Source organism: Phyllobates terribilis, unplaced genomic scaffold (genome assembly GCF_046119375.1).
Source record: "Phyllobates terribilis strain yellow unplaced genomic scaffold, ASM4611937v1 Scaffold_11__3_contigs__length_659146591, whole genome shotgun sequence".
Lineage (NCBI taxonomy): Eukaryota > Metazoa > Chordata > Amphibia > Anura > Dendrobatidae > Phyllobates > Phyllobates terribilis.
Window position 1 is genome coordinate 488,520,276 of NW_027362771.1, and position 288,098 is coordinate 488,808,373.

The window sequence follows — 288,098 nt, forward strand, 5'->3', positions numbered from 1 at the left end:
CCCAATGGGGCAGTGGCACCATAGACTGTCATACACATGTAAGTACTTAGGGCATATTTATCCTGCTTGAGTTTGGTTTTGGATGTCTCTATATAATGAACTGATATTAGCACTGTGCACTTTAGCATCTACTTATAGTATAAATATGTGAGCTCTTGGTAGCTCTTATGAGTGATTGTAGTTTACACTCTTTTCAATTGTCCAAACTTTTATATACATGCTCATTTTGATTAAGTGGATGTCTATCTGTGGTGCCTAATATGGCCTTACCACTGATTTATTTGTTGCCATTTGAGACTAAATGTGTTCTCTGGTTTTATATTTATTAACATCAATAAAGTGTATTTTTTTTATCTATTGTTCTATATACGTCTTTTTCCAATTCTGATTTATCCTTTGTTTGGCGTTGAACAGTTTACATGGTCCTGATCCACAGACATATATATGGCTATGATCTTGGGATCGCTCCCATTGGTCAATCTTTGCTTGACTTATGAATCCCCGCAGCGCAAGCACTCGGTGCTGCGAGGATTCGCCGGTTTCAGACCTGGTAACGGAGGGTATGTATAAGTTATACGTACCCCCGACCAGTCGGCGCCCCCTCGCTCCATGCACTTGTATGGAGCAAGGCCACGCCCCGTCTAGTGACGCGGACTGCCAGTGGACGCGTCTGACTAGAAGGCGTGACTTCGCTCAATACAAGTGTATAGAAAGCGAGGCCATGCCCACTGGCTGGGGTTATGTATAACTCATACATACCCTCTGGTCCCGGGTCTCACTTGTATGGAGGTAAGCCGAGCCCTCTAGTCGGCCATGCCCACTGGTCAGCCGCGTCTCTAGATGGGGCACGACCTTGCTCATTACAAGTGTGTGTAGCGAAGCCACGCCCACTAGACGGGCCCTTGATAGTATGTGTCGTGCCCCCGGAGCAGTGGGGTTCTCGGCACCGGGCCTTCAGAAGCTTGGGGGGTATCATCTGTGGCTCAGGGCAAACAACTGAAAAGAGGGGAATGTATATTGGGATAATAGGTTTGTAAATGTTCGTGATGCCACCTGTGGTGTCTGGTGAGGATCACCAGTGCTGCAGCAGTCCACTGAGGCCGGTGTTGTGGAGCAGGGCCTCAGGGCAGCGTAGGAGGGGGGATGCAGGACAGAGGGGACCCAGCCGGGTCAGAGCAAGAATAGGAGCACACACGAAAGTCACTTCAGTACCTTTTACTGATGGAAATTCAGGCACATCCCGAAGCACTGTAGGGTGAGGGGTGCACGTCCGGATTCTCCCCAGTGAGCGGGTGTAGGGCCTCGTGGTTCGTGCCTCTCTGTAGTAAGTTTCTGACCTGCCTGGAGCTAGGCCTAACTTGGTTTCTGTTCTGCACCTGCTGACTTGGTGATAGGGCCTTCTGTTGGAGATCACTCTCCCTATTCTCAGGGGTCTCTGTGATTCATGACCCTGGTACGTATCAGCTTTTGGTGATCCTGGGACATGTAGTTCGCCAGGGGTTCCGGTTGTTTTCTACTGGTCATGAAGATCCACATAGACTCGGACCTGGTGTCTGGTATATGCTTCTGGGGTGAGCTTGTAAAGCTCCTCTGCCCCCTATGTTACTCTCTTCCACTTGCCTTTGGCCCTGCTCGGGCCCTCACTAGGCTACACACACTGCAGCCGGGACGCTGCTCTTCTTCGCCGCTCTCAGACTGTCGGCACACTCCTAGCTCTCTATCCTGAGCTCTGTGAGTTATAGTCTGGACTCACTCTACAGACTATACTGAACTCTTTCTGCAGGAACTGCTAGGCTCTGGCTCAACTGCACTGACTCCTTCTGTGCCTGAGCAGGAACTGCTGAATCACTCAGCTGCCTAGCTCCACCTTCCCTATTTATATCCCTATCGGGCTCCCTCTGGTGGTCTGAGGTGGAGGGTGGTGGTGTGTGTATGCTGTTGGGGCCTCTTGTGGAGAAACCCGGTAATGCACCCCTCTAGGATCTGTGGTACCAAGCGCAGCTGGGCGCCACATATGTATAACTCATACATACCCTCCGGTCCCAGGTCTGAAACCAGTGAATCCCCGCAGTGCGTGTGCAGCAGGGATTCATAAGTCTGTTGTCACCTAGAGTGACTGCAGACTTATCACTTTTGACTGAACAACCCCTTTAAATAGCTAGGTACTCACTAAGAACTGGGAACACCTGAAGTAAGCTCAGCACCTTCTAGTCTCAGATTGGACGACTGAGCTGTCTATCAAAATACTGACAGCTCAGCACGCCCCTGCACAAGTTTGGACGACTGAGCAATCACTCACTGCGTCCAAGACACACTGAGCAGAGGAATGATTAAGGAGCAATAGAAAAGATCTGTTTCTTTAGCGATGTAATATGGATTTACTTTCTGTACTATGTAAGGTTATTATTTATTTATTTTTCTATATAGGTTATGGTGGTATTCCTTTGGGGTTTGTGAATTCAGAATGTAAAAAATAATCATAATTCCTTGAATTTAGTCTGATGCTCTCTTCCAATGATCATATATCTCAATATACCTCAAGAAGAAGGTATAAGTATTGTACTATTGTTCCCTATTTTGTTCTAAATCTTAGGTGTCTATTTAATTAAAGGGTAGAAATGAGTTCACCCTTCAAGCTCTCGCTGGCTGGATCCTGTTGTTAATCCTATTACGAACTTCTATAAACAGAGTGAGAAATACTGAAAGGCGAATGTATGGATGGATTTGCAGGTCTTTCTTAAGTGCTTCAACAGAACGGAATATTCTTAAATGATGGCAGTGCTTATAAGAATGGCAGAAAATAATGTCATTGGTAGCTGTGCCATTCCATCTTGGAATAAAATCAGGTCAAGTGCTGTCAAGGTTTCAGTACAATGGATTGCTATGACAACTGTTACCTCAAATTCTGAAGTTTTAGCAAAAGTGTAAAATAGTGAATAATGTGGCATGATGGTACTGGATTAGTATTATGCTAGTAATCTGCAGGGAGAAGTGAGTCACTTGTATTCATCATGTCTCAAACTTGCATGAAACATGGGCTATATGCCAAACTCAAAAAATGCCCGAAAGCAAAGAAAAACCCCAGATAAAAAAAATTAACATTTTTTAGAGTTTTCCATTGTAAATATTAGACTATTCTAAATATTCACAGCAGATTTGGGGATTATTTAGAATGGTTCCGCCTAACTTGTGCCCCAGACATATGCAACGGAAATTGACTGTTACATATATACATCAGCAGATTTTTCTGGTAACTATGACAAAAGTTGAATCTGAATATGGGGTGAACCTTACCTTAAAGGGAATCTGTCAGTATGATCAACCCTCTTAAGCCGTCTATATGGGTATGTGGATCATAGCAAGCTGAAGAAAATTACACCTTGATAGCTGCGATCCAGCGTCTTTTTCCATTAAAATCAACGTTTTTCTTAATATGTAATTGAGCTGTTAAGAACTATGGGAGAGACATAGATCTCCTCGAAAATCTGCCTTCAGAGCTTATTTTAAATAAAAGGCAATCTTACCAGTGTGAGACCTGTAGATCAGGAGAGCAGGCTGTCAGTCATTACATGTCTCACACTGACAATGCCTCCTTTCTTTTAAAATAAACTTCTTCCTAGAGCCAAGAGAGCTTTGTATTCAGTGGGATCAAGGCATGCAAACCTAGAATGCCAAGTCTTTAGGAACTTTTCATGATGATCATGAATCTGAGAAGTTAATTCTTCTATTCCTCTCAATTAATCTGAGATCTTCAAGTTTTGGCAATCAGAGTTTCACTGATTGGGATTCAGGATTTTTTCACAGCTCTAGGATACAAGCTCTAGCTGCTTTGACAAAGAGCCTCAGAATATACTGCGTGCACAATTTTTAGGCAAGTGAGTATTTTGACCATATCATTTTTATACAGATTTTCATACTCCAAGCTGTATAAACTTGAATGCTTATTGGATGAAGCAGATCAGATGATGTGTATTGGTCTAATGAGGGAGGTGTTGCCTAGTGATATCAAAGCCCTTTATCAAAGTGTGCAGATTTATTAGGCAGCTTATTTTCCTTAGGCTAAATGGACCAAAAGATTTCAGGAGAACCTGTCATCAGGATTATCCATGTTAAACTAAAGGTATGGGCATAATGGCGCTGTCATACTGATTTAATAGATACCTTCAATGTAGAAATCTGCAGCCTGGTTTTTGTTAAATCCTCATTGGAGGTTTTAGATTCCTAAACTCTTCATGCATCAGGGCGAGACTGTGGGTTGAGGCTTCTGCTCTGCCATGGCTGCCTCTGGTGTCTTTATCTTCTCCCTCATCTAAATTTCATTTCATTTCAATCCGTGGGCAGTGTGTATCAGGCACTGGCTGCATTATCGTCTTCTCAGCTAGGTCCAGTTAGATTAAAAAATATTTTAACAGTGAGGGAATCTTCATCATTTGGGCTCTACTTGCCACTATTTTTTATTTAAAATAAAACAGCTGAGATGCAATTGAAGTGTAGATTTTCATGTTTAATTAAAGGGGTTGAACAAAAATATCCTATGAGACGTTTAGAAATTGCAACCATTTTTCTACAAAGCCTCCTCATTTTAGGGACTCAAAAGTAATTGCACAAATCAACTTTACCAGAAATAAAATGTTCATTTTTAATACTTTGTAGAGAGTCCCTTGCTGGCAATGACTGCCTGAAGTCTGGAAACCATGAACGTCACCAAACGCTAGGTTTCCGCCTTTGTGATGCTTTGCCGGCCTCTACTGCAGCTGACTACAGTTGTTTGTTTATGGATCTTTCTGCTTTACGTGTTCTCTTAAGCATGTGAAATGCTGCTCGAAGGGGTTGAGATCTGGTGATTGACTTGGCAATTGCAGAATATTACACTTCTTTGCCTTAAAAAACTCCTGTGTTGCTTTCGCAGTATGTTTTGAACCATTGTCCATCTGTACTGTGAAGCGCCGTCCAATCAACCTTGCTGCATTTGGTTGAATCTGAGCAGAAAGTATCGTCCCGTACACTTCAGAATTTATCCAGCTGCTTCTGTCTTCAGTTACATCATCAATAAAAACTAGTGACACAGTGCCATTGAAAGCCATGCATGTCCATGCCATCACACTGCCTCCACCATGTTTTACAGAGGATGTGGTGTGCTCTGGATCATTAGCTGTTTCAAGCTTTCTCCATACTTTCTTCTTCTCATCATTCTGGTACAGGTAGATCTTAGTTTCGTCTGTCCAAAGAATGCTTTTCCAAAACTGAGCTGGCTTCTTTAGATTTTTTTTGACAATGTATAATCTGGGCTTTCTATTTTTAAAGATGTGGTGAACCCTCTGTATTTGTTTTCATGAGTTCTTCTCTTTATGGTAGACTTACAGTGGTGGCCAAAAGTATTGGCACCCCTGCAATTCTGTCAGATAATACTCAGTTTTTTCCTGAAAATGATTGCAATCACAAATTCTTTGGTATTATTATCTTCATTTAATTTGTCTTCAATGAAAAAACACAAAAAGAATTGTCCTAAAGCCAAATTGGATACAATTCCACACCAAACCTAAAAAAGGGGGTGGACAAAAGTATTGGCACTGTTTGAAAAATCATGTGATGCTTCTCTAATTCGTGTAATTAACAGCACCTGTAACTTACCTGTGGCACCTAACAGGTGTTGGCAATAACTAAATCACACTTTCAGCCAGTTAACATGGATTAAAGTTGACTCAACCTCTGTCCTGTGTCCTTGTGTGTACCACATTGAGCATGGAGAAAAGAAAGAAGACCAAAGAACTGTCTGAGGACTTGAGAAACCAAATTGTGAGGAAGCATGAGCAATCTCAAGGCTACAAGTCCATCTCCAAAGACCTGAATGTTCCTGTGTCTTCCGTGCACAGTGTCATCAAGAAGTTTAAAGCCCATGGCACTGTGGCTAACCTCCCTAGATGTGGATGGAAAAGAAAAATTGACGAGAGATTTCAACGCAAGATTGTGCGGATGGTGGATGAAGAACCTAGACTAACATCCAAACAAGTTCAAGCTGCCCTGCAGTCCGAGGGTACAACAGTGTCAACCCGTACTATCCGTCGGCGTCTGAATGAAAAGGGACTGTATGGTAGGATACCCAGGAAGACCCCACTTCTTACCCCGAGACATAAAAAAGCCAGGCTGGAGTTTGCCAAAACTTACCTGAGAAAGCCTAAAACGTTTTGGAAGAATGTTCTCTGGTCAGATGAGACAAAAGTAGAGCTTTTTGGCAAAAAGCATCAACATAGAGTGTACAGGAAAAAAAAGAGGCATTCAAAGAAAAGAACACGGTCCCTACAGTCAAACATGGTGGAGGTTCCCTGATGTTTTGGGGTTGCTTTGCTGCCTCTGGCACTGGACTGCTTGACCGTGTGCATGGCATTATGAAGTCTGGAGACTACCAACAAATTTTGCAGCATAATGTAGGGCCCAGTGTGAGAAAGCTGGGTCTCCCTCAGAGGTCATGGGTCTTCCAGCAGGACAATGACCCAAAACACACTTCCAAAAGCACTATAAAAAGGTTTGAGAGAAAGCACTGGAGACTTCTAAGGTGGCCAGCAATGAGTCCAGACCTGAATCCCATAGAACACCTGTGGAGAGATCTCAAAATGGCAGTTTGGAGAAGGCACCCTTCAAATATCAGGGACCTGGAACAGTTTGCCAAAGAAGAATGGTCTACAATTCCAGCAGAGCATTGTAAGAAACTCATTGATGGTTACCGGAAGCGGTTGTTCGCAGTTATTTTGGCTAAAGGTTGTGCAACCAAGTATTAGGCTGAGGGTGCCAATACTTTTGTCCGGCCCATTTTTGGAGTTTTGTGTGAAATGATCAATGATTTGATTTTTGCTTCATTCTCTTTTGTGTTTTTTCCTTGCAAGCAAATTAAATGAAGATAATAATACCAAAGAATTTGTGATTGCAATCATTTTCAGGAAGAAACTGAGTATTATCTGACAGAATTGCAGGGGTGCCAATAGTTTTGGCCACCACTGTAAATACTGAAACACCTACTTCCTGGAGAATGTTCTTCACTTGGATAGATGTTGTGAAGGGGTTTTTCTTCACCATGGAAAGGATTCTGCAATTTTCCACTACAGCGGTCTTCCGTGGACATCCAAGTCTTTTAGAGTTCCCAAGCTCACTATTGCGCTCTTTTTTTACAGAATGTACCAAACTGTTGATTTGGCCACTTCTAACATTTCTGCAATATCTCTGATGGATTTCTTCATTTTTTTTAAGCCAAAAATGTATTTTCTATTTCTTCCATTGAGTGCTCCTTTGACCGCATGTTGTGCTTTCATAGCAACAGCTCCCAAATGCAAATTTCACACCTGGAATCAGCTCCAGACCTTTTACCTGCTAAATTGATGATTAATTAATGAGGGAATAGCCCATACCTCTCATTAAAGAGCTTTTCAGATAATTGTACAAATACTTTTGGTCCCTTTAAAAAGAGGCAGCAACATATTTAAGAGCTGTAATTCCTAAACATTGACTCCAATTAGCATGTGAATACCCTCAAATTAAAGCAGAGAGTCTAGTCTGCACTTTAAGCCCATATTGATTATATGACTGTGTGGCACCCCAGGGGTCTGGTTTCCACAGTAACGGCAATGTTATGTCTGAGAGCAGGTGGGAGGTCTCTTGGTCAGGAATCCTATGCATGCCACACCTCCTGCCCAGTCCTGGGAGGGGAAGAACTTCCCCTATATAAACCTGGGGCTGAGGCAGGGTTAGAGAGTTGAGAGGGAGAGTTCAGCCAGGAGGGCTGACAGGGAGCTGTGGCTCCGGCTGGGCCCAGCTCCTGGGCCATGCCAGAAGTAGAGAAGAGAAGCAGCATAGGAAGAAACAACAGGAGCTCTGTGGGAGCAGTGTTACAAAGAGTCAGGGGCTGGCAGCTGCAGAGCTCGCCCTGACTGAGAAGATTTCTTACCGGACCCGGAGTCCGAGGCTGTGGGGACTAACTCCTACCCAGCAGCAGAATCCGTCAGGCAGGGGATTTCAGGTCCTCTGGCCAAGAAACCCGAAGGCACGGTCACACGCATGGGACCAGCACCGCCGTCGTGGAGCGGAAGCTACTAGAAGGCCCCGAGTCACCGGCCATACGGGTGAGCACCACACGGTACACTCAGGGACGTGGGCTACTTATACTCGCTTCTAGCAAGGTAGCCAGAAGAGTATCGTTAGTTTGGGAGGCCTACAACTCCGCCTGGCCAGGGGAGATCCCATCTGCTCAAGGACTGACCAGGCCCCAACCGCTAGCCAGTACTCCGGGAGGGTCTATCTTTGTCACCAGTAAAGACCCTGAACTACACCGCATCGTCTCTGAGTGGTTCCTGCTACCCCCATCATCCACGTCGGCTGCCCTGAGGCCATACCCCTCCCGTTGGGGGTTATACCATCCACGCTGCACCATCCTTCCACCGGCCTCAGCGGTCTGCCCTGCAGCGGCAGCTCCATAGCTGCATTCAACGGGTGGCGTAGTCGTCCATCATCTACCGCTGATACAGCGCCACTTAGTCTGACTCCCTGGGCACGGACCGGATCACCGCCACGAGACTACAACCCTCAAGAGATCCGGCTCCGGGTAAGCTCCCGCGTGCGCAACGCAGCGCGACACAGGCCCAGGGGCGCGTCAACTGTATCTTGAATATGGTCTGGTAAACAGCTAAATTGTCAAAACTTCTGTCACTGTCCAAATATTTTGGGACCTGAACTGTATGTTTGATTCTGAAACACTGCAGTGTTTCAGAGAAAAACATGCTTTAAAGAGGTTGTCCAAATCGATAAGTCTGCAGTCACGCTGTGTGACTGTAGACCTATTAATTCCCCCAGTGCACGCGCTGTGCGCTGCGGGGATTCACCAGTTTCTGTCCCAGGACCGGAGGGTATGTATGAGGTATACATACTATCTACCAGGGCCCATCTAGTGGACGTGACCTCGCTCCACATACTTGTACTGAGCGAGGCCGCACCACATCTAGAGACGCAGTCGACCAGTGGGTATGGCCGACTAGTCTACAGCGTGATCTCAATCCCCAGCAGCTATTAAAGTATGTTTTACTCTGAAATGCTAATCAAAGTCAAACAAATCTGACTGAGATAATACAGCCAGTGACTGATACATAGAGCACAATCCGTTTGCAGAATGTATCAACTGACAGGTTCCCTGTAAGTCTTTTTACATTGTAAAAAAATAAAAGGATATTTCAAAAATAATACTGCCATAAAGTAGCCATGTGGGAAATTTTATTCATTTAATTTGCGTGATATGGATGATTTAATGTCATGAACATTTCAAATGATAAATACTGATCATTTTTTAACCTTTCATCAAAAATCAGATATTTTCATAAAAAAAAAACACAAATCAGATCGACTGAAATATAACACTAACATAAAGTACAATGTGTCATGTGACAATCATGTCAGAAACACAATCTCAGGGCTCGCCCACACAAGCGTACACCACGGCCGAGTGCTATGCCATGTTTTATCAGATCGCACTCGGACCAGTGTTATTCTATGGGGCAGCCCAGATCTGCAATTATTTTCTCATGTCGATTTGGTAAGAGAGAACAATCACAGCATGCTGTGGGTGCATTCGAAAATCAGATAGCATGCAACTGACGCGCCCCCTGGGCAGTGTGTGTGTGTAAATACCCGGAGCCGGGCCTCTGTGTAACGCTGGGGGTTGTAGTCCCCGTGGCGGCGACCCGGTCCCGTGGCTCAGGGCGGTCAAACCAGTGGCGGATCTGTCTCTTTGGTTCTGTAATGCTTAAATGTCCGACTACGCCACCGTTGGATTGCGGTCACTGAGAACCGCCGCTGCACGGCAGACCGCTGAGGCTGATGTTGTATGTGCAGCAGGGGGTAGTATAACTCCCCACGGGAAGAGTATAGCCTCAGGGCAGTGAGTGTAGATGGTGGGGGTGATGGTGCGCGGGAGCAGCAGTAATGACTCAGAGTCCAGTGATGCAGTCCAGGGTCTTTACTCACAGTTTTACACTCCAAGCCACTTCTGCAGGTAATGGCTGCCCACGTCGTGCTGTGCTCACCAGGTGAAGGGCTCGGCCAACACCCAGGCACCTTTGGAATGCTTTTCAGGACCCCCATCGTGTGTCCTTTCTCTAGCCTGTCGTACCCCACAATTGACCACGTTTCTGTCCAGCTGCCTCGGTCCTTGGCGGGCAAACATATGTTCCGTTTCCCTGGGTCCTATGTGGTGCCTTCCTAACGGGTGTAGTGAGGGGCCGTGCATGTACAATGCCACAGCCTCCGGTTACTAGCTGAGGGTAGTTGCTCTCCTCCACTAGATGAGGGATCCGGTTCCCTTTTCTTGGCCTGACCCCCCTACTCTGGTAGCGGCGGGCGTGCGGTGGCGACTGGCCGGTCCGCACCCCTGGGGTCCCTTTAGTCTTCTCCTAGAGCTTCCTCCGTTCTTCTGCCTTCCTTCGTTCTCCTCCATGCCCAGGCCTTAAGACTTGGCCTGCCTGCGGAGCAGAGCCCATGCTGAGCCTCTGCTCCCCGCCTCCTTCTCTCTCTCTGCTCTGAGCCTCTTTCTACCCTAACTCTAAGATGGTGCCCACCTTATATACTCTCCTATACAGTGCAACCGGGATCTACTCTCCCCACCCACACACTACCGGGTTCCCCCTTTCTAGGTGTTCCCTCCCCCCACTCCAGCCAGGGACAGGGGCGGTTGTGCTCACTCTCGGGAGCATGGTTGCCTTGTCCCCCGGAAAGGTGGTGTAGTGCATTTGGGTGTTAGGGTCCTGAGCCACACTCCATCCTTACCTGGAAGTGAGATATCACACCTCTGGGTGAGATGCAACACCTCTATAGCGACCGAACCCTCGGGGCGCTACACAACCATACAAGTCTATGGGTGCCTGTGAAACATCGGACTCTGCTCGGATATCATTTGGTTGTAGTCCGATTACCGTGGACACCGGCATTGGAGAAGATGGAGAAATTACTTTCTCTGTCTCTTCCGCACATGTGCTGCAATTCTTTCATGTGAGAGAATCAGAGCTCATTGCACTGACACTCAGCTCAAACTCTGACATACTAATAGCCGAGTGTCTTTCATAATCGGCCCCGATTCTCTCGTACGAAAGAACATTCGCTCGTGTGACCCCGGCCTCAGACGTTTAGAAGCGTTCAAAGTTATGACCAACATAAAATGACACATGTCTGATTTAAAAATCTGGGCTGGTCAAGAATGTAAAAATTAGCCATGGCACTGAAGGGGTTAAAAAAATATATAATCCTGTCTTTTTTTGCTCAGTGTCCATTACTTGATTTTCCCATTCCAAAAATACAAAGTTTAATGGAAGTGATGCTCCTCTGATTTGGCCGTGTTGTCTAAATTACACTGTGTAGGGTCGCTCTATATTACAATGGAAAACGGTGCTGGCAGTTTGTAAACATTTGCGGAGAAAATAATTTATCTCAATACACCATCCAAAATACATTTGCTGAGAGGCTGTTTAAAAGGTCATGGGTAATTTCCTCAATGCAACATTAATCTCAGTAGCACAACAGTAACAAATCTATTAACTGGTACAACTGGTGCTCTCGTACTGCTAAATCAGGGCATCCAATTGTTATAAAACAACCAGATTGGATGAACTATTGCCATAGAAAACTTTCCATAGAGATAACCAGGGGTTATAGGTGCAAGGGCTGCTAGAGCAGTGGTCACCAACATGTGACCCTTGAGGTTACAGCTACACGGCATCTTTGGCTGCAACAGCTGTCATGTGACCAAAGTTTGCTCAGTGCCGCTGCTACATCGTGGCGCTATTTAAGTGAATGGGGCTGCACCGCAACACTTACACTACCGCAACAGCAACAAGCAAGTCGCACAACATTGAGTGTGGTTTTTTGCGACTTGTTTGTCACAGTAGTGTGGGTATCGCAATGTGACACCATTCACTACTATCACGATGTAGCAGCGGCACAGAACAAATTTTGGATGCGCAATGGTGTCTCAGTCAGTGTCGCAGTGAAGCCCTAGTCGAAGTTGTTATGAAACTACAGTTCCCCATTTTCTTTATGAAATGCAATTAATCAGGAAACGCTGGGAACGGTAATTGTCCAACATGTGGACAGCCACATGTTGATATGCGGGAAACAATAAAAATAAATTAACTGCAAAATACACGTCTCACGCTATACACTTTTTTTCTGGGCCAACCTTCGCATTTCTGCTGCATATTTGAAATTTTAATTGCGATGGTCCGCAAGTGGATTAACCCCAATAATGGGGTTATTTGGCTTCTGCCTACATAATGGAAAGGAAGAAACTGTCAACACACCCCTACTGAAGATCTTATAATAATGTAATGCATTGACCTGTGTTGTATTTTGTTTTATTGGTGACCTGCAGCAATTAGTTAGCCTACAGACAGAGTTAATTGTTAGGTCTGCCCATGTTGGGAGGCGTTAAGTGGGTATAGGAACTCAGTTCCTGTTTGTAGTTGAATCGTTGGAGAGGAGAAGGAACGTTTTGCAAACCAGCATTGATCAAGAGTTTTGTGTGTGGAGAAGAGAGAAGACCATATTCAGGTAGCAAGCTCTAAAGTAACCCAATATCAAGTGACAGGAGTAGTTTTTCACAGCAGGCAAGTGAAATGTCTACAGCAAGCGTTATCTATAATAGATAACGTTCAAGTGTAGCTACACCTGATCTCCTAAGGAGTTGCAGTAATGGTGTCCCGCCATGGCAGCAGACCATGGGGCCCCCACCTCATCCGGAATCGCACTTTCAACTGTATCGGTATCTTGGATGCCGATACAGTTGAATGCAATGGAAGTGGGAGCGTCAGCTGACACATCCTCCTTTATTATTCTTCCTCTGCATCTGATGTCTCTGCGCATCGGGCACCATGACATCACTACAACATACCCGATGTGCAGAGTTGCAGTAGACACGCTGAGGAGACCGAAGCAGTTGGACCGGGGAGAGGTGAGTATTTTACTTTTTTTTATTTTTTTCGTCAATGAGTACTTAGGGGGGCCAATGTATTTTACGGAAAGCTATATGAGGCCATTATATTACACACGTGGTCAAAATTGTTGGTACCCCTCATTTAATGAAAGAAAAACCCACAATTGTCACAGAAATAACTTGAATCTGACAAAAGTAATAATAAATTAAAAATCTATGAAAATGAACAAATGAAAGTCAGACATTGCTTTTCAACCCTGCTTCCACAGAATTTTCAAAAAAATTAAACTCATAAAATAGGCCTGGACAGAAATGATGGTTCTTCTTAACTTAATATTTTGTTGAACAACCTTTTGAGGCAATCACTGCAATCAAATGATTCCTGTAACTGTCAATGAGTCTCCTGCACCTCTCGACAGGTATTTTGGCCCACTCCTCATGAGCAAACTGCTCCAGTTGTCTTGTGTTTGACGGTTGCCTTTTCCAGACGGCAGGTTTCAGCTCTTACGAAAGATGCTCAATAAGATTTAGGTCAGGGCTCATAGAAGGCCATTTGTTTTCGTCTTAGCCATTCTTGGTTGTTTTTAGCTATGTGTTTTGGGTCATTATCCTGTTGCAAGACCCATGACCTGCGACTGAGATCAAGCTTTCTGACACTGGGCAGCACATTTCTCAATAGAATCCCTTGATGGTCTTGAGATTTCATTGTACCTTGCACAGATTCAAAACACCCTGTGCCAGATGCAGCAAAGCAGCCCCAGAACATAACAGAGCCTCCTCCATATTTCACAGTAGGGACAGTGTTCTTTTCTTGATATGCTTCATTATTCCATCTGTGAACATAGAGCTGATGTGCCTTGCCAAAGACTTCCATTTTTGTCTCATCTGTCCATAGGACATTCTCCCAGAAGCTTTGTGGCTTGTCAACATGAAGTTTGGTAAATTCCAGTCTGGCGTTTTTATGATTTTTTTTCAACAATGGTGTTCTCCTTGGTCGTCTCCCATGAAGTCCACGGATGGTGGACGGATGGTGCGATCTGACACTGATGTTCCTTGAGCTTGAAGTTCACCTTTAATCTCTTTTAGTGATGAGCAAGCACTAAAATGCTCGGGTACTCGTTGCTGGGGTCGAGCAAATTGGAATACTCAGGTGCTCGACCCCAGCAACGAGCCCAATGTAGGCCTATGGGAAACTCGAGCATTTTTCAGGCGGCTCCCCCCGGCAGTCTGCAGAGGGCCTAAAAATTGCCCAAATCGACAAGAACAGTGCTCAAATGACATGGGAACAGCATGAAGAAGACCCCTGGAAGCATTTCTGACTCCCAGGTCACTGCTGTCAACAACGTTGTCAGAGTATTACGCCACTTTTACGGACTCACAATAAAACATGCAAAAACGAAACCAAAATGGATTTTCCTGGGAAATATGTTAAGGAACATCCTTTCCAGGGTAATGACTTGTATATAAGGCAAAATAAATAACCAAAAACAAAAATACTCCTCCACACCTTGGGCTATGTTTACACGTAGCGTTTTTTATGCGTTTTTGCACTTTTGCATTGCTTTCAACCAAGACAAATGCATTCACTGGTAAATGTCATTTTAACATTTTACAACCTTATCTGGCCATGTGGTGTGTGACACATCATCAGACACATGCATACAGTGGTGAAAACATGGGAACAGCATGGGGAAGACCTCTGTAAGCATCTCTGACTCCCAGGTCACTGCCTAAAAGTGTGCCCATCATAAGTGATCCTTGGTGCATGCAAAGATGCCTCCCGCCATGCACCTGTTGTTGCAGACTTGCAACAATCACTGTCCACGTCCTTGACCCAGTGCAGCATTCAGTTGTCCCTACCCCATTCCTTGGAATGCAAGCGCAAGTGTGGAACCCCAGGGGTCTGGTTACCACAGTAATAGCAATATTACGTCTGAGAGCAGGTGGGAGGTCTCCTGGTCAGGTGCCCTAAGCATGCCACACCTCCTGCCCAGTCCTGGGAGGGGAAGAACTTCCCCTATATAAACTGGGGGCTGAGGCAGGGTTAGTGAGAAAGAGAAGAAGAGGAGTCCCAGACAGAGACACAGTCTGGTCTGGAGTGGAGCAGAAACAGGGAAAGCAAGATCAGGAGCTCTGTGGGAGCAGTGATAAAAGAGGTCAGAGACTGGAAGCTGTAGAGCTCATCCTGACTGAAGAGTTCTCACCGGACACGGAGTCCGAGGCTGTGGGGACTGATCCATACCCAGCAGCAGAAACCGACCGGCAGGGGATTTCAGGTCCTCTGGCCAAGAAACCCGAAGGCACGGTCACACGCAAGGGACCAGCACCGCCGGCGTGGAGCGGAGGCTACCAGAAGGCCCCGAGTCACCGGCCATACGGGTGAGCACCACACGGTACACTCAGGGACGTGGACTACTTCTACCCGCTTCTAGCAAGGTAGCCAGGAAGAGTACAATAGTTGGGGAGGCCTACAACTCCGCCTGGCCAGGGGAGATCCTATCTGATCACGGACTGACCAGGCCCCGATCGCTAGCCAGTACTCCCGGGAGGGTCTGCCTTTGCCACCAGTAAAGACCCTAAACTACACCGCACCGTCTCTGAGTGGTTCCTGGTGCCTGCGTGCAATTCTACTATCCCCATCATCCACGTCTGCTGCCCTGAGGCCATACCCCTCCCGTTGGGGGTTATACCATCCACGCTGCACAACCGTACCACCGGCCTCAGCGGTCTGCCCTGCAGCGGCGGTCTCATAACCGCATCCAACGGGTGGCGTAGTCGAACTCTATACATCCTACTCAAAGTTCTGCCACTTGGTTTGACACCCTGGGCACGGACCGGGTCACCGCCACAAGGACTACTACCCCTATCAGATCCGGCTCCGGGTTCCCCTCCCAGCACAGGCCCAGGGGGCGCGTCACAAGTATGCAGCCAGCCACCCACCCACCCACAGGCTGCAATACTATACTGCCAAATTTTTGACAGCTGCTTGGACTTGAAATGTGGTCTTTTAGGCTCGTGGAGGCGAAAGCTATCCACAATCTTATGGCGGCGGCGACTGGGTATCCATACTCGGTCCCCAGCCGCCACTATTTGTCCCGGTGTCATCTCCGCCTTCCACAAGCATTGGTCCCACAACATTACCCGTGCCCTCCACAGTGCACTTACTGGGAAGGACCGCCTAACCACAAACACGTGGACAGGTGAATATGGCCAGGGACGGTGCGGAGCCAGTCCACAGCTTTTTTTGCTGAGATGTATTTCACCACAGCCATATTCTTTAGCTTGGTGAAAGGACTTGGGAAACCATATCTACCCAGCTTTCATTTCTCCCAGGAAGTCCTCTACAGCTGCTTTCACTTGAAATGTGGCCTTTTAAGCTCGTGGAGGAGGAAGCTTTTCATAACCTCATGCTGGCGGCGGCCGGGTGTCCATACTAGGTCCCCAGCCGCCACTATTTCTCCCGGTATCGTCTTCGCCTTCCACAAGCATGGGTCCCACAACATTACCCGTGCCCTCCCCAGTGAACTTACTGGGAAGGACCGCCTAACCACAAACACGTGGACATGTGAATGTGGTCAGGGACGGTACAGAGCCAGTCCACAGCTTTTTTTGCTGAGAGTACTATTTCACCACAGCCATATTCTTTAGCTCGATGAAAGAACTGGCATAGAGGGAAACCGTATCTACTCTGGGTGTCATTTCTCCCAGGAATTCCTCAAATGCAGCTTGTTGCAGAAGCAATGGCAGCCCGTCCAACATCAACTCGTGCTTGTCGGTGGTGCTTTGACACACAAACATCTTTCTTTGCGCATTTAATTTCATGACTACAGAGTTGGGCAATGGCCTGATCAGTAATGCGGTTTGAGAAGTAACATGCATAAGCACGTCCGATCCACAATAAAAAAGCAGCCATAGAGTGTCCGGGAACCTTCCCACACACTTTTCTTAGCCAGGGCTGCTTCTCAGCAGGGATGGACGGACCCACCAGAAAACCGGTGGGCCTTGGCTTCTCCTTCAGGAGAGTTCATAGTGTCGAGGTGAGGCCATGATGATAGAGACCAGCATCTGCTTAGTTTTCTGTTACTTGGAATGCAAGCGCAAGTGTGTCACCCAGGCCTGGATGCCACAAGTGTAATTAAAGCTGTGTCTGAGAGCAAGGGGGAGGTTCTCTGGTTAGGGGAACATTAGCATGCAATGCCTCCTGTCTGAGGCCAGTAGGGGGAGCAGGCTGCCCCTATAAAAGCTGGTACTGGGGACAGGGTTAGAGAGAACTGGATTGCCTGTCTCAGCTCTGAGACGTGTCCCAGAGTGGAGCAGGGACAGAAAGTTGATTGCACCTAAGAGGAAGTGTGGCAGTAGGAGAGAGCCACCAGCCAGAGACAAGAGGCGAAGAGAGCCTGTCTTGGCAGAGAAAAGACTTAACTTTACCAGACTTTGGTGTCTGAGGCTGGAAGGATTCCACATCCCCCAGCAGAGAACCAGCCCGCAAGGGACTGTACATTCCTTGGCCTAAGAAGCCTGGAGGCCCTGCCACAACCGAAGGGACCAGTAAAGCCGTACAAGGCTGGGAGCAGAAAGGAACCCACGTCGCAGGCCATACAGGCGAGAAAGCACGAAAGCTCGGAAACGTGGGCTGTTATCCTATCAGGAGGAGATAGTCAGAAGGAGCACAGAAAGCACGGTAGGCCTACACCCTCACCCTGACCAGGGCCAATTTCCCCGTTGCTCTCAGACATCCAGGTCCCCTCCTAGCTGGGACTGTTTGTGGGTCAGTTTACCTGTTTAGTAAAGACCCTGGACTGCAACCTGTTGTCTGTGTGCTCCTTGCTCCTCCAGCACTACCATCACTCCCACCATCCACTATACTGCCCTGGGGCCGCACTCTTCCCGTGGGGAGTCACACTACCATAGCTGCACACCTCATCAGCCCCAGCGGTCTGTATGCAGCGGCGGTTCCTAATAACCGCAATCCACGGGTGGCGTAGTCGGACATAATCAATATAACGGACTGCCACTGGCCTGACCACCCTGAGCCACGGAACCGGGTCGCCACTACTACTCCCATCGTTCCCTATTGCCCGGATCCGAGTGCCCCACGGCCCAGGGGGCGAGTCACAAGTATGCAGCCAGCCAGCCACCCACCCACCCATAGGCCGCAATACTAAACTGCCAGATTTCTGGGCAGCTGCTTGCCCTTGAAATGTGGACTTTTAGGCTCGTAGAGGCGGAAGCTTTTCACAACCTCATGCCTCATGTCCATACTCGGACCCCAGCCGTCACTATTTCTCCTGGTGTTGTCTCTGCCTTCTACAAGCGTGAGTCCCTAAACATTACTGCTGGTACTTTTCTGTGGGAATTTGCTTGCTTCCTACCAGCCTGGAATATTTCCAGTAAACTATGGTACGACGCCATGGTATTAGCACTGCCCCCAGTACCAGTAGCGAAGCCATCCCCAATTTCCTTCTCAGGAATTTTATTTGGTAGATTGAGTGGCTGCCCAAATACATTAGTTTCTCACAAAGGAGCTGAAGATAGAGTGGCAGTAGGTGCAAGTTTCTCCAGCCTGTTAGATATTAGAGGGTGAACGGCAGCACATTGGATCAGTGGTTAGCACTGAAGCCTTGCAGCACTGGGATCCTGGGTTCAAATCCCAGCAAGGACAACATCTGCAAGGACTTTGTATGTTCTCCCCGTGTTTGTGTGTGTTTCCTCCTCAGTAAAAAAGCAGCCATAGAGTGTCCGGGAACCTTCCCACACACTTTTCTTAGCCAGGACTGCTTCTCGGCAGGGTTGGACGGTCCCACCAGAAAATCCTCTGTTGTGCCCTGGCTTCTACCTCAGGAGAATTCATGATAGAGCTAACTTTGCAGCTGCTATGGGGCTCTTGAGCGGGGGAGAAAGGTGAGCCCTCAGAATCAAATCCTCTGGTGGGCACAATGTTTTTCAATCTGAAACAGTTTCTCAGTGGGAGTTGTATTTCACCACAGCCATATTCTTTAGCTCGGTGAAAGGACTGGCATAGAGGGAAACCGTATCTACTTCGGCTGTCATTTCTCCGTCACCAGGTTCCTCCCATTGTCACACACGACCATGCGTGGCTGTATGTTCAGCAGTGAGAGCCGCAGATCAGGCTGCTGTGTTACAGCTTTCAACAACTCTGCAGTGCTGGGTGGTTTGTCACCTAATCATTAAGCATGTTATCTTCAGCACAGCCTGTTGCCGCTTGGCCAAGGCAGTGCTGCAGGGCTGTCAGCTTGTGACTGATGTGGTCATTTCAGAGATGGAGGAGGAGGTGCAGGAGCTGAACAATGTGATTACATTGAGGTTGGCGACGCTGTTTTTTATACTAAAGAAAAATCCTATTTTTTTTATTTACGTTATTTTTTAAGACAAATGCATTCACTGGGAAATGTAATTTTAACATTTTACAACCTTGTCTGGTAATGTGGTGTGTGACACATCATCAGTCACATCCTGTTTCATTTATGATGGAGGGACTCTGAAAGTCATAAAACCTATTTTTATAGGGCCATCAGGCAGCCCTTACTATTCTTAAAAGGCCAGCAGTCGGCCCTCGCTATTGTTAGAGAGTCATCAGCCGGCTATGCTTTGTTGTTCCCATTATTAACAAGTGGGTCTCCTATACTGTTATTGCGTATGCAGTGACTGCAAGGACTGCCAAAAATTCGGACGCAACCCAATACCCCTGTGAAGAGACATAGAGGAGGGTCTCAGTAAAAAAAATGTTCCCATTATAAAGGAGCAGGTCTCCTATAGTGGTAGTGCCCATGCTGTGACTGCAAGGGTTGCCAAAATTTGGGAAAAACCCCACTAACAATTTAAAGACACATAGAGCAGGGCCACAGTAACGAGTACGACATGTTCCTATTAGCAAGGAGAGGGTCTGCTTTACAGTTATAGGGTATGCAGTGAGTCCAACGGCTGACCAATTTTAGGAAAAACACCACTAGAATTTAAAGACACAGAGCAGGGCCAAAGTAACAAGTATGACATGTTCCCATTAGAAAGGAGAGGGTCTGCTATACAGTTATAGGGTATGCAGTGAGTCCAACGGCTGACCAATTTTAGGAAAAACCCCACTAAGAATTTAAAGACACATAGAGCAGGGCCACAGTAACAAGTACGACATGTTCCCATTAGAAAGGTGAGAGTCTGCTATACAGTTATAGAGTATGCAGTGAGTCCTACGGCTGACCAAATTTAGGAAAAACCCCACTAAGAATTTAAAGACACATAGACAAGGGCCACAGTAATGACAAATTCCCATTAGAAAGGAGAGAGTCTGCTATACAGTTATAGGGTATGCAGTGAGTCCAACGGCTGACCAAATTTAGGAAAAACCCCACTAAGAATTTAAAGACACATAGAGCAGGGCCACAGTAACAAGTACGACATGTTCTCATTAGAAAGGAGAGAGTCTGCTATGCAGTTATAGGGTATGCAGTGAGTCCAACGGCTGACCAAATTTAGGAAAACCCCCACTAACAATTTAAAGACATATAGAGCAGGGCCATAGTAACAAGTGCAACATGTTCCCATTAGAAAGGAGAGGGTCTGCTATACAGTTATAGGGTATGCAGTGAGACGAACGGCTGACCAAATTTAGGAAAAACCCACTAACAATTTAAAGACACATAGAGCAGGGCCACAGTAATGACAAATTCCCATTAGAAAGGAGAGGGTCTCCCATAGTGTTGGCCTATGCAGTGAATGCAAGGGCAGCCAAAAATTAGGAGGCACTCCAATGCGCCTTGGAAGAGATTTAGAGGGTCTCGTAAAAAAATGTTCCCATTAGAAAGGAGTGGGTCTCCTATACTTGGAATGCCCATGCACTAAGTGTATGGCCTGACAAACATTTACCCCTGGGGGGTATACATGAACATACTGTATACATTTATTTTACGGGCATCATAAACACCCTTTAAAAAAATTATGTGGGTGTTGCATCACGGACCACAGTCACCCTGGTGATATGGCGGTGGAGGATGAGGATGAGGAGAAGGAGGAGGACAAGAGCAAATAGCCAAAATCAGGAAGCGTATACCCATGTGTGGGTGTGAAGAGGTGCATGGGAATACACCTCCCAAAAAAAGACACTGGATTTGAGTTTATGTTACGCTGCTATCATTCGGTGGTGTTGAGAAGTCTGGCCCAAGCCAGCCCTTGTTCATTTTTATAGGAGTCAGCCTGTCAGCATTTTCAGTTGACAGGTGGATGCACTTATCATTTATAATTCCACCAGCGGCACTAAAAACCTGCTCTGATAAAACGCTGGCGGCAGGGCAGTCGAGGACCTCCAAGGCGTAGAGAGCCAGTTCATTCCACATATCCAGCTTGGATAGCGAATAATTATAAGGCACAGAGGAATCACGGAGGACATTGGTACGGTCAGCAAGGTACTCTCTCAGCATCTTCCCAAACTTTGCAATCCTATTGGGAGTACCCCGCACCTCAGGGCCTGTGCGATAGGAGGGTCTGAGAAAACTGTCCCAGAACTTTGACAGTGTTCCCCTGCCTCTGCTGGATTGAAGTTGTGTCTCTCTCGCCTGTACTCCTTGGTTGTCCAACGAGCTGTGACCTCTGCCGCCAGCGTTTTCAAATGGGAATTTTTTTAATAGTTCCGCAACAAGGGCCTTCTCGTACTGTCCCATTTTGGTAGACCTGTCCGCCTCAGGAATAAGAGATATAAAGTTCTCCTTGTAGCGTGGGTCTAGAAGTGCCACCAACCAGTAATGACTGTCACCCAAAATTTTGAGAACACGAGGGTCATGGGAAAGGCAGCGTAACATAAACTCAGACATGGGTGCCAGACATCAAACAGGCAAGACTTCCGTGTCCTCACCAAGAGGATGACTGACCATGCTCTCCTCCTCCTCTCTGTCCTCTGGCCATCCACTCTGAACAGACAGTATGACAGTTGTGCAGGTAGTACCGTCTACAGCGCATGAAACTAGCTCCTGTTCTTCCTCCTCCTCCTCTTCCTCATTGTCACCCAATCCACGTTGGGATGAGATGAAGCTGGGCTGTGTGTAATCACCCTGTATGGTTCCTTGCTCCATCTCATCGTGCTCTGCCTGCAATGCATCCTCTTTGATTGTGAGCAGAGAGCGTTTAAGAAGACAGAGAAGCAGGATGGTGACGCTAATTATGGCGTCATCGCCGCTCACCATCTTGGTGGAGTCCTCAAAGTTTTGGAGGATGGTACATATGTCTGACATCCATGTCCACTCCTGAGGTCTTATGTGTGGTGTTATGTTCTGCTACCAGAGCTAAGGAAAGAGAGGAGATCTGTCCCTACGATAGAACTCAGCTTGATCCCTACGATGTAACAGGGAACCTGATCCTGCGATCAGACCTGCTAAAGTCCTCAGCTAGTCTGTACGGAGACCTATAGATGTGGGGAAGGAATCCCTACAAGTACTAGGGACTGGGAGCAAAATGGACACCTCCTAACAGAAATAGTAGCAGACAGACGAACAAACAAAATATATAGAACACAGAGGTCCGAAGACCAAGCAAACTAACAGAGTTAGATACTGAGCACAGGCTAGCTAAAGAGTAGTAATACAATGAAGTCCAGCAAATCCAGAAGGGCGGAGCAGGACTAAATAGGCCAACAAGGTCATGTGACCAGCAATAGAAAAAACCTAAGAGCAAGGTTCTAACAGTACCCCCCCTTCTAAGAGGATCCTCCGGATCCCCTAGGACCAGGCTTATCAGGAAATCTCCTGTGAAACGCTCTGATAAGTCTGGACGCGGAAACATCATCCGACCTCACCCATGAGTTATCCTCGGGTCCGAAACCTTTCCAGGCCACGAGATACTGCAAACTACCTCTATACCGTCTAGAATTAAGGATGCGAGAAATTTCATATTCCCCGTCCTCCACCACCGGAGGAACAGAGGCAGAGACGTCACAATCCGACATAACAGCTTTTCTCAACAGAGAGACATGAAACACTGGATTAATTCTCCAGGAGGTAGGAACCTCCAACCTAACAGCAGATTGGTTGACAACCTGAAGCACCTTAAAGGGCCCTACAAACTTGGGACCCAATTTCTTAGAAGGAATCCTCAACCGCAGATTCCTAGAGGACAACCAAACCATGTCACCAACAGCGAACAAAACCTCCTGTCGTTTCCTATCAAAGTAGTCTTTAGATTTTCTGTTAGCCTCCTGAAGATTACCACGCACATCCGTCCAAACTCTCTCCAAATCGCCGGAAAAATTCTCCTCCTCAGGCACGGCAGATACCAACTTGGAGAACGACCCAAACGACGGATGTCTCCCAGAACAACAAAAAAAAGGCGAACAACCAGCAGAAGAAGATGTATGATTGTTCAGAGCAAATTCAGCAAGTGGCAGAAACTCAGACCACCCCTCTTGATTGTCTGCCACAAAACAACGCAAGAACTGCTCAACATCCTGGTTTTTCCTTTCTGTCTGGCCATTAGATTCAGGATGATATCCGGATGAGAACGACAAATGAACTCCCAACCTGTCACAAAAGGCGCGCCAAAAACGAGCCACGAACTGAGGTCCCCTATCAGAAACAATGTCAGTAGGAATGCCATGAAGTCTGACAATTTCCTTGACAAAGGCCTTAGCGAGAGTCTTAGCGCAGGGCAGTTTGACGAAGGGAACCAAGTGACACATCTTGCTAAAACGGTCCACGACCACCCAGATGACAGTAAAACCCTCAGAGGGGGGAAGGTCCGTTATAAAGTCCATAGCCAAATGTGTCCAAGGAGCACTGGGAACCTCCAGAGGGCAAAGTAACCCCGCAGCAGGAGTATGTGAGGACTTAGATCTAGCACATATAGTACATTGACGCACCCACTTAATGACTTCCTTCTGCCATCCAGGCCACCAAAAACTGCGACCCACCAGTCTCTTGGTCTCAGAGATTCCGGGATGACCTGCCAACCGAGATTTGTGACACTCAACAAACAAATCTCTCCTAAAGGTCCCAGGCACAAACAACCTCCCATGGGGAGTGTTAGATGGGGCATTCTCCTGTGCTTTAAGAATCTCATCTTCCAAAACGGAGTCCAAAGCAGCTATCACAACACCTTCTTGTAAAATGTTCTCCTCTTTCTCAGCACCGACTATGGGAGAAAAACTGCGAGACAAGGCATCCGCCTTAACATTCTTAGTACCTGGGATGTAAGTAACGGAAAAATTAAACCGCGAGAAAAACAGTGCCCACCTAGCCTGACGGGCATTCAGGCGCTTGGCAGCATCAAGATATATCAGATTTTTATGATCCGTAAAAACCTGAACGGGAAATTCAGCACCTTCCAAGAGGTGGCGCCAGTGTTCAAATGCGAGTTTAATAGCCAATAATTCCCGATTACCAATATCGTAATTCAGTTCAGTCTCCGAAAAATTTTTTGAAAAAAAGGCACAGGGATGTACTCCATCCCCGTTATCCTGAGACAATACTGCGCCAACCCCCACAGAGGAAGCATCAACCTCAACCAAAAACGGCTTAGTCACATCAGGCTGCATAAGGATGGGAGCAGAGGTGAACCTCTCCTTGAGATACACAAAAGCTTCAATGGCCTCAGCAGTCCACTGAACCGCATCAGCACCTTTCCTGGTGAGATCGGTCAGAGGTTTGACAATAATAGAAAATTTTTTAATGAATTTTCTATAATAATTGGCGAAACCCAAAAACCTCTGTATCGATTTCAAACCAATAGGCCTAGGCCATTCCTGCACAGCTTGAACTTTCACCGGGTCCATCTCAAAACCTTCGCTGGAGATAATGTAGCCCAAAAAACTAATTCTCTGTACAGCGAACTCACATTTCTCCAGCTTAGCAAAAAGCGAATTGTCAATTAATAACTGTAATACTTCACGTACGCTCCGCCAATGAGATTCCAGATCCGGCGAATAAATCAAAATGTCATCCAAATACACCACCACATTTTTGCCGATCAAAGGTCTAAGGATGTCATTAATAAGATTCTGAAAAAATGCAGGAGCATTAGTAAGACCAAAAGGCATAACCAGATTCTCAAAATGACCCACAGGAGTGTTAAAAGCAGTCTTCCATTCGTCACCCTCCTTCATGCGCAACAGATTGTATGCCCCCCGAAGGTCAATTTTAGAGAACCACTTGGCCCCCACTAACTGGTTAAACAGATCAGGAATCAATGGCAGTGGGTAAGGATTGCGTACAGTAATTTTGTTAATCTCACGAAAATCCAGACAAGGACGTAAACCGCCGTCCTTTTTTTTTACAAAAAAAATCCAACCGCCACAGGAGACTTAGAGGGCCTAATGTGACCGGCGGCCAAACTTGTCTGTATGTATTCCTCCAAAGCCTTTCTCTCAGGAATAGTAAGGTTAAATAAACGACTTTTAGGAAGAGTCGCTCCAGGGACAAATTCAATAGTACAATCATAGTCTCTATGGGGAGGCAAAACCTGCGATTCCTTCTCAGAAAAAACTCTCCAAAAATCCTGAATAGGAACAGGCAATTCCCCCCTATCCACAGCTGCAATACGCCCGTTACAACACTTGTCATAACATTTATGGCTCCAGGATTTAATTTCATTGGTAGACCAATCCAGTACAGGATTGTGCAATTTTAACCAGGGCAATCCCAACACCACCGGAGAAGGCAAGTTATTCAAAACTACCAAATCCAATTTCTCATGGTGAACACCATTAATAGTGAGAGGAAATTCACAGACCTTGAGAGTAACATTCTTCAAAGGGGAGCCATCCACAGAAATCACAGCAATGGGGGATGACAAAGGTTCGGGTTTTAAATTGAGTTTTTCCAAGAATCCCCCATCAATTACATTCAGAGTAGACCCACAATCGACAAACACCCGAAATTCCATTAATTTATCCTGAGCAATAGTGGAAGCAGCTAAAAATACACCCTTGGAATTTAAACAGGCAATACGGGCATGACTGACCATTTTTTTTTTCTTTCTTCATACGAAGCACACAGCTTTTAATGAAATGACCAGAATTTCCGCAATAGAAACACAAACCTTCAGAAAATCTGCGGTCCTTTTCTTGAGAGCGAGGTGCCATCGCTCCAATCTCCATCGGCTCTCCACTGTCAGTACACACATTCTCATGACCAGAAACTGACATAACAGAGGATTTGCTCTCATTAACCCTTGCACGCAGTCTCCTATCCACCCGTATAGCTAATTGCATAGCCTGTTGCAAATCTTCAGGTGTGGGATAAGCAATTAGCAGGTCTTTAACCCTTTCACTAAGCCCAGCAAGAAACAGACTCTTCAGAGCAGAATCGTTCCACCCTATTTGAGTAGACCACCGACGGAAATGAGTACAATATTTTTCCACATTACCTTATCCCTGTCTCAAACGTCTCAACTCAGTCTCAGCAGATGAGACACGGTCAGGATCATCATATAATAGCCCCAAAGCAGAAAAAAAACTATCCACTGATCTAAAGCATGTATCACTAGGTTGCAAAGAAAAGGCCCACTCCTGAGGCTCTTTGCGCAAAAGTGACATTATGAACCCTATGCCCTGGGATTCATCCCCAGAGGACCTGGGTCTCAAACGAAAATACAATAAGCAAGCATTTTTAAATGAAAAAAATTCTTGGTGTTCACCAAAAAATAAATCAGGCAAACGTACCTTAGGCTCCAAGAAATGTGCTCCAGGACAGTTACTCACGTGCTGATGGAGCTCGGCCACCTCCAGAGAGAGTTCCTGCAGGCGTTTAGCCAAATCCAGAACCGACACCATGATGGAACAGAAAAATCTTTCCTTAGAGAATTTGCAGGCTGGACTTACTGTTATGTTCTGCTACCAGAGCTAAGGAAAGAGAGGAGATCTGTCCCTACGATAGAATTCAGCTTGATCCCTACGATGTAACAGGGAACCTGATCCTGCGATCAGACCTGCTAAAGTCCTCAGCTAGTCTGTACGGAGACCTATAGATGTGGGGAAGGAATCCCTACAAGTACTAGGGACTGGGAGCAAAATGGACACCTCCTAACAGAAATAGTAGCAGACAGACGAACAAACAAAATATATAGAACACAGAGGTCCGAAGACCAAGCAAACTAACAGAGTTAGATACAGAGCACAGGCTAGCTAAAGAGTAGTAATACAATGAAGTCCAGCAAATCCAGAAGGGCGGAGCAGGACTAAATAGGCCAACAAGGTCATGTGACCAGCAATAGAAAAAACCTAAGAGCAAGGTTCTAACATGTGGAGTCTGAACTGAATACCGACGGCTTTGTTGATGCAGGTAGTCAACAACTGCCCTCTTCTGCACACAAATCCTTGCCAACATCTGCAATGCAGAGTTCCAACGCGTGGAGACATCACATACCAGTCTGTGAGCCGGAAGCTGCAAACGCTGCTCAAACACGGCAAGGGCAGCGGAAGCTGTAGGTGACTTTCTAAAATGGGCACACAAGAGGCGCACTTTAACAAGCTGATCCGGCAGCTCCGGGAAGGATTGGAGAAACCGCTGAACCACGAGATTAAGCACATGGGCCAGGCATGGAACTTTTAGTTTCTGCAGTCTGATCACAGTTATAAGGTATAGCAGTGCAGGATCACTGCTATACCTTATAGCTGTCAGCCCTGAAGACACAAGATAGTTTGATCATGCACTACACATGATCAAACTACCTTGCTAGTGCCTGGTGACCTGGATGTCGTCATGACGACATCGGGTCACCATGGCAATGATCAGGACCCCGTGATGATGTTTCGGGGTCTCCGATCCAAGAGCAGAGGGGCTTTTGTCCCTCTGCTCGCTCGTTAAATGCTGTGATCGCAGCATTTAGGGGGATAAAGTGCAGGGAGCGGTGCGGGCACCGCTCCTGGCACTGAGTGTCGGATGTCAGTGTGACGCCCAGCTGCGCTTGGTATCACAGATCCTGGAAGAGTGCATTGATGGATTCCTCCACAAGAGGCCCCCATAACCATTCACACATCTCCACCTTCCACCTCAGACCAGCAGAGGGAGCCTGTTAGGGAGATAAATAGGGAAGGTGGAGCTAGGTAGCTCAGTCAGTCAGTTAGTCTAGACTGGAGTCGACAGAGAGCAGAACCTGTTGAGAGAGTTCCTGCAGTAGAGAAGCCTGAGAGAGGTTAGTCTGCAGTGGAGCACAGTCCAGACTCAGTTGTAGCTCAGAGGAGCGAGCTTTAGGTGTGCCGGCGCCATCAGATCGGTGAAGCGCGGCAAGCTGCCGTTAGTGTGAGTAGCCTAGTGAGGGCCTGAGCATGGCCGAAGGTGAGTGGAGAGGTAGTACATAGGGGGCAGAGGAACTTAACTTGCTCACCCCGAAAAATTTACTGGACACCGGGTCCGAAGCTTACCAGTATCTCTATGACCCAGTAAGGCATAACCGGAATCCCTGGAGAACTACAAGTCCCAGGATCGCTAAAGTGCTGATACGTAACAGAGCCAGGAGACACATAGGCCCCGCAAGCTGAGGAGCGTGTACTCCAAGGAAAGGCCCTACCACAAGGTCAGCCAGCGCAGGACAGAGACAAAGTTAGGCCTAGCTCCACGCAGGTCAGAAACTTACTATGCAGAGGCAAGAAACAGGAGGCCCTAAACCCGCTCATTGGGGAGGATCCTGATATGCACCCTTCACCCTACAGTGCTCCGGGATGTGCCTGAATTTCCACCAGTAAAGGTATTGAAGTGACTATCGTGTCCGTCCCCGTTCTTGCTCTGACCCGGAAGGGTCCCCTCTGTCCTGCATCCCCTTTCCGTACGCTGCCCTGAGGCCTAGCTCCACCTGTGGGGAGCTATACCATCCAGCTGCCTTATCATCGGTCTCAGTGGACTGCGCAGCGCTGGTGATTCTCACCAGAAGCCACAGGTGGCATCACAAACTTTTATAAACTTAACAAATATCCACTCTTTTAAAGAGTGACCCCAGGGTACGGGCCCGGGAGCCGACCACCGCGACATCCCTAAGGCCAGGCTAAAGGCCCGGGTACTGAGTAATCCCCATCCCCTGGGCTAGTCATCTCTTCCGGTGTCACGAACAGGATAGCGTGCCCGCTGCAACGACGCCGTGTTTTGCCCGTTGCCACCGGGTACTGTGCGCCTTTATTCTGAACTGTGAACGTAAAGTTGTGGTGAAGGTTGCCGCCATTGTTGGGCCACTGAGCAAGAAGAAGGGCGTAACCGCGGGAAAATTAGGGGCGTACCTGCAAAAGAGCGCGAAGCTACGGACACGCCCCACGGCTTGACGTCAAAGTTTGAAGCGCCAGGTCCTGTAAGGAGCGTCGCTGAACACTCTGACGTAGGACGCCAGCGACGCAAGGTCCTGAAGACAACTGTCACCTGCGGAGCTGCGGCCTACCGGAAGAAAAGCTAGAAGGTAGGCCATGGTTAACTAGGGGGGCGCCAAGATGTCCGACAAGCAGCAGAACGCCGACATGCCGGCCAACGTCCCTGAGGTTCAACCCGCGCCCGATGATGAGCAGGCCGAAGCCGCCGCTCCACCAGCAGCGCCTGTAACACCTGTCATTCCTATGACTTTACTGTACATTCCTGGAGCAAAGTGGCTCCCCCAGTACAACGGCAAACCAGATACCCTGTCTGGATTTAAACGGAAGATATGTGGTATCTTAGACATGTATTCTATGACCGGCAAACAAAGATCAGCCGTTGTATTAGGACAACTGACCGGTGCTGCGGAACGGGAAGTGGAAACATGGTCGGCCGCAGACCAGGAGTCAGTGTCCGCAATATACCAAAAACTACAGACTGTCTTTGAGGATCTTACTGAGGCGGACCTCCGGATGAGGTTCTACAGCTGTTCCCAACAGCCGGAGGACAATGTTCGGGACTACGCCTGGCGTCTTCAAGGGGCCCTGCGGGCTCTGAACCAGGTTAGTCCAACCAGCGTTGAGAATGAGAACAAAATGCTGAAGGAACAGTTTGTCCGGGGACTGAGGTCTCCAGAGGAGAGCAGGACTGTGCGTTGGTGGTCCCTGGATCATCCAGATGCCACCTTTGACAACTTAAGGACATGGCTATAAAAGGACTGCAGCCCCTGGAAACAAATGCCATCCAACGTTACCAGGGTGGGGCTACCCCAGTGCCTGCTACACCTACCTTGTCCCCAGTGGCTGCTGAAGCTAAGGTTCCAGCAACGGCTCCTAAAGAACTGGACAGTCTGCGCTCTGAGGTGCGTCAGTTGAGCAAAACCCTGACCTATGTGCTGAGTGCTCTGCAGCTGCGGATGGAGCCCGAGGAAGGAGGGAAAATCCTGCTAGCCGATAGCCCTGAGGATGTCCCCTGGATGCGCAGGAGGAGGAGGCAAACACCACCCTCCACGAGGACCAGTGACCAGCGTCGTCCACCGAAGGACCCTACCTACTACCGCTGCCGCAAGACCGGACACATCGCCCAGAATTGTCCTTTAAACGAGAAAACCCTGGGTCCGAGGGCCGACACCCAGGAGTAAACTCACCAGGCCCATCAGGCTGGTACAACAGGTTCGTCGAAGAAAGACCTTTCCTGTCCATTGTATTGGACGGGATCCCGACGCATGCCCTGCTGGACACAGGATCTCAGGTAACTATCATGCCTGACGTCCTCTACAAGAGGTTCTGGTCCATGGATGACCTACGTGCGCCTGCTCCAAATTTGACTGTATATGCCTCAAATGGACTCCCCCTTAACCTACTCGGGGTTAAGAATGTGACTGTAAAGGTGGGGAGAGTGGAGCTGAAGGACCAGGGACTAATTGTAGTAGAGACTAATCCTGATGACACCAATCCGTATATGGTACTTGGCACTAACATTGTTGGTAACTGTTTGGGAGAGGTTGTGTTCTTGCTCCAACAGATAGCTGACACTGCCAGACCAGGACAGAGGAGGGTGCTGCAGAAGGAAATCCGAGTCCTGATGTATCAACAGCAAGTAAGGTTAACAGATGGTGAAATCGGTAACGTGCGGGTAACAGACCCAATACCCATTGTCATCCCCCCAATGAGTGAAATGCTCATCTGGTGTAGAGCTGCCATAGGTCTTAGAGGACAGAGCTACCAGGCGGTAGTAGAACCCCTTTGCTCCGAGCATAGACCCACGCTCTTAACCGCCAGGGGAGTGGTAGATGTACGTAATGGGAGGGTGCCCGTCCGTCTTCTCAACATAGGGGAAGATGAGGTCAAACTGCCACGTTATGCCACTGTTGCCAAATTACATGCTGTAAATAACAACTGCATTCACGAGGCGGAGTCCTTAACTTCACCAGACGAAGTGGAGGATAATGACCCTGCAACCCAGGTGGAGGATTGGTGTCAACAGCTCCATGTTGGGACAGACACTACTCCTACCCATCAAAAACAGGGTGTACACCGGGTGGTTCAAGAAAACTCGCAGGTGTTCAGTAAACATCCACTTGACTTCGGGAGGGTTAAGGGGGTTCAACATCTTATGCCCACAGGCAACCATTCCCCAATCAAGGAACATTATAGGCCTATACCCCCAGCTCCCTACCAGAAGACAAAAGAAATGCTGCATGACATGAGGAAGGTAGGAGTAATAAGGGATAGTTGTAGTCCCTGGGCAGCTCCTCTAGTGCTAGTTAGGAAAAAGGACGGGAGCATGAGAATGTGTGTAGATTACCGTCAAGTAAACAGCATTACACATAAACATGCATACCCTTTACCATGCATAGAGGAGTCCCTAGCTGCCTTAAAGTCTGCAAATTACTTTTCCACCCTTGACCTTACTAGTGGGTACTGGCAAGTAGCTGTGGCCGAGGAGGATCGGGAGAAGACGGCCTTCACCACCCCGATGGGACTCTGCGAGTTCAACAGTATGCCGTTTGGACTCTGCAATGCCCCCGGAACGTTCCAGAGATTGATGGAGTGCTGCCTGGGACACCGCAACTTCTAGACTGTGTTACTTTACCTGGACAATGTAATAGTGTTCTCCAGGGATGAAGTTGAAACCCTCAAAGTGCCACCTGCTCAAGAAGAAGGTACAGTACCTGGGGCACATTGTCTGTCCGGAAGGGGTAGCACCAGACCCGGAGAAGGTCACAGCCATCCAGAAGTGGCCAGAGCCGAAGAACCTCAAGGAGGTGCATCAGTTCTTGGCACTAGTAGGATACTACCGGAGGTTTGTAAAAGACTACACTAAGAAAGCAGCTCCTCTGCAAGACCTCCTGGTAGGGCAGTCCCCCAAAGGCAGAAATCCCCCATTCCACTGGGGTAAGGAGCAAGCCGAGTCACTTCAGGAGATGAAGGAGATCCTCACCGGCGATGAGATCCTAGCCTACCCTGACTACAGCCAACCGTTCCTGCAGTATACAGATGCCAGCAACGAAGGACTGGGTGCTGTTCTAAGTCAGAAGCAGAATGGCCAAGAGAAGGTAATCGCATACGCAAGCAGGTAGCTCCGCCCGACTGAGAGGAACCCAGAGAACTATAGCAGCTTTAAGTTGGAGTTCCTGGCCTTGGTCTGGGCCATCACTGAAAGGTTCAAGCACTATCTAGCCTCCAGCAAGTTCACTGCCTTCACTGATAACAACCCCTTGACCCATCTTGAAACAGCTAAGTTGGGGGCACTGGAACAACGATGGGTGGCTCGGCTGTCAAACTACCAATTTACAATTAAATACCGGGCGGGTCGCAAGAACGCCAACGCTGATGCTCTGTCTAGGATGCCTCACCAGTCAGACACAGAAGAAGAAGTGGATGACCTGGAAGAGATAGAGCTACCTGCCTTTCATCGGAGTGGGATGATCCACGAGCAACGAACCTCCAGGAAGCCGCGTGGAAAGACATTAAACCCCCTGCCTCACCACAGCTGGAAAGAGACCCAGGACAGCGACCCGGTTGTCAGCCGCATCAAGGAGCTGATAACCCAAGAAGGTGCCTCCCTGGAGAAGGAAGCGTCTCTGCAAGCAAAGCAGCTGTGGAATGAGAGAAGCCGGCTGTTTATCTACCGTGAGAAGCTGTGCAGGAGGTACAGTACAGACCAAAAGTTTGGACACATCTTTTCATTTAAAGATTTTTCTGCATTTTCATGACTTTGAAAATTGTACATTCACACTGAAGGCATCAAAACTATGAATTAACACATGTGGAATTATATACTTAACAAAAAAGTGTGAAACAACTGAAAATATGTCTTATATTCTAGGTTCTTCAAAGTAGCCACCTTTTGCTTTGATGACTGCTTTGCACACTCTTGGCATTCTCTTGATGAGCTTCAAGGGGTAGTCACCGGAAATGGTTTTCACTTCACAGGTGTGCCCTGTCATGTTTAATAAGTGGGATTTCTTGCCTTATAAATGGTGTTGGGACCATCAGTTGTGTTGTGCAGAAGTCAGGTGGATACACAGCTGATAGTCCTACTGAATAGACTGTTAGAATTTGTATTATGGCAAGAGAAAAGCAGCTAAGTAAAGAAAAACGAGACGCCATCATTACTTTAAGAAATGAAGGTCAGTCAGTGCGAAAAATTGGGCAAACTTTGAAAGTGTTCCCAAGTGCAGTTGCAAAAACCATCAAGCGCTACAAAGAAACTGGCTCACATGAGGACCGCACCAGGAAAGGAAGACCAAGAGTCACCTCTGCTTCTGAGGATAAGTTTATCCGAGTCACCAGCCTCAGAAATCGCAGGTTAACAGCAGCTCAGATTAGAGACCAGGTCAATGCCACACAGAGTTCTAGCAGCAGAAACATCTCTACAACAACTGTTAAGAGGAGACTTTATGCAGCATGCCTTCATGGTAAAATAGCTGCTAGGAAACCACTGCTAAGGACAGGCAACAAGCAGAAGAGACTTGTTTGGGCTAAAGAACCCAAGGAATGGACATTAGAGCAGTGGAAATCTGTGCTTTGGTCTGATGAGTCCAAATTTGAGATCTTTGGTTCCAACCACCGTGTCTTTGTGCGACGCAGAAAAGGTGAATGGATGGACTCTACATGCCTGGTTCCCACTGAGAAGCATGGAGGAGGAGGTGTGATGGTGTGGGGGTGCTTTGCTCGTGACACTGTTGGGGATTTATTCAAAATTGAAGGCATACTGAACCAGCATGGCTACCACAGCATCTTGCAGCGGCATGCTATTCCATCCGGTTTGCGTTTAGTTGGACCATCATTTATTTTTCAACAGGACAATGACCCCAAACACACCTCCAGGCTGTGTAAGGGCTATTTGACCAAGAAGGAGAGTGATGGGGTGCTACGCCAGATGACCTGGTCTCCACAGTCACCAGACCTGAACCCAATCGAGAAGGTTTGGGGTGAGCTGGACCGCAGAGTGAAGGCAAAATGGCCAACAAGTGCTAAGCATCTCTGGGAACGCCTTCAAGATTGTTGGAAGACCATTTCCGGTGACTACCTCTTGAAGCTCATCAAGAGAATGCCAAAAGTGTGCAAAGCAGTCATCAAAGCAAAAGGTTGCTACTTTGAAGAACCTAGAATATAAGACATATTTTCAGTTGTTTCACACTTTTTTGTTAAGTATATAATTCCACATGTGTTAATTCATAGTTTTGATGCCTTCAGTGTGAATGTACAATTTTCAAAGTCATGAAAATACAGAAAAATCTTTAAATGAGAAGGTGTGTCCAAACTTTTGGTCTGTACTGTACGTCAATCCAAAAACCCATGAGATGGTATGGCAGATAGTGGTCCCGAAGACAGACATCTAGATGGTATTAGAAGCTTACCACCATCAGGCGGAGCACTTTGGCTGGAAAAAGCTAGAGACCCTGCTGAAGTGTCGATTCTACTGGGTAGGAATGCGCAGCTCCATTGAGAGGTGGTGCCGAGACTGTGGACCCTGTGGCCTAAGAAGAAAAGACTTCAGCAGCCAGAAGGCACCCCTGCAACCCATCAAGACGACTCGGCCCCTGGAGATCGTGGCCCTGGACCATGTCAAGTTGTCCCCCAGCAGGTCAGGGTACTCCTATGCTCTGACCATGGTGGATCACTACTCACGTTTCCTGGTGGTCGCCCCCGTCAAAGACCTGACGGCAGAAACAGCAGCAAAGACGTTCCAAGCGTATTTCTGTAGACCCCATGGTTATCCTGAGCAGGTGCTGACGGATCAAGGCCCGGCCTTTGAGGCTGAGTTGTTTAAGGAGTTCTGCCATCTCTGTGACGCCCAGCTGCGCTTGGTATCACAGATCCTGGAAGAGTGCATTGATGGATTCCTCCACAAGAGGCCCCCATAACCATTCACACATCTCCACCTTCCACCTCAGACCAGCAGAGGGAGCCCGTTAGGGAGATAAATAGGGAAGGTGGAACTAGGTAGCTCAGTCAGTCAGTTAGTCTAGACTGGAGTCGACAGAGAGCAGAACCTGTTGAGAGAATTCCTGCAGTAGAGGAGCCTGAGAGAGGTCAGTCTGCAGTGGAGCACAGTTCAGACTCAGTTGTAGCTCAGAGGAGTGAGCTTTAGGTGTGCCGGCGCCATAAGATCGGTGAAACGCGGCAAGCTGCCGTTAGTGTGAGTAGCCTAGTGAGGGCCCGAGCGTGGTCGAAGTTGAGTGGAGAGTTAGTACATAGGGGGCAGAGGAGCTCAACTTGCTCACCCCGAAAAATTTACCGGACACCGGGTCCGAAGCTTACCGGGATCTCTATGACCCAGTAAGGCATAACCGGAATCCCTGGAGAACTACAAGTCCCAGAATCGCTAAAGTGCTGATACGTAACAGAGCCAGGAGACACATAGGCCCCGCAAGCTGAGGAGCGTGTACTCCAAGGAAAGGCCCTACCACAAGGTCAGCCAGTGCAGGACAGAGACAAAGTTAGGCCTAGCTCCAGGCAGGTCAGAAACTTACTATGCAGAAGCAAGAAACAGGAGGCCCAAAACCCGCTCATTGGGGAGGATCCTGATATGCACCCTTCACCCTACAGTGCTCCGGGATGTGCCTGAATTTCCACCAGTAAAGGTATTGAAGTGACTATCATGTCCGTCCCCGTTCTTGCTCTGACCCGGCAGGGTCCCCTCTGTCCTGCATCCCCTTTCCGTACGCTGCCCTGAGGCCTAGCTCCACCTGTGGGGAGCTATACCATCCAGCTGCCTTATCATCGGCCTAAGTGGACTGCGCAGCGCTGGTGATTCTCACCAGAAGCCACAGGTGGCGTCACGAACTTTTATAAACTTAACAAATATCCACCCTTTTAAAGAGTGACCCCAGGGTACGGGCCCGGGAGCCGACCACCGCGACATCCCTAAGGCCAGGCTAAAGGCCCGGGTACCGAGTAATCCCCATCCCCTGGGCTAGTCATCTCCTGTCAGAATCAGCTGACACCTGGCGGCAATCGTGCCCCCACAGCCTCTGTGCGGCCGTGATCACTGAAACCTAATAATACGTACCTGGTCATTAAGACCCAGGGCACAGGGGCTTATTATTATGCCTCATGTCAGAAAGGGGTTAATAGGAGGAAAATTACTCAGTAAGGGCTGCAAAGTTGTGAGATATGTTCTTCTGTGTCCCACTGAATGTTATTTTTTTTCTTTTTTTGTTGGTTTGGGCCCACTTATTTGAGTGGTTTTCAAATCCACAGCAGAAAAATCCATGGTTGTATGAAAGGCAATGTGGATCTACTATTAAAAATAATGGGAGGCAGTTTGTGTGCGATTGTTATTCAATGTGGAATATGCAGCGCATAAGATTCATGGGCACCGACATGATAACCCCTTCCACACAAAAATCTATGTATACTGAAAGAGAAAATCAGGAAATGTTAGAGTTCCCTACAACAAAGGTTTCAGCTAAATGGCGCTAGGGTCTTATTCCATAGGATAAATATACTGCAGCCGAGTCTATAATGAAGGTCAGATCTATCAACAATATAGAAATGACATTAAAAGTGTTTTTAAATATTTATAAAGGTTAAAATATTCACATAAAAACGGAAATAATTCCAAAAGAAAAATGACAAATGGTTATAATTAAACACAATGCTAATTGGAGTAGATTCTCCTCTGCTCCATTCACACCAGTCAACATTACGATAGCTCACTGTTTGTTTTTCCCATCTAACCGCGACTGTCAGCTTGATGGATTATTACCCTCTGCACCCAGGCATACTTACTACACAGTCCTAGGCCTCAGGCGGCAACATAATTCTTTTTCCTTGCTACCTTAGTCCTGAAGCACTGACTTTTGGGGCTGAAGGGTGCTGACTAACAACCTAAGAGCTCAATTCATTAACCAAGTCAAACCTAGAACAAAGCGCCCCCACATGCTGCATAATGGTCTCTTGCCTGTCATTTAATATACACCGTTCGTGCATTTCAATACTGTCCCTCTGTGCATCAGTCTCTGTCTCTCTATTGGTCACAACATCTTTGATGGTTACCTACCCCTGACACACTGTTGTAGCCTTCACTTCACAGTGGCTACATCACAGTCGTCACATACAGCCGTTAGTCTTCTAGTTGTCCCTGATGTAGCTTGCCCCCACATTATACTCCGGCATTGGACTGCAGATTTCTCTAATATGGTTACGTTTTGTCCTTAAAGGGGCTGTCCATGCTTGTGGCCCAAGTGTACAGTTACTCTATGTGACTGCAGACTTGTGAATCCTCACAACGTGCACAGTGCGCACTGTCAGAATTCTCCTGTGCCATCACTGGGATTGAGCGGTCATGTGACCAGAAGTATGCGATTTGCATACTTCTGGCCATATTCCGACTAGAAGTGTCCAGGGTTGCTCAATTCACTTGTAGTGAGCATGCATATGCATGTTTAGTCGGCACATCAATGCATGTAAGCAAATCGCATATGGAGGTCATAAGCCCGCCCGCTCCTGGCACAGGAGAATCCTGACAGTGCCCGCTATGAGGATTCATAAGTCTATAGTCACATAGAGCAATTGGAGACTTTAACACCAAGCCTGGACAACCTATTTAACTTCTTCCTGACGGACAATTTTCATTGTTTTTTTCATAATTTTTTTTTCCACCACCACAGCCATATGAAGTCTTATTTTTTGTAATACAAGCTGTGGTTTTGAAAGACACCATTCATTTTAACATGATTCCTATATTGTTTTTGGAGAACTGTTTTCACGGTGTTCATTGTATGCTAAAAATGACCTTGTATTATATGATTCACCACTTGTACAAATTTGTCAAGTTTTTATTATTATTTTGGTGTTGGAAAGAAAATTGGAAATTTGTCCCCCCAATTTTTATTTTGTTTGTATCGCCATTTTTCAAGACATGTATTTTTTTAAAATTTTTCAGTCAATTGAGTTTTTTAAGACTTGATTCTTGTGGGACAAGCTATAGTTTTTATTGATACAATTTTGGAGAGATAATGTAATTTTAATTGCTTCTTATTGAATTATTTTCCTGAGTTGTGGCGACTGAAAAACTACAATTCTAGCAAATTTTGTTTTCTATTTACAGCGTTTACCGATCGGGTTAATGAATTTTATATTTAAATTACTATTTAATTTATTTTAATTAAATATTATAACAATTTTATTTTTTATATTTATTTTTAAATGGAGGAACATGTGGATAATTCAAATTTGCATGTTTTTTAAAAAATTTTTTTTACTTTTTTTTAGTCTGGGACTTTGAACCTGCTATTGTTTGCACTATTTACTTCTATCCAAGAGTATTGCAGTATATTTTAGAAATCACAGTCTCCTATGAATCACAGTGACAGGGTTTTCAAAGGAGCACCATCGTGGAAGACATAGGGTTCTTCAGCAGACTCTCGGCTGTCGTGTCAACCCATTGGCAACCCACCATGATGGGCAGTGGCATTTAAGAGGTCAATAGCAGTGAGTGTAGCACAGCTCTACTCGCTGCTGTTAGAGGAAGATGATGGCTACATAACACAGCCTCCATCTGCTGGGAATGGGGTGGGCTCACCCTCTGAGTTCATTCCATACATGTGCTCTCAACTTGAAATGTAAATGTATGGCAAATCCTGAAAAGGGGTTAAAGGTAGTTCAAAAATGCATTTTTAGTCCAGCCACATGGATAAAGCATAAAATCTTCTTTATTGAATGTTGAGTAAAAACATAACAGAGTAACATGCGTTTCGAGTGGTTATCCCGCTCTTCAGCATGTTAAAGGTGGTTACCTTCTTTTCCTTTACAGGTGGATGCATTCTTCACAATAGAAATAGCCCAGCCTCATTTCTTGATCCAGTTTATTTACTTGCTAACTCCCGTCATGATGCCATCACTAAATACCAACTTTCATGGGGCACAATGTCACACATCTGTAGCAAATACATAGTGACGCACACATATAATTACACATACATAGTGTAGTGATAGCTTGATATTGGTCTGGAGACCACATGGCAAACAGCATAAGGAGGTCTGCTAGAGGGAACCTGAAAGTGTCCAAGGAGTTGATTTTCAACACGATAACACCACGATGTTGTGCTACTGTGAGTGGCCTGCAAGGGCTAAATTTGCTATCATATGGAATTCAGTGTCTCCGCACTTGTCTCCCATCGAGCAAATCTGTGAAGTTGGTTGTGATTGATTGGCAATTTGGCAATTGCAAAGGCAGCTGCCAGCAGCAGATCTTTTTTTTTTTTTAAATCAAATGTTTTTTTATTAATTTGTATAAAGATTTTCACAAAGGTAAAAATAAAAAAAACAACAACAACAACAACAACCAGACAAACATTGGAGAAACACAGTTCTCTACCCCCAACCTTAAGAAGCATTAAACATGAGTTATTTATACATCTTGGCTCTGCCAAACCAGCATAATTAGATGAACAAATATTTGAACATAGTAACAATAGTCAATCCAATTACATATAACTTGTGAAAGTACTAATAACATTTTAATTAATTTTCAAAAAAGTTTAGTTTGAGGCATCATATAAACGTAACTCAAAGCAAGCCGAGGAGAAATCTCCTCAGTTCCCTAGATGTCAAACCAGAGCCATCAATCCATAGACCCCATATTTTGTCAAATTTAGAGATAGCATCTCTTTTTAGGTATATATCTTTTTCCAAATTTACTAGCCAGTTAACTTTATCAATAAATTCTGATATCATAGGCTTCAGATCTGCGATACATTTTTGGGCTATCAATTTTCTTGCCATATATAACATACGTGCCGCCGCAATTTTGTCATACTCATCAATAGTCAGATCTTCAACATATCCCAGTATACATACTAATGGGGAAAGCTCTACGTCAATTGAATAAACCCTGTTAATCATTGCTACAACACTCTTCCAAAAGGACACCAAGTTAGGACAGTTCCACATCATATGAAGCATATCTGCTTTGCTAGTTTTGAATCTAGGACAGTGGTTACTTGAACGAAATCCTATGTTAAATAAGAATTGAGGTGTCCTGTATACCTGGTGTATCACATATATATGGGACAGTCTATGGAATTCACTTAAAGACAGCTGTGGAACTCTATCCAGTATATCTGACCAGTGATTTTCCTTTGTGGGTTTGTCAATATAATGTCTAAGAGAATGTTAAAAAGTAATGAGATCAGTCCACGAGAACTGTGTAGATTAGCTATTCTCTGTATTATTGAGTTTCGGGGTACCCCTCCTTCCAGAGCAATGCCTTCCGCCCGATATGCGTGCCTAAATTGTAAGTATTCATAGAATTCAGAGGGAGGTAACCCGTATTCGTTTTGCAGCTGTGAGAATTCCTTAATCACATCACCTATCAGCAATCCAGGAGCCAAATGCCACCAGTTGGTATAGATTTGGAAGCCATGGAATGTTCCATAATGAAGTAAATTGCAATACACCTTCTATTCCTTGTAATTTTTTCACCGTCCCCCAAAGTTTGTGACATAACAGCATAGTCGATATTTTGCCTCCAAGTGTCCCAAACGTATGTGCCTCCAAAACATCATAGAGTTTATCTGATTGGAAATAATGATGTAGCAACATACGCTGAGCTCCCCCTACCCCAGGGTCATCCCATCCCCGAATATGTTGAAGCTGAGATGCCACATAATATACCCATGGGTTAGGAACCGCAAGTCCTCCCATTGTTTTGTTTCTTTGCAATGTTTCCAGTTTAATTCTCGGGGGCCAGTTTGCCCCATATTAATTTTCTAAACTCCTGACTGACTTTAAAGAAAAACCTCCGATATATCCATATTGGGGAGTTGTGTAAAACATACAGCAATTGTGGCATCCAGATCCTTTTGACCAAGTTAGCACGGCCCACAACCGACAACGGTAACTTAGACCAGGTGCCTAGTTTACCTCTAAATTTAATTAAGACTGGATCAAGATTCAACTTCTCATAATCATTTATTTTTGCCGATATATTGATGCCTAAATATTTAAACTCCGATACCACTTGTAAACCCAAATTAATGTAGTGGGAAGCAGTCTCATCTGTATTATCCATTGGAAGTATTACTAATTTGCTCCAGTTTATCTTCAAACCAGAGTATTTTCCAAATGTTTCTATCGTTTCCATTGCTATAGGAAGAGACTCAGAAGTTTTAGCCAGAAATAATAAAGTGTCATCAGCGTATAACGCGACCTTCTCTTCATTATTCCCTCTACGAAACCCAACTATTCCTGGATGCTCCCTGATAACAGATGCGAGGGGTTCAATGGCCAGTGCAAAGAGCAGGGGGGACAACGGGCACCTCTGCCGCATACCTCTACTCAGTCCATTTACCCGTATTCTAGCCATCGGCCTACCATACAGCAATTTAACCCATGAAATAAAACTAGGTCCTATACCAAACTTTTCCAACACCGCCCATAAATATTCCCACTCAATAGAATCTAATGCCTTAGCGGCGTCCAGAGAACATACAGCTCTATCCCCATCACCATCCACTGGCAATTGAAGATTAAGAAACAATCTCTGGATATTAACAGCTGTGGATCTAGCAGCCATGAAGCCTGACTGGTTAGTATGGATAACTGTAGAAATGACTGTATTCAATCTAGACGCCAGAACCTTCGCAATAATTTTAACATCAGTTGACAATAAAGATATGGGCCTATATGAGTCAGGGATTAAAGGGTCTTTACCTGGCTTAGGTATGACTACTATCACCGCCTCTTGCATTGAATGGGGTAGGCCCCCTCACCGCCTCCTCCAAGGTAGCCAGTAAGTGGGGAAGTAAAATATTTACAATTTTTTTATATATTTCTGTGGGAAGCCCGTCTAGTCCTGGCGATTTGTTATTAGCCATAGAGGCCATTTGTAACTCCTCCAGCTGTAGTGGTCTATTTAATAATTCTTGATCTTTACCACTGAATGTCAGTAGTTTGATTTCCCTCAAGTAGGATGAGATCTGTTCTCTATTAAATTTCAGTTTGGATGTACAGTATATAAATCTTTATAAAATTCGAGCAGAGTGTTTTGAGATCTGGTCAGTCTGGTTTACTACAGCTCCTTCCCTGTCCTTCAAAGCATCAATAAAAGAACTCCCCATCTGGGCTCTTACTATTACGGCCAGAAAGTGTCCTGCCTTCTCGCCCTCCTCAAAGAAGTGTGTCTGGGCAAACATGCATTTGTTTTTAGCTTTTTCCTTGATTTGTGTGGTGTTTGCTTCTTGTGCCTCTCCCCACTCCATCAGGTCCTGTTTTACACCGGTTAGTACAAATTTCTCTTCTGTAGATCTAACTCTATCCTGTAAAAACTCCCTGAACTGTTTTGTCTTACTATTGGATCTGTTAATGGCCTTTATTAAGACTTCTTGTAAGCAAGCTTTCATGGCATCCCATAATGTGTTTTGCGACACTCGTTTGTCATTTTCCTTAAAATAATATTCTAAGGTAGATGTGATCAGCGGAATATCTATAACTTGAAGCCAGAAGGGATTCATGGCCCACATAGTCAGAGAATCCAGCGGCCTGGGTAAAAAACAGAGTAGTCAGCAGGGGGGAATGATCTGATAGCGCTCTGGGCAAATATGCCACTGTTCTTACCAAGGGGGAAATATGTTCTGTGCCCAATACCATATCAATACGCGATACTGTTTTATGTGTCTTAGAATAGCAAGAAAATTGTCTAGTGTTAGGATATTTGAAACGCCATATGTTCACTAATGATAGTTCTGATAGTATTTCTCCAAACTTAGTTATGGAGGCAGTTTTTGTAGCAGTGTCTGATTTATATCTATCCCAATATGGCCAGCAGCAGATCTTGACGATCTGGGTGCCAAAGTGCATTTAGCGTGGCAGAACATTCCTCAGACAACCATTAATAACCTAGCAAAGCATGTAAGTGCAAGGATTTCTGCAGGTGGCACTCATTCTCAATACTGAATAAACCAATCCATTTTCGTCATATGCTTATCATAAACATGTCTGTCATTCCTGTGATTTTCATAATTCTATGACTTTTATTTCTTGGTGTTGTAATTTCAATGTTGAGGACATACCATGCATACTTTCAAGTCTCCTGAAATATCATGGAGGCTCCTGTGAATAGAGAAAGCATGACTTTAAAGGGATTTTCCACTTTCAGGAAAGTGAGCTTCAAATGATGTAAAGTACATTAAATAAAAAACTCAACAGGTTGTCACCCTTCCTGGTTCCAGCGCAAACTCCTCGCTGATGCTCTGGTGCTTTGACTGGAGAGGTGACTCAACAGCGTGCATCACCTCTCTAGCCAGTCATTGAGCTCAGCGTTTCATGCTGTCAACCTCAGTGTACAAGCACTGAGGTCAATGGCTGGCTAGCGCTGTTGACATAGCGTCACTGCTGTAGTCAAAAGGACTAACACTGTCTCCGGGGAGGTTAATTACCTGCTGAGTTTATTCTATGAACTTTGCACAGTTTGGGGTCCACCTTCCTGGAATAATATCTGTGTATTATTTTCTAGCAATTCACTGAAAATAGTTACATAGTTACATAGTTAATAAGGCCGAAAAAAGACAAGCGTCCATCCAGTTCAGCCTATTTCTTGTGCACTGCAGCTATTCCGCAGCGTTGATCCAGGGGAAGGCAAAAAAAAAAAACCATGCGGTATAGGCCAATTTACATCATTGAGGAAAAATTCACTTCCCGACACCAATCTGGCAGTCACATTAAATCCCTGGATTAATTAACTATCGCTAAGCATAAGATGTAATTTTATTGTTCTCAAGAAAGGCGTCCAGGCCTCTCTTGAACTCATTAAGTGAGTTGGACATCACCACTTCCTCTCCCAGAGAGTTCCAGAGTCTCACGGCTCTGACCGTAAAGAATACCCTTCTATGCTGGTGCAGGAACCTCCTTTCCTCCAGACGCATAGTGTGCCCCCTCGTCTTTGTCACCATCCTTGGTATAAACAGGTCATGGGAGAGATCTCTGTACTGCCCCCTGATGTATTTATACATGTTTATGAGGTCTCCCCTAAGCCTTCTCTTTTCCAACGTAAATAGGCCTAATTTTGACAACCTCTCTGGGTATTCTAGTCCCTCCATTCCCTTTATTACCTTAGTCGCCCTCCTTTGTACCCTCTCTAGCTCCAATATGTCTTTCCTGAGCACCGGAGCCCAGAACTGTGCACAATATTCTAAGTGCGGCCTTACCAGCGCTTTATACAGAGGAAGAACAATGTTCTCATCATATGCCCCTATTCCTCTTCTGATGCATGCCATGACTCTATTTGCCTTCGCAGCTGCTGCCTGACACTGGGCACTCCAATTTAATTTGCTATTAACCAAGACGCCCAGGTCCTTCTCCATGTCAGATTTCCCCAACGGTTTCCCATTTAATATGTATGGGTGACTGCTGTTTTTCTTTCCCATGTGCATGACCTTACATTTATCGGCATTGAACCCCATTTGCCATTTTTTGGCCCAACTCCCCAATTTATCTAAATCCTCCTGTAGCTGTGCCCTATCCTCATCTGTATTAACTACTTTACAAAGTTTAGTATCATCTGCAAATATTGCTATTTTACTATGCAACCCTTCCACTAGATCATTAATAAATATATTAAATAATATAGGGCCCAAGACAGACCCTTGAGGCACCCCGCTAGTTACCCTGACACCCCCTGAGCTTACTCCATTGATAACCACCCTCTGTTTTCTATCACTCAGCCAGCTATTTACCCACTTGCACACATTATCCCCCAGACCAAGCATTCTCATTTTATATACCAACCTTTTGTGTGGCACAGTATCAAACGCTTTGGAGAAGTCAAGGTATACAACATCCACTGACTCTCCCCGGTCCAGCTGTGAGCTCACCTCCTCGTAGAAGGCCATCAGGTTTGTTTGGCAGGAGCGATCCCTCATGAATCCATGTTGATATGGAGTTAGACAGTTATTATCATTAAGATATTCTACAATAGCATCTCTAAGAAATCCTTCAAACAATTTACCCACAACAGACGTTAAGCTGACTGGTCTATAGTTCCCAGGGTCACTTTTAGACCCCTTTTTGAATATTGGTATCACATTTGCTTGGCACCAGTCTAGTGGGACAGTCCCTGTCCATAAAGAGTGCTTGAATATAAGATACAGCGGTCTGTCTATCACATTACTTAATTCTTTTAGTACCCGGGGGTGTATGTCATCTGGGCCTGGTGACTTGTCTATTTTGATATTATTTAGGCGTTTCTGAACTTCCTCCTGGGTTAGGTGGGTGATATTTAGCGGAGGGTTTACTTTATCACTCTGCATTTCCTCCGATAAATTGTTTTCTTTTGTGAAAACAGTGGAGAAGAAGCTATTGAGTAGGTTTGCTTTACCCTCATCGCCCTCTATGATTTTACCCAGGTTATTTTTCAATGGGCCAACTCCATCAGTTTTAATCCTTTTACTGTTTATATAGTTAAAGAACAGTTTGGGGTTAGTTTTACTTTCCTTGGCAATTAGTCTCTCTGTCTCCTCTTTTGCTATTCTTATTTGTTTCTTACAGATTTTGTTTTTTTCCCTATAAGTTATTAGCGCTTCCTCGCTGCCTTCTTGTTTAAGTTTACCGAAAGCCCTTTTTTTGTTTTTCATTGCCCTCTTGACTTCCTTATTTAGCCACATTGGCTTCCTCCTATTTCTAGCCCTTTTATTCCCATAAGGTATGTACCTTCTACAGTGACTATGTAGGACTGTTTTGAAAATTTCCCATTTTCTATCCGTGCTCCTATTACTAAAGATACTATCCCAGTCTATAAGGTGAAGGGCATCTCTTAGCTGATCAAACTTTGCCCTCCTGAAGTTCAGTGTTTTTGTGACTCCCATGCTGGGCACCCTACTGAAGCACATGTGGAATTGTATAATGTTGTGGTCACTATTTCCCAGGTGCCCCCCGACCTGCACCTCAGTTATTCTGTCTGGCCTGTTAGTTAATATTAAGTCTAAAAGGGCCGTCCCTCTAGTTGGTTCCTGCACAAGTTGTGACAAATAATTGTCTTTGATAATTGACAGAAACCTGTTTCCTTTCTGAGATCTACAGCTTTCGGTTTCCCAGTCTATATCGGGGTAGTTGAAGTCCCCCATAATAATCACCTCGTTATTTTTTGCTACTTCGTCTATTTGTCTCATTAATAGACTTTCCGTGGCTTCTGCTATATTTGGTGGTTTATAACAGACTCCTATGATAATTTTATTATTGTTTTTTGCCCCATGTATCTCCACCCATAAGGACTCGACCTCCTCATTTCCCTCCCATACATCCTCCCGTATTGTAGGCTTTAGACACGTCTTTACATATAGACAGACTCCACCCCCTTTCCGATTTCTTCGATCCCTTCTAAACAGACTGTAACCCTGTAAGTTAACTGCCCAGTCATAGCTTTCATCTAACCATGTCTCGGTTATTCCCACTATGTCATAGTTACCTGTAGATATTTCTGCTTCCAAGTCCCCTCCCAATAATTACAGAAAACAAAGGCCGTACTTACCAATACTAGGTCACAACACTAATGAACTGCAGCATTCAGCAAGCCCCCATGATAAAAGATGAAGTTAACACAGGTCTAAAAAACTGATGATGAACAACCACCACACACCTACCATTCATCGGGGGTGGTTGTGTGACGCCCAGCCGCGCTTGGTATCACAGATCCTAGAAGAGTGCATTGATGGATTCCTCCACAAGAGGCCCCACAACCATTCACACATCTTCACCTTCCACCTCAGACCACCAGAGGGAGCCCGTTAGGGATAGATAAATAGGGAAAGTGGAGCCAGGCAGCAGTTAGTTGTGGGTCTAGACTGGAGTCGACAGAGATCAGAACCTGTTGAGAGAGTTCCTGCAGTAGAGAAGCCTGAGAGAGGTTAGTCTGCAGTGGAGCACAGTCCAGACTCAGTTGTGGCTCAGAGAAGTGAGCTTTAGGTGTACCGGCACCATAAGATCGGTGAAGCGCGGCAAGCTGCGGTTAGTGTGAGTAGCCTAGTGAGGGCCCGAGTAGGCCGAAGGCGAGGGGAGAGTTAGCACATAGGGGGCAGAGGAGCTTAACTAGCTCACCCCGAAGCATTTACCGGACATCGGGTCCGAAGTTTACCGGGATCTCTATGACCCAGTAAGGCATAACCGGAATCCCTGGAGAACTACAAGTCCCAGGATCGCTAAAGTGCTGATACGTAACAGAGCCAGGAGACACATAGGCCCCGCAAGCTGAGGAGTGTGTACTCCAAGAAAAGGCCCTACCACAAGGTCAGCCAGCGTAGGACAGAGACAAAGTTAGGCCTAGCTCCAGGCAGGTCATAAACTTACTATGCAGAGGCAAGTAACAGGAGGCCCTAAACCTGCTCATTGGGGAGGATCCTGACATGCACCCTTCACCCTACAGTGCTCCGGGACGTGCCTGAATTTCCATCAGTAAAAGGTACTGAAGTGACTATCGTGTCTGTCCCTGTTCTTGCTCTGACCCGGCTGGGTCTCACCTGTCCTGCATCCCCCTTCATACGCTGCCCTGAGGCCTAGCTCCACCTGTGGGGAGCTATACCACCGAACGCCTTATCATCGGCCTCAGTGGACTGCGCAGCGCTGGTGATCCTCACCAGAAGCCACAGGTGGCGTCACGAACTTTTATAAACCTAACAAATTATCCACCCTTTTTAAAGAGAGACCCCAGGGTACGGGCCCGGGAGCCGACCATTGCGACATCCCCAAGGCAAAGGCCCGGGTACCGAGTCATCCCCATCCCCTGGGCTGGTCATCTTCTTCTGGCGTCACGAACAGGATAGCGTACCCGCTGCAATGACGCCGTGTTTTGCCCGTTGCTACCGGGTACTGTGCGTCTTTTATTCTGAACTGTGTACGTAAAGTTGTGGTGAAGATTGCCGCCATTGTTTGGTCGCCGAGCAAGAAGAAGGGCGTAACCGCGGGAAAATTAGGGGCGTGCCTGCAAAAGAGCGGGAAGCCCCAGACACGCCCCACACCTCAACGTCAAGCCAGGAAGTGCCAGGTCCTGAAAGGAGCGTCGTTGAACGCTCTGACGTAAGATGCAAGCGACGTAAGGTCCTGAAGACGACCGTCACCTGCGGAGCTGCGGCCTACCGGAAGAAAAACTAGAAGGTAGGCCACGGTTAACTAGGAGGGCACCAAGATGTCCGACATACAGCAGAACGCCGACTTGCCAGTAAACGTCCCTGAAGTTCAGCCCGCGCCCGATGATGAGTAGGCCGAAGCCGCCGCTCCACCAGCAGCGCCTGTAACACTTGTCATTCCTATGACTTTACCGTACATTCCTGGAGCAAAGTGGCTCCCCCAGTACAATCGCAAACCAGATACCCTGTCTGGATTCAAACGGAAGATATGTGGTATCTTAGACATGTACTCTATGACAGGTAAACAAAGAGCCGCCGTTGTATTAGGACAACTGACCGGTGCTGCGGAACGGGAAGTGGAAATATGGTCAGCCTCAGACCAGGAGTCAGTTTCCGCAATATTTCAAAAACTACAGACTGTCTTTGAGGATCTTACTGAGGCGGACCTCCGGATGAGGTTCTACAGCTGTTCCCAACAACCGGAGGACAATGTTCGGGACTACGCCTGGCGTCTACAGGGGGCCCTGCGGGCTCTGAACCAGGTTAGTCAAACCAGCATCGAAAATGAGAACAAAATGCTGAAGGAACAGTTTGTCCGGGGACTGAGGTCTCCAGAGGAGAGCAGGACTGTGCGTTGGTGGTCCCTGGATCATCCAGATGCCACTTTTGACAACCTTAAGGACATGGCTATAAAAGGACTGCAGCCCCTGGAAACAAATGACATCCAACGTTACCAGGGTGGGGCTACCCCAGTACCTGCTACACCTACCTTGTCCCCAGTGGCTGCTGAAGCTAAGGTTCCAGCAACGTCCCCTAGAGAGCTGGACAGTCTGCGCTCTGAAGTGCGTCAGTTGAGCAAAACCCTGACAACTGTGCTGAGTGCTCTGCCGCTGCGGACGGAGCCCGAGGAAGGAGGGAAGATCCTGTTAGCCGATAGCCCTGAGGATGTCCCCTGGATACGGAGGAGGAGGAGGCCAACACCACCCTCACCGAGGACCAGTGACCAGCGCCGTCCACAGAAGGACCCTGCCTGCTACCGGTGCCGCAAGACCGGACACATCGCCCAGAATTGTCCTTTAAACGAGAAAACCCTGGGTCCGAGGGCCGACACCCAGGAGTAAACTTACAGGCCCATCAGACTGGTACAACAGGTTCGTCGGTGGAAGACCTTTCCTGTCCATTGTGTTGGACGGGATCCCGACGCATGCTCTGCTGGACGCAGGATCTCAGGTAACCATCATGCCTGACGTCCTCTACAAGAGGTTCTGGTCCATGAACGACCTACGTCCTCCAGCTCCAAACCTTTCTGTATATGCCTCAAATGGACTCCCCCTTAACCTACTCGGGGTTAAGAATGTGACTGTGAAGGTGGGGAGAGTGGAGCTGAAGGACCAGGGGCTAATTGTAGTAGAGACTAACCCTGATGACACCAATCCGTATATGGTACTAGGCACTAACATTGTTGGTAATTGTTTGGGAGAAGTTGTGTTCTTGCTCCAACAGATAGCCGAAACTGCCAGACCAAGACAGAGGAGGGCACTGCAGAGGGAGATCCGAGTCCTGATGTATCAACAGCAAGTAAGGTTAACAGACGGTGAAAACGGTAACGTGTGGGTAACAGACCCAATACCCATTGTCATCCCTCCAATGAGTGAAATGCTCATCTGGTGTAGAGCTGCTATAGGTCTTAGAGGACAGAGCTACCAGGCAGTAGTAGAACCCCTTTGCTCCGAGCATAGACCCACGCTCTTAACCGCCAGGGGAGTGGTAGATGTACGTAATGGGAGGGTGCCCGTCCGTCTCCTCAACTTAGGAGAAGATGGGGTCAGACTGCCACGTTATGCCACTGTTGCCAAGTTACATGCTGTCAATAACAACTGAATTCACGAGGCGGAGTCCTTAACTTCACCAGACGAAGTGGAGGATAATGACCCTGCAACCCAGGTGGAGGATTGGTGTCAACAGCTCCATGTTGGGACAGACACCACTCCTGCCCATCAAAAACAGGGTGTACACTGGGTGGTTCAAGAATACTCGCAGGTGTTCAGTAAACATCCACTTGACTTCGGGAGGGTTAAGGGGGTTCAACATCATATCCCCACAGGCAACCATTCCCCAATCAAAGAACGTTACAGGCCTATACCACCAGCTCCCTACCAGAAGGCTAAGGAAATGCTGCATGACATGAGGAAGGCGGGAGTGATAAGAGATAGTTGTAGTCCCTGGGCAGCTCCCCTAGTGCTAGTTAGGAAGAAGGACGGGAGCATGAGAATGTGTGTAGATTACCGTCAAGTAAATCGCATTACACATAAAGATGCATACCCTTTACCACGCATAGAGGAGTCCCTAGCTGCCTTAAAGTCTGCAAATTACTTTTCCACCCTTGACCTCACTAGTGGGTACTGGCAAGTAGCTGTGGCTGAGGAGGATCGGGAGAAAACGGCCTTTACCACCCCGATGGGACTCTGCGAGTTCAACAGTATGCCGTTTGGACTCTGCAATGCCCCCGGAACGTTTCAGAGATTGATGGAGTGCTGCCTGGGACACCGCAACTTCGAGACTGTGTTGCTCTACCTGGACGATGTAATAGTGTACTCCAGAACGTACGAGGACCACTTGAAACACCTGGCAGAGGTATTTGAGTCACTGTCCCGGTACGGGATGAAGTTGAAGCCCTCAAAGTGCCACCTGCTCAAGAGAAAGGTACAGTACCTGGGGCACATTGTCAGTCCGGAAGGGGTAGCACCAGACCCGGAGAAGGTCACAGCCATCCAGAAGTGGCCAGAGCCGAAGAACCTCAAGGAGGTGCGTCAGTTCCTGGGACTAGTAGGATACTACCGGAGGTTCGTAAAGGACTACACTAAGAAAGCAGCTCCTTTGCAAGACCTCCTGGTAGGGCAGTCCCCCAAAGGCAGAAACCCCCTATTCCACTGGGGTAAGGAGCAAGCCGAGTCATTTCAGGAGATGAAGGAGATCCTGACGGGCGATGAGATCCTAGCCTACCCTGACTACAGCCAACCGTTCCTGCTGTATACTGATGCCAACAATGAAGGGCTGGGCGCTGTCCTAAGTCAGAAGCAGAATGGCCAGGAGAAAGTGATCGCATACGCAAGCAGGAAGCTCCGCCCGACTGAGAGGAACCCAGAGAACTATAGCAGCTTTAAGTTGGAGTTCCTGGCCTTGGTCTGGGCCATCACTAAAAGGTTTAAGCACTATCTGGCCTCCAGTAAGTTCACCGCCTTCACTGATAACAACCCCTTGACCCATCTTGAAACAGCTAAGCTCGGGGCACTGGAACAACGATGGATGGCTCGGCTGTCAAACTACCAATTTACAATTAAATACCGGGCGGGCCGTAAGAACGCCAACGCTGATGCTCTGTCCAGGATGCCTCACCAGTCAGATACAGAAGAAGAAGTGGATGACTTGGAAGAGATACAGCTACCTGCCTTTCACCGGAGTGGGATGATCCACGAGCAACGAGCCTCCAGGAAGCAGCGTGGAAAGACGTTAAACCCCCTGCCTCACCACAGCTGGAAAGAGACCCAGGACAGTGACCCAGTTGTCAGCCGCATTAAGGAGCTGATAACCCAAGAAGGTGCCTCCCTGGAGAAGGAAGCGTCTCTGCAGGCAAAGCAGCTGTGGAATGAGAGAAGCCAGCTGTTTATCTACCGTGAGAAGCTGTGCCGGAGGTACGTCAATGCAAAAACTCATGAGATGGTATGGCAGATAGTGGTCCCGAAGACTGACATCCAAATGGTATTAGAAGCTTACCACGATCAGGCGGGACACTTTGGCTAGAAAAAGCTAGAGACCCTGCTGAAGTGTCGATTCTACTGGGTAGGAATGCGCAGCTCCATTGAGAGGTGGTGCCGGGACTCTGGACCCTGTGGCCTAAGAAGAAAAGACTTCAGCAGCCCGAAGGCACCCCTGCAACCCATCAAGACGACTCGACCCCTGGAGATCGTGGCCCTGGACCATGTCAAGCTGTCCCCCAGCAGGTCAGGGTACTCTTATGCTCTGACCATGGTGGATCACTACTCACGTTTCCTGGTGGTCGCCCCCGTCAAAGACCTGACGGCAGAGACAGCAGCAAAAACGTTCCAAGCGTATTTCTGTAGACCCCATGGTTATCCTGAGCAGGTGCTGATGGACCAAGGCCCGGCCTTTGAGGCTGAGTTGTTCAAGGAGTTCTGCCATTTGTACGGGTGTAAAAAGATAAGAACTACACCGTACCACCCACAAACCAACGGTCTCTGCGAAAAGATGAACAACATCATCATCGACCTGCTAAAGACCATACCACTTGAGGAGAGAAATCAGTGGCCAGACCTACTACCTGACTTAGTCGATCTGTATAATCATATACCAGTAAGTTCCACCAATTGCACTCCGGCATATCTCATGCGGGCAAGGCCAGGAAAGCTGCCCATGGATCTGGAGCTTGGTGTTGTTGAGCCTGGAGCTGATGTGACCACTGAGGACTGGGACAAGACCAGACAAGAGCAGTACAGAAGAGTACAAGCTTGTGTCGAGGACAGTCTCACTCGGATGAGAGAAAAGCAGGGGGCGCACTACAACAAAAACGCACCCGCAGAACCCTTCACACCAGGTGAAACAGTCTTGAAAAGGAAAAGACGCAATCACAAACTTGATGACCAATGGGAAAAAGACCCCTACACTGTGTTACCGTCAAGGCTTGACAATAAGAAGACCTGCATAATCAGTCGAGACGGAGGAAAAACGTTTACAACCGTGTCCAGGGACCACCCAAAGTTGTGTCCAGAATTACTGAAACCCCAAGAAGAAGTGCCTCTCACCAAACCAGAAGAATCTAAAGAAGCAGTGATCCACACTGACGTAGGAGACTTCCCAACAGATTGGCCTCAAATAGGAGGTGCAGTAATCATCCCAGTACTCCAATTCTACGAACAGCCAGAAAACCCTCCACAGCAAGTTGAACCTCTAAGTGCTGCCGAAGAGTCAGCTCGGAAGTGTCCCGGGATGAAGGATCCCCGGTAGGAGCAGAGCAAGAAGGCCCAGCCAATGGTATGCTTGCTAGCCCAGCAGAGAGGTCAATGCAGTTACGTAGCCCCTCCACACCTAGTGCTGACACATTGGGAAGTAGTGCACCTACTAGTACTTCACGCATACCGGTACTACGCAGATCAGCACGCAGCACGAGAGGTAAAACCCCTGTTAGGTACACTCAGTAAATGGTCAAATTTCTGAAAATGTAGATAGTTACCCCTGGGGTATTGTGTATTAAATTGTGATGTACTGAACTATTGTGTATTTTCATGCATAAGAATATTACTTTGTGTTTTGCCTATTTACTTCTTTAATTACCAAAAGAACTTCGTGGCTGAGGACTGTGTGCAGCCCAAAAAACTGCTATTGTATATAATTGCGCTCCCTGGAGTGCCCCTTTTAGGTGACCTCAGAAGGAAAACCTGTCGGGAGTGGCTCTATTGGAGGTCCAACTCGGGATCTTCATGCCCTGCAGCCACCCCAGGGCCTACGTTGAGGGTTAGGGACAGGTCCCTCAAACCACCAAGTACTCTACCCTGTGAGATGGACATCCTTCCTGGGAACCTCACCACAAGAGACTTGAATTCTGAGGACACTTCGTATTTGTTATTGTTATGCAACATTTAAGATTGGTGCCTCCCATAAAGGGAAGATTGTTCTTGCATTGTTCATGTTTCCTATTGTTATTGTTTTATAAAAATGTACTTCAGCCCGGGAGTGCTGAGCTTAACTAGGGGGGAATGTGACGCCCAGCTGCGCTTGGTATCACAGATCCTAGAAGAGTGCATTGATGGATTTCTCCACAAGAGGCCCCCACAACCATTCACACATCTTCACCTTCCACCTCAGACCACCAGAGGGAGCCCGTTAGGGATAGATAAATAGGGAAGGTGGAGCCAGGCAGCAGTTAGTTGTGGGTCTAGACTGGAGTCGACAGAGAGAAGATCCTGTTGAGAGAGTTCCTGCAGTAGAGAAGCCTGAGAGAGGTTAGTCTGCAGTGGGGTACAGTCCAGACTCAGTTGTAGCTCAGAGAAGTGAGCTTTAGGTGTGCAGGCGCCATAAGATCGGTGAAGCGCGGCAAGCTGCCGTTAGTGTGAGTAGCCTAGTGAGGGCCCGAGTAGGCCGAAGGCAAGTGGAAAGTTAGTACATAAGGGGCAGAGGAGCTTAACTAGCTCACCCCGAAGCATTTACCGGACACCGGGTCCGAAGTTTACCGGGATCTCTATGACCCAGTAAGGCATAACCGGAATCCCTGGAGAACTATAAGTCCCAGGATCGCTAAAGTGCTGATACGTAACAGAGCCAGGAGACACATAGGCCCCGCAAGCTGAGGAGCGTGTACTCCAAGAAAAGGCCCTACCACAAGGTCAGCCTGCGCAGACAGAGAAAAAGTTAGGCCTAGCTCCAGGCAGGTCAGAAACTTACTATGCAGAGGCAAGTAACAGGAGGCCCTAAACCCGCTCATTGGGGAGGATCCTGACATGCACCCTTCACCCTACAGTGCTCCGGGACGTGCCTGAATTTCCATCAGTAAAAGGTACTGAAGTGACTATCGTGTCTGTCCCTGTGCTTGCTCTGACCCGGCTGGGTCTCACCTGTCCTGCATCCCCCTTCATACGCTGCCCTGAGGCCTAGCTCCACCTGTGGGGAGCTATACTACCGAGCTGCCTTATCATCGGCCTCAGTGGACTGCGCAGCGCTGGTGATCCTCACCAGAAGCCACAGGTGGCGTCACGAACTTTTATAAACCTAACAAATTATCCACCCTTTTTAAAGAGAGACCCCAGGGTACGGGCCCGGGAGCCGACCACCGCGACATCCCCAAGGCAAAGGCCCGGGTACGGAGTCATCCCCATTCCCTGGACTGGTCAGTTGCTTAGTATTACAAAGGAATACTGATAAGGCTTGTAAAATCTTTTCATTAAAATAAATATTTTAACGTTATTGTTGATGTCAATGTACCTGACTGACACTTGAGATGTGACAGCACTTTACTTAATGGACACATATTTTCTGTACAAACTTGTGATGTCACATCATCCTATCTACAGAAACACGTTGTGATGTCACAGCAGAGTACCTTACAGATAAACACAATAGTTCACTTGACAGAACAGCATTTGACACAGATGTGATGTTACAGCTGCTCACACTGACTGACCTTCACTTGATGAAACATATTTTTCATATCACAGTGAGTTACTTGACAGATTTTTATAATATCACAGCTGCCTTCTACACTGTTTCACAGTACCCTACCCAGGGCAGGCACCAATATCTACTGATTTCCTGCCTCCACAAATAATCCCTCAGTACTTTGCTGATTCCCATTAATTATGAGACATGGATAAGGAGGTGTGAACCACCTTTATTTTTTTCAAATATAGATATAGCAGTCACCAACTTGACTACTGCACAACATTAATAGCGTAACATTCCTCGGTGCTCTATGTGATTAGTATAGGACAGCCATTCCCATTATTATAGAATCATAGTGTCATGCCCCTGGATTCGATCACTTGAGTTTATGTTCTGTGATCGGCTTCTCTTTCTGCCGAGCCACATGAGACACACCTTTTCTTTGAGTGTTTTGGTTCTGCTTTTCTGGCTGCAGTCTGTTTAGTTTAACACAGGTGTTTTCATTTCTCATCCTATCACCTTTTGGGTGCAACCTTATACTCTGTCCACCTGCTGGCGTTTTTTGCGTTTTTCATTTGGATGTTCTGACATTTTGTTGATGTTTTGAGCAAGTCTGTGAGAATCCAGCTAAGGATTTTTGCTTTTCTGTTTCTTTGCAATACTTTGCACCGATCTTCTTTAGATCATTAGGAAGTAGGCAGTATATCTGTTAACAGTACTTGCTTTATTCTTTGTTTGGTATTTCGTTATTTACTTTACTCACTCTGGATCTTTCCTTTGTTCAGCACACTTCTCTTCTTGTAGGTAATTCACACTCTGCTCTGCCCTCTGGTTCTTTAAAAAGAATGTGAAACAACTTGTGGGCCTTGTTGACCTTTTAGGCAGTTTAGGCCAGAGTTACCATCTCCTAGTCTGTGGTTAAGTTTATCTCTGCACCCACAGGCTCCACTAGGGACTGCGGAGTTAGGATATCTAGTCTGTACAGGAACCGGCAGGGTCAGTTGCAGTTTTTAGTGTATAATCCATTTTCCCTATTAAGTTGCTACAAGGGCATAGCTATTCTAGGAGCTGTTAGGGGCATTCAGGTTGAGCTGCCGTCGAGAGGGGGCAACACTGCGTTACCTTAGGGTGCCAATCTCCGTGGTCAGGTAGAGACAGACCAGGGACAGAGTAGGGCATTTAACAGTCTGAACAGGGATCTGTCAGGTGCAAGTTTTTGTTCCCTCTGGTTTGTTCGCCACCCATGTGCTTGTGCAGTCATAACACATAGAATGTTAGAGTTGGAAGGGACCTACAGGGTCACCGTGTCCAACCCCCTGGTCAATGCTGGATTCACTAAACTATCTCAGCCTCTGTTTGAAGACTTCCATTGAAGGAGAACTTACCACCTCTCGTGGCAGCCTCTTCCACTCATGGATCATCCTCACTGTCATTTTTTTTTTATAATATCTAATCTGTATCTTCTCCCTTTTAGTTTCATTCCATTGCTTCTTGTGTTTCCATGTGTTACACGCACGCCGCTAGGTTTAGATAGGGGAGAGACACGTTTCATGAATTCTTTGGAATCCTGGGGGAACCATTACTCAGGGCAACCATATACTGCAGCTCTCTCAGGAACAAAGGGGGGGGGGGGGTATTAACTCCAAGACACACATTGAATTTACTTGCTGACCAGACACACTTGTAGAGTCCTCATAACAGTTGAACGGTAGAGTTTAAAGCAACAATATAGACAGTCTGAAACATTAATCTCTTAAAGCAGCAGGCTTCAATAACAGCAACAGCTTCTTCTTGCAAGGGCACATTATTTCACAGTCTCTTTACAGCACAACTACTCTCTCAGTCTCTTAGTCCCACTACAACAGTGCTTCCACCAGCAGTCCCAGTCCACAGTGCCACACGCTTTACCTTGGAATGCAGTGAGGTACGGGTGTGGGGGGTTAGAACGGAAAGATGAGTCCAGTCCTCCTCAGACATGGTGTTCAATCCTTTTCTCTGCTGAACAACAGTTAACTCCTGCTTCTGCTTTTTTCTCCTGTAGGTACCACTAGCAACTAAACGGAAGTCACAGTGAGAGAGTCCCAGAAACCTCATCAGCCTGGTGAAGAGGGCTGCATCCTTCAAGCTCAATCTCCAACCCAGAACTGACACTATTCAGTGTCTCTGAGGCAGGTCTGACTACTCCCCCTAGCTGCACCCTGTTAACCCCTCTAGTTGCTGGATGCTTAACAACATCATGTGTAGTATCTACCCGTCACACATGTGCAGATGAGAATAAGGATGATCCTTTTATGTTGTGACATCCCTTAAGGTATTTGTAGCCTTCTTTTTTACAAGCTAAACATTCCCAGATCCTTTAACCGTTCGTCGTATGACATAGTTTTCTGTCCACTCACCATCCTGGTAGCCCTTCTCTGAACTTGCTCCAGTTTATCAATGTCTTTTTTTAAATGTGGTGGCCAGAACTGCACACAGTATTCCAGATGAGTTCTGACCAAGGAGAAGTAGAGGGGGATAATTACTTCATGTGATCTAGACACCATGGTTCTCTTAATACATGCCAGAACTGTGTTTGCCTTTTTTGCTGCTGCATCACACTGTTGACTAACGTGCAGTCTGTGTTCTATTAGTATATCCAAGTCTTTTTCACATGTGCTGTTGCTTAGTTTCATTCTTCCCATTCTGTAGATGTAATTTTTGTTTTTCTTGCCCAGATGTAGAATCTTGCATTTCTTCCTGTTAAATACCATTCTAATAGTGACAGCCCATTGTTCAAGCTTATCTACGTAGATCCTTCTTAATCCTTCCCCTGGCACCGTGCTTAGCGCGCGCGTGCGCTCCCTCCCTCTTAAAGGGGCCGCGCGCGCCATCCTAAAGAGTCCCAAGCCAATGACCGGAGGACTTCCCTTATATAAGGCACCTCCTCCAAAATGGAGGTGCCTGTGCAAGATTGTTGTTTGTCTGCTAAAATGCTCCTCAGTCCTCGGGATCCAGTGCCCGCCAGCCTGTCTTTCAGCCGTGCCCGCCAGCCTGTCTATTAGCCGTGCCCGCCAGCCTGTCTATCAGCCGTACCCGCCAGCCTGAATTATCAGCACTGCCCGCCAGCCTGTCTGTTGTGCCCGCCTGCCTGCCTATCGGCCGTGCCTGTCTACCCGCATCACCTGCCTGTCTATCAGCTGTGCTTATCTGCTGTGCCTGTCGGCCTCGGCCATCAGTCCCGTGGGAGTCGCCTGCTCTCACACAAGTTCGGTCCCAGATTAGCACATGGTTCACCTCCCCGGTCTCTCCTTAGTTCACGGAGTTGACTAAGCCACCGTGTGGCCAGGGTTGGTCCGGGTAGGCACTAAGTTACGCCCCTCTGGTCCCTCCTTGTATCACAGCACTGAGGTTCCACCACACGGATATGTAACAGTTTGCACAGGCCATGGAATCCGGTAGCTCCCAGGCTCCTTCGCTCTCAGACCTGTACCAAGAGGTCTCTCGCCAGAGATCCCAACAGGATACTATCCTGTCCTATCTGTGGACAGTTAACTCCTGCCTGGACGTGCTGTCCACCCCGACTGTATCCACCACTAACTGAGCGGCACCCGCTCCGGCAGCACTTCAACCCAGTGGTGCTGTGGCATCCGGCTTTGGACCCCGGCTTTCTGCGCCTCCACGTTTTGGTGGTGACCCTGCCCTATGTCGGGGCTTCATAGATCAGTGCACGCTGCACTTTGAGCTCCTGGCACACCAGTTCACGTCCGACCGGGCCAAGGTGGCATTCATCATGTCTCACCTCACCGGAGAGGCATTGGCGTGGCTTAACCCTCTGTGGGAGAAAGGGGATCCTCTGGTGTCCGATCTCCAGGCCTTCCTCGCGGCTTTCTGGAATGTATTCGATGAGCCTGGGCGAAAATCTTCGACTGCCTCCTCTCTTCTCCGACTGCGCCAAGGGAGTCTCTATGTGGGACAGTATGCCGTGCGTTTCCGCACCCTTGCATCTGAACTTGCCTGGAACAATGAGGCTCTGGTGTCCACCTTTTGGGAGGGCCTTTCTGGACGGATCAAGGATGAGCTAGCCGGTCGTGACATACCTCCCTCTCTGGACGACCTGGTGTCATTAGCTACATGGATTGACATCCATTTTCAGGAGCGTTCTAAGGAGGAGAGAAGACCCCTGCGCCTCGAACCAACCTTCCAAAGGCCAGTCTCGCAACCAGCATCCTCCCCGGTATCTTCCCCAGAGTCTATGCAAATAGGCCAAGTTAAGATAGTCAAGTCTCGCCAGGAGATCTGCCGCGCCGAGGGGAGTTGCTTCTACTGTGACAGTACAGAGCAACTTATTCGCTCCTGTTCGGTGAGACCGGGAAACTCCAGTGTCTAGGAACGCTTGGAGAGGTCGTCCTAGGCAAAAGTTCTTCCTCCCCGCCCTTGACTCTGTCCGTTTCAGTTACCTGTGGTGAGATCCGCTTTTTCGAGACTGCCTATCTGGATTCCGGAGCTGCTGGGAACCTCATTAAACAGGTCGTTGTGGAGCGATATCAGATTCCTACTATATGTCTGGCTGATCCTTTAGCGGTTTCCTCTGTGGATGGAAAGCTTCTCTCTGAGACCATCTTGTTTGTCACTAAGCCTGTAACTCTTCAGGTGGGAATACTACATTCGGAGAGGTTCTCCTTTTACGTACTGTCCGGTATCTCTCATCCCCTTTTGCTTGGCCTGCCTTGGTTACAGAGACATGAGCCCATCCTGAATTGGAGCTCAGGTGAGGTGCTCCTTTGGGGTCAGAAATGTCATAAGTCCTGTCTGGGTCCAGTTCGTCCTGCTCGACCTCCGTCTACTCCAGCTAACCTACCTGGCCTGCCGGCACCCTACTGGTCATATGTGGATGTCTTTGATAAAAAGGAGGCAGAGACACTACCACCTCATAGGCCGTATGATTGCCCCATTGACCTAATACCTGGTGCTTCACCTCCTCGAGGGCGAATCTACCCCTTGTCGCTGGCCGGGACCCGTGCTATGTCTGAGTACATAGAAGAGAATCTTGCTAGGGGATTTATCCAGAAATCCACCTCTCCGGGTGGAGCAGGATTCTTCTTCGTCAAAAAGAAAGACGGCTCTCTTCGTCCATGTATCGACTATAGGGGCCTAAACCAGATTACCATAAAAAATAAGTACCCCCTGCCTCTCATCTTGGAGTTGTTTGACCGCCTAAAAGATGCGAAGATCTTCACTAAGCTCGATCTTCGTGGGGCATACAATCTGGTCTGGATTCGCCAGGGAGACGAGTGGAAGATGGCCCTCAACACTCGGGATGGTCACTACGAGTACCGTGTGATGCCCTTCGGTCTCTATAATGCTCCAGCCATATTCCAGGAGTTAGTGAACAAAATCCTTCAAGATCTCCTGTATTCCTGCGTGGTGGTGTACCTGGACGATATCTTGGTGTTCTCCCCTGATCTGCCCTCTCACCGGAGGGATGTTCGTACTGCTGAGGCTCCGGAAGAATCGCCTGTATGCCAAGTACGAGAAATGCCTCTTTGAGGAGACCTCCCTGCCATTTTTGGTATTATATCATCTCTGAGACCAGATTGCGGATGGATCCCGAGAAGGTGTCTGCCGTCTTAAAGTGGCCCTGACTTGAGGGGTTGAAGGCTATTCAGCGGTTTCTGAGATTCGCCAACTATTACCGCCTCTTCATTCCTCATTTCTCCTCCGGGACTGCTCCCATCTCTGCTCTCACCCTTAAAGGAGCAAATCCCAGGGAATAGACTTCCAAGGCGGAAAGTGCCTTTGTCTATCTTAAACAAGCCTTCTTCTCTGCTCCAGTGCTACATCGTCCAGATTGCAATAAACAGTTCTTTCTGGAGGTTGATGCCTCTTCCTCCGGGGCCGGAGCAGTGCTCACCCAGAAATCCTCGTGCGGGCGAATGGTGACCTGCGGCTTCTTCTCCAAACTCTTTTCTCCCTCTGAGCGCAATTACTCCATAGGAGACCGAGAATTGCTGGCCATCAAATTAGCGCTGGAGGAGTGACGCTACTTGCTTGAGGGGGCTCTGCACTCAGTGGTCATCTACACTGACCATAAAAACCTTGCTTACTTGCAGACCGCCCAAAGACTAAATCCGCGTCAGGCCAGATGGTCTTTGTTCTTTGCTTGTTTCAGTTTCACTCTCCATTACTGCCCGGCAGGCAAGAATATTAAAGCTGACGCCCTATCCCGCTCTTTCCTGTCTACTGACCAAGAGGAGGAGCATCTACACATCATTGACCCCTCCAGAATAATGACTGTTGCTCTGTTTGACCTGCCTCATCTACCTCCTGGTAAGACCTTTGTAGCGGCTCAGGATCGGAATAGGGTCTTACTCTGGGGTCATTCATCCAAACTGGCTGGTCTTGCAGGCCAGAGGAAGACGCTTCTGCTCATTTCCCGACATTATTGGTGGCCCACTCTGTACAAGGATGTTGCAGATTTTGTCGCGGCTTGTTCCTCCTGTGCCCGTAATAAGACACCTAGGCACCTTCCAGCTGGTCATCTTCTTCCTCTCCCCGTGCCTTCTGCTCCGTGGCAACACATTGCTATGGACTTCATCACTGATCTTCCGGTATCTGTCGGTTCTACCGTCATATGGGTGGTCGCTGACCACTTCTCCAAGATGGCTCACTTCATTCCTTTGCCTGGTCTTCCGTCCGCACCTGTGCTGGCTAGGGACTTCATCCGTCACATCTCTCATCTCCACGGCTTACCCCTCCACATTGTCTTGGACAGAGGAGTTCAATTCACTTCTCGCTTCTGTAGAGCCACGTGCAAGCTGCTGGATGTCACTTCGGATTTTTCTTCGGCCTATCATCCTTAGTCCAATGGTCAGGAGGAACGTATTAATCAGATCCTTACCAGTTTTCTTCGGCACTTTGTCAACGCTCATCATAGCGATTGGGTAGAACTTCTGCCTTGGGCCGAGTTTTCTTATAACAACCATGTGAGTGAGTCCTCTGCTAAGTCTCCCTTCTTTGTGGTTTACGATCGACACCCTCAAATTCCATTTCTCGTCTCTTCTTCAGTGGACAATCCTGCCGCGGAGTCTCTCGTCAGTGACTTTTCGGTGATTTGGGAAGACATTAGATCTGCGCTTCTTCAGTCCTCCAAGCGGATGAAGAAGCATGCTGATAAGAGACTACTGGATCCGCCTCTGTTTCGTCCGGGAGACAAGGTCTGGCTTTCCTCCAAATATGTCCGTCTCAAGATACTATCTTACAAGTTGGGCCCGCGGTTCATCGGTCCTTTCGAGATTTTTTACCAAATAAATTCAGTGGCGTACAAGCTGAAACTCCCTGCCTCTTTACGGATTCCCAATTCCTTTCATGTGTCTCTCCTCAAGCCTGTTGTCCTTAATCCTTTCTCTGACGATCCAGGTACCACTCCAGCTTCAGTCTCCGCTGAGGACGTCTTTGAGGTAGAGAATATTTTGGCCATCAAGAGGGTAAGAGGAAAGACTTTCTTTCTTGTGGATTGGAAGGAGTTTTGTCCTTAGGAGAGGTCTTGGGAGCCCAGGGAGAACATTCATGCTCCTCGTCTTCTAGAAAAATTTCTTGCGGGCCTAAAGAAGAGGGGGCTTAAAGTGGGGGTACTGTAGCGTCGGCATCTCTGCCTCCTGCAGGGCAGAGACGCCAATCCCCTCACTGTTGCGGTCCGGGTCCGGCGTCCTCCGTCTCCCCTCCTGCGCCTCCCTGGGGTGTGCGAGCCACGCGCAGGTTCCCTGGGCACTGTGCTTAGGGTGCGCATGCGTGCGCTCCCTCCCTCTTAAAGGGGCCGCGCGCGCCGTCCTAAAGAGTCCCCGGCCAATGGCCGGAAGACTTCCCTTATAGAAGTCACCTCTTCCAAAATGGAGGTGCCTGTGCAAGATTGTTGTTTGTGTGTGCTAACACGCTCCTCAGTCCTCAGGTTCCAGTGCCCGCCAGCCTGTCTATCAGCCGTGCCCGCCAGCCTGTCTTATCAACCGTGCCCGCCAGCCTGTCTATCCGCCATGCCCGCCTGCCTGTCTATCGGCCGTGCCTGTCTACCCGCATCACCTACCTGTCTATCAGTACCCATTGATGTAATTCATCTGGACAAAGAGATTTAAATTAATTTCAATTAGCTAAGTGTTCACTCACCATTTCTCTGTTTATAGATAGTGTGAATTATTTTATTCCTTCGATAGCACAGTGAAGATCAGTTGATATTACTTTCGCTTTCTTAGAGAACACAGATGCAAAATAGGAATTTAAAAGTTCGGCCTTCTCAACATCATTTTTGACCACTTCACCCTTTTCATCCTCTAAAAATCCTAAAGCATATTTGACTTTTCTTTTGCTTTTGACATACAGTGGGTATGGAAAGTATTCAGACCCCTTTAAATTTTTCACTCTTTGTTTCATTGCAGCCATTTGGTAAATTATAAAAAGTTCTTTTTTTTATCATTAAAGTGCACTCTGCACCCCATCTTGACTGAAAAAAAACAGAAATGTAGAAATTTTTGCAAGTTTATTAAAAAAGAAAAACTGAAATATCACGTGGTCATAAGTATTCAGACCCTTTGCTCAGTATTGAGTACAAGCACACTTTTGAGCTAGTACAGCTCACATGGGAATGATGCAACAAGTTTTTCACACCTGGATTTGGGGATCCTCTCCAGTTCCGTCAGGTTGGATGGTGAACGTTGGTGGACAGCCATTTTCAGGTCTCTCCAGAGATGCTCAATTGGGTTTAGGTCAGGGCTCTGGCTGGGCCAGTCAAGAATGGTCACAAAGCTGTTCTGAAGCCACTCCTTTGTTATTTTAGCTGTGTGATTAAGGTCATTGTCTTGTTGGAAGGTGGACCTTCGGCCAAGTCTGAGGTTCAGAGCACTCTGGAAGAGGTTTTCATCCAGGATATCTATGAACTTAGCTGTATTCATGTTTCCTTCAGTTGTCAAAAGTCGTCCTGTCCCTGCAGCTGAAAAACACCCCCATAGCATGATGTTGCCACCACCATGTTTCACTGTTGGGATTGTATTGAGCAGGTGATGAGCAGTGTCTGGTTTTCTTCACACATATCACTTAGAATTATCACCAAAAAGTTCTATCTTCGTCTCATCAGACCAGAGAATCTTATTCCTCATAGTCTGGGAGTACTTTATGTGTTTTTGAGCAAACTCTATGCCGGCTTTCATATGTCTTGCACTGAGGAGAGGCTTCCGTCGGGCCTCTCTGCCATAAAGGCCCGACTGGTAGAGGGCTGCAGTGATAGTTGACTTTGTGGAGCTTTCTCCCATCTCCCAACTGCATCTCTGGAGCTCAGCCACAGTGATCTTGGGGTTCTTGTTTACCTCTCTCACCAAGGCTCTTCTCCCACGACTGCTCAGTTTGGCTGAACGACCAGGTCTATGAAGACTTCTGGTGGTCCCAAACTTCTTCCATTTAAGGATTATGGTGGCCACTGTGCTCTTAGGAACCTTGAGTAATGCAGAACTTCTTTTGTAACCTTGGCCAGATCTGTGCCTTGCCACAATTCTGTCTCTGAGCCCTTTGAGCAGTTCCTTTAAGCTCCTGATTCTCATTTGGTCTGACATGCACTGTGACCTGTGAGGTCTTATATAGACAGGTGTGTGCCTTTCCAAATCCAGTCCTATCAGTTTAATTAAACACAGCTGGACTCCAATAAAGGAGTAGAACCATCTCAAGGAGGATCACAAGGAATTGGACAGCATGTTACTTAAATATGAGTGTTTGAGCAAAGGGTCTGAATACTTATGACCATGTGATATTTCAGTTTTTCTTTTTTAATAAGTTTGCAAAAATTTCTACATTTCTGTTTTTTTTTCAGTCAAGATGTGGTGGAGAGTGTACTTTACTGAGAAAAAAAATTAACTTTTTAGAATTTAGAAATTTGTAAAGTGCTGCGGAATATGTTGGCGCTATAAAAATATAAACTATTATTATTAACTATTATTATAATTCACTAAATGGCTGCAATGGAACAAAGAGTGAAAAATTTAAAGGTGTCTGTACCCCCCCAAATCCTTTTTTATTACTTTTGGTCTCCCTTGCAATGCTCACTTCATTTCAGGCTTTAGCTTCTAATGCGTGCTCTGCTTTCCTGCAGACAGCATTATATTCTTCGTTATATATGCCTCCTTTTTTCCATTTGATATACCGTATTTTGCCGATTATAAGATGCACCGGATTTTTGGAGTAGAAAATAGGAGAAAAAGTTTTTTTTAAATAAAATGGTGTGCCTCATAATCCATTTTACCTGGGGGGCATCGGCGGTGGAGGGGGTTCACAGAAGTCAGAGTCACTGCTTCAAGAGATCAACAGCGGCTGAGGCAGGAGTGGGGCAATGCTGTGGGCCCCATTCTCAAAAGAAGTCAGCGGTGAATGGAGGTTCCCTCTTCCATACATATCCCTGCAGTGGGCTTTGGGAAAATTGCCACCAGAGGCGGCGCATGCGCAGATCGAGATCTCGAGAGACAAGATCTCGTCTCCCTAAATCTCGATCTGCACATGCGCAGCCTCCGGCAGCCATTTTCCTGAAGCTCACAGAAGGGCTATGTACGGGAGAGGGGACCTCCGCTTACCGCCGACTTCTTCTGAGAGGACTGTGACCGCAGCATCGCCCCACTCCACCCCAACTCCACCGACACTGCCCCCCAGGTAAAATACCATATCTTCGCATTATAAGACGCACCCCCCTTTTCCTTCCAAATTTTTGGGGAAAAACTGCATTTTATAATCCGAAAAATACAGTACATTTCTTTTTTCCTTTTTAGCAAGTGTTGAAGTTCTATGTTCATCCATCCTGGTCTCTTTAAATACTTCTAATTCTTCCTTCTTTTCGGAATTGTTACTGATTGTGCAGTGAGAATTTCATTTAGCAAAATCTTCTATCCTTCTATGACATTTCTGTCCTTTAGAACATACAGCCATTGGACCTTTCCGACTCTCTTTCTAAGTCCATTAAAATCATCTGCTTTTCTGAAGTCCAACCTTAGGTCTGAGTCTGAGTCCCCTTAGGTCTTCTTCTTCTTGTAATCCAAAATTCGAGGATAGCATTATCGCTGCCTCCTAAATTTCCAGCCACCTTTACTTCCTCAACTATTTCCTCCCTGTTGGTAAGAATTAGGTGAAAGATGGCAGAACATCTTATTCTCTCTTCTACCTTTTGAAAGATAAAGTTGTCAGCGAGAAAAGATAAGAATTTTATGCACCCATTACTTTTGCCTGAGAGAGATTGCCAACAAATATCTGGATAGTCAAAATCTCCCATGATCACTATGTCGTACTGTGACGGTCGCAGCCCTGCCCTGGGAAGATGGGGTACTCGGAACCGGGTCAGATGTTGAAGGGGGGAATGCAGCCGTGGCCTGGACCCGTTCCGTGCCCAGGGCCGTCACATTAAAAAGAATGTAAGGGCTTTCAGGGTTGAGTGGTATTTGTCGACTACGCCACCTGTGGTGTCTGGTGATGAGCCACCAGCGCCACTAGCAGTCCGCTGAGGCCCGGTGTCATGGCGGCTAGAGTTCTCACTGCTCCCCACAGGCGGAGCGTGGCCTCAGGGCAGGCAAGGCAGGATGAAGGGGGGTAGCAGTAGCGCGGGAGAGTACGGGCACCGCGTAATGAACTGTCCGGAGGCCATAGGGGTGAACTTCCAAGGCTTTACTCACTCAGATGTATTAGCGGGAAGGCGACTCCCTGCTCCTTGCGGAGTCCTGCGGCCACCAGGGACGGGGGTCCGACTACCTCCGTGGAAGTCCAGTGTTCGGTAGCGACCCTACACCAGAGTGTTCCTGCACTACAGACTTCACCCTTTCCCGTCTGTGCGTGTGTAGATAGGCCGGGTCTCCATCTGAGCTCCTCTCAGGTGTAGGGCTCGGGTGGCAATTCCTCTCCATCCAAAGCCCGGCGGGATCCTCAGGGCCTAACCGGGCTTTCCCGTCCTGGACGTAGAGTACAAGGTCGGGTGTCAGGGGCCGGTACCCCTCTCGCAGCCGGAATCCCTCTGAATAGATCAGGTAGGCGAGGACAGGTGGCGTGCTCCGCTCCGTCTGCATCCTCCTCGGGACCCATTTGCTAGGGAGCCACACTCTAAAGCTCCCGGGCCTTCTTGATCCTGGTCCTCGGCCGGGTTGAGACATTCCTTGTCTGCAACCTACCTCTCGTCCCAAAGATCGGGGTACGAGAGCTGTGTCCCAGGCCCACACAGGATCTGCGCTCCCGGAGGGAAGTCACATTACACACAGTATTTTGACAGCACAGTGACAGCCGACAGACTAGCAAAGACTAGACTGATAGACCAGAAATAACCAGCAGAAGAACAGAAGGACCAAGATCAAAGATGGCATTCTATTAAATATGAAACTTGAAGTGTAACTAACTAGTGTTCCTCCACCCACACCCACTAACTGGTTCCTACCACTTTGTGTTCCCCAGTCTCCCTGTAACCAGGGGAGCAGCACCTAGTGCAAACTAGCTCCCTCTGGTGGAAATGTGGTGTTGGATGCAAAAGGCTAGGTCACTACCATCACACCGGCCTTACCTCAGAGGAGGAACACCACACTCCATTGGAGAAGTGCAGCATTCCTGTGGCGGTCGAACCTTCAGTGGCGCCACAGTACTTTTTTGAGTACAAAGGCATCTGATATAAAAAGAGTTATTATTATTATTTATTATTATACCGCCATTTATTCCATGGCGCTTTTCATGTGAAAAAGGGGTATACATACAAGAACAATTAAACAATCTTGAACAAAACATGACAGCGACTGCTACAGGAGGAGCGAAAACCCTGCCCACGAGGGCTCACAGTCTACAAGGAATGGGTGAGGATACAGTAGGTGAGGGCAGAGCTGGTAATGCAGCGGAATGGTAGAGCAAGGGTTACTGCAGGTTGTACGCTTGTTGGAAAAGGTGGGTCTTCAGGTTTCTTTTGAAGATTTCCACGGTAGGCGAAAGTCTGATATGTTGGGATAGAGAATTCCAGACTAGGGGGAATGCACGGGAGAAATCTTGTATGCGATTGTGGGAAGAGGAGATAAGAGGGGAGTAGAGAAGGCAATCTTGTGAGGATCGGAGGTTGCGTGCAGGTGAGCATTGGGAGACTAGGTCACAGATATATGGAGGAGACAGGTTGTGGATGGCTTTGTATGCCATAGCTAGGGTTTTGAACTGGAGTCTCTGAGTAATGTGGAGCCAGTGAAGGGATTAACAGAGAGGAGAGGCCAGGGAATAGCGGGGGGAAAGGTGGATTAGTCGGGCAGCAGAGTTTAGGATAGATTGGAGGGGTGCAAGAGTGTTGGAAGGTTGGCCACAGAGCAGGAGGTTGCAGTAGTCGAGGCGGGAGATGATGAGGGCGTGCACTAGTGTTTTTGCAGATTCGTGGTTGAGGAATGTGCAGATCCAGGAGATATTTTTGAGTTGGAGTCCGCAGGACGTGGAAACGGCTTGGATATCTGGTTTGAAGGAGAGATCAGAGTCCAGGGTTACCCCAAGGCAGCGAGCTTGCGGGATTGGGGAGAGTGAACAGCCATTGACGTTGATAGATAGGTCGGGTGGGGGGGATGAATGAGATGGTGGAAAGATGATGAATTCTGTTTTGTCCATGTTAAGTTTTAGAAATCTAGCAGAGAAGAAGGATGAAATAGCGGACAGATGTTGTGGGATTTTGGTTAGTAGGGAGCAGATGTCGGGTCCGTAGAGGTAGATCTGTGTGTCATCAGCATAGAGGTGATTCTGAAAGCCGTGAGACTGTATGAGCTGTCCCAAGCCAAAGGCGTAGATGGAGAAAAGGAGGGGTTCTAGGACTGAACTTTGGGGGACACTAACACATAGGGGGCGAGATGAGGAGGGGGTGTGTGAGTGGGAGACACTGAATGTCCTGTCTGTTAGGTATGAAGTCATCCAAGATAAGGCCAAGTCTGTGATGCCGAGAGATGAGCGAGTCTGTAGTAAGAGGGAATGGTCCACTGTGTCGAAGGCAGATGACAGGTCTAGGAGGAGGAGGACAGAGTAGTGTCACTTGGATTTGGCGGTTAGTAGGTCGTTGGTGACTTTAGTCAGGGCAGTTTCAGTAGAATGGTGCAGTCGGAAGCCAGATTGGAGGCAGTCAAAGAGAGAACAGGAGGAGAGGTGGGAGGACAGTTCAAAGTGGACATGTTGTTCCAGTAGTTTTGAGGCATAGGGGAGAAGTGATATGGGGTGATAGCTAGTGAGAGAGGATGGGTCAAGGGAGGGCTTTTTGAGGATGGGTGTGATCGAGGCATGTTTGAAGCATGAGGGGGAAACACCAGTTGTTAGTGACAGGTTGAAAAGGTGGGGTAGGGTTGGGATGAAGATAGTGGTAAGGTTGGGGATGAGGTGGGACAGGATTGGGTCAAGTTCACAGATGGTGAGGTGTGATTTGGAGAGTAAAGAGGAAAGTTGATCTTACGTAATGGTGGAGAAGCTGGTTTTTGAGGAGGATTGAGTAGGTGTGAGGAGGGCCTGGGGGGACTTTAGGCAAAAACTTTGTCTTATGGTGTCAATGTTCTGCTTGAAGAATGAGGCAAAGTCTTCGGCTGAGATGAGAGGAGAGGAAGGAGGCGCTAGGGGACGGAGGAGAGATTTGAAAGTGTTAAATAGTTGTTTAGGGTTGTGAGACAAGGAGGATATGAGAGATGAGAAGTATGTTTGTTTTGCTGTAGTGAGTGTGGACTTGAAGGTAGTGAGGGACTGTTTGAATGAGATGAAGTGCTCATTGGAGTGGGACCTTTTTCATCTACTCTCAGCAACCCTGGAGGCCCGTCGCAGTTCCTTGGTTAGGCTGGTGTGCAAGGGTTGCCTGTTGATTGTGCGAGCTTTGGTATGTGTGAGGGGGGCGACCAAATTGAGAGCTGCAGTTGTTGTGGTGTTATATAATGCGGCAGCAACATCTGCATCATGTAAGGAACTGATGTCTGGAACAGGGAGGAGGGATTTAGAGAGTGAGTGTAGGTCAAGGTGTTTGAGGTTTCTGCGAGGGTATGCTAGTTTGTGGAGTGGGGATTGTTGCCCCGGAGTGGGTGGAGAATGTAAGTGGGCTGTTGTCAGAAAGAGGGAGGGGTGAGTTAGAGAGGTTAGACAGGGAACAGAGGCGGGTGAAGATGAGGTCCAGAGTGTGGCCATCTTTGTGAGTGGCTGTGGAAGACCATTGAGTAAGGCCGAAGGAGGAAGTGAGGGATAGAAGCTTAGAGGCAGCTGAGAGAGAAGTGTCAATGGGGATGTTGAAGTCGCACATGATGATAGTGGTTCATCCATATCTTCAGTCTGTCCTGGTGGCATATTGTAAACACCTACAATAGTGTAATTTCTGTTCTTCTCTACTTGTATTCTTACCCAAACAGTTTCTACAGAGCTGTCATTCTCTGAAGCATGGATCTCTGTGGAGATATACGCTTTCCTAACATACAATGCAACACCTCCTCCCCTCTTATTAAGCCTGTTTCTTATAAATAAGTTGTAGCCTTCAAGGTGTGTATTCCAATCGGTTATAGGAAGTTTCGCCCCCAGCAGTTTGCCCCTAGCAATTTGCCCCCAGTAGTTCGCCCCCAGGTACATTTAGCCCCCGCACATTTCGTCCCTATCATTTCGCCCCCAGGAAGATTCGCCCCCGCACGTTTCGCCCCCGGACCGGGGCGAACTGAGGGCGATATGTGCGGGGGTGAAATTTGCGGAGGTAAAACATCCTGGGGGCCAAATGCTGAGGACGAAATGTACCCGGGGGCGAAATGTACGCGGGGGCGAACTGCTGGGGGCGAAACGTCCAATTCCCATTCCAATCATGTGTATCATCCCACCAAGTTTTAATGATACCTAGTGTAAGATGCCTGGTCTGTTCATGTTATCTTTCATCTGTAAGGCCTTGTTTTATCTGAAATTTTGGCTGTGTACCCACTATGTGTTTTTTAAGCGTTTCTGCAGCGGCAATTCTGCTGCAGAAACGCTTAAAAAACGCTTGGTAGAAGGTCTGCCATGTTCCCCAATGATAATCCGCATGTGCTGTGTACATGCTGCGGAAATTTCCGCTGTGGATTATCACTGCGGAAAAAAATGCATCACTACCAATTATTTTGCGGAATCGCGGCATTTTCGCCGCCATTGACTTGCATTGGACCGTATGGAATCCGCATCACTGCATCTGCAGATGTGGATTCCATCGGTTTCAATGTGCGGATGGTGCCCGGGTTTGGAGAAGAGGAGACACTCCTCCGGACCCGGGTACCATAGTACCTGTAAAAAAATATATATATATATATATATATACTTACCTTCTGATGGCCCCCGGTGTCCTTGTCTCGGCTTTACCGGCAGTTCGCGGTAGACTGAAGGACCTGCGGTGACGTCATTTAGTCATGTGATGGGTCACGCGACCGATGATGTCGGCAGGTCCTTTAGTCTACCGCGAGCTGCAGGCAAGCCGAGACAAATGCACCGGGGGCCATCAGAAGGTAAGTATAGATTTATTTTTTACCATTCTTTCGGTCACACTATATAAATCCATGCCGGTTGCATGGATTTATATAGTGTGACCAAGTTGTCAAGCACTTTCCAAGTGATGCTAAAATCGCTTGAAAAGCACTTGACAACCCGCATGCGGAAATGCATGCGAAGAACGCTTCACTTCCGCATGTCCCTGGCAGGAAAAACGCATGTACAATCCGCATGTACAATCCGCATGTACAATCCGCATGTACAATCCGCATGCGTTTTTTCTGCCAGGGAGATGCAGAAACGCTCAGGAAAAATCCGGAGCATTTCTGCATCGTGGGCACATAGCCTTTCAGGGCTTCAGAACCAATTACTATTGTTTTATGAAATTACGGTTTTGAGTTATAATATTTTCAACTAAAAATGGTCGTTCTAGAGCAAAATAATACTGCAAGTTAAGCAAGAACCATATCGGCACCCTTGCTAATAGAACTGCTGTACTACATCTGGTACTAATATGTACTCACTACATCTCATGCTGTTATATTAGCGCTATGATGTGCTAATATCTATGAAGTTGAGTTAATTCTATGATTTGTAAATTATTTACAACAGGGGCTTTTATATCTGTACTGTTGATGGTATACAGCGTGTATATACACTGATGATCCATTGCATTACAACCACTGACAGGTGAAGTTAATAACACTGATTATCTCATGATGATGGCACCTGTCAAGGGATGTATTAGACTGCAAGTGAACAATCAGTCCTTGAAGTTGATGTGTTGGAAGCAGGAAAATATAGATGAAAGTAAGGATCTGAGTGACCCTGACAAAAGTGTGTTCCTGTTATACAATGGTTATTATTTACCAAAAGACAACTGGTGAACAGGTAATAGGGTCATGGGCACTCAAGGTTCATTGATGCATGTAGAAAGTGTATGCAAGTTTGATCCGATGGTCTTTTGATGCACATTCACAAACCGTTCATGGTATCCACGCTGAGCCCTGTCTACTACATCGCTAACAATGGGTATAAGAGCATTATAACTGGACCCATAAATGGGCAATGGAAGAAGTTGGCTTCATCTGGTGAATCATGTGGATAGCTGGGTCTGTGGGTCACTTACCTGGAGAAGAAACAGCATAATGCACCATAAGAAGAAGGCAAGTTGCTGGGGGCAGGAGATTCTCTGGGCAATGTTCTGTGATGTATACAGCAATCTCAGTGTCTCCTATGTAATGTATACAGCTGTCTCGGTGTATCCTATGTGATGTATACAGCAGTCTTCATATCTTTTATTTGATGTATATACACCAGTCTCAGTGTATTCTTTGTGATGTATATAAAGCACTCTTAATGTCTTCTATGTGATGTATACAGCAGTTGCAGTGAATCCTATGTGATATAGACAGCAGTCTCACTGTCTCTTATATGATGTACATGTAGCAATTTCAGTGTCTCCTATGTGATGTACATAGAGCAGTCTAAGCAGGGGCGGAACTACCGCCCGTGCAGACGGTTCATTGAACGGGGGCCCCGAGGGAGAGGGGGCCCCTCCAGCCTCCAGCAGGGCCGCCATCAGGGCATGACTGCCCTGACTCCAGTATGGGGCCCAGCCGGTAGGGGCCCCCTTGGGGGCCCCCCTCTTGTGCGTCTCTCTCCTCATGGGGCCCCCGGCCCCATGCTAAGCGCCGGGTCCGGGACATATCAGCGCTGCGCTGCGCTCCTGCGGCAGCGCTTTCATGATTCCCCTGACTTCTGGTCATGTGACGGCGCCGTCACATGACCGGAAGTCAGGAGAACCTGGTGTCAGCGATTTGGACGAGCGCCAGGATTCTGCAGGGATCACATGGGGGTAAGTATAACAAGTTTTTTTTTTTTTAAATACAATTTACTAGGAGTGGGGGGAATGGGAGATGCACATGTGGGGGGGGATGAGAGATGCACATGTGGTGGAGGGGGATGAGAGAGGTGCACATGTGGGGGAGGGGGATGAGAGAGATGCACATGTGGGCGAGGCGGATGAGAGAGGTGCACATGTGGGGGAGGCGGATGAGAGAGGTGCACATGTGGGGGAGGGGGATGAGAGATGTGCACATGGGGGGGATGAGAGAGGGGCACATGTGGGGGAGGGGGATGAGAGATGTGCACATGGTGGGGTGGTGAGAGCTGCACATGGGGGAGATGAGAGCTGCACATGGGGGAATTGGGAGAAAATGAGCTGCACATGGGGGAATTGAGAGTAGGGGGATAATGAGCTGCACATAATGAATGTGGGGTGGGGGACAGTAAATGATAAATGATGATGGGGTGGGGAGAGCAGGACATGATATAATGAATTGGGGCAGGGGGTGCATGTAAATAATGAATGCGGGGAGCAGGAAGTATAGAGTAGAGAGCGTTGCGGATGCAGGAGTGTAACTGGTAACAAATTGGCGGAAAGAGTAGAGGTTCTAATTAAATTATATATTAAGTGCCTATTTACAGTTAATGGGGGCACCGTGGTGGATTACAATTTATATTTGGAATGGTAGGTTGCATAATAACTAACCATATATTGATGGTGGATGCACGTCTGTATTCAGCTGCGTAATGTAGAAGTTGGGGAATGTGCTCTAGATAACTGTGCTATTTTATGCAGAGACGAGTCCTGGCTGGAAGACGTGATGGCGGTCTGTGCTGGATGAAGGAGAAAAGCGTAGCTGAAGGACTTCACCTAGAGACGTCACCAGTGAGTCAGTGCATTACATGTACACTTACACTATATACTATGTACCGGGCTCCTGTGTATAATGTCACTGGTGATCACTGTATTACCTGTACACTGACACTATATACAGAGCTCCTGTGTATAATGTCACTGGTGATCACTGTATTACCTGTACACTGACACTATATACAGAGCTCCTGTGTATAATGTCACTGGTGATCACTAGATTACCTGGACACTTACATTATACATACCATGTATAGAGCTCCCGTGTATAATGACACTTATGGTAATATTAGTAATGTGGTGGTAATATTAGTAATGTGGTGGTAATATGTGGTCTGGTCATGGTGTGACAGTTTTTCTCCCTTCTGTGTGGTATTATTCGGTCACTATGTTGTGGTAATATGTGGTCTGGTCATGGTGTGGCGGTATTCCCTGTATGTGGTATTATTGGTCATTTAAAAAAAAAAATGTATATGACACATTCCCTTAAAGAAAACTAAATAAAAATATATCTAAAAAGAGTATTGGATATTTTAAGAAAATTTTAATAGGTTAGAGTAGGGCCCGGCCAGAAGAGTCTACCTTATCGTGGTGGCGGCTTTAAAAATCTTTTGGCCAAAACAAAAGCTGATGGCTATGCATGTGGCACCGTCACATGGCCGAACGTCAGGAGAGCCTGGTGGCAGCGACGTGGACGAGCGCCAGGATTCTGCAGGGATCGCATGGGGGTAAGTATAACAAGTTTTATTTGTTTTAAATACAATTAATTAACTAGGAGTGGGGGGGATGAGAGATGCACATGGGGGGGATGAGAGATGCACATGGGGGGGATGAGAGATGCACATGGGGGGGGGATGAGAGATGCACGGGGGGGTGGGAGATGCACGGGGGGGGGTGAGAGATGCACCGGGGGAGTGAGCTGCACATGGGGGGGATGAGCGCTGCACATGGGAGGGCGAGAGATGCACATGGGGGGGTTATGTTTACATAACTTTGTTGTCTTATGAAGCGCAGGGGGGGGCCCCCAAAAATTTCTTGCACAGGGGCCCACTACAGTCTGTGTCCGCCCCTGAGTCTAAGTATATCCTATGTGATGTATACAGCAGCCTTGATGTCTTCTATGTGATTTATACAGCAGAGTCTTAGTGTAGTCTATGTGATGTATATACAGCAGTCTCAGTTTATCTCATGTTGTGTATACAGCAGTCTCAGTGTATTCTATGTGATGTATATATACTTCAGTATCTTCTATGTGATATGTATACTAGTCCCAGTGTCTCCTATGTGATTTATATATAGCAAAGTCTCAGTGTATCCTATTTGATGTATATATAGCAGTCTCAGTGTATCATATGTGATGTGTACAGCAGAGTCTCAATGTCTCCTATGTGATGTATACAGCAGTCAGTGTATCCTCTGTGATGTATACAGCAGTCTCAGTGTCTCTTATGTGATATATACAGTACACCAGTCGCAGTGTCTACTATGTGATGTATATACACCACTCCCAGTGTCTCCACATCACAGTGTATCCTTTGTGATGTATATACACCAGTCTCAGTGATACATATGTGAGGTATAATGCAGTTTCAGTATTTCCTATGTAATGCATACAGCAGTTTCCTATGCGATGTATATTTAGCGGAGTCTCAGTGTCTCTTATGTGATGTGCACAGCAAAGTCTCAATGGCCCCTATGTAATGTATACAGCAGCCTCAGTGTATCCTGTGTGATGTATACAGCAGCCTCAGTGTATTCTAGGTGATGTATAGAGCAATATCAGCAGCCCCAGTGTATCTTATGTGATGGATATACAGCAGTCTCAGCGTCTCCTATGTAGTGTATATACAGCAGAGTCTCAGTGTCTCTTATATGACGTATACAGCAGACTTAGTGTATTTATGTGATGCATACAGCAGCCTCAGTGTATCTTATGTGATGTATATAGCAATGTGATGTATATAGTGAATTTTATGTGATGGATATATAGCAGTCTCAGTTTATCCTATGTGATGTATATAGCAAAGTCTCAGTGTATTCTATGTGATATATATACAGCAGTCCCAGTGTCTCTTATTTGATTTATATACAGCAGAGTATTATTGTACTGTATTTGATGTATATTCAGCTGTCTCAATGTATCCTATGTGATGAAAATACACCAGTCCCAGTGTATCCTCTGTGATATATACACCAGTCCCAGTGTCTCCTATTTCATATATATACACCAGTCCCAGTGTCTCCACATCACAGTGTATCCTTTGTGATGTATATACACCAATCTCAGTGAAGCATAGATGATGTATACAGCAGTTTCGGTGTTTCCTATGTAATGCAGACAGCAGTCTCAGTATCTCCTATATAGTGTATATACAGCGGAGTCTCAGTGTATCATGTGTGATGTATACAGCAGAGTCTCAGTGGCCCCTATGTGATGAATACAGCAGCCTTAATGTATTTTATGTGATGTATGCAGCAGTCTCAGTGTATCTTATGTGATGTAAATGTAGCGCCCCGAGGGTTCGGCCGCTACAGGGGTATTGCACCTCAGTCCAGAGGTGTGATATTCCACTCCCGGGTAAGGATGGAGTATGGACCAGGGCTCAGTTAGCTGCATACAGCACACACACCCCATTTCCAAGGGACAGCTCAAAGGTGCTCCCACTAGACATAAGTGCAGGCACGACCGACCATGTCCCTGCTGGAGTGGGGAGGGAGGGGTGGAACACCCAGTGCTGTAGGGGCAGATAGGGGGCGGTTCCTGAGCGTAGGTAGGAGCCCATTGGTTGCTGGTCACCTGGGCTCATGGTCAGAGGGAGGTATAAAAGGTGGGCACCATCTTAGATCTAGGTTCGTTCAGCCAGAGGAGAAGACAGGGAGTAGAGGCTCTGTAGGAGCTCTACTCCAGGAGGGCCTAGTGAGAGGCCAAGGAGGAGGTGAAGGGGAGCTGAGATTCTGGCTCATCTCAGCTCCAAGAGAAAGGAACAGAAAGGAACAGAACAGGAAAGAAAGAGAAGAAGAGACAGAGAAACAGAAGGGCTCAGGAACAAGAAGGTGGAAGGGACCCTAAGAACCCACGAGAATCCAGGGTGCAGGGTCAGGCAGATTAAGGGTACCGGATCCCAAGTTGGTGGAGGAGAAACAACCCTCAGCCAAAGACCGGTCGTCGTGATCATCTATTGGTGCGACACCTCATCAAACCTGCTAGGAAGGCACAATATAGGACAGCGGAGGACGGGGCCCACGTTTAACCGCAAGAGTCCGCGGCAGCTGGACAAAAGTGGGTCACTGGTGAGGCAGGCCAGAGAAAGGATTAAAGGGGGTCCTGTGCCATGCTCCTGAACTGCCTGGGAGTTGACCGAGCCCCTCACCTGGTGGACGCAGCACGGCTCGGGCGGTCACTGCCGACGGAAGTGACCCGGTGCAAACGAACTGTGAGTAAAGACCCTGGACTGTAACTTGTTGTCCGTGTGCTCCTTCGCTCCTCCGGCACTACCGGTACTGGGACTCTCACCACCATCACTTCCACCAGCCACTACACTGCCCTGGGGCCGCACTCTTCCCGTGGGGAGTCACACTACCCTAGCTGCACACTTCATCAGCCCCAGCGGTCTGCATGCAGCGGCGGTTCCTAATATCCGCAATCCACGGGTGGCGTAGTCGGACATTATCTGAAGTACGTAGCAGACTACCAATGGTCTGACCACCCTGAGCTGCGGGACCGGGCCGCCACTACTACTACCCCATCGTTCCCCTATCGCCCGGATCTGCGTGCCCCACGGCCCAGGGGGCGAGTCAGCTTTGGCGTAGTTGGCAGGATTTCGTGCCCGCTAACAACGGGTACTGCGCGCCTGAAAAGAGACTGTTTCATTGTACCAAAGATGGCGCCCGCCCCAGAAGAACGAGCGCCATAATGTGCACGCCAAAAGACCACAGGAGGCCGCCTCCCATCGTGGGCCGGGTCCCAGAATGGCGCCAAAGAGGAAGCCCGCCCCCAACAACCATGAGCACGGCTGTGGAAATGTCCGTCAACGTGGGGGGGCTGCCCCTGAGAGTGATTGTCAGCAGAATGCCCCAGGACCACCCCCCATGGGGGCGGAAAGAGAAGAAAACTGCGGGGCAGGGGGTGGTCTGGATCAGTCCAGACAGACCGCACCCGGGAATGGACGCCCTGAGCCGCACCAGTCTCCTGGCCCGAAGCCTGCTGCAGGCCGAACCGCTCTGCAGCCTAGCAGAAGTCCTGGCGCAGCTCCCCAGAGATCCGGAGCGTGCGCAAGCTGCACTGGAGGACCTGGAGTGGAGGATGGTCTGGGCGCAGCAAGATGCACTCACAGAGTGGAGAAAGGAACTGGCCCGGCAGGCCGAGACCCATCAGCGACAGACTTCAGCCGCACCCCACGGTTTGCCTGCCTCGGAGGACGGCGCAAAAGGAGAGAGGACCGGAGGCGACGCCGCGGAGGGAGCCGCGAGGACTGAGGCAAGTGAAGGGGACGTCACCACCCCAAGCCCAGCAACCGCAAGCCTGCCCCAGCCCCCAGCCGCGGCACCCGAAGCCCCACTCACCGCGCCTGTTGCCGCGCCGCCACTACTTCCAGCTAGGCCTCAAGCGGTGAGCGCCGCGGCCACGCCCCGCCCGTCGCCACGCCCCCTGACCCCGGGCGCCATAAAACGAGAAGCGTCATCGGCCTGGTCGCAAGGCCTGGATGACCCGGGCGCCATCGTTGAGCCTGCGCCCCTGTCCCGGACGGGACCACCACCTAGCGCGACCGAGAGACCCCTGGCCTGGTCGCAAGGCCGAGTGCCCCCGGGCGCTGCCCCCAGATCAAATCCCTCTACCATACCATGACTGGGTGTGGACTTGATTGCCCATCATACCGGTCCGGATGGACTGCCCCTGGAGTGGCTGGCCGAAGTCATCAGCAATCAGCCATGGAAGACCCAGCCCCCGCGCGAGCCTCTGTTACCGGCTCCAGAACCCATGGAGGTCACCCTACCTCCACTGGAGGACATCCAATTTGCGTGGGACCCCACCGGCGAGAACTTGATGGGGTTCTCCCAAGAGACTCGGGCAGACGCGGTCCGTCGTCTGGAGGCCTGTCATCAGCAACTGGCGACCTTTGAGCGGGAGCGACGAGAGAGGCGCGTCAGGGAGGAACGGCTCCAAGCCCAGAGTGCTGAACAAAAACGTAAGGCCCGCCAAGACCCCAAAGCAGCCCGTGGTCCCCGAATCACCGGGACCATAGTCAAGTTCCACATGGAGAACTGCTGGGGCTTCATCAGGGGCCCAAAAACCGCAGGCGACGTCTTTGTGACCCGCAGGGACGTCGAAAGTCATCTACCTGAGGGGCATCGTGGCCGTGACTTGTACCCTGGTGATGTGGTCACCTTTACCCGCCACGTAGGTGCGAAAGGACCATACGCCCTACATGTCCATCGGCTCACCGAGGAGGAGCTACAATACCGCGGCTATGAGGAGAGCCAAGAGGACCCGGACGGGTCTGAAGAGCCATATGAGGAGGAAGAAGGAGCCTATGGAGGACACCGCTACTAGTAAGTAGCAAAGTACCTGTGTACATAGTTACCCGTCAGGACATCCGAATCGTTTTTGGGACTGTTCCCGTCTTGAAAGTGTGGTCCCCGTTGGGACAAGTATCGAACTGTTACTTGTGTGCCCCTATCCCCTAAGTAATCTGGCTGAGGACTGAGAGCAGCCGTCCCTCTTCCCCTAACAGGCTGAGGACTGTGAGCAGCCATTCCCCTATCCCCACCGGCCGCGGACTGGAAACGGCCAATTCCATGTATATAGTTGCGCTTCTTAAAGCGCCCCCTACTGGTTTTATACAAGAACCGCAACGCCTACCTCAAAGTTAAAATGGACTGTTGCACCTTTAAAAAGGAAGAGCATCTGGTTGCAAATTGCACCGCAGCCAAGAACCCAAGAATATGCTTTAATTAAAAAAAAAAATGTTTTATATATGAAAAGTTTTTATATGCTGCTAGATATTGATGTGAATGTTTTCTATAGTGTGAAATGTCAAAAGAGTTCCGGAAGTATTGAAAAAGTTTTTCTATAATGCCTAGTGAAAAGAAAAGTGTGTCCCATAAAGGGAGTTGAACCGTAATGTCTGTTTCTAAATGTAAAAAGTTATTGAAAAAGTTTTGCATGTCCTGTAATCAACTGTTTTTGCTCTTTTCCAGCCCGAGGGCGTGCTGTGCTTTACCAGGGGGGAATGTAGCGCCCCGAGGGTTCGGCCGCTACAGGGGTATTGCACCTCAGTTCAGAGGTGTGATATTCCATTCCCGGGTAAGGATGGAGTATGGACCAGGGCTCAGTTAGCTGCATACAGCACACACACTCCATTTCCGAGGGACAGCTCAACGGTGCTCCCACTAGACATAAGTGCAGGCACGACCGACCATGTCCCTGCTGGAGTGGGGAGGGAGGGGTGGAACACCCAGTGCTGTAGGGGCAGATAGGGGGCGGTTACTGAGCGTAGGTAGGAGCCCATTGGTTGCTGGTCACCTGGGCTCATGGTCAGAGGGAGGTATAAAAGGTGGGCACCATCTTAGATCTAGGTTCGTTCAGCCAGAGGAGAAGACAGGGAGTAGAGGCTCTGTAGGAGCTCTACTCCAGGAGGGCCTAGTGAGAGGCCGAGGAGGAGGTGAAGGGGAGCTGAGATTCTGGCTCATCTCAGCTCCAAGAGAAAGGAACAGAAAGGAACAGAACAGGAAAGAAAGAGAAGAAGAGACAGAGAAACAGAAGGGCTCAGGAACAAGAAGGTGGAAGGGACCCTAAGAACCCACGAGAATCCAGGGTGCAGGGTCAGGCAGATTAAGGGTACCGGATCCCAAGTTGGTGGAGGAGAAACAACCCTCAGCCAAAGACCGGTCGTCGTGATCATCTATTGGTGCGACACCTCATCAAACCTGCTAGGAAGGCACCATATAGGACAGCGGAGGACGGGGCCCACGTTTAACCGCACGAGTCCGCGGCAGCTGGACAAAAGTGGGTCACTGGTGAGGCAGGCCAGAGAAAGGATTAAAGGGGGTCCTGTGCCATGCTCCTGAACTGCCTGGGAGTTGACCGAGCCCCTCACCTGGTGGACGCAGCACGGCTCGGGCGGTCACTGCCGACGGAAGTGACCCGGTGCAAACGAACTGTGAGTAAAGACCCTGGACTGTAACTTGTTGTCCGTGTGCTCCTTCGCTCCTCCGGCACTACCGGTACTGGGACTCTCACCACCATCACTTCCACCAGCCACTACACTGCCCTGGGGCCGCACTCTTCCCGTGGGGAGTCACACTACCCTAGCTGCACACTTCATCAGCCCCAGCGGTCTGCATGCAGCGGCGGTTCCTAATATCCGCAATCCACGGGTGGCGTAGTCGGACATTATCTGAAGTACATAGCAGACTACCAATGGTCTGACCACCCTGAGCCGCGGGACCGGGCCGCCACTACTACTACCCCATCGTTCCCCTATCGCCCGGATCCGCGTGCCCCACGGCCCAGGGGGCGAGTCATATACAGCAATCTTAGCAGCCCCAGTGTATCTTATGTGATGGATATACAGCAATCACATTGTATTCTATGTGATGTACACAGCAGACCACTTACTGCTTGAGTTCTATAAACGTTTGAGGAGACTTGCATTGAAATATAGACATGCATTGAAATATACATCCGAGTTTAGAACAACTTACTGCTGCAAGCAGTTCTTTAAAAAAGACTTATCAAGGCAAAGAGTTGACTGTGCTCTAGACCGATTCAAACCTTGAAAAGCAGTTGCAAGTAGCATTATCATCCATACCACCTAATATCACATGCCTCATCAAAGAGAAGCAGTTGTGGGTTAGTTAATTAAATGTTTGACCAAATAATTTTTAAGTTGATCATTTGTATGGCTCGCGACTGATGGTATAAATATCCAAATGACCCTTAGCAGAAAAAAGGTTCCCACTCCTGCCTTACATGATAAGGAGTTCAATGTTGTCCTCCAAAGTTTCAAAACCTCAAACTTATCGAGCATCTTTGGATGTTGGTTGAAAAATAAATCAGATTCATAGATTGGTAGAGCCATCACTCAAGAACAGAGGTAAGGTGTTTGGAAGTGTTTCACTGTTAGGCCACATTCACACGATTAGTATTTGCTTAGTATTTTACATGAGTATTTAGAAGCCAAAATTAAGAGTGGAACAATCAGAGGAAAGTATAGAATAGAAACACTTGCAAAACTTCTGATTTTTTCACCCACTGTAAGGAGGGACCCTGTGGGCTTATTCTTCCAGTATAAAATAGAAAAAAGCACATGGGCAAACAATCCTTATATGAGCTTCAAATAAGCAAAACATGACGCCATTAAAGTGCAAAAGTAGTCTGGTACATTAACTATATGACAAAAAAAGAGGTCCAATTGCAGCAAATAGTTCATTTGAATTAGGAGCACATCGATAGCGATCATGATTAGGTGGTCAACATAGCCACGTTTCATGGAATTGGCCCTTGCTCAAGCACATTTTGCTTTTTCCAGCACATCCCATGAATGCTCGATTTGGATTGAGACCTGGGAAATTTGAAGAAATCAAATTTGAGGAACCCATCACTCTGAACTCGTTGTCATGTTCATGAACAATTTTTGCAGTCAAGCAGGGCACAATATTCTACTGCAAGAGGCTACAACCGTTAAGGAATATACAGTAGTGGCCATGGGGGGGGGGTGGAGAGGGGGGCTTGGTTTGTACAAGGTTTAGGTAGGTTGTACATGTCAAAGTAACATCCACTTTTATGCTATAACTTGCAGTTTCCCTGTTGAACATTGCCCAGAGTAGCACACTGCCCACCCCATGCTGGTCTTATCCACCAGTTCATCCTGTTGCCATCCTAAAGTAAGTGACAAATCCGGTCACCCACATCATGTAAAAAATAACATCATATATCAGACAAAACAACTTTCTTCCATTGCTTTCTAGTCCACTTCTAAGCTTACATGCTCGTTGTAGAAACTTTTAATGGTGGTCAACATTGGTACTCTGACTAGTTATTCACTTCACTCTTTAGTGGCATTAAAGCGCACCTGTCAACAGGATTGTGCTCAGTAAACTACATACACTGTCAGGAGGGCGACATTACACTGATTAATATGATACCTTGGTTGATGAAATCTGTCCTGTGGTTCTTGTGTAATCTTTACTTTCATAATGCATTTAGTAGTGCGGGGCTAGGTAAAATAAGAGGCAGGTCAGTGAAGGCACAGTGAGCTGTCATAAGAGCATACAGATGAATATGTAAGCAGAGCACCAGATAGAGCGCCCCCCACAGGCCGCCCCGGAGCATGGGCATATCATCATCTCCAAACTGAAAGTAAAAATTACACAATAACCACAGGATTGATTTCATCAACCAAGGTATCATTTTAATCAGTGTAATGTCACCCACCTGACAGTGTATGTAGTTTATTGAGCACAATCCTGTTGACACGTGCGCTTTAATATTATGGATGATCAGTATATGTACACCGGCCATAAGGTGGCATAAGGCTTTGAAAAGTGCTTAACATGTTTACTGAGTTGCGCCAAACTTACCATGCTTCATATGACCCTAAAGATAAATCTCTCCTATTGTTTTTAACAGTTCTCTAATTCTCGCATGCTCTTGTCTTAAATTAAATCAAGGACAGGGACTTTAAAGCTAAAATGTAAAAAATAAAACTCTAAAATGTTTTTATTGCTTCTTTGGAAAACAGGCAGCGTTGAGCTAACGGAAACCATCACCAGAAGATATAGACAGCATTTATAAACCAATCACACTAGGCAACTGGGTTCTCGTGAAGTTCAAGGCTTGCCGGTGTTCATAAGCACACAGCGGCCTCATTTGTTTTATGGTCGCGGATCTGAATTTCATTTAATTGATTCTATCCATTTGATAAGGTTGAGAACATAACCGATGGAGGGGGTATTCTTACCAAACCTCTCTTCCTATATCCAAGTCAAGAATCATCAAGGGTATGGATGTTCTCTCTCTACAAACCTGACCAGCAAGCCAACTACAGCCAGGAAGCTCCTAATTAATGCTAATTGAATGCTGTGCCATGTTTGAGATGCACACAGAGCATCATGCACAGGAGACCCTATGGTGCCCTCATTACAGGCTGTGGGTTGCACTTACCCTCTTCGTTCTGTATACTATTTAATGCATCTCACACTGCAGTAAGCTGCGATAGATGACACCCTGCCCGCTCGTGTCAGATATAAGGCTATAAGGCACAGGTACATGGCATAGGCAATCTATCTCCTAAGCCATAAGGGATACACTTTTCCTCCTCCCTTTCGGGGAATAAAGGAGGGACCTCAACAATACCTTCATTCAGAGTCTTAAGATATTATATGGGTATCCCTTGAAAATCAGCCTGAGATGATAAATAAGAGGAGGGGTACGAGATTGTGGGAGGTGGAAGGTTAGAAGGAGAAGGAAGGGAAGATAGAGAAGAGCAACAAATCAGGCGGCAGGATAGACCCAGAGACACTAATGTAAAAATGGAATGGGAGAAAGGGGGATGGTGTGACAGGAAAGCAGTGCAGCCGGGTGCTGCTGGATGCCTGGGAGAATGAGCAGCAAGGACTTCTGCAGCAGTCAATTGTGCAGCATTGGTCTGCAAAGCTCAGCTTTGTGTCTGCCGGACACCTTCCTTCATTCATTCGTGCAGATGAGGATGTCAGGAAAAGGCATTAATGCTCCTTGGATTGAGGATGTCTGAACCTGAAAGCTGGACCACATAGAAGAGACGAGACATGACAGCAGCACCAGTGCCAGCTTCCACACACATCCTACCAGACACAACACTCCTCTAGGAAGACATCCACCAATAAATCCGACACGATCGCAAATACACAACAGTCTGCGTTACTCAAGAGGCACATCCTAAGCACGATATGGTCATTTATCCACATCCGCAAGAACATCCACACCGCCATCAGTTCACGACACCCGTTATAGGTCTGCACTGTGATATCAATTAGACGTATACCACCGGATTCTTATTTTTTTTTTTTAGACACATTTACGGTTAATTTAAAAAAAAAAATTTAAGAGCCAGCTGTTGTCGCTGACAGGCAAAAATGACTGTTTGCCTATAGCACCACACATAGGCATCTCGCTGCAGGAAAGATCACATTAACGCACACGTTGCAAATATTATGACACAGCCAAACTGAGCAGAGTTATAATAACACCCCAGTGAGCTGTGCATTTCCCATACCGAGCAAGAGCCCATCCAGACAACACATGCACAGAACACCTAACAATATGATATTAGCACTATAGTACTGTTATTCTGCACCGTGCACATATCTATAGTCATACTGCACACCTACACAACATTCACACACCAACAAAAACAATTCTACCAATTCTTGCCTAATCTACAGTCCAGTACTGAGCTACAGGTAAGTGGAGGGAGACCAGGGAAAAGGCCAAGGGAGGGGAGACTGACAGTCCCTGGAGGAGGAGAGCGCAAGGCTCAGCGGTGGGGGGGGGACACTTGGGGGTCCATAAATTAAGAATAATCCTTTTTTCTTCCCACCTTGTGGCATTCACATTAAGCATGGGGAAGGTCATTAGGGGCTCATGGAGTTTGTATTTGCACATTCAGGGATATTGTGATTTTTTCGTATGTCTTGTGAGCACAAACCCAAGAGAAAAGTAAAAATAAAAATAGTAGTTGCAGTCCGGCACCAAAAACGCACTATTTGTTTTAGCATGGGCTATGATTAAGAAATAGTGGGGATTCGAAATGCATAAGTGGCCATGTGTCTCCGATTCCTTGTTTTTATGATTCATTGTTTTTAAGGAGATGTAAATGAAATAACATTTTTATTTTTTCAATTGGTGCCAGGACTTTAACTATTATTTCTATTTTTCCGTTGCCGCTGTTTACTCAAGTACGTAGATTGGCCTGGAGTTGTGTAAGCATTGGATGGATTTTTTATGCGTTTCTCCACTTAGCGGTGAGCTGAATTTTTCTGCTATTTTTGTGCTAACAATAGAAAAGTGTGTGTGATCCCTACCCCAGAAGAGTAATGTTAATATCATGTTATACTGAACCTAAAGTCATTCAAGTTTGTACACAGATCACAAAATCAACATGACAAATCTATACTTCCTGAACATCAGTTATATTATATTGTAACATGGAGCTTTAAGGTATTGGCTTATAGTTAATATTTAAAGGGGTTGTCCATTTTCTCATCCAGTTGTTCCATAGACTGGTACCGGAATTACTTACCCATTGAAACCCTTGCTGCTCCTGTGCCGCCTCTCTCCGCAGCGTTGTCTACAACTCCTGACTGCTGCAGCCAATCACTACCCTCATTGGTGATAGTGAGATAGACCACAGAAGACCACAACAAAGAGGTGGCGCTGCAGCGACAGGGGCTTACACAGGTAAGCAATGCTTATTTTAGTACTTTAGAGCCCCAACAGTCTGTGGGCCAAATTGGCCTTAAAATTAGCAGCTACTTTTATAAGTATGGGACTAAGTTTTCACTTGTATTGCCAAAAGGAACAATAAAATGTCCGGGGTTGGCTTCACACATTGTATTTGTGTCGCAACTCCCACTTCTGTTTTTTTTACGGAAAACTGGGAAAATCCCAAAATGATAAAGTCCAAAGAGAGTATTAAAGATCTCCTACATTTTTCTATTTAGGGTTCATTCCTGGTGGCCCATAAAAATATATATGAAAAACACAATACAAATACATTGTGTTGACCTGGTCTTAAAATCGGCTTCCAACCTCGAGCACATAGGTATATTCCTGCTCCATATAATATCTAAGACTTTTACAAGGTCCTACTGTTCTGGTATGCATTATATTTGTAACACATTCTTCTGTATGTTCTGTTGGATTCTGTATCTGATTATTGACCAATTTGCAGCTTTGTACTCTATGCCGATTGAAGGAGCTTTTATGCCATAATACTGTGGAATATTGCTCCATATGAAGCACCTGAGCTCAGTACGAGTCTCTGTGTGCTGATGTACAGCCTCCTATACACAGCTCTGTGCTATGCCTTTGTCCTATTTCATCCTTCTAGAGACTTGCTACTGATAATCCAGATTCTTTTTTATATGTATCTACTTTACTTTATTATGTCTTTACATAGCATTATATTATTTGTGTCCTTGTGATGGCGGGTTATATATTTTTCCAGCATTTAATTGTGAGTAATATTAAAGGAAGAGTAAAATATGGTAATTATACTGCATAGTTGAATATTATTGTACTTGGATCCAGTGGTGTAGTGTGGCTTGCCTCCTGAGTGCCGCATTAAAACAAATAATGCCCGAATGCCCACTTTAGCATGTATGAATTCCCCCTTAAAAAGTATTGATTGTACCTCCAAAAGTAATAAGGCCACTTTTGTGCCTCCCCGACAAAAAAGTTTAGACTCACCTAATCCAAGCGACTGAATCCTCTTCTCCCCTGTACACAGAGGAAGTCGGCACATATGGCACAACGCAGTGACATCCTTGTACCTCCTGAGCTGGGACAATAAAGTCTTGTCTACATTGGGCTACAGCAGCCTGCAGCCTACCGGACATAGAAGAGCGGTGGGGCGTGAAGTCCAAGGTTCCCTGCTCTATAGATGCAACTGAATCGGTCCAGAGAACTGGGGAATCCAGTCAGAGGTCATGGCATGTGTTCTGCCTGGATCTTCACGGCTAGAAAGTCATTATTTAAGGGTACATAATTTCAAATTAAAGGGAATCTGCCACCCCATGGCACTTATCTGACCTCACATATGGGCATACAGGTGATAGAAATGTAAATCTATTCATACCTGTATGCCTCATATTAGAGGTCTTGTTTCTGTGAAATGTCTTTTTATTCAATCAAGTTTCTGAAGCTTGCAGGTCCGGGGCCCTGAAGAAATCCCTGCCTCCTGTGGTGATTATAATGTTTCCCCCCTACCCTGCATTTCACAGTGCCCCGCGATGTGTAGTTTCCACGGCCAAATCTGGGCACTGTGACATGCAGTGGAGGGGGGAAACATTATAATCACCACAGGAGGCGGGGATTTCTTCAGGGCCCTGGGCCTGCAAGCATCAGAAACTTGTAGGAATAAAAAGACATTTCACAGCAACTAGACCTCTAATTTGAGGCATACAGGTAGGAATAGATTTACATTTCTATCACCTGTATGCCCATATTAGAGGTCAGATGAGTGCCAGGCGGTGACAGATTTCCTTTAAGTAGTGTCCGTGTGCATCTGAATTCATTGGTGTACAATTCATTACATTTTTTTTTTTAAAAGTGACAAATAATAATTTGATGATCTCTATTACACAAAAGTGATGGGAGAACTCTGACAGGGCTAAAAACGAATTTTACAGTAAGTATTAGTCTGGTTCAAAAAGCCCCATCTCAAATAAAAAGTCTCTCTGACCAGGCAAAGCAAGTTTTTATTGATTCGGTCATCTCCATTGCAAAGCTATGGTACTCCAAAGCCACACATGACCTCTACCATTAGCCTAATAGGGCCATGTAACAAAGGGTTCAAAGCAGAGAACCCTTGTAACTAAAATCCATTACTGATGAAGTGTAACAAGTGCACTAGCTTGTATCGCTTCTATTGAAAAAGGACTGGAGAGGATAGGGCTGGGGTCACGCTTCCCTTTCTCTCACACTTGCTCAGACTTTGGTTTTGGTAACTGTGTTTGCATTACAATGACATGTCTCTATAAAGATCAATGATCCTAATGAGATTATACATCACATCTCTGTATAGCGGTCAAACAGAACAGCTGAAACTTAGAAAACCTGCGCCACAACCATGCATCCTCAAAAAACGCAAACCGTCTAGTTTCTATATCCAATATATATTACTACAAAAAGTATTTATTTATTTTACTCACTTATATAGCGCCATTAATTCTACAGCGCTTCACAGGCATTATCAGCACTGTCCCCATTGGAGCTCACAATCTACATTCCCTATCAGTATGTCTTTGGAATGTGGGAGAAAACTGGAGAACCCGGATGAAACCCACACAAACATGGGGAGAAGATACAAACTCCTTGCAGATGTTGTCCTTGGTGGGATTTGAACCCAGGACCCCAGTGCTGCAAGGCTGCAGTGCTAACCACTGCACCACCGTGCTGCCCTATTTAATCCATGTTTAGCAATACTGTGTTATTCTGTATGTGGCATCGTATGGTTAAGGCTACCTTCACACTGACAGTTTTCTATTCTATAGTTGTATGGAATAAAATTTACGGTAACCGTTGATTCTACTGGGATTTCTGTGCCTTTGGGCGGCTTTAGGCTTCATTCAGTTTGGTCTTTGGGCAGAATAGTTGTCTACTGCTAAAACAAGTGCAAACTTGAACAATAGCATTAAAGTCATTCAGCCGCAAGCACAAACCTGAGCAATATCATTAAAGTCATTTGTTAGCGTGCCCAAAGGTACACGAACACATAAATGATTGTGCACTAGGGGCATGGGCACCCTAAGCCCTTGTGTTAAAGGGAATCTATCACCAGCATGATATAGGGGCAAAGACCCTGATTCCAGTGTTGTGCCCTTTACTGGGCTGCTTGCTCCAGTTTTGATAAAATCCCTGTTTTATCTGCTGTAGATCTACCAGTTGTCTGAATGCTGAGCCCTGTATAACTCCGCCTACACCACTTTTTGGCAGATTTGTGCATATGCAATCAGTGGTGGTGCGGGGTTATACAGAGCTCATGAATATAGAGGACTACATGGCAGCAGCTTTACTAGTCTTCTAGTAATAATTTCTCGCTGATAAAACTGTGATTTTATCAAAACTACAGCAAGCAGCCCAATAAGTGACACATTGCTGGAATCAGGGTCTCTGTCCCTACACTATGCGACTCTCAGAATGGGTGAAAAGCGCCTAGTAACAGATTCCCTTTAATATGATAAAAAAAACATTACAAATAAAACTCTTGATTCTCCCAATTCCCTAGTGAATATTAGAGTCTCATATACCTCCAATAACGGTCAGATAAATGTTGGTACCTAGCTATTCCTCTATACTACCACAGATACAAGCATACGAAGACCCTTACTGAACTTCTTACTACAGTTTTGATAAAACACTGTTTTATCTGCTGAAGCTCTGCTAGTCCTCTCAGTGATGAGCACCTGTTATTTAGTCCTCAATATTCTTGAGCTGTGGCTATACACCAACAGTGAATGGCAGCTTTATGCCTATGCACAGTGTATGCAGAAATCTTTAAATCACTGATGTATGTGGTGTGCATTGAGAGGACTAGCAGATCTGCAGCAGATAAAACAGTGATTTTATTAAAACTAGAGCAAGGAGCCCAGTAAGTGACTGCTGAAATCGGAGTCTTTGCTCCTATGTTATGCTGCTATCAGACTGTGAAGCATAAACCTGATCACAGATTCCTTTTAAAGGGATTATACACTTTCAACACTCATTTTCATGGTCCGGTGACAATAAGCTGATCACATGGTTTGCCACCACTGAGACTCCCAGTTCTCAGATGGCAGAAATTGTTCAATTTCTTCATGGGGAAAATTAAGCATTGCACAATTCCTACAGAAATGAATGAACTGTTTATGTAATCTTTCGGAGATGTCAGGTTCTTCACAATGAGAGAGGTTTGCAGTGACTGACTATTCTGGATACTAAATAAGGAAGCCCTACAGCTATGGACTTAAATTAATTTCTAAACCAGTCAAATCTATTAACACTTAATGCCCCATGACAAATATATATCTATGATAGAGGAGGTTGGGGTGTGTAAAGCGAGCTCAGGAGCTGAGCCTGCTCCACACAGGGCTGATGCCGTTTGTGTTACACAGCCGGCATCTGCCTCTAACAGTAGCGACTGGAACTGTTGTTACTCTAAATGTCACTGACAATCACTGGCAGTGGCATTAAATCTGTGTGATTCTGCCCAGAGGTCCATTCCAGGTAACCCCCTACTGATCGCTGGGTGCCTATGGTTTGCCATGGCAGCTGGGGGCTTGCTCAAGGCCTCATCACTGCTATTTTGGTTCTCCTGTAAAGTCTTGTCTGTGGCTGAACTTCAAAGGAGACTGTAATTAAAGAAGCACTGCAATGAAGATTTTTCAATAAATCTGTGTATATGTGTATGCAATGTAGTGTGTGTTTGTTAAACTCGCTTACCACCACTTTCTCCGGGATCGAGCGTCATTCCTCTCCTCTTCTCAGTGATGTCACCGCACTTCAGACTATCCCTCTTGCTCTATACATGACCCGGAAGTGACTTTTACAATGTAAGTCTATAGATCCTCATTCTGATGCTGATTAGTATTACATTGTAAAACCCAATTCCAGGTCACGCAGAGAGCAGCTTGACCCCTAGAGTCTGGAGAGGGGTGACATCACTGAGAAGAGGAGCAGAATGGAGCTGGATCTCAAAAAAAGCGTCGGTAGACGAGTATAATAATACCCTCACACTACAATACATACACGTATATACAGATTTATTTTAAAAAAAACTTCATTGGAGTTCTTCTTTAAGACTATATAATGCAATATTAAAGGAAGTGTATTTTTTCACAATTTCACACCACTTGGATTTTCTTCTTGTTTTTCAGTATATTAGATGGTAAAATAAATGGAGTCAAAGAAGCAAACTCTCATATGGCTATGTCAGCAGAATAATAAAAAAAATATGGCTCTTGGAGATACAGAGATAGATAGAAGGAGATAGAAGATGGGATACAAAATAGAAAAACACAAAAATAATAAATCACCCAGTTGTTATGGAATTAACTGTATTTGCTGCACAATTTATCATCTGCAGAGGCAGACTAATGCTTAGAATGACCTACAGGTACTCCAGAAATCTGTTTGTCCCAATGTTCTCTACCTTATCTCATATAGCTTTGGTTCTGAGAATATTCAAAAACATAGAAACACATAAACTAGCCACAAACACAGGGCTAGTGTCAGAACCAAGCAGATCTGAGAGCATGCCGGGGCCCACTGGACAGCCATGATGATCATAGAGGGTAGAGCATGCTCTTCGCTCATCAGGCCTGGGGTTAGTGGACACAGCTCCCACTGTGACGATGTCACCTAGTGTCAGACTTGTATGTACATAAAAAAATTCCCCTGATTTGAGAAATTCTAATTTCTTATGATTTCCCCAAATTAAGAAAAGGGGCATACTGGAATAAATAGGAATAATCTCATATTCACTTTCATTGCATTGATTTGTAGCCAGGGATAGGTACAGACAGATGAGGACCCCTGTGCAAGAACAGTATAGGGGCCCTTTGCAGTCCAATAATTCATCATATTGCACCCTTTATGTGTTTGTGACAGAAGATGCTTGCTGCTCTGGAGGTAGGAGTGGACCCCTTCCCTCTTGCGCTCCTGTCCAGCCGCACATGTTGCAGCAATGGTATGTCCCCCCATAGATATAGAATTGGCATTCTGTGATTTTTGGCCATGTGTCTTGCCTAAGTTGTCCTTAGTCCCTTGCCTTTATCTTTATGCATAAGCAGGAATGCATGGCAACCAAATTTGGCTTCCCGTAAGGGTTTTATAGGATCTAGCTTGTCTTCATCAGTGATCTCTTTGGTCCTATAGCTGTGGCTGGTAGATGTGCTTATCGACTAGCTTATCTTCTATAAATATTACAGTCACCAATATCTGCAATCGTTTCTTTTGATTTATGATGGTATGATAAACTAATTTTCATACTTCACATTTATATAGCAGATTTAGTTGGAGTATTTATCTTTTAAAGGGGATCTGTCAACAGGGTTTGCTACCCCATCTGAAAGCAGCATGATGGAGATAAATAGATATTGTCTGACAGGCAATCTCTGCATGTGTCACTGACTCGCCCCCTGGGCCGTGGGGCACTCGGATCCGGGCAATAGGGGGAACGATGGGAGTAGTAGTGGCAACCCGGTTCCGTGGCTCAGGGTGGTCAGGCCAGTGGTAGTCCGTTATGTGTTGTTGATTATGTCCGACTACGCCACCCGTGGATTGCGGTTATTAGGAACCGCCGCTGCATGCGGACCGCTGGGGCTGATGAGGTGTGCAGCTAGGGTAGTGTGACTCCCCACGGGAAGAGTGCGGCCCCAGGGCAGTATAATGGATGGTGGGAGTGATGGTGGTGAGAGTCCCAGTACCGGTAGTGCTGGAGGCGCGAAGGAGCACACAGACAATAGGTTGCAGTCCAGGGTCTTTACTGAAACAGGTAAACTGACCCATAAACAGTCCCAGCTAGGAGGGGACCTGGATGTCTGAGAGCAACGGGGAAATTGGCCCTGGTCAGGGTGAGGGTGTAGGCCTACCGTGCTTTCTGCGCTCCTTCTGGCTATCTCCTCGTTATAGGGTAACAGCCCACGTTTCCAAGCTTTCCGTGTATTCTCGCCTGTATGGCCTGCGACGTGGGTTCCTTTCTGCTCCAAGCCTTGTACGGCTTTGCTGGTCCCTTCTGTTGTGGCAGGGCCTCCAGGCTTCTTAGGCCAAGGAATATACAGTCCCTTGCGGACTGGTTCTCTGCTGGAGGATGTGGAATCCTCCCAGCCTCAGACACCAAAGTCTGGTAAAGTAAGTCTTTTATCTGCCAAGACAGGCTCTCTTCGCCTCTAGTCTCTGGCTTGTGGCTCTCCTCCTGCCACACTTCCTCTTAGGTGCAATACAAAACTGTCTGTCCCTGCTCTGCTCCGGGACACGTCTCAGTGCTGAGACAGGCCATCAAGTTCTCCCTAACCCTGCCACCAGCACCAGCTTTTATAGGGGCAGCCAGCTCCCCCTACTGGCCTGAGACAGGAGGCATTGCATGCTAATGTTCCCCTGACAAGAGAACCTCCCCCTTGCTCTCAGACACAGCTTTATTTACACTTGTGGCATCCAGGCCAGGGTGACACATTCCCCCCTAGTGAAATTTAGTACTCCGGGACTAAATAATAAACAAAGACAATGTGCATAACCATAAAACATTAATAGACAAACGACGCACAGATTGAGTTCTTAAGGTCACAGTGTGGCCTGTGACCGGGTGTCCATATCACCAGCACAACGGGGAGCCTTAACCAGGTGGGGGTTTGTCCTACCCCAAGTCCTTCAAAGTCTTAGTTCATTCCTTGGTTAGGCTCCGAACGCAGTCCATACAAGGTCCCGGTTATAAAAAGTCCATAACCTTTGAGTCCTTACGGTAGCTGCAAGAAACTGAAACACGCTATTAATAATCACGCAGGTAACTTGGCAAACAATTCAACATTTGGTAACAGGGTTATTTACAATTTTTGCGCGCTCTATATTCTCCAGCGAGTGGGTATCTGCCCCTTTGTGCTCCTGGTTGACCTACGTAGCCCACTGTCTGGTGGTGGACCAACCTGGCTTTCCCTACTAGCATTAGGGGTACAGCTACCAGCTGGGTGTACAGGTAGGGCAGGCAGCTGTCTGCGGGTTCTTTGGCTTACCGCAGGCATGGCAGGCTCACTGTCAGCAGAGGGTTGACTCTCCTGGGCTGCTGGTACAGGCTCTTCTGCCTCTGGAACCGCTTGCTCCTCTTCACCTTCCAGCTCTGGTGTTGGTTGTTGCTGTGCTGGTTGCAGGAAATGCAGGACGGGTACCACTATGGCATCATTTATGCGAGTCCAGGACTGAGGGAACTCTCCGAGAACGGTGCTGATCATTTCTTCCTTGTCCTCTGCGGGTTCAAGGTCACTCTGATCCCCTTCTGCACTACGGAGTTGCTCGGGGCACCTTTTGAGGTGGTCTCTGGAGACGGTACTAGTGGTTTCTCCTCCGTCCTTGGTGATCACGCACACCTTTGGGTTGTCGTGGTCAGACTGCAGTACGGTGTAGGGTTCCCTTTCCCACTGGTCGTCCAACTTATGTAGCCTTCTCTTCCGCTTCAGGACTTGCTCACCAGGTTCTAGGGGACCAGCAGGGACGTGTTGATTGAAGAGTTTTTCTTGCCTCTCTCTCACCTGGGCCAGGCTCTTCTCCACACTCTCCTGTACCTTCTTGTACTGCAGTTGCCTTTCCGTATCCCAGTCCGCATCCGGGGAGGTGTCCTCAGGTATTAGGACTCCCATCTCCAGGTCTACGGGCAGCTTACCTGGTCTAGCTCGCATCAGGTAAGCCGGGGTGCAGTTTGTAGCATTCACCGGGAAATTGTTGTATAGGTCTATCAGGTCCGGCAGTTTTTCTGGCCACAGGCTGCGTTCCTCCAGGGGCAACGTCTTCAGGAGATCAATGACTATATTGTTCATCTTCTCACACATCCCGTTGGTTTGGGGGTGGTAAGGCGTTGTCTGAATCTTCTTACAGCCATAGAGGTTGCAGAACTCTTGGAAGATTTCAGTCTCAAACGCTGGACCCTGGTCTGTCAGGACCTGTTCCGGATACCCGTGTGGACGGCAGAAGTATTGCTGGAAGGCTCTAGCCGCTGTTTGGGCTGTCAAGTCCTTTACCGGGACCACCACTAGAAAACGGGAATAGTGGTCCACGATTGTCAGGGCATAGATGTATCCTGACCGGCTGGGAGCCAATTTGACATGGTCCAGAGCTACCAGCTCAAGAGGCTGCGTGGTGACGATGGGCCTCAAGGGTGTCTTCTGGCTGCTGCGGTCCTTCCTCCTCAGGTGACAAGGGCCACAGTCTCTGCACCACTTTTCTACAGCTCCTCTCATGCCGACCCAAAAGAACCTTCCTCTTAGCAGGAACTCCAGTTTCTTCCAACCGAAGTGTCCCGCTCTGTCATGGTAAGCCCCCAGGACCATGGCTGCATCCCGTCTTGGGACCACGACTTGCCAGGTCAGCTCGTGTGTCCGGTGGTTGACAATCCTTCTGCACAACTTGCCTTCGTAGAGGAACAGCTTGCTCTTCTCTTTCCATAGCTGCTTGGCTTCCTCTGGACCATCCGGATCTATGCGGGCATCTTCCTGGGTCAGCAGATCTTTCACCAGGCGGATGGCAGGGTCACTATCTTGGGTCTCGGCCCAGCTGTGGTGAGGTAGGGGATTGATCATCACGGTTGTTAGATCCTCCTCCTTCACACGGTGGGAGTATTGAGCGGCTCCATACCGGTGAAACGCGAGGAGTTCTACCTCCTCAAGCTCTTCTGGGTCTTCGTCACCTTCAGGTAAGTGAGGCATCCTCGATAGGGCGTCAGCGTTGGCATTGGTTTTGCCGGCCCGGTACTTGATTACGAAGTTATAGTTCGAGAGACGGGCCATCCACCGCTGTTCTAGGGCACCCAGTCTTGCATTGTTCAGGTGTGTCAACGGGTTGTTGTCCGTGTACACGGTGAACTTTGCGGAGGCCAGGCAATGCTTGAAGCGTTCCGTCACGGCCCACACCACCGCCAAGAATTCTAGCTTGAAGGAGCTGTAATTCTCCGGGTTCCTCTCGGTGGGTCTCAGCTTCCGGCTGGCGTACGCGATCACCCTTTCTCTGCCTTGTTGGTTTTGGGACAGTACGGCTCCCAGTCCCACATTACTGGCATCTGTGTGGAGAATGAAAGGCTGGCCATAATCAGGGTAGGCCAGGATCTCGTCCCCTGTGAGGGCCATCTTTAGCTGGAGGAAGGACTCCTCTTCCGGTTTATCCCACTTGAAGGGCGGCTTTTGGCTCCTGGACTTAGACTGTCCGATCAGGAGGTCCTGCATAGGAGCTGCCATCTTAGTGAACCCGGGGATGAACCTTCGGTAGTAGCCTACCAACCCGAGAAACTGTCTCACCTCTTTGATGTTCGAGGGGCTTGGCCAGCTCTTGATTGCCGTGACCTTGTCAGGGTCGGGGGCCAGTCCTTCCGCGCTTACCACGTGCCCTAGGTACTGGACCTTTGGTTTCAGCAGGTGACACTTCGATGGTTTCACCTTCAGGCCGTAGCCTGCCAGGGCTTCGAACACCTCGGCCAGGTGCTTTAGATGGTCCTCGTAGGTCTTCGAATAGACGATCACGTCGTCCAGGTAAAGGAGAACCGTCTCGAAGTTTCGGTGCCCTAGACAGCATTCCATCAGCCGCTGGAAGGTCCCTGGTGCGTTGCAGAGCCCGAAGGGCATACAGTTGAACTCACTCAGTCCCATCGGGGTGGTGAAGGCGGTCTTCTCCTTGTCAGCCTCTGCCACAGGAACCTGCCAGTACCCGCTAGTAAGGTCCAAAGTAGAAAAGAAGTTAGCAGATTTTAGTGCGGCTAAAGACTCCTCTATTCTAGGCAGCGGGTATGCGTCTCTGTGGGTGATACGGTTGATTTGTCTATAGTCCACGCACATTCTCATGGTGCCGTCTTTCTTTTTGACCAGAACCAAGGGGGCTGCCCAGGGGCTACAGCTGTCTCTAATGACCCCAGCTTCTTTCATCTCTCTTAGCATGCCCTTGGCGTTCTGATAATGTGCAGGGGGTACAGGCCTGTGTCTCTCTTTTATTGGTGGGTGGCTCCCTGTGGGGATGTGGTGTTCTATCCCCTTTACTCTTCCGAAGTCTAGCGGGTGCTTACTAAAGACTCTCTCGTACTCCTGTACCACCCGGTAGACTCCTTGTTTTTGGTGCAGGGGAGTGGAGTCAGCACCCACGTGGAGTTTCTGGCACCAGTCCTCCTTTTGTTTCTGGGAGCCATTACCCTCCGCCTGTGGAGATGGAGGCAAGGGTTCCACGGCCCTGATAGCTTTGTGTTCGACGACAAACAGTTTGGCGAGTGTAGCGTACCTGGGTAAGTGTACTTCCCTCTCCCCAATGTTGAGGATGCGGACGGGCACCCTCCCATGACGGACATCAACCACCCCCCGGGCTGTCAAAATGGTGGGCCTGCTGTCTGAGTACACGGGTTCTACCATGGCTTGGTAGTCTCTACCTCTCAACCCGATTGCAGTCCGACACCAGATCATCATTTCACTTTTGGGAGGCATGGAAATGGGGAATGGGTCACTCAGTCTTACGCTACCGATCTCACCACCAGACAGTTCTACCTGCTGCCGTCTCATCAGGGCTTTTATCTCCTTGTTGAGGACTCTCTGTTGGCTGGAACTAGCATTCACCGCCACCTGTTGTAGAATTACAATTACCTCTGAAAGACAATTTTCAATTACGTTAGTACCCACAGTTATTTTAGGGTGACTTTCACGACGGTCAATGTCCACAATAATCACTCCCTGTGCCGGCAGTTCAACTTTACCAATTTTAATGGTCATCTCCTTGAACCCCATCTGCAGCACGGGTAAGCCATTACTGGCGATGATGCTCAAGTTACTGTCTGGATACCGTATGATATCAGCATCAGTCCAATACTGCTTAAAAAGTACATAAGGGATAGTGGTTACTTGTGACCCAGTATCCAGCAAGGCGCTCATGGGGATACCGCCCAGCACCACGGGTAAAACCGGGCGCCCCCCCAACGTACTTATCACGCCAATTATAAGGGCCTGGTGATCTTATGCCTGGGGGTTGGCCCTCTGCCCCAGGTTGGACCCGTTTAAATTACAGTACCTGGAAATGTGTCCGGGCTGGTTGCATCGACAGCAAATGGGCTGTCCATCCTCTGCGTAGCGGTCTGTGGGCCTCCCTCGGAACGACGGGATCCTCCTCTGTCGACGCCACGGGACATCCTCCGGACTTGAAGCCAGCTCGATGGGTCTTGACGGGTCCACTTGCAACGCCTGAACGGTCCTGGTCAACGCCGCGACGCTCCTGGTCAGCTCCTGGACTTGGTGGTGCAGGCCTTTCGACGGGGCTTGGTTCAGGGCCTGTGCATCAGCCCCCACGGGGTCCATAGAGGAGGGCGCCGCCTCCTGGTGGTAGGTGAGAGCAGGGCGCCGGGGGTTTATAGCGCCACTGGTTGCAGATTCACAGAGCACCCTTATGGCCCTGTCCTTAAATTGGGCAAAGGTCAGGTCGGGGTTCTGAAAGAACATGAGGCGCAGCTGGGCCCTGTGGGCGCTGGACAGCAGACCTTCTATGAATTGTTCTGTTAGCAGTTTATCCGTTTCCTGCACACTGCCAGGGTCAGTTTGTTGGATAGCCCTCAAGGCTTCCTGCAAATTTAGGGCATAGTCTCTGATGCTGTCCTGTGCCCGCTGCTTACATCCATAGAACCTCATTTTAATCTCAGCAGAGGTACGTGTGTCAAAGGTACCCCGCAGCCGGGCCAGAATACCCTTCACAGTCCTTTTCTCCTCAGTGGGCCATGACTTTACCTCCCTTTGGGCTGCGCCAGTTAACTGCCCTGTTAGTATGCTGACCTTCTGTCCCTCTGTCAGGGAGTAAACTTGGAACAAACTGTACAGCTTTTCCTTAAAGTCAGTTAGGGCATGGGGCTCCCCTGAGTACTTGGGCAGCCAGGCCGCTCCAGGGATGTAGGGCAGGGAAAAGGGCATCACCGCTGCTGCAGCCGCGTTGGTGGTAGTGGGCGCCTCTGTGTCCGACATCTTCCTCCCCCCTAGTTAAGCGTGGCCTACCTTCCGACGATCCTCTTCTGTAGGCCGCGGCTCCGCTGCTGCTGCTATGGACGAGGACCTGGCGTCGCGTCCTGATGACGTCATCGTCGCTCTCTCTCCCTTCCAGGACCTTGCGCAGCGTCGGTGCGTGGGGCGGAGTTTCGGATCTCGCGCGGTTTTGACGTCCACGCCCCTCTTCTTCCCGCTCGGCGTCCTGAAGATGGTGTCCGATGGCGGAAAACAGCTGCGGATGGCGGGAAGACGGCAGAAGACGGCGGGAAACGGTCCAAGATGGCGTCTGATGGCGGGAATCGGCTCCGAATGGCGGGAAACTACTTCAGACAGCAGGAAACTTCGCCACAGGTAAGTTACAAAAGTCTTTTTCAGTACCCGGTGGTTGCGGGCACGAAATCCTGCCGACTACGCCAAAGCTGACTCGCCCCCTGGGCCGTGGGGCACTCGGATCCGGGCAATAGGGGGAACGATGGTAGTAGTGGCAACCCGGTTCCGTGGCTCAGGGTGGTCAGGCCAGTGGTAGTCCGTTATGTGTTGTTGATTATGTCCGACTACGCCACCCGTGGATTGCGGTTATTAGGAACCGCCGCTGCATGCGGACCGCTGGGGCTGATGAGGTGTGCAGCTAGGGTAGTGTGACTCTCCACGGGAAGAGTGCGGCCCCAGGGCAGTATAATGGATGGTGGGAGTGATGGTGGTGAGAGTCCCAATACCGGTAGTGCTGGAGGCGCGAAGGAGCACACAGACAATAGGTTGCAGTCCAGGGTCTTTACTGAAACAGGTAAACTGACCCATAAACAGTCCCAGCTAGGAGGGGACCTGGATGTCTGAGAGCAACGGGGAAATTGGCCCTGGTCAGGGTGAGGGTGTAGGCCTACCGTGCTTTCTGCGCTCCTTCTGGCTATCTCCTCGTTATAGGGTAACAGCCCATGTTTCCAAGCTTTCCGTGTATTCTCGCCTGTATGGCCTGTGACGTGGGTTCCTTTCTGCTCCAAGCCTTGTACGGCTTTGCTGGTCCCTTCTGTTGTGGCAGGGCCTCCAGGCTTCTTAGGCCAAGGAATATACAGTCCCTTGCGGACTGGTTCTCTGCTGGAGGATGTGGAATCCTCCCAGCCTCAGACACCAAAGTCTGGTAAAGTAAGTCTTTTATCTGCCAAGACAGGCTCTCTTCGCCTCTAGTCTCTGGCTTGTGGCTCTCCTCCTGCCACACTTCCTCTTAGGTGCAATACAAAACTGTCTGTCCCTGCTCTGCTCCGGGACACGTCTCAGTGCTGAGACAGGCCATCAAGTTCTCCCTAACCCTGCCCCCAGCACCAGCTTTTATAGGGGCAGCCAGCTCCCCCTACTGGCCTGAGACAGGAGGCATTGCATGCTAATGTTCCCCTGACAAGAGAACCTCCCCCTTGCTCTCAGACACAGCTTTATTTACACTTGTGGCATCCAGGCCAGGGTGACACATCACAACTGTCTAAAAGCCGGGACACTTGCAGGCGCGGCAACAGTGAATGAAACGCCGAGCACGCCAAAATACTCGGCGAGCACCTGAGCGTGCTCCCCGGAAAGGGTTAATGATACATACTCGATCAACACTAGTTGTGACCTGTATTAATCTTATTTAGTCAGTTTTATAGATGATAACAATAATGGTAAAAGAAGAAAAGGAATGTGACTGGACAATGACCAAGAGAAAGACTAGAGTAGAGAAGAGACTTCATGTTTTGAGGACTAAATACAATCTATGTTCAGGATCTGGCTGTGTTTCCTTATGTAGCAAAATGCATAATTTCATGAGAATTCTACTTTATGCTAATACTTGCAGATTCTCCCGCTGTAATGTGGCTTATTCTTGCGTTACGTTGTTACTTTCTGCTGCAAGATTACACTGCAAAGACAAACTGATGCCTTTGGAGTTCTTCCAGGAATTTTATCAAGAATTTCACAATGTATAGAAAAATTGCCGGCGGATTTTAAGAAAATCAGGCTTTCAGTAATGGCTCTCATTTGTGATAAAACACAATTGGTCCTTATTCACACAAACAATTTTAAAATTGTTCAACGTTCATCCTGGAAAATCATGTATTTTCACAATTTTTTCTATCTATATGCATGACCGTTTTAGACTCATATGTCATTTTTAGTTCTGTTTTAGATTCTTGTTACATGCGTATCATATTCAAATTCTTTGTTTTGTAGAAAAGAATGTGTGCCAACCCATTGATTCTTTAAAAATCAGATTTGTTAAACTGCACACAATAGTGTGATTTTTAGTTATTTTTTTTAATGAATCTGAATTTTTTGTCTCAATTGGCAACTTTCATCCAGAAATCATAGTCCAGTATGGACCGAAACTGGATGGGTAAATCTTTTGTTTGAATAAGCCTTTAAAATAAACCTTGTCATCTTCCCAAATACTACTAACCTGAAGATATAGGGTTTATCTGCAGGTTAAAGAAGCACTTCCATGTATATTTTTTTATTAAATGTGTGTATGTGTGTATGTAATGTAGTGTGAGTGTATTAATATACTCACCTACCATCGCTTTCTCCGGTGTCTAGCGCTGTTCTTCTCAATGTTGTCACCGCAATTGTGACTATCTGGAACACTGTATTTTCTATGCGTGAGCCGGAAGTCTCTTTTACAAAGTAAGCCTATGGATCCTCATTCTTATGCTCCATAGAATTACATTGTAAAAGCCACTTCTGGGTCACGCAGAGTGCAGTGTGACCCAGAGAGTCTGTAGAGCGGTGACGCCACTGAAAAGCAGAGAAGAACTGTGCTGGACACCGGAGAGAGTGGTGGTAGGTGAGTATATTAATACTGTCAAAAATATCACATCCCACCGGCTGTGATCTTTGTGTCGAACAGCTCTCTGCTGCCCCCTATCGTCCAGACAATTACGCGATTGGCTGACGAATAACGGAGGAGGCCGCAGGCTATCACCCTTACTAGGTGTAAGGCGGCTGTGTTCACACCGTGCAGTAACTGAGGCAGTGACCCAGGCAAGTCCAACATAAGCAGCTTTTATTCAGCAAATTCAGCAAACTCACAGGTAAAATATATAGTCCTCCGGTTTGCAGCCGGGTTAACACAAGTCCATAAAAAACGGTTGCCGGGGGCAATGGCCGCGCAGGGCTGCTCAGAGCCTGACGTGTGCAGAGCCTTCCCAGGCGTGGGTTCAGCTACACATAAGCCCACCGAGCTTTCCTGCTATGCTCCTAGCAGGTCCCAACACTGAACAACACTAATCCTTAATGCAGGGTTTTTTAAAGGACCTGTGGCAAGAGCCACTGGAAAACCCGGGTTGAAGGGTGGAGGCCGCCCCACTGCCTTCCTGTAGCCTCCTCCAAAAAATTAAGGCCCTGCCGGGTTTTACTTAATCTGCCTCAGCCAGATAGCCTGACCAGGTCAATGTTCACCTTCATTCCTGCATTGCAGCCGCAGCTGTGTCTGTGACTGCAATGCACTCCAACGGGTTTAATAGGTCTCTGTACACATTCTGGAGGATATATAACGTCCCTCGTATATGATCCCAGTCACTGCCTCACATAGGCTAGTTATCGGAAAACTAACAGTGAGCGTAAGGTACATACACCTCTGATTCCAATGCATGGAATATATGTATATACTTCTGATACTGTCACTGCGAATTCCACGACAACTCAAGAAAGATTATTAGCTGCCACCACCAGTCGTTTTAATTTTTTACAGGCTGACTGGAGGCCTGGTAGGTAGCGTATGGCTTCAAGGTGGGGTTTACAGAACGAAAGGAACAGAACTATTAAATTTTATATTTAATCCAAAAGGAGGCAGTGTTTATAAAAAATATACAAAACAATACAGGGGACAAAAAGGGGACAAAACAATACAGCATAAATAGTTACATAAAATAAAAGGGATTAACAAAAGAACTTACTCAGACGCTTGAAGAGATGAGTCAACTTAGCCGAAGGAGAGCACTTCACTTGGGGCCTTTCAGTGAACGGTATTCTTGCATACACAATGTGTATCTCTGTACAGGAACGCAGATCATAATTTGGCTTGATCTTTTATCAGCCCTGAGTTCCACCCACACTCCCCCCCCCCCACTGTGATGACCTTATGTGGGTCGGGTTGTGGGCTGTCCTCAGCCCTTCAGGATTTTATGAAATACCCAACTCATGCGATAACTTCACTCCTGATAGTCGCAGAAGTTCGAGATCGCCGCCATATTTTTTATTTGGATTTTAGCGTTACCTAGAGACCAAACATGACATGGCTTTTGTCAGTTATCTGGTTACTATTGATCTGTGGCTTATAGGCAGGGATTACAGTAATGAGAGAATATGCATCTTCTTCCCTGGTTCGCCCTGGCGCTGAAAATGTATGTCTCATCAATATCGGATTTATACAAACTTAGATATTCAATATTTTCTTTCGGAGAAGTCAAGTCTAGCAGAAGCTATTCTGATTAAAAAAATGTGTATCCTGGGTGACAATAGCTATCTCTAAAATGTGTTAGCTATTCGCTTCAATCCTCTCAAAACTTAAAGAGGCTTTTCCTGTCTTTTCTGTAATCTCAGTCTTTCACTCAAAAGGCATTTCCTGGGGACAAAGACCCCTCCACTTTTCTGTTTATGTGTAAATACAGGTACTCTATTGTTATTTGAAAGGACCTTTTGTCTAATTATCTCTCCATTAGAAATCTCAGTCTTTATCACAAAAGGCATCTTCTTACAGTCACTTGGTCTTCAAAAGGACTTCATGTATTTTAATTAGGACGATTCACTTCCCTATGTACCCTGCCATGTTACATAAAGGCAGCTTAGATTGCTAGCTCTTGTCTACTTATTGGAAATTGGTGTGAGAAGAAAAAAGAGGGAGGGGGATGAGTGACTGTGGCCTGGCATCAGTCTGACTCTGACTGTGAGCCATTTTTGACCCTGTAAACTCGCATGGTGTACAGATTTTAATATTTTCTATGACAATACACAATTAAACAAATATTCATGGGAGTGATTCTTTAATAGCATTACAACGCTGTCTGGACTCCTTACTGAAAGCGTGGCTACAGGGACAAATTTAACTTTATTCCTCCTGGGAGAGGCCAGCTTACAGTCATACAGGCATGCCCGATGCGGCTATAATGCTCATTATAGAGTGAGTGGTGTCTGTAACCGCGCCCTAGCACTTTGATTGACAGCTTGTTCTACAGCGCATCTATGCAGAGGGAGCTGCCAATAAAAGTGCAGAAAATACAAAGTAAATGTATCATCTTTAACTTTTGTCCAAAATAAAAAATAAAAAAGAATGACGATCCAATGGCGTTGTCACTCCCATAAATTATTACAATTCTGTGTTTTTATTATTAAAAGCGAACAAATACCTGATGAAGGGAGCGGTTTGTTCTAGAAACGCATTGTTTTAATAATAAAAACACAGAATTTTAATAATTTATGGGAGTGATAGCGCCATTGGGTCGTCATTCTTTTTTATTTTTTATTTTAGACTAAAGTTAAAGATGACACATTTACTTTGTATTTTAGGCAAATAAAAAAATATATATTGTCATTTTTTAGATTTTAAAAATTACAAAAAGGAAAATAGTCCGATGCAAAAGTTTGGGCACACTGCATGGTTAGTACATAGTAGCACCCCAATGATTTTTGTAGCCAGCCAAGAGAGTCTTTCAATTTTTGTTTGAGGGATTTTCATCCATTCTTCCTTGGAAAATTCTTCCAGTTCTGTGAGATTCCTGGGTCGTTTTACAAGCACGGCTATTTTGAGTACTAGCCACAAATTTTCTATGATGTTCAGATCAGGGGACTGTGAGGGTCATTGTAAAACCTTCAGTTTGTGAGCTTTTCTTCACACATACCTTTGATCATTGTGGCCAAAGAGTTTTATTTTAACCTCGTTGGTCCACAAGACTTGCTTCTAAAATGCATCAGGCTTGTTTAGATGTTCTTTTGCATACTTCTACCCTGAATTTTATGGTGATGACACAGGAGAGGTTTTCATTGATGAATCTTCCATGAAGGACATATTTGTGTAGGTGTCTGTGAACAGTTGAACAATGTACCACAACTCCAGAGTCTGCTAGATCTTTCTGAAGGTCTTGTGCAGTCAAGTGGGGATTCTGATTTGCCTCTCTATCAATCCTATGTGCAGCTCTCACTGAAATGTTGCTTGGTCTTCCAGACATTGTCTCGATCTCCACTGTTCCGGTTAACTGCCATTTTTTAATTACATTTCTAACTGAGGAAAGGGCAACTTGAAAATGCTTTGCTATCTTCTCCTGCTTTGTGTGCCTCCACTATTTTCATTTTCAGAGTGCTGGGTAGCCGCTTAGAAGAACCCATGGCAGCTGTTTTTTGGCACAAGGTTAGAGGAGGCTGGGTTTTTATAAAGCTGGGAAATTTGCATCACATGGCCTTTCCTAACAATAATAGTGAACAAGCCATAACCCTAGCAGGTTATTTAAGATCTGAAACCTTGGTTAAAGTTATCTGAGCACACAAATTTCCAAGGGTGCCTAAACTTTTGCATCAGCCCATTTTCCTTTTTGTCATTTTTAAAATGTAAAAAAAATGAGAATATACATATTGTATTATTTTGCCTAAAATACAAAGTAAATGTGTCATCTTTAGCTTTAGCTCTTTTAGAGATTATTTAATCTTCAACTTGCTTAACTGTTCACAATCACAGTAATTTTGACAAGGGGCGCCCAAACTTTTACATGCCACTGTATTTCCAGATTTGTGATTGGTCTTAAATTAGTAAAACAGATCTTTTTGGGACCACTTGAATGGGCCAGAGCTGCAATCACAGATGGAGTCCAATGATCACACAAGATCTCAGACAATAAATAGTGATCAAATGCTATTTAGTTATCAATGAGATAAAAGGCCATCTATGGCTTTTCAAAATTTTTATGATTTTCTAGCTTAAAAAAAAAACAAGATCATTAGGGACTTTGTAAACTGCAGTGAATCTTTTAGTTCTTAGTTAAACAAGTCCTTTGAAACCAGTTGAACTTTTGATCTTAAGAACCCCAGAGTGATGACCTTTCGAAGGCTAGAAACTGGCATTATATTAGCATAAAAATCCATGTAAGCTCATAACTGCTACTTTTATGACACATAGTGCCACAAGATGTCTTTGAGGATAGATATTGACATTTAAAGAGTGATTTTGAAATTCTAGAGATAGGGAAATACCGTTTATATTTACTTTGGCTGTAACAAAATAAATTAATTTCTGCTCTTATGAATGATATATTGTACATATGCCTCAAAGGGATATTTATCCCTGAGCCCACCTAACATATTCTGATCCCAAAGTTGCAAAAATGATGTAAAATATAACAAACAAACTACATCGGGACAAATTTCCTATTGTGAGTCCGCTTTTGAATTCGACAGAAAATGTGTCAATTTTGGTATATTTTGACACACTGTTTCCAGGTCATTTTAAAAAGGGATGTGGCTTTGTGGAAAGTGGCATGGTTTAAGTGGAAATGGGTGAGGTTTAAATTGAGTCTACATGCACCAGTAAGCCAACCATCTTAAAGTTAAAGGGTTGTCCGTCCTTAGGCTACAAGTCTGCAGTAGTGATGAGCGAACGTACTCACCACTACTCGGTACTCGCCCGAGCATCACGGTGCTCGACAAGCTCGGCGAGGGAGCTCGGGTCCCCGCCCTGCATGTTTGTCGCTTTTTAGAGAGCCAATGAACATGTAGTGATTGCTTGCCACGCACTGTAATGCCATAGCCATGTTGGTTGTGGCATTACAGTGACTGGCTGGCCGCACAGCGTCATCAGGTCTGTATAAGACCTGGCGCCGCTATGCTCGTCACAGTCTACCCCGGAAACAGGCAGAGTAGGGAGAGCTGCTGCTGAGTCAGGGAGAGATTTGCTTGTTTATAGTTAGTAAAGGTATTCCACAACATGTATATATACCCATCTGTACCAACAGTCCTTCTGAGGACTAATCCAACTGCATATTTTCAGTGGTGAAGGTGATAGCAGAAGTTAGGCAGGCAGGTAGGGTATGTGATAGACTGCAGTGCATGATACAGCACAAGAGAGTCCATTGCACGTTCAACTTCTGACTGATCCTGCTGTGACAAATATTTGTAGACATAGCCCTAGATATCAGGGGCCAGGGCTATTTTTTTTTATCCTAATTCTGATTATTTGCTTAAAAAGCAATACAGAGTACACCATTTTAGGGCTCCATTTGCTTGTTAGCACTGCAGAATACAGCCAGATCTTTTCCATATTACAGCGATAAAAATCCAGAAATTTAAATTGAACGTGGAAAATATTGGCCTCCATTTCCATTTTGTTGCAGTGTGTCAGTCAAGCTATTCACATAAGGTCGCTGTGAAGAATAGTATTAGTAAACTACAGGGCTGCTATTTAAAACTGTGGTTCTTTGTCAGACGTATCACATATAACTGCATTCCAAAATCAACCATTTCTGGCTTCCATTTCAATTTTGTTGCAGTGTGTCAGTCAAGCTATTCAGAAGAGGCCTCTGTGAAGAATAGTATTAGTAAACTACAGGCCTGCTATTTAAAACCGTGGTTCTCTGTCAGACATATCACATATAACTGCGTTCCAAAATCTGCCATTTCTAGTGAACATGGAATATATTGTCCTCCATTTAAAATGGGCAAGGTGTGTGGCAAGGGACGGGGAATTGGATGTGATGGTGATGGGGAACGCAGAACACCACTATTGAACACAGAGAAGTGTCAAAAGCTTGTTGGTTGGATAGCAGATAATGCTTCCAGTCACTTTGCCACCATCACCACCCTGTCTTCCACACGGTCAAGTCTCAGTAGCCATAAGTCTGGATCACATATTCCTCACCCTAATCCCCCTTCCTTCCACCATGCCGAGTGCCTGGAGACAACTGATCCCACACTTGGACACTCAGAAGAGCTGTTCACTTATCCATTTGTAGATTCAGGTCTCTCGCCCAGCCAGCTTCAAACGAGTCAAAAGGAGAACGTGTGTAGTGATGCCCAAATATTTGAGCAGCCATGGTCACACAAAGTCAATGGTGGGAAAGTGCAATTACTGTTGCAAAAGGTGGATGATGATGATGATGAGACACAATTGCCAGAAAGTCAGGAGGAGGATCTGGGTGCGGAAGTAGAAGGTGAGGTGGTGGATGATATACTCCCAACCTGGCAGGGGAACATGCAGAGTGAGGACAGCAGCACACAGGGGGGGGGGGAGGTGTAGCACCACAACAGGCAGAAAGAAGCAGTGTGGTGGTCGCAGACACAAGGCGGGAAAACATTCCCGAAAAGCCAACATGACGGAAGTTGCCAGTACAACTGTTAGGTCTTCCCGAGTCTGGTTGTTTTTTAGACTCTGCAGGTAACCCCAAAAAGGCCATTTGCACCACCTGCCAGGCCAGCATTAGCAGGGGTTGCAAAACTAGCAGCCTGACAACCACCAGCATGATCAGGTACATGGCAGCAAAGCACCCGACTAACTGGGCCAAACCCCAGGGTCCAGAAATAGTGTCTACTGGTGACACCACTGCTTCTTCCGTTGTTGTGCGTGCACGCCAATTCTCTGTCCATGGCGCATGCGAAGATGCCTCCTGCCCTGCACCTGTAGTTGCACACTCTCAACAAGCACCATCAGCTAGCACATCCACATCCTTGTCCCAGCGTAGTGTTCAGTTGTCCCTACACCAGTCCTTGAAAGGCAAGCGCAAATATGCAGCCAACGCCCCACAAGCCACACTAGTAAATTCACACATTTCGCAAATGTTTGCGCTCAAAATGTTGCCTTTTAGGCTCGTGGAGATGGAAGCTTTCCGCAACCTGATGGCGGCCATCCCTCTGTACTCGGTCCCCAGCTGCCACTATTTCTCCCGGTGTGCCATTTCCACATTAAATGAGCACGTGTCCCACAACATTAGCCGTGCCCTCAACAACGCAGTTACTGGGAAAGTCCACCTAACCACGGACACGTGGACAAGTGCTTGTGGGCAGGGATGGTACATCTCGCTGGTGGCTGCCAGGACCCAGACGGACCTTGGGACGGAACACGTCCTCCCGATACCGATGATTGTCAATCAGGGTTGCCCCCACATTCTACAGCTCCTGCACCTCCTACTCCTCCTCCTCTTCAGCCTCCATCTCCGAAGTGACATCAGTCACAAGCTGGAAGCACTGCAGCACTGCCTCGGCCAAGCGGCAACAGGCTGTGCTGAAGCTAATATGCTTAGGTGACAAACCGCACAATGCTGAAGAGTTGTGGACAGCTCTGAAAGAGCAGGCAGATCTGTATCTGACACCATTGACCCTACAGCCAGGCATAATCATGTGTGACTAAGGTCGGAACCTGGTGGTGGCTCTGAGGCGAAGCAAGCTCACACATGTACCATGCCTGGCCCATGTGCTTAACCTCATGGTTCAGCGGTTTCTCAAAACCTAACCGGATCTGCTTGTCAAAGTACGCCGCGTGTGTGCCCATTTTAGAGAGTCAGCTACAGCTTCCGCCGCCCTTGCTGTGCTTCAGCAGCATTTGCTGCTTCCAGCTCATCGACTGGTGTGCGATGTCCCCACGCATTGGAACTCTACATTGCAGATGTTGGGAAGGATTTGTGAGCAGAAGAGGGCAGTTGTTGACTACCAGCATCAACAAGGCCACTGGTATTCAGGTCTGACTCCACACATAAGACTTCAAGAGTGGACATGGATGTCAGACATCCGTACCATCCTCCAAAACTTTGAGGACTCCACCAAGATGGTGAGTGGCGATGATGCCATAATTAGTGTCACCATCCCACTCCTATGTCTTCTGAAATGCTCTCTGCTCACAATTAAAGAGGATGCATTGCAGGCGGAGCATTATGATATGTAGCAAGGAACCATACAGGGTGATTCCACACAGCCCAGCCTCATCTCATCCCAACGTAGTTGGGTGACAACAAGGAAGAGGAGGAAGAACAGGAGCTAGTTTCCTGCGCTGTAGACGGTACTACCTTCACAACTGTTATACCGTCTGTTCAGCGTGAATGACCTGAGGACAGGGAGGAGGAGGATGAGAAGGAGAGCATGGTCAGTTGTCCTCTTGGTGAGGACACGGAAGTCTTGCCTGTTAGCAGTCTGGCACACAAGGCTGAGTTTATGTTACGCTGACTTTCCCGTGACTCTCGCGTCGTTCAAATTTTGGGTGACAGTCATTACTGGTTGGTGACACTTCTAGACCCAAGCTACTAGGAGAACTTTCTGTCTCTTATTCCTGTGCCGGACAGGCCTAATAAAATGGGGCAGTACCAGAATGCCGTTGTTGCAGAATTATTAAAAAAATTCCCATCTGAATTATTGGGTATCCATGCTGGACACGTGGCACGAACTGGCTCTCTACGCCTTCAAGGTCCTGGCTTGCCCTGCCACTAGTGTTTTGTCAGAGCGGGTTTTTACTGCCGCTGGTGGAATTATAAGTGATAGGCACATCCGCCTGTGAACTGAAAATGCTGACAGGCTGACTCTTATAAAAATGAACAAGGGCTGGATAAGGCCAGACTTCTCAACACCACCGAATGATAGCAGCGTAACATAAACTCGAATACGGTGTCTTTTTTTTGGGAGGTTTAACTCTATTCCCATTCACCTCTGTCTTCACACCCAGACATGGGTATACACTTCCTGATTTTGTTTATTTGCTCTTGTCCTCTTCCTTCTCCTCATCCTCCACCACCATATCACCATCATATCTACCATATCACCATATATACGTCTCTTGCAAGGTGCATTGGAGCTCCACCAAATTTTTTGCAGTTGTTGCATTCACTGCATAGGCAAACAGTATGGGAGACTCACTTCCTAATAATGGGAACATTGTTTTCAGGAGGCCCTCCGACCTCGACGTCTCTTGCAAGGGGCATTGGAGTTCCTCCAAATTTTTGGCAGCCGTTGCATTCACTGCATAAGCAAACAGTATGGGAGACCCACTTCCTAATAATGGGAAAAAAAATTTCAGGAGGCCCTCCGACCTCTACGTCTCTTGCAAGGGGCATTAGAGTTCCTCCAAATTTTTGGCAGCCATTGCAGTCACTGCATACGCAAGAACAGTATGGGAGACCCACTCTTTTCTAATGGGAACATGTTGTTACTGTGGCCCAGCTCTATGTATCTTTAAATTGTTATTGGGGTTTTTCCCAAAATTTGGCAGCAGCTGGACTCAGTGCATACCCTATAACTGTATAGCAAACCCTCTCCTTTCTAATGGGAACATGTCGTTACTGTGGCCCAGCTCTATATGTCTTTAAATTGTTATTGGGGTTTTACCCAAATTTTGGCAGCCCTTTGAGTCACTGCATGGGCATTACCACTATAGGAGACCCACTTCTTTATAATGAGAACATTTTTTTTACTGAGGCCCTCCTCTATGTTTCTTCAAAGGGGTATTGGGGTGCGTCCAAATTTTTGGCAGCCCTTGAAGTCACTGCATATGCAATAACAGTATAGGAGACCCTCTCTTTAATAATGGGAACAGCAAAGCATAACCGACTGCTGGCCCTTTAAGAATAGTAAGGGACGCCTGATGGCCCTATACAAATAGTGTTTGTGACTTTCAGAGTCCCTCCTTCATAAATGAAACATGATGTGTCTGATGATGTCTCACACACCACATGTCAAGATAAGGTAGTAAAATGTTAAAATGACCTTTACCAGTGAATGTATTTTTCACCGTTGAAAGCAATGCAAAAGTGCAAAAATGCATCAAAAATGCTAAGTGTGAACATATATACAAGTCATTACCCTGGAAAGGATGTTCCTTAACATTTTTCACAGGAAAATCCATTTTGGTTTCGTTTTTGTATGTTTAATTGTGAGTCCGTAAAAGTGGCGTAATACTCTGACAACAGCAGTGACCTGGGAGTCAGCGATGCTTCCAGGGGTCTTCCCCATGCTGTTCCCATGTCATTTGAGCACTGTTCCCATCGATTTGAGCAATTTTTAGGCCCCCTGCAGACCACCGGGGAGGGTGGTCTGCTCGAGCTTCCCATAGACTTACATTTGGCTCGTTGCTTGGACCGAGCACTTGAACATTCTTATTTGCTTGACTCAAGCAACGAGTACCCGAGCAATTTAGTGCTCGCTCATCACTAGTCTGCAGTCATTGTATCCGACTGGAGACTTGTGAATCCTCATTGCACGTGCACAGCACACTGTGAGGATTCTTAAGTGCCAGCGCCGGGAGCGGGAGGTCATGTTGTGACAACAAGTATGTGATTTGCATACTTCCGTCCACATTCCGACTAGACTGTGTTCGGCCTCGCCCAATACAGTTGAGCAAGGCTGTGCACGTCTAGTCGGCACGTGACCCAATGTATGCAAATCACATACTTGCGGTCACACGTCTGCTGTTCCAGGCGCCGATGAATCCACATGCAATGTGGGGATTCACAAGTCTGCAGTCACATAGAGTAACTGTACACATGGAGCCTAAAGTGGGACAACCACTTTAAGTAACCCATACACATTAGACTAATGTTGACCGACCCGGTTGTTATCGTCAGGTTCAACCGACAAGCTAATATTTATGGGGGTGGTGGCCTACTGATTTTCGGGAGATGTCGATTGGACATGTTTAACTTCGGACTAACAATCTCATTGTTCTCCCAGAAATAAGCCGCCACCAGAGATGTCTGGCAGTGTCTCTCTCATAGAGAACACAGGAGTGCTTGGCGAAATAAGTGCTCCTCTTATGGCGGAGACGATGATGTAGGATGAACAGCCAAAGCATCATTAGTAAGAAAGTCATCTAACAGTGGCAGGGTCACTCTGAAAAGGGGCCTGGTTTTGAGGCGAAAGGGTGGTGATCAGATGTGTGACATTGTGACATCATGCACTAAAAAAGGTGCCAATATTTTGGAGTCCATTTCTGGCACAAAGTAAGCCAGCTAAAAAGTATTGCACACTAATGGTGCATTTACACTGAAAGATTATTGCGAATGAGCTGTTATAAGAACGCTGGTTTCACAATAAGCTTTGTAGTGATATAGAATTGTAGTTCTAATGATGACTCAGGCAGGGAAAAGAGACTTCCTGTGTCTACATAGAGCTTAGAAGGATTCAGCCAGTCTGTTTTTAATCATGTGATGTCATAGCCCTAATGGAAAAGAGAAGAATTAACTGGGTAGAAAGGCAAAAAGAGCAATGGTAAGTACACCGTGCTATATAATGTGACGATTGCAATATATTAAGAGGATAAGAACTTTGATGGGAGCACTTTTCTAAGTGTATAACTGCAATATCTTGACACAGGAGCATTGTTTTAAAAAGGATTACATTGGAAAGCTTATTATGTTTTACGTGATCTACCAGAATAAATGATAGAATATTTTGACAAACTTACACCTAAAATACAGTCAGCTTCTATAAAGCTTCGTATTCATCTGGAAAAAGTTAAAAAAATCAGTTCAAGTCAGTCCGAGAGCTCCCACACTACAAGTGTTTCAGCCCTCATTCAGACGTAAGGAATTATTCAAGTCCTATCAGTGTTTCATCAGTCATTTTCATGTTTGGAAAAATAAATTGCAACCCATCTCCTATTAATTACCATGTTAAATCACAGAAGGCACATGGACTACACCCTGATGCCATCTGTGTGCGATCAGTGATTTTCATGGACCCATACTCTTGTATTTGTAATATTGATCAGTGACTTGGGTCTAAAACAGACAGGACTCCATGATTTCTTTTTATTTGCGGACAAATGGTCTCCAAAAAGACACGGATATGTGAACAGCCCCATTGTTTATAATACATATGTGCTCTATTTGTAAAAAACACAAATTATTTTCACGCACGTTAAAATGAACATCTGAATTAAAGGTTGTTTATAAAGGTAAGCAACACTAGATCTATCTATTTCTATGTCTTACATACCTTCATCTTGTCTTGTGAACACCATGGGATCTATCAGGAGGTCAAACTTCTACATCAGGAAGAGCTTTTCCTTCTGCTCCGCTCCTCAGCTCTTATAGTCAAAGTAGAACCTGTATTTAGAAGGTAAAATGAAAGATCACTGCAGAATTAAAATATTAAAATGTTTAATGGTTTTACTCAAAATTAGAAAAGCCCTTACATAATGTGCATATGACAAATTTGACCGAGAAATACAGTATATCAGCATTGTGTTCTCCTTCAGCCAGCATCAAGTCCATGCTCATCTTAAGGCCTCGAGCAGAGGACCGTAGTTTGGGTATGAGAGTAATCCATCAAAACATTGGATAACACTTGTCCACATGTTATTCATTGAGACAGTATACGTTGGATTTTTTTCCTTGGACCAAGTGGTCCGTAGAAAAAAAATTACAGCATCCACGATTTGCCTCCGATAATCAGATGGCACTCGCCTATTCATGTCTATGGGTCTGTGGAAAACATCGCCCACAACACACATACTATGGCCAACTTCACACATCTACGTTTCATGGTCTGTGTATGGACAGCAATGTACGGACCAGCCACGGGTCTATTGATCAAAACGCACCTGCCTCATATCTGCCTATGAAGAGTTTAGGTCAGGAGATCCAAGATCGGTCCAAACATCGCGGTCTATACTCCAATTGTGAAAGTGGCCTAAACTGAGGTTCTTCTACAAGATGGCGCTCTTTGCTGCCTGCTTCCCATATTGTAGTAACCTCATTGCATCTGTGTTATCAGAGTCGTATCATGACTTACCTTGTTAACTATAATAAGAAATGAAACTAGTCCCTAAATATTATGGAATGGAGAAATTAGGAAGGAAATAAGACTGAGATGTCCAAATCAGAGGAACTTACGTTTTAGAGAAGAACGAGATTGACTATAACATGAGCAAAAAATTAAGTGTTCACCTTATACATTGAGTTTTAAGGGGTTATTGAGCTTAGTTTACTGATATTGGTTAAGGTGATATTGTTTTTCCTTGTGGAGACAGCCAGTTTTCATACAGAGATTTATATTCCAGGCAATACTGCCTGGGAAAACGCTATGCATATTAGCCCCCCTCCGGAACAAAAAAAAAGCTGTCTCTCTAGTGCCTCCTATTGGAAATAACTTCCTTATAATTCAATCTTGAAACCTTTAAAGAAGTTGTCCACTACTTTTACATTGATGCCCTATCCACAGGATAGGGCATCAATGTATGATTGGCCGGGGTCCCACACGCAGCATCAGCCGATCAGCTGTTATCAGTGGCGGCGGCCACCGGCCGGAAGTGCTCACATGTGGGGCTCCGCCGTTAAGTGGTAGTGGCCGCCGCGGTGTACTGCACATCCGCCTCCCATAACAGCCACAGGGACCAATAACAGCTGATCGGCAGGGTTGCCACGTGCGGGACCCCGGCCGATCATATATTGATGCCCTATCCTATGGATAGGGCATCAATGTAAAAGCAGTGGACAACCCCTTTCATGAGCCCTAAGGGTAAATTTACATGAACCTATCAAAGAAGCTATGCGACCAGTGATCGGTAAACCTTTACCAATCGGTGATTGTTTAATAGCCTACTTACAGAGGCAGACCAAAGTAAACGAGGCACAATGAGCGATCTGCCGCTAAGAATGATGAATTTTTGAGCTTCTCAAAAGATGAATTCACCCAATGAATAAGTGTTTTACTCGTTCATTGGGTGATGATCTGCCTGTTTACACTGCAAGATAATTGTGAAACGAGCATTCTAAAGGCCCCGTCACACTTAGCGACGCTACAGCGATCCCGACAACGATACGACCTGTCAGGGATCGTTGCTGCGTCGCTATGTGATCGCTGGTGAGCTGTCCAACAGGCAGGCTCACCAGAGATCAGGGGAGCAGCGACATCGTTGAAAGAATCTTTCCACGATGTCCTGCTCCTGGTTACCAGCCTGCTGAAGCAGGAGCAGGCTGGTAACCATGATAAACAGCGGGTTACTAGGGGCACATGTGCCCCTAGTAACCCGCTGTTTATCATGGTTACGAGCCTGCTACGGTGAGCGGGAGGTTACCGCTCACCGTAGCAGAGTGGTAACCATGATAAACAGCGGGTTACTAAGTGCGCGTGTGCCCCTAGTAACCCGCTGTTTATCATGGTTACCAGCCTGATCGCTGGTCCCGCTGGTCACACACAGCGATGTGTGCTGACCAGCGGGAGAGCAAAGACCAAAAAATGGTCCAGGACATTTTGCAGCGATCAGCGACCTCACAGCAGGGGCCTGATCGCTGCAAAGTGTCACACATAGCGACATCGCTGGTGAGGTCGCTGTTGCGTCACCAAAACTGTGACACAGCAGCGATCTCACTAGCGATCTCGCTATGTGAGACGGGGGCTTTAAGAACACTCAATTACGATTATCTGTTAGTGTAAATGCAGTTTAAGGGCAGAGGTAATTTGTATACAATTTTTTCCCATAAGTAGGTTTTTTTAACTTTACTCAGCACATGTCGAACATTACTTTTAAGCAGCAAACAAAAAAAAAGTAAAGATATATAGCAAATCCTCAGAATGGTGCCAACAAAAGGGAATTCAGAGTATAAAATGCATATTTCACAGTCTGTAGACTCATTCTTCCAATATTCTTAGGGCTTGTTCACACATTATATTTTTGCGGCGGAAAAAATGCAGTACCAGCAAAGTGAATGAGATTTCTGAAATCACGTGCACACCCTGCTTATTTTTTCCTGGCAGATTTGAACCTTCAAAAGTTTTTTTTTTTTTAAATCTGCACCATGTCAATTCTTTTAGCATTTTACCCATTCAAATGAATAGTAAAAAAAGTGAGTAAAATAAGTGAGTAAAATAATAAATAAAAATAAATAATAAAAATGCATCAAAAACACAAGCAATAAAAGGGGCAAAAGGCACATATTTTATTCAGCGTTTTTCCAGCCAACACTCTGGTCTTTTCAGCAGAAAAATCTGCTGCAAATACTAAACGTGTGCACATAACCTTACAATTGCATGCAATATAAGCAAAACAAGCCATTTTAATTCTGCACCAACCATTCATTAATCAACTGTTGGCCAAAAAATGTTTCACAGGTCACCAAACCAACAAGGATCTTATGACAAAATACAAATGTAATTTAATGAAAGCAATAACGATTGTCATGTTCAATCACAGCTCTCATACAATGTGGCCCCATGTCCACACACCGAAACGCAAGATAAGGTTAATTGCTTGCCGCTCTTTTTGCATGTTTTATTAAAATCTGATTACACAACAATCCTTGGATCTTTTCTCTGGATATAAATCCCTTCAAGGTCGATGTGCACAAAGAATTTTAAGTAGCCAATTTAGAGAGCAGTTCAGAACTGTGGGCTCAGCTCACGTCATCAAAACCCTGCAAAAGGCCAAAATGTTCAGGATATCCCAGAAGACGTGCGCTGAGGTTCACTTGATTAGATGCAGGTATGTCAATAGCACAATTGCATTACTGCTACAACTGAACTGTTTGGAAGTCAGATCGGTAAGATCCTTTGGAGTGGAGCAATGGCTACGGAGAAGCACAACTCTTATTTTCTCATCTTTAGACTATTTTTCACAGATTCTATAGACATAAACAATCTTGTATCTATGGTACAAATGGCATTAAAGAGCTAAAGGGTCCTTCTTCAAGGGCAGGTAAATTGCCCATTACGACCACCAATTGCCAAGCGTTTAGAATTGCTAGAATTGCTTTTATATGTTCCAATAATCGTGTTCTTCTTTCGTTACTGCGATCATCCATGCGTTCGCTTGTTTTTCTTCCTCTCATTACAGCTACATTAGGAACGACAGACAGATGCCGGTTTGCATGAAGGGAATGTACGGGCGACTAATGATGACTTTTAGATCTACATAAAAGATGTCATCAATGACAAACAAGCAAATTATCATTCGTTATTCAATTGCTAAATGTTTACACCGGGAAATTATTGGAAACAGTCAGTTTAATGAACGATCGTTGGGGAGATTATCACCCAATGTAACGACCCTTAGGGCAGTGTAAATTCTTACATCACAAGAAAACAATATAATTATATATATAAATGTGAGACGCACCATGACATATTGAAACCTTTGCATCTGCCAATATAATCTCAGGTAGGAGCCTCAACATCACAGTTTCACCATGTCACTCCTTCCCAGATCAATAGTAACCTAACTGCCTGCCTTCAATCCTGCCAATTATCAATGTACTAGACAGCGCTTAAAGGGAATATGTCACCAGGTTTTTGCTATCTCATCTGAGAGCAGTATAATGTAGGGAAAGAGACCCTGATTCCAACGATGTATCACTTAGCTTACTGGGTGCAGCAGTTGTGATGCAATCAGAGTTTTCTCAGCTGTAGAAGTAGCCGAATTCAGAACGCTAACCTGCCCACACCACAGTTTTCTATATACATTGTATATTGAAAGTAAGCTGCGAATCAGTGCTGGAGACGTGGTTAGACTAGGAGGCATGTGGGCAGCTAGTCCAGCTGTGATAAACTGCTGATAAAACACTTATTGTATTGAAACAACAGTATATAGTCTAATAAGTGACACATTGCTGAAATCAGTGTCTCAGCCTCTACGTTATGCCGCCCCCAGATTAAATAGCAAAAACCTGCTGACGGATTCCCTTTAAGTATCTAGAATAATATATATATATATATATATATATATATATATATATATATATATATATATATATAGCTGCAGTCTGTCACTTTTGAATCCAAACCAGAACGAGAGTTGTGAATCAGGCAGCACAACTAGATCAGGTGAACAAGTTTTTTTATACAACTTTACATAAACGCACTACGCTTAGATAGCGCCACGGCTTTTTTTCTCTTTTAGGATACTCCATACAATAGCAGAAGAATCTAGAATAGATATTCATGGAATATATATATAAAAATTGTTTTCTCGCCCTCCCATTAGTACTGACAAAACCCAGATAAAAACAGGAGTGGTGAGGATAAGTCTACCTCATATGTATAACACTCTCCCTTATATATTAATGGATAATCCATTATAATCATGTTATAGTACTGTTATTAATTTCTTCTTCCAGGCACATTTATCTTTCCTTGCATACTGTACAACTGCTTAAAGCAACCAACCACCCTGGCACTAAAAAGCTACTATACATTTATCATGTACCTTACTTGGAGGCCTTGGTTTTCATTCCGCTGCTTCCACCTTTGAGACTCACATTTTGGTTCTACTCCATGAAATATGATTGCTGCAGTGGTAAGTCTAAGGCCATGTGCCCACGATGCAGAAACGCTTCAGCTTTTTCCTTAGCGTTTCTGCATCTCCCTGGCAGAAAAAACGCATGCGGATTGTACATGCGGATTGTACATGCGGAATGTACCTGCGGATTGTACATGCGGATTGTACATGCGGAATGTACCTGCGGATTGTACATGCGGATTGTACATGCGTTTTTCCTGCCAGGGACAAGCATTTGTGAAGCGTTTTGCACATGCGATTTTGCATGCGGGTTGACAAGCGCTTTCCAGGCGATTTTAGCATCACTTGGAAAGTGCTTGTCAACTTGGTCACACTATATAAATCCATGCAAACAGCATGCAACCGGCATGGATTCATATAGTGTGACCAAGTTAACAAAAAGAATAAAAATCGTAAAAAATAAAAAAAAACATTATACTTACCTTCCGATGGCCCCCAGTCTCCTTATCCGATGCATCCGGTCTTCCCGGTGTCTCACGGTTGTCTAAAAGGACCTGCCATGACGTCATTTAGTCATGTGACGGGTCACTAAATGACATCATGGCAGGTCCTTTTAGACCATTGCGAGCTGCCGGCGAGCCAGGATGCATCGCTATGGAGACCGGGGGCCATCAGAAGGTAAGTATAATGTATATTTTTTATTTTAATTCTTTTTTATTTTACAGGTACTATGGTACCCGGGTCTGGAGGAGAGTCTCCTCTTCTCCAGACCCGGGTACCATCCGCACATTGAATCGCTTAATATCCGCATGTGCACATGTAGTGATGGGGATATTAAGCGATTCAATGCAAGTCAAAGTCGGCAAAAACGCAGAGATTACGCAAAATAATTGGTTGTGCTGCGGATTTTTCCACAATGATAATCCGCAACGGAAATTTCCGCAGCATGAGCACAGCAGATACGAATTATCATTGGGGAACATGGCAGACCTTCTACCAAGCATTTTTTAAGCGTTTCTGCAGAGGAATTGCCGCTGCGGAAACGCTTAAAAAACGCATAGTGGGCACACAGCCTAACAACTCCAGAAAAAAGGAAAGGCAGAGACTCTGGTTTAGACTTTACATTGTTCTCCCCCATGCAACTGCAGTGCCCGTCTTGGATTCAGGAGAACCAGAACATCAGTCTCAGTGGAGGAGGCCACAGGAATCAAGTGTTGGGCACCAAGTAGGGTAAATATACATGAGAAATGTATAGTAATTTTTCAGTGCCAGGGTGGACGGTCGATTTAATAGAGACATATTTAACCCCTTCACGACATCCGCTGTACATGTACAGTGCAAGTCGGAAGCAGGTGTATGTAGTGGGCTCACTGGGTGAGCGCGCCAAATACCCGGCAGATCATGGCTGTGTGTTACTGCCAGAACCTGCCTCTAGCAATCGTGGGTGGAGCCATCCGTGATTGTTAACCTGTTAAATGCTGCTGTCAAATTCTGACAGCGGCATTTAACATGTGCCGGCATGGGGGCACGTCATTCCATTCTCCCATCGGCGTGTCCGTGACGTGATCACGGGTCACCAATGGGTTGCAATGAAAGCTGGGAGTCTGCTGAAGACCCTGATGCTTGTGACTATGGATCTCCTTTGAAACCTTGCCTGTAACCGGACTTCAAAGGAGACCGTGGTTTTTGCTATATACAGCGATGCTGTAGCATCACTGTATATAGCACAAGCGATCAGATGATCGCAGCTTCAAGTACCCTAAGGGGACTAACAAGAACAGTGAAAAGTAAAAAAAAAAATGTTTAAAAAATATGGAAAAAATTAAAAAAACATACAAGTTCAAATCATCCCCCTTTGCCCCCATTAAAAATAAAGGGAATTAGACCTACCGGTAATTTGATTTCCAGGTAGTCCCTCAAGACAGCACACCAGGGTAATCCTTCCTTGACCAATGACAGGACAAGATCACAGAGAGGTTAAAAGGCCCCTCCCATCTCCACCCTCCAGTGTTTTTCAAAGTACTACAGAAGGATGGATGATAAATGGGCTATACAAGCCCCTAGAAATTCATATGCAAGATAAAGACTTTAGTGGCCCCAGCTCGAGCCATGGCGACTTAATAAATTAACGATCTGCAGGAACATCGACCTTGTGCAAGCCTCAAGATAAACATAAGACAACTGCAGTGCCCATCTTGGATTCAGGAGAACTAGGACATCGGTCTCAGTGGAGGAGGCAACAGGAATCAAGTGTTGGGCTCTAACTATCGTGGATGGAGAAGAGGGAAATAAGGGTGCTGTCCTGAGGGACTATCTGGAAATCGAATTACCAGTAGGCCTAATTCTCTTTTTCCAGTCAGTCTTGCCGGACAGCACACCAGGAGTAGTACCAAAAAAATAGCACCAGGGTGGGTACATAAGCCCTAAAGGACCAAGGCACCAGGCAATAACCAGGCTAGATATAGTGACTGATCTGTAAGCTCAGAATAAAATATAGACAATTATAGAAATCACAGTAGTGAGTGCCTGATATATGTCTATAAGGCCAAATATTCAGTATATATGTGGAAAACAAATTATACAGCAGAAACAGAGTGAGACACTCCCCTGTTGTACCCCAACACAGTAATGAACAGCAGCCATAGAATAGACCTTAAACGCCTCTTGCTGCACAGCAAATGTATCATGAGAGCTGCTGCCACAAACAAAAGGAGGACTGCTGCAGACCAATAATGAACTTGCATGTACTTAATAACACAGGATTATGCTTTCACCGGTCCTCCTGGGTGCAGACTAAACCTTGGTTACAGACCAGCGTACCTTAGCACAAGGAGTTCTGCAAGATAGGGGCCCTGGATTGCCGAAAGATCAAACTGTTGGAATATGTTTAATGCAACTGCTCCATATCTGTGTATGTAAATATTCTATTGCTAGGTTTGTGTATTGTCAATAAAGTAAAAAAAAAAAACTCCCAGAGGCTCACACACAGAAAAGACCATGTGACTGTATTCAGTTTCCTGTGTCTGTGCATGAGAGGAGAAGCAGCCTGCTGATGCTGCACAGAGACACTTAAGATATGCATATTCCTGATTCCACAAAGCCTATCATATCTGTACCTGTTTATAGCTAATTAAAGCTTTCTTCTGTATTGGGGAGAAGCCATCATGACAGCTTGCTATCTTCAAAACAGACTGCCAGGTAAAGCCACAAATAAAACTCCATATGAGCTATGGAACTGTGAGAAGCCTAATCTGAAGCACCTAAGGATATTTGGAAGCAAAACTTTGTGTATGTTCCCAAATAAAAACATTCCAAGTGGGAATCACATGCAAAACAAGGAGTCCTGGTGGGCTATAGCGAAACTCAAAAAGGATACAGAATCTTGCACCCAGAGACCAACACAGTAACAATCAGCAGAGACGTAGTGATTGATGAGAACTCAGTTTTGCTCAAATTCCATGAAGTTACACCAGTCATTCAAGCCAAGAAACAAGAACAAGAATCTCAATCACCAAACCCAGACACTGAAAAAGAAAACACTGAAGTCTGGATAAGCTCTAAAGCCAGCAAGAAAGAAACAGAAGAACCAAGTCAACCTTCAGTCAGGAGATCAAAAAGACCAAACAAAGGTATCCCAGCTCGATGCCTTTCTTATATGGTCAGAACACTTCCTGAGCCAGAGCCACAGTCATGGCAAGAGATGCAAAAACTGCCTGTCCACGAGAAGCAGAAGTGGATATATGCCGCTAATGAAGAGATGGAGTCCCTTCACCAACTCCAGACATGGGAGCTTACGGAGCTACCACAAGGAAAAAGAGCTATTGGATGTAAGTGGGTCTTCAAAAACAAATATGACTCAGAAGGTAAAGTTCACCGGTTTAAGACAAGATGTTAGCTGATGGTAAGACAAAACCATTGCCAAGAGCCAAATTTAAGGACTTCAGAACCACAATGGGAATAACAGGATAAGTAGTTGTTGAGTGGGGGTGTTGGAATATGTTTAATGCAACAGCTCCATTCCTGTGTATGTAGGTGTTCTATTGCTAGGTTTGTGTATTGTCTATAAAGTAAAAAAACAAAAACAAAAAAAAACCTCCCAGAGGCTCACACACAGAAAAGACCATGTGACTGTATTCAGTTTCCTGTGTCTGTGCATGAGAGGAGAAGCAGCCTGCTGATGCTGCACAGAGACACTTAAGATATGTATATTCCTGATTCCACAAAGTCTATCATATCTGTACCTGTTTATAGCTAATTAAAGCTTTGTTCTGTTGTCAACACGCTTGGAGAGTATCCTGAATGATCCGCTGCCAACACAAACCAAGATCCTTCAGTTTATGGATAAATGGGCAGAGCATTGGGATGCTTATACATTACACACCCAGGAGCCCACGGACATCTATTCTGAATCTTTAAATCTCTAGCCATCAAGTAAGGGGCTGAACTCTATTGAAACTAAGAAAATATGCAGTCTGGCAGGAAACATCCCCTGCCGTTACCAACACTGGGTCCATCATCAGACCACCTGATAGAGAAGCGTGGATCATCACTCCAGTGGTGCCAATGTTAACGGCACAGGAAGCATGGACTCTGGAATTGATGAAAGTGGCCTAAATAAATGCCCTACAATTGGTCATGCCATACACATATGATGCGCCCTCAGGGCCGTGGGGTACTCGGCAGCCGGGCCTCTGGATGCCGGTTGGAGGGAATATCACGGTGGCTGGCCCGGTCTGTGACCCAGGGCGGTCAGTGCAAAAGGGGTTTATTTTTGGAAAGTTTGTGATGCCACCTGTGGTGTCTGGTGAGGATCACCAGCGCTGCAACAGTCCTCTGAGGCAGATGTTAGGGCAGCTTGTGATGGAACGGCTCCCCACAGGTGGAGCAGGCCTCAGGGCAGTGAAGTGAGAGAGCGGGGGTTGCGCTGGGCGTTGCAGTGCAGGGGGGAACAATGGCGCCGATGAAAGAATGGACGGAGGCAGTACAGTGCAGTCATCTGAGATTTTACTCACAATTCTTCAGACAGTCCACAGGTGCACTGTACAGGTGCAGGCCTCCCGTGTCGCGCTGTGTTCACCGGGCAGGGGTTCAATCCTTCCTCAGGCGACTTGGGAATACCTGGCAGAACCCCACTTTCTCGTGTTCCTATTTTGACCGTCTTCACACTGGTTCTTCTCCCTCCTGCTCTACGCTGCCCACTCTCAGTCCTGTTCGGGTACTCTGAAGTCCCTCCTGTCCGTTGGAGTTACACAGACTTGCTTGACCCTCAGGGGACTAGATTGCGGCCACGATCCCTCTGTCTTCTGGCAGATGCGGGGCATATGGTTGTTGTCCTGCACGCACCGTACCCCCTGGGATCTTTTCTTAGAATGGAACCTACTCCCTGCTCCCCTCCTGGGCCTCCTGACTTGGCCCTACTTGTGGAGCAGATCTCCTAATGAGACTCTGCTCCCGGACTGTTCTTCTGAACTGTCCCGAGCTGTTCTTCTGAACTGCTCCCTAGAACTAACCACTCAACTAATCTCTGAACTCAACTGCCACCCTAAGATGGCTTCCCTATTTTATACTCCTACCAAAGTGCTTCCTCTAACTACTTCCTCCACCCACACCCACTACTGGTTCCCCCTACCTCTGGGTTCCCCCCACTCCAGCCAGGGTCAGGGCTCAGCAGCTGCGCACATGCATGTTGCCCCTCCAGCCGACCTGGAGCAGTGTAGTGTTGGATGCAGGTGTTTGGGGTTCCAGGCAGCACTCCCTCCTTACCTGAGAGAAGGGGATACCACACCTCTGGGTGAGGTGCAGTATCTCTGTGGTGACTGAACCCACAGGGGCGCCACACATATACATAGGGATAAAATCATGAACTGATTTGTTATTGACGCGCCCCTGGGCCTGCTGTGTCGTGCAGCGTCTCGCGCACGGGGGCTTACCCGGAACCGGATCAGATGAGGGTTGTAATCTCCGAGTGGCGGGGACCCGGTCCGTGCCCAGGGAGTCAAACTCAGTGTGTGGCAGTCTTGATAGGTGTTATTTGAGTGTCGACTACGCCACCCGTTGATTTGCAGCTATGGAGCTGCCGCTGCAGGGCAGACCGCTGAGGCCGGTGTAGAATTGTGCAGCGTGATAGTATAACCCCCAACGGGAGGGGTATGGCCTCAGGGCAGCCGACGTGGAAGATGGGGGTAGCAGGAACCACTCAGAGACGGTGCGGTGTAATTCAGGGTCTTTACTGGTAACAACGATAGACCCTCCCGGAGTACTTGCTAGCGAACGGGGCCTGGTCAGTCCTTGAGCAGATGGGATCTCCCCTGGCCAGGCGGAGTTGTAGGCCTCCCAAACTGACTGTACTCTTCTGGCTACCTTGCTAGAAGCGGATATAAGTAGCCCACGTCCCTGAGTGTGCCGTGTGGTGCTCACCCGTATGGCCGGTGACTCGGGGCCTTCTAATGGCTTCCGCTCCACGATGGCGGTGCTGGTCCCACGCGTGTGACCTTGCCTTCGGGTTTCTGGGCCTGAGGACCTGAAATCCCCTGCCGGTCGGCTTCTGCTGCTGGGTAAGAGTTAGTCCCCACAGCCTCGGACGCCGGGTCCGGTAAGAAAGCTTCTCAGTCAGGGCGAGCTCTGCAGCTGCCAGCCCCTGACTCGTAGTAGTATTGCTCCCACTGAGCTTCTGCTGTTTCTTCCTATGACTGTTTCTCGTCTCTACTCTCCTTGACTCCTAACCCTGCCTCAGCCCCGGGTTTATATAGGGGAAGTTCTTCCCCTCCCAAGACTGGGCAGGAGGTGTGGCATGCACAGGATTCCTGACCAAGAGACCTCCCACCTGCTCTCAGACGTAATATCTCTATCACTGTGGCAACCAGACCCCTGGGGTGTCACATTCCCCCCTAGTGAAATTTAGTACTCCGGGACTAAACATATTTTTAGAAAAACATAACAAGGTATAAACAATAAGAATACAATAAGAAAAACACATAAAGATGGTTACGGCGTGTCCGTAACCGGGTGCAGTCTTTGAAGAAAGCAAGGTGTCCATTTCACCAAAACAGGGAGACGTAACCAGGTAGGGGTCTGTCCTGCCCCGAGTCCTTAACAGTCTTTAGTCCGTCCTGGGTTACGCTCCAACTATGTACACAGGATTCCCGGTAAATCCACCAAGGACTCCTACAAATAACTAGAAACACAAAATTATACACAAGCAACAATACACAGGTAAACATAAATAAAACAATTTATACACTTCAAATCCTCCAACGTGCGGGTAACTGGCCTCTAGTGGCCCTAGTGGACCTACGGAGCTGACTGTCTAGCCCTGAACTACAGGGTGTAGGAGCTGTCAAGGGTAAACTGGGCAGCTGTCTACCGGCTCTTTGGCTCACTAGGGATATGGCAGGCTCACTGCAAGCAGAGGGTTGATCCTCCTGGTCTGCGGGTGTGGGGTCTTCTGCCTCCTGGACCGGCTGTTCTTCCAGCTCTACCTGTTGCTCCGTAGGTGCTTGGGATGCTGGTTGGAGGAAGGTGAGTACGGGTACCACAACTGCACCATTGACTTGAGTCCAAGACCGAGGGAAGTCCCCGAGCACAGTACTAACCATATCTTCCCTTTCCTCTACGGGTCGATGGTCTTCTTGTTCCTCTTCAGGGTTCCTCAGTTGTTCGGGACACTTCTTCAGGTGGTCCCCGGATACAATGGCTGTGGTTTCCCCTCCGTCTTTACTGATGGTACAAACCTTCGGGTTCTCGTGGCTTGAGGGCAGTACGGTGTACGGGTCCTTCTCCCACTGGTCGTCCAACTTGTGGAGCCGTCTCTTCCTCTTCAAGACCTGCTCTCCGGGTACCAGGGGAACAGCGGGAGCATACTGGTTGTAAGTTTTCTCTTGTCTTTCCCTAGCCTGACAGAGACTTCGCTCCACGCTCTCCTGTACTCTCCGGTACTGCTGCTGCCTCTCTGTGTCCCAGTCTGCTTCTGGTGAAGTGTCCTCGGGTGTCAGGACTCCCATTTCCAGGTCAACAGGTAACTTACCAGGTCTTGCCCTCATTAGGTAAGCCGGGGTACAGTTGGTGGAACCTACCGGGATGTGGTTGTATAGGTCCACCAGATCGGGCAACTTCTCAGGCCACAGACTGCGTTCTTCCAGGGGCAACGTTTTTAGAAGATCCATTACCACCTGGTTCATTTTCTCACAAAGTCCATTAGTTTGCGGATGGTAGGGTGTCGTCCTTATCTTCCGGCAGCCATACAGATTGCAGAATTCCTGGAAGACCTCCGCTTCAAAGGCAGGTCCCTGGTCCGTCAGCACTTGGTCCGGGTACCCGTGTGGACGGCAGAAGTGCTGCTGGAAGGCTCTAGCTGCTGTTTGAGCCGTTAAGTCCTTGACGGGGACGACAACCAAGAACCGGGAGTAATGATCCACGATGGTTAACGCGTAGACGTAGCCACTTCTGCTTGGGGTCAGTTTTACATGATCCAAGGCTACCAGTTCCAACGGTTGCCGGGTGACGATGGACTGCAGGGGAGTCTTCTGGCTGGCACGGTCCTTCCTTCTCAGGTTGCACGGGCCACAGTCTCTGCACCACTTCTCAATGGTTCCCCTCATGCCTACCCAGTGGAATCGCTCGCGCAGCAGGAACTCCAGCTTCTTCCACCCGAAGTGTCCAGCTCCGTCGTGGCATGCCTCCATCACCATGGCTGCGTCTCTTCGTGGCACCACTACTTGCCAGAGTAGTTCATGCGTCCGGGAGTTAACCATTCTGCGGCACAACTTCCCCTTGTAAAGGAACAGTCGACTCTTCTCTGCCCATAGTTGTTCGGCTTCCTCCGGAGCGTCTGGTTCAAGGCAAGCCTCCGGGCTAGTCAGCATCTCCTTCACCAGTCGGACGGCAGGGTCGCTGTCTTGCGTTTCCGCCCAGTTGTAGTGAGGTAAGGGGTTCAACGTAGCAGCCTGCTTACTCCTTACCCGGTGGGAATACTGGATAGTCCCATGACGGTGGAACGCAGGGAGTTCAACTTCTTCCAGTCCCTCCGGATCTTCTCCTTCGTCCGGCAGGTTGGGCATCTTGGACAGGGCGTCCGCGTTGGTATTGGAGCGTCCGGCCCGGTATTTGATTGTGAACTCGTAGTTGGACAGACGGGCCATCCACCTCTGTTCCAGGGCACCGAGTCTTGCCGTGTCCAGGTGTGTCAACGGGTTGTTATCCGTGTACACGGTGAACCGGGAAGAAGCGAGGTAATGCTTAAAGCGCTCGGTGACTGCCCATACTACGGCCAGGAACTCTAGCTTAAATGAGCTGTAATTCTCGGGGTTCCTTTCGGTGGGTCGCAGCTTTCGGCTGGCGTAGGCGATTACTCGTTCCTTCCCCTGCTGGATCTGGGACAGTACGGCTCCTAGCCCGATGTTACTGGCGTCGGTGTAGAGGATAAAGGGCTGGCTATAATCCGGGTACGCCAGGATTTCGTCCCCCGTGAGGGCCATCTTCAGCTGGCGGAAGGACTCTTCTTCCAGCTCCTCCCATTTGAAGGGCGGCTTCTGGTTCTTGGCCTTCCGGGACTGGCCTATCAGGAGGTCCTGCATAGGTGCTGCCTTTTTGGTGAAACCGGGATAAACCTTCGGTAGTAGCCTACCAACCCGAGGAACTGCCGCACTTCTTTTACGCTGGAGGGGCTTGGCCATTCCTTAATTGCGGTGATCTTATCAGGGTCGGGAGCCACTCCGTCAGCGCTCACCACGTGTCCCAGGTACTGCACCTTTGGTTTCAGGAGGTGACACTTGGAGGGTTTCACCTTTAGGCCGTAACTCGCCAGAGCTTCGAACACTTCCGCCAGGTGTTTCAGGTGGTCCTCATACGTCTTGGAATATACGATGACATCATCCAGGTACAACAGGACCGTCTCGAAGTTTCTGTGGCCCAGACAACACTCCATTAGTCGTTGGAAGGTTCCTGGTGCGTTGCAGAGTCCGAACGGCATGCAGGTGAACTCGCTAAGTCCCATCGGGGTGGTGAATGCGGTCTTCTCCCGGTCCGCCTCTGCTACAGGAACCTGCCAGTACCCGCTAGTGAGATCCAAGGTAGAGAAGAAGTTAGCAGATCTTAAAGCAGCCAATGACTCCTCTATCCTTGGTAAGGGGTACGCATCCTTGTGTGTGATACGGTTGATTTTCCGGTAATCTACACACATCCTCATGGTGTTGTCTTTTTTTCTGACTAAGACTAGTGGAGCTGCCCAGGGGCTACAGCTATCCCTGATCACCCCAGCCTCCTTCATGTCTCTAAGCATCCCCTTGGCGTGTTGGTAGTGGGCAGGGGGTACGGGTCGATACCTCTCTTTTATAGGAGGATGGTCTCCCGTGGGGATGTGGTGTTCTACCCCCTTGACTCGCCCGAAGTCTAACGGGTGTTTACTGAACACTCTCTCGTACTCTTGAACCACCCGATAGACTCCTTGTTTCTGGTGTGCGGGAGTGGAGTCAGTACCCAGATGTAGTTGCTGACACCAGTCCTCCATGTTTTTCTTAGAGCCGTTACCTTCCTCCGGGTGAGATGGAGGCAAGAGTTCCACAGATTGTATAGAATTTTGGTTAATGGTATATAATTTGGCTAGCGTGGCATACCGGGGCAGGTACACTTCCCTCTCCCCGATATTTATTATGCGAACGGGCACCCTCCCATGGCGTACATCAACCACCCCCCGTGCTGTCAAAATGGTGGGCCTACTGTCCGAGTAAACTGGTTCTACCATTGCCTGGTAATTCCTACCTCTCAGACCAATAGCTGCCCGGCACCAAATCATCATTTCACTTTTTGGGGGCATGGCAATAGGAAAAGGGTCACACATTCTCACGCTACCAATCTCACCGCCGGAGAGTTCCACCTGTTGCTGTCGCATCAGTGCCCGGATCTCTTTCTGGAGCACCCGCTGCTCGCCGGAGCTGGCGTTCTTGGCAACCTGCTGTAAAAGGAAAATTACCTCTGCAAGACAATTTTCAATTACATTAGTTCCTAGAGTTATTTTTGGGTGACTCTCATGTTTGTCAATATCTACAATGATCAGTCCCTGTGCTGCCAGTTCGACTCTACCGATTTTAATGGTCACCTCTTTAAATCCGATCTGTGGCACGGGCTGGCCATTGCTGGCGATGATACTCAAGTCGTCGTCAGGGTAGCGGGTAATATCCGAGTCATTCCAGTACTGCTTAAAGAGCACGTACGGGATGGTGGTGACCTGTGACCCGGTGTCCAGTAGGGCACTCATGGGAATGCCATCCAGTACCACAGGCAAGACTGGACGTCCTCCCACATATCTGTCGCACCAGTTCGATGGGCCTGGTGATCTTTTTCCTGGGGGTTGGCCCTCTACCCCAGGTTGTGCCCGTTTAAAGAACAGTACCTTGCCATATGTCCGGGTTGATTGCAGCGGCGGCAGATGGGTCGTCCGTCTTCGCTGTATCGGTCACTGGGTCTTCCTCTGGCCGGTGGGGTCCTCCTTGGTCGACGCCACGGGATGTCCTCCGGTCCGGATGCCAGCTGGATCTTCCCTGGAGTGGAAACCTGTAAAGACTGCACAGTTCGGGTTAGCGCAGCAATGCTTTTAGCTAGCTCTTGGACCTGATGGTGCAGGTCTGGAGCCGAGTCATTGTTCAAAGCCTGCGCATCAGCTCCCACAGGCCCTGCCGACAAGGGCGCCGCCTCCTGGTGGTAGGTGGTAGTGGGGCGTCTGTGGGTCACAACGCCACCTGGTGCCGGTTCTCGGAGCACCCGGATGGCTCTGTCCTTGAACTGTGCAAATCCCAGATGAGGGTCCTGTAAGGCCATTGCCCGCAACTGGGTTCGGTGGGCATTGCAATATAGTCCCTCTATAAATTGTTCGGTCAACAGCCTGTCCTCGTTTCCCACTCCATCAGGGTCGGTCTGCTTAATGGCCCTCAGGGCCTGTTGTAGGTTTAGTGCATAGTCCCTTATACTCTCATGCGCTCGCTGCTTGCACCCGTAGAATCTAAGCTTAATCTCGGCTGAGGTGCGGGTATCAAAGGTATCCTTCAGCCGGGTTAGTATCCCTGCGACAGTCTTCCTCCCAGGTGGCCAGGATTTTACTTCCCTTTTGGCTGCCCCGGTTAGTTGGGCCACCAGGATGCTCACTTTTTGCTCTTCTGTGAGGGGGTACACCTGGAAGAGGCTATCCAGCTTTTCTCTAAAGTCATGCAGGGTATGTGACTCCCCTGAGTACTGAGGTAGCCAAGCTGCTCCCGGGATATAGGGCATGGTGAAGGGCATAACTGCAGCAGCGGTGGCGCTGGCGGGGGTTGAGGCAGTGAAACTCTCCTCCGCATCCGACATCTTCCTCCCCCCTAGTGGACCGTGGCCTACCTTGCGATGATCCTGTTCCGTAGGCCGCGGCTCCGCAGTAGATCGTCAGGGTTGAGGACCTTCCGTCGCGCTCCGGTGACGTCGGCGTCTGCTGGGCTCCTTCCAGGACCTTACGCAACGTCCGGACGTGAGGCGGGGCTTCAGTTCTCGCACGCTTTCGGAGTCCACGCCCCTCTTCTTCCCGCGCGGCGTCCTCAAGATGGCGTCCAATGGCGGGAAAACTCCACGGATGGCGGGAAGAAGGCCGAAGATGGCGCCGGATGGCGGGAAAACTTCGCGGATGGCGGGAAGAAGGCAGAAACCTCACCACTGGTAAGTTTGAACAGTCTTTGCTTTTCAGGCACGCAGTACCCGGTGGTTGCGGGCACGAAATCCTGCCGACTATGCCAAAGTTGACGCGCCCCTGGGCCTGCTGTGTCGCGCAGCGTCTCGCGCACGGGGGCTTACCCGGAACCGGATCAGATGAGGGTTGTAGTCTCCGAGTGGCGGGGACCCGGTCCGTGCCCAGGGAGTCAAACTCAGTGTGTGGCAGTCTTGATAGGTGTTATTTGAGTGTCGACTACGCCACCCGTTGATTTGCAGCTATGGAGCTGCCGCTGCAGGGCAGACCGCTGAGGCCGGTGTAGAATTGTGCAGCGTGATAGTATAACCCCCAACGGGAGGGGTATGGCCTCAGGGCAGCCGACGTGGAAGATGGGGGTAGCAGGAACCACTCAGAGACGGTGCGGTGTAATTCAGGGTCTTTACTGGTAACAACGATAGACCCTCCCGGAGTACTTGCTAGCGAACGGGGCCTGGTCAGTCCTTGAGCAGATGGGATCTCCCCTGGCCAGGCGGAGTTGTAGGCCTCCCAAACTGACTGTACTCTTCTGGCTACCTTGCTAGAAGCGGATATAAGTAGCCCACGTCCCTGAGTGTGCCGTGTGGTGCTCACCCGTATGGCCGGTGACTCGGGGCCTTCTAATGGCTTCCGCTCCACGATGGGGGTGCTGGTCCCACGCGTGTGAGCTTGCCTTCGGGTTTCTGGGCCTGAGGACCTGAAATCCCCTGCCGGTCGGCTTCTGCTGCTGGGTAAGAGTTAGTCCCCACAGCCTCGGACGCCGGGTCCGGTAAGAAAGCTTCTCAGTCAGGGCAAGCTCTGCGAGCCAGCCCCTGACTCGTAGTAGTATTGCTCCCACTGAACTTCTGCTGTTTCTTCCTATGACTGTTTCTCGTCTCTACTCTCCTTGACTCCTAACCCTGCCTCAGCCCCGGGTTTATATAGGGGAAGTTCTTCCCCTCCCAAGACTGGGCAGGAGGTGTGGCATGCACAGGATTCCTGACCAAGAGACCTCCCACCTGCTCTCAGACGTAATATCTCTATCACTGTGGCAACCAGACCCCTGGGGTGTCACATTATATCCGCGACTGGCCCCTAACACAGGTCCTTGGTAAAACTCGGGGCTGATAAGAAGAACTCTTTCCCACAAGCAATAGACTCCGTTTAAACCTGTCTGTATACATAAGTCATTAGTACAGATATACTATGTCAATTTTTTTTTTAACCAGGACAAGCTATCAAACTTGGGCTCACTCAGCCTGGAGAGAATAAATCCCACTACCGTATGCAAATAAATGAGGGAACAGAACAAGATTTTTTCAATTATGTTTTACCCCGGACTGCAACGGTGACAGGGACCATACTCTATACATAGAGGAAAGAAGGTTTCTTCTTATCTTAGAGGGAGAATATCTGCTGTGAGGGCAGTGAGACTATGGATTCTTAACTGTAAGAGCCCTGAGACTGTGGGTTCTCCACTGTAAGAATAGTGAGAGTATGGGACTCTCTGCCACATGATGCTGTAGTGTTGATTCACGACAAAAGTACAAGAAAGTTAGCATCTACCTCATGGGATTTTTTTTTACTCCCTGATCAGTAGCATGTCGCATCATAGGATGAACTCGATAGACATATGTCTCCCTTCAACTATAATTATGAAAGAGCGCCCCAACTTTAGCAATTAAAGGCCACGTCTGAATACTTCTGACTAGACAGAGCATGGACAGTAGCTGAACTGAGACTCCTATTCTAAAATAGAAGAAATACAAGGCCAATCCGAGCATAGTTGCTCATTTGGCTAAGCCAAGTTTTAAAGAATGAGACAAAGGAAGCATGATCTGGTTCCACAGACACAAGGACTTCTAACCGGAGTAGTGGCTAAAGACACAAGGTGTGAACTGCGAACCCGGAGGCGTCAGGATAAAGGCGCGAGCCCAAAGGCACGAGGTACAAGGTACGAAGTAAGAGGCATGAAGTCAGAGGCACACGGGAAGCGGCTAGAAGAACGATGCATGCGGCTAGAGGCACAAGGCTCAAAGCCAGAGGAAAAAAGCATGAAGCCAGAGGCACATGGCACAAAGCTTAAAGCACAAAGCACAAAGCCAGAAGCACAAGGCATGAAGCCAGAGACACAAGGCACGAAACCAGAGGCAAGAGGCCAGGGGAACAAGGCATGAAGCCAGAGGCACAAGGCACGAGGCATGCAGCCAGAGGCACGAGGCAAGAAACCAGAGGCACACAGCACGAAGCTAGAGGCACGGGGTCAGAGGCACAAGGCACAAAGCCAGAGAGGCACACAGGCCCTATGAGGCACAGAGGCACTACAAGGCACAGAGACATAGGCTAGGGCCTCGCTTGAAGACACGAGACATGAGACCAGACTCAGACTTATATTTAAGATAGTAATCCGTCTGTGAATTCAGGATAACCCTTCACTTTTAGTGGTACTACTCAATTGTCAGACTAGCCCCACCTGAAGGAGCAAATTAATGAGGTGCAGTTGGAGGGCAGTCTTCACAAAGATAATGTGCTAGGGTAACACATGTGCCCTCCTACGGATGGAGTAGTTAGACTGATAACGGTCTGGCTGGACAACATTGGAAATTGAAGCGTCGACACAACCAGGAATACTACATTATTTCAGAAGGGGCATTGGCTGGCTGTTGGCTGAGGGACCTCTACCCAGAGAGGTGCTGGCCCTGGGCTGCTTGTCAGGTGGAATGGAAGGCCAAGAGCCCCCGATCTCCTGAGTCTGTACTCTGATAGAACAACTGATGGCTGAGGGACCTCTACTTAGAGAGGTGTCAGCCCCGGACTGCTTGACAGGGAAGGGAAGGACAAGACCCAATGCCCCCAAGTCCATACAATGATGCTCGACAGGATAAAAATGGCACTATCTCCTGTAGGGACAGGAAAAACACTGGAGGGTGGAGGTAAGAGGGGCCTTTTTCACATCACCGTGATCCTGTCCCATCGTAGATCAAGGAAGGTCTACCCTGGTGTGCTGTCTGGAGGGGCGTACTGGAAAAACATATTAAAAAAAAATACATAATGTGTGGTATCACCGCATTCAGTAAAGTCCGATCTATCAAAATATAAAAATAATGAGCCCGATCAGTAAACACTGTAGACAAAAAAAAAATCAAGAGCACCAAAATTACATAAAATGTACACCATAAAAACAATTCCTAAAAACAATGTCAGAATTGCGTTATTCCTCCTAGAAGTTTTCAAATGAATTTACAACTGGGAGTTACCATTCTCTTGTCTAGGCTGTCTAATACTGTCAGCAATGATTGGAATATGTGAAACTGTGTAAGGACATGCACCAAACTGGTAACATCCTGTTGTCAATTTATTCATAAATTTCTAGGACGAATGACATAGGAATTGCACAGTAATTCAAGTATTTACTAAAACAGACAAATCTGGAGAAAGTTCCCTTTAAATGTGTGGTAGGATAAAGTTACGCATGAAGACGAGATGCGAGGGATGATTGGGTCATACGGCAATTACATTGCTTATGGTAAGTTTCTGATCACTTAGGATTATCTCTTAAAATTAAGATATCGAGCTTCTCATAACTTAAGCAGTGACGTGATTGATTTCCTTGGTTTCTGTACAGTATCAGTGAGGACACTGCTTCGTCTTGGGTCTGGAGCTGGTGCCAGTAAGATGATGTAATGGCTGAGGCACTGGACATCCTCCGGAGCAAGAACTGGAGCTTGGCCAGTACTTCCAGAAATCTTCCCTGCACTTATTTTATTTTAGTTGCTATTCTTGTTCTCATTTGTCAAATGCGGTGAGGCGCAATAAACATTTAGATGGTATCAATTTACAGAGGTGAATATAATTCCACCAACAGCCAATTTAACACATCCATTCACATGAATGTTTATCACCTTTTCTGCATGTGCAGCCATGGTAAATTAGTCTTGTAAAGACATGCCGTGTGGATGGATCACGTTTATGCAGCCTCTGTGCTTTATGATAATATGCAACTAAAGATCTCTCCCTAGATAGAATATTACTGGAAATATAAGTGGATTTGGAACCAACAGGCATTTACACATTACACATATTTTTATAGTATTTGCTTGTGTTTAATTAGTTCAGTGATCCATGGGTTAAATTATATGTAAATTATCCCTCACCCAGATGGAAGAAAAATATCTCACTAGTACCACCTTTAAAGAAAGCTGTCTTAAATACCTGGTTATGTTGCAAGGGTTGTGAAAGGATAAGACCTCAAGGGTCCATTTACACAGACCAACCAGCGGCGCAATATGACCACCGATCGGAATATTTTTACCAATCGGCGGTTGTTGAATGCCTGTTTACATAGGAAGACCAAACCAAAGCAAATGATGCACACTGCACGATCTATAGATGGCTCAGTGCACAAGGCTGACAGGGTTCTCGGTGGTGCGATTCATGTTTGCACAGGTCGATGCACCGCCAAGAACGATGATCATTTATGCTGCACAAAATTTTTGGGGATCAGCAGCTTGTTTACATGGCAGGTTAATAGCATTTTTAACAATGTTCATTCACATTTATCTTGCAGTGTAAGGCTATGTGCCCACAATGCAGAAATGCTGCATATTTTTTCTGCTTCTCCCTGGCAGGAAAAACACATGTGGATTTTACATGCGTTTTTCCCGGCAGGTAGAAGCGTTTGTCAAGCGTTTTTGCATGCATTTCTGCATGCGGGTTATCAAGCTCTTTTCCAAGCGATTTTAGCATCACTTGGAAAGTGCTTGACAACTTGGTCACACTATATAAATCCATACAACTGGCATGGGTTTATATAGTGTGACCAAGTAATAGTTTAAAAAAAAGAATAAGAATGGTAAAAAAATAAAATATTATAATTTTTAGAATTTAAAAAAAAAAATAAAGATTATACTTACCTTCCGATGGCCCATGGTCTCCTTCTCTGCTCCATTCAGTCTCCCCGGAGTCTCGCGGTGGTGTGAAGGACCTGCCATGACGTCATTGAGTCATGTGACAGGTCACGCGACCGCCGACGTCTGCGGTCGCGTGACCTGTCACATGACTCAATGACGTCATGTCAGGTCCTCACACCACCGCGAGCCGCCCAACACATCGCACGCATCGCTGAGGAGGCCGGGGGACATCGGGGGACATCGTAAGGTAAGTATAATCTTTATTTTTTATTTTAAATTATTTTTTTTACAGTTTCTATGGTACCCAGGTCTGGAGGAGAGTTTCCTCTCCTCCAGACCTGGGTACCATCTGCACATTGAACTGTGTGATATTCGCATGTGCAGATGCAGTGATGCGGATGTCACGTGGTCCAATGCAAGTCAATGGCGGTGATTACACTGCGTGTCCGCAAAATTAATGGACATGCTGCGGATTGTTCCGCAATAATAATCCGCAGCGGAAATTTCCGCAGCATGTGCACAGCACATGCGGATTATCATTAGGGACCATGGAGCACGTATTACCAAGCGTTTTCGCTTCAAAAATTCCGCGGCAGAAACGCTTGAAAACGCATAGTGGGCACACAGCCTTAAATTGAATGATGTGCAAGATTAAATGACTGCCAACCAGCAACGTATTTGCCCGTCGGCGCTCATTTACTAGCCAGTTTACACAGGCCGAACCTACTTCAGATATGAACTCAACTATCTGTAATAGATTGTTGGGTGCAGATTGGCATCCATTGTTCTCAGCGGCACATGTCCTGTTTACAATGGACCATGCTTTACCTAGGACAGTGGTCATTTGTAGAGTCCAAGAGATAATTTCACCTGACAAATAATAGCTCATTCATTGGTTGATCGGTAGCCTTTTTAGACTGCACGATTATCATAAAACAAGTGTTCGTAAAAACATTAGTTCACGATAATCTTGCAGTGTAAATGAATCTTAAGGCTTGTGCCAACACAGATAAGACCAATCACTATTGTCTCTGCAAACCCGCTAATAATAGAAATAGTCTACCAAGCTGAAAGTCCAACTCCATAGGGAACTTGCTAGCTAATAAATTCATGTGATCACAGCAGCATAGGCACTGAGTCAAGAAGGCAGTCTCTCTGCTGTGCGAAAGGATGATAAGAGGAAATGGAGTAGCAAATATAAAGTGATCTAACAGGTTCGTAAATACCCACTCTAATGCCCCCTGTAACACGGTAGACAATGTCAACTTTCTATTAATCAATTAGGAAGAAGGAGATTTCAGCAGCACAAGCAGCTGAACCTTAAATGTAAAGGTTTCACAAAGGGACTTACATTGGGATCTACAAGCAGTAAGATATAGCAGTTAAAATCTTCATGTAAAGCTGAGTGCTAATTTTTTTGCGAGTGATTGATGTACTGAATGATTTAATTTATATTGCACTAGCATATTTGAAAGCACTATAAAGAGATTGTATATATTCATACTGGCCCCTGTCAGGTTTATATGAAGTCAATTAACCTAATTACAAGTGTCACCACGATACATTTTGTGTATTTAGTTCAAAAATGAAACTTTTATTATGCCACAATACAAAAATAACGGACCTCTGACACCTGCTAAAAACGGAGAAGCAAGACTTGATACAACACACAGACAAGAGCAGCCCCGTGTCTATGGCCAAACTCAGATGTCCTTTTTCTCTACATAAATGAAAAAATGGACCGATTTTCTTCAGTGATTTTGATCTGATTTTCATTCCGTGTTTGGGTCCACCTTTACCATCAGTGTTTCATTGGTGATTTTCTCATATGTAAAAAAAATATAAAAATAAATAGGTTGCAAAGTTTCTCTTACCCACTGTAATGTTAAAAATGGAAAGCTTCCATGCGCTGTTTGTTATTTTCACGGACTCATAGGCTTATATGGGGGATTTTAATCTGTGAGTCGGATCAAAAATGGACATGTCTCTGTTTTTTGTGCTACTAGGGTCCACAAAAAAACATGCAGTCTTGTGAACAGCTCCATAAATACAATTTGTATGTGTTCTGTATGCGAAAAAGGGGCGTCTGAACAGAAACCTAGCGAAATTCTGTAGTGGTTTCAGTGCTCCATCAAGAGCTAAATCTATTTGTGTTTGCCAGTGATTTTATTCAAGGGCGTACATATCACTGGAGCAACAGGGGCCCAAGAAGTGAGGGGGCCCATTTCCACTTCCAAAGCAGGTCGAATTTTGCTATTGGACTGCAAAGGGCCCATATACTGTTCATGCAGCGGGGCCCTTTTTCGACTGTGTCCGCCAGTGGTTGATTAACCATCCCCCCAACAATCACCCATTGATGAATAATCTTAACTTCATCATGTTTATACAAATGCTGCCTTCTTTGCTTGTTATACTAATTACCATTAAATGAGTATTCCAGGGATTACAATTATATGTTGCTTAATTTTACATGTAAAACTAAAAGAAAAAACAATTGCAAATCAGTATCATTACAAGTTCCCGTACCTGATATGTGCGGCTTTTGTATATTAATACTTTGTCTTTAAATGGGATTTATGGGTTTTTAAATTTCTGAAGTTATTCTGTGTTACTGCAGATCGACAAATCCTGACAGTGTGCATTATATATTATGCACATTGTCAGGATTCTCCTCAATTGCTGAATCAAACGGTCAGTCACGTGTCCGGCAGAATGTGACTTACACACTAGCGGAAACATGCCGACTAGATTCTCATCTGCGTCTCTCAATGCTTTGTGAGAGAAGTGAATGAGAATGTAGTCTGTATGTAACCGTCAGTGTGTAGAACATAGAACATTGAGAGGTGCGGATGAAAATACAGTCAGAACATGACCTCCTGAACAAGAACTAGAGCTTGGACAGAAGTCTTCCCTGCACTTGTTTCTTGTTCTTATTTATCGAATGTGGTGACGCACATTAAGTGTTTAAATACTAGCAATATACACTGGTGAATATAATTTAACTAACAGTCAATTTACATGAATGATTATCATGTGACTACCCGCTTCAACCAGCAATTGAGGGGAATCCTGACAATGTGTGTAATGCACACAAAATCAGTGTGTGTAATCAGGGTTTGCCAATCTGCCGTGAAATACAGTGACTGCAGATATTTAGCTTAAAACCAGAAAACCCAATCAAAGGACGTGCTTTCAAGTCCGTTTTTACCCACGTGTTCTCCGTCTTGTTAACGGATAGCACACAGACACATAGGGTCGATTCATCAAGCCTGGCAATTCTCACCCCGATATTGATGAGGGCATGTTTTGAGGCAGATGCGCCTGCTTCATTTTTTTATGCTCTTTCGCTTCAGAAACGCACTAAAAAAGCAAGTGCATTTGTTACCTGTAGATTTTCCGCATCTAATGCAAGTCTATGGGAAAAATCTGTCCATAAAACTCAGTGTACCCGCAAGACAAAAAAAACAAAAGCTATTTAAAGAAAACATATTTCCTTATATTTCTTTGAATGCTGAAGTCTTAACATGCAGACTGGAAAAAAGTACATCAGTTCTCCTAATCGTGCAGCACCTAGAAACTTACAAGATCACAAGTCTTAAAAAAGACACTAGTCTGAATGCATGCTTAATGTACCCTAACTGAACCATTCCTTGCTCTTTGTATGAAATCTGCTTTGTAAGGCTGCGTGCTCACGATCAGGAATAGCAGCGTTTTGGACGCAGCTCACCTGCGCTGCGTCCAAAACTCTGCATTCTACAATAGAAGCATAGTGGATGGGATTTATAGAAATCCTCTTGGATGGAGAAAGAAAATGTTGTGAATAAGAAACGGAGAGTGGTGGTCTTGGGGGATTCCCTGTTGAGATTAACAGAGGCTGCTATCTGCAGAGCGGATATAACCTCAAGAGAAATGTGCTGTTTTCCAGGTGCAAAAATCAAAGATGTGTCTGACAGGATATCAGGACTCTTCAGACGTAAAGATGACTACCCCCCATTCCTACTAATACATGTGGGGACAAATGACACCGCAAGAAAGGACCTGGAAACCATCTGCTGTGACTTTGAAGACTTAGGTAAAAGAGTGAAAGAACTGGGAGCGCAGGTGGTCTTCTCATCCATCCTCCCAGTGAATGGCCATGGAACAAGGAGGAAGAACAAGAATCAACAGGTAAACAACTGGCTACATCGATTTTGCTGTCAGCATGGATTTGGATTTCTGGATCACGGAGTGAATTACCTATATGATGGACTACTTGCTAGAGATGGGCTGCAGCTTACCAAGTCTGGAAAACACATATCTGGAAGTCACCTTGCTACAGACATCAGGAAAGCTTTAAACTAGAACATTGTGGGAACGGAAGCAAAAGTCCAGGGAAAGCCATACAGCTGACAAATACTATTGAGATCTCTGCTACTGGAAGTGGAAAGGAAGAACAAAGACAAAAAAAAATCTGAATAAAAATATTGGAGAAAGAGAAACCGATCACAAACTAAGACATTTCAATACCAATGCACAGAGCATGGGCAACAAACAAGGAGAATTAGAGCTACTAACGCAGGAAAAGAAATATGATGTCATTGGCATCACTGAAATTTGGTGGGATGACACACAAGATTGGAATACAAGCCTAGAAGGATACAATTTATTTGCAAGAAACAGACTTAATAAACGAGGAGGAGGTGTTGCTTTGTATGTTAGAAAAGCGTATATCTGCACAGAGACTGGAGCTTCAGAGACTGGGAGTTCTGTGGAAACTGTTTGGGGCAGAATACAAGGAGAGAACAGCGTAAAGGACACCATTGTAGGCATTTACTATAGGCCACCTGGGCAAGCTGAAGATATGGATGAACTCTTTATGCATCAGATGGCCAAGTTATCAAAAAATATGATGTAGTGATCATGGGAGATTTCAACTATCCAATCCAGACATTTGTTGGAAATCTCTCTCAGGCAAAAGCAACATGTCCAGCAAATTATTATCCTCTATTGCTGACAACTTTATCTTCCAAAAGGTAGAAGAGAGAACAAGGGGATCTGCTACTTTGGATCTAATTCCCACCTCCTCCCCAGCCTCACTACCACACTTATCCCAGCCCTAACCCACCTCTTCAACCTATCACTAACCTCTGGTACCTTCCCTTCTGCTTTCAAACATGCCACAATCACGCCTATCCTCAAAAAGCCATCCCTCGACCCGACCGCTATGTCAAGCTATCGTCCCATATTGCTGCTCCCATTTGCTTCCAAACTCCTTGAGCAACATGTTCACGCTAAACTTTCCTCCCATCGCTCATCTAACTTGCTCTTCGACAACCTACAATCTGCTTTCCGTCCCCATCATTCCACTGAAACTGCCCTGACCAAAATTACTAATGACCTACTTACAACTAAAGCTAACAGACAATTTTCTATACTCCTTCTTCTAGACCTGTCCTCTGCCTGACACAGTCAACCACTGTCTGCTACTACAGATTCTCTCTTCCTTTGGCGTCAAAGACCTTGCCCTATCCTGGATCTCCTCATACCTTTCCAACCGCACATTTAGAATCTCCCACTCCCACACTACCTCCTCATCCCACCATCTCTCTGTTGGAGTCCCTCAAGGCTCTGTCCTAGGACCCCTACTCTTCTCAATCTATACCCTTGGCCTGGGACACCTCATAAATTACCATGGCTTCCAGTATCACCTATACGCTGATGACACTCAGATCTACCTCTCTGGCGCAGACGTCACCCCTCTGCTGTCCAGAGTCCCAGAGTGTCTATCAGCCATATCCTCCTTCTTCTCTTCTCGCATCCTCAAGATCAATGTGGACAAAACTGAACTCATCATCTTTCCTCCATCTCACGTATCTTCCCTACCTGATCTATCTATCACAATAAACTACATTACGCTTTCCCCTGTACCGGACATCCACTGCCTCAGAGTAACCCTTGGACTCTGCCCTGTCCTTCAAACCACACATCTAAGCTCTTTCCATCTCTCGTCGCCTCCAGCTCAAAAATATTTCCAGAATCCGTCCCTTCCTCAACCCTCAATCTACTAAAATGCTTGTGCATGCCCTCATCATCTCCCGCCTGGACTATTGCAACATCCTCCTCTGTGGCCTACCTGCTAACACTCTTACACCTCTCCAATCCGTTCTTAACTCTGATGCCCGACTAATTAATCTCTCTCCTCGTTACTCCTCCGCTTCTCCCCTCTGCAAATCCCTTCGCTGGCTCCCATTTCCCCAGCGTATCCAATTCAAACCACTAACACTAACCTAAAAAGCTATCCATAACCTTTCTCCTCCGTACATCTCTGAACTAATCTCCCAATATTTTCCTTCACGTAATCTCCGGTCCTCCCAAGACCTTCTCTCCTCCACACTTATTCGTTCCTCACCCAATCGCCTCGAGGACTTCTCCCGAATATCCTCCATCCTCTGGAATTCTGTGCCCCAACACATCCGACTATCCACCACACTCGGATCCTTCAGATGAAACATGAAAACCCATTTTTTTCAAGAAAGCCTACAGCCTGCCATGACCCAGCTGTCTCCTCAACACCACTGGAGCGGCTGCCTTACCAACACCGGAGCTGCTGCAACCCCCCACCTACTTCTCCTTCCCCATCATCCTATAGAATGTAAGCCCGCAAGGGCAGGGTCCTCTTCCCTCTGTACCAGTCTATCATTGTTCATTTGTTACTGTAAGTGATATCTGTATTTTGTATGTAACCCCTTCTCATGTACAGCACCATGGGTTCAATGGTGCTATATAATTAAATAATAATAATTCTTACCAACAGGGAGGAAATGGTTGAGGAAGTAAAGGTGGCTGGGAATTTAGGAGGCAGCGATTATGCTATCATAAAATTTTGGATAATTAGAGGAGAAAGACATGTGAAGAGTCAGACTTCAAGGTTGGATTTCAGAAAGACAGATTTTAAGGTACTCAGAATGAGGATAGGAGGGATCCAATGGCTTGATGTCCTTAAGGACAGAAATGTCCAAGAAGGATGGGAAATTTTGAAAAATGAGATTCTAAAAGCACAATTGTTAACAATTCCTAAAAGAGGGAAGAACAGGAAGCATTTAAGGAAACCAGGATGGATGAACACAGAACTTAAACACATGCTAAAAAGGAGGAAAGAAATGTTTATCAAATGGAAAGAGAGAGACATAGCTAAAGAAGAATATAATGCTGTCTGCAGAACCTGTAGGGCATGCATCAGATTATCTAAAGCTGAAAATGATTTAAGACTTGTAAGAGATGTCAAAAGCAATAAGAAAGGATTTTGGGGGTATGTCAAAAGTAAAAGAAAATTCAAAGATGCTATACGATGGTAAAGTGGTAAAAAATGATGCTGAAAAAAACAAACTTTAAAATTCCTATTTTGCATGTGTTTTCTCTCAGAAAGTAAATGTAACATCAACTGATCTTCACTGTACTATTGAAGGAATAGAAGAATCCACACTATCTATAAACAAAGATATAACATTATCTATAAACAGAGAGATAGTGAGGGAATACTTTTTTAACATAAATTAATTCAAGTCTCCAGGTCCAGGTGAATTACATCCTAGGGTACTGAAGGAGATAGCAGAGGAAATTATTGAACCACTCTCCATAATCTTTGAAAATTGTTGGAGAGCAGGAGAAGTCCCAGAAGTCTGGAAAAGAGTGAATGTTGTCCCTATCTTCAAAAAGGGGAAGAAGATGGACCCAGGGAACTATAGGACTGTGAGCCTTGCGTCTATACCAGGAAAGATGTTTGAATAAATTATTAAACAACATGTATACCTTTATGAGACTGAAGTGATTAACCAGAGCCAGCATGGGTTTGTAACTAATAAGTCATGTCAGACTAACTTAATTTCCTTCGATGACAGAATCACTGACTGGATGGAGCGGGGAAACGCAGTAGATATAGTATATCTTGACTTCAGCAAAGTATTTGACAAAGTATCTCATACAATCCTTATGGAAAAAATGACCAACTGTGGAATGCACAAGGCAACTGTTAGGTGGATTCATAACTGGCTCAGTGATAGGACCCAAAGAGTGGTCATAAATGGTTGCACATCCAGTTGGAAGAATGTCTCAAGTGGGGTACCACAAGGCTCTGCCCTGGGCCCTGTGTTATGCAACATCTTTATCAATGATTTAGATGAAGGAATTGAGGGTAAACTGGTCCAATTTGCTAATGACACAAAGCTGGGAGGAAAGCTAATACTAGAGAAGAGAAAAAGAGAGGATTCAAAAAGATCTAAACAAACTGGAATTCTGGGCAGCAACTAACAATGTTTTTTAACAGGGAGAATTGCAAAGCCTTACATCTGGGCAAGAAAAATGAAAAAAGTATATACAGAATGGGAGGAATAGAGCTAAGCAACAGCACGTGTGAAAAAGACTTGGGTATACTAATAGATCATAGACTGAACATGTGTGATGCCGCAGAAAAAAAAGCAAAAAAAATTCTGGGTTGCATTAACAGAATTATCCCCCTCTACTCCTCTTTGGTCAGACCTCATCTGGAATATTGTGCCCACATATTAAAAAAGACATCGAAAAACTGGAGAAAGTTCAGTGAAGAGCTACCAGGATGGTGACCGGTCTGCAAACCATGTCCTATGAGAAACGGTTAGAGGATTTGGGAATGTTTAGCTTGCAAAAGAGAGCACTGACAGGAGAGAATAACTGTTTACAAATATCCGAAGGGATGGCACACTGTACAGGGATCAGCTTTATTCTCATTTGCAGAAAGAAAGACTAGAAGCAATGGAATGAAACTGAATGAGAGAAGATACAGATTAGATATTAGAAAAAACGTTTTGACAGTGAGGGTGATTACCGAGTGGAATAGGCGGCCACAAGAGGTGGTGAGTTCCCCTTCACTGGAAGTCTTCAAACAGAGGCTGGACAGACATCTGTCTGAGATGGTTTAGTGAATCCTGCATTGATTGGACCAGATGACCCAGGAGGTCCCTTTCAACTCTAACATTCTGTTCAATGCGGATTGAGCTGGAACCCTCTCTGTCATGAAAATGAACCTTAGAAATGATACAATTCTGCGAGGCCGTAACATATAGGAAGAGAGGGGGCAGTCGGAGGGGTCGGCTGCTCTCCTGCCTCTTAATAGGGAGATTTAATTTCATACTGCCTGACTGGACAACCTCATTATCAGACATATGAAACCAAGGAGCATCAAAACTTCCCTTCTCATCAGATTGCTTTTTCCCAGTGGCTACCTGGTTCTTTACTGTGCTTCTATTTGACGCTGCGTAAACTCACCCGCGATGCTAGTCTCCGCAACAGAACTTTCTAGAGTAGTATGTATTGGATTCAATGAACACATGCGGATTTAACTGCGTGATTGAACGCAGCATTTTGGACGCAGCGAATATACATTGCTTTCAAAACGCTGCTATTTCCTGATCGTAGGCACATAGCCTAAATCACTTTAGGGGCTTCCCTGAACTTCCTCTGTAGACTGTGCTAGTTCCAGACAAGCCAGGGCTGTCAATCCCCAGTCAGGAAGCAGAGTAAACTAGTGGACAGGACAGTGAACTGAGCCTGGACACGCCCAAGATGCACTATGCACCCTAATTAGCATATTTTATTAGATCTCAGTTTCTGAAGAATGGAAGCAGCGATTAGGAATCTAAGAGTATGTGAATATGGTGTCTTTTAGAAGCTGGCGCACTCACAGTTGTTTTATGGTGAAGTGTGGCGCCCCTGTGGGTTCAGTCTCCACAGAGGTACTGCATCTCACCCAGAGGTGTGGTACCCCACTCTCAGGTAAGGATGGAGTACTACCCGGGACCCACACATTTGCATTCAATACACTCCACTTCAGTAGGGAAGGGCGAGATTGCTCCTAAGGGAGAGCACAGTCCCTGGTCCCTAGCTGGAGGGTGGAACCATGTAGTGGGTGTAAGTGGAGGAAGTAGGTCAGGGGAGCACCGTCAGTAGGAGTATAAGAAGGAAGGGAACCATCTAGAAGGGTCGAGTCCTGCTCAGGAGAGCAATGTAGGAGGTCCAGGCTCCTGGTTCCAGTGCTTGGAGAAGGAGTTGAGAGGAGAGAGAGAGGAGTGGGGCCTAGTTTGAGAGGCCCAGGAGCAGAGAGTGAGAGAGGACAGGAGCAGAGGGAAGGCTCCAGAGACAGAGAGGATCCCAGGGGCACGGTGAGTGCGGGAGCCACCCGTGCGCCCGAATCTACACGGACGTGGAGGGATCAGGCCGCAGAGGGGACTGGCCCCTAAACTAGTGGAGAATAATCAGGCTCAGCTAGATAACCGGAGACTGCTGTACTTGCAAGGTGCAGCTGCCAACCACCACAATTACATTGCCGAAAAGGTGGCCGCATAGGGTCCAGGGGATTGCAAGTCGCCCAACAAGACCCGAGGCTACCGGCTTGGGACACTGATTGTGAGGCGAAGGGCAAAAGGGTGAGAGCCAGCGCAGGGAAGAAGACCGAGAAAGGAACATAGAACGGGGTCCCGTCTGAGTGCTCCTGAGAGACTTGAGAGTTTGCCGAATCCCTTCCCTGGTGAACACAGGACACTATGGGAGGTTACACACTGGCCTTATAACTTGGAGAATTGAACAACTGTGAGTAAACCTTGAAGACTGCATCCCACTGTGTCCTGGAATTATTGCTGCGCCATCACCAGCCCTGCACTACACTGCACCAGCCACATCTACCTCCGCAATTCTTCATATACTGCCCTGGAGCTTAGCTCTGCCTGTGGAGATCTGAACCAACTCTGCTGCGTCACCATCAGCTCCAGTGGATCTACACCGCAGCGGCGGCTCCATATAGCCGCATACCACAGGCGGCGTCACGAACATTATCTCTAAAAACTTTATTTCCCTTTGACTTTCCTCTTTAATTGACCGCCCTGGGTTACGGACTGGGTCACTGCCACCGTGACATCCCCAAGCCTCGACCGTCCCGGCTACCGAGTACCCCATGGCCCAGGAGGCGTGTCAGAAGCAGCTTCAGGAGAATACCGGTCGGTTATTTTCCTAAAGCGGCCTTCACCGGTGTCTTTTCAGTTATTTTTGATGGGGCTCTGCGGTTGGCGTCTTTTACTCTATGATTTGAGGTAGAACACCGCCGGGCACAACAGGCTGGTAAGTTGCAATTACCTGCCTGTTGTGCTTAGGTACATTTTTTGTTTTTTTTATAAAGTCCCATATATCCCCTTTAAAAACACCATGTGCACATACTGTTGGAAAGTTACTATTCTTTACACTGAGCAAAAAAAATCAGACCCCTAAGACCATATTCACACTTTCAGTATATGGTCAATATTTGGTCAGTATTTTACATCAGTATTTGTAAGCCTCAATCAGGAGTGGGTGAAAAATACAGAAGTGGTGACGTGTTTCTATTATAGTTTTCCTCTGATTGTTCCACTCCTGTCTTTGGTTTACAAATACTGATGTACAATACTGACCAAATACTGAATAAAAAATCGGATTGCACTCGGACCAATGTTATTCTATGAAGCAGTGCAGATCTGTGTATTTTTTCTCCAGCATGCTGCAATGTCACTCCAAAATCGGACAGTGCGAGAAAAAAATTGACTGCCATATGGACCATCAGTACGGCATCCGGTTTTTACAGATACATTACAGTTCTGTAGCATAGGAATCTGTAAATGGTCATGTAAATGATTAATAGCTGCTGAGTAAAAAAACGGATTGTATACGGACAGCACACGGATGACAAGTGAGAAAAAAATTGTCCCACTTTTCTGGATGGGAATGGGACCGATTTTTTATACACTAGCATGAGCGAACTCTTGCTGCTGTAAAAACAAGCCCCCCAAAAAACAATGGTGGAATTGAGTTTTTTTTCATCATTTCTCATCACTTAGACTTTTTTACTTTTCTCAGTGCATTATAGGGTAAAATGAATGGTGTCAATCATAAACCACAATTCATATTACAAAAAAGCAAAACCTCATATTGCAATGTTGATAGAAAAATAAAAAAAAGTTATGGCTGTTTGAAGAATGGAAGGGAAAAAAACGAAGGTGCAAAAACAAAAATTGGCTGCAGCCTTAAAGGGGTTAAAAAGCTAATTAACTGAAGCAATGAAGACCCCACAGAGGACTATACATAGCTATACACAGCTGCATTTCAGCTCCAGATAAGTCATCTATGATTTTATTTGTGCACAAATCCAGCCCCCTGTGCATCCTTCTCCTTATCTAACCCATGTCCTCACTTCCCCACACTGGCAGAGCCTAATTAACATGGAAATACCCATCATTTACATATAAATGCACACTGTTCAGTGTATTCATATGGAAATGTATCATTCAGCCAGCATCCTTCTCCTAGAGACACTTATAGGCACCAGTCTTCAGTGTCTACAGGTAAATTCGGTCGTCCATATATAATAGTCATCCTCTACTCAAAATTTGGACTGAAAAATGGAAAAAGGAAGAATATAAGAACTGTGACCAATACTGATAAAAGTGGGTGTAGGAGATGAATCAACAACTACGAAGCCACATGGTATAACGTGTCACACTTGAGGCTCTATAGATATTTTTTGGCGATTGGTCCAATTCTTGATCTTTTTTGATATTTACGTTATACACGCCAGCCTTTATAATCAGGAGTCGTGGTGTTTGATGCACCAAATTCATTAAGAGGTGCAATGAATTCAGTGCATCTTTTCAGTGGTGTGTGCCTCGCCTGAAATTCTATTCCAGTCAGAGACTGGAGTAACACTTCTGGTATAAGTAATGGTGTAACTGTTGATGAATTCGGTGGCTGGGCAGCACCACGCTTTGTCTTGCCTATGCTCAACCCATTTTGGCTTAGCTGGCAAGTAATGGCCTGAAAATACCAAAAGGTGCAATATTTTTGCATAAGTACATGTCACGCAAACATTTTGCAACTTTTCAAAGTGTTTTATGCAGATTTCATGAAATGGTCCCAAAGTGCTGTAAGAAAAATGGTTACATCCAGCTAAAAATTATTCTTTTCTGTTAGGGCTGATGCAGACGAGAGTATTTTCTGTTATCTGAGAAAATAGGGTCAATTATGCAAATGACACACGCACAGGCTTTCTATGCTATTTAGCCTGTTATAAATGTGTCACCCCAGGTCTGGATGCCACAAATATTAAAGGTTGTGTCTGAGAACAGGAGGGAGGTTCCCTGATCAGGGACCATTAGCATGCAGCACCTCCTGTACCAGGCCAGTAGAGGGAGCAGGCTGCCCCTATAAAAGCTGGAACTGGGGCAGGGTTAGAGAGACCAGAACCCACTTCTGAAGTGACCAGAAGGGTTCTCAGAGAAGAGGGACAGGTCAGCAGCAGCTGAGGAGTCCGTGAGGCAGAGGAGAAACTGCAAGCCAGGGACAGAGCCGGTCCTGGCAGAGAACCAATCTTCCAGACATTGGGGTCCGAGGCTGTCAGGGTTGCAAGCCCAGCAGCAGAGAACCAACCTGCGAGGGATTTCAGGTCCCTTGGCATAAGAAGCCTGGAGGCTCCGCCACACAGAGGGACCAGTACAGCGAGGAGCAAGCAAAAGGTACCCAAGGCCCGAGTCGCAAGCCATACAGGCGTAGTACACGGCCAGCTCAGGGACGTGGGCTAGTACACCACGAAGAGGGGGATAGTCAGAAAGAGCATAGAGAGAACGGTAGGCCTACACACTCACCCTGACCAGTGGGGCTCGCCCGAATGCTCTCAGACACCCAGGCCCATTCCTAACCGGTACTGTTGGGTCATTAATAATTCCTATAATAAAGACCCTGGACTGTTTGAAGCGGACTCTGAACTCTTACTATTGCGGCCTGCACTATCACCCCCAGCATCCACCTACACTGCCCTGAGGCTACACTCTTCCCGTGGGAATTATCCTACCCCTGTGCTGCACACCAACACCAGCCTCAGCGGTCTGCCTCGCAGCGGCGGTTATCCCTGACCGCAATCCACGGGTGGCGTAGTCGGACATTCAAAACACTGATAAATAGACTGCTACAACATTGGTCTGACCACCCTGAGCCACGGGATCGGGTTGCCACTACTACCCCCAGCATCGTACAGAAGCCCGGTTCCGGGTGCCCCACGGCCCAGGGGGCGAGTCATAAACACCCCAAAGGGGTTTTGTTTTGGCCTTCATCTGGACCAATACATAGAGGCAGTGGTACACAAGTAGGGCCCTATTATGGCCCATAGGTGTGGTATATGATATTATGGCTTAGTACACCCAAGATCTTATTTAGTCATCACTGATTTTTCTCATGCATGAGAATATGGATCCTTTTATATCTGGGTGCTGGATCTTCATCAGTGCTTGGTCAATCTGTCTATTTTTGACAGTCAGTCAGGCGGGTGATGGCACAGTGCGGCCACTGTTTTCCAGCCCCTCGGCTGTCTCGGTCCACGGGCCAGATTGGAACAGCCAGAGGGCCGGATGTGGCCCACAAGCCACACTTTGCTCAGGTCTGCCATAGACTATAATGGGTACAAGTTCTATCGGTGAAACTTAGCCTACACATTGCATGAAAGGCCGGCGCCTACACATTGCATGACTGCACACTGCTGGTCTCTGAAGGCCCCAGACTTTGACCACTGTGTGGATGATGTAGAAGACATCATCCATTTCCATCCAGACAGAAGACGTGGCGTTTGTAAGGACTGAGGCGACGCTGAGAACGATCTGGGTTCGCCCATTGGACTGGACCACACAATTTGCATGCAGCTTGGGATATGAATAAAGCAGTTTTTCGGAGATATGCAGGGGCACCTCTGAAGGTATGAAGGGGTTGTAGGAACCCCATTTACATGATTTTAAAGGTGACGGGCAGGGTTTATAAGGCAAAAAATGGTGACATTTCTAAGACGTAGAATTACCAGACTGCATCAGAAATAAGAAATGGAAGAATCCGAGACCTGATGCCAATGAAATAAGAATAAGCGTATGTACAGTAACATGTAATACAATCACTGTCGGCATATTTTAAGATATTATGCTAGAAATCCAGGTCCTGTCTATAGGTGGAGGCGCACTCGTGGAGCATGTAATATAAATGCTATCAACCGGATTATTTTCATCCTGCAGGCACCACCGAATGGCATAAAGTAACCGGGCAGAGATTAATTTATGAGATTTTTATTTTGTATGGAACATGAATGCATGGCCTTTGTAGATGACTGTAATATGAATATGTTATTGATACACTTAATTATTAAATCTGAAGATGTCAGGCGGGGTATGAGCTCATCGCCAACAGACCAGCGTAATTAACTTCTGCTTAATAAACTGAACAGTTAATAACATCCTTAAGGCCACCATCAGCGCTCAGCACCACAGGCCTCCACATACACAATCTTCTTATACGGGATGATACTGGATGACAGCTTTGAATTATTCCTATTTTACTTGTAAAGCTTAGTCGAAAATTCTTAATAAGAGTGCAAAAACATACACTATAGGGACAAAGTATTGGGAGCCCTACACATTACACCTATATAAGCTTTTATGACCTCCCATTCTAGATCTATAGACATTAATATGCAATTGGTTTTCCCTTTTGCAGCTATAACAGCTTCCATTCTTCTGGAAGGATTTCTACAAGATTTTGGAGTGTGTCTGAGAGATTTTTTGCTGGAACTAAGCGCCAGAATTGACGCATCAAATGTGATGCACCACTTCTGGGGCGGCTGAGAGCTGGTATTTTTAGGCTGGGAAGGGCCAATAACCATGGACCTATCCAGCCTGATATTATCAGCTCACAGCTGTCTGCTTTACCTTTGCTGGTTATCAAAAATACGGGTGACCCCATGTCGTTTTTTTCATTTATTTATTAGCTTAAGGCTGCGTGCCCACTATGCGTTTTTCAAGCGTTTTGCCGCAGAATTTCTGCAGCAAAAACACTTAAAAAACGCTTGGTAGTACATGCCCCATGGTCCCCAATGATAATCCGCATTTGCTGTGCACATGCTGCGGAAATTTACGCAGCATGTCCATTAATTTTGCGGACACACAATGTAATTGCCGCCATTGATTTGCATTGAAACGCATATTATCCGTGTCAGCACATTTGCACATACGTATATTATATGATTCTGTGTGCGGATGGTACTCAGGTTTGGAGAAGAGGAGACTCTCCTCCAGACCCAGGTACCATAGAATCTGTTAAAAAAATAATTTTTTAAATAGGTTTGTCGGCGGTCCGCTGACGTAAGCAGTCGCGTGACCTGTCACATGACTCAATGACGTTATCGCAGGTCCTTTCACACCACCGCGACCCACACAACTGACCAGACGGAGCGGAGAAAACACCGGGGGCCATCGGAAGGTAAGTATAATCTTTATTTTTTACCATTTTTATTCTTTTTTTTAACTATTACTTGGTCACACTATATAAATCCATGCCGGTTGCATGGATTTATATAGTGTGACCAAGTTGTCAAGCACTTTCCAAGTGATGCTAAAATCGCTTGGAAAAGCGCTTGATAACCCGCATGCAGAAATGCATGCAAAAACGCTTAACAAACTCTTCTACCTGGCAGGAAAAACCCATGTAATATCCGCATGCGTTTTTCCTGCCAGGGAGAAGCGGAAAAAATATGCAGCATTTCTGCATCGTGGGCACATAGCCTAATACATGTAAAGTAAACTACACACACGACACTAATTGTATATCTCACAGATATCTATCTACATATAGAAAAATGAAGCAGCACAACATGCAAAAACTTAAAAAAAACTCACGGTACAAGCCTCCTGAACCAACAGTCCCATAATCCATCAGATATATAAAGATAAAAGGAGGCGGCACTCCATTATTAGCCAAAAAGTGTGGACTTTATTAGCCCATGTGGCTATCTATCTATCTGTCTATGAAAAAGATAAAGGTGCAGTACTAGCAAGGAATGAAAAAGCGGGTGCAAAACCGGGTACAACCAACCCTCCAAATATGCAAAAAAGATAGAGGCAGCACTCCAAAAGGTAAACTATAAGGTGCTTTTATTGACCCATGTCAAAAAAATTGCGACGTTTCATCCCTAGTGAGGGACTTTCTCAAGAAGCTATCTATCTATCTATCTATTTTCCTATCTATCATCCATCTATCTATTTTCCTATCTATCTATCTATCTATCTATCTATCTATCTATCTATCTATCTATCAAACCCTCTAGCTATCTATCTCTCTATCTATCTCTCTATCTATCTATCTCTCTATCTATCCCTCTATCTTTCTATCTCTCTATATATCTCTCTATGTATCTATCTATCTATCTATCTATCTATCCATCCCATATCTATGGTCGATCTTTGCACATCTTTAACACCTAAACATCTGTCATTTCTATTCTGCATTCTATTCTGGTATGTGTCACACGAACTGCACAAGGATGTCACACTTTATATCATCCGTGTGCATGTGTGTGGGGCGTATTGACATCTGTGCTGCAGTGTGGGTCACATGGACATGTGCGCAGCTCCATACATTATAATGGGTGTGTGTAAGTGTCTCTAGTACGTGTGAAAACTGTTACCACACATACCAGAAACACGGAAGGAGGCCTAAAACAGACAGCAGCGGAATGCAATCAGGACACAGTCGGTGTGCTCTCCGAGCTTTTCACTGACCCATGCACTTGGATGGGTGAGTTTTATCCATGACTATGATCAAAAATGGACATGTCAACCTTTTTTTTTCAAAACATCCCAATGTGGAACATTTTATTATTTTATTCAAAGATCTATTGTATAAATGTACTTTGTTGATGACCTTTAATAAAGTTTTTGAGTAAGGCTCTTTTTAGAAAAAACTTATATTCTCCATAAGATAATTCTGCTGCAACTTTTCCTAGAACTCTGCATTGTGTCATTCCTGTTATTCCTATTGAAAACATAGGAATACATGTACAATAGGGCATCACTAGGAGCCGTAGCACTCTAGTAGATGAACAATCTTAAATTATTCATAATGCAATATTTCATTTCCTTCAATCCAATGTAATATATATAATCTACGATATATAATCTAATCGGCAGGCAGCACATCACATTAGGGCATATGGTATGCTCACTTATTACTCTTGTGGCATAGATTTATCACGCCTGGAGGGTGACTTACAGCCCTCATTTTATTGCTTGATATTAATCAAATAACTGCACTGCTTGTACTTTACTGGTCATAGACACAGGATTATGAGGTTGAGCATTATCTAATAAATATATTCCGTACAAAAAGTGTGTAATATTAAATATACAACTACACTATACTAATTGGACGACTGATTATACAACCCCTGGCAAAAATTATGGAATCACCGGGGTCGGAGGAAGTTCATTCAGTTGTTTAAAAAAAGCAGATCACAGACATGGCACAAAACTAAAGTCATTTCGAATGGCAACTTTAGGGCTTTAAGAAACACTAAAAGAAATCAAGATTAAAAATGTGGTACTCAGTAAGGGTCATTTTTTTCAGACCAAGCAGAGGAAAAAAATTATGGAATCACTCAATTCTGAGGAAAAAATTATGGAATCACCCTGTAAATTTTAATTTCCAAAACTAACACCTGCATCAAACTAGATCTGCTCGTTAGTCTGCATCTAAAAAGGAGTGATCACACCTTGGAGAGCTGTTGCACCAAGTGGACTGACATGAGTCATGGCTCCAACACGAGAGATGTAAATTGAAACAAAGGAGAGGATTATCAAACTCTTAAAAGAAGGTAAATCATCACGCAATGTTGCAAAAGATGTTGGTTGTTCACAGTCAGCGGTGTCTAAAATCTGGACCAAATACAAACAACATGGGAAGGTTGTTAAAGGCAAACATACTGGTAGACCAAGGAAGACATCAAAGAGTCAAGACCGGAAACTTAAAGCAATATGTCTCTGTGGCACCCCTGGGGGTTCGACCGCCACAGAGATGCTGCACCTCTTTAATGGAGTGTGGTATCTCCCCTTCGAGGTAAGGATGGTGCAATCGTCAGGACCCCACCTCTACATCCAACACCACACTTCTCCCACCTCGGGGGGGGGGCTATAGGCACCAGTGTGCTGCCCCATCCGGGATAAGTGGAGATTGGGGAACCAAAAGATAGGGGGAACCATGTAGTGGGTGAGGGTGGAGGACGCACATATAGGTTACGCTTAATAATTCATACTTAATAAACAGCCATCTTGGGCTTATGGTCTTTTGATTGTGATCTTCATCACTGAATGTGGCTTTTTGTGTGAACCTGCAGTTAATGGGGACACGGTCCTCGTGCTCTGGCCTTGAGTCGAGGAGCAGGTCTGAGTTAATGGCTGTCTCAACCCGGTCAAAGTCCCTACCCAAGAAGGCCTGGAGCTTAGGAGTCTAGCTCCACCGCAAAAGGATCCCAGGGGGATGCAAACGGAGCGGTATACGCCACCTGTCCTCGCTATTCTGGCCTAGTCAGAGGGATTCCGGCTGCAAGAGGGGTACCAGCCCCCGACACCTGACTTTGCTACTCTACGTCCTAGTCAGGGAAGCCCGGAAGGCACAGTGGATCCCACCGGGTAACGGGCGGAGCGGAGCCGCCACCCGTACCCTTTTTCTGCGCATAGTTCAGAGGGAGACCCGGCCTTTCTACACACACACGGACAGGAGAGGACTCAGTTTGAAGTCTAGGAACATTCTGGTGCGGGGTCCTGACTAAGCACTTGAATTATTCGGAGGTTGCCGGACCCCCGGCCCTGGTGACCGCAGAACCCCGTGAGGAGCAGGGAGAAGCCTTGCAGCTGCATTCTCTACCATGAGTAAAAACCCTGGAAGTCAACCCCTATGGCCTCCGGACTCTTTATTTCTGCACCGCACCACGCGACACCAGACCTCCTCCACTACAACTCCCTCCATCCACGTCTCTGCCCTGAGGCCCTGCTCCGCCTGTGGGGAGTAGTATCAACGTCGGCTGCCACAACATCCCACCTCATAGGACTGCAGCAGCGCTGGTGGCCTTCACCAGGTACCACAGGTGGCGTAGTCGATTTTACCACTCGATGAACATTAACCCTGTCAGCCCATTACATCCTTTTTTTAATGTGACCGCCCTGGGCACGGAACGGGTCCAGGCCACGGCTACAACCCACCCGACATCTGACCCGGCTCCGAGTACCCCCCATCTTCCCAGGGTAGGGCTGCGAGCGTCACATACTTGGCGTAGTCGGCAGGATTGCGTGCCCGCAGCAACGGAAGGAGATTGCCCATTGCTACCGGGTACTGTGCGCCTTTCACCTTAGACTGTCGTTTCCACTCAAAATGGCGCCCGCCCAAGAAGAACGCACGCCATGATGTATTAAAAGGACAGTCTCCTAGCACCTCCTATCGTGGGCCAGGCTCCCCCATGGCGCCAAAAGAGCAGACCGCCCCTTCCATCAGAGACTATCCGCGGGGTAGTGCCTGTCAAAATGGATGGGATGTCCAAAGGCGTGCCTGTCAGCCTACCGCCCAGGAGCCGCCCCAAAAAGAGGAGGGAATGGAAAACCAACAGGAGCGGACATGGACGCTGCTGAAGCGAGTCTATCGGAGCCTTCTGAACTCGGCCCAGGTTCTTCACCCGTCGGTGAGGAAGGTGGCGTGTCTCTGTCATAGGGAGATATAGAGTTTCTCCGCCAAGAAACCCCGGACCTTGCTCAGAAAGTGGCTGAGGCCCAGCAAGCGGCATCCGCTGCGTGGTGGGAAGAAATGCTGCAGCGCATCCGGACCCGCCGCCAAGGAGCAGCAACTCAGGAGGAGGCAGCAACAGAGGTGGCGTGCAGCCCAGGTGTGGGTGAGTGTGATACCCCTGTCCCGGCTGCTGAGCCCACCGTGCCCCTCCTGGATCTCATGACTGAGTACCTGCTACCTGGCGCGGTCACCTGGGAGCAGGTCTTTGCCCCGGAGCTAGAGGCCTCTGCTATCGGCAGGGACCTGCATTGCCTCCCGTCTCGGAAGAACCTGAGTCTGCTGGGGTATCCACCGACCCCAACCCGGACTGGTCCGCACTTCTTGAGGACCTGCAGCATCCCCTGCTGTCACCGCTGCCTGCACCTACAGTTACCTGGCCGGCAGCTAAGGAGTGGGCCTGGGACAACCAGGGGGGGGGGCCTGATGGGCTTCCCCCAGGAGACCCGGGCTGAAGCGCGTAGGAGGAGCGAGCTGTGTCACCAACAGATCCTCCAGCTCGATCGGGAGCGACGACAGAGGGAGGTTCGCTGCGAGCGCCTCGAGGTGCGCGCCAAAGCTACAAAATCCAGGGCCCGCCAAGAGGAGGCAGCCCATCCAGGCCCCCGTGAGGAAGGGCAGATTGTCCGCTTCCACCATGAGGCGGGATGGGGCTTCATCAGGAGTCCCCAGTTTGAGCAAGACGTCTTCGTCAGCTGGCGGGACGTCGAGCCGCGGCTGAAAAAGTGACTCCCTGGCCGGAACCTCTTCCCGGGTGACTTTGTGTCATACACCTGCCACCACGGGGTGCGGGGGTGGTACGCCCTGGACGTTCACAAGGTATCCAGGAGTGATGCCCCCTCGCGCTCGGCAGTGGAGGACCGGTCAGCCTCCGTCGGGAGGAATGAGCCTTTTCCCCGGTGGGGACCCGTGGATTAAGCGGCCCAGGCGGCTGTAACCTGTTTGCAGTTATAATGTTATGTTTTATGTTTACCATGTTTTCCTCCCGGTTTCTAGAGACATTTGTCCCTGTGGACTTGCAGTAGGCAGACTCTTCCACTGTACATAGTTTGCATCTCTTTCGGTGCTCCTTATTTGTTTTATGCAAAACCGCGGCTATTTCTACCTCAGACCTTGGAAGAAAAACCTGTCTGGAGTGGCTCTTTTGGAGGTCAAACTCGGGATCTTCATGCCCTGCGGATGTGCTGTGTTTCACCAGGGGGGAATGTGGCGCCCCTGGGGGTTCGACCGCCACAGAGATGCTGCACCTCTTTAATGGAGTGTGGTATCTCCCATTCGAGGTAAGGATGGTGCAATCGTCAGAACCCCACCTCTACATCCAACACCACACTTCTCCCACCTCGGGGGGGGGGCTATAGTGGGTGAGGATGGAGGACGCACATATAGGTTACACTTAATAATTCATATTTAATAAACAGCCATCTTGGGCTTATGGTCTTTTGATTGTGATCTTCATCACTGAACGTGGCTTTCTGTGTGAACCTGCAGTTGATGGGGACACGGTCCTCGTGCTCTGGCCTTGAGTCGAGGAGCGGGTCTGAGTTAACGGCTGTCTCAACCCGGTCAAAGTCCCTACCCAAGAAGGCCTGGAGCTTAGGAGTCTAGCTCCACCGCAAAAGGATCCCAGGGGGATGCAGACGGAGCGGTATACGCCACCTGTCCTCGCTATTCTGGCCTAGTCAGAGGGATTCCGGCTGCAAGAGTGGTACCGGCCCCTGACACCTGACTTTGCTACTCTACGTCCTAGTCAGGGAAGCCCGGAAGGCACAGTGGATCCCACCGGGTAACGGGTGGAGCAGAGCCGCCACCCGTACCCTTTTTCTGCTCATAGTTCAGAGGGAGACCCGGCCTTTCTACACACACACGGACAGGAGAGGACTCAGTTTGAAGTCTAGGAACATTCTGGTGCGGGGTCCTGACTAAACACTTGAATTATTCGGAGGTTGCCGGACCCCCGGCCCTGGTGACCACAGAACCCCATGAGGAGCAGGGAGAAGCCTTGCAGCTGCATGCTCTACCATGAGTAAAAACCCTGGAAGTCAACCCCTATGGCCTCCGGACTCTTTATTTCTGCACCGCACCACGCGACACCAGACCTCCTCCACTACAACTCCCTCCATCCACGTCTCTGCCCTGAGGCCCTGCTCCGCCTGTGGGGAGTAGTATCAACGTTGGCTGCCACAACATCCCGCCTCAGAGGACTGCAGCAGCGCTGGTGGCCTTCACCAGGTACCACAGGTGGCGTAGTCAATTTTACCACTCGATGAACATTAATCCTGTCATCCCATTACATCCTTTTTTCAATGTAACCGCCCTGGGCACGGAACGGGTCCAGGCCATGGCTACAACCCACCAGATATCTGACACGGCTCCGAGTACCCCCAATCTTCCAAGGGTAGGGCTGCGAGCGTCACATCTCCAAAGCAGGAAATGCACAACAAAACAAATGAGGAATGAATGGGAGAAAACTGGAGTCAATGTCTGTGACTTAACTGTAAGAAACCGCCTAAAGGAAATAGGATTTACATACAGAAAAGCTAAACATAAGCCATCATTAACACCTAAACAGAAAAAAACAAGGTTACAATGGGCTAAGGAAAAGCATTCGTGGACTGTGGATGACTGGATGAAAGTCATATTCAGTGATGAATCGCGAATCTGCATTGGGCAAAGTGATGATGCTGGAACTTTTGTTTGGTGCCGTTCCAATGAGATTTATAAAGATGACTGCATGAAGAGAACATGCAAATTTCCACAGTCATTGATGAAATGGGGCTGCATGTCAGGTAAAGGCACTGGGGAGATGGCTGTCATTACATTGATATTTTGGACAGTTTTCTTATCCCATCAATTGAAAGGATGTTTGGGGATGATGACATAATTTTTCAAGATGATAATGCATCCTGTCATAGACCAAAAACTGTGAAAACATTCCTTGAAAGAAGACACATAAGGTCAATGTCATGGCCTGCAAATAGTCCGGATCTCAATCCAATTGAAAATCTTTGGTGGAAGTTGAAGAAAATGGTCCATGACAAGGCTCCAACCTGCAAAGCTGATCTGGCAACAGCAATCAGAGAAAGTTGGAGCCAGATTGATGAAGAGTACTGTTTGTCACTCATTAAGTCCATGCCTCAGAGACTGCAAACTGTTATTAAAGCCAGAGGTCGTGCAACAAAATACTAGTGATGTATTGGAGTGTTCTTTTGTGTGTTTGTTTTTCATGATTCCATAATTTTTTCCTTAGAATTGAGTGATTCCATCATTTTTTCCCTCTGCTTGGTCTGAAAAAAATTACCCTTACTGAGTACCACATTTTTAATCTTGATTTCTTTTAGTGTTTCTTAAAGCCCTAAAGTTGCCATTTGAAATGACTTAAGTTTTGTGCCATGTCTGTGATCTCCTTTTTTTCAACAACATTAAACAACTGAATGAACATCCTCCGAGCCCGGTGATTCCATAATTTTTGCCAGGGGTTGTACAATATATAGTATGTTCTTGGAATTTTTGAACATTCAGACGTCTGTTTTCATGTATCCATTATAATCTATGGGACTGTAAACAAGTGGTTTTTTTTTTGGACCATGTGTCTGTGCAAAAATCACAGAGACATGTCCGTTTCTTACCGACAGCACGGATGAAAAGTACCGAAACAAGTCTATGTGTCCGTGACAGTCATGGTCAGTTCATCTGCTGCCTGTGATTAACATTACATTGTATAGGAGAATCTTAGCAATTTATATATTTATTTATCCATACATGAAAATCACTGATGAAACACTGATGTAAAAACTGACACTTACCAAACACTGGTGAAACTCAGATCCAATGCACTGATCAAACTCATACAATTTTTTTGCATATGTGAAAAAGCAAAGATGTCTGAATGAGGCCTTAAGGTGCCCATACACAATACAGCTGTGGGGCAAGTTACATGTGCAATGTGACCTGTAAAGATTAAGGACATTGAAGTTCTTCACCAGTATAAGTTGCACAGCTGGAAACTGCAAACTAAAATCATGGTAATTCAAGGTAAAATCACTGTAAAGTGTATAGTGGGCAAAAGGGGCACAGTTTCTTCTTGTGGAGAGTGCCACATTGTTGTAAGGAGACTTATAGGTCATACAATGCTCCTCTGGGAATTTAAATATGCAAATAGACTCTTCAGAGAGGGAGTGGACTGAAACTCTAGTGCCACTTATTAGAAGTAGTTTAGGATCATTACTTCCAATACTGTAAGTGGCACTAGAGTTCCAGTTCTCTTCCCTGAAGGGTAAATATTGATTATAGGCTATGTGCACACATTCAGTACTTATAGCAGATTTTTCTGCAGCAAAAACCAGAGTGTTGGCAGAAAATAAGCTGTGTAAAATACGTGCATTTTTGCATGCGTTTGTACGTGTGTTTTTTCCCATTCATTTGAATGGCTGAAAAATGCTGCAAAAACGCTGAAAGAATTGACATACTGCAGATTTGAAAAAAACAAAAACGCTTTGATACTTCAAATCTGAAAGTTAAAGGGTTATTCTAAAAAAATTCAAGTTATCCCCTATTCATAGATTGGGGCTCTGGATCCCCAATAAAAGGACTTTGTGACCTCATTCTGAATGGAGCAGGGGTGCACATTCATGGCCTTCTCTCCATTCATTATCTTTGGGACTGCCAAGTACAGTGTTCGGTTATTTTCAGCAGTCCCATAGAGCAAAGACTGCATATGTGCTCCTCCATTCCTGTCAAGACAGGTCTGCAGAGTCCTAATCTCGGGATCGCTGGGGGTCTAACCACTAGAAGAGTAAGGAATAACTTGATATTTTTGGGAATAACCCTTTAAACCTCAATTTAATCAGTCACCACTGGGATGGTCCAGTCATTTTAAAGCATGTGTGCTGCTTTTGCCACAATTTGAATGATTGCATGACACTCTTAAATTTGGAGATCATTTTGCAGTTAATGTTGAATTTTCCATCTGAAAGTTCGATATTGCAAATCAATACAGTTGAGTGGTATGGGGTCACTTTTTATTAGAAAAGTAGAAGAAAGAGACAGCGTCCAATTCAGCTGAAAAAACTTCATGCATCTATGGCAGAATAAATGGTACCTTGAAGTTTTTTTCACCTGAATTGGAAGCTGTCTCTTTCTTCTATTGAATTTTTTCCAAGTGGACTCCTTGGAACTTTTTGACCGTGCGTCCTTTTTGTGCCTATGTGTCACTTGTAGTGATGAGCGAGCACTAAATTGCTCGGGTACTCGTTGCTTGGGTCGAGCAAATTGGAGTACTCAGGTGCTCGAGCCGAGCAACGAGCCCAATGTAAGTCTATGGGAAACTCGAGCATTTTTCCGGCGGCTCCCCCCGGCGGTCTGCAGAGGGCCTAAAAATAGCCCAAATCGATGGGAACAGTGCTCAAATGACATGGGGAAAGCATGGGGAAGGCCCCTGGAAGCATTTCTGACTCCCAGGTCACTGATGTCAACAACATTGTCAGAGTTTTACGCCACTTTTACGGACTCACAATAAAACATACAAAAACAAAACCAAAATGGATTTTCCTATGAAATACAGTACAGACCAAAAGTTTGAACACACCTTCTCATTTAAAGATTTTTCTGTATTTTCATGACTATGAAAATTGTACATTCACACTGAAGGCATCAAAACTATGAATTAACACATGTGGAATTATATACTTAACAAAAAAGTGTGAAACAACTGAAAATATGTCTTATATTCTAGGTTCTTCAAAGTAGCCACCTTTTGCTTTGATGACTGCTTTGCACACTCTTGGCATTCTCTTGATGAGCTTCAAGAGGTAGTCACCAGAAATGGTTTTCATTTCACAGGTGTGCCCTGTCAGGTTTAATAAGTGGGATTTCTTGCCTTATAAATGGGGTTGGGACCATCAGTTGTGTTGTGCAGAAGTCAGGTGGATACACAGCTGATAGTCCTACTGAATAGACTGTTAGAATTTGTATTATGGCAAGAAAAAAGCAGCTAAGTAAAGAAAAACGAGTGGCCATCATTATTTTAAGAAATGAAGGTCAGCCAGTGCGAAAAATTGGGAAAACTTTGAAAGTGTCCCCAAGTGCAGTTGCAAAAACCATCAAGCGCTACAAAGAAACTGGCTCACATGAGAACCGCTCCAGGAAAGGAAGACCAGGAGTCACCTCTGCTTCTGAGGATAAGCTTATCTGAGTCACCAGCCTCAGAAATCGCAGGTTAACAGCAGCTCAGATTAGAGACCAGGTCAATGCCACACAGAGTTCTAGCAGCAGACACATCTCTTCAACAACTGTTAAGAGGAGACTTTGTGCAGCAGGCCTTCATGGTAAAATAACTGCTAGGAAACCAATGCTAAGGACAGGAAACAAGCAGAAGAGACTTGTTTGGGCTAAAGAACACAAGGAATGGACATTAGACCAGTGGAAATCTGTGCTTTGGTCTGATGAGTCCAAATTTGAGATCTTTGGTTCCAACCACCGTGTCTTTGTGCGACGCAGAAAAGGTGAACGGATGGACTCTACATGCCTGGTTCCCACCGTGAAGCATGGAGGAGGAGTGATGGTGTGGGGGTGCTTTGCTGGTGACACTGTTGGAGATTTATTCAAAACTGAAGGCATACTGAACCAGCATGGCTACCACAGCATCTTGCAGCAGCATGCTATTCCATCCGGTTTGCGTTTAGTTGGACCATCATTTATTTTTCAATAGGACAATGACCCCAAACACACCTCCACGCTGTGTAAGGGCTATTTGACCAAGAAAGAGAGTGATGGGGTGCTACGCCAGACGACCTGGCCTCCACAGTCACCAGACCTGAACCCAATCGAGATGGTTTGGGGTGAAGGCAAAAGGGCCAACAAGTGCTAAGCATCTCTGGGAACTCCTTCAAGATTGTTGGAAGACCATTTCCGGTGACTACCTCTTGAAGCTCATCAAGAGAATGCCAAGAGTGTGCAAAGCAGTCATCAAAGCAAAAGGTGGCTACTTTGAAGAACCTAGAATATAAAATATATATTTTCAGTTGTTTCACACTTTTTGTTAACTATATAATTCCACATGTATTAATTCATAGTTTTGATGCCTTCAGTGTGAATGTACAATTTTCATAGTCATGAAAATACAGAAAAAGCTTTAAATGAGAAGGTGTGTCCAAACTTTTGGTCTGTACTGTATATTAAGGAACATCCTTTCCAGGGTAATGACTTGTATATAAGGCAAAATAAATAACCAAAACCAAAAATACTCCTCCACACCTTGGGCTATGTTCACACGTAGCGTTTTTGATGTGTTTTTGCACTTTTCCATTGCTTTCAACAAAGACAAATGCATTCACTGGGAAATGTCATTTTAACATTTTACAACCTTATCTGGCCATGTGGTGTGTGACACATCATCAGACACATGCATACAGTGCTGAAAATACATGGGAACAGCATGGGGAAGACCTGTGGAAGCATTTCTGACTCCCAGGTCACTGCCTAAAAGTGTGCCCATCATAAGTGATCCTTGGCGCATGCAAAGATGCCTCCCACCATGCACCTGTCATTGCAGACTTGCAACAATCGCCGTCCACGTCCTTGTCCCAGTGCAGTGTTCAGTTGTCCCTACCCCATTCCTTGGAATGCAAGCGCAAGTATGCAGCCAGCCACCCACCCACCCACAGGCTGCAATACTATACTGCCAATTTTTTGACAGCTGCTTGCACTTGAAATGTGGCCTTTTAGGCTCGTGGAGGCGGAAGCTTTTCATAACCTCATGCCGGCGGCGGCCGGGTGTCCATACTCGGTCCCCAGCCGCCACTGTTTCTCCCGGTGTCGTCTCCGCCTTCCACAAGCACGGGTCCCACAACATTACCCATGCCCTCCCCAGAGCACTTACTGGGAAGGACCGCCTAACCACAAACATGTGGACAGGTGACTGTGGCCAGGGACGGTACTGAGCCAGTCCACAGCTTCTTTTGATGAGAGTTGTATTTAGCTCGGTGAAAGGACTGGCATAGAGGGAAACCGTATCTACCCTGGGTGTCATTTCTCCCAGGAAGTCCTCTAATGCAGCTTGTTGCAGAAGCAATGGCAGCCCGTCCAACATCAACTCGCACTTGTCGGTGGTGCTTTGATACACAAACATCTTTCTTTGCGCATTTAATTTCATGAATAAAGAGTTGAAAAATGGCCTGATCTGCAATGCAGCTTAAGAAATAACATGCATAAGCTTGTCCGATCCACATTAAAAAAGCAGCCATAGAGTGTCCGGGAACCATCCCCCACACTTTTCTTAGCCAGGGCTGCTTCTCGGCAGGGATGGACGGGCCCACCAGAGAAACGGAGACTCCTCCGGAGGGCCCTGGCTTCTCCTTCAGGAGAGTTCATAGTGCCAAGGTGAGGCCATGATGTTGATAGAGGCCACCATCTGCTTAGTTTTCTGTTACTTGGAATGCAAGCGCAAGTATGCAGCCAGCCACCCACCCACAGGCCGCAACACTAAACTGACAGATTTCTGGGCGGCTGCTTGCACTTTTAGGCTCGTGGAGGCGGAAGCTTTTCACAACCTCATGCCAGCGTCAGCCGGGTGTCCATACTCGGTCCCCAGCCACCACTGTTTCTCCCGGTGTCGTCTCCGCCTTCCACAAGCACGGGTCCCACAACATTACCCATGCCCTCCCCAGTGCACTTACTGGGAAGGACCACCTAACCACAAACACGTGGACAGGTGAATGTGGCCAGGGATGGTACGAAGCCAGTCCACAGCTTTTTTTGATGAGAGTTGTATTTAGCTCGGTGAAAGGACTGGCATAGAGGGAAACCGTATCTACTCTGGGTGTCATTTCTCCGTCACCAGGTTCCGCCCATTGTCACACACAACCATGCATGGCTGTATGTTCAGCGGTGAGAGCCACAGATCAGGCTGCTGTGTAACAGCTTTCAACAACTCTGCAGCGCTGGGCGGTTTGTCAATTAAGCATTAAGCATGTTATCTTCAGCACAGCCTGTTGCCGCTTGGCCAAGGCAGTGCTGCAGTGCTGTCAGCTTGTGACTGATGTGGTCATTTCGGAGATGGAGGAGGAGGTGCAGGAGCTGAACAATGTGATTACATTGAGGTTAAATTGGTGACGCTGTTTTTTATACTAAAGAAAGATCCTATTGTTTGTTTTTTTTTACGTTATTTTTTAAGACAAATGCATTCATCGGGAAATGTCATTTTAACATTTTACAACCTTATCTGGCTATGCTATGTGGTGTGTGACACATCATCAGACACATCCTGTTTTATTTATGATGGAGGGACTCTGAAAGTCATAAAGCCTATTTTTATAGGCCATCAGACGGCCCTTACTATTCTTAAAAGGCCGGCAGTCGGCCCTCGCTATTGTTAGAGAGCCATCAGCCGGCTATGCTTTGTTGTTCGCATTATTAACAAGTGGGTCTCCTATACTGTTATTGCGTATCCAGTGACTGCAAGGGCTGCCAAATATTTGGATGCAATCCAATACCCCTTTGAAGAGACATAGAGGAGGGTCTTAGTAAAAAAATGTTCCCATTATAAAGGAGCGGGTCTCTATATAGTGGTAATGCCCATGCTGTGACTGCAAGGGCTGCAAAAATTTGGGAAACACCTCACTAAGAATGTAAAGACACATAGAGCAGGGGCACAGTAACGACAAATTCCCAATAGAAAGGAGAGAGTCTGCTATACAGTTATAGGGTATGCAGTGAGTCCAACGGCTGACCAATTTTAGGAAAAACCCCACTAAGAATTTAAAGACACATAGAGCAGGGCCACAGTAATGACAAATTCCCATTAGAAAGGAGAGAGTCTGCTGTACAGTTATAGGGTATGCAGTGAGTCCAACGGCTGACCAATTTTAGGAAAAACCCCACTAAGAATTTAAAGACACATAGAGCAGGGCCACAGTAACAAGGTACGACATGTTCCCATTAGAAAGGAGAGAGTCTGCTATACAGTTATAGGGTATGCAGTGAGTCCAACGGCTGACCAATTTTAGGAAAAACCCCACTAAGAATTTAAAGACACATAGAGCAGGGCCACAGTAACGACAAATTCCCATTAGAAAGGAGAGAGTCTGCTATACAGTTATAGGGTATGCAGTGAGTCCAACGGCTGACCAATTTTTTGGAAAAACCCCACTAAGAATTTAAAGACACATGGAGCAGGGCCACAGTAATGACAAATTCCCATTAGAAAGGAGAGAGTCTGCTATACAGTTATAGGGTACGCAATGGGTCTAACGGCTGACCAATTTTAGGAAAAATCCCACTAAGAATTTAAAGACACATAGAGCAGGGCCACAGTAATGACAAATTCCCATTAGAAAGGAGAGAGTCTACTATACAGTTATAGGGTATGCAGTGAGTCCAACGGCTGACCAAATTTAGGAAAAATCCCACTAAGAATTTAAAGACACATAAAGCAGGGCCACAGTAACAACAAATTCCATTAGAAAGGAGAGAGTCTCCCATAATGTTGGCCTATGCAGTGAATGCAAGGGCTGCCAAAAATTTGGAGGCACTTCAATGCCCCTTGGAAGACACGTGGAGGAGGGCCTCATAAAAAAATGTTCCCATTAGAAAGGAGCGGGCCTCCTATACTTGTAATGCCCATGCACAAGTGTATAGGCTGACAAACATTTACCCCTAGGGGGTATACATGAACATACTGTATAAAAATTTTTTTTTACGGGCATCATAAACACCCTTTAAAAAAATTATGTGGGTGTTGCATCACGGACCACGGTCACCCTGGTGATATGGTGGTGGAGGATGAGGAGAAGGAGGAGGACAAGATCAAATAGCCAAAATCAGGAAGCGTATACCCATGTGCGGGTGTGAAAAGGTGCATGGAAATATACCTCCCAAGAAAAGACACTGGATCTGAGTTTATGTTACACTGCTATCATTCGGTGGTGTTGAGAAGTCTGGCCCAATCCAGCCCTTGTTCATTTTTATAAGAGTCAGCCTGTCAGCATTTTCAGTTGACAGGCGGATGCGCTTATCAGTTATAAATCCACCCGCGGCACTAAAAACCCGCTCTGATAAAACGCTGGCGGCAGGGCTAGCCAGGACCTCCAAGGCATAGAGAGCCAGTTCATTCCACGTATCCAGCTTGGATACCCAATAATTATAAGGCACAGAGAAATCACGGAGGACGTTGGTATGGTCGACAAGGTACTCCCTCAGCATCTTCCCAAACGTTGCACTCCTTGTTAGAGTACCCCGCGCCTCAGGGCTTGTGCGATGGGAGGGTCTGAGAAAACTCTCCCAGAACTTTGAAAGTGTTCCCTTTCCTCTGCTGGATTGAAGTTGTGTCTCTCTTGCCTGTACTCCTTGGTTGTCCAACGAAGTGTGCCCTCTGCCGCCAGCGTTTTCAGATGGGAATTTTTTTAATAGTTCTGCAACAAGGGCTTTCTGGTACAGTCCCATTTTTGTAGACCTGTCCGCCTCAGGAATAAGAGATATAAAGTTCTCCTTGTAGCGTGGGTCTAGAAGTGTCACCAACCAGTGATGACTGTCACCGAAAATTTTGAGAACGCGAGGGTCATGGGAAAGGCAGCGTAACATAAACTCAGCCACGCGTGCCAGACTACTAACAGGCAAGACTTCCGTGTCCTCTCCAAGAGGATGACTGACCATGCTCTCCTCCTCTCTGTCCTCTGGCCATCCACGCTGAACAGACGGTATGACAGCTGTGCAGGTAGTACCGTCTATAGTGCATGAAACTAGCTCCTGTCCTTCCTCCTCCTCCTGTGCCTTATTGTCACCCAATCCACGTTGGGATGAGATGAGGCTTGGCTGTGTGTAATCACTCTGTATGGTTCCTTGCTCCATCTCATCATGCTCCGCCTGCAATGCATCCTCTTTGATTGTGAGCAGAAAGCGTTTCAGAAGACAGAGAAGCGGGATGGTGACGCTAATTATGCTGTCATCGCCGCTCACCACCTTGGTGGAGTCCTCAAAGTTTTGGAGGATGGTACATATGTCTGACATCCATGTCCACTCCTGAGGTCTTATGTGTGGAGTCTGAACTGAATACTTGAACTGAATACCGACGGCCTTGTTGATGCTGGTACTCAACAACTGCCATTTTCTGCTCACAAATCCTTCCCAACATCTGCAGTGTAGAGTTCCAACGCAGGGGACATCACACACCAGTCTGTGAGCCGGAAGCTGCAAACGCTGCTGAAACACGGCAAGGGCGGCGGAAGCTGTAGCTGAATTTCTAAAATGGGCACACAGGCGGCGTACTTTAACAAGCAGATCCAGCAGCTCCAGGTAGGATTTGAGAAACCGCTGATCCACGAGATTAAGCACATGGGTCAGGCATGATACGTGTGTGAGCTCGCCTCGCCTCAGAGCCGCCACCAGGTTCTGGCCATTGTCACACACGACTATGCCTGGCTGTAGGTTCAGCGGTGTGAGACACAGATCTGCCTGCTCTTTCAGAGCTGTCCACAACTCTTCAGCATTGTGCGGTTTGTCACCTAAGCATATTAGCTTCAGCACAGTCTGTTGCCGCTTGGCCGAGGCAGTGCTGCAGTGCTTCCAGCTTGTGACTGATGTGGTCATTTCGGAGATGGAGGCTGAAGAGGAGGAGGAGGCTGAGGAGGATGAGGTGCAGGAGCTGTAGACCGTGGGGGCAAAACTGACTGACCTAGGGCCCGCAATCCTTGGTGTCGGGAGGACGTGTTCCATCCCAAGGTCCGACTGGGTCCCGGCTTCCACTATGTTAACCCAGTGTGCCGTCAGCAAGATGTACCGTCCCTGCCCACAAGCACTTGTCCACGTTTTCGTGGTTAGGTGGACTTTCCCGGTAACTGCGTTGTTGAGGGCACGGCTAATGTTTTGGGACACGTGCTTGTGTAATGCAGGGATGGCACACCAGGAGAAATAGTGGTGGCTGGGGACCGAGTACCAAAGGACGGCCGCCGCCATCAGGTTGGGGAATGCTTCCGTCTCCACGAGCCTAAAAGGCAACATTTCGAGCGCAAGCAGTCTTGAAATGTGAGAATTTAGTAGTGTGGCCTGTGGGGCGTTGGCTGCATATTTGTGCTTGCGTTCCAAGGACTGGGGTATGGACAACTGAATGCTGCGCTGGGACAAGGACATGGACATGCTTCCTGATGCTGCTACTTGAGAGTGTGCAACGACAGGTGCAGGGCAGGAGGCATCTTTGCATGCACCATGGACAGGGGATTGGCTTGCATGCACAACAGCGGAAGAAGTAATGGTGCCACCTGCAGACACTGTTCCTGGACCCTGGAGTTCGGCCCACAAAGTCGGGTGCTTTGCTGCCATGTGCCTGATCATGCTGGTGGTGGTCAGGCTAGTCGTTTTGCCACCCCTGCTGATGCTGGCCTGGCAGGTGGTGCAAATGGCCTTTTTGGGGTTATCGGCAAAGTCTTTAAAAAACAACCAGACTCGGGAAGACCTAACAGTTATACTGGCAACTTCCTTTGTGTTGATGTTACGGGGAACGGTTGCCTGCCTTCTGTCTGCGGCCACCACACTGCTTCTTCCTGCCTGTTGGGGTGCTCTGCCTCCCTCCCCCCGTGTGCTGCTGTCCTCGCTCTGCATGTCCTCCAGGCAGGTTGGGTCAGTTACTATATCATCCACCACCTCGTCTTCCATTTCCGCACCTTGGTCATCCTCCTGACTTTCTGGCAATTATGTCTCATCATCGTCCACCTGTTGTGACACTTTCCCACCGTCGCCTTCGTGTGACCGTGGCTGCTCAAATATTTGGGCATCGCTACACGTGATCTCCTCTTGCCTCACTTCAAGTGGACCGGGTGAGAGGCCCGAATCTATAAATGGAAAAGTGAACAGCTCTTCAGAGTGTCCAAGTGTGGGATCAGTTGTCTCTGTGTACTCGGCATGGTGGGAGGAAGGAGGATCAGGGTGAGGAATATGCGGTCCAGATTCACGGCTACTGAGACTTGACCGTGTGGAAGAGAAGGTGGTGGTGGTGGTGGTGGCTAAGTGACTGGAAGCATTATCCGCTATCCAACCAACTGCGGTCCCCTAGAAATTGGGACAGGAAGGTCAGAGAAGATGTGGGTGTTTGTTGTGGCACAATTTCAGCTTGCCCACGACCTTGTCCTCGGCATGCACCATTACCATCATGTCCAGTTCCCCGTCCCTTGCCACATGCCTTGCCCATTTTAAATGGAGGACAGTATCTTCCACGCTCACTACAAATGACTGAGTTTGGAGTGAACTTATATGTGATCCATGTGACGGAGAAAAGAGAGTTTCAAATACCTGGCCTGTAGGTAAGTAGTTTGAACAGCAAACTGCCGTGAATTGCTTCACTGACACACTAAAGGAAATTTTTAATGGAGGCCAGAAATGGCAGTATTTTCTGACAACGTATATGTGATCAGTGTGACAGATAAAACACAGTTTTAAACAGCTGGATTTCTAGCGCTGTAATATGGAAAGGACCTGGCTGTATTCTGCAGTGCCAACAAGCAAACGGCGCAGAAAAACGGTGTTCTTTGGATTGCTTTTTAAGCAAATAATGAGTATTAAGATCCAAAGAAATGTATTCCTGGCCCCTGAGACCTGGCCTTTGTATAGAAATATCTAACAGCAGCAGAAGGCAGAATTGGAATGGAGCCTCTTGTGCTATATGCACTGGCAGTCTGCTATATACCCTGCCTGCCTATATACACTGCCTGCCTGATATCTCTGCAGATGGATTAGTTAGTCCTCAAAAGGACTGTTTGTTAAGATGGATATGTGTAATGTACGGTTTTTCTCCCTACACTACCTAATACACAAGCAAATCTCTCCCTGACGCAGCAGCACCTCTCTCTACACTGTCTGATTCCAGAGTGACTGTGACGAGCACGGCGGCACCAGGTCTGATATAGACCCGATGACGCTATGTGGCCAGCCTATCACTGTAATGCCACAACCAACATGGCTACGGCATTACAGAGAGTGGCAGGCAATCCCTGCATGTTCATTGGCACTCTAAAGAGCGCCAAACATGCAGGGAGGAGATCCGAGCTCCCGCCGAGCAACCCCGGAAATACTCGGCGAGCGCCGAGCATCTCGAGCAGTGAGATGCTCGGGCGAGTACCGAGCAGTGGCGAGCACGCTCGCTCATCACTAGTCACTTGTAATTGTCCAATATTGGAATGCTGGGAGCCACCTTATTTTTTTTATTAGAACAAGTCTTACATATAACTGTGGCTCAAATGTGTGATCATTATGTTAGTAGATCAAAGCCGCTTTATTGAACTGTTCCACATAAATAATCATGTACTGCTTGTGTAGTGAGAAACAATTATAATTCAGTTCCAAGAGATTACAAATGGGAGCAATATATATTTTTACAAGTGTATTGTGCCACCTGGACATTAAAGGAGCCAAAGTTCCATAACATTGTGAAACATCTGCACCTGACAACTGCAGTCTTGTGGAATCACCTGCACCTGACAACTGCAGCATGTATAGGGAGAACAATAATAAGGTCCAGAGGTCACTCACACATACACACATATAAATTAATGCTCTGCTCATATGTCCCTTAAGCTTTTACAAACGCTGAAAAAATGCCTAGTGTGAACATGGCCTAAGGCTATGTGCGCACGTTCAGGATTTGAAGCACAAGTTTCCTGAGCGTTTCTGCATCTCTTTGGCAGGAAAAACGCTGCAGAAAAACCGTGCAGTTTTGCCGTGATTTTGCTGCGTTTTTGATGTGTTTTTTGATGCAGTTTTTGAAGCGATTTTTGAAGCGTTTTTGTACATCAATGAATGCTTTTTGGAGCTAAATAAAATTATTTGGTGGGACATTGCTTAAACCCTTGGATTACCGTCAGAACTGGGGTGCGTATATTGGTTAATTTAAATGATTATAGAATGTGTCTGTTGTATTTCAAATAAAGTGTTTGCTCTGTGTCTGTGTGTTTATTTAACTCTTTACTTTAATTAGGTTTGGTGATGAAAGGATCTGATTGACACCTTGTCATCACCAAACAAAAGAGCTAGGTGACAGGTAATCCCATTTGCCCAATGTCATTACTATTTCCATTCATGTAATTTCTGTGGCAGCTGTGAGCTGCTATTTTTAGCCTAGGAAGGTGCCGTTAGGTAAACATGGTCCCAGACCATTATTAACAGCTCACAACTGTTTCATTAGACGCTACGACCCCCAGATCAGCACTCAGCAGCGCTTTGGACGCAGAATATTTTTGCTGCGTCCAAAACACGGTGTTCTAATGCCGCACTTTTGTGTTGGTACATGTGAATCCACCGCATATAATGACATTTCAATCGGTCAAAATCTGCAGCAGAGACTACCGTGTTCGCTACAGAAATTGGCATGCTGCGGGTAAGTTTGGGTATGTGGCCACGATCAGGAGCAGCTGCAGGTTTGACACTGCATGCTTATACAGCGTCAAACCCGCAGTGTCCAGATGTTACAGCATAGTGGATGGGATCTCTAGAAATCCCATGTCCACTATGTGTGCATCAGAGGCTGCGAATCACCCGTGGACACTGACATGCAGTGCGTCTTTCAGGACCACAGCATGTCAAATTCTCTTGCGGAGTCACTTGTCTCCACATTAGAAATTTTGACCACTAGAAAGTATAGAATGCGGTAAATACGCATGGTTCAGTGAACGCATGTGGATTTACCTGCGTTCAATAGAATGCAATGTTTTGGACGCAGCAACAAATAAGCATTCAAAGCGCTGCTACGTCCGGATCGTGGGCACAGAGCCTAAAATTTTTTTTAAAAATGGCGTGGGCTCCCGCGTAATTTTTATAACTAGCAGAGGGAAAGCCGACTGCTGGCGGCTGATATTAGTAGCCGGGGAAGGGGCCAGTAGCCAACAATGCTTGTTTAGCCTTTACTGGCTAGGTTACAGGGGGACCCCAGAAAAAAATTGACGCAGGGTCCCTGTATAAAATCCAACCATAAAAGGCTAAACAGTCAGCTGCGTGCTGATATTAATAGCCAGGGAAGGGGCCATGAATACTAGCTCCCTCCGCAGCTATTAATATCACGCCTCAGCAGTCCCAGAAATGGCGCATCCATAAAATGCGCTAAATCTGGCGCTTAGCCTCCGCTCTTCTCACTGCCCTGTAGTGGTGGCGAGTGGGGTAATGGGGTTGGGGTTCACATCAGCCTTGCATTGGCAGCTGACATGAAGCCCAGGTTAGTAATGTAGGGTGTCTATAAGACGCCCCCATTACTAACCGCGTAGTAAAGTTATGAAATAAAAAACACGCAGTTTTAAATTTTTTTATTACACTCTCAATCCCTGAATCCCTCTTCTGAAAAAAACGTAAAATAAAAAACAAGCATATCCCTCACCTGTCCACCGTCACGACGTAGTCCACGATTACCACCAACGATTGTCCCTCGGCGATCCGGGTCACTTCTACAGCAGTGACATCAGCAATCACTGATGTCACTGCTGTAAAAGACAGCAATGCATACTGACAGGAGTGTAAAATCACTCCTGTCAGTATACATTGCTGCTGGAGTGAGGTCACTGGAGTTCATCAGCTGAAGATCAGCTGATCAGCCCCAATGACCTCAGCACCAGCACTGGTAGGAACATTCTTCAGAATGTTCGCACAGTGAGGTCACGTGAGCGATCAGCTGATCGCTCACGTGACCGCAGGTCCTGGCAGCACAGTACACTGCTGGGAGCGAGCGCGTTCCCAACAGTGTACCGCTGGCTGCTGGGCTAAAGACATCGTCGGGGACCGAGGACCAGGAGGACACTGGGGGGCGCCGGATAGGTTGAGTATAGTGTTTTTGTTTTTTTTTTTACTTTTTTTTCTTTTTTTAACCGCGCAGTACTGGGCTCGACTGAGGAGACTACTGCTCCTCCCAGCCGTGCCACTCTTGCTGTTATCAGCGGGAGTGGCAGGCAGATGAGAGGAGTAGTAGTCCTCTTCTGCCGACCCGGGTACCACCCTCAGCGCGTGTCCGCCGCGAATTTGCGCCCATTGGCTTTAATTGAAACGCAGCAAATCCATAGATATAGATATTATACCTGGAGATTTCCTGCAGTTCAATTAAAGTCAATGGGCATGAATTTGCGGCGGAAAAGCGCGCACAATGGAACATGCTGCGTTCTTTTCCGCAATAGCTGGCAGACAGATTACATAGCGTTTTCAGTTGCGGCCATGTTGTGCATCGTCTTGGTAAAAAGCAGCAAAATGATGCTCATCCTGTTGCATGATGACAGCTAGTTGTACATTGTAAATTTACTATTTTTGGTCTCAGTGTATGTGCTACAACCTTTATACTCTACTGCACTGATTGCATCTAATGTCCCAATTTTGATGTCAGGCAACTTCTATTATACACATACACCACTATATCACATATTAAGTAAAAACAGTTAAACACGCCTACTTTCTGATAAACCCCATCCCTTTTGGCAAGGCCATGCCCCCTGGTTGGACAAGGCACAGAAAGCATGAAGGCGTTAACTCTTTTTTCAACCTACGTAACTATATAATATACAATACATTTAGTGAAAGTCATGAAAGACTGAATTCTTTTGCATTTAGCTTGATAAATGTACCTTGGGGAAAAAAAGGTTCAATCTCCATAGGAGACAAATTTTCTTTACCATGAGAACTATTAATCTGTGGAATAGTCTACTTCAAGAGCTGGTCACCCTGGGAGGCCTTGATCGTTTCGACAAAGAGTTAGATGCTTTTTAAGAAGAAAATAACAAATGTTTATGTAAATGTGTACAGTTCTTTTCTGAATTTTTGGTCCAGTTGAGCAATAATTGGGATCAGGAGGGAAATATTAGCTCTTTTGGGTTGGACTAGATCATCTGGTTGAACAGTGCCCCTTCTCTTTGTCTTTTCCTATCTCTTGGTTGAATTTGATGGACATTCGTCTTTTTCTACCATATCAACTATGTAATTATTATGCAAAAGAATTGCCTGTCTTGAACATTCCATGTTTTGTTTGCAGGCTTCTCAAAAATTAAGCTGATCACAGTGTGTCCTTCTGCCAGGTTGTAATCTGCTCCGGAACTAAGTGTTCAATATACCAGCAATGCCACCGCTGGGTAAATGTTGAATTACATTATTCCCACTTTAATGCATGACTTTCTTGGGTCCTCCACAAGAGAGACGCTCTTTATAACCAATCTTGACTCTTCATAATAAATAGAAGCTCCTAATCGGTTGCCCCGAAATTCATCAATCTTATTTCACCAGAATTCTGGTGTAAAACTCTTTTAAATATTGCGAAATGTTTGTTCTATTTGTAGTTGTACAAAAATTTTGAGACTTTTGGAATTTTTAGGCCATTCTGGGTGAACTAGCTTATGTTTTTCAAATATGCATGGAGCTTAACCGGGAGGACGAGTGACCGAGCACAGCTGACAAATTCATCTTATTATGCTACATATGTACTCCAGTCGCTGACTTGAGTGCATTTCTTGCAATAACGCATTGCAGCTGAAAGATGCGAAAAATTCATTAAGAGGCGCACACCTCATACTGAATTTGGTGCATGTTACTCTAGCGTACTCTTTGTGAAAATACCAGTCTTGATGTCTCAAGGCCTATGTCTTCTAAACCAGCCAGTTCCTTTAGTCTTCTAGTAACAGTTTAACGGCTTGTGCAAATGACCATAAAAATCAGACGAGTGTTATCCGTTATTTTGACAGTTAGCACTCGTCCCCATGTTATTCTTTGGGGCCGTGCACATGTCCGATAGTTTCCTCTGACTGAATCGGTCCGAGGAAAAAAAATCGCATCACGCACGAGTTGCATCCTATTATCGGATCGCACTTGGCTATTTATGTCTATGCGTTCGAATGACATCTGAGTGCGGTCCAATTTTTATACACTGACAAAATTGAGAAGATGGAGAGATTTTTTGTTCTTCTCCACATATGAGAAAATCGATTCAGACTCTGATCACTTATCAGAGTTTGATCAGAGAGATCGGAAGAGATAAAAACAGTTGTCTGACCCTAGCCTTAGATGGAGGTCCTGCAGCATGTGAACCTTCACTCGCTGCCCATTTACCGCCCACTGTGCCAGCTCTAGAGGTTCCCGTTTTAGTGCTCAAACAAAATATGCCCAATAACTATACAGAACTGTAATACCCCTGACTATCTGAACCTCCAACCCTTACAATCCTGTCCTTACTGTCTGATATTGGCATTTATACACTCAGTGCTGCTTCATTTCAGCTGACATTACAAGTTGCGTTTTCTGACAGGTACGTGCTGCAGTTGTGATTATAGTCTCAGTGAGGTGACAGGTGACTTGTGACACAGAGGAAAACACTTCTGCTCTGTGCAGCCGGTCGCATGAATCATTCTGGTTTATACCTTCAAACAGCGACAAGTCACGTTGATGGAATATAGTCGTCTAGTTCTCAGTCTCATACCCTATAATGACGTGTCAATAGTTATTTCGGTGCAGAAATTTATGTCCTTACTGTCAGTGAATAATATAAGAATTGATACGATAAAATGTGTAATACTGGATTGTCTGTGGTCCCATTTTAATTGATTATTTCATTCACAACCATGCAACATCTGGTCACAGCAGAAACGCACACCCATATCAAGACCATGTTCACACACAAGGAGACCTGTAAATTAAACAATAGACAAAAAATCTACATTAAAAAAAATATTTAATACAGCACCTAGAAACATTGTGCAAAGGGTTGTCCGGGCTTGCGCTACAAGTCTGCAGTCCGGCTATGTGACTGCAGACTTGTGAATCCTCACATTGTGGGCACTCAAAGGAAACACCAAATTTCATCAGCCAAGTACAGTAAATTCACAGCTAGAACCGTCAGAATAGATAGATAAATAGATAGAATAGATGCCCTGTAGACATATAATTTCACAAGCCCCCTACATATAATAAACTTGCACCCTTTATTGTATGTCATGTGGCACTAAAGGGTGTTTAGTCTTATGTAACCTCTTAAATAAATAAATAAATTACGAAACAACAACGTGGGTTTCTCCTATTTTTGTTAACCAGCAAAGGTAAAGCAAACATCTGCGGGCTTATATTATCAGGCTGGGAAGATCCCTGGTTATTGGGCCCTTCCCAGCCTAAAAATACAAGACCACAGCCACCCCAGAAGTGGTGCATCACATTAGATGCGCCCATTCTGGCGCTTTGCCCGGCTCTTCCCGATTGCCCTGGTGGAGTTGCAATCATGATAATGGTAGTTGGGGTTGATAACAGCTGTGATTTGTCAAAAATCACAGCTGGCATCAAGCTCTGGGGTTAGTATGGAGAGGTGTGTATCAGAGTAATCAAAAAATAAAAACACACACACAGAAAAAAAATACTTTACTTAAATAAAGACCCACACTACCCCTCGTTCACCAATTTATTACCAAAAATGTTCCCACGAAGCTCCGCTATAGTCCACGTTCCTTGATTCTGGTTCCGGTGACTGTGAATAGCAGTAAATTTCTTGCTATTCACAGGCACCAGGTAGTAACGACATTGCTCATAAGCAACATTGGCTCCCGCTGCGCTTAGCGAGACCCGGCTTCTCCGTTGAGCATTGTCATTAGTACCTGGCGCCTGTGAATAGCAGGAACTTTTGAGGTGCCACTTCAGAGGTGGTTGTGGTCTTGTATTTTTATGGTGGGAAGAGCCTAATAACGAGGGACCTTCCCAGCCTGATAATATAAGCCTGCAGCTGTCTGCTTTACCTTGGCTGGTTATCAAAAATAAGGGTGACTCAATATTGTTTTTATTATTTATTTAATAGGTTAAATAAGGCTAAACACCCTTTAGTGCCACATGAAAGGGTTCAAATTTAATAAGTTTCATAATATATAGGAGGCTTGTGACATTATATATCTACAGGACATCTAGCTATTCTATATCTATCTATCTATCTATCTATAAGATTGCTCTATTAGTTTGTAAACTAGCTTTAAATTACATAGAGTATTATAGTATGTAAAAGATAATGTTAAAAATGCATTGCATATGGATGCTAGGTGAGAAAAATCGCATTGTACTGTATTGACACTCGTCCTATTTTTCTGGATCAACATTGAACCGAGTTTTTATACGCTAGTGTGACCCCAGCCTTATACTTTTCCTCTGACCTTTCCCGTTCCTGGTTTTCGCTTACAAATACCGATGTAAAATACTGGTCAAAATACTGAATGTGTGAACGTGGCCTAACACTGCATAACAAAGCAGAGGAGATATTTTCCCCTAGAAGCATTGCCTTATAATATGGTATCTGATGAATCATTTTCTGCTCTGTCGGATCTATACAATATCAAAGAAAAAACCTTGTGCCTTCATATGAAACGTGAGACATAAGGAGGTAAATTAAGGCCACGTAGACTTATATAAGTGAATCATTATGGCTTCATACAGCTCAGTTGTATGGAGCTATAATATAGCTGTATGCATAAGCGCCTGCTGCAGAAATCCAGATCGGTTCTCTGGGTTCACAAAGAAAACCTTTATAGAAATAATCCTGTGTAATGAGCGACCGGCACACATTGTGCATTGCTGTCTGCGTTGCTCATCTTAGAATGTGTTGTATTCTGTGTTGCTAAAGTGCCAACATTTTCTAGAAATAGACTTTGTCGTGTTTCGCAAAAAGTAACAGAAATGTTTCATACCACCATGCAATTAATAGCATAGGAAAAGAAAACACAAGCACAGAAAATGTCATAGGCAATATACTAAATAGACGAGTGACTCCCCTTTATACTGGTGTCATCTATACGACTGCAGCGAGCTGCTCTACTTCTTTTGGTGTCACCTGTCCGCTACGAGACGCAGAGATCTTGTAGATGACAAGTAGCGGGATCGAAGGTCTGTATGTGACAGTACAATGAGGTTTACACTCCTAGGTGGAAGCGATCGTTAAAAAATTGACTGATATATCATGATAAAACCCTTTCCTGGCCGGCAGATACAATTTAGCAAAATCTTGGAAGAGATAGGAAGGAAAGGGAATTGGAGATTTGAAGGGAAGCCTAACAGATCCTAAGAGATCCATTGACTTTAATGACGTCCATTATTTTTCTATTCATTTGCACATGGAAGAATAGCACAGCAGATGATAATAGTAAGGATAATATCAGAAGCACAAAAGTCTTTAATGTTTTTTGTTCAAGCAGGATTAGTTAACCAAAACTGAGAATAAATAACAAAAAAAGATTAGTATGAGGTATTAGTCAGAGTTTTTCATAGATAGAACCTGTACCCATTATAGTCTTTGAGCAGGTTCACATGTCCATTTTTTGAGGACCAATTGTTCAATCCGATTTGCGGATCAAAATCACCCATTCAAGTCAATGAGTCCATTAAAAGAACGACACCACATGCCTGCCATCTGTGTGTCATTTGAGTGTTGTCAGTTTTTTACTTTTTAATGGTGTAACAAGGCTACTCACTTTGGGAACATTCTGAGGTATCACAGGAACCATTTATTTTTAAAATCTGACTGGTTTATTTCAGTCCTTATGAACCACATTGCAGAAAAACTTAAATACACATTTTGTCCGGCATGACACATACAGTAAACCGTTCATACAATAATGCTGGTTTGCCCACTTGGCTTAGAGTCCAGCTTCTTAGTCCTTTTGCGAAGCCACACTATCTAGGAGGTCTAAACACCTCTATACACAGAACCATGTGTGAGATAAACAGGTCCCATTTTACAATGTGTATCACACCCAGGGGTGGAGGTATGTTGAGCAGTCTACCCGCCCTAATTCTTCAGCTGCTCACAATTAGAGATGGACGATTAACCACTTTTAGTATTTTGTGTACTAGAGCATTACTCCAGGTTTATATCACAGAGGACATGGACCTTTGTGATACATATCTCCCATCCACTATATGTCCAGCAGCCACCTTACAATGGGTAAGAGAAGCTTGGATTTTTTTTTCATACGTGAAAGATGTAAAAAAAAAACAGACACAAGGATCAAAAATGGATGAAAATTGTAACAAGCACACTGTTAAAAAATGGTCATTTATTTCTCCTATAAAAAATGGACATCTAAGGCCTTTAAGCATATTTGGACCTGATTTTGTCATGATTTTGGTGCAAGTAAACCAGGTTTACTACTTCATCCAGCAAGCCAGCCATATACTGTACTTGAGATAGCTGTCAGCAACCACCGCCAAAATATTTTGATCCGGGCAACTGTTATTTATGGTTAGAAAAAGGGAGGTTTTCCAGGCTCGACAAATTTCTGCAGTCAATCTATGTGAAAACAAACCTGTCATCTCAATAGCCTTATTGATATACATTGGTTAGTGTGCAGTCCAATTTTACTAGAATAGCACAAGTCCATATAATATGTTAAAAGGATTGTCCAGTCTAGAATGACAAGTCTGTAGTAACTCTGTGTGACTGAAGACTTGTGAATCCTCTCAGTGCACTGTGCGCTGCAAGGATCCGCCGGTGTTGGTGCCTGGAACGGCAGTCAAGGATGCGATATGTATACTCCCGGCCAGAACCCGTTTAGGGGACGAGGCCGCGCTCCATACAAGTGCATGCTGCGATATTTTCATGTCATTTGGTCCATGTAAAAAAAACCGCACATCTGAACAGTGCTCCGGAATATTATTAGTCCGAGTTCAGTCACTTTTCCAAGGATATCACTAGGACCAAAAATACAATCATGTGAACGTAGCGTCAGTAGGAGAGTAACAAACTATACTCGCTGTATAGGACTGACACACACTGTGGCCTCGTTCGCACATCTTATTTCAACACTTACATGAAAAAAATGGTACTGGTGTCATCAGTGTTTGGTCCATGTGTCCGTTTTTACCATCAGTATGTCATCAGTGTTTGGTCCGTATGACTAGCCCAGGGGGATGGGGAAGACTCGGTACCCGGGCCTTTAGCCTGGCCTTTAGGGATGTCGCGGTGGTCGGCTCCCGGGCCCGTACCCTGGGCCGCTCCTTTAAAAGGGGTTGATAGATGTTAAGTTTTATTAAAGAGTTCGTGACGCCACCTGTGGCTTCTGTTGAGGATCACCAGCGCTGCGCAATCCACTGAGGCCGATGATAAGGCAGCTAGATGGTATGGCTCCCCACAGGTGGAGCTAGGCCTCAGGGCAGTGTATGAACGGGGAAAGCAGGACGAAGAGACCCTGCCGGGTCAGAGCAAGAACAGGGACAGACACGATAGTCACTTCAGTACCTTTTACTGATGGAAATTCAGGCACTCCCCAGAGCACTGTAGGGTGAAGGGTGTATGTCCGGATCCTCCCCAAATGAGCGGGTTTTGGGCCTCCTGTTTCTTGACTCTGCGTAGTAAGTTTCTGACCTGCCTGGAGCTAGGCCTAACTTTGTCTCTGTCCTGCGCTGGCTGACCTTGTGGTAGGGCCTTTTCTTGGATTACACGCTCCCGACTTACGGGGCCTATGTGTCTCCTGGCTCTGATACGTATCAGCACTTTAGCAATCCTGGGACTTGTAGTACTCCAGGGATTCCGGTTTTATCTTACTGGGTCATGGAGATCCCGGTAAGCTTCGAACCTGGTGTCCGGTAACTGCTTCTTCGGGGTGAGCTAGTTAAGCTCCTCTGCCCCCTATGAACTAACTCTCTCTACTCGCCTTCAGCCTACTCGGGCCCTCAATAGGCTACTCACACTAACGGCAGCTTGCCGCGCTTCACCGATCTTATGGCGCCGGCACACCTAAAGCTCACCTCTCTGAGCTACAACTGAGTCTCGATCTGGATAAGCTCCACTGCAGGATAGCAATTGCAGGAGCTGGAACAGGCTTTTGTCCTCTGAGGTAACTCTTCTCAGACTGTACTGGACTCACTGCTAAACCAGAATAGACTGACTGAGCTCGACTCTGCATTCAGGTTTGTACTTGCTGAACTCTTCAGAGGAACTGAGCTGCCTGGCTCCACCTTCCCTATTTATCTATCCCTAACGGGCTCCCTCTGGTGGTCTGAGGTTGAAGGTGGAGATGTGTGAATGGTTATGGGGGCCTCTTGTGGAGGAATCCTTCAATACACTCTTCTAGGATTTGTGATACCAAGCACAGCTGGGCTTCACACGTATGTGAGAGTGTGAACTGTGATAACAGCAGGAGAGCATTAGGACCCTGTGGGTTTTGCCTGGCTGAGCTCAGAGCAGGGGCAGATCGGGAGACCCTGTGTGTTCTGAGGGTGTCTGCTGTGTGAGACGCTGGAAGTAGAGTCTGAGGAGAACTGTGAGGACTGAACTTCAACAAGACTCTCTCTTTACAAGCTCTCCTGTGGGGGTTGTTAACCCCTGGCCCTGGTGAAGCTGTGTCCCTGCTTAAGAATGAGTGCTGAGCTGGGGAAAGCTGTGTGGCTCTTTGGAGTTTTGTGGAAGTCCATGCTGAGTGGACTAGAGACTTTGTGCTGAACGAGCCAAGTGTCAAGTGAGAGGGAAAGAGACTGAGGATATCATCTCTGTGACGGAGCGCGTGGTCGGTGGTCTGGAAAACAGTGAGTGACTGCGAGAGGAGAGACGGTGTCCGGTGCCATTCACATTGAGAGGATACTGACAAGCCTGGTGAAGACTTCTTCCCAGACCTTAACCTGAGGCTACAGGACTAAAGTCCCCAGCGTGTGGGCTCGGCATCGGCCGACAAGACAAGGAACCTTTGCTTTTTTTGTAAACGTTGCTTTTTTATTTGGCTCCAAAGTTTTCCAGGACTAGCTGCAGTTACCACGATTCACAGGCCTGTGATAGACCACATCTGAGGTTAACAGTACCGTAACTGTAAGATACCCGGGTATCCCTATACTAGGGGTATAAGAGCAATTGGTATAGTTTCATGCATTGTTATTGTTAATAGTGGTAGGATTGTACTCAGTGTGCCATCTCAGGGGTCCCTATAGAGCACTCTCACTAGATTGACACAGTGTTTAGATAAAATTGTTCCAGATCTTTAGTATAATTCACATAAACTGGAAACCTTAAGATTGGCACATTGATTTCAGCTTTTGCTGATTATGTGTACTCACTGGATTTCTCTCGGACCTCCGGTCATTACACGTGTGTCCGTTTTTACCATCAGTGTGTCATCAGTGTTTGGTCCGTGTTTCCATTTTTACCATCAATGTGTCATCAGTGTTTGGTCCGTGTGTCCGTTTTTACCATTAGTGTGTCATCAGTGTTTGGTCCGTGTGTCCGTTTTTACCATCAGTGTTTGTCAATGATGGTTACATAAATAAGTAAATTACAAAGCTTCTCCTATACAGGGCAATGTCAAACACGTACAGCACACGGGCGGCACACGGATGCTATGCATGCTGTGCATGTTTCTCACAGATCCATGGACTTGGATTTGCCCTTTTCACCTGTGCTGCTGAAAAAAAATGAACATGTGAATTGCATCATAGATTATAATGGGTGGGTATGCATTGTATCCGTGAAAAAAACCGGATACAACACGTACGTCTGAATGAGGCACTGGGTCTCATTCAGACATCTCTTTTTAACATATGCTTTCTAGGTGTCCGCAAAGAACCTGTTAACAGCCCCATAGATTATAATGTGTAATTGTTTTATCTATGAAAAGAATATGTGAGTAAAGAACAGATGTCTGAATGAGGCCTAACAGGAAGGTTTTTCTGATTGTAAACTACAAAGAAACGAACCCTCAGTCAGATATATATTATGGGGTACGTGTAACACAATACTAATACAAATGAGAAGACCATTGTAGTCAGCTGTCATCCCTAGAAATGAAATTAAAATGTACTGTAGATAATTGCAAATGGGCATCAGATGGATGAATTAATTCAGCACAATTACATTCTGCATGTCATTAGTGCAAAGTTAATAAGCGTTATAGGCATCTAATTATCAACAACAGCGCTATCTGGGTAGCGATTTTCTCTACACTGGTGGACGGCTGGCTGCATCTGGACTTTTTATCGCTTAATGCAAAAAATTGCTGTGGAGTTGCTGTCCATAGAAATGCTTTGCTTATCCAAACACTGTCATATTTGGACCCCACAGTTCAGTTCAGTTTAGGCATCTGTAGGACCCATTATCCAGACACCACTGCCACTTTGGCTTATGCCTTTGCAAGCCCTGTTGTTTTTATGGGATTCCCTTTCGGCAGTGGAAATAGGTGTGGTGGCGGTAGTTCTTTAGAACCCACCAAGCACTGTATAGTATAGCAGGAGAAGTAGGTAACTGGCCGTCAGGGGCTACGAAAGTGTCGGCCATGCTCAGCTGTGAGGAGCAGTAAGGACGCCATAACCTTTTAGCATGCTGTTTCTGTGCAACCAACCCACTATTTCTGGTTGAGCCCCTACTGAGAAAGCAGACCTATTGACCCGTTTCACAAGGCTCTCAAGGGGACAAAAGTTGATTTTAATCAATAGATCTTGGAATAATAACTTCCACAATTGGATGTGATATAATAATGTTCCTGTGCTGAGATAATCTTATAAATGTGCCCCTGCTGTGTACTGTGTAATGTCTGTCTCAAAATGAATCACAGAATAAATGGAGTATGAAGGGCACCACTCTGGTGAGCCTATGGGACTTGTAGTCCTCTTAGTAGACACTACAAACTGCTAGCCGACGGTATACAGTGCTGCACCAAGGTTTGCAAAATAATTCAAGAAGAAAAGAAGAAAAGTGGCACTCACCATTGGCTGCAGAAAAACATTGTTTATTTCAGACAAAAAGTCATCAAAAGAAGCTGGGGTGTGCGGGAGGATGCCAGACTGGACGACGGCCGTTTCAAGCTGAAAACGCGCTTCTACGGTCATGGAACCATAGAAGCACGTTTTGAGCGCGAAGCGGCCGTCGTCCGGTCTTGCACCCTCCCGCACACCCCAGCCTACTGCTTCTCCTGAAGACTTTTTCACTGACTTAAAGAATGTTTTTCTGCAACCGATGGTGAGTGACACTTTTCTTCTTTTCTCCATGAATTATTGTGTAATGGCTGTGTTTGACAGTGCAGGAACACGATCTGATCATACCACAGCTCCTGAGCAGGGGAGTACGCAAAAGACTATACAGACATTACAGCAGGGGATCACAGCTGATCCTTTTTGTGAGGTAAAACATTTCCCTGCTTGTTTTAAAACAATGTTTTACCTCACAGAAAGAGCTGTGATCCCCTGCTGTAATAGTATACAATGTATTGTATAGTCTTTTTCTCCCCCCCCTGCCCAGGAGATGTGGTATGATCAGACCATGTTCCTGCACAGTCAGACACAGCCATTACACAGTACACAGCAGGGGCATATTTCTAACATTATCTCAGCACAGGAACATTTTTTTTAAACACATCCAATTGTGGAAGTTATTATTCCAAGATCTTTTGATTAAAATGAACTTTTGTTCTTGGGAAAACCCCTTTAAGACAGGCACTGGGTGGTATTTGACAACTACATTGCATAAGGGAGCATACTCGCGTTGTGGTTCAATCAGGGTTTGAAAATTGGAATTCAACTGCAATATGTGAATACATCTTAATGTAAGTTATCAGATACAGAAATAATATATTAGTTTACTTATAGTAGATATCTGCACCTTCATAATGAAAATGCACTGAGGACTTACAATTATGGAACAATTCTTTTGAGAAATATTCAAAGTACATATGAAATTGTTACATAATGTAAGTGTATCAAACAGAAAAAGCATAGGAGAGATGCCGGATCAGCCGCACTGCCTCCATGTACTAGCACTATGCCTTTTAATCACTCTCATTCTCTCCTTCAATTAATTAGATTCTAGTTTTGTAGTTTTGATTACATTTAACACCTCTTTCAACTTGGAGAGATAACAAGAGATATAAATAGTAGAATCACATAGCAACTCCAAATTGCTACACGATTTACATTAGTAATACTTCAACATGATAAAAGAAATGTCTCACCTACATTTTTTTTCTTAATTAAAACCAGATACTCAAGCGCAATCTTTTTCAAATCTGTTTTATGGTTGTATATACTCTCATTTTAATTTCTGGACATGATTATTAAGGCAACCATCTTGCCTGTTCTGAGCAGTAATTCTGAGATCTGTTTTACAGCAATAGACATAGTTAGATAGGTAATACCGTTGAAAACAGACAAATGTCCATGAAGTTGAACCGAAGGATAGAAAAGGATAAAAGGAAGAATTATATGTCTAACCACAAGCATGATCCAATTACATATCGTATTTTTTGTACTATAAGACGCACCTAAGGTTTTAGAGGAGGAAAATAGAAAAAAAAATTGAAGCAAAAAATGTGGTCATGATGCATTGTTATGGGGGAGGGGATCTGCTGCTGACACTGTTGTAGGGGTAATGTCCCCCAATTCTGTACTAATATCCCTCATCCTGGTATATATGCCCCCATCCTTGTATATATGGCCCTCGCTTCCTGTTATACGTGGTCCCCATCCCTATCCTGATATACATGGCCCCGATCCCCATCCTGGTATACATGGTCCCCTATCATGGTATGCATGGCACCCCCATCGCCATCCTGGTATGCATGGCATTTCCATTCTGCCATAAATGGCACCCCCATCCTGGTATGCATGGCACCTCCATTTTGGTATGCATGGCACCCCCATCCCCACCACGCTGCACACAAAAAAAAGGATTCCCCTCTGCTCCAGTGCTTCGTCCTGTTCAGGTGACATCTGCTGATCTCAGCATGTGAGCAGCGCGTGAAGTCACTGCCATGCGACCTCATACGTTGAGGTCAGCTTCCGGAATATTCACTGCTCCCCACACCGGGACTATGGGCGTGGGGAGAAGTGAATATTCATTCTCCTTAACCCCTTTACCCCCCAGGGTGGTTTGCACATTAATGACCAGGCCAATTTTTACAATTCTGACCACTGTCACTTTATGAGGTAATTACTCTGGAACGCTTCAACAGATCCCCCTGATTCTGAGGCTGTTTTTTTGTGACATATTGTACTTCATGATAGTAGTAAAAAATCTTCGATATCATTTGCGTTTATTTGTGAAAAAAACAGAAATTTGGCAAAATTTTTAAAAATTTCACAATTTTCAAACTTTCAATTTTCATGCCCTTAAATCAGAGAGATACAGTACAGACCAAAAGTTTGGACACACCTTCTCATTTAAAGATTTTTCTGTATTTTCATGACTATGAAAATTGTACATTCACACTGAAGGCATCAAAACTATGAATTAACACATGTGGAATTATATACTTAACAAAAAAGTGTGAAACAACTGAAAATATGTCTATATTCTAGGTTCTTCAAAGTAGCCACCTTTTGCTTTGATGACTGCTTTGCACACTCTTGACATTCTCTTGATGAACTTCAAGAGGTAGTCACCGGAAATGGTTTTCACTTCACAGGTGTGCCCTGCCAGGTTTAATTGTTAGAACCCTCCTGTCTGTTCCATCTTGTGTTTTGCAGTCACGTGACTATCTGCCTTTATATTCCAGCTCCGCTCTTTTGGCTGTGCTGGACTTCAGTGTTTGACTATTTCTCTAGCCAGGTACTTTTGTGCCTTTCTCTGTCAGTACGTTTGGTCCTTCTGGGACCTCTAGTACCTTTTTGTCTGTTTGTCTTTTTGTGTTCTGCAACAACTTCTCTGTTTAGGAGGTGTCCCATTTTTTTTGTTCCAGTCCTTAGTTCTTTTAGGGACCCCTCCCCTAATCCTATAGGTCTTCGTTCAGACTAGCCAAGGATTAAGGTGGGTCTGGTCGCTAGGAACAGGCAGCCCGCTACATTGTAGGGATTCAGCTTAGTTTTACTGTAGGGACAGTTTTCCCTTATCTTTCTTTAGTTCATGTTGCAGATCATAACATTAATAAGTGGGATTTCTTGCCTTATAAATGGGGTTGGGACCATCAGTTGTGTTGTGCAGAAGTCAGGTGGATACACAGCTGATAGTCCTACTGAATAGACTGTATTTGTATTATGGCAAGAAAAAAGCAGCTAAGTAAAGAAAAACGAGTGGCCATCATTACTTTAAGAAATGAAGGTCAGTCAGTCCGAAAAATTGGGCAAACTTTGAAAGTGTCCCCAAGTGCAGTTGCAAAAACCATCAAGTGCTACAAAGAAACTGGCTCACATGAGGACCGCCCCAGGAAAGGAAGACCAAGAGTCACCTCTGCTTCTGAGGATAAGTTTATCCGAGTCACCAGCCTCAGAAATTGCAGGTTAACAGCAGGTCAGATTAGAGACCAGGTCAATGCCACACAGAGTTCTAGCAGCAGACATATCTCTTCAACAACTGTTAAGAAGAGACTTTGTGCAGCAGGCCTTCATGATAAAATAGCTTCTAGGAAACCACTGCTAAGGACAGGCAACAAGCAGAAGAGACAAGTTTGGGCTAAAGAACACAAGGAATGGACATTAGACCAGTGGAAATCTGTGCTTTTGTCTGATGAGTCCAAATTTTAGATCTTTGTTTCCAACCACCGTGTCTTTGTGCGACGCAGAAAAGGTGAACGGATGGACTCTACATGCCTGGTTCCCACCATGAAGCATGGAGGAGGAGGTGTGATGGTGTGGGGGTGCTTTGCTGGTGACACTGTTGGGTATTTATTCAAAATTGAAGGCATACTGAACCAGCATGGCTACCACAGCATCTTGCAGCGGCATGCTATTCCATCCGGTTTGCATTTAGTTGGACCATCATTTATTTTTCAACAGGATAATGACCCCAAACACATCTCCAGGCTGTGTAAGGGCTATTTGACCAAGAAGGAGAGTGATGGGGTGCTACGCCAGATGACCTAGCCTCCATAGTCGCCAGACCTGAACCCAATCGAGATGGTTTGGGGTGAGCTGGACCGCAGAGTGAAGGCAAAAGGGCCAACAAGTGCTCAGCATCTCTGGGAACTCCTTCAAGATTGTTGGAAGACCATTTCCGGTGACTACCTCTTGAAGCTCATCAAGAGAATGCCAAGAGTGTGCAAAGCAGTCATCAAAGCAAAAGGTGGCTACTTTGAAGAACCTAGAATATAAGACATTTTCAGTTGTTTCACACTATTTTGTTAAGTATATAATTCCACATGTGTTAATTCATAGTTTTGATGCCTTCAGTGTGAATGTACAATTTTCATAGTCATGAAAATACAGAAAAATCTTTAAATGAGAAGGTGTGTCCAAACTTTTGGTCTGTACTGTATGTGAGGGGAGATATGTTTCACTGCGGCTACTAACTTCAGTGAACTAAACCTACAAATTTTCTCCAGCATGTTATGTGTTGGGGGTTAAACCACCATGTTCAGAGGGAGTGTTTTTCTGTGAATGACATTGAGAAGGGCTGGAGGTCAATCATCATATCTCCACCTCAGGGTGTGGCTGGGCACGTTAAATGCTCAGTCACTGTTTTTTTTTCTCTAATGTGGTCTGGAGAAGGAAGTCTCCAGACTGTGTCTATGGAAGCCAGAGAGCTCCACAGAAGGACTTTTGTTTGGTGAAACTTCTTTGTGCTACCCGGAGCGGGAGAAACCCCGCTCACCTGACTGTACTACTCTTTATCTTTTAGTTTGCGTTATCCCGAAGAGAACGTGTTTATTTTGTGGAAGCCAGCTGAGATTTATGCCTTATCCCAATAAACCTGCAAGAAGTTAATCCGAGACGTGTTTCTTGCGTCTGTCTCTGTGAGAGCCGAGCAAGTCGCTTTACCAGACCATCCACTACGAAGTCCAATATAAATTTCTCTCTCTTACCCACAAAGTTCTATATCTCTCATCTCTGTCTACCACAAGACTTGTCCGCTCCATTCCGCTAATAACCTAAGACTAACATCTTCTATAACCTGATCTTCCCACTCCCATCTTCAGGACTTCTCTCATGCGGCACCAATTTTCTGGAATGCACTACCCCAGACAATCTGGTTAATTCCCAGTATCCTCAGTTTCAAGCGTGTTCTAAAAACATATTTTTTTTTAGACTGGCCTATCACCCCACCTCATGAAACTAACTAACTAATCCCTGCTGTCCCTTTCATGAACAAAAACAACACCTTGTATCTGTACTTGTACAGATACTGGCTGGTGACTGGCTCATGCAGCGTTATTTCAATGCCCCTATTTATCATAATGATGGCTGGACCTTACCTTTTGTTTACCCCCTATTTCTTCATAGATTGTAAGCTTGCCAGCAGGGCCCTCACTCCTCTTGATATATGATGAAATATGTGGTACCCTGTAATTTGTAAAGTGCTGCAGAATATGTTGGCACTATAGAAATAAAAATTAATATTATTTATTATGGCAAAGAAGCCTGGTCTCCTCTGCAGATTGAGCCTTTCTTTCTCCAGACGGAGGGAATGCCCTCTTGTCTTTTGAGGGGGTTTTACATCAAACATCTTTTGACCATGCTTTTTGTATGGGCCATTTATGTAATAGTACAAGTTATTCATGTCCCTCCTTAATAATAGTCCCATCTCTTCTCAAGACTAAATAGATTTAATTATTTTAGCCTTTCATCATAAGCAAGATCCTACATGACTCTTATCTGTTTGGTAGCTCTTCTTAGTACCTTCTCTAACTCTAGGGCATTCGTTCAATGAACTAGTGCCCACAACTGGACTGTATATTTATGATGAGGCCGCATTAACGCTTTGTATAGTGGTAATATTACATCTCTGTCCATTAAGTCCGGGCCTCTTTTAATACATGATGCCGCTGACTGACATGGCATGCTTGTATTTAGTCTGTAATCTACAAGTACACCCAGATACTTCTCCACAAGTGACTCTCTTAGTTTTTACCCCTTAGAACATTTGATGCCCAGATATTATTATCAGGTGCATAACTTTACATTTCTCCTCATTGAACTTCATCTTTCAAGTGGATGCTCAAACACTCAGTTTGTCCAAGCCAGCTTATAATTTGTGACCATCTTCTATAGACTGTATTATACTACATATCTTTGTGTTTTTTACTATCACATACCCCTGTATGTATTTCCTTACAAGCCCCTCAAACATTGTTCTCACAATAGATGTTAAGCTTACTGATCTATAATTAGCTGTAAAAGACCTAGTGCCCTTTTTTTAAAATGGGCACCATAGCCCCAAACACTCACTACAGTATCAGTCACTAAAGAGTCTCTAAAAAATATTTACAGGGGCCCAACTGAGCTGAGTTCCTTAAGAAGTCTTGGACGCAGCACATCTGGGGCCTTGTTCACATTGATTTTATGTAACTCAGCTTGGACCATATCTACATTTAACAATCAGAGAATATTAGATGATGAGATAAAGAGCACTGGCATCGACTACATCTAGCGCTGCCTCTTATTTTGTATGTATAGAGTTTGACAGGGTCACTGGTGTTATATGTGAGGGGAAGTATGTGCCACTACAGCTGCTAGCCTGTGTGAACTGAACCTACAATTTTCCCCAGCATGTTATATGTTGGTGGTGTAATCACCATTGTGAAGGGAGTGGTTTTGTGTGAATGGCATAGAGATCAGGTGGGAAGTCATTCACCCTACCTCCCCTCAGGGTGTGGCTGAGCAAGGTTAAATGTTCAGTCACTATTTTTTTTCTTGTGTGTGTGATCTGGAGAGTGAAGTCTCCAGGCGGTGTGTGGAAGCTAGAGAGCTCCACAAAAGGACTTTTGCCTGAATGGCTTGTGATACCAAGAGGCTCACTTATGGACTGTGCTATACTTTATGTTTTTGTTTTTCTGTTACGCCGGAAAGGCCATGTTTATTTTGCCAAATCTGCAGTGCTTATGCCGCTACAAAAAACCTGCAGAGGAAACCGTGTCCTGAGTCTACTTCTGGAAGCAGCTGAGTGAGTCATTTTGCCACAGTTGGTGCAAGAGTGCATGCAAGATTCCAGGAACACGTGTACCTGCCACAGAGACCGGTGGATGTCCTGAGTAAAGGCCACCAGCCAGCAAGTGACTTGCTCCAAAGTCAGCAGCAGCAACACCAGCAACATTTGCAGAGCCTACAACAGCAGCACCGTGAGCAGCAGAAAATGCAGCAGGAAACAAATAAACTCTTGAAACAGTAGCTCCAACAACAACAGCAGATGGATCTCCTGGCAGAGGAAATCGCACCAGAGAAAAAGGTCCTCCCCCAACTCCAGGTGATGTCTTCCTGCGTCCGGAAGGCGGTAAGGCGAGCGATGCAAAAGATGACCCAAGGGGACAATGTTGAGGCATTTCTGACTGTTTTCGAGAGGGTAGCAGAGCGGGAAACGCTGCCGCCAGAGCAGAGGGCGGAGGTGCTGGCCCCTTATTTAATGAGTGAACCCCAAAAGGCTTACTATGACCTGGCCCTACAGTATGCGCAGCAGAATGCCAAATTAAAAGCAGAGATATTGGCACGCTAAGGAGTGACTATGTCAGTCAAAGCGCAAAGGATCCACCACTGGGCATATACTGGTGCCAAACTCCCTGCTCACAGATGTTTGACTTGCTAGATCTAGTCCAGAAATGGCTGCAGACAGAGTCTTCCTCTCCTGCCCAGATGGTTGAGTGCATGGTGATGGACAGGTTCATGTATTCCCTACCCAGGCCGGTGAAAGCGCGCAGTGGATGCTGAGTGCGACGTGCTGGGTAACCCTGCCCACAGCCCAGGATCCAACGTGGAACGCAGAAGTGAGTCACCCCCCGCTGCAGCCGGAACTTGACATGACATCAGCGGATGTCAGAGCCGGCTGCAGCCAGGGGTCACGTGATGCCTGTGAGCGGCCAGTGATAGTGCCGCTCACAGGCAAGCACAGCGCCGCAAGGTATTTACAAAGACACTTCTATTCACCATAAAAATACATTCTGGCATTATCAATAGTACTGGACAACCCCTTTAACCATAGGAGTAAGCCATGTCGGGTTTAAATGTTGCTCTCTATACTTATTACCTATAGGAATATATTTTGCAGTCTGACAAATATAGACTGAACAAAAATATAAAAGCAACACTTTTGTGTTAGCTCCCATTTTTCATGAGCTGATCTTAAAGATCTAAGATTTTTTTGATTCAAAAGGTTTTTTTTCTCTCAAATATTGTTTACAAATTTGTCTAAATCTGTGTTAGTGAGCACTTCTCCTTTGCCGAGATAATCCATCCACCTTACAGGTATGACATATCCATATGCTGATTAGACAGCATTATTATTGCACAGGGGTGCCTTAGGCTGGCCACAATAAAAGACCACTCTAAAATGTGCAGTTTTACAGTACTGGGGGGAAGCCCGGAGTTCAGAAAACCAGTCAGTATCTGGTGTGACCACCATTTGCCTCATGCAGTGGAACACATCTCCTTCGCATAGAGTTGATCAGGTTGTTGATTGTGGCCTGTGAAATGTTGGTCCACTCCTCTTCAATGGCTGTGCGAAGTTGCTGGATATTGGCAGGAACTTGAACACACTGGTGTATACTACGATCCAGATCATCCTAAACATACTCAATGGGTGACATGCGAGTATGCTGGCCATACAAGAACTTCGCACAGCCATTGAAGTCGAGTGGACCAACATTCCACAAGCCACAATCAACAACCTGATCAACTCTATGCACGGAGATGTGCGCTGCCGATGGTGGTGCACAATATATTATAATGAGGGCAATCCGCCATGGGCTCCCTTGGAGTGCCAGGCCCCGGGCGATAGCCCAAATTGCCCTCGTTTTAATCTGCCTACATGTACATCTTCAGCTGCATAAGGTGGGCACAATGTATTGGGCACTAAGCTGCCATATTTGCAATTTTCACTCTGCAACACCAACTTCTTATTTCTGGAAAACAACAGTAGAGTCAAAATTGTGCCTACATCCATACATGAATTCCCAGAGGGGTGTAATTTCCAAAATGGATTCAATTGAGGGGCCTTTTGGTTTTCTGAAACTAAAAGCAAAACTCAAGCTTTTTTTTCACCGCTGGAGTGGTGCTTAAAATCCAAGTCTCCTGCCTCCTGTTTGATACTCACCTTCTGGCGCTTTCATCTGTTTTCGACATTGCTCCGGTCTGTCTCCTGAAGTTTGTGACCTGCAGGCTGCTCCATTGTTTCATGGAGCGAGCCGGAGGTCACTAATCTATGAAAGTCTATGAGCACCTTGTTCTGGCTCTCATAGTCTTGCAACGAGAGCTTGTGACGTAGTTTTTGAGTTCAGGCCTGTCAGAAGCTGCGCTCACAAAATGGCAATATGGGACCAGACCGGCTCCTAAAAATGGTGAAGATGATGGAGGGTGAGTAAATGACCGGGGGCAGGGGACTTACGTTTAAAGCACCACTCCAGTGGTGAAAAACAAATAAACGCTGGAGTGGTGCTTTAAAGGCTCTACAAATGGCTCTTGCAAACGATTCCAGGAAAATCTGCTTTCCAAAAGACAAACAGTGCTGCTTGCCTCCCAAGCCCTGCCATGTGGCCAAAAAGTACTGCCTGACCACATATAAAGTATTTCTGCATTTGGGAAAAATAGTGTAATGAATTATGGGGCCATTTTCTCCCATTATTCCTTGTGAAAATGGAAAATCTAGGGCTAAAACAAAATTTTAATGGTAAAAATGTAATGTTATTCTTCAGTGCCCAATGGTACAAAATTCTTTGAAATGCCCGTGAAGTCAACGTGTCCATTTCTCCTCTAGATGAATTCCTTGAGGGATGTAGTTTGTAAAATGTGATCTCTTATTGGTGGGGGAAAGGTTTACTGCTCTGGCACCTCAGGATCTCTGCTAATGTAACATTACACCCACATATCATTCCAATCTGTACTCCAATAGGCGCTCTTTTCCTTCTGGGTTTTGCACTGTGCCCGAACTGGTTTCTGACCAAATATGGGTATTGGCGTACCCAAGGGAAATTGTGTAAAAAATTGTGTGGTCCATTTTCTTCTACTACCCATTGTAAAAATTAAAAATTTGGGACTAATTTCATATCCTCAGACCAGTGTCTTAAAATTCAATGAATCACTCCAGGAATCTGAATCAAATTTTAGATATTATCTTAAATAAACACAAGTCGTATAGACCTAAATTTACCACTAACATAAAGTACAACCTTTAAGGAAAAAAATAATCTCAGAATCACTGGAATATGTAGAAGCATTTCAAAGGTTAAAGTGACACATGTCATATTTGAAAAATTTGGCCTGGTCAGAAAGGTGAAAACTGGCTTTGGCGGGAATGGGCTAAAAGACACAAAGTTTACTTAATGCTCATGTAAGATTGCAGGGGATGGGTGTTAAATGTAGTAATACTTGAATTTTAACCCCTTTCTGACGTGGGGTGTAATAATACGTATCTGTGTCCTGGGCCTTATTGACCAAGTACGTATTATTACGCCTCGGAGATCGCGCCCACACAGAAGCTGTGAGGGCGCGATTGCCGCCGGGTGTCAGCTGATTTTAACAGCTGACACCCGGTACTATGTGCCAGGAGCGGTCCCACACTGCTCCCGACACATTAACCCCCAAAATGCTGCGATCAAAGTCGATTGCAGCATTTCCGGGGCAAGCAGAGGTAAGATCCCCTTGGATCGGAGACCCAGCGCTGTGTGTGCGGGGTCCCGATCATTGCCATGGTGTCCAGATGTAGTCATGATGACATCCGGGTCACCAGGCATCAGGAAGATAGATAGATCGCGCGCAGTGCATGATCTATCTAACTTGTGCCTGCAGGGCTGACAACCTGCATAGCACAAGGATGTTGCTGCATCCCTATGCTATACTAGCGATCAGCCTGCAAAAAATGAAAGTCCCATAGTGGGACAAAGTATAAAAGTGAAAGAAAGTGTCAGAAAGTGAAAAAAAAAAATTGTACAAATATTTTTTAAAAAGATGAAAAAATAATCCCCAAAAAATAAAAATATGATGTACCCATAATTAAATATTATTGTGAAAAAAAAACAAACAATAAAAGTACAAATATTTGGTATTGCCGCATCTGGAATGACCTGATGTATAAAACTGTCCCATTAGTTAAACCCTTTAGTGAACACGGTAAAAAAATAAAATAAAAACGAAGCAAAAAATGATGGCTTATCATACCGCCAAACAAAAAATGGAATAAAACGTGATAAAAAAGACAAATGTAAATAAAAATGGTACCACTGAAAACTTCACCTTATCCTGCAAAAAACAAGCCATCAAACTGCTCAATCAGCCAAAAAATAAAAAAGTTATAGCTCTCATAATAAAGCGATGTAAAAAATAATTTTTTCTATAAAAGAGTTTTTGTGCAAAATCCAAAACATAAAAAAAATATAAATGTAGTATCACCGTAAACGTACTGACCCGAAGAATGAAGCTGCCTTATCAATTTTACCACGCGCGAAACGCCATAAAAAAAAAAATCCTGAATTATTGGTTTTTGTTTATTGTGCCTCCCAAAAATCGGAATAGAAAGCTATCAAAAAATGTCATTTGCCCGAAAATAGTACATGTCATGGTCCACCCCTCACTGTGTCTGGGACGCAGTTGCTGACAGCTCAGCCGTCCAATCTTGTACAGGGGCGTGCTGGAGCTGTCAGTACTGTGATTGACAGCACAACCGTCCAATCTGGTACAGGGACGTGCAATAGCTCAGTGTGGTGATTGACAGCTCGGCTGTCCAATTTGAGACTGGGAAGCACTGGCTATCTTCAGGTTTTCATTATCCCAGGTTATTGCTAGGCTACTTAACTGAGCTGTTTGTCCCAGATCTCTGCCAGACGTAATGTGGCGCTGAGTCACTTTTCACGGCCAGGCCGTGAGACGGGATAGTCAAGGAGTCCGAAGTCAAAGCCAGGAGGGTACGTCATAAACAGAGGGAAGAGGCAAAGGCATAGTCAGATAACGTACCGTTGGTCAGAATTCCAGGAGGACAGCAGATCAGAGCAGAAGGAGTTAAACAGACGGATGGTCAGAACAAGGTCCAAGGTCAGGCAGCAGAAGATCAATAAACAGAACGCAAGGCACAGAGAACAAACGTCACACTAGCTGAATGTATGTCTGGCAGAGATCTAGGACAAACAGCTCAGTTATGTAGCCTGGCAATCACCTGGGATAATGAACACCTGAAGATAGCCAGTGCTTCCTAGTCTCAGATTGGCAGCCGAGCTGTCAATCACCACACTGAGCTATTACACGCCCCTGTACCAGATTGGACGGTTGCGCTGTCAATCACAGTACCTGCAGCTCCAGCACGCCCCTGGACAAGATTGGACGGCTGAGCTGTCAGAAACTGCATCCCACACACAGTGAGGGGTGGAACCGTGACAGTACCCATAAAAACTTCAACTTGTCCAGCAAAAAACAAGCCCTTACATGACTCTGTCAACCGAAATATGGAAAAATGATTGCAAAAACTAGTCTTTGCAAAAAAAAGCATCTTTTAGTGTGTGACAGCTGCCAAACATAAAAACCCAATATGAAATCTGGTATCGCTGTAATTGCACCGACCCGAAGAATAAAGTTGTCTAATCACTTATAGCGCAGAACAACGGCATAAAAAATAAACTCAAGGGTTAGGGTTGTGCTAGAGTTAGGGTTGTGCTAGGGTTGTGTTAGGGTTGTATTAGGGTTAGGATTTTTTCAAAAGTAAAGAAAAAAAATGATGACAATATGGCGACTAGTGTTGAGAGCAAGTGCTCACTACTTGAGTTTGCATAGGGTGCTTGGGTATACACCGAGCATCGCGGGTGCTCGAGTGACATGCTCGAGTCTCTGCCCTATATGTTTTGCAGCTGTTATACAGCAAAAAAAACAACACGTGGGGATTGCCTGCCATGCATGAGCAATCCCTGCATGTTTTTTTTTTTGGGTGTCTAACAACCGTGAAACCTGCAGGGCGGGGACTCGAGCATCTCACTCGAGCACCCGCGATACTTGGTGCTGACGCGCCCAAGTAATGGGGGCGACTCGGTGCCCGGGCCTAGTTAACGGTGCTGGGGGATGCTGCGGTGGCCGGCTCCCGGGCTCGTACCCTGGGGTCACTCTTGAAAGAAAAGGGGCGAAAGTTTATTTGGGAAAGGGGAATGTTTTTGATGCCACCTGCGGTTTCTGGTGAGGACCACCAGCGCTGCAGCAGTCCTCTGAGGCCGGTGTTCCGGCAGCTAAGATGGTGTAGCTGGGCCTCCAGGTGGAGCTGGGCCTCAGGGCAGTGTAGGTAGAGGGAATGCAGGGATGCAGGACAGAGGCGACCCAGCCGGGTCAGAGCAAGAACAGGGACAGACACGATAGTCACTTCAGTACCTTTTACTGGTGGTGTTCAAGGCACAATCCGGAGCACTGTAGGGTGAGGGGTGCACATCAGGACTCTCCCCAGTGAGCGGGTGTAGGGCCTCCTGTTTCTTGCCTTTTCCTGATAAGTTTATGACCCGCCTGGAGCTAGGCCTAACTAGTCTCTGTCTTGCACCGGCTGACCTTGTGGTAGGGCATTCTGTTGGAGGTCACTCTCCCTGCTTGCGGGGCCTCCGTGACTCCTGGCTCTGGTACGTATCAGCTTCTGGTGAACCTGGGACATGTAGTTCGCCAGGGGTTCCGGTTGTTTCTGCTGGTCCTAGAGATCCTTGCAGACACGGACCCGGTGTCCGGTATGTGGTTATGGGGTGAGCTGGTTAAGCTCCTCTGCCCCCTATGTAGCTCGCTCACTCCACTTGCCTTCGGCCACGCTCGGGCCCTCACTAGGCTTCCCACTGGCAGTAGGCCTCGCTACTCTTCACCGCTCTTATGGCGTCGGTACGCCTTGGGCTCACTAACTTGAGCTTCACTCTAGGCTTTCTCACTAGAGGAACTGAACTGAGAACTCTGTCCCTCTCTGGCTCTGAGCAGGGACTCTGTTCTCAAGACTGAGCTCGACTCTGTATTCAGACCTGTACTTGCTGAACTCTCCAGAGGAACTGACTGCCTAGCTCCACCTTCCCTTTTTATATCCCTAACGGGCTCCCTCTGGTTGTCTGAGGTGGAAGGTGGAGGTGTGTGTTTGCTGTGAGGGCCTCTTGTGGAGGAATCCGTCCATGCACCCCTCTAGGATCTGTGGCACTAATGCACAGCAGGGCGCCACAGTGCAAACCCAAGTACCCGATGCAAACTCAAGTAGCGAGCACTTGCGCTCATGACTAGTGACAGCTTATTCAATATGATGACCTAATGTTATCAAATTCTGTGTCGTACCTCTGGGTTCAAAATGTTCACTATATCCCTTGATAAAATCCTTGAGGGGTCTAGTTTCCAAAATGGAGTCACTTGTGGGGGGTTTCCACTGTTTAGGGGCTCTCCAAACGCGACATGGTGTCCGCTCTCGATTTCAGCCAATTTTGCGTTCAAAAAGTCACACAGTACTCCTTCCCTTCTGAACCCTGCCCTGCGTCCAAACAGTGTATTTTCCTCATATATGTGGTATCGGCATACTCAGGAGAAATTGCACAACAGTTTTTGGGGTCCATTTTCTTCTCTTACTCTTGTGAAAATAAAAAATTTGGGGCTAAAATATAATTTTTGTGGAAAAAGTTAGATTTTTTTATTTTCACGGTTCTACGTTATAAGCTTCTGTGAAGCACCTGGGGTTCAAGGTGCTCACCGCACATGTAGAGAAGTTCCTTGAGGGGTCTAGTTTCCAAAATGGGGTCAGTTGTGGGCGGTTTCCACTATTTAGGCATATCAGGGGCTCCCCAAATGCGACATGGCGTCCGCTAATTATTCAAGCAAATTTTACATTCATAAAGTCAAATGGCGCTCCTTCCCCTCCGAACCCTGCCGTGCGCCTAAACAGTGGTTGTCCCCAACAAATGGGGTATCAGCTTACTCTGGAGAAATAGCACAACAAATAGTATGGTGCAATTTCTCCTGTTACCCTTATGAAAATGCAAAATTGGGGGCTGAAAAACATTTTTGTGGGAAAAATGTGAAAATTTTATTTTTACGGCTCAATGTTATAAACTTCTGTGAAGCACCTGGGGGTTCAAGGTGCTCAAAACACATCTAGATAAGTTCCCTGAGGGGTCTAGTTTCCATAATGATGTCACTTGTGGGGGGGTTTCACTGTTTAGGCACATCAGAGACTCTCCAAAGGCGACATGGCGTCCGCTAATTATTCAAGCAAATTTTACATTCAAAAAGTCAAATGGTGCTCCTTCCTTTCCGAGCCCTGCCGTGTGGTTTACCCCCACATATGAGGTATTGGCGTGCTCAGGAGAAATTGAACAACAAATTTTGTGGTCAATTTTTTCCTGTTCCCTTGCGAAAATAAAAAAATTTGGGTCTAAAGTAACATTTTTTGTGAAAAAACTTTAAATGTTCATTGTTTTCTTCCACATTCCAAAAATTCCTGTGAAGCACCTGAAGGGATAATAAACTTTTTGAATATAGTTTTGAGCACCTTGAGGTGTGCAGTTTATAGAATTGTGTCACTTTTGGGTATTTTCTGTCATAAAGGCCCCTCTAAGTCACTTCAAATGTGATGTGGTCCCTAGAAAAATGATTTTGTAAATTTTGTCTGAAAAATGGGAAATCACTGGTCAACTTTTAACCCTTATAACTTCCTAGCAAAAAAAAATGTTGCCTCCAAAATTGAGCTGATGTAAAGTAAACATGTGGAAATGTTATTTATTAACTATTTTGTGTGACATATCTCTGTGATTTAAGGGCATGAAAATTCAAAGTTTGAAAATTTTCGCCAAATTTCCAATTTTTTCACAAATAAACGCAAGTCATATCAAAGAAATTTTACCACTAACATGAAGTACAATATGTCACAAAAAAAAATCTCAGAATGAGTGGTATCTGTTGAAGCGTTCCAGAGTTATTACCTCATTAAGTGACAGTGGTCAATTGGCCTGGTCAATAACGTTCAAACCACCTTTGGGGTTAAAAGGGTTAAGGTTTTGGGTGACGCTCAATTTTAAACTTATTTTACATAGCTAAGAGCCAAATAACATATTTGTTGTAATGCACTTGTTTTATCCTTTGTAGGAACATAGAAGCCAGTCACCATGAGTGATGCCCAGGACCCTTCCTATCTTCTTGTGAAGATTCTAGAAGATTTAGACTCCAAACAAAATTCAGTTTCTTACCAAGACCTGTGTAAATCTTTATGTTCCCGATATGAACTACCTGAACTTGCAAAGCTGCGCAGTCTCCTTTACTACACTGCTTGTCAAGATCCCAGCTTTCCAGCAAGTCTCTTCCGAGACAAGATGAGAAATGCCGCAGAGAATCAACAGTCAAAAAAAATTATAGCAGCTGCAGATATAGTCACTATATTTAATTTGATACAAATGAATGATGGGGCTGCCAAAGAAAAATTGCCCATTCAACAGCAGTCTCAGCAAAAAGAGGGCATGGAGTCCGACACAGATGTTTACAGTGGCAAAGATATAGCCCCACATAAAGAAGCACAGAAACGAGATACCAACCGGAGTTATTCCATCACCAGGTCCTCCAGCTGTCACAAAGAAGAGTGTGAAGGATGCCATACATTTCTTCCGGAGCCAAATTTCCTCTTAGGAGTTAAACAAGAAGGAAACGAACGGGCAGCTTCCATGGAGAGATTGCAAGCTTTGGACTCGTACCCTATGGTAACACCGCAATCCTGTGAAATGCAAAGCACCTATTTCCCCAGTGAGCCATTATCTGAGCCGGAATCACTGCCACCTACGCCAAGTGAAGAACCTTTCAGACTTCCAGCTTCCAGTGGACAGAGAAGAAACATTTTTAAGGATGATTTTCATAACTTAGTCAGAGTGTCACCTAATGTAACAATGAAAAAGAATGAAGGGAAAATAAGCCCCAAGACAGTTTTTTTCAATCATAGTTTTGAGATGCCATATAGCTCTCACTATCTAAATACAGCATATTCCTCTTCAGAGGACTTTCGAAGAGCAAAGCATGAAAGCTTAGATGATCTTCAGGCTTCCACGTACTTCGGTCCAACACCTGGTTCGGGATTACCAGATCAAAAAAGATTTAATAGCAAGCCTAAACACCTTATAGGAAAGCCAGTAAAAAGCTGGAGTCTAAACACTGAAGAAGTACCAGATTTTGAACGCTCATTTTTTAATAGAAAAGAAGAAGCTATGTGTTACCCAAGCACTGGCTTACCATCAGCAAATTTTGTTTCAGTGCCAGAGCGACATCATTCTTACTTACCAGACCTAGCACTGAAATCGAATGGAAAAAAATTTTGTGAGCCTCAAGATGTTGAAAAGCAAGAGGCTTTGAGGAGATTCAGAGACAAAGGCACAAAAACGCCATCCTGTCAGTTTAGTATAGAGAAGACAGAGAGTGTTGGTACACAGACAGAACAAACCGATGCAAAAAAGGGAAAGGAACCAAACATCCCTTCCAACTGCAGCCGCTATATAGAAAGCAGGGCTCGTAACCAGTCAGAAGCAGATTCGGAAATCATTAGTGATGACATAAGTGACATATTCAGATTCCTCGATGATATGAGTCTTTGCGGATCCTCTGGCATTCCTCAGTCCTCCTGTTACAATAGCAGCGGTTCCTTATCTCAAATTCCACGAGTCGAAAATGAAAGTTCTCCAGAGCATGCATCTAATAGAGCAAACAGCAAACCCACCAAGGGCCCACGGGGGGAGACTTTGGAAGAGGAAGAACTAAAATGTAGTGTTAGAAAGTTAGTCAGAAGAATTGGAGAGATAGAGAAGAAGTTAGAGTCACTTTCTGGTGTGCGTGATGAGGTATCCCAAGTGTTGGCCAAGCTAAACAAGCTAGATGAAAGAATGCAGCCGCCAGAGAAAGCTAAGTTAGAGATCGATAGTCAACCTCACAGTGATGCTACTTCCAGTACAAGAGCTTCACCAAGTTCATTCCAAGATCAAAACTCATCCCATAATGGGAATGTGGACAAGCCTGACTGCTGTTGTCCAGACATTACTAATGCTACCACGGAAAGTCTGAGAGTCAAAGCCATGAAAAAAAATCTTTTCTCTCAAAGATCTGTTCGATCATTAACTGAAGATATTTCTACCAGTGAGTCAAAGCCTGGAAACTCCCAGCATGAATGTCGACCTTGGGGATTCCCTAAACAGCCCAGCATATCTGAAGAAGAAAAGAAAGATAAAGGAGGATCAAGTAGAGACTGGCACCGCAAATCGAAAGAGGTAAAAGAGTACATTCAAGTAAGAATAAATGTGAAAACTCAAAAATATATACTTGTCTATATGTTGTCTTTCATGCAAAACAGGTGATATAAGTTTAAACTGTATCTTTGTCATTTGGTCCAGGTGGATCGCCAGCATGAAATACCTCATTTGCACAGGATGCCAAAACCAGCCAGGGAATCCTATATGGTGGAACAAGTGTTCAGTCCTCACCCTTATCCAGCATCTCTGAAGTCCCACATGAAAAGCAACCCCATTTATACAGACATGCGCCTAACAGAAATGGCGGAGTTAAAACGAACCCAACCATCATGGACAATTGAAGAATATGCACACAACTCAGGAGAAAAAGGGCGTCTGACGGCACTGGATCTCCAGGTAAACTGTAATATATGCACTATTCCATGACTGCTTACAAAGAAAATATCTGTGTGGACATCAAAGAAATTAAAACCTACCTAATTCTGCTCACAACTCAGAGTTTACTACATGATATATAGTCTAGGCCAGTGTTCCTCAACCCCGGTCCTCAAGAGCCACCAACAGATCACATTTTCAGGATTTCCTTAGTATTGCCCAGGTAATGGAATTCTTGCCTGTCCAGGTGAGGCAATTATCACCTAGGCAATAGTAAGGAAATCCTAAAACGTGACCTATTGGTAGCTCTTGAGGACCGGAGTTGGGGAATACTGGTCTAGGCAATCCTCTGTTAGCTAATTATTTCAGCAGCACATATCTCTCGCCTCTCGTTATGGTCAACACAGCGTTTCACGGTGGGTAAGACTTAATTGACATGACTTATTACTAGTGTTGAGAGATACCTTCCGATATCGGGAAATATCGGATCGGATTGGATCGGACCGATACCGAAAAAGTATCGGATATCGCCGATTCCGATACCGGAAACCAATGCAAGTCAATGGGACAGAAATATCGGAATGAAAATAAACCCTTTCTTTCCTTGTAGGTTAATTCTACATGAAGGAAAACAACTAAGAATAATGTAGAATGTATTGGGGGAGGTGGGGGAGACAATAAAGGCATAGAGGTTTAGCCCAATCAAATGGAATAGCAGGAATTAATATTTTTTTAAGACGTTCTGAGTTACGGAAATATTGACTATGTTAAGTATTTTTATATTTTGTCAGATATTTATGTTTCACTACTTCCATGCTCTTCACCTTCTTTTTTACTTCTCCCACACTTTCTCCTTCATCATCCTCAGCATCTTTTTCATCCTCTTCTTCTTCACCTTCTTCATCATCTTCTTCTTCACCTTCTTCGTATTATTCTTTTTTTTTACATTCTTCATATTCTACTTCTTCATCTTCTTCATATTCTTCTTCTTCATCATATTCTTATTTGTGACAGGCATTCCTGTAGTTGTTATCTATAAAAGGTTGGACATTACACCTTTCGTTCTGCCCGTCACAAAAGATTTACAACAGGATTTGTCCGCGTTCAGTTTGGCCTGCAGCAGCAGGTCTTTTCCAGGGGCACCACGAGGAGAAACGGACTCATCCCCATACACTGCTTAGTCATCTTCTGCTTATAATTTAGATATTATCTTTTGCTCTGATTTTTAGTCTTATGCTTAATGTTCTTCCGCTTTTTGTTCTGCAGCTTCTTGTATTTCTGCTTCTTGGTTTTCTGTCTCTTGTTCTTCTGTATCTTGGTGCTTGTCTTCTCTTCTTTGTCCTCTTGGTCAACTTCTTCAGGGTCATCTTCTTGGTCTTCTTCGGGGTGGTCTTCAGGGTCGTCGTCTTCGGGGGTCCTCGTCTTCGGGGTCCTCGTCTTCTTCTGGTTGGTCTTCTGGGTCCTCGTCTTCGGGGTCCTCGTCTTCTTCGGGGTGGTCTTCAGGGTCCTCGTCTTCTTCGGGGTGGTCTTCAGGGTCCTCGTCTTCTTAGGGGTGGTCTTCAGGGTCCTCGTCTTCTTCGGGGTGGTCTTCAGGGTCCTCGTCTTCAGGGTCGTTGTCTTCGGGGTCCTCGTCTTCTTAGGGTTGGTCTTCAGGGTCCTCGTCTTCAGGGTCCTCGTCAGGGAGATCCAGAGTGATTACCAAGAACCATTTCAAAAAGCTTGAACTTGGAAATGTAGCAGAAGGTACAAGAAAGCTTAGGAACTACCGAGAACCAGCTGACGGTACTGGAACCCGGATGGGTAGCAGAAGGTACAAGAGCCAATGGAACTGCCGAAGACCAGCTGACGGTACTGGAACTCGGTTACTAAGCAGGAGGTACCTGTGCCAGAAAGCACTACCAAGGACCAGCAGAGGTTGGTGGAACTTGGATACCGAGAAGGAGGCACGTAATCCAAAGGCACTGCCGAGAACCAGCTGACGGTACTGGAACCCGGATGGGTAGCAGAAGGTACCCATGTAAAAAAAAGTTCAAGGCCGTGAGCCGGCCGCAGTTACCAAAACCCACAGTGCTACAGGGGGTGCTTGTCCTATTGGCACTATGGAACCAGCCTTCATTGCCTGATCCCGCAGCCCACATAGGAGTCACCTAAACTGCAGGCACCATAGAGTCGGCTAACCCGACCGCAACACGACAGGACAACGCATTGGAGGCAAAGTGACGTTGACACTACCCGGAAACAGCTGGCGTGCTGGAACCAGCCTGGGCAGGAGGGAGTACCCGTGCCAAAGTCATTGCCGAGAACCAGCTGACGGTACTGGAACCCGGATGGGTAGTAGAAGGTACAAGAGCAAATGGAACTACCGAGGACCAGCTGACAGTACTGGAACCCGGATGGGTAGCAGAAGGTACAAGAGCCAATGGAACTGCCGAAGATCAGCTGACGGTACTGGAACTCGGTTACTAAGCAGGAGGTACCTGTGCCAGAAAGCACTACCAAGGACCAGCAGACATTGGTGGAACTTGGATACCGAGAAGGAGGCACCTAATCCAAAGGCACTGCCGAGAACCAGCTGACGGTACTGGAACCCGGATGAGTAGCAGAAGGTACCCATGTAAAAAAAAGTTCAAGGCCGCGAGCCGGCCGTAGTTACCAAAACCAACAGTCCTACAGGGGGTGCTTGTCCTATTGGCACTATGGAACCAGCCTTCATTGCCAGATCCCGCAGCCCACATAGGAGTCACCTAAACTGCAGGCACCATAGAGTCGGCTAACCCGACCGCAACACGACAGGACAACGCATTGGAGGCAAAGTGATGTTGACACTACCCGGAAACAGCTGGCGTGCTGGAACCAGGCTGGGCAGGAGGGAGTACCCGTGCCAAAGTCACTGCCGAGAACCAGCTGAAGGAACTGGAACCCGGATGGGTAGTAGAAGGTACAAGAGCAAATGGAACTACCGAGGACCAGCTGACGGTACTGGAACCCGGATGGGTAGCAGAAGGTACAAGAGCCAATGGAACTGCCGAAGACCAGCTGACGGTACTGGAACTCGGTTACTAAGCAGGAGGTACCTGTGCCAGAAAGCACTACCAAGGACCAGCAGACGTTGGTGGAACTTGGATACTGAGAAGGAGGCACCTAATCCAAAGGCACTGCCGAGAACCAGCTGACGGTACTGGAACCCGGATGAGTAGCAGAAGGTACCCATGTAAAAAAAAGTTCAAGGCCGCGAGCCGGCCGCAGTTACCAAAACCCACAGTCCTACAGGGGGTGCTTGTCCTATTGGCACTATGGAACGAGCCTTCATTGCCAGATCCCGCAGCCCACATAGGAGTCACCTAAACTGCGGGCACCATAGAGTCGGCTAACCCGACCGCAACATGACAGGACAACGCATTGGAGGCAAAGTGACGTTGACACTACCCGGAAACAGCTGGCGTGCTGGAACCAGGCTGGGCAGGAGGGAGTACCCGTGCCAAAGTCACTGCCGAGAACCAGCTGACGGTACTGGAACCCAGATGGGTAGTAGAAGGTACAAGAGCAAATGGAACTACCGAGGACCAGCTGACGGTACTGGAACCCGGATGGGTAGCAGAAGGTACAAGAGCCAATGGAACTGCCGAAGACCAGCTGACGGTACTGGAACTCGGTTACTAAGCAGGAGGTACCTGTGCCAGAAAGCACTACCAAGAACCAGCAGACGTTGGTGGAACTTGGATACCGAAAAGGAGGCACCTAATCCAAAGGCACTGCCGAGAACCAGCTGACGGTACTGGAACCCGGATGGGTAGTAGAAGGTACAAGAGCAAATGGAACTACCGAGAACCAGCTGGCGGTGCTGGAACCCAGGGTGAATACTAAAAACAGAGTGGAGCCAGAGGTGTAATTGGAGCAAGTTTTAAATCAGTAGTACAGTGGATGTGGACAAAGCAGGAGAATTTGCCGGACACACAGCAGGGGAACAGCTGACATTACTGAACCCCAATAACACTGCAGCAAGCGTTGACTGTGCAGACGGCACTCCTGAGCAGCAACTAGCGGTATTGGAGCCCAGGGTAAATACTAAAAACAGAGGAGCCAGAGGTGTATTTGGAGGAGGTTTTAAATCAGTAGTACAGTGGATGTGGACAAAGCAGGAGAAATTGCCGTCCGCACAGCAGGGGAACAGCTGACGTTACCGAACCCCAATAACACGGCAGCAAGTGTTGACTGTGCAGACGGCACTTCCGAGCGCCAACTGGCGGTGTTGGAGCTCAGGGATAATACTGAAAACAGAGGAGCCAGAGGTGTATTTGGAGGAGGTTTTAAATCAGTAGTACAGTGGATGTGGACAGAGCAGGAGAAATTGCCGTCCGCACAGCAGGGGAACAGCTGACGTTACTGAACCCCAATAACACGGCAGCAAGTGTTGACTGTGCAGACGGCACTTCCAAGCGCCAACTGGCGGTGTTGGAGCTCAGGGATAATACTGAAAACAGAGGAGCCAGAGGTGTATTTGGAGGAGGTTTTAAATCAGTAGTACAGTGGATGTGGACAGAGCAGGAGAAATTGCCGTCCGCACAGCAGGGGAACAGCTGACGTTACTGAACCCCAATGACACGGCAGCAAGTGTTGACTGTGCAGACGGCACTTCCGAGCGCCAACTGGCGGTGTTGGAGCTCAGGGATAATACTGAAAACAGAGGAGCCAGAGGTGTAATTGGAGCAACTTTAAAATCTGTAGTAGTGAGAATGTGGACAGAGCAGGAGAAATTGCCGTCCGCACAGCAGGGGAACAGCTGACGTTACTGAACCCCAATGACACGGTAGCAAGTGTTGACTGTGCAGACGGCACTTCCGAGCGGCAACTGGCGGTGTTGGAGCTCAGGGATAATACTGAAAACAGAGGAGCCAGAGGTATAATTGGAGCAACTTTAAAATCTGTAGTAGTGAGAATGTGGACAGAGCAGGAGAAATTGCTGTCCGCACAGCAGGGGAACAGCTGACGTTACCGAACCCCAATAACATGGCAGCAAGTGTTGACTGTGCAGACGGCACTTCCGAGCGCCAACTGGCGGTGTTGGAGCTCAGGGATAATACTGAAAACAGAGGAGCCAGAGGTGTATTTGGAGGAGGTTTTAAATCAGTAGTACAGTGGATGTGGACAGAGCAGGAGAAATTGCCGTCCGCACAGCAGGGGAACAGCTGATGTTACTGAACCCCAATAACACGGCAGCAAGTGTTGACTGTGCAGACGGCACTTCCGAGCGCCAACTGGCGGTGTTGGAGCTCAGGGATAATACTGAAAACAGAGGAGCCAGAGGTGTAATTGGAGCAACTTTAAAATCTGTAGTAGTGAGAATGTGGACAGAGCAGGAGAAATTGCCGTCCGCACAGCAGGGGAACAGCTGATGTTACTGAACCCCAATGACACGGCAGCAAGTGTTGACTGTGCAGACGGCACTTCCGAGCGCCAACTGGCGGTGTTGGAGCTCAGGGATAATACTGAAAACAGAGGAGCCAGAGGTGTAATTGGAGCAACTTTAAAATCAGTAGTAGTGAGAATGTGGACAGAGCAGGAGAAATTGCCGTCCGCACAGCAGGGGAACAGCTGACGTTACTGAACCCCAATGACACGGCAGCAAGTGTTGACTGTGCAGACTGCACTTCCGAGCGCCAACTGGCGGTGTTGGAGCTCAGGGATAATACTGAAAACAGAGGAGCCAGAGGTGTAATTGGAGCAACTCTAAAATCTGTAGTAGTGAGAATGTGGACAGAGCAGGAGAAATTGCCGTCCGCACAGCAGGGGAACAGCTGACGTTACTGAACCCCAATGACACGGCAGCAAGTGTTGACTGTGCAGACGGCACTTCCGAGCGCCAACTGGCGGTGTTGGAGCTCAGGGATAATACTGAAAACAGAGGAGCCAGAGGTGTAATTGGAGCAACTTTAAAATCTGTAGTGGTGAGAATGTGGACAGAGCAGGAGAAATTGCCGTCCGCACAGCAGGGGAACAGCTGACGTTACTGAACCCCAATAACATGGCAGCAAGTGTTGACTGTGCAGACGGCACTTCCGAGCGCCAACTGGCGATGTTGGAGCTCAGGGATAATACTGAAAACAGAGGAGCCAGAGGTGTATTTGGAGGAGGTTTTAAATCAGTAGTACAGTGTATGTGGACAGAGCAGGAGAAATTGCCGTCCGCACAGCAGGGGAACAGCTGACGTTACTGAACCCCAATAACATGGCAGCAAGTGTTGACTGTGCAGACGGCACTTCCGAGCGCCAACTGGCGGTGTTGGAGCTCAGGGATAATACTGAAAACAGAGGAGCCAGAGGTGTAATTGGAGCAACTTTAAAATCTGTAGTAGTGAGAATGTGGACAGAGCAGGAGAAATTGCCGTCCGCACAGCAGGGGAACAGCTAACGTTACTGAACCCCAATGACACGGCAGCAAGTGTTGACTGTGCAGACGGCACTTCCGAGCGCCAACTGGCGGTGTTGGAGCTCAGGGATAATACTGAAAACAGAGAAGCCAGAGGTGTATTTGGAGCAACTTTAAAATCTGTAGTAGTGAGAATGTGGACAGAGCAGGATAAATTGCCGTTCGCACAGCAGGGGAACAGCTGACGTTACTGAACCCCAATAACATGGCAGCAAGTGTTGACTGTGCAGACGGCACTTCTGAGCGCCAACTAGCGGTGTTGGAGCTCAGGAATAATACTGAAAACAGAGGAGCCAGAGGTGTATTTGGAGGAGGTTTTAAATCAGTAGTACAGTGGATGCGGACAGAGCAGGAGAAAGTGCCGTCCGCACAGCAGGGGAACAGCTGACGTTACTGAACCCCAATAACACGGCAGCAAGTGTTGACTGTGCAGACGGCACTTCCGAGCGCCAACTGGCGGTGTTGGAGCTCAGGGATAATACTGAAAACAGAGGAGCCAGAGGTGTAATTGGAGCAACTTTAAAATCAGTAGTAGTGAGAATGTGGACAGAGCAGGAGAAATTGCCGTCCGCACAGCAGGGGAACAGCTGACGTTACTGAACCCCAATAACACGGCAGCAAGTGTTGACTGTGCAGACGGCACTTCCGAGCACCAACTGGCGGTGTTGGAGCTCAGGGATAATACTGAAAACAGAGGAGCCAGAGGTGTAATTGGAGCAACTTTAAAATCTGTAGTAGTGAGAATGTGGACAGAGCAGGAGAAATTGCCGTCCGCACAGCAGGGGAACAGCTGAAGTTACTGAACCCCAATGACATGGCAGCAAGTGTTGACTGTGCAGACGGCACTTCCGAGCGCCAACTGGCGGTGTTGGAGCTCAGGGATAATACTGAAAACAGAGGAGCCAGAGGTGTAATTGGAGCAACTTTAAAATCTGTAGTAGTGAGAATGTGGACAGAGCAGGAGAAATTGACGTCCGCACAGCCGGGGAACAGCTGACGTTACTGAACCCCAATGACACAGCAGCAAGTGTTGACTGTGCAGACGGCACTTCCGAGCGCCAACTGGCGGTGTTGGAGCTCAGGGATTTCAGTTCAGGTGGTAGAAACATGAACAGAACAGGAGACCTGGATACTTTTGCCAACAATTATTTATTCTGGAAGAGGACTGGCAAATTCATGAGAGATCCAGGCCTTGTTCATTTTGATAAAAGTAAGCCGGTCAACGTTATCTGTTAGTACACCACCTGCGGCACTAAAGACGCGTTCCGATAATACACTAGCAGCAGGGCAAGCTAGCACCTCCAATGCATACTGACTTAGCTCTGGCCATGTATCTAGCTTACAGACCCAAAACTTGAAGGGAGAAGAGCCGTCTGGGAGTACACTAAGAGGGCAAGACATGTAGTCTGTCACCATCTGACGGAAACGTTGCCTCCTGCTGACTGGAGCCGTCTGTGATGGTGTAGACATTTGTGGCGGCGGGGACACAAAACTTTGCCACATTTCGGCCAGACTGGTTTTGCCTTGTGCTGAGGCGCTGCTTCTGCTCCCTCTTTGTGCAGAGCTTCCTCCACTGCCTCGACGCACTGAGCTGCTTTGTAAAGCACTAGCAGCACTGCTCTCGGTTGGAATGGAGAACATGATGGAATGCACCAGTGCGTCTTGGTACTCCCGCATTTTACGCTCCCGGTTCAAAGGTGTCATGAGGCTTTGTAAGTTGTCCCGGTAGCGAGGATCTAGGAGGGTGGACACCCAATAATCAGCCGTGTTGAGAATGTGGGCAATGCGGCGGTCGTTTCTCAGGCACTGCAGCATGAAATCAACCATGTGCTGCAGACTGCCACCTGGCCAAGAAACGCTGTCCCCTGCTTGAGGCGTGATCTCTGCCTGCTCTGCATCACCCCACCCTCGCTCTAGATACTGACTACTAGAGCATTGTGTACCTCCCTCCTCTGGACAGATGTCTTCCTCATCCATTGACTCCTCCTCATCCTCCTCACAAAGTGTCCCCTGCCTAGGCCTTTGTGAGGAACCACGTTGCGCAGACTGTAGAGAAGCAGATGGCATTTGTGACTCCTCATCCTCCACCTCTTCCAAAACCTCGTCCCTTAGTGCTTGCAGTGTTTTTTCAAGCAGGCAGATAAGGGGGATAGTCATGCTGACTAGTGCATCATCTGCACTCGCCATCCACGTGGAATAATCGAAGGCACGCAAAACGTGGCAAATGTCCTTCATAGAGGCCCACTCTACAACATTTACCCAATGGGCAGTGAGGGAAAGGTATCGTCCCTGTCCATGCTTACTGGTCCACGCATCGGTGGTCAGGTGGACCTTGCTACTGACGGCGTTTTGTAGCGCATGTTTAATTTTTCCCTCCACATGATGTTGCAGGGCAGGGATGGCTTGCCTGCTGAAATAAAATCGGCTGGGCACGTTGTATTGTGGAACTGCCAATGCCATAAAGTTACGGAATGTGTCAGTCTCCACCAGCCTGAATGATAGCATTTCAAGGGCCAGTAGTTTAGCAATGCCAGCATTCAGAGCCTGTGCTCGGGGGTGGTTTGCCGAGTATGGGCGCCTTTTCTCCCATGCCTGTGCTAACGATGGCTGTAGACTGGCCTGGGAGTGTGAGGATGACTGGGAAAGTGGTGCTGTGGGTGGAATTACACTGTGTCTCTGTACAACAGTGCCAGAGATTCTTCCATGGCGATCCTGTGAGGAAGCCGAACCAGCTGTGTGTGAGCTGGAGGAAGAGGCTACAACACGAGCTGAAGAGGTCGTAGGTGGCGCTGTAGGTTGGCCTAGGTCTTCAGTGTGTTTTTGTAACTCCACCACGTGCTTGGTCCGCACATGTTTCCACATATTTGTGGTATTGAGGTTGCTGACACTTTTCCCTCTTTTCACCTTCTGATTACACAGCTTGCATTTGACAAAGCAAATGTCATCTGCAACTGTGTCAAAAAAGGACCAGGCACTGCAAGTCTTGGGAGCGCCCGCTTTGGATTTTGGAAGAGCCATGCCCCTAATGGGTGCCGAAGTGGAGGCTACAGGCAACCAAGTCTGCCCCCTCCCTCTCCCTCCTTTTTGGGCTGTTCGGGGAATCTCTTCCTCAGAGCTGCTCCCACCACCTTCCTGTCCCTCACGCCATGATGGGTCAACGACCTCATCATCTACACCACCCTCTTCAAACAACTGCTTCTCCTGGGTAGTCTCGACAGCACAGATGGCATCTGTGTGTGAGAAAGAGAGAGCACAAGGATGGCATCTGTGTGTGAGAAAGAGAGAGCACAAGGATGGCATCTGTGTGTGAGAAAGAGAGAGCACAAGGATGGCATCTGTGTGTGAGAAAGAGAGAGCACAAGGATGGCATCTGTGTGTGAGAAAGAGAGAGCACAAGGATGGCATCTGTGTGTGAGAAAGAGAGAGCACAAGGATGGCATCTGTGTGTGAGAAAGAGAGATCACAAGGATGGCATCTGTGTGTGAGAAAGAGAGAGCACAAGGATGCCATCTGTGTGTGAGAAAGAGAGAGCACAAGGATGGCATCTGTGTGTGAGAAAGAGAGCGCACAAGGATGGCATCTGTGTGTAAGAAAGAGAGAGCACAAGGATGCCATCTGTGTGTGAGAAAGAGAGAGCACAAGGATGGCATCTGTGTGTGAGAAAGAGAGAGCACAAGGATGGCATCTGTGTGTGAGAAAGAGAGAGAACAAGGATGGCACCTGTGTGTGAGAAAGAGAGAGCACAAGGATGGCACCTGTGTGTGAGAAAGAGAGAGCACAAGGATGGCATCTGTGTGTGAGAAAGAGAGAGCACAAGGATGCCATCTGTGTGTGAGAAAGAAAGAGCACAAGGATGGCACCTGTGTGTGAGAAAGAGAGAGCACAAGGATGGCACCTGTGTGTGAGAAAGAGAGAGCACAAGGATGGCACCTGTGTGTGAGAAAGAGAGAGCACAAGGATGGCATCTGTGTGTGAGAAAGAGAGAACACAAGGATGGCATCTGTGTGTGAGAAAGAGAGAGCACAAGGATGGCATCTGTGTGTGAGAAAGAGAGAGCACAATGATGGCACCTGTGTGTGAGAAAGAGAGAGCACAAGGATGGCATCTGTGTGTGAGAAAGAGAGAGCACAAGGATGGCACCTGTGTGTGAGAAAGAGAGAGAACAAGGATGGCATCTGTGTGTGAGAAAGAGAGAGCACAAGGATGGCATCTGTGTGTGAGAAAGAGAGCACAATGATGGCACCTGTGTGTGAGAAAGAGAGAACACAAGGATGGCATCTGTGTGTGAGAAAGAGAGAGCACAAGGATGGCACCTGTGTGTGAGAAAGAGAGAACACAAGGATGGCATCTGTGTGTGAGAAAGAGAGAGCACAAGGATGACACCTGTGTGTGAGAAAGAGAGAACACAAGGATGGCATCTGTGTGTGAGAAAGAGAGAGCACAAGGATGGCATCTGTGTGTGAGAAAGAGAGAGCACGAGAGCACAAGGATGGCATCTGTGTGTGAGAAAGAGAGAGCACAATGATGGCACCTGTGTGTGAGAAAGAGAGAGCACAAGGATGACACCTGTGTGTGAGAAAGAGAGAACACAAGGATGGCATCTGTGTGTGAGAAAGAGAGAGCACAAGGATGGCATCTGTGTGTGAGAAAGAGAGAGCACGAGAGCACAAGGATGGCATCTGTGTGTGAGAAAGAGAGAGCACAATGATGGCACCTGTGTGTGAGAAAGAGAGAGCACAAGGATGGCATCTGTGTGTGAGAAAGAGAGAGCACAAGGATGGCACCTGTGTGTAAGAAAGAGAGAGAACAAGGATGGCATCTGTGCGTGAGAACAAGAGAGCACAAGGATGGCATCTGTGTGTGAGAAAGAGAGAGCACAAGGATGCCATCTGTGTGTGAGAAAGAGAGAGCACAAGGATGCCATCTGTGTGTGAGAAAGAAAGAACACAAGGATGGCATCTGTGTGTGAGAAAGAGAGAGCACAAGGATGGCACCTGTGTGTGAGAAAGAGAGAGCACAAGGATGCCATCTGTGTGTGAGAAAGAGAGAGCACAAGGATGGCACCTGTGTGTGAGAAAGAGAGAGCACAAGGATGGCATCTGTGTGTGAGAAAGAGAGAGCACAAGGATGGCATCTGTGTGTGAGAAAGAGAGAGCACAATGATGGCACCTGTGTGTGAGAAAGAGAGAGCACAAGGATGGCACCTGTGTGTGAGAAAGAGAGAGCACAAGGATGGCACCTGTGAGTGAGAAAGAGAGAGCATAAGGATGGCACCTGTGTGTGAGAAAGAGAGAGCACAAGGATGGCACCTGTGTGTGAGAAAGAGAGAGCACAAGGATGGCATCTATGTGTGAGAAAGAGAGAGCACAAGGATGGCATCTGTGTGTGAGAAAGAGAGAGCACAAGGATGACACCTGTGTGTGAGAAAGAGAGAGAACAAGGATGGCATCTGTGTGTGAGAAAAAAAGAGCACAAGGATGGCATCTGTGTGTGAGAAAGAGAGAGCACAAGGATGGCATCTGTGTGTAGGAAAGAGAGAGCACAAGGATGGCATCTGTGTGTGAGAAAGAGAGAGTACAAGGATGGCATCTGTGTGTAGGAAAGAGAGAGCACAAGGATGACATCTGTGTGTGAGAAAAAAAGAGCACGAGGATGACATCTGTGTGTGAGAAAGAGAGAGTACAAGGATGGCATCTGTGTGTAGGAAAGAGAGAGCACAAGGATGGCATCTGTGTGTGAGAAAGAGAGAGCACAAGGATGGCATCTGTGTGTGAGAAAGAGAGAGCACAAGGATGGCATCTGTGTGTGAGAAAGAGAGAGCACAAGGATGGCATCTGTGTGTGAGAAAAAGAGAGCACAAGGATGGCATCTGTGTGTGAGAAAGAGAGATCACAAGGATGGCATCTGTGTGTGAGAAAGAGAGAGCACAAGGATGGCATCTGTGTGTGAGAAAGAGAGAGCACAAGGATGGCATCTGTGTGTAAGAAAGAGAGAGCACAAGGATGCCATCTGTGTGTGAGAAAGAGAGAGCACAAGGATGGCATCTGTGTGTGAGAAAGAGAGAGCACAAGGATGGCATCTGTGTGTGAGAAAGAGAGAGAACAATGATGGCACCTGTGTGTGAGAAAGAGAGAGCACAAGGATGGCACCTGTGTGTGAGAAAGAGAGAGCACAAGGATGGCACCTGTGTGTGAGAAAGAGAGAGCACAAGGATGACACCTGTGTGTGAGAAAGAGAGAACACAAGGATGGCACCTGTGTGTGAGAAAGAGAGAACACAAGGATGGCATCTGTGTGTGAGAAAGAGAGAGCACAAGGATGACACCTGTGTGTGAGAAAGAGAGAGCACAAGGATGGCATCTATGTGTGAGAAAGAGAGAGCACAAGGATGGCATCTGTGTGTGAGAAAGAGAGGGAACAAGGATGGCATCTGTGTGTGAGAAAGAGAGAGAACAAGGATGGCATCTGTGTGTGAGAAAAAAAGAGCACAAGGATGACATCTGTGTGTGAGAAAAAAAGAGCACGAGGATGCCATCTGTATGTGAGAAAGAGAGAGTACAAGGATGGCGTCTGTGTGTAGGAAAGAGAGAGCACAAGGATGGCATCTGTGTGTGAGAAAGAGAGAGCACAAGGATGGCATCTGTGTGAGAAAGAGAGAGCACAAGGATGGCATCTGTGTGTGAGAAAGAGAGAGCACAAGGATGGCATCTGTGTGTGAGAAAGAGAGAGCACAAGGATGGCATCTGTGTGTGAGAAAGAGAGATCACAAGGATGGCATCTGTGTGTGAGAAAGAGAGAGCACAAGTATGGCATCTGTGTGTGAGAAAGAGAGCGCACAAGGATGGCATCTGTGTGTAAGAAAGAGAGAGCACAAGGATGGCATCTGTGTGTGAGAAAGAGAGAGCACAAGGATGGCATCTGTGTGTGAGAAAGAGAGAGAACAAGGATGGCATCTGTGTGTGAGAAAGAGAGAGCACAAGGATGGCATCTGTGTGTGAGAAAGAGAGAGAACAAGGATGGCATCTGTGTGTGAGAACAAGAGAGCACAAGGATGGCATCTGTGTGTGAGAAAGAGAGAGCACAAGGATGCCATCTGTGTGTGAGAAAGAAAGAGCACAAGGATGGCACCTGTGTGTGAGAAAGAGAGAGCACAAGGATGGCACCTGTGTGTGAGAAAGAGAGAGCACAAGGATGGCATCTGTGTGTGAGAAAGAGAGAGCACAAGGATGGCATCTGTGTGTGAGAAAGAGAGAACACAAGGATGGCATCTGTGTGTGAGAAAGAGAGAGCTCAAGGATGGCATCTGTGTGTGAGAAAGAGAGAGCACAATGATGGCACCTGTGTGTGAGAAAGAGAGAGCACAAGGATGGCATCTGTGTGTGAGAAAGAGAGAGCACAAGGATGGCACCTGTGTGTGAGAAAGAGAGAGAACAAGGATGGCATCTGTGTGTGAGAAAGAGAGAGCACAAGGATGGCATCTGTGTGTGAGAAAGAGAGCACAATGATGGCACCTGTGTGTGAGAAAGAGAGAGCACAAGGATGCCATCTGTGTGTGAGAAAGAGAGAGCACAAGGATGGCACCTGTGTGTGAGAAAGAGAGAGCACAAGGATGACACCTGTGTGTGAGAAAGAGAGAACACAAGGATGGCATCTGTGTGTGAGAAAGAGAGAGCACGAGAGCACAAGGATGGCTTCTGTGTGTGAGAAAGAGAGAGCACAATGATGGCACCTGTGTGTGAGAAAGAGAGAGCACAATGATGGCACCTGTGTGTGAGAAAGAGAGAGCACAAGGATGACACCTGTGTGTGAGAAAGAGAGAACACAAGGATGGCATCTGTGTGTGAGAAAGAGAGAGCACAAGGATGGCATCTGTGTGTGAGAAAGAGAGAGCACGAGAGCACAAGGATGGCATCTGTGTGTGAGAAAGAGAGAGCACAATGATGGCACCTGTGTGTGAGAAAGAGAGAGCACAAGGATGGCATCTGTGTGTGAGAAAGAGAGAGCACAAGGATGGCACCTGTGTGTGAGAAAGAGAGAGAACAAGGATGGCATCTGTGTGTGAGAACAAGAGAGCACAAGGATGGCATCTGTGTGTGAGAAAGAGAGAGCACAAGGATGGCATCTGTGTGTGAGAAAGAAAGAACACAAGGATGGCATCTGTGTGTGAGAAAGAGAGAGCACAAGGATGGCACCTGTGTGTGAGAAAGAGAGAGCACAAGGATGGCATCTGTGTGTGAGAAAGAGAGAGCACAAGGATGGCACCTGTGTGTGAGAAAGAGAGAGCACAAGGATGGCATCTGTGTGTGAGAAAGAGAGAGCACAAGGATGGCATCTGTGTGTGAGAAAGAGAGAGCACAAGGATGGCATCTGTGTGTGAGAAAGAGAGAGCACAAGGATGGCACCTGTGTGTGAGAAAGAGAGAGAACAAGGATGGCATCTGTGTGTGAGAACAAGAGAGCACAAGGATGGCACCTGTGTGTGAGAAAGAGAGAGCACAAGGATGCCATCTGTGTGTGAGAAAGAAAGAACACAAGGATGGCATCTGTGTGTGAGAAAGAGAGAGCACAAGGATGGCACCTGTGTGTGAGAAAGAGAGAGCACAAGGATGGCATCTGTGTGTGAGAAAGAGAGAGCACAAGGATGGCACCTGTGTGTGAGAAAGAGAGAGCACAAGGATGGCATCTGTGTGTGAGAAAGAGAGAGCACAAGGATGGCATCTGTGTGTGAGAAAGAGAGAGCACAAGGATGGCACCTGTGTGTGAGAAAGAGAGAGCACAAGGATGGCATCTGTGTGTGAGAAAGAGAGAGCACAAGGATGGCATCTGTGTGTGAGAAAGAGAGAGCACAATGATGGCACCTGTGTGTGAGAAAGAGAGAGTACAAGGATGGCATCTATGTGTGAGAAAGAGAGAGCACAAGGATGGCATCTGTGTGTGAGAAAGAGAGAGCACAAGGATGGCATCTGTGTGTGAGAAAGAGAGAGCACAAGGATGGCATCTGTGTGTGAGAAAGAGAGAGCACAAGGATGGCATCTGTGTGTGAGAAAGAGAGAGAACAAGGATGGCATCTGTGTGTGAGAAAGAGAGAGCACAAGGATGGCACCTGTGTGTGAGAAAGAGAGAGCACAAGGATGGCACCTGTGTGTGAGAAAGAGAGAGAACAAGGATGGCATCTATGTGTGAGAAAGAGAGAGCACAAGGATGGCATCTGTGTGTGAGAAAGAGAGAGCACAAGGATGGCATCTGTGTGTGAGAAAGAGAGAGAACAAGGATGGCATCTGTGTGTGAGAAAGAGAGAGAACAAGGATGGCATCTGTGTGTGAGAAAGAGAGATCACAAGGATGGCATCTGTGTGTAAGAAAGAGAGAGCACAAGGATGGCATCTGTGTGTGAGAAAAAAAGAGCACAAGGATGACATCTGTGTGTGAGAAAAAAAGAGCACAAGGATGACATCTGTGTGTGAGAAAGAGAGAGCACAAGGATGACACCTGTGTATAGGAAAGAGAGAGCACAAGGATGGCATCTGTGTGTGAGAAAGAGAGAGTACAAGGATGGCATCTGTGTGTAGGAAAGAGAGAGCACAAGGATGACATCTGTGTGTGAGAAAAAAAGAGCACGAGGATGACATCTGTGTGTGAGAAAGAGAGAACACAAGGATGGCATCTGTGTGTGAGAAAGAGAGAGCACGAGAGCACAAGGATGGCATCTGTGTGTGAGAAAGAGAGAGCACAATGATGGCACCTGTGTGTGAGAAAGAGAGAGCACAAGGATGACACCTGTGTGTGAGAAAGAGAGAACACAAGGATGGCATCTGTGTGTGAGAAAGAGAGAGCACGAGAGCACAAGGATGGCATCTGTGTGTGAGAAAGAGAGAGCACAATGATGGCACCTGTGTGTGAGAAAGAGAGAGCACAAGGATGACACCTGTGTGTGAGAAAGAGAGAACACAAGGATGGCATCTGTGTGTGAGAAAGAGAGAGCACAATGATGGCACCTGTGTGTGAGAAAGAGAGAGCACAAGGATGGCATCTGTGTGTGAGAAAGAGAGAGCACAAGGATGGCATCTGTGTGTGAGAAAGAGAGAGCACAATGATGGCACCTGTGTGTGAGAAAGAGAGAGCACAAGGATGACACCTGTGTGTGAGAAAGAGAGAGAACAAGGATGACATCTGTGTGTGAGAAAGAGAGAGCACAAGGATGGCACCTGTGTGTGAGAAAGAGAGAGCACAATGATGGCACCTGTGTGTGAGAAAGAGAGAGCACAAGGATGGCACCTGTGTGTGAGAAAGAGAGAGAACAAGGATGGCATCTGTGTGTGAGAAAGAGAGAGCACAAGGATGGCATCTGTGTGTGAGAAAGAGAGCACAAGGATGCCATCTGTGTGTGAGAAAGAAAGAACACAAGGATGGCATCTGTGTGTGAGAAAGAGAGAGCACAAGGATGGCACCTGTGTGTGAGAAAGAGAGAGCACAAGGATGGCATCTGTGTGTGAGAAAGAGAGAGCACAATGATGGCACCTGTGTGTGAGAAAGAGAGAGCACAAGGATGGCACCTGTGTGTGAGAAAGAGAGAGCACAAGGATGACACCTGTGTGTGAGAAAGAGAGAGCACAATGATGGCACCTGTGTGTGAGAAAGAGAGAGCACAAGGATGACACCTGTGTGTGAGAAAGAGAGAACACAAGGATGGCATCTGTGTGTGAGAAAGAGAGAGCACAAGGATGGCATCTGTGTGTGAGAAAGAGAGAGCACGAGAGCACAAGGATGGCATCTGTGTGTGAGAAAGAGAGAGCACAATGATGGCACCTGTGTGTGAGAAAGAGAGAGCACAAGGATGGCATCTGTGTGTGAGAAAGAGAGAGCACAAGGATGGCACCTGTGTGTGAGAAAGAGAGAGAACAAGGATGGCATCTATGTGTGAGAAAGAGAGAGCACAAGGATGGCATCTGTGTGTGAGAAAGAGAGAGCACAAGGATGGCATCTGTGTGTGAGAAAGAGAGAACACAAGGATGGCATCTGTGTGTGAGAAAGAGAGAGCACGAGAGCACAAGGATGGCATCTGTGTGGGAGAAAGAGAGAGCACAATGATGGCACCTGTGTGTGAGAACAAGAGAGCACAAGGATGGCATCTGTGTGTGAGAAAGAGAGAGCACAAGGATGGCATCTGTGTGTGAGAAAGAGAGAGCACAAGGATGCCATCTGTGTGTGAGAAAGAAAGAACACAAGGATGGCATCTGTGTGTGAGAAAGAGAGAGCACAAGGATGGCATCTGTGTGTGAGAAAGAGAGAGCACAATGATGGCACCTGTGTGTGAGAAAGAGAGAGCACAAGGATGGCACCTGTGTGTGAGAAAGAGAGAGCACAAGGATGGCACCTGTGTGTGAGAAAGAGAGAGCACAAGGATGGCATCTGTGTGTGAGAATGAGAGAACACAAGGATGGCATCTGTGTGTGAGAAAGAGAGAGCACAAGGATGGCATCTGTGTGTGAGAAAGAGAGAGCACAAGGATGGCACCTGTGTGTGAGAAAGAGAGAGCACAAGGATGGCATCTGTGTGTGAGAAAGAGAGAGCACAAGGATGGCACCTGTGTGTGAGAAAGAGAGAGAACAAGGATGGCATCTGTGTGTGAGAAAGAGAGAGCACAAGTATGGCATCTGTGTGTGAGAAAGAGAGCACAATGATGGCACCTGTGTGTGAGAAAGAGAGAGCACAAGGATGCCATCTGTGTGTGAGAAAGAGAGAGCACAAGGATGGCACCTGTGTGTGAGAAAGAGAGAGCACAAGGATGACACCTGTGTGTGAGAAAGAGAGAACACAAGGATGGCATCTGTGTGTGAGAAAGAGAGAGCACAAGGATGGCATCTGTGTGAGAAAGAGAGAGCACAAGGATGGCATCTGTGTGTGAGAAAGAGAGAACACAAGGATGGCATCTGTGTGTGAGAAAGAGAGAGCACGAGAGCACAAGGATGGCATCTGTGTGTGAGAAAGAGAGAGCACAATGATGGCACCTGTGTGTGAGAAAGAGAGAGCACAATGATGGCACCTGTGTGTGAGAAAGAGAGAGCACAAGGATGACACCTGTGTGTGAGAAAGAGAGAACACAAGGATGGCATCTGTGTGTGAGAAAGAGAGAGCACAAGGATGGCATCTGTGTGTGAGAAAGAGAGAGCACGAGAGCACAAGGATGGCATCTGTGTGTGAGAAAGAGAGAGCACAATGATGGCACCTGTGTGTGAGAAAGAGAGAGCACAAGGATGGCATCTGTGTGTGAGAAAGAGAGAGGACAAGGATGGCACCTGTGTGTGAGAAAGAGAGAGAACAAGGATGGCATCTGTGTGTGAGAACAAGAGAGCACAAGGATGGCATCTGTGTGTGAGAAAGAGAGAGCACAAGGATGGCATCTGTGTGTGAGAAAGAGAGAGCACAAGGATGCCATCTGTGTGTGAGAAAGAGAGAGCACAAGGATGGCACCTGTGTGTGAGAAAGAGAGAGAACAAGGATGGCATCTGTGTGTGAGAACAAGAGAGCACAAGGATGGCATCTGTGTATGAGAAAGAGAGAGCACAAGGATGGCATCTGTGTGTGAGAAAGAGAGAGCACAAGGATGGCACCTGTGTGTGAGAAAGAGAGAGCACAAGGATGCCATCTGTGTGTGAGAAAGAGAGAGCACAAGGATGGCACCTGTGTGTGAGAAAGAGAGAGCACAAGGATGGCATCTGTGTGTGAGAAAGAGAGAGCACAAGGATGGCATCTGTGTGTGAGAAAGAGAGAGCACAATGATGGCACCTGTGTGTGAGAAAGAGAGAGCACAAGGATGGCACCTGTGTGTGAGAAAGAGAGAGCACAAGGATGGCACCTGTGTGTGAGAAAGAGAGAGCACAAGGATGGCACCTGTGTGTGAGAAAGAGAGAGCACAAGGATGGCACCTGTGTGTGAGAAAGAGAGAGCACAAGGATGGCACCTGTGTGTGAGAAAGAGAGAGCACAAGGATGGCACCTGTGTGTGAGAAAGAGAGAGCACAAGGATGGCACCTGTGTGTGAGAAAGAGAGAGCACAAGGATGGCACCTGTGTGTGAGAAAGAGAGAGCACAAGGATGGCACCTGTGTGTGAGAAAGAGAGAGCACAAGGATGGCATCTGTGTGTGAGAATGAGAGAACACAAGGATGGCATCTGTGTGTGAGAAAGAGAGAGCACAAGGATGGCATCTGTGTGTGAGAAAGAGAGAGCACAAGGATGGCACCTGTGTGTGAGAAAGAGAGAGCACAAGGATGGCATCTGTGTGTGAGAAAGAGAGAGCACAAGGATGGCACCTGTGTGTGAGAAAGAGAGAGAACAAGGATGGCATCTGTGTGTGAGAAAGAGAGAGCACAAGTATGGCATCTGTGTGTGAGAAAGAGAGCACAATGATGGCACCTGTGTGTGAGAAAGAGAGAGCACAAGGATGCCATCTGTGTGTGAGAAAGAGAGAGCACAAGGATGGCACCTGTGTGTGAGAAAGAGAGAGCACAAGGATGACTCCTGTGTGTGAGAAAGAGAGAACACAAGGATGGCATCTGTGTGTGAGAAAGAGAGAGCACAAGGATGGCATCTGTGTGAGAAAGAGAGAGCACAAGGATGGCATCTGTGTGTGAGAAAGAGAGAACACAAGGATGGCATCTGTGTGTGAGAAAGAGAGAGCACGAGAGCACAAGGATGGCATCTGTGTGTGAGAAAGAGAGAGCACAATGATGGCACCTGTGTGTGAGAAAGAGAGAGCACAATGATGGCACCTGTGTGTGAGAAAGAGAGAGCACAAGGATGACACCTGTGTGTGAGAAAGAGAGAACACAAGGATGGCATCTGTGTATGAGAAAGAGAGAGCACAAGGATGGCATCTGTGTGTGAGAAAGAGAGAGCACGAGAGCACAAGGATGGCATCTGTGTGTGAGAAAGAGAGAGCACAATGATGGCACCTGTGTGTGAGAAAGAGAGAGCACAAGGATGGCATCTGTGTGTGAGAAAGAGAGAGGACAAGGATGGCACCTGTGTGTGAGAAAGAGAGAGAACAAGGATGGCATCTGTGTGTGAGAACAAGAGAGCACAAGGATGGCATCTGTGTGTGAGAAAGAGAGAGCACAAGGATGGCATCTGTGTGTGAGAAAGAGAGAGCACAAGGATGCCATCTGTGTGTGAGAAAGAGAGAGCACAAGGATGGCACCTGTGTGTGAGAAAGAGAGAGAACAAGGATGGCATCTGTGTGTGAGAACAAGAGAGCACAAGGATGGCATCTGTGTGTGAGAAAGAGAGAGCACAAGGATGGCATCTGTGTGTGAGAAAGAGAGAGCACAAGGATGGCACCTGTGTGTGAGAAAGAGAGAGCACAAGGATGCCATCTGTGTGTGAGAAAGAGAGAGCACAAGGATGGCACCTGTGTGTGAGAAAGAGAGAGCACAAGGATGGCATCTGTGTGTGAGAAAGAGAGAGCACAAGGATGGCATCTGTGTGTGAGAAAGAGAGAGCACAATGATGGCACCTGTGTGTGAGAAAGAGAGAGCACAAGGATGGCACCTGTGTGTGAGAAAGAGAGAGCACAAGGATGGCACCTGTGTGTGAGAAAGAGAGAGCACAAGGATGGCACCTGTGTGTGAGAAAGAGAGAGCACAAGGATGGCACCTGTGTGTGAGAAAGAGAGAGCACAAGGATGGCATCTATGTGTGAGAAAGAGAGAGCACAAGGATGGCATCTGTGTGTGAGAAAGAGAGAGCACAAGGATGGCATCTGTGTGTGAGAAAGAGAGAGAACAAGGATGGCATCTGTGTGTGAGAAAGAGAGAGAACAAGGATGGCATCTGTGTGTGAGAAAGAGAGATCACAAGGATGGCATCTGTGTGTAAGAAAGAGAGAGCACAAGGATGGCATCTGTGTGTGAGAAAAAAAGAGCACAAGGATGGCGTCTGTGTGTGAGAAAAAAAGAGCACAAGGATGACATCTGTGTGTGAGAAAAAAAGAGCACAAGGATGACATCTGTGTGTGAGAAAAAAAGAGCACGAGGATGACATCTGTGTGTGAGAAAAAAAGAGCACAAGGATGACATCTGTGTGTGAGAAAAAAAGAGCACGAGGATGACATCTGTGTGTGAGAAAGAGAGAGCACAAGGATGACACCTGTGTGTAGGAAAGAGAGAGCACAAGGATGGCATCTGTGTGTGAGAAAGAGAGAGTACAAGGATGGCATCTGTGTGTAGGAAAGAGAGAGCACAAGGATGACATCTGTGTGTGAGAAAAAAAGAGCACGAGGATGACATCTGTGTGTGAGAAAGAGAGAGCACAAGGATGGCATCTGTGTGTGAGAAAGAGAGAGCACAAGGATGGCATCTGTGTGTGAGAAAGAGAGAGCACAAGGATGGCATCTGTGTGTGAGAAAGAGAGAGCACAAGGATGGCATCTGTGTGTGAGAAAGAGAGAGCACAAGGATGGCATCTGTGTGTGAGAAAGAGAGATCACAAGGATGGCATCTGTGTGTGAGAAAGAGAGAGCACAAGGATGGCATCTGTGTGTGAGAAAGAGAGCGCACAAGGATGGCATCTGTGTGTGAGAAAGAGAGAGAACAAGGATGGCATCTGTGTGTGAGAAAGAGAGATCACAAGGATGGCATCTGTGTGTAAGAAAGAGAGAGCACAAGGATGACATCTGTGTGTGAGAAAAAAAGAGCACAAGGATGGCATCTGTGTGTGAGAAAAAAAGAGCACAAGGATGACATCTGTGTGTGAGAAAAAAAGAGCACGAGGATGACATCTGTGTGTGAGAAAGAGAGAGCACAAGGATGACACCTGTGTGTAGGAAAGAGAGAGCACAAGGATGGCATCTGTGTGTGAGAAAGAGAGAGTACAAGGATGGCATCTGTGTGTAGGAAAGAGAGAGCACAAGGATGACATCTGTGTGTGAGAAAAAAAGAGCACGAGGATGACATCTGTGTGTGAGAAAGAGAGAGCACAAGGATGGCATCTGTGTGTGAGAAAGAGAGAGCACAAGGATGGCATCTGTGTGTGAGAAAGAGAGAGCACAAGGATGGCATCTGTGTGTGAGAAAGAGAGAGCACAAGGATGGCATCTGTGTGTGAGAAAGAGAGAGCACAAGGATGGCATCTGTGTGTGAGAAAGAGAGATCACAAGGATGGCATCTGTGTGTGAGAAAGAGAGAGCACAAGGATGGCATCTGTGTGTGAGAAAGAGAGCGCACAAGGATGGCATCTGTGTGTAAGAAAGAGAGAGCACAAGGATGCCATCTGTGTGTGAGAAAGAGAGAGCACAAGGATGGCATCTGTGTGTGAGAAAGAGAGAGCACAAGGATGGCATCTGTGTGTGAGAAAGAGAGAGAACAAGGATGGCATCTGTGTGTGAGAAAGAGAGAGCACAAGGATGGCATCTGTGTGTGAGAAAGAGAGAGAACAAGGATGGCATCTGTGTGTGAGAACAAGAGAGCACAAGGATGGCATCTGTGTGTGAGAAAGAGAGAGCACAAGGATGCCATCTGTGTGTGAGAAAGAAAGAGCACAAGGATGGCACCTATGTGTGAGAAAGAGAGAGCACAAGGATGCCATATGTGTGTGAGAAAGAAAGAGCACAAGGATGGCACCTGTGTGTGAGAAAGAGAGAGCACAAGGATGGCACCTGTGTGTGAGAAAGAGAGAGTACAAGGATGGCACCTGTGTGTGAGAAAGAGAGAGCACAAGGATGGCATCTGTGTGTGAGAAAGAGAGAACACAAGGATGGCATCTGTGTGTGAGAAAGAGAGAGCACAAGGATGGCATCTGTGTGTGAGAACAAGAGAGCACAAGGATGGCACCTGTGTGTGAGAAAGAGAGAGCACAAGGATGGCATCTGTGTGTGAGAAAGAGAGAGCACAAGGATGGCACCTGTGTGTGAGAAAGAGAGAGAACAAGGATGGCATCTGTGTGTGAGAAAGAGAGAGCACAAGGATGGCATCTGTGTGTGAGAAAGAGAGCACAATGATGGCACCTGTGTGTGAGAAAGAGAGAGCACAAGGATGCCATCTGTGTGTGAGAAAGAGAGAGCACAAGGATGGCACCTGTGTGTGAGAAAGAGAGAGCACAAGGATGACACCTGTGTGTGAGAAAGAGAGAACACAAGGATGGCATCTGTGTGTGAGAAAGAGAGAGCACAAGGATGGCATCTGTGTGTGAGAAAGAGAGAGCACAATGATGGCACCTGTGTGTGAGAAAGAGAGAGCACAAGGATGACACCTGTGTGTGAGAAAGAGAGAACACAAGGATGGCATCTGTGTGTGAGAAAGAGAGAGCATGAGAGCACAAGGATGGCATCTGTGTGTGAGAAGGAGAGAGCACAATGATGGCACCTGTGTGTGAGAAAGAGAGAGCACAAGGATGGCATCTGTGTGTGAGAAAGAGAGAGCACAAGGATGGCACCTGTGTGTGAGAAAGAGAGAGAACAAGGATGGCATCTGTGTGTGAGAAAGAGAGAGCACAAGGATGGCATCTGTGTGTGAGAAAGAGAGAGCACAAGGATGCCATCTGTGTGTGAGAAAGAAAGAACACAAGGATGGCATCTGTGTGTGAGAAAGAGAGAACACAAGGATGGCATCTGTGTGTGAGAAAGAGAGAGCACAATGATGGCATCTGTGTGTGAGAAAGAGAGAGCACAAGGATGGCACCTGTGTGTGAGAAAGAGAGAGCACAAGGATGACACCTGTGTGTGAGAAAGAGAGAGCACGAGAGCACAAGGATGGCATCTGTGTGTGAGAAAGAGAGAGCACAAGGATGGCATCTGTGTGTGAGAAAGAGAGAGCACGAGAGAACAAGGATGGCATCTGTGTGTGAGAAAGAGAGAGCACAAGGATGGCATCTGTGTGTGAGAAAGAGAGAGCACAAGGATGGCATCTGTGTGTGAGAAAGAGAGAGCACAATGATGGCACCTGTGTGTGAGAAAGAGAGAGCACAAGGATGACACCTGTGTGTGAGAAAGAGAGAACACAAGGATGGCATCTGTGTGTGAGAAAGAGAGAGCACAAGGATGGCATCTGTGTGTGAGAAAGAGAGAGCACGAGAGCACAAGGATGGCATCTGTGTGTGAGAAAGAGAGAGCACAATGATGGCACCTGTGTGTGAGAAAGAGAGAGCACAAGGATGGCATCTGTGTGTGAGAAAGAGAGAGCACAAGGATGGCACCTGTGTGTGAGAAAGAGAGAGCACAAGGATGGCATCTGTGTGTGAGAAAGAGAGAGCACAAGGATGGCATCTGTGTGTGAGAAAGAGAGAGCACAAGGATGGCATCTGTGTGTGAGAAAGAGAGAGCACAAGGATGGCATCTGTGTGTGAGAAAGAGAGAGCACAAGGATGGCATCTGTGTGTGAGAAAGAGAGAGCACAAGGATGGCATCTGTGTGTGAGAAAGAGAGATCACAAGGATGGCATCTGTGTGTGAGAAAGAGAGAGCACAAGGATGGCATCTGTGTGTGAGAAAGAGAGCGCACAAGGATGGCATCTGTGTGTAAGAAAGAGAGAGCACAAGGATGCCATCTGTGTGTGAGAAAGAGAGAGCACAAGGATGGCATCTGTGTGTGAGAAAGAGAGAGCACAAGGATGGCATCTGTGTGTGAGAAAGAGAGAGAACAAGGATGGCATCTGTGTGTGAGAAAGAGAGAGCACAAGGATGGCATCTGTGTGTGAGAAAGAGAGAGAACAAGGATGGCATCTGTGTGTGAGAACAAGAGAGCACAAGGATGGCATCTGTGTGTGAGAAAGAGAGAGCACAAGGATGCCATCTGTGTGTGAGAAAGAAAGAGCACAAGGATGGCACCTATGTGTGAGAAAGAGAGAGCACAAGGATGCCATATGTGTGTGAGAAAGAAAGAGCACAAGGATGGCACCTGTGTGTGAGAAAGAGAGAGCACAAGGATGGCACCTGTGTGTGAGAAAGAGAGAGTACAAGGATGGCACCTGTGTGTGAGAAAGAGAGAGCACAAGGATGGCATCTGTGTGTGAGAAAGAGAGAACACAAGGATGGCATCTGTGTGTGAGAAAGAGAGAGCACAAGGATGGCATCTGTGTGTGAGAACAAGAGAGCACAAGGATGGCACCTGTGTGTGAGAAAGAGAGAGCACAAGGATGGCATCTGTGTGTGAGAAAGAGAGAGCACAAGGATGGCACCTGTGTGTGAGAAAGAGAGAGAACAAGGATGGCATCTGTGTGTGAGAAAGAGAGAGCACAAGGATGGCATCTGTGTGTGAGAAAGAGAGCACAATGATGGCACCTGTGTGTGAGAAAGAGAGAGCACAAGGATGCCATCTGTGTGTGAGAAAGAGAGAGCACAAGGATGGCACCTGTGTGTGAGAAAGAGAGAGCACAAGGATGACACCTGTGTGTGAGAAAGAGAGAACACAAGGATGGCATCTGTGTGTGAGAAAGAGAGAGCACAAGGATGGCATCTGTGTGTGAGAAAGAGAGAGCACAATGATGGCACCTGTGTGTGAGAAAGAGAGAGCACAAGGATGACACCTGTGTGTGAGAAAGAGAGAACACAAGGATGGCATCTGTGTGTGAGAAAGAGAGAGCATGAGAGCACAAGGATGGCATCTGTGTGTGAGAAGGAGAGAGCACAATGATGGCACCTGTGTGTGAGAAAGAGAGAGCACAAGGATGGCATCTGTGTGTGAGAAAGAGAGAGCACAAGGATGGCACCTGTGTGTGAGAAAGAGAGAGAACAAGGATGGCATCTGTGTGTGAGAAAGAGAGAGCACAAGGATGGCATCTGTGTGTGAGAAAGAGAGAGCACAAGGATGCCATCTGTGTGTGAGAAAGAAAGAACACAAGGATGGCATCTGTGTGTGAGAAAGAGAGAACACAAGGATGGCATCTGTGTGTGAGAAAGAGAGAGCACAATGATGGCATCTGTGTGTGAGAAAGAGAGAGCACAAGGATGGCACCTGTGTGTGAGAAAGAGAGAGCACAAGGATGACACCTGTGTGTGAGAAAGAGAGAGCACGAGAGCACAAGGATGGCATCTGTGTGTGAGAAAGAGAGAGCACAAGGATGGCATCTGTGTGTGAGAAAGAGAGAGCACGAGAGAACAAGGATGGCATCTGTGTGTGAGAAAGAGAGAGCACAAGGATGGCATCTGTGTGTGAGAAAGAGAGAACACAAGGATGGCATCTGTGTGTGAGAAAGAGAGAGCACAATGATGGCACCTGTGTGTGAGAAAGAGAGAGCACAAGGATGACACCTGTGTGTGAGAAAGAGAGAACACAAGGATGGCATCTGTGTGTGAGAAAGAGAGAGCACAAGGATGGCATCTGTGTGTGAGAAAGAGAGAGCACGAGAGCACAAGGATGGCATCTGTGTGTGAGAAAGAGAGAGCACAATGATGGCACCTGTGTGTGAGAAAGAGAGAGCACAAGGATGGCATCTGTGTGTGAGAAAGAGAGAGCACAAGGATGGCACCTGTGTGTGAGAAAGAGAGAGCACAAGGATGGCATCTGTGTGTGAGAAAGAGAGAGCACAATGATGGCACCTGTGTGTGAGAAAGAGAGAGCACAAGGATGGCACCTGTGTGTGAGAAAGAGAGAGCACAAGGATGACACCTGTGTGTGAGAAAGAGAGAGCACAATGATGGCACCTGTGTGTGAGAAAGAGAGAGCACAAGGATGACACCTGTGTGTGAGAAAGAGAGAACACAAGGATGGCATCTGTGTGTGAGAAAGAGAGAGCACAAGGATGGCATCTGTGTGTGAGAAAGAGAGAGCACGAGAGCACAAGGATGGCATCTGTGTGTGAGAAAGAGAGAGCACAATGATGGCACCTGTGTGTGAGAAAGAGAGAGCACAAGGATGGCATCTGTGTGTGAGAAAGAGAGAGCACAAGGATGGCACCTGTGTGTGAGAAAGAGAGAGAACAAGGATGGCATCTATGTGTGAGAAAGAGAGAGCACAAGGATGGCATCTGTGTGTGAGAAAGAGAGAGCACAAGGATGGCATCTGTGTGTGAGAAAGAGAGAACACAAGGATGGCATCTGTGTGTGAGAAAGAGAGAGCACGAGAGCACAAGGATGGCATCTGTGTGTGAGAAAGAGAGAGCACAATGATGGCACCTGTGTGTGAGAACAAGAGAGCACAAGGATGGCATCTGTGTGTGAGAAAGAGAGAGCACAAGGATGGCATCTGTGTGTGAGAAAGAGAGAGCACAAGGATGCCATCTGTGTGTGAGAAAGAAAGAACACAAGGATGGCATCTGTGTGTGAGAAAGAGAGAGCACAAGGATGGCATCTGTGTGTGAGAAAGAGAGAGCACAATGATGGCACCTGTGTGTGAGAAAGAGAGAGCACAAGGATGGCACCTGTGTGTGAGAAAGAGAGAGCACAAGGATGGCACCTGTGTGTGAGAAAGAGAGAGCACAAGGATGGCATCTGTGTGTGAGAATGAGAGAACACAAGGATGGCATCTGTGTGTGAGAAAGAGAGAGCACAAGGATGGCATCTGTGTGTGAGAAAGAGAGAGCACAATGATGGCACCTGTGTGTGAGAAAGAGAGAGCACAAGGATGGCATCTGTGTGTGAGAAAGAGAGAGCACAAGGATGGCACCTGTGTGTGAGAAAGAGAGAGAACAAGGATGGCATCTGTGTGTGAGAAAGAGAGAGCACAAGGATGGCATCTGTGTGTGAGAAAGAGAGCACAATGATGGCACCTGTGTGTGAGAAAGAGAGAGCACAAGGATGCCATCTGTGTGTGAGAAAGAGAGAGCACAAGGATGGCACCTGTGTGTGAGAAAGAGAGAGCACAAGGATGACACCTGTGTGTGAGAAAGAGAGAACACAAGGATGGCATCTGTGTGTGAGAAAGAGAGAGCACAAGGATGGCATCTGTGTGTGAGAAAGAGAGAGCACAAGGATGGCATCTGTGTGTGAGAAAGAGAGAACACAAGGATGGCATCTGTGTGTGAGAAAGAGAGAGCACGAGAGCACAAGGATGGCATCTGTGTGTGAGAAAGAGAGAGCACAATGATGGCACCTGTGTGTGAGAAAGAGAGAGCACAATGATGGCACCTGTGTGTGAGAAAGAGAGAGCACAAGGATGACACTTGTGTGTGAGAAAGAGAGAACACAAGGATGGCATCTGTGTGTGAGAAAGAGAGAGCACAAGGATGGCATCTGTGTGTGAGAAAGAGAGAGCACGAGAGCACAAGGATGGCATCTGTGTGTGAGAAAGAGAGAGCACAATGATGGCACCTGTGTGTGAGAAAGAGAGAGCACAAGGATGGCATCTGTGTGTGAGAAAGAGAGAGCACAAGGATGGCACCGGTGTGTGAGAAAGAGAGAGAACAAGGATGGCATCTGTGTGTGAGAACAAGAGAGCACAAGGATGGCATCTGTGTGTGAGAAAGAGAGAGCACAAGGATGGCATCTGTGTGTGAGAAAGAGAGAGCACAAGGATGCCATCTGTGTGTGAGAAAGAAAGAACACAAGGATGGCATCTGTGTGTGAGAAAGAGAGAGCACAAGGATGGCATCTGTGTGTGAGAAAGAGAGAGCACAAGGATGCCATCTGTGTGTGAGAAAGAGAGAGCACAAGGATGGCATCTGTGTGTGAGAAAGAGAGAGCACAAGGATGGCATCTGTGTGTGAGAAAGAGAGAGAACAAGGATGGCATCTGTGTGTGAGAACAAGAGAGCACAAGGATTGCATCTGTGTGTGAGAAAGAGAGAGCACAAGGATGGCATCTGTGTGTGAGAAAGAGAGAGCACAAGGATGCCATCTGTGTGTGAGAAAGAAAGAACACAAGGATGGCATCTGTGTGTGAGAAAGAGAGAGCACAAGGATGGCACCTGTGTGTGAGAAAGAGAGAGCACAAGGATGCCATCTGTGTGTGAGAAAGAGAGAGCACAAGGATGGCACCTGTGTGTGAGAAAGAGAGAGCACAAGGATGGCATCTGTGTGTGAGAAAGAGAGAGCACAAGGATGGCATCTGTGTGTGAGAAAGAGAGAGCACAATGATGGCACCTGTGTGTGAGAAAGAGAGAGCACAAGGATGGCACCTGTGTGTGAGAAAGAGAGAGCACAAGGATGGCACCTGTGTGTGAGAAAGAGAGAGCACAAGGATGGCACCTGTGTGTGAGAAAGAGAGAGCACAAGGATGGCACCTGTGTGTGAGAAAGAGAGAGCACAAGGATGGCATCTATGTGTGAGAAAGAGAGAGCACAAGGATGGCATCTGTGTGTGAGAAAGAGAGAGCACAAGGATGGCATCTGTGTGTAAGAAAGAGAGAGCACAAGGATGGCATCTGTGTGTGAGAAAAAAAGAGCACAAGGATGACATCTGTGTGTGAGAAAAAAAGAGCACGAGGATGACACCTGTGTGTAGGAAAGAGAGAGCACAAGGATGGCATCTGTGTGTGAGAAAGAGAGAGTACAAGGATGGCATCTGTGTGTAGGAAAGAGAGAGCACAAGGATGACATCTGTGTGTGAGAAAAAAAGAGCACGAGGATGACATCTGTGTGTGAGAAAGAGAGAGCACAAGGATGGCATCTGTGTGTGAGAAAGAGAGAGCACAAGGATGGCATCTGTGTGTGAGAAAGAGAGAGCACAAGGATGGCATCTGTGTGTGAGAAAGAGAGAGCACAAGGATGGCATCTGTGTGTGAGAAAGAGAGCACAAGGATGGCATCTGTGTGTGAGAAAGAGAGATCACAAGGATGGCATCTGTGTGTGAGAAAGAGAGAGCACAAGGATGGCATCTGTGTGTGAGAAAGAGAGCGCACAAGGATGGCATCTGTGTGTAAGAAAGAGAGAGCACAAGGATGCCATCTGTGTGTGAGAAAGAGAGAGCACAAGGATGGCATCTGTGTGTGAGAAAGAGAGAGCACAAGGATGGCATCTGTGTGTGAGAAAGAGAGAGAACAAGGATGGCATCTGTGTGTGAGAAAGAGAGAGCACAAGGATGGCATCTGTGTGTGAGAAAGAGAGAGAACAAGGATGGCATCTGTGTGTGAGAACAAGAGAGCACAAGGATGGCATCTGTGTGTGAGAAAGAGAGAGCACAAGGATGCCATCTGTGTGTGAGAAAGAAAGAGCACAAGGATGGCACCTATGTGTGAGAAAGAGAGAGCACAAGGATGCCATCTGTGTGTGAGAAAGAAAGAGCACAAGGATGGCACCTGTGTGTGAGAAAGAGAGAGCACAAGGATGGCACCTGTGTGTGAGAAAGAGAGAGTACAAGGATGGCACCTGTGTGTGAGAAAGAGAGAGCACAAGGATGGCATCTGTGTGTGAGAAAGAGAGAACACAAGGATGGCATCTGTGTGTGAGAAAGAGAGAGCACAAGGATGGCATCTGTGTGTGAGAACAAGAGAGCACAAGGATGGCACCTGTGTGTGAGAAAGAGAGAGCACAAGGATGGCATCTGTGTGTGAGAAAGAGAGAGCACAAGGATGGCACCTGTGTGTGAGAAAGAGAGAGAACAAGGATGGCATCTGTGTGTGAGAAAGAGAGAGCACAAGGATGGCATCTGTGTGTGAGAAAGAGAGCACAATGATGGCACCTGTGTGTGAGAAAGAGAGAGCACAAGGATGCCATCTGTGTGTGAGAAAGAGAGAGCACAAGGATGGCACCTGTGTGTGAGAAAGAGAGAGCACAAGGATGACACCTGTGTGTGAGAAAGAGAGAACACAAGGATGGCATCTGTGTGTGAGAAAGAGAGAGCACAAGGATGGCATCTGTGTGTGAGAAAGAGAGAGCACAATGATGGCACCTGTGTGTGAGAAAGAGAGAGCACAAGGATGACACCTGTGTGTGAGAAAGAGAGAACACAAGGATGGCATCTGTGTGTGAGAAAGAGAGAGCACGAGAGCACAAGGATGGCATCTGTGTGTGAGAAGGAGAGAGCACAATGATGGCACCTGTGTGTGAGAAAGAGAGAGCACAAGGATGGCATCTGTGTGTGAGAAAGAGAGAGCACAAGGATGGCACCTGTGTGTGAGAAAGAGAGAGAACAAGGATGGCATCTGTGTGTGAGAAAGAGAGAGCACAAGGATGGCATCTGTGTGTGAGAAAGAGAGAGCACAAGGATGCCATCTGTGTGTGAGAAAGAAAGAACACAAGGATGGCATCTGTGTGTGAGAAAGAGAGAGTACAAGGATGACACCTGTGTGTGAGAAAGAGAGAGCACAAGGATGGCATCTGTGTGTGAGAAAGAGAGAGCACAATGATGGCACCTGTGTGTGAGAAAGAGAGAGCACAAGGATGACACCTGTGTGTGAGAAAGAGAGAACACAAGGATGGCATCTGTGTGTGAGAAAGAGAGAGCACGAGAGCACAAGGATGGCATCTGTGTGTGAGAAGGAGAGAGCACAATGATGGCACCTGTGTGTGAGAAAGAGAGAGCACAAGGATGGCATCTGTGTGTGAGAAAGAGAGAGCACAAGGATGGCACCTGTGTGTGAGAAAGAGAGAGAACAAGGATGGCATCTGTGTGTGAGAAAGAGAGAGCACAAGGATGGCATCTGTGTGTGAGAAAGAGAGAGCACAAGGATGCCATCTGTGTGTGAGAAAGAAAGAACACAAGGATGGCATCTGTGTGTGAGAAAGAGAGAGTACAAGGATGACACCTGTGTGTGAGAAAGAGAGAGCACAAGGATGGCATCTGTGTGTGAGAAAGAGAGAGCACAATGATGGCATCTGTGTGTGAGAAAGAGAGAGCACAAGGATGGCACCTGTGTGTGAGAAAGAGAGAGCACAAGGATGACACCTGTGTGTGAGAAAGAGAGAGCACAAGGATGGCATCTGTGTGTGAGAAAGAGAGAGCACGAGAGCACAAGGATGGCATCTGTGTGTGAGAAAGAGAGAGCACAAGGATGGCATCTGTGTGTGAGAAAGAGAGAGCACGAGAGCACAAGGATGGCATCTGTGTGTGAGAAAGAGAGAGCACAAGGATGGCATCTGTGTGTGAGAAAGAGAGAGCACAAGGATGGCATCTGTGTGTGAGAAAGAGAGAGCACAAGGATGGCATCTGTGTGTGAGAAAGAGAGAGCACAAGGATGACACCTGTGTGTGAGAAAGAGAGAACACAAGGATGGCATCTGTGTGTGAGAAAGAGAGAGCACAAGGATGGCATCTGTGTGTGAGAAAGAGAGAGCACGAGAGCACAAGGATGGCATCTGTGTGTGAGAAAGAGAGAGCACAAGGATGGCATCTGTGTGTGAGAAAGAGAGAGCACGAGAGCACAATGATGGCACCTGTGTGTGAGAAAGAGAGAGCACAAGGATGGCACCTGTGTGTGAGAAAGAGAGAGAACAAGGATGGCATCTGTGTGTGAGAACAAGAGAGCACAAGGATGGCATCTGTGTGTGAGAAAGAGAGAGCACAATGATGGCACCTGTGTGTGAGAAAGAGAGAGCACAAGGATGGCACCTGTGTGTGAGAAAGAGAGAGCACAAGGATGGCACCTGTGTGTGAGAAAGAGAGAGCACAAGGATGACACCTGTGTGTGAGAAAGAGAGAACACAAGGATGGCATCTGTGTGTGAGAAAGAGAGAGCACAAGTATGGCATCTGTGTGTGAGAAAGAGAGCACAATGATGGCACCTGTGTGTGAGAAAGAGAGAGAACAAGGATGACATCTGTGTGTGAGAAAGAGAGAGAACAAGGATGGCATCTGTGTGTGAGAAAGAGAGGGCACAAGGATGACATCTGTGTGTGAGAAAGAGAGAGAACAAGGATGGCATCTGTGTGTGAGAAAGAGAGAGCACAAGGATGACATGTGTGTGGTTTTTTTTCAGGGACCTAAAAACTTGCATTGGCAAGATAGATCCAAGGTTTGGATCAAATTTGGACATATCTCCATGCTTTTGTGTGAAGTACTCAGTCCATGAAACAACAAAGACATGTGAACAGCCACACAAACTAGAATAGGTATGAGTACTATCCGTGAAAAACATAGAGAGAACTCGCACATGAAAAGCTGACGTCTGAATGAGCCCTAAAGAACAGCCAAATAGGAAAGCATGTTAGACAGGGGATTTCATAGAATGTTAGAGTTGGAAGGGACCTCCAGGGTCATCGTGTCCAATCCCCTGGACACAATGTGTATAGATACCAAACACTGAGTGGTTACAGGAACGTGGCTGATGGAAAAAAATGACATATGGAGTAAATTTCTGAAACTAATAATGAAAACCAAATTCATTGTAGATGCAATTTGCAGTCAAAATGTCGTATGTAACAGGAAGATCTGAGCATTTATAATTTTTGAGGTCTACTGTGATTTTTTTTCTTTTTAGACTCAGGAATCCTTGAACCCCAATAACCTGGAGTTTTGGATGGAAGACATCTACACTCCAGGTTACGACTCGCTGCTGAAAAGAAAGGAAGCAGAATTCCGGCGAGCCAAGGTCTGTAAGATGGCGGCACTCATCACCGCAGCTGCCTGTACGGTAATCCTAGTGATTGTGGTACCCATTTGCACCATGAAGTCCTAATCCCTAAAACAGACTGCTCAATTTGCATTCCCAATTTATCCTGTATAGTGACCAGGAATGGATAATGAAGGCTACTGATAGACATAAGTGGCAGTGGAATGAATGAGAAGAAACTAAAATATACAGAACAATATATAGGACACTCACAATGTACACATTACAAGTATGATGCTAGCATTTTCTAAGAACTCAGATGAAAGGAGTAGGAATTACACTATGGCATGTACTCTCTTGCAGTTTATGTAAATGGATAATAGAGACTACAAATCCTCCTCCCTCCAGAGAGATCCTCTTGGACAGTCATCACACGCTATAAAAGCCACCACAAAGAAGACATATCAAGCTAACACATGCACCGACCTCAAAGATGTGAATTCAGCATTCATCTGCATAAGGGAGAAGAGGAACGAGACATTTAGAGGACACACAGTGAACAGCCAAAGACGTGATGCAGCATCAACTGAACAGCAATACACAATCATTCCATCTTTCGTGCCTTTCTTCGATACATTGACAGCAATTCTTGCTTTTAGCATTACATTATTTTTTTATTTAACTATTAGAATAATTTGCCTCTTGTATGGTTTTGTCAGAGAAGTTCAGAACCATAATGACCCATATATGATGATCCATATATGCCACCCTCGGTGAGCTCACAATACCTGCATATGGAGTTAATGGACTCAAAGTTGTCACTCCCTGGTGTGGATAGTTAGGATAAGCATGATTGTTATTTAGTGATGACAGTGGAAGAATGTGTCTTCAAAACTGTAATGTGCAAAGCTGACATTTATACAGGTGGGTATATCTTGATTCCCTTTTCCTCTGTTAACATAGACATTTAAAGAAGACCTATCACCTCCTGGAAAACCTCATGAGGTAAAAGGAGACCAAAATATAACACTTTCTCAAATATTTAAAATTAGGATAAGTAAAAGAAATGTCTTTACTAGTGATGAAACCTCTTGTACCTTAAGAGAAGGAGGCTGAGGTTGGGCTCGCTACTGTCTCACTATATTAATGGTTGTGTGAGACTTTCTGCTTTTGACTAGTGATGGGTCGTTCACAAACGAATCGAGACAAAGAGCCGGCTCAATGCTGGGAACAACGGGAGACGGCACCCCAGTGAGAGCCATTAGATTCTCTAAATGACTCTCACTGGGGGTAAAATGTTTGGCAGATGTAACAACGCCCACCCGAACCAAACTCAGTTCAAGCATCAATTTAATTGGTTGGCTGAAAGTAGGTGAGTTTTGGCCGTGGGTGGGCAGGGTTTTGGCAGCGTTACCTTTATCTTAATAGGGATCCATTTAGGATATAAAAGTGCCGTCTCTTTTTGGTGAGCAGAGCCAAGTGAGCCAGATCACCAAAAAGAGCCGGACTGCCCATCACTACTTCTGACCTTGGATATATCAATGTTTGGGTGGAGGACCATGCTATTATTTTGTTTTCTACTGAATGTAGTGTTATTCAAAGCAAGATGAGTTCCTGTGTATTACAGAGCATCAGGAAGAGAAGGAGGCTGGAAGAAACAGTTACAGAGATAAAACATGTCAAGTCTCCCCAGTGTGTCTGCTATATACTTGCGGGGTATGTAGCTAGAGACTTAGATTATGGAGAAGCAGCTGTGTCCTGCTATTGCATATTAACCCTTTAAAAGCAGCTGCATATTTCTGCTCCTCCTTTATCTGCACTGTAGAATACACAGGGACATCAAAGTAAAACCTGCGACCTGGTAATACTAAGCAAAATCATATTTTGTTAACGATATGTATTTGAGAGAAGTCTTATACTTTCATCTTATCACTTTATGTGTTTTTCTTAGAAACGATAGGTCCTTTTTAGGTCCATGACTGATTCTAAAAGGAGTTGTCCAGGATTTATAAAAAGCTGCTATTTTTCTCCAGAAACAGTATTACTCCTGTCAGTTGGCAGTGACTGCTATTACAACTCATTCCCATTCAAGTGAAGGGGGATGAGCGGCGATACCAGACCCGCCAATGGACAGGAGAGACACTGTTTAAAGAAATAGCTGTTTTTCCTGTTGATTCCTGTTATGCATTCAAGTTCAAGGTGGGAAATTGCCTTCCTCGTAATACATTAAAAGCAGCATAGACTCAACCTGTATTAAAAGGGCAAGCTATTTTCTTACTCCTAAAAATCTGCAAATAAAAAAGTCAGATTATTTACAAGAGCAAAGACATTGAGAAATGTTAACTATATTATATAGATATATATATTGTATAATGTGAATGTATAAGAATATGCATTGTACTCAATACTACTATTAGCATGAATTCTATATTATATACAGAAACATAATATTTAATATTAAAAGGCCATGTCCTCTAGGCCAGGCATCTCCGATAGGCTATGTTTTGAGCTAAGTTAGATATATTTCTGGTCTATAAATAAAAAAAAATGGAAAGACCAAATAGGCGATATTTGGAATCATCAGCAAATTTATAACGATTAAAATGTGTAAAATCTATGGACAAGAAGAATGTAAGAGGAAAGTGTTATTTCATTAAAAATATTTGAAATGGATTATTTGTGTCTTGTGTATCTTTATAGAAAATTCCATAAATCTATGAGTGTCACAAAATGACTTTTTAGCCTTTATAAAACATATCTCAATCCGCATGCCAAGATGTATGTATCATAGAGGTAGCCAATGTTGCTGCTTTAGGGCCACAAAAGAGAGGATGCCCAGGCCAGGTTGGCTAAATCCCCTAGCTTAAAGGGAAACTGTCATTTCAAAAACTCTATTAACCTGCAGATATGGGGTTAATCTGCAGGTTAATAGCATTCTGAAGCTGTGTGACTGTTCCACTGAAATCCCGGCTACCGGAAGGAAATGGACTTTAATCCTACAGGCAGCCTCCGGCTTTCAGTCATGGAGGCGTGGCTTCAGTGACAGCTCAGTATACAGTGAGTGGAGGCTTTAACCGGCCCCGGCAATGACTGACAGCCGGCTCTGTACTGATGCACTGCTGAGCCGGCTATCAGTCAGTACCGGGGCTTTGTTACAGCCACTGCTCACTATGTACAAAGCGGTGACTGAAGCCGAGCCTCTATGGCTGAAAACTGGAGGCTGCCAGGAGCAATGAACATTACTACAACATTATTACAATTCATATTAACCCATAATTTTTTTGTGTTCAAGAATTGTCCCTTCCTACAGCTCCAGGGAACGGCAATGTGGCTTCTTGTGCGTCCTCATATGCCAACCTTTTCCTGGGGATATAAGAAAAGGATACGGTCCTTGGCACATCTGGTCATGACTCTGTCATCTCGTGGTCACGGTATATCGATGATGTGCCGTTCATATCGCAGGGCTCCACGCCGCAACTTGACTTATTCCTTAATCACCTTAATATTAATGACATGAACATTAAGCTCACATGGAAATATAGTCAGTCACAAATTGATTTTTTTGGACCTCCTGATCTCCAAATCACCTGACGGTATTGTTAGTACAGCCATCTTCCGGGAAAAAAACCTCCATTAATGCGCTTCTGCAATTTACGTCATCTCACCCGCATAAACTTAAAAGTTCTATCCCAACTGACCAATTCTTGAGGGTCCTTGGCATATGTTCAGAGGATAATACATTTTGCAACCAAGCAGATGATTTATTCCATGGGTTTCAAAATAGAGGATATAACAATAGTGACATTTAAAAAGGTTTTACATGAGCTAAAAACACAGACAGACAAACTCTTTTAATGAGGCATGACAAACCCAGGATGACTGTTTCAGACCCCACCCCAAGGTATACTACCACCTTTAATATAAACTGGATTGATATCAAAATTCTTTCTAGACATTGGCCGGTTCTTCTCACCGACAGGGATTTGCAGTACCAACTAATTAAACATTCCCTAGTGACCTGGCGGAAATCACGCACAATTGGTGATATACTTTCCAACAGCCACTACGTTCCCCCTAAAAGTAATTTTCTCTTTGGGAGTTCAGGTCCTACCTGGGGCAGCTTTCCTAGCGGTGGGTGTTCTGTCTGTAAATACATTCTGAAAACTAAAGTATGCTCTAATTCCAAAAAAGATCAAACCTTTAAGATTGTCCACCACATAAACTGCGAGACAGAAGAAGTTATTTATCACGCAGGCTGCCCCTGTGACAGTAGATATGTAGGCATGACGACAAGACCACTCAAAATACGTGTTCAAGAACATGTAAGAGATATTAAAAATGCAGCCAACTGCCTCGAGTCCCATGTACTAAAAAGCATAGCTAAACACTTCTTTGAAAGTCATAACTGCAACCCTAAGGGTATTGCAGTATGTGGGACTGACCATGTTTATATACTGTAGGTATCAGAGGCGAGAATATTAAGTAGAAATTGCTTCTGAAAGAGACACGCTGGATGGTTACTTTGTATACGTTAGCACCAAGAGGCCTTAATGAGACCATCAGTTTCAAGTCTTTCCTTTGATGACTGCAATATTTTAATGTTGGTGGTGGCTATATGTGTTTTTTATTATTATTTTTCACAAATTTTCTTTTTCGTTTGATATATAATTTCTTTTAGGTTTCTCTTTACTGTTGCTTGTTATACTCTTCAACTGTATGGAATCCATACCCTTCAGCACTCATCTATCATATCTTATAGAGTTCCCAAGCTTCAAGATCAGTATTGGTTATACCTTGCGAAGATGGACCCCCATTGTCTCCATTATTATTATTTGCCCCTTTATTTTTGTTTTCTCTTTAATCATTATTGGTAATTTTTACATATATTATTGATATCCATGGCTGTGTCACATTGTAACATTTCTTTATATACCGTGGTTTTCCCATTATGCAGTAACCTTTTCCTGACTATGATAATGTGCTTTTTTGCTGCATAATACAGCCTGGCTGTTAGTGGGTTGTGTGGCCGTACCCTTATGGAGAGTGGTAGAGGTCTCCTCCCTCGCCATTAATTGTACCATCTCCACCTCGAGGCTGTCCCCTGATATTTATTTTATATACCATACCTGTTACAGCTAGTTACTGTAATAATCCGGTGTTTATGCTCTGCCCCGGTGCTGTTGTGGCTGCGTTACGTTGCCACAGCGACAGAGGGACTTTGCTCCTCCTCGCTGGGCAATGCGACTCTACCCGTGTCACCATGGAGCTGTACACCCTGGCAACGCCTAATATTTTATTATGCATTCTTGTAGCCTCACCTCGACTGGTGACGCGGCTCGGCCACGTCGCTATGACAATGGGGTGGTTCCCCTCCCCTTGCGGTTTGTGACTTGGCCTTGTTTGCCCCATCGTGAGGTTTATTACTCTGATACTTACATCACAGGGAGCCCATTCTGCTTCATCAGCGCAGACCGCTGGTGTCATGGGCTGGGTGCGTTGCCGTGGTGATGGGGGTGATTGCGCACATCCTCTCCCCCATCATGCTCGGTGCGCGCTGGCCCACCCAGTCACAGGGGAAGATCAACATAATGGGTTGAACGCTGATGCACTGAGGGTCTGGACCTTTTTCATTTAAATATAACCCGCCTATTACCTTAGGCCAAGCCTCCTGACGAAGCCAAGCAGGTGAAATGCACGTCGAGGCCATTGCACTATCCCCCATGTGCTCCTGTATCTTTTGACATCATGTCTCAAGGTAATTCCTGTCATTTACTTGACCTGATTTACAGGATCTGATTTTCCTAATTATAGTGACCAGCCAGTTGTGGTGATACATATTTTGGGGTCTATAAGTTATGAATGTATTTTAGTATATTTTTTATTTATAACCTGTGATCTCCTAGATTAGATCCCCTTTGGTCCCCTCTTGTGTTACACTCTATAAACATTTGTGTGGAAGCAATTATGCTTGATTGCTTAACAGGTCACTTATATGGAGTTGTTCTACACTAGGACATATTATGTATGATACCTCTGCAGAGGTATTCAGCATATCACTTTTCAAGAGTATTTACTTACCATGAGGGATTTGTTGTCTCGTTTTTTGATATGGTGATCTTCTCCATCATTTTCCATATCCGTTTTTAGTCGTCTTTCTCTCTTTACTCCATATTTTCTACTTCCCTACATATATTTATACAAGTATTGTTCAATAAAATTTATCTTTTCTAATTAACCCCTTATTGTTTTTGGTTTCTCCATCATCCCTGGAAGGCCACACAATTTACATTTCGTAGTACTACTACTTGTCTCGGCCAGGTTGAATGCAGATAGAGATCCATCTTCTTTGGTTGTACAGTTACAGTAAGTTCAGGCGCATGTTCCACTCTGTTTAGTGGTTCTTTCTTTATAGGTTAATATGCCAGGAGCAATAAAGTTCATTTCAGTGCAGCGGTGTAGGCGGGGTTTGCTTTCTCAGCGCTGCTTCATTCTAAATCTAAAAGCTCTGATTGTGTCAGAACTGCTGCACCCAGTAATCTAAGTGATACATCATTGCATTCAGCTTCTCTTTATCTACGTTATGCTGCTCTCAGATGAAGTCTCAAAAACCTGCTGACAGATTCCCTTTAAATGTATTTTTTTTATTTGTTGGCACGATCTGAATTTAAAAAAAAAGAGAAGTTTTGCAGTTATCACACTGGTGACGGGTAGTGATGGGCGGACCCGTGGATGTTCAGGTCCGGCCGAACATCTATTAAAAGTTCGGGTTCGGGTACCAGAACAGTACCCGAACGCGGACCCCATTCATAAGAATTTCCGCCGGTCAGAGCGCTGCGGGATCACACTGTCAGATGTCAGCGTGAGCCTGCAGCTGTGACTGTGATCAGCGGTAAAAAGCTTACCGCTGGTCACAGGCGTCAGCTAATGAGACTGCCTGCTGTCACTGTTAACAACGAGCACCTAACTTTTTTTTTTACTGAGTACAGTACTGAGTACTGATGGAAGTATTTATCAGTCGGCGCCTGTACTCAGTAAAAAAAAAAGTTAAATAAATACATATTGAAGTAAAAAACACATTATACTCACCTACACCTAATCCCCGATTCCCTTGTTCCGTGTAAAAAAATCAAAACACCATAATACTCACCTTAATGCCTAATCCCTGAAAACCATGTCACCTGTAAAAGAGAAATAATAAACCACCTTATCCCTCACCTGTCCGCCGTAATCCAGAGTGTCCTACGGCAATCTCTCTTGTAGAACAGTCACACCAGCAGATGTGACTTTTCTACCCGGCTGCACACTGGCAGGAGCGTAATCGCTCCTGCAGTGTGTAGCGCTGAGCTACCATGAGAGAGGCCACAGGAGTTCATCAGCTGATGCGCTCCGGTGATCTCATTTACTGCACCGCCATGTGAAAGTTTTCACGCAGTAGTAGCGCCCTAAGTGAGGTATGTGAACTCTCTCACGGCAGCTCAGCGCTATACACTGACACAGGAGCGATTACACTCCTGTGTCAGCTAGCGGTCATGTAGAGGAGTCACATCTGCTGATGTGACTGCTCTACAGGTGAGATGATCGTGGGACACTCTAGATTATTTCATTATAGTTGTTTATTATTTTTGGCTTTTTTCAGGTGACAATGGCTTCAAATGGATTGGGCATTAGGCGAGTATAAGGTTGCATTTTTATTTTCTATTTTTTACAGGGGACAATTGCTTCAGAGGATTGGGCGTTAGGTGAATATAACTGTGTTTTTTATTTTTAAATAAATGTGTAAAAAATGGCGCGGACTTTTATTTCAAATTAAAGACACAGCATGAAAAAAATCCTTTTTGAAAAACTTTTACTATGGGGTTAGTATTGGGGGCGTCTTATAGACTGTTACGGATCTGGGTGGTGAAACCTCTGTGCTGTGATGCAAGGAGGGACCAGAGGGGTGTAACTAAGTGCCAACCCGGACCGACCCTGGCCACACGGCGGCTTAGTCGACTCCGTGAACCAAGGAGGGACCGGGAAGGTGAACCTGGTGCCACTCTGGGACTGACCTTGTGTGAGAGCAGGCGACTCCCACGGGTCAGATAGCTGAAGCTGACAGGTACAGCGGAAGAGCACAGCAGGTAGCTTGACAGGTGATCCGGGTAGGCAAGCAAGCGGGCACGGCAGGTAGCCTGACAGGTGATCCGGGTAGGCAATCAGGCGGGCACGGCAGGTAGACAGGCTGGTGGGCACGGCTGATAGACAGGCAGGCGGGCACTGGAACCTGAGGGCTGAGGGGAGTGTTAGCACACAAACAACATCTTTGCACAGGCACCTCCATTTTGGAGGAGGTGCTTTAAATAGGAGTGGTCCTCCAGCCATTGGCCGGGGACTCTTTAGGATGGCGTGTGACCTTTTAAGAGGGAAGGAGCGCGCCCTAAGCACAGTGCCCGGGAGGTTGCGCGCGGTGCGCGCACCCCGGGCGGCGCCAGGAGAGCTACAGGACGCCGGACTGGGACCGCGGCGGTGAGGAGAATGACGTCTCTGCCCGGCAAGAGGCAGAGACGCCGACGCTACAAAGACGCCTCCATTACTAACCCCTGGGCTTCATGTCAGCTGCCAATACAAGGCTGACATGAACCCCAACCCTATTACCCCACTTGCCACCGCACCAGGGCAAGTGCTAAGAGCCGAGGCTAAGTGTCAGATTTGACACATATTATTGATGCACCATTTCTGGGGCCAGATGCGATTAGCCTCGGAAGGGGGTAATATTATTATCAGCCCACAGCTGTCTGTTTAGCCTTTGCTGGATAGATTTTATAGGGAGACCCTACATCAATTTTTTCTGGGGTCCCCTGTAAACTAGCCAGTAAGAGATAATCAAACAGCTGTGAGCTGTTATTAATAGCCATGGAACATTTGAGCCTAATAGCCCCTTTCCTAGGCTATTAAATATCACCTCACAGCTGTCTGTTTAGCCTTCGTTGGTTAGATTTTATAGGGGAACCCTGCATCATTTTTTTTCTGGGGTCCCCTGTAAACTAGCCAGTAAACACTAATCAAACAGCTGTGAGCTTTTATTAATAGCCAGGGAACATGTTGGCCTAAAAGGCCCCTTCCTAGACTATTAATATCAGCCCGCAGCTGTCTGTTTAGCCTTTGCTGGTTAATGAATATAAAGTGGAAACCATTTCAATTTTTTGCAGGTCTTCCCTATAATAACCAGTAAAGGCTAAGCAAACAGCTGTCAGCTGACATTAATAGCCTGGAAACCTTTAGGGCTATTGGTTCGTTCCCAGAATATTAACATCAGCCCCAAGCCATCGGCTTTCCCTTCATTTGATTATGAAAATTATGGGGATCCAAGGTAACCTTAGTTCACAGCCTCCAGGTGTTCCAGCAGCTGGAAACACCAATAACCTTAAAGGTTTTGTCCGGTCAAAACCAATAAGTCTGCAGTCATTCTGCGGGCTGATATTAATAGCCTAGGAAGGGGCCATTAGGTCCAAATGTTCCCTGGCTATTAATAACAACTCACAGCTGTTTGATTAGCGATTACTGGCTAGTTTACAGGGGGACCCCAGAAAAAAACTGATAGGTAGATAGATGATAAATAGATGGGGGAAGAAGAGAGCGCCGGGGAAAGAGCAGTGCAGTATGTGAGCGGATGCCATTGGCTGTGAGAAAGAGAACTATTATATGCCATAGACTTCCATAGCCCCCACCCTGGATGTGCCTCATTCATCATCACCACATTCCCTATTCCCTACTGTACACGTGCTTTGGCAAAACTAATGTTTTATTTGAGTCCTGCCAATAAAGCTTCTTTGAATTGAATTGCCAGATAATAGATAGATTATAAATAGACTCATAGATAGACTGCTAGATAATAGATTCAATAGAATAGATAGAAGATAGACTGATAGAGGATAGACTGTTAGATAGATAGATAGATAGATAGACTGATACATATGCCGAAAGATAGACTGACAGACTGCTAGATAGATAGATTCAGTAGATAGATAGATGCTATCTACCTATAGACTGTTAGATAGACTGATAATTAGATACTGTATAAGAAAAGCAGGCAGCACTACAAAAAACACATGAAAAAAAGAGGACTTTATTAGCCCATCTGGTGTGGCAACGTGTCGGCTGTGAACAGCCTTTTTCAAGCTTACCGCCGATCAGAAACCTTGTTTCCCTCGCTGTAATGCAGATGACAGCGCGGGAAACACCCAAACCCAAACAGTAACTGTTCTTGGGGAAGTCCGTATTTGGGATCCGTGCCCGAACAGTAGGTGAGTCAGTCTATTGCTGCTAATGTACATGTAAATTTCCTGAAAAAAACAGGAAATGCGAGTCTAGAATAGCCCTAACAGCCAAAGTGAAAACTATAAAAATTCTTATTTTGAAATTCTATAAAAAAAATACATTTATCATAAAAACCTGATGTAAACAGTATTCTGATATGTTCCCTTTAAATTAACTTATTTAAGCTACCACCTAACTTACCAATATAATTTAAAAGGAATCTGTCAGCAAAAAAATGTATCTACCTGCAGCCATGGTGGTGATCTGCAGGTAAATATGATTTTAAACATATGTAACAGTGTAACTGGAAGTGGGGTTACAGGAAGAAAATGACATTATATTCTCACTGCAGCCACTTGCTTCCAGTCATCAGGATGGTGCCTGGGCTGTGATTAGTCATTGCTCACTACACACTGGGTACGCTGTAATCTCGACCCCTCATCCTTGACTGACATTCTGCTCTGCACACACATACTGGTAAACTAGTATGATTAAAGTATAGTATAGTATTTGTGCATTATCATCCTGAAAACTTTCTTCAACATCACTTAACCTATTTTTTGTTGTTGAAAGGGGAAACCTTTACAAAATTTCTATGTACACTTGTACATTGACAGCGAGGTATTGTTTTATATTTTGCTATGTATACGTGCACATTGTCAGTCAAGTATATTTTTCTATGTATACTTGTACATTGTACATTGACAGTCCGGCTCTTCCCAGTGATGGCTACAAAAAGCGTTTACAAGCTGTGATACCTTGAAAAGGGAGTGCTACTGGGTACTAATCAGGGAGCCCAAATTTCTTCATCAGCCCAATTTCCTTTTTGTAATTTTTAAAATGTAAAAAAATTACAATATATTTTTTATTTTTGCCTAAAATACAAAAGGAAATGTGTCATCTTTAACTTTAGGCCTTTTAGAGATCATTTCATCTTCAACTTTCTTATCTGTTCACAATAACAGTAATTTTGACCAGGGGTGCCCAAACGTTTACATGCCACTGTACATATATTGACTTTTGTTTCCTTTCTATTATTTTCCATTTATATAAATTTTCCTTTTCTAACATTATAACATTCCCATTCTGTTTATACTTTCTCCAAAATATACACAGTTGACTGGGAACAACCAACCTCTTTAGTCACACTCTGTTTTGGGTTTTCATATTGGAGTTTTACTGTACTGTATTCCTCTCCATTGTTTCAACTGAAAACACTCTCATTATTGCACTCCCTTTTAATTGCAGACTAATTTGCATACTGTGACAAAGTCACTGGCAAAGTGCTGGAGCGGAGGTATGTTTCACTGAGGCTATTAGTTTCAGTGATTTGAAATCCAGAAGTTTTGCTCCTGCACACTAAGTGTCTAGGGGTTAAGTAGCCATTTTAAGGGCTGGGTTTTTGAATTCTTGAGAATAACCATAGAGTGGGTGGGAGGTTGTTCTCTATATCTCCACCCCAAGGTGTGGTCTGGGGTTTAAATAGACAGCCTGCTGAGGCATTAGTTGTTCAGTATGTCTGGAGAGGCTAACTCCAGAGAGGTGCTGATGTTTGTGCTGAAACTGAACCAGTGTTTGTTTGCTAAACCCTGAGCGGGCGGATCCCCGCTACCATAAGGACTGTCCTTTGTGTTACCACTTTGTTTTGTTTTCCTGCTTTGCCCAAAGGGTGTGTTTACTTTGATGGACTCTATGTTGGTTTATGCCACATTCTAATAAACCAACAAGAAATTTAAAAAGACAGCGTACCTGTGTCTACCTTCATGTGCAGTCAAGTGAGTCGCGCTACCGCAGGTGGCGGAGAAGCGGGCAGCGTTCCAGGAACACGTGTAGCAGCTGTGGACAAGCCGCATGTCCTGGGTAAAGGCGGCCATAAGCCAGGAAACAACAACAGACAGCATGGAGGACCTGATTAAACAGCTGGTGCTAGCCCAGCAGGAGACAAACAAGCTGCTTATGCAACAGATCCACCAATGGCAGCAGCAGCAACAAGACCAGATCTCACAGCAGCAGCAGCAGATGGAGTTGCTCACAGAGGCGGTTAGTGGGAGGCCGACAGACCCTCCCCCAAGTCAAGGTGATGACTCGTACGTCTGGAAAATGGTAAGACGAGCCATGCAAAAGATGACCCCAGGAGGTGATGTGGAGGCATTTTTAATGGGTAGCAGAGTGGGAGAAGTAGCAGTCAGAACAGTGGGCGGAGGTGCTGGCCCCCTATCTAACTGGCAAGCCCCAAAAGGCTTATTATAATTTGGAATTACCGGACGCACAGGAGTATGTCAATTAAAAACTGAAATTTTGGCATGCGCTGGAGTCACTATGTCAGTCAGAGCCCAAAGGGTTCAACATTGGGCGTATTATGGTGATAAACCCCCTCGCTCCCAAATGTTCGACCTTCTGCATCTTGTACAGAAGTGGCTGCAGCCAGAGTCCTCTATTCCAGCCCAAATGGTCGAACGGGTTATCATGGACAAATCTGTTCACTCCCTTCCTAGGCCGGTGCAGACCCGGGTCCCCAGGGAGACCCCAAAATGTGGACAAACTGGTTGGCTTAGTGGAGAGGTACCAGGTGGTCGACAGGTCCCAAAGGAGCTGGGTGGTGTTGCATCGCCATACTGGGGTACCCAGAAGGAGCCCGAACCTCTAAAGAGGGATAGTAGAGCCACAACTAGGGGAAGTCCAAGGTCCCAAGGGTTGCTGAGGGGTTGCCAAAGGCCGCCGATAAAGACTTGCTCTGCTGGAGGTGTCACGGTCCTGGACACATAGCCGCCAATTGTCCTATGTCCTCTGAACAAATGGACTGCAGTATAGGGAGGCGGTGCTCATGCTATGCCTATCCCGCCTGCAGTGTGGACTATCAACCCGGTGAGGGGCCGCAAGCATGTCACATGACCATAAATGGAGTACTAGTGTCAGAACTCCTGGACTCAGGAATTTTGGTGAACCCAGGTAAGGGCCATACTCCCACACCAGTTGATACCAGGGAAACTCGAGGATGTCCGCTGTATCTATGGGGATGCCAAGGACTACCCCGTCACCTGAGTGACTATAAAAACCATGGCACTAAGTCACATGAGGTCGGGGTAGTCAGAGACTTGCTACACCCAGTGATAATCGGACGGGACTTCAGCCTGTTCTGGGACTTGTGGTGAAAGGCAAAGGTGCCCACTAACTCAGGTCAGAGCCAGTACGTCCATGAAAAATCCCCATTGCAGTTGGAGGCAGATGAGTTTCCCCTGGGCGTCCTTGCTGGCCACGAGGACGAGACAGTGACCCATGAGTATGAGATTTCAAAATTGGGGATTTCTGGGGGGAATTTTGGTACTTCGCAAATGCAGGATCTTACATTGAAAGATGCATTTGATAATGTGACTGTAATAAATGGGGTTGCTCAAGAGCCGGGGGCTGACATCAGGTTCCCATATTTCACATTAAATGAGGAGCTGCTTTATTGGATCACTAAATCAAGAGTGGAAGAGATAGAGCAGTTGCTGGTGCTAGGTCCCTATAGGCTAAGGGTATTAGGTTTGGCCCATTCTCATGTCTTGGATGGGCATCTGGGAGTAGACAAAACCCAAGATCGGGTCCTGTAGAGGTTCTACTGGCCTGGGTCACTGAGACATTGTTAGTTTCAAATGGTCTTGCCCTACCTGCCAGCTAACTGCTCCAGTATTCCACTTCTGCAGCCCCCTAGTGCCGTTGCACATTATAGAGGTCCCATTTGACAGGACTGCTATGGACCTTGTCGGGCCCCTGGTTAAGTCCGCCAGGGGGCACCACTACATCTTAGTGGTGATGGACTATGCAACATGGTACCTGAAGGCGGTACCACTGACAAACTCTTCTGCCAGGAGTATAGACCAAGAACTAATCCATATCTTCTCCTGAACGGGCCTGCCAAAGAGGATCCTGACGGACCAAGAAACTCCTCTCATGTTGAAAGTGATGAGGGAGTTGTGTAAGGCTCTACAGATTACACAACTCAAGACGTCCGTGTACCATCCGCAGACGGACGGCCTGGTGGAGAGATTCAACAAAACCCTAAAGTCCATGCTTAAGAAGGTTGTGGAAAAGTATGGCCGAGACTGGGATTGTCTACTTCCCTACTTACTATTCCCGATTAGAGAAGTCATACGAGGTGGTCGAAAAGTTGAGTGACATCAACTATACGGTCCACCTACCAGGGTGAAGAAAGCGTACCAGGTATACCACATTAACCTGCTCAAACCATGGCGAGACAGGAAACTGGTGGAAGCTAGGTGCCCATCCGGAAGCCAGGGTTGAGGATGTCACAGTGGCAGAGACACGGTCACCAGATCAGAAGCATCAGCGTTGAGAGCGGCTTCAGCGGAACTGGGACTTGTTTTCAGAGCTGGCAGGTTGTACCCAGGTTGTGGAACATGAAATCCTGATGGAACAGCATGTGAGGGTGAGCCAAACGCCGTATCGGATTCCCGAAGCCCACTGCGAGGTGATATCCAAGGAGGTGAGGAGAATGTTGAGCCTGGGTGTCATCGAGGAGTCAAAACGCAGCAGGTTCAGCCCCATTGTCCTTGTGCCGAAGCTGGGTGGAGAGTGGTGGATTCTGTAATGACTACAGGAAGCTTAATGAGGTTTCCAACTTTGACGCATATCCGATGCCCCGGGTCGATGAGCTCATCGAGAGATTAGGGTCAGCTAGATACAGTGGTGGCCAAAAGTATTGGCACCCCTGCAATTCTGTCAGATAATACTCAGTTTCTTCCTGAAAATGATTGCAATCACAAATTCTTTGGTATTATTATCTTCATTTAATTTGCTTGCAAAGAAAAAACACAAAAGAGAATGAAGCAAAAATCAAATCATTGATCATTTCACACAAAACTCCAAAAATGGGCCAGACAAAAGTATTGGCACCCTCAGCCTAATACTTGGTTGCACAACCTTTAGCCAAAATAACTGCGAACAACCACTTAAGGTAACCATCAATGAGTTTCTTACAATGCTCTGCTGGAATTGTAGACCATTCTTCTTTGGCAAACTGCTCCAGGGTCCCTGATATTTGAAGGGTGCCTTCTCCAAACTGCCATTTTGAGATCTCTCCACAGGTGTTCTATGGGATTCAGGTCTGGACTCATTGCTGGCCACCTTAGAAGTCTCCAGTGCTTTCTCTCAAACCATTTTATAGTGCTTTTGGAAGTGTGTTTTGGGTCATTGTCCTGCTAGAAGACCCATGACCTCTGAGGGAGACCCAGCTTTCTCACACTGGGCCCTACATTATGCTGCAAAATTTGTTGGTAGTCTTCAGACTTCATAATGCCATGCACACGGTCAAGCAGTCCAGTGCCAGAGCCAGCAAAGCAACCCCAAAATATCAGGGAACCTCCGCCATGTTTGACTGTAGGGACCATGTTCTTTTCTTTGAATGCCTCTTTTTTTTCCTGTACACTCTATGTTGATGCTTTTTCCCAAAAAGCTCTACTTTTGTCTCATCTGACCAGAGAACATTCTTCCAAAACGTTTTAGGCTTTCTCATGTAAGTTTTGGCAAACTCCAGCCTGGCTTTTTTATGTCTCGGGGTAAGAAGTGGGGTCATCCTGGGTATCCTACCATACAGTCCCTTTTCATTCAGATGCCGACGGATAGTACGGGTTGACACTGTTGTACCCTCGGACTGCAGGGCAGCTTGAACTTGTTTGGATGTTAGTCGAGGTTCTTTATCCACCATCCGCACAATCTTGCGTTGAAATCTCTCGTCAATTTTTCTTTTCCGTCCACATCTAGGGAGGTTAGCCACAGTGCCATGGGCTTTAAACTTCTTGATGACACTGCACACGGAAGACACAGGAACATTCAGGTCTTTGGAGATGGACTTGTAGCCTTGAGATTGCTCATGCTTCCTCACAATTTGGTTTCTCAAGTCCTCAGACAGTTCTTTAGTCTTCTTTCTTTTCTCCATGCTCAATGTGGTACACACAAGGACACAGAACAGAGGTTGAGTCAACTTTAATCCATGTTAACTGGCTGCAAGTGTGATTTAGTTATTGCCAACACCTGTTGGGTGCCACTGGTAAGTTACAGGTGCTGTTAATTACACGAATTGGAGAAGCATCACATGATTTTTCAAACAGTGCCAATATTTTTGTCCACCCCCTTTTTTAGGTTTGGTGTGGAATTATATCCAATTTGGCTTTAGGACAATTCTTTTTGTGTTTTTTCATTGAAGACAAATTAAATGAAGATAATAATGCCAAAGAATTTGTGATTGCAATCATTTTCAGGAAGAAACTCAGTATTATCTGACAGAATTGCAGGGGTGCCAATACTTTTCGCCACCACTGTATATCAACACCCTGGACATAACGAAAGGGTACTGGCAAATTCTCCTGTCCCCAAGTGCCAAGAAGAAGACGCCCTTCTCTACTCCTCACGGGTGCTTTCAGTTCATCAGGATGCCATTAGGCCTGCAGGGAGCCCAAGCTACCTTCCAGAGGGCCATGGACTGGATCCTAGTCTCTCACAAAAAGTAAGCTGCAGATTACCTAGATGACATTGTGATCTTCAGCCCAGATTGGGGAATTCATCTACAGAAGGTCCAGGCAGTGCTGGACGCGTTGAAGACGGCAGGGTTTACCATAAACTCAAAGAAGTGTGCCATAGAAAAAGAGAAGGCAAAATACTTGGACTACATCGTCGGAAGGGGCAAAATAAAACCTCAAGTAAATAAGGTAGAGGCTATCCAAAATTGGCTGATCAGATCATGCGCCCCTAAGATGGATGAGGGAAAGGAAGGGGAAGAATGCACGGGTGACTAGGTGGTTTCTAGCGCTCCAGGACTTTAATTTTCATGTGGAGTACAGGCCCGGAAAGCTACATGGTAATGCAGATGCCCTGTCCAGACTTCCCTGCTTAGTGAGTAAAGGCGCCAAAACTCCAGGCTTTGGGCAGATGAGGGGGGTGGGATATGTGACAAAGTCACTGGCAAAGTGCTGGAGGGGAGGCATGTTTCACTGAGGCTATTAGCTTCAGTGATTTGAAACCCAGAAGTTTTGCTCTAGCAGACTAAGTGTCTAGGGGTTAAGCAGCCATTTTTAGGGCTGGAAATTTGAGAACAACTATAGAGCGGGTGGGAGGTTGCTATCCATATCTCCACTCCAGGGTGTGGTCTGGTGTTTGTGCTGAAACTGAACCAGTGTTTGTTTGCTAAACCCTGAGTGGGTGGATCCCCACTACCACAAGGACTGTGCTTTGCGTTACCACTTTGTTTGGTTTATTTTGCCCAAAGGGCCGTGATTACTTTGATGGACTCTATGTTAGTTTATGCCGTATTCTAATAAACCAAGAAGAAATTTTGTCTACCTCCTTGTGCAGTCGAGTGAGTCGCGCTACCACAAGACTTGTTTTGCATACATACACAATATGGCCAAAAATATTGGGACAACTGTACATTACACCTACAGTGGCTTTTATGACATTATATATCTATTATATCCTTAGCCATTAATATGGAGTCGGTCACTTCGCAGCCATAACAGCTTTCACTGTCCTGGGGAGTCTTTCTACAATATTTTGGAAGTGTCTGTGGGAATTTTTGCCTATTCATCCAAAAGAGCATTTGTGAGGCCAGACACTGATGTTGGAGGAGAGGGCCTTGCTCACAATTTCTGTTCTAATTCATACCAGCGGTTGTTGGATGGGGTTGAGGTCAGGGCTTTGTATGGACGGTCATGTTTTTCCACTCCAAACTCACCCATCCATGCCATTATAGACCTTGCTTTGGGCACTGGGGCATAGTCATGAGGAACAGAAAAGGGCCTTCCCCAAACTGTTCCGACAAAGTTGGAAAATACATTTGTCCAAAATGTCTGTATGCTGAAGCAGTAAGATTTCCACTCACTGAAACTAAGGGACCTAGCCTAACCCCTGAAAAACAAGCTTACAGCATTATCCTTCTTCCACCAAACTCTACAGTAGACGCAATGCTGTTAGGCAGGTAACGTTTTCTGGCATTCACCAAAACTAGACTTGTCACTGAGACTGCCAGGTAGAAAAGTGTGATTGATAATTTTTAAGGTTGAAGGCAGGCATAAGTGCATCGAGTTCAACCTATTCTTCCCTCCACAGAACACGTTTTTACTGTTCCAGAGTCCAGTGGCGGCTTTATACCTCTTCCTCCAATGCTTGAGATAATGCTTGGTGATGTAAGGTTTGCATGCAACTTCTCGACCATGGAAACTCATGCAATGGAGCTCCCAGGGCAGTTTGCGCTGATGTTATTGTCAGGGGAGGTTTGGAGCTCTGCATTTGTAGAGTTGGCATAGCATTTTGCCGAAGCCCACCGCAGGGCTATGTACGGGAGAGGGGACCTCCGCTCACTGCCGACTTCTTCTGAGAGGATGGGGCCCACAACATCGCCCCACTCCTGCTGCAGCCACTGCCAACCTCCTGAATCTGTGACCCCGCTCTACTGACGCCGCCGCCCAGATAAAATACCAGACCTTTGCATTATAAGACACACACCCTTTTTCCTCCCAAATTTTTTGGGAAAAAAAGTGCATCTTATAATTCGAAAAATACAGTATATACAGTACAGACCAAAAGTTTGGACACACCTTCTCATTTAAAGATTTTTTTGTATTTTCATGACTATGAAAATTGTACATTCACACTGAAGGCATCAAAACTATGAATTAACACATGTGGAATTATATACTTAACAAAAAAGTGTAAAACAACTGAAAATATGTCTTATATTCTAGGTTCTTCAAAGTAGCCACTTTTTGCTTTGATGACTGCTTTGCACACTCTTGGCATTCTCTTGATGAGCTTCAAGAGGTAGTCACCGGAAATGGTCTTCCAATAATCTTGAAGGAGTTCCCAGAGATGCTTAGCACTTGTTGGCCCTTTTGCCTTCACTCTGTGGTCCAGTTCACCCTAAACCATCTCGATTGGGTTCAGGTCTGGTGACTGTAGAGGCCAGGTCATCTGGCGTAGCACCCCATCACTCTCCTTCTTGGTCAAATAGCCGTTACACAGCCTGGAGGTGTGTTTGGGGTCATTGTCCTGTTGAAAAATAAATGATGGTCCAACTAAACGCAAACCGGATGGAATAGCATGCCGCTGCAAGATGCTGTGGTAGCCATGCTGGTTCAGTATGCCTTCAATTTTGAATAAATCCCCAACAGTGTCACCAGCAAAGCACCCCCACACCATCACACCTGCTCCTCCATGCTTCACGGTGGGAACCAGGCATGTAGAGTCCATCCGTTCACCTTTTCTGCATCGCACAAAGATCTCAAATTTGGACTCATTAGACCAAAGCACAGATTTCCACTGGTCTAATGTCCATTCCTTGTGTTCAATAGCACAAACAAGTCTCTTCTGCTTGTTGCCTGTCCTTAGCAGTGGTTTCCTAGCAGCTATTTTACCATGAAGGCCTGCTGCACAAAGTCTCCTCTTAACAGTTGTTGTAGAGATGTGTCTGCTGCTAGAACTCTGTGTGGCATTGACCTGGTCTCTAATCTGAGCTGCTGTTAACCTGCGATTTCTGAGGCTGGTGACTCGGATAAACTTATCCTCAGAAGCAGAGGTGACTCTTGGTCTTCCTTTCCTGGGGCGGTCCTCATGTGAGCCAGTTTCTTTGTAGCGCTTGATGGTTTTTGCAACTGCACTTGGGGATACATTCAAAGTTTGCCCAATTTTTTCGGACTGACTGACCTTCATTTCTTAAAGTAATGATGGCCACTCGTTTTTCTTTACTTAGCTGCTTTTTCATGCCATAATACAAATTCTAACAGTCTATTCAGTAGGACTATCAGCTGTGTATCCACCTGACTTCTGCACAACACAACTGATGGTCCCAACCCCATTTATAAGGCAAGAAATCCCCCTTATTAAACCTGACAGGGCACACCTGTGAAGTGAAAACCATTTCCGGTGACTACCTCTTGAAGCTCATCAAGAGAATGCCAAGAGTGTGCAAAGCAGTCATCAAAGCAAAAGGTGGCTACTTTGAAGAATCTAGAATATAAGACATATTTTCAGTTGCTTCACACTTTTTTGTTAAGTATATAATTCCACATGTGTTAATTCATAGTTTTGATGCCTTCAGTGTGAATGTACAATTTTCAAAGTCATGAAAATACAGAAACATTTTTAAATGAGGTGTGTCCAAACTTTTGGTCTGCACTGTATATATATATACACACACACAGTATATATATATATATATATATATATATAGATATATATATATAGATATACATATGCCACCCAACACCAAACGTTGATTTCTGTTAGATCTGCGATTTATGTATTTGCTGAGAAGTAAAAAAAAAGCTTAGTGAGAATTTTTTAATTCCAATGTTTCCATAATTTTTGCCAAGGACTGAAGGCATTAGAGGAGGATACTACAAGAATGATACAAAATGGCTTGGAGTCACTTTAGTAATTAATATGTTTTCTGGTCAAAACAAGAACTCTCAACATACTGAAATAATAAATAGGATTTCTTTTATCTCTGCAATAAAAACAGATTGTTGGGCGAGTGCATATTTGGGGCAATTCATGAGGGACTTTAAAATGAAGTTAAGAAAACTTCAAAGCAAAACACAAACTGAAATGCCCCAGATGCATAAATAATAGACGCAGAGTGCAAGAAATTGGACCAGAAACCTCCTCCATATAATTCTCTATTAACTAATATATCTGCATTGTAATGACTGTACTGTCCTTTCTGGCAAGTGATTCTGTTCATTCAGCTGGTAATGATCTGATTGTTATTTATGCAATGTAGATGGTGCAACAATATTACAACTCAAAGGTGGCATCAATTCATAACATTGATCTTCAAAGTACAAACTGTACAGTTGAAACCAGAAGTTTACATACACTATATAAAAAGACACATATGTATGTTTTTCTCAATATCTGACATGAAATCAGAATAAATCTTTCCCGTTTTAGGTCATTTAGGATTACCATAATTTTTAATGTTTGCCAAATGTCAGAATAATGAGAGAGAGAGAGAATGTTTTAAGATTACTATGCCTTTAAACAATTCTGGACTGTCGTGTTTGAAAAAGAACGATATATAAGTCGAAACGTCACTTTATTTTTTGGATTGCATATGAAATTTATTTTTTGGATTGTATATGAAAAAATTAGCTGAAATAAAAAGACATATTTTATTTGAACTTCAAGAGTATTTTGATGAACAGTATTACAGGTTGGAACCCTTACTTGTGCACCACTTACCAGAGTGCCGTACATCGTTTTTTATTACACATTTACACAAGTTATTTTCTTCTAAAATAGCATCAAAGCCTTTTTTGAAAAGGTTCCCGGAGTGACCAGCTCCTGAGGTACTGTTTTACTCATGGAAAAGAAGACTTGTCTCCTCTAGAGATTGAATCGTTTTTTTTTTCTCAAAAGAGAGTGTCTCTTAACTTTTTGAGGTGGTTTCACATGAAACAGCTTTTGACCATATTTTTGTATGTCTGTTTACCATGTTCCCCTTAGATGTTTCTTCACAAGACTAAATAAATCTAACTCTTTTAATCTTCCTTCATAACTATGATTCTCCATATTCCTTGTTACTATTGTGGTTCTTCTTTGAACCTTTTATAACTTCATTATTTCCTTCTTATAAACTAGTTTCCAAAAGTGAACTGCATATCCCAGATTATGTTGCACTAATGCTTCGTAAACTAGCTGTGTAAGGCTATGGTCTCATTATCAGTATTTGGTCAATATTGGGTCAGTATTTTTTCTCAGGAGTGGGAGCCAAAACCAGGAGTGGGTGATAAATGCAGAATTGGTGACTTGTTTCTATTATAACTTTTCTCTGATTGTTCCTCACCTGGTTTTGACTCCCACTCCTGACAAACAATACTGATCGAATACAGATAGTGGGGCCTTGGCCTAAAGCCCCCGTCTCACATAGCGAGATCGCTAGCGAGATCGCTGCTGTGTCACGCTTTTGGTGACGCAACAGCGACCTCACCAGCGATGTCGCTATGTGAGACACTTTGCAGCGATCAGGCCCCTGCTGTGAGGTCGCTGATCGCTGCAGAATGTCCTGGACCTTTTTTTGGTTGTTGCCCTCCCGCTGGTCAGCACACATCGCTGTGTGTGACCAGCGATCAGGCTGGTAACCATGGTAAACATCGGGTTACTAGGGGCACACGCGCACCTAGTAACCCGCTGTTTATCATGGTTACGAGCCTGCTAAAGTGAGCGGTAACCTCCCGCTCACCGTAGCAGAGTGGTAACCATGATAAACAGCGGGTTACTAGGTGCGCGTGTGCCCCTAGTAACCCGATGTTTACCATGGTTACCAGCCTGCTCCTGCTTCAGCAGGCTGGTAACCAGGAGCAGGACATCGTGGAAAGATTCTTTCCACGATGTTGCTGCTCCCCTGATCGTTGGTGAGCCTGCCTGTTTGACAGCTCACCAGCGACCACATAGCGACGCAGCAACGATCCCTGACAGGTCGTATCATTGTCGGGATCGCTGCAGCTTCCTAAGTGTGACGGGGCCTTAAGCCTTTTTTCCACGAGTCCATGCTTCTTTTAAAGGGTTTGTGCCACCATAAAAAATACATTTAACAATACAGAAAAGGTAGAAATAAATGGTTTTGCAATTTAGTTATTAAAAATTATGCTCCATTCAAAAAATAACAAGCTTTCATCTGCTGAAGTATGCCCCCTGGCATTATTCCATTCCGTCCTCCCAGTGGCCGATCACCTGGCCGCAGTTCCTGTCATCATAAGAGTTCCCTCCATCTCCCCACTCCAAGTGTGCACAACGTGTGCTCGGACGGAATGGAATAACACCTTTTCTGAGGTGCAGTGGATACATGCAGGCAGACAAGAGGACGACGGCCGTTTCGCGTCTTACAAACGCTTCATAATTTGGACCCGTAGAAGAATTTGTAAGACGCGAAATGGCCGTCGTCCTCTCGTCTCTCCGCATGTCTCCGTGCACCTCAGATAGACCGCTGCATCTGATTGTCCAAAACACTATGAAACAAAGGACTTTTTAGCCAAAGGACTTGCTGAGTGCTGCTATTCATTTTTCTACTTGTTGCATAGATGCCATACTTTAGCCTTTGCACCACCATTATTGTCCGTTACCGCTGCTGGTATTCAGCTATATAAGTATCACACAGTGGTGCCTGAAGATTTTTTCCATTCTCCTGTTGGATTGTTAACACCTTTTCTGCTTAGTTAAATGCAGGGACGGCTCCAGGTTTTCGTGGGCCTCGGGCAAAAGAGTCTCAGTGGGCCCCTTTAACACATACCACCATTCATGATGCACAGATACGGTGGAGAAATAGAAGTATACAACACAGGGCCCAGGCTGTCCCCTCATCCTTCACATATGCAAACATGCACACACACACAGTATGCAGACATGCACACATAGTACGCAGACATACACATGCACACAGTATGCAGACTTGCACACGCACACAGTACGCAGACTTGCACACGCACAGTACGCAGACATGCACAGTACGCAGACATGCACACACACAGTACGCAGACATGCACACGTACACAGAGTATGCAGACATGCACACGAACACACAAAGTACGCAGACATGCACGCGCACACAGTACGCAAACATGCAGAGTACGCAGACATGCACACGCACACAGTACGCAGACACGCACACATGCAGTACACAGATATGCATGCATGCACACACATACACACATGCACATGGTACACATATATTCACACATACACTACGCAGACATGCACATACACAAACATATACACAGATACGTACACATACATACATATTTGAACACAAATTCTTAAAAACACATATAAAACAGACAAATATATATACACAGTCATACACACTGACATACACAGACATTCACATCATACATGCACACACACACGCATTAGAAATATTTTTAATATGGGGATCAGGGAAGCTGGCGACAAGCCTCGCTCACTTGCCCCTGGCCTGTGTCCCGTCCAGCTCCTCTGCTGGCATGTGGCTGTGCAGGGTCGCCGGCGCATGTTTGATGGCCATCACAGACATGGCCCTGGACCATCAGGGGGGCCCACTCACTGTCAGGGCCCGGGCTGCTTCCCCGGCATCTGTGCAGGACCGCCGGCGCTGCTTGATTGCCGGAACTTTACCAGACATGGCCGCGTGCAGTGTCTGCTAGTAATGACGCAGCAGGGGCGACACTGTGCCTTTAATTGTGTGTCGCCCCTGCCGCATCATTACTAGCAGACACAGCCGCACAGTGCACTGCGTGCCACCATGTCTGGTGAGGTGCCGGCAATCAAGCAGATATCAAAGATCTTGCACAGATGCCGGGGGAGCGGCCCAGGCAGCGAGTGGGCCCCCCTGATGGTCCTTGCACTTGCCTGGGTGCGGACGCCGGCCCTGGTTAAATGTATTCTTTTTGGTGGCACAACCCCTTTAATAAATTACAATATTCTGCTGACCTTAGAAGCAGCTGACTAAAATTGCATGCCGATATTTAGTTTGTGATCTACAAGTACACCCAGACCCTTCTTTATAAACAACTCTTATAGTTTTACTCCATCTTGAACAAATGCTTATTATGCAATTGTCTCAGCTCCAGCTCTGTTCCCTTCCCCTATAGCCGTCGCCCTTTGCTGTGCTCCATGTTGGGGTTTCACAAGTTGCCAGGTGAAACTCCGGTACATCATCACCCAAGGCCTTTTAAGGCAAACTCTGACATTCATGTGTTTCTGAGTATAAAGTAAGTTGTGAGTTCTGTGAACTTCCGCCTTGGAGTTTTAACTCACCAGTTCTCTCAGCTGGTGATCATCTCTTCAAGCTCCTGATTTTGTTTCTTCAGTCTGCATTTATTTACTCGCTCAGACATGCAACTACCCCTTCGTCTGCTGTCAGCACAGTAAACTCTTCTCTGGACTTGTTCACATTACAAATGCTGCTGCATCAGAGTGTATTGTCTCTACAAACAATTTTGACTGTCCATCACTAATGCCAGCGACTAGCCATTTATTTATCTGCTGTAAGCATAATAAACGTATCTTTGGACTTATTCACATTCCAAAGGCTGCTGCTAGTCCTAAAACTATATATCTCTAATTCCAGTATGTACAGTACATTCTTGGCACTATATCTTGTGGTGAACCCTTCTCCACTTGTCAGCCCGCTGTTCTGGTTCTCGCTGATCCATTTGCCAAGCAGCAAGTCCTGCCAGGTGTGCCATAACCTTTGGTCAGTGTTGGTCCTGTGGCTTAAATAATCCATCTCACCATGTGAGTCCATTACTATTAAGATGCATAACTTTGCAAGTACACTGCAACTCATATGCCATGTGGATGCCGAAACAGTCAGTTTGTCCAAGTCACCTTGTAACTTATGAACTTTCCCATAGACTGCATTATATATATAGCTTGACGTTATCAGCAAAAATTGAAACACCACTATTAATGTCTTACCTCAAATTGACATAACTGTATGTCCAGATTGCAAGAAAGAAGAAGCACAGTGGCTCAGTGGTTAGCACTGGCGCTATATAAGTGAGTAAAATATATATATATACACACTGCAATTCACTGTACAGTTGTACAGTTATATCTCAGGGATGGAACGGGCACAAAAATGGTGCCTCAGCCATCCGGAGCAGGAACTGTTTATAATACACAGCCAAGCTCTTGCAGCCCGCACTGGGGACCAGACCTAGCTCTTATTCTAGCAGTTTAACTACTCAGATGGAAATAGTGTTCAAGAGACATACATATGTATGCCAAAACTGTACTAATGAAAACTACAGTTCATTAATAATAATAATTTTTATAGCGCCAACATATTCCGCAGAACTTTACAATTTTAGGGGGGGCTTGAACAGACAAAAAGAAGTTACAGAATAAGCATAACTCAGATATTAGAAGGAGCTTCTTGCAAGCTTACACTCATTACACAAAAAACATGCCTTTTAAGGCTATGTGCCCACGATGCAGAAATGCTCCGGATTTTTCCTGAGCGTTTCTGCATCTCCCTGGCAAAAAAAACGCATGCGGATTGTACATGCGGATTGTACATGCGTTTTTTCAGCCAGGGACAAGCGTTTGTCACACGTTTTTCACATGCATTTCCGCATGCGGGTTGACAAGCGCTTTCCAAGCGATTTTAGCATCACTTGAAAAAGTGTTTGACAACTTGGTCACACTATATAAATCCATGCAACCGGCATGGATTTTATATAGTGTGACCAAGTTAGTTAAAAAAAAAAAAAGAATAAAAATGGTAAAAAATCAAAAAAAATATTATACTCACCTTCCGATGGCCCCCAGTCTCCTTCTCCGGTCTCCCCGGTGACTCGCGTTGGTGTAAAAAGATCCTCCATGACATCATTTAGTCATGTGACAGGTCTGACGTTGGCTGTCGCATGACCTGTCAGATGACTGAATGACGTCTTGGAAGGTCCTTTTACACCATCGCGAGCCACTGGGGAGCCAAGACGTACCGGATAGAAGACCGCGGGCCATCAGAATGTGAGTATAATGTTTTTTTTTAATTCTTTTTTTATACAGGTACTAAGGTACTTGGGTCTGGATGAGAGTCTCCTCTTCTCCAGACAAGGGTACCATCCGCACATTGAATCGCTTAATATCCACATGTGCACATGTAGTCATGCGGATATTAAGCGATTCAATGCAAGTCAATAGCAGCAAAATAATTGGTAGTGCTGCGGATTTTTCCGCAATGATAATCCACCCCGGAAATTTCCACAGCATGTGCACAGCACATGTGAATTATCATTGGGGAACATGGCAGACCTTCTACCAAGCATTTTTTAAGCGTTTTTGCGGCGGAATTTCTGCTGCGGAAACGCTTAAAAAACGCATAGTGGGCACACAGCCTTACACTCTACTCAGAAAAATTAAAAGGTTAGGGCTCTCATAATATTAAAATGAAAAAGTGAAAAAGAAAATTTTTTTATTTTTACAGTGATTTTCATTTGCAATAGTAAAACATAAAAATATAAATAGGGTAAGGCTATTATGATATAGACAAGAATAAAGTTAATATACAAATTATACTTTACATTGCTTTCATGCCCCTTACAAAAAATGGAATTAAAAAGTGATTAAAAAGACATATGTACTCAGATGTACTTAAAAATGGTACCAATAAAAAACAATTGTCTCACAAAAATAGGCCCTGACAACTCTGTCTACAGAAAATAAATAAATGTGGTGTAACAATGCTACTCACTTAGGTGCGGGATGAGGTATCACAGGAACCATTTCTGTTTAATAGTCTGGCTGGTTTATTTCACTCCACATTAACCGCAACACTGGAAAACTTAAATAAGGCCTTTTCCCGGCACAAAGTGAAATAGAAAGTAAAAAGTCCATACAGCAGTGCGGGTTCGCTTGCTTGAGTTAGACTCCAGGTTCTTAGTCCTTTAGTAAAGACACACAATCGTGGAGGTCTGCACATCTACACACACAGACCATGTGTGTATTATGAGTAGTGTTGAGCATTCCGATACTGAAATATCGGGTATCGGCCGATATTCGCGGTATCGAAATTCCGATACTTAATTCGGATACTTTTACAATATCGAATACCGGAATCGGAAGTTCCCATAATGCCTGCGCTCTGCAGTGTCTCTGAACGATGACAAGCTGGATGGCAGCGCTCAGCTGAGATCCAGCCTGTCATCAGAATGCCATCCCAGAGTGGGAGAATTCTCCTGATCGTTTAAAAGCCGGCGGGCTGTAAAAAGCCGCCAGCTTTTAAACAATCACACAGCCCCATACTGCTTCCCCGCAGCCTCCCACCCCGATCCTCCGCTCCCCTCGCCACCTCCCATCCCGATCGTAAGTTAGGACCGGGCGGGGAGCGCAGCACTAAGGAGCGGGAACGAAGGACCCGGGCTGGGAAGCCGGCAGTGAAAAGACTTCACCGCCGGCTTTCCCGTTCTGTGCTGCGCTTTCCCGCCGGTTATTTCAAATGAACAGCTGAGGTATCAGGTGATGCCGATCAGCTGTTCATTTGAAGTCGCCGCGGTGCCCTCAGAGGGTTCATGTGAGTTCATGCTTGACTGCATTGCATGAACTCACATGAACTTTCCCACGGTCGCACAGGTCAGCCACATCTCCCAGACCATCAGCCCGTCATGATTGGTGCGTGCGGGTGTCTGTGCGTGTGTCTGCGAGTGTGTGTGGGGTGTCTGTGCGATGTCTGCGGGTGTGTGCGATGTCTGCGGGTGTGCGCGGTGTCTGTGCGATTTCTGCGGGTGTGTGCGGTGTCTGTGCGATGTCTGCGGGTGTGTGCGGGTGTGCGCGGTGTCTGTGGGTGTGTGCGTGCAGGCAGACATAGGCCGATGTGGCACTACTACTCCCATCGGCCTATGTCTGTCCCCCGTCCACTCTTGCCAGCAGGATCAGATCAATGGGAGCAGTAGTCATCAGCCTGATCCTGCTATTTAAATTGCCCTACTGTGTCCCCAATAAATTTTAAATACATGTCATTGGTGGCCAGTGGTTGCCTACAATAAATTAGTTCATACATTACCTGTCCCCGCCGATCGCCACCTAAAATAAAGTAAAGAATAAAAAACTACACCTATACTCACCTAGACACCTAATTCCCCGAAGCCATCGATCTCCTGTAATAAAATGTAAAATAATAAACCACAACCTTATCCTTACCCCTCCGTAGTAGTCCACGAGTGTCCCACGATGATCTCCAGTTCAGAGCAGCCACATAGAATGTGACCGCTCTGAACCGCTGCCGCCGCTAGAATGATGGGGCCGTAAAGCAGCCCCGTCATTGCATAAGCGGGTTCGCCGGAGTTCAGGCAGCGCTGCTCCGGTTAGCTCCTTTACGGCCCTGCTGTATCGTGAGAAATTCCCACGGTACAGCAGTGCCGTAAAGGAGGTCTCCGGAGCTGCGCTGCCTGAATGCACTCCGGTGACCTCAGTCAGTGGCTCCCGCTGCCGGGAGCGGACGTGGTCCCAGCAGTGTGAGCTTACAGCAGCAATGACAGCTGTCACCATCTCCAGATGTGACAGCTGTGCATGGGAGATCAGCGCAGGAACGTGGACAGGTAACTATTTTTTTTTTAGTAAACTAAGAATTAAATAAAATGGTGTGTTTTATTTCCAATAAATTATTTTTTTCTGGGTGTAGTGTGTTTTTTCTTTTTAACACTTTGTAGGTTAGTAATGGGGGTGTCTTATAGACGCCCATCATTACTAACCTGGGCTTCATGGCAGCTGGCGCTGACAATGCACCAGCAGGGCGGGCGGCCTGGTGCCTCACAGCACTCATGCTGTAAGACTGAGTCCTCATGACTCCAGACCACGCTGCCCCACAAGCACAAAAAAAAGCAACAATGGCCAACACACAATGCACCAACACCACATGAAAGGAGCATTGTAACTAACCTTCCTCAAGCTCTCAAGTGAGAGCAAAAATAGACTAGACCCTCCTGCTAATTAAAATCACCTGTGCCAAATGGGAGGAGTACTGGTCCAAGAAAGGGAAAAGAATATGCAATGCAAAAAAAGAGCATGGACCGCACCTCCAAAAAATGAGAAAAGCCTGCTGTAATAGCAAAACCTAATGCTAACACCACAAACCACCAAGCATATGGGAATCTGCAATAAACAGCAAAGGACTGAGCAGGGAGCAGCATTATTTGGCCCGCCTAGAGATCAGGTGCTAACTACCTCCCAATCATCCCCGGACAGCCACTCCCTGCTATCTTCAACAGCAGGCTGGACAAAATCCCACCATTGCTTATTGCCAAACAAAACAGCGTCCTGTGTTGCTTGACAACCAGGGTAGACAGCGTTCTAGCTTCCCTGGGCAGAGAAATCAGTGAGGGACACGGTGTCCAGTGTCCTCACGCATTCCACAACACCAGAACTCGACACTCCACAAGAACACCAGAACTCAACACTCTAAAAGATTGGGACAATTTCCCTGCACGCGTGGTAACTCCGCCTCCCAGGTCAGGACAATGGCGACTGGAGTAGCGCCGTACCGGACCAGCTCCATTACCATGTGGGAGCACAGAACCACGATTCGTAACAGTGTGAGACAAACAGTCCCCATTTTACAATGTGAACCACACTCAGGGGTGGAGATATGGTGAACAGCAGTCTCACCCAACTCTTTAGCTCTTCATAATAAACCTGGCCCTGTCATGGCCGATTAACCCCTCTTAGTACTATGCGTGCTAGAGCATTACTCCAGGTTTACATCACCGAGGACAACCACCTCTGTGATCCATATCTCCCATTAACTATGTGTCCGGCAGCCCCCTTACATACCCCCTCCTGCCTAAAGCCGTGGGTCTTGGCACATTCTACCACTAGACATGGGATTCTTGAGAGAGCATCGGCAATACCATGTAGCTTTGTGGCTCTATGTTCTACATGAAAGTGGAAATTCTGCAGGGCAAGAAACCAGAGAGTAACTCTAGCCTTTTTCTCCCTCATCCACCTGAGTGGGACATGGTCTGACACTAATTTAAATTTTCATCCTAACAGATAGTATCGCAATGTGTCCACCACCCACTTTATGGCCAAGCATTCTTTTTCTACAAAGGAATAATTTTCTCATATGCCAATAGTTTCCTACTCCGGTAGAGAACAGGGTGCTCCACTCCATATACCTCCTGAGAAAGGACCGCTCCTAATTTGACTTCTGAGGTGTCCATCTAGAGTAGAATTTCCTTCTTAAAGTCGGGGGCTACTAGGACCGGCTGCTTACACAGAGCTACTTTCAGTTCTTGAAAGGCTGTCTCTTCCTCCGAATTCCATTTGGCCATAGCTGATTTTGTCACCTTAAGCAGGTCAGTCAGAGGTGCGGCCATCATGACAAAGTTTGTGTGAAACCTCCAGTAGTACCCTACGATTCTCAGAAAGGCCCTAACTTGCTTCTTTGAGAGTGGTCTCGTTCAGTTCTGGATTTCGTCCACTTTACTGATCTGAGCTTTGATCTTGCCTCTACCTACTACATATCCTAGGTATTTGGCCTCTTCTTTCCCCATGGCACATTTTTTGGGATTTATAGAAAACCCCGCCTTCCTGAGAGTATCAAACACCACTTGGACCTTTCCCAGATGACTTCCCCAATCCGGGCTGAAGATTACGATATCGTCCAGGTATGCAGCGGCGTAATTCTTATAGGGTGCGAGGATCCGGTCCATGGCCCTCTGGAAGGTGGCTGGAGCTCCCTGCAGTACAAATGGCATCCGGACGTATTAGAAGCATCCATCGGGGGTAGAAAAAGCAGTCTTCTCCTTGGTTTCTTGTGACATGGGGATTTGCCAATATCCCTTCGTTAGATCCAAGGTGGTTATGTACCTTGCCGGCCCAACTCTTTCGATCAAATCATGGACACACGGCATCGGATATGCATCGAACTTGGAGGCTTTGTTCAGCTTCCAATAATTATTACAGAATATCCATTTGCCATCTGGTTTTGGAACAAGGACAATCGGGCTATAAAACCCGCTCTTAGATTCCTCAATAACTCCAACATTCAGCATATGCTTCAATTACTTGGAGATCAGTTCTCGCCGGGCCTCAAGAATTTGATAGGTCTTCAAGTTCACCTCCACATGGGGTTCCTTCAGAACCTCGTGTTCTATGAAATTTGTACACCCCAGCAAATCTGAGAACATGTCCCGGTTCTGCTGCAGCAATTACCGACATATGGGCCTTCAACAGCGTTTCTGCTACTGTGACACCCTCAATGTTCCCTTCTGGATTACCCAGAAAACATGGAGTTTCAACAGGGTCCCTTTCTTACCATGGCTTGAGAAGATAACCGTGGTAGACCTGGTACGGCTTACATCTTCCCGCTTAATGAACCTTGTAGTTCACTTCACCCAGCTTCTCTAGCACATAATAGGGGCCTTGCCATTTGGCCAAAAACATACTCTCTACCGTGGGAATTAGCACAAGGACTGGGTCCCCGGGGCTAAATATTAATTTCCTGAAAAAAGCCTTAACTAAATATGAGTTTAGAATAGCTCTAATGAACAGTGTGAAAATTGCAAGATTTATAATTTTTATTTCTACTATACATGGTGATAAGGGAAAATAAAGGCCACAAATTTAAAAATACATTCCACACTAAAACCTGATTTAAACAATGTTATTTTTTGATGACACATTCCTTTTATGTTTTAAACCAATTTGCCACATTCAATTTAAAAACTCTATTTCCTGAAATTTTGTGGCACAATTGATGTCCTTGTTTGTAACACGTATTCACCACACAATATATTCTGATGACTCGATTCACCCTTTTATTTTCTGCCTTGTCACCTCTTCCCCCTCTTGATCCTCATTTATATATTATATATATCTGCTCTCTTGCTAAAATGCTCTCCCCAAGCAAAGCAGGTCCTCTTCCAATCAAATGCAGTTTATCTGCCGAATACAGATTGCGACCCAATGAAAAGTCAGCACAGTGCTCTGGGAACTTAAATCCTTCTGCTCGGCACAATAATGCCCTAAGCTTTCGCTGTCAATGTCACGTAAGGTGTGGGAAAGACTAAGTGCAACACAAAGGGAAGACAGGAAGGGAGCCCAGACTCTAGGGAAAGGGGGAAGTGGAGACCACCTAGGCTGATCTGATATCACCGTCTCCCCTACCGTCCCTATATTGGTTCTTCTCCAATCGCCGCATAGTAACCTATCCCTGTATTTCCCTAGTGCTTGGCCCTGACTAGGGAAGGAGGGGGATGAGCACTATTCCCCACTGACAACTAAAGACAACAAGGTAGACAGACACAGGGGAAATATAACTTAGCTGGAGCCGACTTCGGAGAGATAACACACACGTCCTCTTAGTACCAAAGAGGAAGTAAACAAGCTACAATGGCTCCAAGCTTTCACCAGAAAACAAATGAATATCACCAGCACCTCTGTGTAGCAACCAGGATGTATTTAAACACCCAGGCCTGATTGTCAATTGGAGCAGGAGGGAGGTAGCCACTGGGTCCTAGAGTGAGACAGCTAAGAAGGTGTCTGTAATGCCAAACAAAGACATCTTCTGCAACCAAATGCAGGGCGACTGTCACTTCTGACACACCCGTGACAGTACCCCCTCCTCTATGAGTGGCCTCCAGACACTCAGGACCAGGCTTCCCAAGATAAGAGGTGTGGAATGAGTGAACCAACCTTGGAGCGTTCACCTCTGATGCTGAAACCCTCTCCTCTGGACCATAACCCTTCCAGTGCACCAAGTATTGTAGAGAATGACGTTGGAGACAAGAATTTACAATCCTCGAAATCAGAAACTCCAGATTTCCATCAACCATTATTGGGGGCGGCGGTGAGGGCTCAAGAGGTTCCACATGCTTTTTGAGTAAGGACCTATGGAAGACATTGTGGACCTTAAGGGCTCGGGGAAGCTCAAGACGAAACGCTGCTGGGTTAATGACGGCGGTTATTTTATAGGGACCAATAAACCTAGGTCCCAACTTCCAGGAAGGGACTTTCAACTTCATATTCCTGATAAACAACCACACAAAATCATTCCCATTCAGGTCCGGACCTGGCAAGCGTTTTCAGTCAGCCATGCGTTTATACCTGTCCCCCATGATCTTTAAATTACTCAACACCCCCCCCGTCACACCATGAAGAGCGACAAAGCAAAACGTTCTTCCTCAGGAACTCCCGAAGCTCCTACTAAAGGTACCAAACTATGGATGGTAACTGTATGCACCAAAGAATGGTGACCTGCCAGTGGATTCTTAACGATGATTATTAATGGCAAATTCTGCCAGCGGTAAGTAGGATGCCCAATACTCTTGATTTTCAGAGACAAAACACCTGAGGTAGGTCTCCAAATTCTGAATGACACGCTCGGTCTGTCCATTCGACTGAGTGTAGAAGGCAGAGGAAAAGAACAGCTACACCCCCAGTCGAAAACAGAATGTTTTCCAGAACTTGGAAACAAACTGGGTCCCGCAATCTGACACCACATCGGAGGGAACCCTGTGAAGCTTCACAATCTCATTTATAAACACCTGAGCAAGTGTCTTGGCATTTGGAAGTGCAGGTAATGCGACAAAGTGAACCATTTTACTAAACCTATCTACAACCACCAAAACCACTGTTTTGCCTGCAGAAACTGGTAGCTCAGTAATAAAATCCATGGACAGGTGTGTCCATGGCCTACTAGGGATAGGTAGCAGAAGAAGAGTACCAGACGGATGGGTATGCGAAACCTTGGAACGCGTGCAAATACTACAAGCAGATACGATGCAACCCTGGCCACCAAAAACGACGAGAGAGGAGGTCCGCAGTTGCCTTACCACCTGGATGACCAGCAAGCACAGAGTTATGATGTTCCTTAATTATTTTGCGGTGCAGATTAGATGGTACAAATAACCTTCCTGGAGAGCAGGAGGCAGGAGCCGCCAACACCTCACCCTCCAGTTAAGGATATAATGCTGAAATGACTACCCCCTTCTGTAATATCGGGGAAGAGTTCTCATGGTCACCACCACCAGGGAAGCTCCGGGACAAAGCATCAGCCTTGACATTTTTGACCTCTGGACGAAAAGTGACAACAAAATTGAACCTAGTAAAAAACAGGGACCATCTGGCTAGCCTAGGGTTGAGACATTTAGCTGACTGGAGATATGACAGGTTCTTATGGTCAGTAATAACAGTAATAGGATGGACATACCCCTCCTTTCCAATGTCGCCATTCTTCGAACGCCAATTTGATCGCCAAAAGATCCCTATTACCCGTGTCATAATTTTTCTCAGCTGAAGACAATTTTTTAGAAAAGAAGGCGTATGGATGCCATTTACCAGGGGATGGACCCTGAGATAACACAGCCCAAACTCCCACATCTGACACATCAACTTCTACAATAAAGGGTTGGGAAACATCGAGTTGACTGAGTATAGGAGCAGTGGCAAAAGAATTCTTTAAGGAAGAAAAAGCCTGGAGGGAGGCATCCAACCATTTGGAAAAATCAGACCCCTTCTTAGTCATGTCAGTAAGGGGTTTCACAATTACTGAGTAATTTTGGATGAATTTACGGTAAAAATTAATAAAGCCCAGAAAATGTTGTAGAGCTTTCAGGTTCTCGGGACGGTCCCAATCAAGGACAACACGGATCTTCCCCGGATCCATCCGAAAACCCGAAGATGACAACAGGTACCCCAAAAACTGCACCTCTTGAACAGCGAAAACACATTTTTCTAGTTTGGCATATAGTTTGCTATCCCTTAATATCAGGAGCACCTGTTTAACATGACCCCAATGTGTCTCAAAATCAGGTGAATAAACCAAAATATCGTCCAGATAGACCACCACAAATCTCCCCACCAAATGATGGAAAATATAATTTATGAAATGCTGGAACACCACAGGTGCATTGGTCAAACCGAAACTGGAAACAGAGGAAGAGGGTATGGATCTTGTGTGGTAATTTGATTTAATTCCCGGAAATCTAAACAGGGACCGTCATCTTTTTTCTTCACGAAGAAGAACCCTGCCACCACAGGCGAAGATGAGGGCCTAATATGTCCCATCTCCAGAATTTCCGCAATGAAATCCTTCATGGCTTGTCTCTCAGGGCCAGAAAGATTATACAGTCTGGGCTTCGGTAGTTTAGCTCCGGGGGTCAGGTTAATAGAACAGTCATATGCACGATGAGGAGGCAAATCCTGACACCTTATCTCAGAAAAAACGTCCTAAAACCAGACAGAAAGCAGGTAATATTTCCGTAGAGATTGTAGCAAGGGAAATATCTAAACAGTTTTCATGACAGTAATCTCCCCATTAAATAATCTCCCCGATTTGCCAATCCACCAACGGATTATGTTTCACCAACCAGGGAAAACTCAAAACAATTGGGGTGGCAAGACTGTCCAGGACATAGCAAGGGATTATTTCACAATGAACCGACCCCATCCTCAGTTTTACATTGTGTACAATCTGAGTAAATGCTTTCTGTGCAAGTGGCGAAGTGGAGTCAATGGCGAAGATGGGAATAGGCATAGCTAAAGCACAGCAGGCAAGACCATGAGTTCTCACAAACTCAGCATCAACCATGCTGACTCCGGCTCCACTGTCAACAAACACAGAAATGTTCTCAGTTTTGCTCTCTAGCACCAACTTTGCTGTCAGGACAAACCGGGAACTGCAGGTTGGCGACAAATGCACTCCAGACTACCAAGAATTAATTGAGTCTCCTTTTGTTTAGGAATTGAAGGACAGGTCCTAATAAAATGTCCCTTTTTCCCACAAAAAAAATGCCTTTTTTCTTGCGAATCTCCAGGGAAATGTATGATGCAGAGGCACCCCCTAACTGTATGGGTTCCCCTACCTCCCCCAATACTGGTTCACCGCTAGACCGTTCCCTCGGCAGAGGTACATAACCCCGACAAGAAGGACCTGGAGAAGGTGGTCTCACCCATCTATCCCAAAGGCATCTATCAAGACGTATAGCCAACGACATGGCAACCTCCAAGGACTGAGAGATAAAACACACGTCCTCTTAGCACCAGAGAGGAAGTAAACAGGCTGCACTGGCTCCAAGCTTTCACCAGAGAACAAATGAATATCACCCGCCCCTCTGTGTAGCAACCAGGACTATTTAAACACCCAGGCCTGATTGTCAATTAGAGCAGGAGGGAGGTAGCCGCTGGGTCCTAGAGTGAGACAACTAAGAAGGTGTCGGTAATGCCAAACAAAGAGATCTTCTACGACCAACTACAGGGCGACTGTCTGTCACTTCTGACACACCAGTGACAGTCATCAATGCTGATACAATCAGCAACTTTAGTAAAAGGAAAGCAGCCCAAACCAACAGGGGATCACTAGGAGCTAGAAACTTCCCTATGTAGCACTTCCCAGCTTTTTAGATCCTTTAAGGTGTAAGAGGGTGGCCAAGGAGTCCTGTCCCCCTCAAGATGTTGTGGGAAGTGGGATGAAAGTTATTTTTGTGTGTGGTTATGTTTCTGCTTGCTTATAATATAAAAAAAACTGTATTTATCCCTATGGGCGTTGTATGTGTCAGCTTGCTGCAGTGTTAACTGCAAGGTCAGCCCCTGGAGGGGAGGATGAAAAGGCGGCCCTATAGGCAACCAGTGGGAAAACTTTAGGGATATAAGTTATCAATGTTGAGGAGGAGAGTGTTGGAAAGGAGGTAGAAGGGAGAAGACAGGTTTACCGGTGGTAGAACTACAAGGCTAAGTATGGAAAGGAACTAGTTACAGAGGCAGCAGGACATCACAGGCAAGTGGGGACCCCTGCAAGAAAAAAGATTATAAGCTTGGGAAACGTACTGTCCAGTGAGAAGATGACCTTGGGACAAGGCAGCACCCTGGTGTGGGTACAGAAACAGAGAACAACATCTCTATGAGTGGACCATGAGACTGGAATAGGCAACTCAGGGAAGCAGTGTCATAGCGACACGCCAGGACCCGTGTGACCCTACCTCTAGGAAAATGCAGGCAATTCCAACTTCTACCCATTCCCCTGCTGTACCTGCTGTCGGGGACAATATGCAAACTGTAACCCTGGGAAAGCAGCCGGTATATTGTATGTAAGATGAAGAAGGAGAATGCAAAACCTGTTATCCCGTTCACCAGTTTGGCTGTGCATAAAAAGGACATAGTTTGTTAGGCTGTGTACCCACTGTTACGGGTCCGGGAAGTGGAACCTCTGAGCTGCAATACAAGGGGGAAGTCCTTGTAAGGAAGCGGGTGACTCCCAGGGAGGGCAAGCAGGTAGTCACAGCAAGTGACGGGGACAGTCTCTGGGTAGACAGGCAGGTGGTCACGGCAAGTGATGGGGGCAGTCTCTGGGTAGATAGGCAGGAGGTCACGGCAAGTGACCGGGGCAGTCTCTGGGTAGACAGGCGAGGCGGGTACCTGACAGGTAGCTGGCGGGCGCTCCCAGGTGAGCGGGCAGACTGAGACAGCAGGAAACAGTCAGGTAACTGGTGGACGCTCCCAGGTGAGCAGTCTGACAGACGAGGCAGGAGACAGGCAGGTGACTGGTGGGCGCTCCCAGGTGAGCAGTCAGCAGACAAGGCAGGTAACAGGCAAGTAACTGGTGTACGCTCCCAGGTGAGCGGTCTGACAGACGAGGCAGGTAACAGGCAGGTAACTGAAGGACGCTCCCAGGTGAGCGGACTGGCAGACAAGGCAGGTAAGTAGAAGATGCTCCCAGGTGAGCGGTCTGACGGACTAGGCAAGTAACAGGCTGGCATGCAGGACGGGAAGTCAGGCTAGCAGCGGAACCTGAGGGCTGAAGCACAGGTGAGACACAGTGCAAACAACATAGCTCGGGCACCTCCATTTTGGAGGAGGTGCCTTATAAATGGGAGGTCCTCCGGCAATTGGCCGGGGACTCCTTAGGACGGCGCGCGCGGTCCCTTTAAGAGCGGGGGAACGCGCGCGTGCCCTAAGCACACTGCCGGGGAAGGAGCGCGTGCCGGAAGCAGCGGGGAGAGAAGCGCTGGAGGACGCCGCGCCAGGAGTGGGGAGGTGAGAGGGACGGCGTCTCTGCCTAGCACGGGGCAGAGACGCCGATGCTACAGTACCCCCCCCTTTAGGCCCCCTCTTTTTTTGGCCAGAAAGAAATTTTTCAAGGAGAAGCGGGGCGTTGATGTTCTCCCTGGGCTCCCAAGTTCTCTCCTCAGGACCAAACCCCCTCCAATCTACCAGAAAAAAGGTCTTTCCTCTTACCCTCTTGGAGGCCAGAATACTCTCTACCTCAAAGACGTCATCAGCGGAAACCGGAGCAGGAGGGGCACCTGGATTATTGGAAAAAGAGTTAAAGACAACGGGTTTGAGGAGAGACACATGGAAGGAGTTAGGAATCCGTAAGGTGGCCGGGAGTTTTAGTTTGTAGGCCACCGGATTTATTTGCCTGAGGATTTCGAATGGGCCGATGAAGCGAGGACCTAACTTGTAGGAGTGTATCTTGAGCCGTACATGTTTGGAGGAGAGCCAAACCTTGTCTCCCGGACGGAATTGAGGCGGATCCAGACGTCTCTTATCAGCATATCTCTTCATCCGCTCGGAGGACAGAAGAAGTGCGGATCTAGTACTCTCCCAAATGGTAGAAAACTCGCTGACAAGAGACTGCGCGGCAGGGTTGTCCACAGAGGCGGAGATGGGAAACGGAATCCGGGGGTGCTGGCCAAAGACAACAAAGAACGGGGATTTGGAAGAGGACTCGCTCTCGTGGTTATTGTAAGAAAACTCGGCCCAAGGGAGGAGGTCCACCCAATCAGAATGATGGGCATTAACAAAGTGCCGGAGATAGCTGGTAAGGATCTGATTGATCCGCTCCACTTGACCATTGGACTGAGGGTGGTAAGCGGAGGAGAAGTCCAGGGTGACGTCCAGCAGTTTACATGTGGCTCTCCAGAAGCGCGAGGTGAACTGAACTCCTCGATCCGACACGATGTGGAGGGGTAGGCCATGAAGACGGAAGATATGGCGGATAAAGTCCTTAGCCAGCTCAGGTGCAGATGGAAGACCAGGCAGGGGAATGAAGTGGGCCATTTTAGAAAAGCGGTCAGCGACCACCCAAATGACAGTACACCCGGCAGAGACAGGAAGATCGGTAATGAAGTCCATAGCGATGTGTTGCCACGGGGCAACAGGTATGGGAAGCGGCAGGAGATGACCAGCTGGTAAGTGTCTGGGAACCTTGTTGCGGCCACAAGATGAACATGCAGAGACGAAGTCTACCACATCCTTACGCAGGGTAGGCCACCAGTAATGCCGGGAAATGAGTAGGAAGGTCTTTTTTTGGCCGGCATGGCCAGCAAGTTTAGAAGAATGACCCCAGTGAAGAACCTTCTCACGGTCAGGAGGCGCCACGAACGTCTTGCCGGGTGGAAGACGAGTCAAATCCAGGGGGGCCACATTCATCACCTTGGAGGGGTCGATAATGTGCATAGGCTCCTCCTCTTGGTCGGAGGACAGGAAGGATCGGGACAAGGCATCAGCTTTGACATTCTTGTCCGCCGGGCGGAAATGAAGGATGAAATCGAAGCGGGCAAAAAACAAAGACCACCGGGCCTGACGTGGATTAAGTCTCTGGGCATTTTGGAGATATGCCAGGTTTTTGTGATCCGTGTAGATGATCACCGGGTATAGAGCCCCTTCAAGCAGGTAACGCCACTCCTCCAGCGCCAATTTAACAGCTAACAGTTCTCGGTCTCCAATGGAGTAATTGCGCTCAGAGGAGGAGAAGATTTTAGAGAAGAAGCCGCAGGTTACCATTCTCCCGGAAGAAGACTTTTGGGTGAGCACCGCTCCGGTTCCAGAGGAGGAAGCATCAACCTCCAGGTAGAACTGTTTGTTGCAGTCCGGACGGTGCAGCACAGGGGCAGAGGAGAAGGCTTGCTTCAGGGAAAGGAAGGCCTCCTCAGCTTCGGGTGGCCATACCTTGGGATTTGCTCCCTTATGGGTGAGCGCAGATATGGGCGCAGTCCGAGACGAGAAGTGAGGAATGAAGAGACGATAGTAATTAGCGAAGCCCAGGAATCGCTGTATCGCCTTCAAGCCCTCCGGACGGGGCCACTTTAGGACAGCAGAAAGCTTCTCGGGATCCATTCGCAAACCCGTCTGGGAGATAACATAGCCCAGGAATGGAAGAGAGGTCTGCTCAAAAAGGCACTTCTCGTATTTAGCATAGAGGTGGTTCTGCCTGAGCCTCAGCAGGACCTGACGAACATCCCTCCGGTGTGAGGGAAGATCCGGAGAGAAGACCAAGATGTCGTCCAGGTATACCACCACGCAGGAGTAAAGAAGGTCACGGAAGATGTCGTTGACCAGTTCTTGGAAGACGGCGGGAGCATTGCAGAGACCGAAGGGCATCACACGGTACTCATAGTGTCCGTCACGGGTATTAAATGCCGTTTTCCACTCGTCTCCCTGACGGATACGGACCAGGTTATACGCTCCACGTAGATCCAGCTTGGAAAAGATCCTGGCGCCTTTAAGGCGATCAAATAACTCGGAGATGAGCGGAAGGGGGTATTTATTTTTAACCGTGATCTGATTGAGTCCTCTATAGTCAATACAGGGGCGTAGCGAGCCATCCTTTTTTTGACAAAGAAGAATCCGGCTCCAGCCGGGGAAGTAGACTTCCGGATGAATCCCCTGGCCAGATTCTCCTCTATGTACTCAGACATGGCCCGGGTTTCGGCCGCAGACAACGGATAAATACGCCCACGGGGTGGAGTGGCGCCAGGAACCAGGTCAATCGGGCAATCATATGGCCTATGAGGTGGCAATGTCTCTGTAACGGGTCTGGGAGGCGGAACCTCTGGGCTACTATACAAGGGAGCGGTCCTTGTAAGGGAGCGGGTGGCGACCAGGCAGGCAGTCACAGCAGGTGACCGGGACAGTCTCTGGGTGTACGGGCAGAAGGTCACGGCAAGTGATCAGGGCAGTCTCTGGAAGAACGGGCTGGAGGTCACGGCAAGTGACCGGGGCAGTCTCTGGAAGAACGGGCTGGAGGTCACGGCAAGTGACCGGGGCAGTCTCTAGGTAAAGGGTAGGTACGACCTGTGATGGCTGAACCTCCAGGTAGGCTAGCAAGGCAGATGGAGGATGTGTGCTCCCAGGTGAGCAAGCGAGAGTCTCTGGAATAGCAGGTGGTCACAGCACGTGACGGCGGAGCCTCCAGGTAGGCAAGCAGGCAGGTAGCGGAGAAGCGCTCCCAGGTGAGCGGGCAAGAGTCTGGAATAGCTGGTGGTCACAGCACGTGACAGCGGAGCCTCCGGGCTGGCAAGCAGGCAGGTAGCGGAGAAGCGCTCCCAGGTGAGCGGGCAAGAGTCTGGAATAGCTGGTGGTCACAGCACGTGACAGCGGAGCCTCCGGGCAGGCAAGCAGGCAGGTAGCGGAGAAGCGCTCCCAGGTGAGCGGGCAAGCTGGTCCATAGACAGACTGACCGGAGTTGTAAGGCAGACCGTCGGACCTCAGGCAAGCAGGCAGGTAGCTGATGTGCGCTCCCAGGTGAGCGGGCAAGTTGGTCCTTTAGACAGACTGACCGGAGTTGTAAGGCAGACCGTCGGACCTCAGGCAGGCAGGCAGGTAACAGGAAATCAGGCAGGATTAGGACAGCAAGCTGGCAGGAATCTGGCAGGTAACTGGCAAGGGACCTGAGGGCTGAAGCAGAGTAGAACGGTGCAACAACATTGCTCGGGCACCTCCATTTTGGAGGAGGTGCCTTATATATGGTAAAGTCCTCCGGCCATTGGCCGGGGACTCCTTAGGACGGCGCGCGCGGCCCCTTTAAGAGGGAGGGAGGGCGCGCGCGCGCGCCCTAAGCACAGTGGCCGGAAAGGAGCGCGCGCTGCCAGCAGAGCGGGAGAGGGACGCCGGGCACGGAGCAGAGCGGTGAGGGGAACAGCGTCCCTGCCTAGCAGAGGGCAGGGACGCCGGCACTACAGTCTCTGCTTCCTTCTTACCAAAGACGTCAGCATAGGTCCAGTAAGGAGCCGGAAGACCGGGTAAATTAGCTGGGGTAGGTGGAGGACGAACCGGAACCAGGCAGGTCTTATGGCAGTCCGGCCCCCACCGGAGTACTTCACCGGAATGCCAGTTCAACACGGGTTTGTGTATTTGGAGCCAAGGTAGACCTAGCAATAGGGAGTGGGAGAGTCCGGGCAACACATGGAAGGAGATTACCTCAGAGTGCAGCATTCCCACCTGCAGGGTTATGGGTTCTGTGGCGAGCAGGATGGTCACCGGAAGGAGTCTTCCATCCACTGAGGCGACCGACAAGGGTTCAGCCAGAGACTTGGTGGGAATACGGTATTTCTCAACCAGGGACTGGGAGATGAGGTTTCCAGCGGATCCAGAATCCAGGTGGGCGAGTTCAAAGTGACGGGTCTCTCCCCAGGAGATAGATACAGACAAAGTCAGGGTTGGAGAGGATTTATTTTTGTCTAGGGCGACCTCTCCGAGCGGTCCTAGACACTGGAGTTTCCCGGCCTCTCCGGGCAGGAACGAATCAAGTGCTCCTTACTGCCACAATAGAAGCAGCTCCCCTCGGCTCGGCGAGACTCTTGGCGAGATTTGACCATCTTGGTCTGGTCGACCTGCATGGGCTCGGGTGAGTGTGCCCGGGGAGTGACAGAAGAGGAGACAGGTTTCTGGAAAGTAGGAGCTAGGCGGGGAAACCTTCTCTCACGGGTGGTCTCTTTGGTGCGTTCTTGAAACCGGATGTCAATCCGGGTAGCCAACGACACCAGGTCATCCAGGGTGGTAGGAATATCCCGACCGGCGAGCTCATCTTTAATCCGACCGGAAAGGCCCTCCCAGAAGACGGACACCAGGGCCTCATTATCCCAGGCAAGCTCAGAAGCGAGGGTGCGGAACCGTATGGCATATTGGCCCACGGTGAGACTCCCTTGACGGAGACGTAGCAAAGAGGAGGCAGATGAATTCTTTAGTTCCCGGTTCATCGAAGACTCTCCGGAAAGCAATGAGGAAAGACGACAGGTCGGACACCAGGGGATCCCCTCTCTCCCACAGGGGGTTAAGCCATGCCAGTGCCTCCCCAGTGAGATGGGACATGATGAATGCCACTTTGGCCCGGTCGGAGATAAACTGGTGAGTCAAGAGTTCAAAGTGCAGGGTGCACTGGTTTATGAAGCCCCGAGCTTGAGCGGGGTCGCCTCCGAAGCGAGGAGGTGCAGACAGCCGGGGTCCGGGACAGGATGCCATGGTATTGGTGGGCAACGGTGCTGCCGGGGTGCGAGTCGTGACACTAGCGGTGGTTGCTGGTGGAGCAGACAGTGTGTCCAGGCGGGAGTTGACATTCCGCAGGTGGTTCAGGATGGACTCCTGCTGGGATCTCTGACGGGAGAGTTCATGGTATAGGTCAGAGAGCGAGGGAGCTTGGGTGCCACCGGGTTCCATGGCCCGAGCTAACTGTTACGGGTCCGGGAAGTGGAACCTCTGAGCTGCAATACAAGGGGGAAGTCCTTGTAAGGAAGCGGGTGACTCCCAGGGAGGGCAAGCAGGTAGTCACAGCAAGTGACGGGGACAGTCTCTGGGTAGACAGGCAGGTGGTCACGGCAAGTGATGGGGGCAGTCTCTGGGTAGATAGGCAGGAGGTCACGGCAAGTGACCGGGGCAGTCTCTGGGTAGATAGGCAGGTGGTCACGGCAAGTGACCGGGGCAGTCTCTGGGTAGATAGGCAGGTGGTCACGGCAAGTGACCGGGGCAGTCTCTGGGTAGATAGGCAGGTGGTCACGGCAAGTGACCGGGGCAGTCTCTGGGTAGACAGGCGAGGCGGGTACCTGACAGGTAGCTGGCGGGCGCTCCCAGGTGAGCGGGCAGACTGAGACAGCAGGAAACAGTCAGGTAACTGGTGGACGCTCCCAGGTGAGCAGTCTGACAGACGAGGCAGGAGACAGGCAGGTGACTGGTGGGCGCTCCCAGGTGAGCAGTCAGCAGACAAGGCAGGTAACAGGCAAGTAACTGGTGTACGCTCCCAGGTGAGCGGTCTGACAGATGAGGCAGGTAACAGGCAGGTAACTGAAGGACGCTCCCAGGTGAGCGGACTGGCAGACAAGGCAGGTAAGTAGAAGATGCTCCCAGGTGAGCGGTCTGACGGACTAGGCAAGTAACAGGCTGGCATGCAGGACGGGAAGTCAGGCTAGCAGCGGAACCTGAGGGCTGAAGCACAGGTGAGACACAGTGCAAACAACATAGCTCGGGCACCTCCATTTTGGAGGAGGTGCCTTATAAATGGGAGGTCCTCCGGCAATTGGCCGGGGACTCCTTAGGACGGCGCGCGCGGTCCCTTTAAGAGCGGGGGAGCGCGCGCGCGCGTGCCCTAAGCACACTGCCGGGGAAGGAGCGCGTGCCGGAAGCAGCGGGGAGAGAAGCGCTGGAGGACGCCGCGCCAGGAGTGGGGAGGTGAGAGGGACGGCGTCTCTGCCTAGCACGGGGCAGAGACGCCGATGCTACACCCACTATGCGTTTTTTAAGCGTTTCTGGAGCGGCAATTCCGCTGCAGAAACGCTTAAAAAACGCTTGGTAGAAGGTCTGCTATGTTCCCCAATGATAATCCGCATGTGCTGTGCACATGCTGCAGAAATGTCCGCTGCGGATTATCATTGCGGAAAAATCCACAGCACTACCAATTATTTTGTGGAAACGGTTTTTGCCGCCATTGACTTGCATTGGACCGCATGTCATCCGCATCACTGGATCTGTACATGCAGATAACATGTGTTTCAATGTGCGGATGGTGCCCAGGTTTGGAGAAGAGGAGACTCTCTTCCGGACCCGGGTACCATAGTACCTGTAAAAAAAAGAATAAAATAAAAAATAAATATTATACTTACCTTCTGATGGCCCCCGGCGTCCTTGTCTCGGCTTTCCGGCAGCTCACGGTAGACTAAAAGGACCTGCGGTGACGTCATTAAGTCATGTGATGGGTCACGCGACCGCTGACGTCGGCAGGTCCTTTAGTCTACCGCGAGCTGCCGGCAAGCCAAGACAAGGACACCGGGGGCCATCAGAAGGTAGTATAATATTTATTTTTTACCATTCTATATAAATCCATGCCGGTTGCATGCCGTTTGCATGGATTTATATAGTGTGACCAAGTTGTCAAGCACTTTTCCAAGTGATGCTAAAATCGCTTGAAAAGCGTTTGATAACCCGCATGCGGAAATGCATGTGAAGAATGCTTTACATCCGCATGTCCCTTGCAGGAAAAACGCATGTACAATCCACATGTACAATCCGCATGTGTTTTTTCTACCAGGGAGATGCAGAAACGCTCAGGAAAAAATCCGGAGCATTTCTGCATTGTGGGCACATAGCCTAAGAACTGGTCTGGCCTCGTGATTGAAAGAGTCAAAGTGAGTGATACTGCACCAAGTGTAACAGAATGGACGATGGCGGTAATAGATGCAGGAATAATGCCACACGTGCACATCCACAACACCTGTTTGTAAGATGCCAGGGCGTGGAGAAGCAGCCTATGCGCACTGAGTTATCTAGTATAGATTACTTTGGCCTCCCAGGTATTCAAACGAAGGTAAAAGTTTACAGATTGGCTGTTCTATGGTGTCCTAGGTCAGTCTGCGTAAATAGACCATAGTGTTATTAGTTCACCAGCCAACAAAGGACTAATTGAGAGCAAGCTGTTAGATCCTTATGGTTGCTGCGACTCCCCTGTTCTCCTCTTTTTGCAGGACAATCTATTGCACTGTTAAAGATAGTAAAAGGCTGCACTCCCATATCATTGTCACTCCCAAAGACAGGCAAGAGAGCGACAGGTCACATATCAGCAGACAGGTGATCATTTTTGCAGCCTCAAGTATTCCTTTAAGGGTAAGTGCACACAGGGAAGATATGGCAGCACTTTTTTCATCTGGATTTTCCAGGTGGAAAACGTGCCACGTATTACAATGCAATTTCTGTGGGTTACGTTTTACAAAATGTTTGCTACATGCTGTGGAGAAAATTTGTAGTGGAAATTGACTACAGCATTGATTCAACCTATGCTGTAGTTTTGTAATGAGTGAAATACGCGGTAAAACTTTGGCATTTTCATAATGGCATCAGGACAATTTGGTGCAGATTTTGCCACGGTAGATTTTCCAGTGCCCTAATAGTCATAAGCTTCTCCTAACAAGTGTCTGAAGATTTCAAAAGAAAGATAATTTACTTTTAACCACTTTACAACCCTTTAAGTCAAAGGTCATGTCCCTGCCATTGATGTTGAGCACACCAACCCATGTCCCCCCCCCCCCCCCCCCCCCGCACATGGTAACTGATTTAATCAGCCATCATGTGCCTTTAACAGCGGTGCTCTGCCCACGCCTGTTAACCAGTTAAATCCTGCTGTCAATCACTGACAGCGGCATTTAACATGCGCCAGCCAGAAGCGCGCCATTCATCCCGCCATGTCACATGACAGCTGATGACCCCGTGCCTGCCATTACGAGCCTCCTGTGAACGCCGGCTCATGGTCGGCATGCATAGAAGATCATGATTCTGCTATACATAGGGCTGAAGTCCGGCTATGTGTAGCACAGGCGATCGGACGATCACAGCTTCAAGTCTCCTAAGGGGAGCCCACGATGCAGAAATGAAGCAGAAAATTTCTGCAGCATTTTTGCATCTCCCTGGCAGAAAAAACGCATGCGGATTGTGCATGCGTTTTCCTGCCAAATACATGCGGAAGTGAAGCGTTCTTCACATGCATTTAGGCATGCTTGTTGGCAAGCGCTTTCCAAGCGATTTTAGCATCACTTGGAAAGTGCTTGACAACTTGGTCACAACTATATAAATCCATGCAACCGGCATGGATTTATATAGTGTAACCCGAGAGAATGTCAAAAAATAAAAAAATAAATCGATACTTACCTCCCAATGGCCCCTGCAGTCTTGCTGCGCTCCTGTGCTGGCTGTCGGGAGATCGCGTTGCCCTGTACTGAAAGACCTGCCGTCACATGCCTGTGACGTCACCGCAGGTCCTTCAGTCCTTCGCGATCTGCCGGCAAAGGAGAACAAGCACACCGCGGGCCGCCAGAAGGTGAATATAATCTTTATTTTTTATTTTATTCTTTTTTCCACAGGTACAATGGTACCCAGGTCTGGATGAGAGTCTTCTCTCCTCCAGACCTGGGTACCATCCGCACATAGAAACGCATATAATCCATGTGTACAAATGTACTGACACGGATTATATGCGTTTCAATGCAAGTCAATGGCGGCGATTACGCTGCGTGTCCGCAAAATTAATGGACATGCTGCGGATTTTTGAGCGCAGCATAAATGCTGCGGAAAAATCCGCAGCATGGGCATTGACAGTGCGGCTTGTCACTGGGGACCATGGGGGACGGATTACCAAGCGTTTCCCAAGCGGAAATTCCGCAGCATAAACGCTTGAAAAACGTATAGTTGGCACATACCCTTAAATACAGTAAAAAGTAAAAAAAAAAGTTTTCAAAAATGTAAAAAAACCCACAGAGGTTCAAATCACGGCCCTTTTGCTCCATTAAAAATAAAACAACTAAAAAAAAAATTACACATATTTGATATCGCTGCGTTTGTAAAAGTCCAATCTATCAAAATATAAAATAAATTAATCATGTTGGTAAACGGCGTAACAAAAAAAATCAAA

The 288,098-nt window shown here is 46.6% G+C and overlaps 1 protein-coding gene across 3 annotated transcripts; it reads left to right on the forward strand.

Annotated features, from left to right (window-relative positions):
• The first annotated feature begins 84,997 nt into the window (after window positions 1–84,997).
• Window positions 84,998–242,322, forward strand: MINAR1 (membrane integral NOTCH2 associated receptor 1). Of its 3 annotated transcripts, XM_073653527.1 has the most exons (5): window positions 84,998–86,135; window positions 86,943–87,132; window positions 203,386–205,538; window positions 205,662–205,916; window positions 239,594–242,322. In XM_073653527.1, the coding sequence occupies exons 3-5, from the start codon at window positions 203,406–203,408 to the stop codon at window positions 239,789–239,791; spliced, it is 2,586 nt and encodes an 861-aa protein (XP_073509628.1). In that variant the 5' UTR covers window positions 84,998–86,135; window positions 86,943–87,132; window positions 203,386–203,405; the 3' UTR covers window positions 239,792–242,322. The 3 variants fall into 3 exon arrangements, with proteins under 3 accessions (XP_073509628.1, XP_073509627.1, XP_073509629.1); XM_073653526.1 differs by lacking the exon at window positions 86,943–87,132; XM_073653528.1 differs by lacking the exons at window positions 84,998–86,135; window positions 86,943–87,132 and adding an exon at window positions 139,069–139,088.
• The last annotated feature ends 45,776 nt before the right edge of the window (window positions 242,323–288,098 follow it).

What these genes read in the sequence shown, in the direction of transcription:
- MINAR1 (XM_073653527.1), top strand. Translation starts at nt 203,406, where the DNA reads ATGAGTGATGCCCAGGACCCTTCCTATCTTCTTGTGAAGATTCTAGAA. An exon ending in GGCACCGCAAATCGAAAGAG is followed by an intron (nt 205,539 to 205,661) that starts GTAAAAGAGTAC and finishes CATTTGGTCCAG; the next exon opens with GTGGATCGCCAGCATGAAAT. An exon ending in TGACGGCACTGGATCTCCAG is followed by an intron (nt 205,917 to 239,593) that starts GTAAACTGTAAT and finishes TTTTCTTTTTAG; the next exon opens with ACTCAGGAATCCTTGAACCC.